The sequence below is a fragment of the Lissotriton vulgaris genome, chromosome 1_1, assembly GCF_964263255.1.
Source record: "Lissotriton vulgaris chromosome 1_1, aLisVul1.2, whole genome shotgun sequence".
Classification (NCBI taxonomy): domain Eukaryota; kingdom Metazoa; phylum Chordata; class Amphibia; order Caudata; family Salamandridae; genus Lissotriton; species Lissotriton vulgaris.
Genome location: NC_141685.1, coordinates 157045289 through 157333646, shown reverse-complemented (window position 1 = coordinate 157333646; position 288358 = coordinate 157045289). Strand labels below are relative to the sequence as shown.

General features: G+C 48.6%; 2 protein-coding genes and 1 pseudogene across 2 annotated transcripts in view; 2 read left to right on the top strand and 1 right to left on the bottom strand.

Annotated features, from left to right (window-relative positions):
• Positions 1-14592, bottom strand: part of LOC147737937 (uncharacterized) — a 218019-nt gene extending 203427 nt beyond the window's left edge. Inside the window, exon 1 of the mRNA XM_086948964.1 lies at positions 14464-14592. The gene's annotated coding sequence lies outside the window, so the exon portion shown is untranslated. The remainder of the gene's footprint in view (positions 1-14463) is intronic.
• Positions 14593-68924: 54332 nt separating this feature from the next.
• On the top strand, positions 68925-109702 carry LOC147737936 (uncharacterized). The gene is made up of 4 exons (XM_086949143.1): positions 68925-69584; positions 95551-95615; positions 106969-108068; positions 108741-109702. The coding sequence occupies exons 3-4, from the start codon at positions 107687-107689 to the stop codon at positions 109700-109702; spliced, it is 1344 nt and encodes a 447-aa protein (XP_086805269.1). The 5' UTR covers positions 68925-69584; positions 95551-95615; positions 106969-107686.
• A 35056-nt stretch (positions 109703-144758) lies between these two features.
• Positions 144759-270228, top strand: LOC147737935 (uncharacterized; annotated as a pseudogene).
• The last annotated feature ends 18130 nt before the right edge of the window (positions 270229-288358 follow it).

Here is a 288358-nt window from a genome sequence, read left to right as displayed (position 1 = left end):
GGATATGAGAGCCCAGCACAACCCCCAGGGCCCCCAGATAGAAGAGCCCAGCTCAGCCCCAGGGGCCCCGGATAGAAAAGCCCAGTTCAGCCTCAGGGGACCTGGATAGAAGAGCCCAGCTCAGCCCCAGGGGCCCGCAGACATAGGAGCCCAGCTCAGCCCCAGGGGCGCTCGGATAGAAGAGCCCAGCTCAGCCCCAGGTCCCCAGATGGAAGAGCCCAGCTCAGCCCCAGGAACCCCGGATAGAAGCGCCCAGCTCAGCCCCAGGGGCCCCGGATAGAAGAGCCCAGCTCAGCCCCAGGGGGCCCCGGAAGGAAAATCCCAGCTCAGCCCCAGGGCCCCGGAAAGAAGAGCCCAGCTCAGCCCCAGGGCCCCCAGATAGAAGAGCCCAGCTCAGCCCCATAGGACCCCGGATAGAAGAGCCCAGCTCAGCCCCAGGGCCCCGGATGCAAGAGCCCAACTCAGCTCCAGGAGCCCCAGATAGAAGAGCCAAGCTCTGCCCCAGGGGCCCTGGATAGAAGAGCCCAGCTCAGCCCCAGGGGCCCCCGGATAGAAGAGCCAAGATCAGCCCCTAGGGCCCCCAGATACAAGAGCCCAGCTGAGCCCCAGGGGCCCCCGGATAGAAGACCCCAGCTCAGCCCAGGGGCCCCCGGATAGAAGAGCCCAGCTCAGCCCCCAGGGGCCCCAGATAGAAGAACACAGCTCAGCCCCAGGGGCTCGCGGATAGATGAGCCCAGCTCAGCCCCAGGGGCCCCTGATATAAGATCCCAGCTCAGCCCCAGAGGCCCCCGTATAGAAGAACCCAGCTCAGCCCCAGGGGCCCCAGATAGAAGAGCAAAGCTCAGCCCTAGGGCCACGGATGGAACAGCCCAGCTCAGTCCCAGGGGTCCCAAATAGAAGCACCCAGCTCAGCCCCAGGGCCACGGATGGAAGAGCCCAGCTCAGTCCCAGGGGCCCCGGATAGAAGCGCCCAGCTCAGCCCCAGGGCCCCATATAGAACAGCTCAGCTCAGCCCCAGAGGCCCCCGGATAGAAGAGCCCAGCTCAACCCCAGGGGCCCCGGATAGAAGAGCCCAGCTCAGCCTCAGAGGCCCCCGGATAGAAGAGCCCAGCTCAGCCCCAGGGGCCCCGGATAGAAAAGCCCAGCTCAGCCCCAGGGGCCCCTGATAGAACAGCCCAGCTCAGCCCCAGAGGCCCCCGGATAGAAGAACAAAGCTGAGCCCCAGGGGCCCCGGATAGAAGAGCAAAGCTCAGCCCTAGGGCCACGGATGTAAGAGCCCAGCTCAGTCCCAGGGGCCCCAAATAGAAGCGCCCAGCTCAGCCCCAGGGCCACGGATGGAAGAGCCCAGGTCAGTCCCAGGGGCCCCGGATAGAAGCACCCAGCTCAGCCCCAGGGCCCTGGATAGAAGAGCCCAGCTCAGCCCCAGAGGCCCCTGGATAGAAGAACCCAGCTCAGCCCCAGGGGCCCTGGATAGAAAAGCCCAGTTCAGCCCCAGGGGCCCTGGATAGAAGAGCCCAGCTCAGCCCCAGGGGCCCCCAGATATAAGAGCACAGCTCAGCCCCAGGGGCCCCCGGATAAAAGAGTCTAGTTCAGCCCCAGGGCCCCGGATGGAAGAGCCCAGCTCAGCCCCAGGGGCCCCGGATAGAAGTGCCCATCTCAGTCCCAGGGGCCCCAGATAGAAGAGCCCAGCTCAGCCCCAGGGCCCCCCGGATAGAAGATCCCAGCTCAGCCCCAGTGCCCCGGAAAGAAGAGCCCAGCTCAGCCCCAGGGCCCCCAGATAGAAGAGCCCAGCTCAGCCCCAGGGGCCACCGGATAGAAGAGCCCAGCTCAGCCCCTGGGCCCCGGATGGAAGAGCCCATCTCAGCCCCAGGGGCCGCAGATAAAAGCGCCCAGCTCAGCCCCAGGGGCCCCGGATAGAAGAGCCCACTCAGCCTCAGAGGCCCCCGGATAGAAGAGCCCAGCTCAGCCCCAGGGGCCCCTGGATAGAAGAGCCCAGCTCAGCCCCAGTGGCCCAGGATAGAAGAGCCCAGCTCAGCCCCAGGGGCCCCAGGATAGAAGAGGCCAGCTCAGCCCCAGGGTTCCCCGGATAGAAGAGCCCAGTTCAGCCCCAGGGGCCCATAGTGAAGAGCCCAGCTCAGCCTCAGGGCCCCCCAGATAGTAGGACCCAGCTCAGCCCAGGGGCCCCTAGATAGAAGAGCTCAGCTCAGCCAATAGGGGCCCCCGATAGAAGCACCCAGCTCAGCCCCTGGGTCCCCCGGATAGATGATCCCAGCTCAGCCCCAGGGGCCCCAGATAGAAGAGCCCCGCTGAGCCCCAGGGGCCCTGGATTATAGAGCCCAGCTCAGTCCCAGAGGCTACCAGATAGAAGAGCCCAGCTCAGCCCCAGGGGGCCCCAGATAGAAGAGCCCAGCTCAGCCCCAGAGGCCCCCGGATAGAAGAGCCCAGCTCAGCCCCAGAGGCCCCCGATTAGAAGAGCCCAGCTCAGCCCCAGGGGGCCCCAGATAGAAGAGCCCAGCTCAGCCCGGCCCCCTGGAGGCCCCTGAATAGAAGAGCCTAGCTCAGCCCCCTAGGGGCCCAGATAGAAGAGCCCAGCTCAGCCCCAGGGGACCCCGGATAGAAGAGCCCAGCTTAGCCCCAGGAGTCCCCGGATAGAAGAGTCCAGCTCAGTCCCAGGGGCCCCGGATAGAAGAGCCCAGCTCAGCCCCAGGGGCCCAGAGAGAAGAGCCCCGCTCAGCCCCCAGATAGAAGAGCCCAGCTGTGCCCCAGGGGCCTCGGATAAAAAAGCCCAGCTAAGCCCCAGAGGCCCCAGATGGAAGAGCCCAGCTCAGCCACAGGGGCCCCAGATGGAAGAGCCCAGTTCAGCCCCATGGCTCCCAGATAGAGGACCCCAGCTCAGCCCCAGGGGCCCTGGATAGAAGAGCCTAGCTTAGCCCCAGGACTCCCTGGATAGAAGATCCCCGCTCAGCCCTAGGGGCCCGGATAGAGGAGCCCCACTCAGCCCCCGGATAGAAGAGCCCAGCTGTGCCCCAGGGGCCCCCCAATAAAAGAGCCCAGCTCAGCCCCAGAGGCCCAAGATAGAATATCCCAGCTCAGCCACAGGGGCCCCGGATAGAAGAGCCCAGTTCAGCCCCGTGGCCCCCAGATAGAAGAGCCCAGCTCTGCCCCAGGGGCCCTGGATAGAAGAGCCAGCTCAGCCCCAGCGGCCCTCGGATAAAAGAGCCCAGCTCAGCCCCAGGGGCCCCGGACAGAAGAGCCCAGCTCAGCCCCAGGGGCCCCCAGATAGAAGCCCCCAGATAGAAGCACCCAGCTCAGCCCCAGGGGCCCCGGGATAGAAGAGCCCAGCTCAGCCACAGGGGCCCCCGGATAGAGGAGCCCATCTCAGCCACAGGGGCCCCCCGATTGAAGAGCCCAGCTAAGTCCTGTGGCCCCGGATAAAAGAGCCCAGCTCAGCCCCAGGGGCCCCAAATAGAAGAGTATAGCTCAGCCCCAGGGACCCCCTGATAGAAGAGCCAGCTCAGCCCCAGGGGCACCCGGATAGAAGAGCCCAGCTCAGCACCAGGAGCCCCCGGATAGAAGAGCCCAGCTCAGCCCCAGGGGCCTCTGGATAGAAAAGCCCAGCTCAGCCGCAGAGGCCCCCGGATAGAAGAGCCCAGCTCAGCCCCAGGGGCCCCGGATAGAAGAGCCCAGCTCAGCCGCAGAGGCCCCCGGATAGAAGAGCCCAGCTCAGCCCCAGGGGCCCCAGATGGAAGAGCCAAGCTCAGCCCCAGGGGCCCATAGTGAATAGCCCAGCTCAGCCCCCCAGAAGCCCCGGGATAGAAGAGCCCATCTCAGCCCCAGGGCCCCTGGATAGAAGAGCCCAGCTCAGCCGCAGGGGCCCCAGATGGAAGAGCAAAGCTCAGCCCCAGGGGCCCCTGGATAGAGGAGCCCAGCTCAGCCACAGAGGCCCCCGGATAGAAGAGCCCAGCTCAGCCACAGGGGCTCCCCTAGAAGGGCCCAGCTCAGCCCCAGGTCAGTCCAGGGGTCCCCAGATAGAGGAGCCCAGCTCAGCCCCCAGGGGCCCCGGCTAGAAGCACCCAGCTCAGCCCCAGGGGCCCCGGATAGAAGAGCCCAGCTCAGCCCCAGGGGCCGCCGGATAGAAGAGCACAGCTCAGCCCCAGGGGCCGCCGGATAGAAGAGCCCAGCTCAGCCCCAGGGGCCGCTGGATAGAAGAGCACAGCTCAGCCCCAGGGACTCCCGGATAGAAGAGCCCAGCTCAGCACCAGGAGCCCCCGGATAGAATAGCCCAGCTCAGCCCCAGGGGCCTCTGGATAGAAAAGCCCAGCTCAGCCGCAGAGGCCCCCAGATAGAAGAGCCTAGCTCATCCACAGGGGCCCCAGATGGAAGAGCCAAGCTCAGCCCCAGGGGCCCATAGTGAAGAGCCCAGCTCAGCCCCCCAGAAGCCCCGGGATAGAAGAGCCCATCTCAGCCCCAGGGGCCCCTGGATAGAAGAGCCCAGCTCAGCCGCAGGGTCCCCAGATGGAAGAGCAAAGCTCAGCCCCAAGGGCCCCTGGATAGAGGAGCCCAGCACAGTCCCCAGAGGCCCCGGATAGAAGAGCCCAGCTCAGCCCCGGGGGCCCCAGATAGAAGAGTATAGCTCAGCCCCAGGGATCCCCTGATAGAAGAGCCCAGCTCAGCCCCAGGGGCACCCGGATAGAAGAGCCCAGCTCAGCACCAGGAGCCCCCGGATAGAATAGCCCAGCTCAGCCCCAGGGGCCTCTGGATAGAAAAGCCCAGCTCAGCCGCAGAGGCCCCCAGATAGAAGAGCCCAGCTCATCCCCAGGGGCCCCAGATGGAAGAGCCAAGCTCAGCCCCAGCGGCCCATAGTGAAGAGCCCAGCTCAGCCCCCCAGAAGCCCCGGGATAGAAGAGCCCATCTCAGCCGCAGGGTCCCCAGATGGAAGAGCAAAGCTCAGCCCCAAGGGCCCCTGGATAGAGGAGCCCAGCTCAGCCACAGAGGCCCCCGGATAGAAGGCCCATGGTCAGTCCAGGGGTCCCCAGATAGAGGAGCCCAGCACAGTCCCCAGGGGCCCTGAATAGAAGCGCCCAGCTCAGCCCCAGGGGCCCCGGATAGAAGAGCCCACTCAGCCTCAGAGGCCCCCGGATAGAAGAGCCCAGCTCAGCCCCAGGGGCCCCTGGATAGAAGAGCCCAGCTCAGCCCCAGTGGCCCAGGATAGAAGAGCCCAGCTCAGCCCCAGGGGCAGCAGGATAGAAGAGGCCAGCTCAGCCCCAGGGTTCCCCGGATAGAAGAGCCTAGTTCAGCCCCAGGGGCCCATAGTGAAGCGCCCAGCTCAGCCCCCCAGGGGCCCTGGAATAGAAGAGCCCAGCTCAGCCCCAGGGCCCCCCCAGATAGTAGGACCCAGCTCAGCCCAGGGGCCCCTAGATAGAAGAGCCCAGCTCAGCCAATAGGGGCCCCCGATAGAAGCACCCAGCTCAGCCCCAGGGTCCCCCGGATAGATGATCCCAGCTCAGCCCCAGGGGCCCCAGATAGAAGAGCCCCGCTGAGCCCCAGGGGCCCTGGAATGAAGAGCCCAGCTCAGCCCCAGAGGCTACCAGATAGAAGAGCCCAGCTCAGCCCCAGGGGGCCCCAGATAGAAGAGCCCAGCTCAGCCCCAGAGGCCCCCGATTAGAAGAGCCCAGCTCAGCCCCAGGGGGCCCCAGATAGAAGAGCCCAGCTCAGCCCGGCCCCCTGGAGGCCCCTGAATAGAAGAGCCTAGCTCAGCCCCCTAGGGGCCCAGAAAGAAGAGCCCAGCTCAGCCCCAGAGCCCCCCAGATAGAAGAGCCCAGCTCAGCCCCAGGGGCCCCCAGAAATAAGAGCCCAGCTCAGCCCCAGGGGACCACGGATTGAAGAGCCCAGCTCAGTCCCAGGGGCCCCGGATAGAAGAGCCCAGCTCAGCCCCAGGGGCCCAGAGAGAAGAGCCCCGCTCAGCCCCCAGATAGAAGAGCCCAGCTGTGCCCCAGGGGCCTCGGATAAAAAAGCCCAGCTCAGCCCCAGAGGCCCCAGATGGAAGAGCCCAGCTCAGCCACAGGGGCCCCAGATGGAAGAGCCCAGTTCAGCCCCATGGCCCCCAGATAGAGGACCCCAGCTCAGCCCCAGGGGCCCTGGATAGAAGAGCCTAGCTTAGCCCCAGGACTCCCTGGATAGAAGATCCCCGCTCAGCCCCAGGGGCCCCGGATAGAAGAGCCCAGCTCAGCCACAGGGGCCCCGGATAGAAGAGCCCCACTCAGCCCCCGGATAGAAGAGCCCAGCTGTGCCCCAGGGGCCCCCCAATAAAAGAGCCCAGCTCAGCCCCAGAGGCCCAAGATAGAATATCCCAGCTCAGCCACAGGGGCCCCGGATAGAAGAGCCCAGTTCAGCCCCGTGGCCCCCAGATAGAAGAGCCCAGCTCTGCCCCAGGGGCCCTGGATAGAAGAGCCAGCTCAGCCCCAGCGGCCCTCGGATAAAAGAGCCCAGCTCAGCCCCAGGGGCCCCCGGACAGAAGAGCCCAGCTCAGCCCCAGGGGCCCCCAGATAGAAGCGCCCAGCTCAGCCCCAGGGGCCCCGGGATAGAAGAGCCCAACTCAGCCACAGGGGCCCCCGGATAGAAGAGCCCATCTCAGCCACAGCGGCCCCCCGATAGAAGAGCCCAGCTAAGTCCTGTGGCCCCGGATAGAAGAGCCCAGCTCAGCCCCAGGGGCCCCAGATAGAAGAGTATAGCTCAGCCCCAGGGACCCCCTGATAGAAGAGCCCAGCTCAGCCCCAGGGGCCCTGGAAAGAAGAGCCAGCTCAGCCCCAGGGGCACCCGGATAGAAGAGCCCAGCTCAGCCCCAGGGGCCCCCAGACATAAGAGCCGAGCTCAGCCCCAGGGGCCCCCGGATAGAAGAGCCCAGCTCAGTCCCAGGGCCCCTGATAGAAGAGCCCAGCTCAGCCCCAGGGGCCCCGGATAGAAGCGCCCAGCTCAGCCCCAGGGGCCCCGGATAGAAGCGCCCAGCTCAGCCCCAGGGGCCCCGGAAAGAAGAGCCCAGCTCAGCCCCAGGGGGCCCTGGATAGAAAATCCTAGCTCAGCCCCAGGGCCCCGGAAAGAAGAGCCCAGCTCAGCCCCGGGGGCCACAGGATAGAAGAGCCCAGTTCAGCCCCAAGGGCCCCCAGATAGAAGAGCCCAGCTCAGCCCCAGGGCCCCCGATAGAAAAGCCCAGCTCAGCCCCAGGGGCCCCAGAAAGAAGAGCCCAGCTCAGCCCCAGGGGCCCCCGGATAGAAGAGCGCAGCTCAGCCCCAGATGCCCCCGGATAGAAGAGCCCAGCTCAGCACCAGGGGCCCCAGATATAAGAGCCCAGCTCAGCCCCAGGGGCCCGCGGATAGAAGAGCCCAGCTCAGCCCCAATGTCACCCGGATAAAAGAGCCCCGCTCAGCCCCAGGGGACCCAGATAGAAAAGCCCTGCTCAGCCCCTGAGGCCCCCAGATAGAAGGGCGCAGCTCAGCTCCACGGCCCCCAGATAGAATAGACTAGCTCAGCACAAAGGGCCCTGGATAGAAGTGTGCAGCTCTCTCCAGGGGCCCCCGGATAGAATAGAATAGCTCAGCCCAAGGGGCCCCTGGATAGAAGAGCGCAGCTCAGCCCCAGAGGCCCCCAAATAGAAGAGCCCAGCTCAGCACCAGGGCCCCCAGATACAAGAGCCCAGCTCAGCCCCAGGGGGCCCCGGATAGAAGAGCCCAGCTCGGCCCCAAGTTCCCCCAGATAGAAGAGTATAGCACAGCCCCAGGGGCCCCAGATCGAAGAGCTCAGCCCCCCAGAGGCCCCTGGATAGAAGAGCACAGCTCAGCCCCAGGGGCCCCGGATAGAAGAGTATAGCTCAGCCAAAGGGGCCCCGGATAGAAGAGCCCAGGGGCCCTGGATAGAAGTGCTCAGCTCAGCTCCGGATAGAAGAGCCCAGCCCTCCCCAGGAGCCATCAGATAGAATAGACCAGCTCAGTCCCAGGGGCCCCGGATAGAAGAGCACATCTCAGCACCAGGGGCCCCCAGATAGAAGAGCCCAGCTCAGCCCCAGGGCCCCCAGATAGAAGAGCTCAGCTCAGCCCCAGAGGCCCCCGGATAGAAGAGCCCAGCTCAGCACCAGGGCCCGAGATAGAAGAGCCCAGCTCAGCCCCAGGGGCCCCCAGATAGAAGAGCCCAGCTCAGCCCCAAGGGCCCCCGGATAGAAGAGTATAGCTCAGCCCCGGGGGCCCCCGATCACAGAGCCCAGCTCATCCCCAGGGGCCCCCAGATAGAAGAGCCCAGGTCAACCCCAGGGGCCCCCAGATAGAAGAGCCCAGCTGAGCCCAAGGGCCCCCGGATAGTAGAGTATAGCTCAGCACCAGAGGCCCCCAGATAGAAGAGCCAAGCTCAGCCCCAAGGGCTCCCGGATAGGAGAGTATAGCTCAGCCCCAGGGGCCCCGGGATAGAAGAGTCCTGGGGTCCTGGATAGAAGAGCCCAGCTCAGCACCAGATAGCAGAGTCCAGCCCTCCCCAAGGGCCCCCGGAGAGAATAGACCAGCTCAGCCCCAAGGGCCCTGGATAGAAGAGCCCAGCTCAGCCCCTCAGGGGCACCCAGATAGAAGAGCCCAGCTCAGCCCCAGTGGCCCCTGGATAGAAGAGACCAGCTCAGCCCAAGGGGCCACGGATAGAAGAGCCCAGCTCAGGCCGAGGATAAAAGAGCCCAGCTCAGCCCCCAAGGGGCCCCCGGATAGAAGAGCCCAGCTCAGCCCCAGGGGCCCCTGGATAAAAGACACCAGCTCAGCCCAAGGGGCCACGGATAGAAGAGCCCAGCTCAGGCCGAGTATAAAAGAGCCCAGCTCAGCCCCCAAGGGGCCTCCAGATAGAAGAGCCCAGCTCAGGCCCAGGGCCCTGGATAGAAGAGCCCTGCTCAGCCCCAGGACCCCAAGATAGAAGAGCCCAGCTTAGCCCCAGGGCCCCCGGATAGGAGAGCCCAGCTCAGCCCCAGGGGCCCCAGGATAGAAGAGCCCAGCTCAGCCTCAGGGCCCCAGGATATGAGAGCCCAGCACAACCCCCAGGGCCCCCAGATAGAAGAGCCCAGCTCAGCCCCAGGGGCCCCGGATAGAAAATCCCAGTTCAGCCTCAGGGGACCTGGATAGAAGAGCCCAGCTCAGCCCCAGGGGCCCGCAGACATAGGAGCCCAGCTCAGCCCCAGGGGCGCTCGGATAGAAGAGCCCAGCTCAGCCCCAGGTCCCCAGATGGAAGAGCCCAGCTCAGCCCCAGGAACCCCGGATAGAAGCGCCCAGCTCAGCCCCAGGGGCCCCGGATAGAAGAGCCCAGCTCAGCCCCAGGGGGCCCCGGAAGGAAAATCCCAGCTCAGCCCCGGGGCCCCGGAAAGAAGAGCCCAGCTCAGCCCCGGGGCCCCCAGATAGAAGAGCCCAGCTCAGCCCCAGGGCCCCGGATGCAAGAGCCCAACTCAGCTCCAGGAGCCCCAGATAGAAGAGCCAAGCTCTGCCCCAGGGGCCCTGGATAGTAGAGCCCAGCTCAGCCCCAGGGGCCACCGGATAGAAGAGCCAAGATCAGCCCCTGGGGCCACCAGATAGAAGAGCCCAGCTGAGCCCCAGGGGCCCCCGGATAGAAGGCCCCAGCTCAGCCCAGGGGCCCCCGGATAGAAGAGCCCAGCTCAGCCCCCAGGGGCCCCAGATAGAAGAGCCCAGCTCAGCCCCAGGGGCCCCTGATATAAGAGCCCAGCTCAGCCCCAGAGGCCCCCGTATAGAAGAACCCAGCTCAGCCCCAGGGGCCCCAGATAGAAGAGCAAAGCTCAGCCCTAGGGCCACGGATGGAAGAGCCCAGCTCAGTCCCAGGGGCCCCAAATAGAAGCACCCAGCTCAGCCCCAGGGCCACGGATGGAAGAGCCCAGCTCAGTCCCAGGGGCCCCGGATAGAAGCGCCCAGCTCAGCCCCAGGGCCCCATATAGAACAGCCCAGCTCAGCCCCGGAGGCCCCCGGATAGAAGAGCCCAGCTCAACCCCAGGGGCCCCCGGATAGAAGAGCCCAGCTCAGCCTCAGAGGCCCCCGGATAGAAGAGCCCAGCTCAGCCCCAGGGGCCCCGGATAGAAAAGCCCAGCTCAGCCCCAGGGGCCCCTGATAGAAGAGCCCAGCTCAGCCCCAGAGGCCCCCGGATAGAAGAACAAAGCTGAGCCCCAGGGGCCCCGGATAGAAGAGCAAAGCTCAGCCCTAGGGCCACAGATGTAAGAGCCCAGCTCAGTCCCAGGGGCCCCAAATAGAAGCGCCCAGCTCAGCCCCAGGGCCACGGATGGAAGAGCCCAGGTCAGTCCCAGGGGCCCCGGATAGAAGCACCCAGCTCAGCCCCAGGGCCCTGGATAGAAGAGCCCAGCTCAGCCCCAGAGGCCCCTGGATAGAAGAGCCCAGCTCAGCCCCAGGGGCCCTGGATAGAAAAGCCCAGTTCAGCCTCAGGGGCCCTGGATAGAAGAGCCCAGCTCAGCCCCAGGGGCCCCCAGATATAAGAGCCCAGCTCAGCCCCAGGGGCCCCCGGATAGAAGAGTCTAGTTCAGCCCCAGGGCCCCGGATGGAAGAGCCCAGCTCAGCCCCAGGGGCCCCGGATAGAAGTGCCCATCTCAGTCCCAGGGGCCCCAGATAGAAGAGCCCAGCTCAGCCCCAGGGCCCCCCGGATAGAAGATCCCAGCTCAGCCCCAGTGCCCCGGAAAGAAGAGCCCAGCTCAGCCCCAGGGCCCCCAGATAGAAGAGCCCAGCTCAGCCCCAGGGGCCACCGGATAGAAGAGCCCAGCTCAGCCCCTGGGCCCGGATTGAAGAGCCCATCTCAGCCCCAGGGGCCGCAGATAAAAGCGCCCAGCTCAGCCCCAGGGGCCCCGGATAGAAGAGCCCACTCAGCCTCAGAGGCCCTCGGATAGAAGAGCCCAGCTCAGCCCCAGGGGCCCCTGGATAGAAGAGCCCAGCTCAGCCCCAGTGGCCCAGGATAGAAGAGCCCAGCTCAGCCCCAGGGGCCCCAGGATAGAAGAGGCCATCTCAGCCCCAGGGTTCCCCGGATAGAAGAGCCCAGTTCAGCCCCAGGGGCCCATAGTGAAGAGCCCAGCTCAGCCCCCCAGGGGCCCTGGAATAGAAGAGCCCAGCTCAGCCCCAGGGCCCCCCAGTTAGTAGGACCCAGCTCAGCCCAGGGGCCCCTAGATAGAAGAGCCCAGCTCAGCCAATAGGGGCCCCCGATAGAAGCACCCAGCTCAGCCCCAGGGTCCCCCCGATAGATGATCCCAGCTCAGCCCCAGGGGCCCCAGATAGAAGAGCCCCGCTGAGCCCCAGGGGCCCTGGATTGAAGAGCCCAGCTCAGCCCCAGAGGCTACCAGATAGAAGAGCCCAGCTCAGCCCCAGGGGGCCCCAGATAGAAGAGCCCAGCTCAGCCCCAGAGGCCCCCGGATAGAAGAGCCCAGCTCAGCCCCAGAGGCCCCCGATTAGAAGAGCCCAGCTCAGCCCCAGGGGGCCCCAGATAGAAGAGCCCAGCTCAGCCCGCCCCCTGGAGGCCCCTGAATAGAAGAGCCTAGCTCAGCCCCCTAGGGGCCCAGATAGAAGAGCCCAGCTCAGCCCCAGGGGACCCCGGATAGAAGAGCCCAGCTTAGCCCCAGGAGTCCCCGGATAGAAGAGCCCAGCTCAGTCCCAGGGGCCCCGGATAGAAGAGCCCAGCTCAGCCCCAGGGGCCCAGAGAGAAGAGCCCCGCTCAGCCCCCAGATAGAAGAGCCCAGCTGTGCCCCAGGGGCCTCGGATAAAAAAGCCCAGCTCAGCCCCAGAGGCCCCAGATGGAAGAGCCCAGCTCAGCCACAGGGGCCCCAGATGGAAGAGCCCAGTTCAGCCCCATGGCCCCCAGATAGAGGACCCCAGCTCAGCCCCAGGGGCCCTGGATAGAAGAGCCTAGCTTAGCCCCAGGACTCCCTGGATAGAAGATCCCCGCTCAGCCCCAGGGGCCCCGGATAGAAGAGCCCAGCTCAGCCACAGGGGCCCCGGATAGAAGAGCCCAGCTCAGCCCTAGGAGCCCGGATAGAGGAGCCCCACTCAGCCCCCGGATAGAAGAGCCCAGCTGTGCCCCAGGGGCCCCCCAATAAAAGAGCCCAGCTCAGCCCCAGAGGCCCAAGATAGAATATCCCAGCTCAGCCACAGGGGCCCCGGATAGAAGAGCCCAGTTCAGCCCCATGGCCCCCAGATAGAAGAGCCCAGCTCTGCCCCAGGGGCCCTGGATAGAAGAGCCCAGCTCAGCCCCAGGGGCCCCCAGATTGAAGCGCCCAGCTCAGCCCCAGGGGCCCCGGGATAGAAGAGCCCAGCTCAGCCACAGGGGCCCCCGGATAGAAGAGCCCATCTCAGCCACAGGGGCCCCCCGATAGAAGAGCCCAGCTAAGTCCTGTGGCCCCGGATAGAAGAGCCCAGCTCAGCCCCAGGGGCCCCAGATAGAAGAGTATAGCTCAGCCCCAGGGACCCCCTGATAGAAGAGCCCAGCTCAGCCCCAGGGGCCCTGGATAGAAGAGCCAGCTCAGCCCCAGGGGCCCCCGTATAGAAGAGCCCAGCTCAGCCCCAGGGGCCTCTGGATAGAAAAGCCCAGCTCAGCCGCAGAGGCCCCCAGATAGAAGAGCCCAGCTCAGCCCCAGGGGCCCCAGATGGAAGAGCCAAGCTCAGCCCCAGGGGCCCATAGTGAATAGCCCAGCTCAGCCCCCCAGAAGCCCCGGGATAGAAGAGCCCATCTCAGCCCCAGGGCCCCTGGATAGAAGAGCTCAGCTCAGCCGCAGGGGCCCCAGATGGAAGAGCAAAGCTCAGTCCCAGGGGCCCCTGGATAGAGGAGCCCAGCTCAGCCACAGAGGCCCCCGGATAGAAGAGCCCAGCTCAGCCACAGGGGCTCCCCTAGAAGGGCCCAGCTCAGCCCCAGGTCAGTCCAGGGGTCCCCAGATAGAGGAGCCCAGCTCAGCCCCCAGGGGCCCCGGCTAGAAGCACCCAGCTCAGCCCCAGGGGCCCCGGATAGAAGAGCCCAGCTCAGCCCCAGGGGCCGCCGGATAGAAGAGCACAGCTCAGCCCCAGGGGCCGCCGGATAGAAGAGCCCAGCTCAGCCCCAGGGGCCGCTGGATAGAAGAGCACAGCTCAGCCCCAGGGACTCCCGGATAGAAGAGCCCAGCTCAGCACCAGGAGCCCCCGGATAAAATAGCCCAGCTCAGCCCCAGGGGCCTCTGGATAGAAAAGCCAAGCTCAGCCGCAGAGGCCCCCAGATAGAAGAGCCTAGCTCATCCACAGGGGCCCCAGATGGAAGAGCCAAGCTCAGCCCCAGGGGCCCATAGTGAAGAGCCCAGCTCAGCCCCCCAGAAGCCCCGGGATAGAAGAGCCCATCTCAGTCCCAGGGGCCCCTGGATAGAAGAGCCCAGCTCAGCCGCAGGGTCCCCAGATGGAAGAGCAAAGCTCAGCCCCAAGGGCCCCTGGATAGAGGAGCCCAGCTCAGCCACAGAGGCCCCCGGATAGAAGGCCCAAGGTCAGTCCAGGTGTCCCCAGATAGAGGAGCCCAGCACAGTCCCCAGGGGCCCTGGATAGAAGCACCCAGCTCAGCCCCAGGGGCCCCGGAAAGAAGAGTATAGCTTAGCCCCAGAGGCCCCGGATAGAAGAGCCCAGCTCAGCCCCGGGGGCCCCAGATAGAAGAGTATAGCTCAGCCCCAGGGACCCCCTGATAGAAGAGCCCAGCTCAGCCCCAGGGGCACCCGGATAGAAGAGCCCAGCTCAGCACCAGGAGCCCCCGGATAGAATAGCCCAGCTCAGCCCCAGGGGCCTCTGGATAGAAAAGCCCAGCTCAGCCGCAGAGGCCCCGGATAGAAGAGCCCAGCTCATCCCCAGGGGCCCCAGATGGAAGAGCCAAGCTCAGCCCCAGGGGTCCATAGTGAAGAGCCCAGCTCAGCCCCCCAGAAGCCCCGGGATAGAAGAGCCCATCTCAGCCGCAGGGTCCCCAGATGGAAGAGCAAAGCTCAGCCCCAAGGGCCCCTGGATAGAGGAGCCCAGCTCAGCCACAGAGGCCCCCGGATAGAAGGCCCAAGGTCAGTCCAGGGGTCCCCAGATAGAGGAGCCCAGCACAGTCCCCAGGGGCCCTGGATAGAAGCACCCAGCTCAGCCCCAGGGGCCCCGGATAGAAGAGCCCAGCTCAGCCCCAGGGGCCGCCGGATAGAAGAGCCCAGCTCAGCCCCAGGGGCCGCCGGATAGAAGAGCCCAGCTCAGCCCCAGGGGCCGCTGGATAGAAGAGCACAGCTCAGACCCAGGGACTCCCGCATAAAAGAGCCCAGCTCAGCCACAGGGGCTCCCCTAGAAGGGCCCAGCTCAGCCCCAGGGGCCCCGGATAGAAGAGCCCAGCTCAGTCCGGCTCCTGCAGAGATTCCCTCCAGGATTATTCAGTCTATTTCTACAAACACAGCAGAAGGTGCTGACAATCTCCTACCTGAGCAGAGACTTGTGTAGACATGTCCAGGCTCTCTCCTCCCCCTGGGGTCTGGGGGTGGGTGGTGCAGATGTGGGGTCTGAGGGGGGGTCTGCAGATGGAGGTAACTGCACAGAGAGACAATGGTTCCTTCCTCCTCTGCTGCAGGCTGAAAACACCAGGAGAGGCCGGAAGTGATGTCACCACAGCTGCTGCTGCTGTCCCTGCCGCCGCTGACCCGGAAGAGGAAACCCTTATCCCTTTCATCCAATGTGCAGCTCTGTGAGTTTCATCAGCAGGCGAGGATCGCCCTCTGCTGGCCGCTGACGGAACTGTCGCCTCCAGTCTTCAGGAGTGAATTAGAAATAGCCTGAATTTCATTAATTATATGTAAGAAACTGCTAGAATTAAATTGGACAATGTTTTCTATTTTTCCTGTTTCTGAGGGTAATTTTTTATATTTGGTAGGACTGTGTGTATTCAAACAACTTTACGACTCCGCACCAAATTAAGTTTTACATTTGTCTCCTTTGTTTACCCGCTCACTCCCTTCAAAGGTTCACTTATAAAATGAACAAACAAGTAGATTACAGTCTCAATAACTTCATAAGACAGAACAATCAGATTTGACTGTCACAGATTTCTCCCTCAGTGGATGGTGTCATGACAATGAGTGAACAGTCCACAGATTCCTCACAGTGAAGCAAGATGCACCACAGTGCAAAGATCCCTCGCAGTGCAGCAAGATGCACCACAGTGCACAGATCCCTCACAGTGCAGCAAGATGTACCACAGTGCACAGATCCCTCACAGTGCAGCAAGATGCACCACCGTGCACAGATCCCTCAAAGTGCAGCAAGATGCACCGCAGTGCACAGATCCCTCACACTGCAGTAAGAATGCACCGCAGTGCACAGATACCTCACAGTGCAGCAAGATGCACCACAGTGCACAGATCCCTCACAGTGCAGCAAGATGCACCACAGTGCACAGATCCCTCACAGTGCAGCAAGATGCAGTTCATTGCACAGATTTCCCACAGTGCAGCAAGATGCACCACAGTGCACAGATCCCTCAAAGTGCAGTAAGAATGCACCGCAGTGCACATATTCCTAACAGTGCATTAAGATGCAGCGCACAGACCTCCAATAGTGCAATAAGATGCAGTGCACAGATCCCCTCTTTAACACACACATGATTCCCACAAACACCCCCAGGGCCAGAGGGAAACCCCCCCCCCAGGGCCCCCGGATAGAAGAACCCAGCTCAGCTAGTTCTTCTATCCAGGAGCCCCTGGATAGAAGAACCCAGCTCAGCCCCAGGGGTCCCCGGATAGAAGAGCCCAGCTCAGCACCAGGGGCCCCGGATAGAAGAGCCCAGCTCAGCCCCCCCTGGGGCCGGTAGATAGAAGAGCCCATCTCAGCCCCAGGTGCCCCCGGATAGAAGAGCCCTGCTCAGCCCCAGGATCCCCGGATAGAAGTGCCCAGCTCAGCCCCAGGGCCCCTGGATAGAAGAGCCCAGCTCAGCCCCTAGGGCCCCCGGATAGAAGAGCCCAGCTCAGCCCCTGAGGGCCCCCGGATAGAAGAGCCCAACTCAGCCCCAGGGGCCCCTGGAAAGAGCCCCGCTCAGCTCCAGGGGCCCCGGATAGAAGAGCACAGCTCAGCCTCAGGGGCCCTGGATAGAGGAGCCCAGCTCAGCTCCAGGGGCCCCTGGTTAGAAGAGCCCAGCTCAGCCCCAGGGGCCCCCAAGATAGATGAGCCCAGCTCAGCTCCAGGGGCCCCTGGATAGAGGAGCCCCGCTTAGCCCCAGGGGCTAAGGATAGAAGAGCACAGCTCAGCCCCAGGGGCCACTCGATAGAGGAGCCCAGCCCAGCTCCAGGGGCCCCCGGATAGAAGAGCCCAGCTCAGCCCCAGGGGCCCCTGGATAGAGGAGCCCAGCTCAGCCCCAGGGGGCCCAGATAGAAGAGCCCAGCTCAGCCGCAGGGCCCCCCAGATAGAAGAGCATAGCACAGCCCCAGGGGCCTCTGATAGAAGAGCCCAGCACCCTAGAAGCCCCCGGATAGAAGAGCCCAGCTCAGCCCCTAGGGCCTCAGGAAAGAAGAGCCCCGCTCAGCCCCAGGGGCCCCCGATAGAAGAGCCCAGCTCAGCCCCAGGGGATGCAGATAGAAGGGCCCAGCTCAGCCCCAGGGGCCCCCAGATAGTAGAGCCCAGATCAGTCCCATGGGCCCCCGGATAGAAGAGTATAGCTCCGCCCCAGGGGCCCCCAGATAGAAGAGCCCAGTTCAGCCCCAAGGGCCCCGGGATAGAAGAGTATAGCTCAGCCCCACTGGCCCCCGGATAGAAGAGCCCAGAGGTCCTGGATAGAAGAGCCCAGCTCTCCCCAGGGGCCCCCGGAGAGAATAGACCAGCTCAGCCCCAGGGGCCCTGGATAGAAGAGCCCAGCACAGCCCCCCTGGGCCCCACGGATAGAAGAGCCCAGCTCAGCCCCACGGGCCCCTGGATAGAAGAGCTCAGCTCAGCCCAAGGGGCCCCGGATAGAAGAGCCCAGCTCAGCCCCAGGATAAAAAAACCCAGCTCAGCCCCCAAGGGGCCCCCGGATAGCAGAGCCCAGCTCAGCCCCAGGGGCTCCTGGATAGAGGAGCCCAGCTCTGCCACAGGGGCCGCTCCATAGAGGAACCCAGCTCAGCCCAAGAGCCCACGGATAGAAGAGCCCAGCTCAGCCTCAGGGCCCCCGGATAGAAGAGCCCAGCACAGCCCCCCCGGATAGAAGAGCCCAGCTCAGCCCCAGGGGCCCTGGATAGAAGAGCACTGCTCAGCCCCAGGACCCCCGGATAGAAGAGTCCAGCTCAGCCCAGGGTCCCCCGATAGAAGAGCCCAGCTCAGCCCAAGGGCCTGCGGATAGAAGAGCCCAGCTCAGCGCCAGGGGCCCCGGATAGAAGAGCCCAGCTCAGCCCCAGGATAAAAGAGCACAGCTCAGCCCCCAAGGGGCCCCCGGATAGCAGAGCCCAGCTCAGCCCCAGGGTCGCCGGATAGAGGAGCCCAGCTCTGCCACAGGGGCCGCTGTATAGAGGAGCCCAGCTCAGCCCAAGGGCCCACGGATAGAAGAGCCCAGCTCAGCCCCAGGGGCCCCGGATAGAAGAGCCCTGCTCAGCCCGAGGACCCCCGGATAGAAGAGTCAAGCTCAGCCCAGGGTCCCCGGATAGAAGAGCCCAACTCAGCCCCAGGGGCCCCGGATAGAAGAGCCCAGCTCAGCCCCAGGGCCCCCGGATAGAAGAGCCCAGCTCAGCCCCAGGGCCCATGGTTGGCAGAGCCCAGCTTAGCCCCAGGGGCCCCCGGATAGAAGAGCCCAGCTCAGCCCTAGGGGCCCCCGGATAGAAGAGCCCAGCTCAGCCCCAGGGGCCCCGGATAGAAGAGCCCAGCTCAGCCCCACAGGCCCCCGGATAGAAGAGCCCAGCTCAGCCCGGCTCCTGCAGAGATTCCATCCAGGATTATTCAGTCTATTTCTACAAACACAGCAGAAGGTGCTGACAATCTCCTACCTGAGCAGAGACCTGTGCAGACATGTCCAGGCTCTCTTCTCCTCCTGGGGCTGGGGGAGGGCAGGTCTGGGGTCCCAGGGGGGGCAGGTCTGGGGTCTGGGGGTGGTAAATCTGGGGTTTGAGGGGGGTCTGCAGATGAAGGTAACTGCACAGACAGTTGTCACCGCACCTGCTGGTGCTGTCTCTGCCGCCGCTGACCCGGAAGAGGAAACCCTTCTCCCTTTCAGCCAATGTGCAGCTCTGTGAGTCTCATCAGCGGGCGAGGAGCGCCCTTAGGTGGCCGCTGACGGAACCGCCGCCTCCAGTCTTTAAGAGTGAATTGGAAATAGCCTGAATTTCATTAATTAAATGCAAATGTAAAGAAACTGCTAGAATTAAACTGGACAATGTTTTCTATTTTTCCTTTTTCTGGGGGAAATTTTTTATATTTGGTAGGACTGTCTATATTCAAACAACTTTCTGACTCTGCTCCAAATTAAGTTTTAAGCTCAGCCCCTAGGGCCCCCGGACAGAAGAGCCCAGCTCAGCCCCCAAGGGCCCCCGGATAGAAGAGCCCAGCTTAGCCCCAGGATCCCATGGATAGAGGAGCCCATCTCCACCCCAGGGCCCCTAGATAGAAGAGCCCAGCTCAGCCACAGAGGCCACTGGATAGAAGAGCCCAGCTCAGCCCCAAAGGGCCCCCAGATAGAAGAGCCCAGTTCATCCCCAGGGGCTCCTGGATAGAGGAGCCCAGCTCAGCCCCCGAGGGTCCCGGATAGAAGAGCACAGCTCAACCCCAGGGGCCCCCAGATAGAAGAGCCCAGATCAGCCCCAGTGGCCCCCGGATAGAAGAGCCCCGCTCAGCCCCAGGGGCCCCCGGATAGAAGAGCCCAGCACAGCCCCAGGGGCCCCTGGATAGAGGAGCCCCGCTTAGCCCCAGGGGCCAAGGATAAAAGAGCACAGCTCAGCCCCAGGGGGCACTCGATAGAGGAGCCCAGCCCAGCTCCAGGGGCCCCCGGATAGAAGAGCCCAGCTCAGCCCCAGGGGCCCCTGGATAGAGGAGCCCAGCTCAGCCCCAGGGGCCCCGGATAGAAGAGCCCAGCTCAGCCCCAGGGCCCCCCAGATAGAAGAGCATAGCACAGCCCCTAGGGCCCCCGGACAGAAGAGCCCAGCTCAGCCCCCAAGGGCCCCCGGATAGAAGAGCCCAGCTTAGCCCCAGGATCCCATGGATAGAAGAGCCCAGCTCAGCCCCAGGGCCCCCCAGATAGAAGAGCATAGCACAGCCCCTAGGGCCCCCGGACAGAAGAGCCCAGCTCAGCCCCCAAGGGCCCCCGGATAGAAGAGCCCAGCTTAGCCCCAGGATCCCATGGATAGAGGAGCCCATCTCCACCCCAGGGCCCCTAGATAGAAGAGCCCAGCTCAGCCACAGAGGCCACTGGATAGAAGAGCCCAGCTCAGCCCCAAAGGGCCCCCAGATAGAAGAGCCCAGTTCATCCCCAGGGGCTCCTGGATAGAGAAGCCCAGCTCAGTCCCCGGGGGTCCCGGATAGAAGAGCACAGCTCAGCCCCAGGGGCCCCTGGATAGAAGAGCCCAGATCAGCCCCAGGGGGCCCCGGATAGAAGAGCCCCGCTCAGCCCCAAGGGCCCCCGGATAGAAGAGCCCAGCACAGCCCCAGGGGCCCCTGGATAGAGGAGCCCGCTTAGCCCCAGGGGCCAAGGATAAAAGAGCACAGCTCAGCCCCAGGGGCCACTCGATAGAGGAGCCCAGCCCAGCTCCAGGGGCCCCCGGATAGAAGAGCCCAGCTCAGCCCTAGGGGCCCCAGGATAGAGGAGCCCAGCTCAGCCCCAGGGGCCCCGGATAGAAGAGCCCAGCTCAGCCCCAGGGCCCCCCAGATAGAAGAGCATAGCACAGCCCCAGGGGCCTCTGATAGAAGAGCCCAGCACCCTAGAAGCCCCCGGATAGAAGAGCCCAGCTCAGCCCCTAGGGCCTCAGGAAAGAAGAGCCCCGCTCAGCCCCAGGGGCCCCCGATAGAAGAGCCCAGCTCAGCCCCAGGGGACACAGATAGAAGAGCCCAGCTCAGCCCAAGGGGCCCCCAGATAGTAGAGCCCAGCTCAGTCCCATGGGCCCCCGGATAGAAGAGTATAGCTCAGCCCCAGGGGCCCCCAGATAGAAGAGCCCAGTTCAGCCCCAAGGGCCCCCGGATAGAAGAGTATAGCTCAGCCCCACAGGCCCCCGGATAGAAGAGCCCAGAGGTCCTGGATAGAAGAGCCCAGCTCAGCACCGGATAGAAGAGTCCAGCCCTCCCCAGGGGCCCCCGGAGAGAATAGACCAGCTCAGTCCCAGGGGCCCTGGATAGAAGAGCCCAGCACAGCCCCCCTGGGACCCACAGATAGAAGAGACCAGCTCAGCCCCACAGGCCCCTGGATAGTGTGGCTCACTGGTTAGAGCAGGCAGACCCTGAAGCAGAGGTCAGACCCAGGACCAGGGTTCGATTCCCGACGCGGCAGGGTCTTGAGCTCAAATGTCCATGGACTCGATAATTCTCGCTTCGGTGCCTGACCTAATCATGGGTTCACACTCTGCAACTCTGGGCATTAAGCTTGCTTAATCTCCACAACGGCCCCCCGCGGCGGGATGCCTGGCTTTCACCTTGGGGATGCCCTGTAGGGGCTATCTCACAGGGAAAAGCCAGGACGGGTTCCCAAGGCAAGCGCGGAGATACCCCTTCGGGGGTCGATTCTGGCGCTATATAAGAAACATAGTAATAATAATAATAGAAGAGCTCAGCTCAGCCCAAGGGGCCCCGGATAGAAGAGCCCAGCTCAGCCCCAGGGGTCCCGGATAGAAGAGCCCTGCTCAGCCCCAGGGGCCCCGGATAGAAGAGTCCAGCTCAGCCCAGGGTCCCCGGATAGAAGAGCCCAGCTCAGCCATAGGGGCCCCCAGATAGAAGAGCCCAGCTCAGCCCCAGGAGCCCCCGGATAGAAGAGTAAAGCTCAGCCCCAGGTGCCCCCGGGATAGAAGAGCCCAGCTCAGGCCCAGGGGCCCCAGATAGAAGGGCCCAGCTCAGCCCGGCTCCTGCAGAGATTCCATCCAGGATTATTCAGTCTATTTCTACAAACACAGCAGAAGGTGCTAACAATCTCCTACCTGAGCAGAGACCCGTGCAGACGTGTCCAGGCTCTCTCCTCCTCCTGGGGGCCGGGGGGAGGGGCAGATCTGGGGTCTGAGGAGGGCAGATATGGGGTCTGAGGGGGGATCTGCAGATGAAGGTCACTGCACAGACAGACAGGGCTCCTTCCCCCTCTGCTGCCGGCTGCAAACACCAGGAGAGGCCGGAATTGATGTCACCGCAGCTGCTGGTGCTGTCTCTGCCGTCGCTGACCCGGAAGAGGAAACCCTTCTCCCTTTCATCCAATATGGAGCTCAGTGTTTCATTAGCAGGCGAGGAGCGCCCTCTGGTGGCCTCTGACGGAACCGTCGCCTCCAGTCTTCAAAAGTGAATTGGAAATGACAGCCTGACTTTCATTAAATACATAAAAATGTAAGAAAACTGCTAGAATTAAACTAGTCAACGTTTTTCCTGTTTTTCTATTTTTCCTGTTTCTGTGGGTAATTCTTTATATTTGATAGGGCTGTGTGTATTCAAACAACTTTCCAACAATTTGCCCCAAATTAAGTTTTGCATTTCTCTGCATTTTTTACCCACTCACTCTGTGGTTCTGAAAATCTGGACCCTGTTGTTATCCCGATATCGAGGTCCAATACCCGTGTCACAAAACATCAACATACCATGACGAATTTAGTATCGACGAACCGATAATGACTAGGACATCATCCCTATGCATTTGCGTCATGATCGGAGGTTGCCAACACCCCTAAATCGTATTTCCTGTTCCGACCCTTTAGACTCCATTTTGTAAGCGGCATCCATCTTGTGCCTTGCCCTCAATGATAAGTCAATTAAAGGTCGAGCTTGATCTAAAAGGACACGTTCACCTTCCCTGACTTCCCCCTGACCTGTCCCAACTGACTCCACTGCCTTCAGCCAGACCTGTTTGGGCAGCTCCTCGCCCAGTGGCCGAATACGATAACATCAATGCATAACATTCCACAAACCATTCACTACATACAGACCATGCTTTCTGCAAACATGCACCTGTCCACGTTCCTTGTTTATGGGCAGTTTTATGACTAGGAGGTGCCCTTCTTTATTGAGGTTTCATCGATATCTGATGGGAGTTCCGGGCCTAACTGGGTAATCTATCACGAACTGGACATCCAAAAATGTGGGCTTGCTTACATGACTTCGCTCTTTGTATTATTGTAGAAATATGTGTATAGCCATATCATAAACTCAAGAATTCTTGCTTGGAGCTATTATTTCTATATATAAGGAGAAGGCTGGTTCTGTAAAAACGAACAGTCTCCGAGAACATACTATCCGTGTGGTGTACTACAGGGACACGTGTTACTTGGTAGCTGCCAATAAAACTTGATCTTTGACTGCGACTAGAAGACTCCGTGTTTCTGTGGTCCGGAACAAGGGAGAACTCAGAGGTCTTCGGGTGTTATCCCCTGGCACCAACGGGTTCCTAAAAACCCGTTACCTCAGTTGGCGCCCAACGTGGGGCGATATCAAGCGGCGACGGTCCAAGCCAGATGTTCGTGAGGAGCTTCGTGTGAAAATTCCAGAGGACGGCCAGCCACTTCAGCGACCCCTGTATGTCGACGTGGTTCCGAAGGTCTTTGCTGCGAGGTTCCCCGCGTCCCGACGGCTACGAAGGACTGCTGCCCTGACTATTGCCTTGTTTTGGACCCAGTGATCCTTGATAGAGCGAAACGATAGACGAGTCTTCTAGCGACGTCACAGATCTTCAAATACTTCAGTTAAGTATAAGTGGAGCGTCTTCCAGTCCTTAGTTTGTCCTTAGTTTTTGGTATCCTTGACATACGCTTTGATTTGGTACTTGCAAGCCCCAAAGCCGAAGGACTCGTGTATTCACGAGAAATATCGTAATAGATAATCCTTTGAAGTTTGAAGCTAGACTAGTGAGCAAAGATGCCTGGTTTTAGCAGACTTGGAAACTTGTTTTGTCTTGGTTGTAGTAAGGACCCCCGATTAGAGGATTCTTGTCCGGTTCCTCCAATTGGGACTCCAACATATGAGCTCTATGTAAAGCACGGCTAGGTCCTATCACATATAATGAAGTATGGATAAAATATACCCGCAAGGATGGTGTTTTAAAATGGCCCCAATATGGTAGTTTTGATCCAGAAATATTAGATAACTTAGAGGTCAAATTGTTCAAGAAAAAAGCCCGGCCGGCGATGTTTGACTCTTTTCGCTTATGGCGCAAAGAAGCCAAACAGAAAGAAATAAAATTAGCAAAAAAGAATAAAAGAGGAATGTCAATGGTACAAGCTGCCATTGCATACAGAGATAACGAGGAAGAGCAGGAAAGCGAACAAACACTTAGGAGAAAGAAACTAGTAGTAGATAAATGTTACCCGATGCTACCAAATAAGGGACAAGGTCAAGAGGAAAGATCCGAGAAAGATCCATTAATGTCCCACTTATTAAATTCGCCACCACCCTATGCACAAAATGCCACAGCACCTCCGCAACCTTTAGTTGCACCTCTGGTAGCTGTTATGCCGGCTCCTTCACAGCAAGAAATTAGTGATGGGAAAGGCACTCCTTGGTAAACAACATTCACAATGAATTGATTACAACTTTATCAATGCGTGCTGCAGAAGGAGATGGAACGTCCAAACTCCATCGGTACTAAACTAGAACAAAGAAATCAAGCAGAGCCGCTTGCCCTCTGCGCACTGTTGCAATTCCCCAAGTGGGATCAATAAAATACACTGTATTTCTCTAATGATTAATATTATAACAAGAAAACACGCTACAAGCTATATGTATTTGATTTGTTGCTTTACTGACATGTCTTTTAAATTAACTCATAACGTTTCTCATAGGTACAATTCACGTCTTGTACAGAATTCAGAAAGTGTAGAACATTTTGATTTCATTTCAAAAATCAGAAAAAATTCATTCATCAATCAGATACTTTTCTTATAATCACTGCCCAATGCATTTCGGGCCTCCGGCCCTTCGTCAGGGGCAATACCTACAAAAACAGAAAAAATGGTTGCTTTTACTATTAAACGTTAGATCTCTTGAAATGTGCAAAGTACACCGCAAGTCACATTATGCTACAATTAAACATACTAGTGCAGTGAAATGTAAAAATGTCCTGCATTCATATTCACAGTCTTATGTGCTCATACTCACATAAATATCAGATGTGTACAAATCCGGAAGACAGAAAAGATACAGGTGTGTAAGTTTGTGGAGAGATTCTTCAGTTTCTACAAAAATAAAATAAAAAATGGGCGCGTTTAAGTGGTCTGTTATCGCATCCAGTACGAATTAGTCTACAGAAGTTCCTTATTACTTACTGCACAAAACACAAATGGTTCTTAACGACCTCGACTCAGGACGCACAGGATACGTCAAACTACGGTGATAGACCTCTACCCGTCAACAATTTCCTTGCAATTACTACAAAGAAACAGGAGGACAAGAATTAAGAATGTGCTTAACTGGGACGTAAGATGAACAAAAAGGCGTTTACTCTGCCTTTCCCAAACCAGTGTTCCCGACCTTAACGACAAAATCACCACGTGTATACCTTTCTAAATGCCGCTGCGGGCTGCACTTGTCAAACACCTCTCATCTGCATCCACGAACTCGCTCGTGACATCACTGAAAATTAAAGAGACGAGTGCTTACTAAAGAGCAACGACGGTAGCTGCATTCTCCTATCGAGCTTTCCTCCTACACAAATGTACCTGAACTCTGCTTCGTAATAAGTTGCTAAATCCTTCCGTTAGTCGCACCTTCTCCGTGTGGTCCCGGCAGTCGGTTAGAGAACCGGTCCCACAACGCAACTAATAAACCCACCTCCAACACAGACAGACCAATCACGCACTCGAGGTAAAAAACTGAAAACGGTCCCGAAACTCAAAAGGATCTCCAACACGAGCCCAGTGGGCGCCATGTTTGCATGGTAAAAAAATGTGTGGAAAAAGGAAAGTGTGAAAAGAGGTGAAGAAGTAAACAAAGAAATATGAGATTTGTAAACAACGAGGTGTACAAAGTACAGGCTGTTAATGACATAGTTACTATGCCTCAGTGCAAACTCATATATGCAGTATCACAAATAACAACTTAAATCAACACGATCATTGATCCCTTTGGGATCTTGTGTTTGCAGTCTCTTGATCCAATAGATTTCTCTTTGTAAAAGAGTTCTAGTCATGCTTTTTCCGGGCGTTTGAGTCACCATTTCTAAAATCTGGAATTTTAGTTGAGCGATAGTATGTCTGTTGGTGTCCCAATGAACTGCCAGGCTGCTATTTGCATTCTTGTTCCGTATGGTGCTCTTATGCTCAGAAATCCGTATTTTCACTTTTCTCTCAGTTTTTCCTACGTACAGGAGACCGCAGGGACATTTGATCGTGTAAATAACGTTCATGGAGTTACAGTCCGCATTTATCCTGAGAGGAATAGATTCACCTGTGTGCGGGTGTTTGATAGAATCAGTCACCATCACATTATTGCAATGAATGCAATTTTGGCATTTTCTCATCCCTTTGAAATTGATCGCGGTCCTGATAGTTTTAGATTTCAAAAGTTGTTTGATATTCTGGGACCTTCTATAGGCAAAGATAGGTTTGTGTATGAACAATTCCTTAAAGTCAGGCTCATCGCTCAATAAATCCCAGTGGGACAAAATGCTTCTTTTGATTTCCTGTGAGCAAGTGGAAAATTTTGACACGAACACCTGGCGAAGTGGTTGCTCTTTAGTTCTTTTTGTTAACAAGACTTCCCTGGGTACTTTATCGACCTTGTCCTTCGCAGTCTGTAGAACATTGGCTGGGTATTTCTTAGACACATATTTACTACAAATCGTATTGATATTTGCCTGTAGAGACTCCTCTTGTGAACATATCCTTTTTGCCCTCAACATCAATGAAAATGGAAGATTGTTAACAAGGTTCTTGGAATGGAAACTGTTGTATGCTAAAGCTGTGTTCTTATCAGTAGCCTTATGAAAAACCTCTGTTTCCAGTGTATCTGTACTCAGTTTCACAAGTACATCCAGATATGGAATAGCCTTATCATTAATGGTGTGCGTGAATTGTATGTTTTCATCACATGTATTCAATTCAGTTATTTTCTGTTCAAGCAACCTGGTGGAGTTCCGCCAAATCAAAAAAATGTCGTCAATGTAGCGACAATATAAAACAATGTTGTCACTCCAATCCCTGTCATTCAAAAGGAATTGGGCTTCAAATCTTGCCATATAGGTGTTTGCATAGGCAGGGGCCCCGGAAAAACCCATAGAGGTTCCCTTGTTTTGAAGATAGAATGAGTTGTTCCAAGAAAAATAACTGTGGTGAAGACTGAAGTGAAGGAGTTCTAGTAAAAATACTTTGTTCACAGATAAGTTCTCTTGTTGCAGCAACGCCCATTCTACTGCCTCTATTCCCTTGGAGTGTGGAATAGAGGTGTAGAGGGCCTTAACGTCTAAGGTACATAGACACATTCCTGGTTGAATGATGGTTTTGGAGAGTTTCTGTAAAAAATGAGTGGTGTCTTTGGTTTACGAATACCATGCCTGAACAAAAGGTTGCAAAAATCGATCAATAAACTGCCCCAGAGGTTCAAAAATGGTGCCACACCCAGTGACGATCGGACGAAATGGTGGGTTCAAAAGATTCTTATGGACTTTTGGTAGCATGTAAAGACCTGGTTGTTTTGGGAAAGAAACTGTGAGAAATTGCCTGGTTTTAGTGGTGATCCATTTCATCTCTTCTGCTGTTTTCAGTATTTTTTCAAGTGTTTCTTTCAGTTCCCTTGTGGGGTCTTTGTCCAGCATCAAGTAAGTGTCCATGTCAGATACATGTTCTCGAACTTTATTGTCATAAAATGCTTGATCCATGACCACTATCGCGCCGCCTTTATCAGCTTGCTGAATATGTATCCTTGGATTCTCTGACAATTCTTTAAGGGTGTCCCTCTCATATTTTGATAGATTCCGTTGACATTTTTTGTTGGTATGGATGTTTTTTAGGTCTTTCAGAACCAAGTTTTCAAAGGCATCCAAAATCTTATGCGATGTGGGTGCTTGGAAAGTAGATTTGGGTCTAAATTCCAGGTATTCTGGTGGTTCGGACATTCTCTCTTGGTCTGGGAGATTAGCAAAAAAATGTTTCAAGCGCAAGTTTCTCATGAATCTGAAAAAGTCGACTTCAATTTCAAGTGGATTTGTTTGATAAGTTGGTACAAAGTTTAGTCCTTTATTGAGCACTTTAGTCTGTTGAGCAGACAACTCATGTTTAGAAATATTGATTACTAAGTTAGTCGGGTACTCCTCAGGTTGGGTTTTACTACCTCCTTGGCCTCTCCTGGTTTTCCTTTGGTTTTTCCCGGTGGTTGGGTGGTTTCCGCATCCTGGGCGGAAAAAGACGTCTTGGAGGAGGCTGCTCCTTGACTCTCTGGAGCAGTTGATGTGCTGGGTGTTGTTGTTACAACAGTGGGTGGTGCCCTGTTGATGTTGGTATCTCCTTCTGTGGCTACACTTTCTTGAGAGGAAGTATTAGATGTGCGTTTCACAAAGGTTCTCCTCTGGGCATATACCTCCGCCCACGTATACACCTCGTTTAACTTGTAATCAAGTGTGTCTCTTTTGTATTTTCTCAATTTACCCTCTTGAATCTCTTTTGAGTGTTTATCCATTCTTGCGTTCATCTCTTCCAGAAATTTAGACCAATCTTGCTCATCCATTCTGTCTTTTAAATCAGATTCTATCACTGTGATTTCATCTGTGATTTCCTTGATTACTACTGAAAGTTCTTCAAGTAATAAAAGAATCAAATCCAAGGAGCATTTATTCAACACCGCGTACCAGCGGTCCATAAAATCTTTTTTCATGTGAAATCGGAAAAGCATGGGTTTAATAGGCATTCTGAGGCCTCTTGGTATCCTTTTTGCACGGTGATACTGCACCAGAGTGGATGCATGGAGGCGTTGATTTAATTGTCTTTTTGTTAGGAATTCCAATTGTTTCAATTGCTGTGACAAGCTACTCCCCTGCACATTAAATGACCTAACATCGTGAATCAAAGAATATATTTCTGAAGCTTGTTCATTGGTATATGCCAAAATGTTAGCTCGGTTGTCCGTCAAACTTGTTATGGCGTCAAATGACATTCTTAAATAATAGTGGGTGCTCAATCCCTGTGGACAGGGTACAAAACAAGAAATTAGTGATGGGAAAGGCACTCCTTGGTAAACAACATTCACAATGAATTGATTACAACTTTATCAATGCGTGCTGCAGAAGGAGATGGAACGTCCAAACTCCATCGGTACTAAACTAGAACAAAGAAATCAAGCAGAGCCGCTTGCCCTCTGCGCACTGTTGCAATTCCCCAAGTGGGATCAATAAAATACACTGTATTTCTCTAATGATTAATATTATAACAAGAAAACACGCTACAAGCTATATGTATTTGATTTGTTGCTTTACTGACATGTCTTTTAAATTAACTCATAACGTTTCTCATAGGTACAATTCACGTCTTGTACAGAATTCAGAAAGTGTAGAACATTTTGATTTCATTTCAAAAATCAGAAAAAATTCATTCATCAATCAGATACTTTTCTTATAATCACTGCCCAATGCATTTCGGGCCTCCGGCCCTTCGTCAGGGGCAATACCTACAAAAACAGAAAAAATGGTTGCTTTTACTATTAAACGTTAGATCTCTTGAAATGTGCAAAGTACACCGCAAGTCACATTATGCTACAATTAAACATACTAGTGCAGTGAAATGTAAAAATGTCCTGCATTCATATTCACAGTCTTATGTGCTCATACTCACATAAATATCAGATGTGTACAAATCCGGAAGACAGAAAAGATACAGGTGTGTAAGTTTGTGGAGAGATTCTTCAGTTTCTACAAAAATAAAATAAAAAATGGGCGCGTTTAAGTGGTCTGTTATCGCATCCAGTACGAATTAGTCTACAGAAGTTCCTTATTACTTACTGCACAAAACACAAATGGTTCTTAACGACCTCGACTCAGGACGCACAGGATACGTCAAACTACGGTGATAGACCTCTACCCGTCAACAATTTCCTTGCAATTACTACAAAGAAACAGGAGGACAAGAATTAAGAATGTGCTTAACTGGGACGTAAGATGAACAAAAAGGCGTTTACTCTGCCTTTCCCAAACCAGTGTTCCCGACCTTAACGACAAAATCACCACGTGTATACCTTTCTAAATGCCGCTGCGGGCTGCACTTGTCAAACACCTCTCATCTGCATCCACGAACTCGCTCGTGACATCACTGAAAATTAAAGAGACGAGTGCTTACTAAAGAGCAACGACGGTAGCTGCATTCTCCTATCGAGCTTTCCTCCTACACAAATGTACCTGAACTCTGCTTCGTAATAAGTTGCTAAATCCTTCCGTTAGTCGCACCTTCTCCGTGTGGTCCCGGCAGTCGGTTAGAGAACCGGTCCCACAACGCAACTAATAAACCCACCTCCAACACAGACAGACCAATCACGCACTCGAGGTAAAAACTGAAAACGGTCCCGAAACTCAAAAGGATCTCCAACACGAGCCCAGTGGGCGCCATGTTTGCATGGTAAAAAAATGTGTGGAAAAAGGAAAGTGTGAAAAGAGGTGAAGAAGTAAACAAAGAAATATGAGATTTGTAAACAACGAGGTGTACAAAGTACAGGCTGTTAATGACATAGTTACTATGCCTCAGTGCAAACTCATATATGCAGTATCACAAATAACAACTTAAATCAACACGATCATTGATCCCTTTGGGATCTTGTGTTTGCAGTCTCTTGATCCAATAGATTTCTCTTTGTAAAAGAGTTCTAGTCATGCTTTTTCCGGGCGTTTGAGTCACCATTTCTAAAATCTGGAATTTTAGTTGAGCGATAGTATGTCTGTTGGTGTCCCAATGAACTGCCAGTCTGCTATTTGCATTCTTGTTCCGTATGGTGCTCTTATGCTCAGAAATCCGTATTTTCACTTTTCTCTCAGTTTTTCCTACGTACAGGAGACCGCAGGGACATTTGATCGTGTAAATAACGTTCATGGAGTTACAGTCCGCATTTATCCTGAGAGGAATAGATTCACCTGTGTGCGGGTGTTTGATAGAATCAGTCACCATCACATTATTGCAATGAATGCAATTTTGGCATTTTCTCATCCCTTTGAAATTGATCGCGGTCCTGATAGTTTTAGATTTCAAAAGTTGTTTGATATTCTGGGACCTTCTATAGGCAAAGATAGGTTTGTGTATGAACAATTCCTTAAAGTCAGGCTCATCGCTCAATAAATCCCAGTGGGACAAAATGCTTCTTTTGATTTCCTGTGAGCAAGTGGAAAATTTTGACACGAACACCTGGCGAAGTGGTTGCTCTTTAGTTCTTTTTGTTAACAAGACTTCCCTGGGTACTTTATCGACCTTGTCCTTCGCAGTCTGTAGAACATTGGCTGGGTATTTCTTAGACACATATTTACTACAAATCGTATTGATATTTGCCTGTAGAGACTCCTCTTGTGAACATATCCTTTTTGCCCTCAACATCAATGAAAATGGAAGATTGTTAACAAGGTTCTTGGAATGGAAACTGTTGTATGCTAAAGCTGTGTTCTTATCAGTAGCCTTATGAAAAACCTCTGTTTCCAGTGTATCTGTACTCAGTTTCACAAGTACATCCAGATATGGAATAGCCTTATCATTAATGGTGTGCGTGAATTGTATGTTTTCATCACATGTATTCAATTCAGTTATTTTCTGTTCAAGCAACCTGGTGGAGTTCCGCCAAATCAAAAAAATGTCGTCAATGTAGCGACAATATAAAACAATGTTGTCACTCCAATCCCTGTCATTCAAAAGGAATTGGGCTTCAAATCTTGCCATATAGGTGTTTGCATAGGCAGGGGCCCCGGAAAAACCCATAGAGGTTCCCTTGTTTTGAAGATAGAATGAGTTGTTCCAAGAAAAATAACTGTGGTGAAGACTGAAGTGAAGGAGTTCTAGTAAAAATACTTTGTTCACAGATAAGTTCTCTTGTTGCAGCAACGCCCATTCTACTGCCTCTATTCCCTTGGAGTGTGGAATAGAGGTGTAGAGGGCCTTAACGTCTAAGGTACATAGACACATTCCTGGTTGAATGATGGTTTTGGAGAGTTTCTGTAAAAAATGAGTGGTGTCTTTGGTGTACGAATACCATGCCTGAACAAAAGGTTGCAAAAATCGATCAATAAACTGCCCCAGAGGTTCAAAAATGGTGCCACACCCAGTGACGATCGGACGAAATGGTGGGTTCAAAAGATTCTTATGGACTTTTGGTAGCATGTAAAGACCTGGTTGTTTTGGGAAAGAAACTGTGAGAAATTGCCTGGTTTTAGTGGTGATCCATTTCATCTCTTCTGCTGTTTTCAGTATTTTTTCAAGTGTTTCTTTCAGTTCCCTTGTGGGGTCTTTGTCCAGCATCAAGTAAGTGTCCATGTCAGATACATGTTCTCGAACTTTATTGTCATAAAATGCTTGATCCATGACCACTATCGCGCCGCCTTTATCAGCTTGCTGAATATGTATCCTTGGATTCTCTGACAATTCTTTAAGGGTGTCCCTCTCATATTTTGATAGATTCCGTTGACATTTTTTGTTGGTATGGATGTTTTTTAGGTCTTTCAGAACCAAGTTTTCAAAGGCATCCAAAATCTTATGCGATGTGGGTGCTTGGAAAGTAGATTTGGGTCTAAATTCCAGGTATTCTGGTGGTTCGGACATTCTCTCTTGGTCTGGGAGATTAGCAAAAAAATGTTTCAAGCGCAAGTTTCTCATGAATCTGAAAAAGTCGACTTCAATTTCAAGTGGATTTGTTTGATAAGTTGGTACAAAGTTTAGTCCTTTATTAGAGGCAGTAGAATGGGCGTTGCTGCAACAAGAGAACTTATCTGTGAACAAAGTATTTTTACTAGAACTCCTTCACTTCAGTCTTCACCACAGTTATTTTTCTTGGAACAACTCATTCTATCTTCAAAACAAGGGAACCTCTATGGGTTTTTCCGGGGCCCCTGCCTATGCAAACACCTATATGGCAAGATTTGAAGCCCAATTCCTTTTGAATGACAGGGATTGGAGTGACAACATTGTTTTATATTGTCGCTACATTGACGACATTTTTTTGATTTGGCGGAACTCCACCAGGTTGCTTGAACAGAAAATAACTGAATTGAATACATGTGATGAAAACATACAATTCACGCACACCATTAATGATAAGGCTATTCCATATCTGGATGTACTTGTGAAACTGAGTACAGATACACTGGAAACAGAGGTTTTTCATAAGGCTACTGATAAGAACACAGCTTTAGCATACAACAGTTTCCATTCCAAGAACCTTGTTAACAATCTTCCATTTTCATTGATGTTGAGGGCAAAAAGGATATGTTCACAAGAGGAGTCTCTACAGGCAAATATCAATACGATTTGTAGTAAATATGTGTCTAAGAAATACCCAGCCAATGTTCTACAGACTGCGAAGGACAAGGTCGATAAAGTACCCAGGGAAGTCTTGTTAACAAAAAGAACTAAAGAGCAACCACTTCGCCAGGTGTTCGTGTCAAAATTTTCCACTTGCTCACAGGAAATCAAAAGAAGCATTTTGTCCCACTGGGATTTATTGAGCGATGAGCCTGACTTTAAGGAATTGTTCATACACAAACCTATCTTTGCCTATAGAAGGTCCCAGAATATCAAACAACTTTTGAAATCTAAAACTATCAGGACCGCGATCAATTTCAAAGGGATGAGAAAATGCCAAAATTGCATTCATTGCAATAATGTGATGGTGACTGATTCTATCAAACACCCGCACACAGGTGAATCTATTCCTCTCAGGATAAATGCGGACTGTAACTCCATGAACGTTATTTACACGATCAAATGTCCCTGCGGTCTCCTGTACGTAGGAAAAACTGAGAGAAAAGTGAAAATACGGATTTCTGAGCATAAGAGCACCATACGGAACAAGAATGCAAATAGCAGCCTGGCAGTTCATTGGGACACCAACAGACATACTATCGCTCAACTAAAATTCCAGATTTTAGAAATGGTGACTCAAACGCCCGGAAAAAGCATGACTAGAACTCTTTTACAAAGAGAAATCTATTGGATCAAGAGACTGCAAACACAAGATCCCAAAGGGATCAATGATCGTGTTGATTTAAGTTGTTATTTGTGATACTGCATATATGAGTTTGCACTGAGGCATAGTAACTATGTCATTAACAGCCTGTACTTTGTACACCTCGTTGTTTACAAATCTCATATTTCTTTGTTTACTTCTTCACCTCTTTTCACACTTTCCTTTTTCCACACATTTTTTTACCATGCAAACATGGCGCCCACTGGGCTCGTGTTGGAGATCCTTTTGAGTTTCGGGACCGTTTTCAGTTTTTTACCTCGAGTGCGTGATTGGTCTGTCTGTGTTGGAGGTGGGTTTATTAGTTGCGTTGTGGGACCGGTTCTCTAACCGACTGCCGGGACCACACGGAGAAGGTGCGACTAACGGAAGGATTTAGCAACTTATTACGAAGCAGAGTTCAGGTACATTTGTGTAGGAGGAAAGCTCGATAGGAGAATGCAGCTACCGTCGTTGCTCTTTAGTAAGCACTCGTCTCTTTAATTTTCAGTGATGTCACGAGCGAGTTCGTGGATGCAGATGAGAGGTGTTTGACAAGTGCAGCCCGCAGCGGCATTTAGAAAGGTATACACGTGGTGATTTTGTCGTTAAGGTCGGGAACACTGGTTTGGGAAAGGCAGAGTAAACGCCTTTTTGTTCATCTTACGTCCCAGTTAAGCACATTCTTAATTCTTGTCCTCCTGTTTCTTTGTAGTAATTGCAAGGAAATTGTTGACGGGTAGAGGTCTATCACCGTAGTTTGACGTATCCTGTGCGTCCTGAGTCGAGGTCGTTAAGAACCATTTGTGTTTTGTGCAGTAAGTAATAAGGAACTTCTGTAGACTAATTCGTACTGGATGCGATAACAGACCACTTAAACGCGCCCATTTTTTATTTTATTTTTGTAGAAACTGAAGAATCTCTCCACAAACTTACACACCTGTATCTTTTCTGTCTTCCGGATTTGTACACATCTGATATTTATGTGAGTATGAGCACATAAGACTGTGAATATGAATGCAGGACATTTTTACATTTCACTGCACTAGTATGTTTAATTGTAGCATAATGTGACTTGCGGTGTACTTTGCACATTTCAAGAGATCTAACGTTTAATAGTAAAAGCAACCATTTTTTCTGTTTTTGTAGGTATTGCCCCTGACGAAGGGCCGGAGGCCCGAAATGCATTGGGCAGTGATTATAAGAAAAGTATCTGATTGATGAATGAATTTTTTCTGATTTTTGAAATGAAATCAAAATGTTCTACACTTTCTGAATTCTGTACAAGACGTGAATTGTACCTATGAGAAACGTTATGAGTTAATTTAAAAGACATGTCAGTAAAGCAACAAATCAAATACATATAGCTTGTAGCGTGTTTTCTTGTTATAATATTAATCATTAGAGAAATACAGTGTATTTTATTGATCCCACTTGGGGAATTGCAACAGTGCGCAGAGGGCAAGCGGCTCTGCTTGATTTCTTGGCTCCTTCACAGCACCCACCAGCTGTTCTTCCGCTGGCTCCTGTTTCTCTGGTGCAGCCTCCTCAAGGCTCATCGATCACATCTACTTCTCCTACTGTTCCTTCTACAACTTCGCCTAGCGCACCTTCTATTTTCTCTGATGCTCGTTCTACGAATGTTTCTGTTTCTGCTCTGCGTGACTCTGTTCTGCCGCCAGTTATTCCTCCGCTTTCGCCTTCCGTCTGGCATAAAATGGCCAGCATCGTTACTAACTTTCCTTCACCACTTTTTCGGTCGCCTAAAACGACCCCTAATACGGAACGAAGACAATTACGAAGCCAAATGCCTGATTATCAGGAAAGGGAGTCATTGAATAAGTTAGCACGGAATTGGGCTATGGATACAGCGAGATACGATGTAGAGTCTGTCATGAACGTCTTCCGTCAATGGGATGAACCAACGCAAAGATACGTCTTTGAGCAGATGTGTGTTTTTCTGTGTGAGGATTTGGAAGATAATGGTCAGAAGAGCAACCCGCAAGAGTTGTGTAGTGTACGATTTACATTTGGGGAGGGTATGATCGTAGGTCCCGATGTTGAAAAAGCAGTTGAGATATTATTATCACATCGAAGTACGGGTGGTAATTCTGGGTCATCATCTGAATGTGGTACATCTAGTAGGAAAAGAGCGAGACAGTACCCCATGAGAAAGGTTCCTCCGGTTTGGAGGGAAGGCGATGCAAATGCAGTACCGCCAATTCCGCCTCATTTCCAGCGTGTATGGGTACATGTCCCCTGGAAAAGATCCGAAGTTTTAGCACTCAAGCAGACACTACCCGATCCCCGTAAAAACCCGACTGGGTATTATAAGGAGTTGTCGCAAACTGCAAGCTCATGTATAATGAATTTAGCGGATATAGACATGTTGTTTGGGAACGTTGTTCCACATCCTTTATGGAGTAAAATTCGTCATACGGATCATGACCAAGAATTAGGTGACTCGTGGGCGAACATTACAACTACAGATGCTAGACAAGTCGGTGGTTTTAAACCTGAGCCGTTAATAGCTGAACTTCCCAGTAGAATTATAGCGTACATGAAGACAATAATGCCTGAAGTACGCATAAACTGGGACAAGCTCTCTGCGTGCAAGCAAAAGAAAGATGAGAATGTGTCTGACTTTTTCACGAGATTTGAGGAAACTTTCACCGACCATAGTGGTCAGGATATGGCTACCGAGGGTGGCCAAAGATTGTTTGTAGACAAGTTAGTACATAATTTGCTTCCTGAACTGTGTAATAAAGTGAAAGATTCAGAGAGTGCTTGGGCTGTCTCTACGTCAGCGCAGATTTTAGCAACAGCTCAGTACTACGAAAATAGGCGCAAAGACAAGCTAGATAAGGCAGATAAAAAGACGAAAGATTTAAAAACTAAAGTTCTTCTCCAGCAGGCCTATCCGCCTCGTATGGCTAGTCAGCCCAATTATCAGCAACAACAGCAGTATTCGAGAAACGCGCAAGGAAACGAGTTTTCCCATCAGCGTGTTCCGTATGGCCCGAATCAATGTGCGTATTGCAAGGAAGAGGGTCACTTCAAAAGTAATTGTCCGGCTCTTGAGCGACGCTTGAACGGTGTTTCAGGTGTAAGGGGGAGAGGTGTTCAACATGCCCCTAGAGGTAGGGGCCGTGGAAATTTCTCCCAGAACACAGCTTCTTTTCCGCCTCAGAATTCCATGAATAGCTTTGACCAACAGAATAATGCATCGTCTAGGTCAGCTCAGTACTATGCTGACGACTATTACACCGAACACGACAATGAGGGTAACGATTGCTAGGACAGCCATGGACGAAGAGAGGGAGTTGTTTCAGTTCCAGTAGATCAGAATGGACCTTATGTCGAGGTAATTACCTCAGGAGTGTCAGAGCCATTTCTGCTGGATACTGGTGCTACAAAAAGTTCTATTATGCACTCGAAACTTCCTGGCGCACCTTTGTCTGGCGAAATGAATGTCTCAGTAGGTTTCTCTGGCGCCCCTGTTAGAAACCCGATCTCTAGTCCTATATCACTTTCTGTTGGCCCATGCGAGTTGGAAGCACCCCTCATTCTTACAACAGGTTGCGGTGAAAATTTGTTAGGTTTGGATTTGCTAAAAAGGTTATATGCGACTCTATACTGTTCCCCCTTGGGAGTACAACTTACTTTAGGTACGAAATTCATTTCTCCAATGTATTTGTCAAAGGAAAGTATTCCAACTGAATTATCATCACTTCCTGATATACTTTGGGCTAATGGTTCTAATGATGTCGGTCGTTTGGAAATAGCACCGTATGTCATAACTTTGAAAGCCAACGTTAGGTTGCCACGTATTCCCCAATACAAAATATCTAGCGAATGCGAAAAGGCGTTGTTAACGATCGTTTATGATCTGATCGATAAAGATGTTATCGAAGAAACAACAGGTAACGTTTGTAACAGTCCAGTTTTACCGGTCTTGAAGCGTACTGATCCTTCACAGCCCCCTGTGTACAGGTTTGTGATTGACCTCAGAGATGTAAATAAGGTAGTTATCCCACAGTTTCCAGTTGTCCCCGACATTACTGCTTTATTGACAATGGTTCCAGCTTCAGCAGCCTGGTTCTCGGTGATTGACCTGAAGAACGCTTTCTTCAGCATCCCGATTGCTGAAGAGAGTAGAGACCTTTTCGGCTTCAATTTAGGAGGACGAAGCTTCCGCTTCAAGTGCGCTCCTCAAGGCTACTGCGAAAGCCCATCAATATTCAGTCAGGCTCTGAAAACACAACTGGACACGATTATTCTACCAGAGGGTTCAACTTTGATTCAGTATGTAGACGATCTGCTGATCGCTGCAGACACTGAAGAAATTTGCAAACAAGCCACGTTGTCATTATTGCATCACTTATGTGACATGAAGCACAAAGTCTCTCTTTCCAAACTACAATTTTGTCGACAAGACGTAACCTACTTAGGTCACATCTTATCGAAGGAGGGAAGGAGACTGACACCAGAAAGAATACAGGCAATTGCAGAAATAAGTGCCCCAAGGACACAGAGAGATGTTCGAGCCTTCTTGGGCATTACATCGTACTGTAGACAATGGATACCGAATTTCTCACTACTAGCTAAACCCTTGCTGGCACTACTCTGTAAAGACACGCCCAATCCTATGCCCTGGTCTGAAGATTGTCAGACGAGTTTCCACGAGTTGCGTTGTGGAAAAGTCAGCCCATAACGCACTGGATGCCCAGGCTGCTGGCGCAAGGCGCCTCTTAGTTCCCATCGTAAATAATTACCAAATAAAGAGACGGGCACTGGAAGCAGGAAAACAAGAACAGAGTTTTATTTCTCATGAGGAGAGCCTGTCATTTCGGACACTCCCATAGTGTCTTCAGGAGGTGCTCTAACAAGTTTCTCTGAGGCTTCGTCTTTTATACACAGGTTTATGGCACACAAACACCCTTCATTACAATCAAGACATTGTGAAGTATGAAGATATTCCAACACGTGGCTACAGTAGGGGCCCTTATCCTCCATACAATAGGAGGGGGCTGTCACGCAGCTGAGTGTTCTGCTGATTCCTTTGGAATGTGTGCGCCTGATCGAATCCCAGGGGGTGGGAAGGTCATGATCAATAGTAGCTCCTTTGAAGAGGGCGAGTGCATACAGTAATGGGCAATAAACTGTATCCTCGGGCTAAGGGATGACCAGCGGTCCGTGCAAACAATCGGGCTCAGAGGAAGGGGGTCATCAAAGGAGAGATATTCATAAAAGGAAGGATCGGCGTGGACAATCGAGCGTAGAGGAAGGGTTTATCAAAAGAGGGGTATTCATGGAAGGAAAGGAGGTGTTGGTCAGGCGCGGGGTGTGATTCCCAGTGACAGCGTCATGCAGAAGGAGAAGGGTTCATGACTTGTGCATGTGAGAGTGGGGGCGGTCGGGGTGCATGGGGGAAGCTTGCAGGGTCAGGGAAGGGCGCTGATGATCGATCGCGAACAGGGAGACCATGGTACCTAAAATGGCTGTTGTATATATGTGTGCATGGGTCTATGCTGGCGGGACAACACAGTCAGTGTTTTGCAATATCCATTCTGCTTACGACAAGAGGTACAGTGAACACAAATGAACGCCGCTTATGTGTATATACATTGCCAATTTCAACAGTCGCCGCTTTTTAACATACGCTAGTACATTTGTGTTTACCCCAACTGATGGAGTGTACTTATAGTCATGTGCGGCCAATGAAATAACGTTTGTCAAATGCTAGCAACTTGCGTGAAATCATATGTAGTTGATACAATTGGCGGAATGCGGTACATATGAATTTACATTCGTTGAGTTATTTATACAAATCTAGAGATCGGCATAATACTTAGTCGGGGTCAACCAAGGAATCAGGTTCTGACTTTTTCTCCGATGACATCAACATACAGTAAAAAGTGCTATATGAGACTTTTGGACTTGAGTGACCGATGAAACATTTTTGAAAGCAATAAAAAATAGTTGAGGGAGGAATTCAGTTCGATGTAAGCAACTAGTCAAGGGGTGGGTAGAAAGTTCAGGAAGGGGGTCTTAGTGAAAATGTCTTTTCAACGACGAGCCACCACTGGTAGACTCTGGTAGTCCGTTTTCCTTTCGTTGGCGCTTTTGAGCACCGGCGGTGGAGCTATAAGTCCAGCTCGGAATCATCCTTACGCGTTGCAGGGTGCGATCAGTCCTCTGCTGTTAGATCACAGTCCTGTTTCCTAACTGATCTTCTTAGGGGTGCCTTATGCTGGGCACCTGCGTGTCTTTCTTCTTCCGTGGCAAAACCTAATTCTATAGTCAAAACTTATATGAAAGAGTTTGTTGAATAATCGAGGGAAGAGAGGGCGGAGTGGGGCCAGATCTTTGAACACACCAAGGGACCAAGGGAGCAGCGGACAACGAGCAGGCAGGCCCATCAGTCGGACTCAAAAGGGGACGGGGACTTCAGGCACGAGTGGGTCAGCAAGTCGAGGGCTTCAAGGCTGCCCTTCATTCCTTCATCTGCCGAGTTTGAGAGTTGTGCCTCGTCCCGCGTCTCGTTGCTTCTGCGGCTCCCCCTTTGGTTGTGGTCACATGTGCTTCATGATCTGTGGCCAGGCTGTGCATCACGTCCAGCTCCTCTCCTCCGGTGATTGTATCTTTGAATGGGTACAAAACAAGTTTTAGAAAAACTGGTAGGAGAGAACAGTTATACATCTCAATTCCATCCCTATTCCTGAGTAGGTGGGGGATATGTTCATCGGTCACAGTCAGAAGTCATTACTTATGGCAACAGTAGGAGGGTATTTCCACCAATTCGCAAGCCTATTTGGCATTCATTTGTGACGTAATCGGACTCCCATTCCACAGTGTATTCTATCAAACTCAAAATCGAGTCCTTAACCCAAGTACTAACGATCTTATATCTCCCTTCGGGGTCGGCTAACTCTCGCAAGCAGGAGGTGTTATGTCATGTGGGGGGCAAAGACCAAACATGCTTTTCTTGGGGAGCGACGGTTAATCAAGGTTATTAATTGTGCTTCAGGGATAGCTGATATGGAGCTGGGGTCAATCGGGAGAAGCGGGGACGCTTTGGACATTCACACTTAAGTGCAGAGGGGTGGGGCAATCTGGGCATTGGGGATCGCATTTCTAATGAACTGAAAAAGCAGGCCATTGACGTTATAGTCCCCTTATAAAAAGGCCAGATTAGGGGACATCAGTCGTCTTACCTGTCCTTTCTTTCATTACCAACTCGGGTTCTATCGTTCGCAGAAAGGAGAGGTAGTAATATGGCAAGTTACAATCGTTTAGTTCCTGTCAATTTTGCCGAACACCTTTGTGTTCGAAGAGACCCAATTAGGTTCGTGCCGGTGGGGCACAATATTATCTACACAAGGGAGGAGGAAACAGGGGGACCGTCAGAGAGAGAGAGAGAGAGAGAGAGAGAGAGAGAGAGAGAGAGAGAGAGAGAGAGTGAGAGAGAGAGAGAGAGAGAGAGAGAGAGAGAGAGAGAGAGAGAGAGAGTCGTCCGCACTCAAATCGAACCACTCTGTACACGTTTGACATGGAGAGAGAGAGAGAGAGAGAGAGAGAGAGAGAGAGAGAGAGAGAGAGAGAAAGAGAGAGAGAGAGAGAGAGAAAGAGAGAGAAACGTGTACAGTAATAGGCCATTTGGTGTGCACACAACACAGAACAGCGGGGGTTAAGTAATACGGAAACACAGGCAGAGGGATGACGTAGATCCATACATCATGTATACACAAACTCAGACGGGGGAGACAGTACATGTATTACATACAAAAATCCAAGACAAAACATAGAACAGTTATTGGTATTATATGATCTCTTCCTGTATGCTGTGCATCTTTTAACATCCTAAGCTCTTTTTACTTTTTGTTCTTCTCTTTTATCGTCGGCTGCCTTCACTAGTGGCTTTCTTTGCGCATACTTACACCTCTGCCAATTGGTCAAGAGCTAACCAGGTCGGGCCAATGCTCATGGTGGAATTTTCGAGTCATTTTAGCTAATGTGTTTCCAGGTTGGGGCAACAGTTATTCCTTAAACTTTCCCTATTTAGTTAAACGTAGGAATTTATTCATTATTGTACGTCATTTTTGGTTGCATTATTCGGGGTGCCAAGCGAAGTCATATTTTGTAGTTTCCGCTTCAGGCTGTCCTCCCAAGCGCTATGTTCAGGGCTTAGGTACCATAATCAAAACCCTCTTTCCCGTCTCTTCGTCCGCTAGATCACCATTTTCGTACATTAATCGACATTCCGATGTGACCTGCAGAGAGAGGGAAAAAGAAGGGGGCAGGGGCTACATTGATAGACACATTAGCGCGCATAAACCCAGAAAGGCTTTTACTTACTGCATACTCGGCCTATCTCCACGGGATGCAGTCCCTGCCAACTGGGCGTTCAAGCCCAAGTGGACCGTTAGTGTGACTTTTCTTATACAGGGAGCATATAAAGTATAGGCTAAATACCAGGATCTTTAGCGGTTGCTTTTTGGCTGTACAAAAAGGGAAAAATACACAACTAAAACTTGGACCCCTCATATCTGCAATATCTCTATATATTATACCTTTTAACCCTTAACTAATCGAGCTGAGTCATTTCACCTGCATTTTAGTTATATCGGAAATAGTGATCATTTATTTGAAACTTATCAATCTACGCGTGACAACTACGTTTGCTTTTCCCAAAAATCTTTAATAAGAATGTCGGTGCACAAATACGGGCCTACAACCCCGTGGGCCGGCCACGGAGCAGGCTGGAACTATATATGTGGGGATACTTTATTAGTGAAAATTTTTAATGGAGTCGGTGGTCGTTTATTTCATAATAAAAAGTGCGACAAGTGCAATAAAATCATATTGAGACTTCAGTGTGAGCGAGTATCATAAGTGTTGAACTTCGAACTTTCAATAATCATGATGCGCCAAACTTAAGAACAATTCATTGTCCGAATGTTCAATCAATACCCATCTGATGTCAATTTACTGTCTGAACACATAATCAGTACCCATCCAATATCAATTCATTTCCCGAACAATCGGGGTACAACAAGGAGTTGAAAGTTTCGTTTGCATGGGCGCCATTTTGGGTGCAGTCAGGCAGATCCAGGCATAGTCTAAATCTCCACTAACTCGCGGTTGGCCCAGAGCTTCTTTTGGTAGTCAAAAAAGTTCCGTTAAAGGGCAAAAGAAAGGATCGGTGGTCTGAGCCATCAGTCAAAAAGGGGAGGAGAGGCAACAATTTTTCCTACCGGGTCACACTGGGTTTTCACCGGAACTGATCCGAACTGTAGTCTGCAGTATTCTAGTCATTCAAACTGAGGCTGGAGACAGCATGGGAGCGACGACGTTTTGTGGCCACATTTTCATCGTTCCGTGGTCAATCATGGCAGTCATTCCCCATCGGGGGTGTCGGCGGGGGGTCGGGGACTCCCGCGGCTCCTATAGAATCTTCAAGGTCGAGGAGAACTTTTATGGCGATGGGACTCTTTTCCTAAACAACAAGCTGCCGGGCCATCTCTTCACCCCGGGCCCGCTCCAGCAGGATCGTCCGCCATTTTACGAGTGGGCGAACCCATGTCGGGTGAGTGGAGCGTTGGGGGTGCCACTGGGGGCCTTTACCTGGGGAGGTGGGAGAGACCCGTTTGCGCCGTCTCTCCCTCCCAGCGCACCCCACGCCGTTTTCCTCGGCGCTAATATACATGATGGCCGGACCAGGCGATGAGAGGGGGGGGGGTCGGAGGCATAGGCAAGACATCCCCCCCCAGTGTTGTCACAGCCATTATAAAAGAAGTGGCGCCTAGTACGTTTCGGGCCGGGCCTCCGGTTGATGGCGGCCGGACGCTCTTCGCCACGGCCCCAGGAACGGGTCCCTTGGTTCATCCTGGGGACAGACCTTGGCGCGTGGTGCCGCCTTCAGGCTATTCGCGTAGTGGCCTCTCCACCCCCAGGCCTCTTATGGAAGCTGGTCCAGACTGCCTGAGAGAGGGGGTCGGGGGCATGGACATTCCCCCCCTGCAACTCTCCAGCGTTGTCGCAGCCGCCACCGCGGCCGGATCCCGTCGGCCTTGGCCTCTCCTCAGGCCCACTTCATGTGATGATCTCCGGCCGACGGCTGGCAGCAGGACCCGCCCTTCATGTGTTGAAGATCTCGTCTTCCGGCTGGGCGTAGCCGCAAACCTGTTGCACTTTGGGAGTTTCCAGAATGGGGCGGATGTCTGCTGACTTGTATCTTTCCCAGGTTGCCGTTATTGGGGCGTGGCAGGCGGTGGGACAGACATGTTTGGAGCAGCGAGGGGCGGTGAAGCCTCGTTGCTTCGTGGCCGTCGCAATGTCAAGCTTGGCTTCTCTTATAATTTACATGTTTCTTATTACGGGCTTATTTCTAACGTTTCTTGTTTCTAGGACAATCATAGGTTTTATCATTAAGTATTGTTATCGTTTCCTTATTCGTTATTTAATAAAAATTTCATCAGTGGCCTACTGATTTCGTTTTCCTACTCCTTTCTTTCTAGTTTGTTTCATGCTAAAGTTTCTGTTAACAGGATACAGTGATCACTTCGTTATTATTGCATATGTCCTTTTCACTAGGGGTGCCCTCTGGTCGGGCCAGATGACTACCTCTAGTAAATGGTCCGGTGGAACTGGTTTATCAATCAGTGGGGAGTAGATAGGCATGACAGATTACAACGGGGACAAAGGTCCGCATTACCTACCCTTCACTACTCGCAAAGACTAGACAGAGTATTTCTTTTCTATGTTATTTGCAAACAGAGAATACCTCCAAAAAGAACAAATTCCAAACAGTCAATGTTTGGACAACCAATCAATCAATGAGGAACGAAATAGGCATGACGGGTTACAATGGGGGCAAAAGCCTGCGTTACCTACCCTTCACTATCTGCAAAGGGAGAGAGAATATTCCTATTCTTCCCCGTTTGTAGGCAGAGAAGATCCTTAAGAGAACCAACTTCGAACAATTCAATGTTCGATCAAACAATCAATCAATGGGGAGAAAAATAGGCATGACGGATTACAATAGGGGACAAAAGTCTGCATTACCTATCCTTCACTATTTGCAAAGAGAGAGAGACGTTCCTATCTGTCGTTGTTTGCAAAAAGAGAATGTCTCCAAGAGAACCAATACTTCAAGTAGCACCCAAGGCTAAATGAACCAATCAATGAACAATACCAGTATCTAAATACCGTTTCCAATATCAACAATCAATCAATCAATCAGATGGATAAAGCCATCCTACCAATCAGACGTAAAAGACGTCCTACTTAACCTTACCCGGACCGGACCATGTGGACAGTTCTTCGCCTTCCTTTTTCCAGCGCCCGATCGTTCTCTTTCTCCATGTTTTTACTGCAGCATTCCTGTGGGATTCCAGTCAGGACAATAGGTCACTTGAGAGAGGTCCGTTCGGAATCGATGAAGTTCATTCAATCGGCAGCCGGACGAGGGCCCTCTCAAGGCAGGTATACTCCAATCATTTAGATGTTCACCCCATCGTCTGGACCACTCTTACCGGACCTTATGTCGCTGATGGGCCCCGCGTTGGGCGCCAATTGTGGAAAAGTCAGCCCATAACGCACCGGATGCCCAGGCTGCTGGCGCAAGGCGCCTCTTAGTTCCCATCGTAAATAATTACCAAATAAAGAGACGGGCACTGGAAGCAGGAAATCAAGAACAGAGTTTTATTTCTCATGAGGAGAGCCTGTCATTTCAGACACTCCCATAGTGTCTTCAGGAGGTGCTCTAACTAGCCTCTCTGAGGCCTGGTCTTTTATACACTGGTTTAAGACATGTAAACGCTCTTTATTACAATAAAGACATGGTGAAGTATGAAGATAACATCCCCGATACCCCCCCAGTTCCGGCTCATTCCAACACGTGGCTACAGTAGAGGCCCTTACCTCCATACAATAGGAGGGGGCTGTCACGCAGCTGAGTGTTCTGCTGATTCCTTTGGAATGTGTGCGCCTGATCGAATCTCAGGGGGTGGGGAGGTCATGATCAATAGTAGCTCCCTTTGAAGAGGGGCGAGTGCATACAGTAGTGGGCAATAAACTGTATCCTCAGGCTGAGGGATGACCAGCGGTCCGTGCAGACAATCAGGCTCAGAGGAAGGGGTCAAATAAGGAGGGGTATTCATGGAAGAAAAGGAGGTGTTGGTCAGGCGCGGGGTGTGATTCCCAGAGACAGAGTCATGCAGGAGGGGAGGGTTCATGAATTGTGCATGTAAGAGTGGGGGCGGTCAGGGTGCATGGGGGATGCTTACAGGGTCAGGGAAGGGCGCTGATGATCGATCGCGAACAGGGAGACCATGGTACCTAAAATGGCTGTTGTATATATGTGTGCATGGGTCTATGCTGGCGGGATAACACAGTCAGTGTTTTGCGATATCCATTCTGCTTACGACAAGAGGTACAGTGAACACAAATGAACGCCGCTTATGTGTATATACATTGCCAATTTCAACACGCTTGCATAGCCCAGTCCTAAATAGGCGGTCGCAAAGCAGCCAGCCAGCCACTGGAGCGTGAAGGGAAATGGTGCTACTAGAGTGCAGTTCAGCCCCACACCCAATATGGCGCCGGTAATCACTCGGGAGCCTGGAGGGGTTCAAATCCCGCTAAACCAGCAATGACATTGCTACTCCGTAAAGACCGGGTGAGGAGAGTCAGATATAGGTTAAAAAGAAGGGGAGAGAGGGAGGAACCCTGGGGGACACCACATGTCAACTTAACTTTTTCCGCCGAGAAGTTGGAAAGGCGAACAGCCTGATGACGGTTGCTCAAGAAGGAGCGGATCCACCCAAGGGCCGGCCCCCGGATGCCGGCGTCTCCGACACGGCCAATCAAAATATCATGGTCGACCGTGTCAAAGGCAGCCGACAAATCCAGGAGCACCAAGGCCTGGCTGATCCCAAGGTCCGCTCCTCTCCTCAGCTCCTCCATTACTGAAAGGATGACTGACTCGGTCGAATGGGCCGGCCTAAAGCCAGCCTGTTGCGGGTCGAAGAACTGGGTGCGTTCGATAAACGAGCTCAAAAAGTTAGTGACATGGGCCTCCAGCACTTTACTAAGGTAGGGGAGCAGGGAAATAGGGCGAACGTTGCTCATTAAGGAGGGGTCCGCATTAGGCTTTTTCAAGATTGGTATTACTTTGGCTGTCTTGAAGGAGTCAGGGACCAGGCCAAGCCGGAGGGAATTATTAAGGAGTGCCAGGGGGGTTTGGGACAGGCAGTAAAAGCCTCCCGTAAAATATGGGGGGGCAGCAGTCTATGGGAGAGCCAGAAGCCACCTTTTTTAACAGGGCAGAGAATTCCTCTTCGGATATCGGGGGTATCTGGTCCACTGTGTGAGGGTTTCTGGTGGCAGATGTAGTGGCAGATGTGAGTGTGGAGAATGGTGTACAAAGAGGAATACTATTTTTAATTTTAGCAATTTTTTCCACAAAAAAGGAATTAAGAGAATCGCAAAGGGCTTGAGAGGGGGGAGTTTAATAGTCACTCTATAATGATGTGCCCCTCGCCGGGCACCAGGGGCAGGACAAAACTTACAGCCGCCTGGTGACCCATTTCTACTGGCCGAAAATGCAGAACGATGTGCATAACCACTGCAGGACCTGCCTGACCTGTCAAGCCAGCGGAAAGAGCGGGGGGAAGGTGAAGGCCCCGCTCCAACCTTTTCCCGTGGTCACCACCCCCTTCGAGCGAGTGGGGATCGACATCGTAGGGCCCCTGGATCCTCGCACCTCGCAGGGGCACCGCTTCATCCTCGTCCTGGTGGATCATGCTACCCGCTATCCCGAGGCCATCCCCCTCCGAACCATCACGGCCCCCGTGGTGGGACGAGCCCTCATGAGCATCTTCTCCCGAGTCGGCTTCCCCCGGGAAGTCGTGAGTGATCGGGGCTCCAACTTTATCTCGAAGCATATGCGGTCCCTCTGGCAGCAGTGCGGGGTCGCCTATAAGTTCACCACTCCGTATCATCCCCAAGGAAATGGACTAGTCGAACGATTCAACAGGACACTGAAGGGGATGATCAAGGGCCTAGAAGAGCCCCTCCGGCGCAAATGGGATGTCCTACTGCCTTGCCTCCTTTTCGCCTACCGAGAGGTACCCCAGAAGTCCCTGGGGTTCAGCCCTTTCGAACTCTTGTACGGGCACCCGGTTCGAGGTCCCCTCAGCCTGGTCAAGGAAGGCTGGGAGACGGCAGTCCGAGATGCCCCACCTGATGTCTACCGCTACCTCCTGACCATACGCAATCAGACTCGGAAGTTCCGGGAACTTGCCGAGGCCAACCTGGAGGCTAGTCAGGAGGAGATGAAACGCTGGTATGACCAGAACGCCTCGTCCATCGAATTCGAGCCGGGCCAGCAGGTCTGGGTCATGTCCCCGGTCAAACCTTGTGCCCTCCAGGACAAGTGGACGGGGCCCTTCAAGGTGGTGGAGCGCAAGAGCCCCGTCACCTACTTAGTGGACATGGAATCCCCCAGGAACCCCCTCCGGGTTCTCCACGCTAACCGACTCAAGCAGCACTTTGCACGCACTGAACTAAGTCTGCTGCTGGCGACCGATGACGGAGCGGAAGACGACTCCGACCCACTTCCAGACCTCCTCAGCACCTCCGAGAAAGACGGCTCCTTCGAAGGGGTCCGACTCTCCTCTACCCTGACCCCAGAGCAGCAACAAGACTGCCGGAAGCTGCTGGGGCAGTTTGCGGATCTGTTTTCCCTCACTCTGGGGGTCACCCGGTGGTGTGTCCACGATGTGGACACCGGAGACAGCCTGCCTGTGAAACACCGAGCTTTTCGAGTACCCGACCGGGTTCGGGCCTGCATCCAAACAGAAGTGGCCAAGATGTTAGCTCTGGGGGTAGTCGAACCCTCCAACAGTCCCTGGGCCAGTCCCGTTGTCCTGGTCCCTAAAGCCGCCGCCCCCGGAGCGGCTCCGGAGCTCCGGTTTTGTGTTGACTACAGGGGACTAAATGCAGTCACCAGGACCGACGCCCATCCTATCCCCAGGGCAGATGAACTAATCGATCGCTTAGGAGCTGCCAAATTCCTCAGCACTTTCGATCTCACGGCGGGGTATTGGCAGATCGGCCTCACCCCGGGTGCACAAGAACGATCAGCCTTCTCGACCCCCGATGGCCACTATCACTTCAAAGTGATGCCCTTCGGCATGAAGAACGCCCCAGCAACCTTCCAAAGACTCGTGAACCAGGTGCTGGCCGGACCAGAAGAATACAGCGCTGCCTATCTCGATGACATTGCTGTATACAGCCTTCACTGGGGTGAGCACCTGACCCACCTCTGGACGGTCCTGACGGCCCTTCGGCGGGCCGGACTCACCATCAAAGCCAGTAAGTGCCAGATAGGCCAAGGGTCCGTGACCTATCTGGGACACCAAGTGGGGAGCGGCCACGTGGCTCCCCTCCAACCAAAGATAGACGCCATCTGGGACTGGGAGCCCCCAGTCACCCAGACCGCCGTCCGAGCCTTCCTGGGGCTCACTGGATATTATCGGCGGTTTATAAAAGACTACGGGAGCATTGTGGGGCCCCTGACCGAACTGACCTCCAAGAAGCTACCAAAGAGGGTGCACTGGACCCCTGCGTGCCAAACGGCCTTTGAGACTCTAAAGACTGCCATGTGCACCGCCCCTGTGCTCCAGGCCCCCGACTACAGCAGAGAGTTTGTAGTCCAGACCGACGCCTCGGAGCACGGCATCGGGGCGGTCCTGTCCCAAGTCAACGCCGAAGGAATCGACCAGCCTGTGGCCTTCATCAGCCGACGCCTGCTGGCGAGAGAGCAACGCTGGAGCACCATCGAGAGGGAAGCCTTCGCCGTGGTGTGGGCCCTCAAGAAGCTCCGGCCCTACCTCTTGGGCACCCACTTCCGGGTCCAGACCGACCACCAGCCCCTGTGTTGGTTGATGCAGATGCGGGGAGAAAACCCGAAGCTGCTACGCTGGTCCATCTCCCTGCAGGGGATGGACTTCACTGTGGAGCATCGCCCCGGCAACGACCACGCCAATTCTGACGGCCTGTCCAGATTCTTCCGCCTCGGCGAGGAGAACCCCCAAGAGGATGGGTGACTCTCCCCTGCCTTCAGCTGGGGGGGACGCTTGTTGGACCCGGCCTCATGGCGTGGTCCTACCCCTCCCGCATGGCGGGCCCAGGATGATATCCGCCCTCCACCAGACCTCGGGCGGCCCCTTCGGCCCGATCCTGCACGCCCCAACACCACAGGGCCGGCTACCATCCCGGTCCACCAGCGCAGGCCTGACCCCAGCGTAGGCCCATCACGACCTCAGCACGAGGCCGTGCCCGACTCCATCTTGGACCCGCCACGTCACGACCACGTGGCCTCGGCCCCAGCCTCGGCCCCAGCGAAGCCCAGACATCGAGGCACCAAGATCCACCCAGGTGGTCGAGTGGCCACTCGACAGATCCCGGAGGGAGAGGAGTTTCGATGGCCCTCCAGCCGTCCCTGGACGCCTGGTATCGATCGCCCTCCGGCCTCCCTGAGCGCTGGCTCCACCCCCCTGCTGGGTGTCTGGACACCATCATCCCGGCCCCTCTGGCCCCCAGGCGCGAGGGTCCGGACATCAAAGGACCTCCGTCCTATATCTGGGCCAGCCCCGGAGTAGGACGCCAGTTGTATCCTGGACTGGAAGCCCTGCTGATGCTGTCACAGCCGACACCAGACGAACTCATCCTCCCCGTAACCCGACGACCTTCCGAGAGCCTGCTGGCGCTGCCGCGGCCTACCTTGCTGGAACATCCGAGAGCCTGCTGGCGCTGCCGCGGCCTACCTTCCTGAACCTTCCGAGAGCCTGCTGGCGCTGCCGCGGCCTATCTTGCTGAACCTTCTGAGAGCCTGCTGGCGCTGCCGCGGCCTACCTTGCGGAATCATCTGAGAGCCTGCTGGCGCTGCCGCGGCCTATCTTTCTGAAACATCTGAGAGCCTGCTGGCGCTGCCGCGGCCTACCTCTCTGAACCATTCTGCAAGCCTGCTGGCGCTGCCGCGGCTCGACCTCTCGGAACCCCCCGGCTCGAGGATTGAGAGCTGTGCGTAGGGAATCCTGTCCTCCATCCAGAGTAAGACTGTCCCGCTACCTTACCCCCCTTTACGAGACTTTACAGATCCCTCGATCTGCTTGTACATACAACCAAAAACCCGCAACCTTTTACTAGCTATAAAAGCTTAAGAACTTGACCTCTTGTGTGGTGTCCATCTGTAGTGTTGTGATTACTCTGCTGTACGATCCTAGGAGAGGACCCTCATTCAGGAGGCCTCTCAGTAAACGCTCGGCTACTTCTCGACGGAGAGGTGGACCTAGGGGTGGTCAGTCAGACATCTTCTGCCTCCCCCGGGGACGCCTTTCTAACATTGGTGGCAAGCGCTGGGATCCGAGCCCACGCAGATCGTACAGAGAGTAATTCGCTCACTACCAAGAAAACTCACTGCGACCATGAGCACAGAATTCCAGAAAGAGAAAATGGAAGACTACAGTCACAAGGAGCTAAAGCAATTCTGCAAAGACCTAGGCATCGCTACCACTGGCTTAAGCACCAAAGAAGACTTTAAATCGGCCCTGCAGGCCTGGGTGGACGCCGGCGAGGCGCCACCCCCGAGGGAAGATAACCCGGGCCCGAACGGAGGCCCGGAGGCTGCAACGAACCCAGCGGGAGGGAGACCCGCAAACCCAGACACGGGCCTCTCCCACGAAGAGTCCTGAGAACGAGAGAAGAACCGGCTCCACGAGTTGGAGCTCGCTCGACTCAGACAAGAAGGAGAGATCCAACTGGCAGAAAGGAAATTAGCCCTCGAGCAGCTACGGCTAGAAGGAGACCTGGAAGAAAAGCGAAGACAGAGAGACCTCGAGGAGAAAAAACTCATGCTCGAGGACGAGTGCGTCCTCAAAAAATTGGAATTTAAAGCCAAGGCCAACGAGAATAACCTCTCCGGGGGGAAGACCTCACCTCTCCCGGGGGACACAAAGGTACATATACCCAAGGATGTCGTCAAAGAGTACTATAAGAACGATGACATCCAGCAGTGGTTCAAAGCCTACGAGGTCGCCATGACCGCCCATCGAGTACCCCTCAAGGACTGGGGCACCGGCCTGTGGGGGAAGTTTATCAACGAAGGGAGAGACGCCCTGCTGGAGCTCCCTGATACCGAGATGACCTCGTACGAACACATGAAGACCGCCCTCCTCACTCGCTACGGACTCACCCCCGAGATGTACCGGCAGCGATTCCGAGACTGCAAAAAAATCCCCGGTACCACGTGGGTGGAGTACGTGAACTATTACAGCAGAGCCTTCGAGGGGTGGACTCGGGGCTGTCAGGTCACCACCTACCAGCAGTTGGTCGACCTCATTCTGTGGGAACATCTATCCAATAACTGCTTCGTCGAACTCCGGCAACACCTCCTCGACAGCAAACTGACTGAGCCACGAAAACTCGCTGTCGAGGCGGATAGATGGGCGAGCACCCGAGTCGCCCGGGGTCCGACGGAGGACTCCGGCCGGGGATCTCCGGGAAACCACCGACCCCGAGGCGGCAGAGTAGGCCAGAGCCGGGGACGAGACGCCCCCCAGGGGTCATCCCCTGCCTCCCCGTCGCCACCCTTGGGCCAGAGAGGGGGCCCCCAGCCAGACCAGGGCCCCGCCCGAATGTTACGTGCCACAGATGCCAGCGACAGGGTCATTACATGAATGACCCCCTCTGCCCGATGAACCAGCGACCCGGCACCACCGGTCCCCCGGCCCGCCAGATAATGGCCGCGGCCCTGGGTGAAGAAGGAAGTGAGGAAGAGGACAACGGCCCGAGCAGGCCGAGTGGGAGCCCGCCGCCATGACCTTAGCCTGCCTGGGGACTCACGACCTGATCCCCTGAGGCCCGATCCGCGGCAACACCCAGAAGTACCGCCAGTGGGTCACCATCAATGGTCGCCGAACCGAAGCCCTCCGTGACACTGGAGCCAGCGTAACAGCAGTCCGCTGCCATTTGGTGACCCCCGAACAGATCCTTCCTAACGTCCTGTGCCCAATCCGGTCCGCAGATAACTCAGAGACTTTGTGCCAGATGGCCCGCATCCCCTTCGAGTGGGGGGGAGTGTCGGGCATGCTAAAAGTGACTGTCCGCGACGATGCCCCCGTGGACTGCCTCCTTGGGAACGACCTTGAAAGTTCCCCCTGGGCAGGCGTCGAAAGAAGAGAGCACCTAGGGATGCTAGGCCTTCCCGAGTGGGTGTGCGCGACCACCCGTTCTATGTCCGCCCGAGCCTCCACCCCAGCGGGGAAAGCTTCGACTGAAGAGCCGGAGTGGCCCGCACCGCCGCCACCCGTCATCCCCGAGGACCCTGGCCTGGCACACGGCTCCCAAGAGCCCGACCAAGAAAACCTCCCGAGCTCCAAAACCTCCCCGAACTCGCTCAATGGCGCCAAGAAGGGGGCCCCACTCGCGAACAGTTCCGGCAGGAGCAGAAAACCTGCCCCTCCCTTGAGGGGGTCCGACAGCAAGCCGCTACTCAAGCAGCAGGAGACCCCGCGGGGTCCCACTGGGTCTATTGGGACCACGACCTTCTCTACAGTGAGCAGAAGATTGCCGAACTAGGGGCCAGCCGGGTGCTGGTCATGCCCCTCCGATTCAGAGACTTCCTCCTAAACTTAGCACATGATGTGCCCCTCGCCGGGCACCTGGGGCAGGACAAAACTTACAGCCGCCTGGTGACCCATTTCTACTGGCCGAAAATGCAGAACGATGTGCATAACCACTGCAGGACCTGCCCGACCTGTCAAGCCAGCGGAAAGAGCGGGGGGAAGGTGAAGGCCCCGCTCCAACCTTTTCCCGTGGTCACCACCCCCTTCGAGCGAGTGGGGATCGACATCGTAGGGCCCCTGGATCCTCGCACCTCGCAGGGGCACCGCTTCATCCTCGTCCTGGTGGATCATGCTACCCGCTATCCCGAAGCCATCCCCCTCCGAACCATCATGGCCCCCGTGGTGGGCCGAGCCCTCATGAGCATCTTCTCCCGAGTCCGCTTCCCCCGGGAAGTCGTGAGTGATCGAGGCTCCAACTTTATCTCGAAGCATATGCGGTCCCTCTGGCAGCAGTGCGGGGTCGCCTATAAGTTCACCACTCCGTATCATCCCCAAGGAAATGGACTAGTCGAACGATTCAACAGGACACTGAAGGGGATGATCAAGGGCCTAGAAGAGCCCCTCCGGCGCAAATGGGATGTCCTACTGCCTTGCCTCCTGTTCGCCTACCGAGAGGTACCCCAGAAGTCCCTGGGGTTCAGCCCTTTCGAACTCTTGTACGGGCACCCGGTTCGAGGTCCCCTCAGCCTGGTCAAGGAAGGCTGGGAGACGGCAGTCCGAGATGCCCCACCTGATGTCTACCGCTACCTCCTGACCCTACGCAATCAGACTCGGAAGTTCCGGGAACTTGCCGAGGCCAACCTGGAGGCTAGTCAGGAGGAGATGAAACGCTGGTATGACCAGAACGCCTCGTCCATCGAATTCGAGCCGGGCCAGCAGGTCTGGGTCATGTCCCCGGTCAAACCTTGTGCCCTCCAGGACAAGTGGACGGGGCCCTTCAAGGTGGTGGAGCGCAAGAGCCCCGTCACCTACTTAGTGGACATGGAATCCCCCAGGAACCCCCTCCGGGTTCTCCACGCTAACCGACTCAAGCCGCACTTTGCACGCACTGAACTAAGTCTGCTGCTGGCGACCGATGACGGAGCGGAAGACGACTCCGACCCACTTCCAGACCTCCTCAGCACCTCCGAGAAAGACGGCTCCTTCGAAGGGGTCCGACTCTCCTCTACCCTGACCCCAGAGCAGCAACAAGACTGCCGGAAGCTGCTGGGGCAGTTTGCGGATCTGTTTTCCCTCACTCCGGGGGTCACCCGGTGGTGTGTCCACAATGTGGACACCGGAGACAGCCTGCCTGTGAAACACCGAGCTTTTCGAGTACCCGACCGGGTTCGGGCCTGCATCCAAACAGAAGTGGCCAAGATGTTAGCTCTGGGGGTAGTCGAACCCTCCAACAGTCCCTGGGCCAGTCCCGTTGTCCTGGTCCCTAAAGCCGCCGCCCCCGGAGCGGCTCCGGAGCTCCGGTTTTGTGTTGACTACAGGGGACTAAATGCAGTCACCAGGACCGACGCCCATCCTATCCCCAGGGCAGATGAACTAATCGATCGCTTAGGAGCTGCCAAATTCCTCAGCACCTTCGATCTCACGGCGGGGTATTGGCAGATCGGCCTCACCCCGGGTGCACAAGAACGATCAGCCTTCTCGACCCCCGATGGCCACTATCACTTCAAAGTGATGCCCTTCGGCATGAAGAACGCCCCAGCAACCTTCCAGAGACTCGTGAACCAGGTGCTGGCCGGACTAGAAGAATACAGCGCTGCCTATCTCGATGACATTGCTGTATACAGCCTTCACTGGGGTGAGCACCTGACCCACCTCTGGACGGTCCTGACGGCCCTTCGGCGGGCCGGACTCACCATCAAAGCCAGTAAGTGCCAGATAGGCCAAGGGTCCGTGACCTATCTGGGACACCAAGTGGGGAGCGGCCACGTGGCTCCCCTCCAACCAAAGATAGACGCCATCCGGGACTGGTAGCCCCCAGTCACCCAGACCGCCGTCCGAGCCTTCCTGGGGCTCACTGGATATTATCGGCGGTGTATAAAAGACTACGGGAGCATTGTGGGGCCCCTGACCGAACTGACCTCCAAGAAGCTACCAAAGAGGGTGCACTGGACCCCTGCATGCCAAACGGCCTTTGAGACTCTAAAGACTGCTATGTGCACCGCCCCTGTGCTCCAGGCCCCCGACTACAGCAGAGAGTTTGTAGTCCAGACCGACGCCTCGGAGCACGGCATCGGGGCGGTCCTGTCCCAAGTCAACGCCGAAGAAATCGACCAGCCTGTGGCCTTCATCAGCCGACGCCTGCTGGCGAGAGAGCAACGCTGGAGCACCATCGAGAGGGAAGCCTTCGCCGTGGTGTGGGCCCTCAAGAAGCTCCGGCCCTACCTCTTGGGCACCCACTTCCGGGTCCAGACCGACCACCAGCCCCTGCATTGGTTGATGCAGATGCGGGGAGAAAACCCGAAGCTGCTACGCTGGTCCATCTCCCTGCAGGGGATGGACTTCACCGTGGAGCATCGCCCCGGCAACGACCACGCCAATGCTGACGCCCTGTCCAGATTCTTCCGCCTCTGCGAGGAGAACCCCCAAGAGGATGGGTGACTCTCCCCTGCCTTCAGCTGGGGGGGACGCTTGTTGGACCCGGCCTCATGGCGTGGTCCTACCCCTCCCGCATGGCGGGCCCAGGACGATATCCGCCCTCCACCAGACCTCGGGCGGCCCCTTCGGCCCGATCCTGCACGCCCCAACACCACAGGGCCGGCTACCATCCCGGTCTACCAGCGCAGGCCTGACCCCAGCGTAGGCCCATCACGACCTCAGCACGAGGCCGTGCCCGACTCCATCTTGGACCCGCCACATCACGACCACGTGGCCTCGGCCCCAGCCTCGGCCCCAGCGAAGCCCAGACATCGAGGCACCAAGATCCACCCAGGTGGTCGAGTGGCCACTCCACAGATCCCGGAGGGAGAGGAGTTTCGATGGCCCTCCAGCCGTCCCCGGACGCCTGGTATCGATCGCCCTCCGGCCTCCCTGAGCGCTGGCTCCACCCCCCTGCTGGGTGTCTGGACACCATCATCCCGGCCCCTCTGGCCCCCAGGCGCGAGGGTCCGGACATCAAAGGACCTCCGTCCTATATCTGGGCCAGCCCCGGAGTAGGACGCCAGTTGTATCCTGGACTGGAAGCCCTGCTGACGCTGTCACGGCCGACACCAGACGAACTCATCCTCCCCGTAACCCGACGACCTTCCGAGAGCCTGCTGGCGCTGCCGCGGCCTATCTTGCTGAACCTTCTGAGAGCCTGCTGGCGCTGCCGCGGCCTACCTTGCGGAATCATCTGAGAGCCTGCTGGCGCTGCCGCGGCCTATCTTGCTGAAACATCTGAGAGCCTGCTGGCGCTGCCGCGGCCTACCTCTCTGAACCATCCTGCAAGCCTGCTGGCGCTGCCGCGGCTCGACCTCTCGGAACCCCCCGGCTCGAGGATTGAGAGCTGTGCGTAGGGAATCCTGTCCTCCACCCAGAGTAAGACTGTCCCGCTACCTTACCCCCCCTTACGAGACTTTACAGATCCCTCGATCTGCTTGTACATACTACCAAAAACCCGCAACCTTTTACTAGCTATAAAAGCTTAAGAACTTGACCTCTTGTGTGGTGTCCATCTGTAGTGTTGTGATTACTCTGCTGTACGATCCTAGGAGAGGACCCTCATTCAGGAGGCCTCTCAGTAAACGCTCGGCTACTTCTCGACGGAGAGCTGGACCTAGGGGTGGTCAGTCAGACATCTTCTGCCTCCCCCGGGGACGCCTTTCTAACAAGGGAGATTTGAATTCCTGAAAATCGGACCTGGGGCTAAAGATACCCAGTGAGCCGGTTCATCTGGTTCATAATGCTCCACTCTCTCCAGAGGTAAATTTCCTTCGATTATCTCATCTACCTCTGCTTTCAGTCTCACTACATCCAGCATCTTTGCCCTTATGTCCTCGACTAGATGCACCATTCAATTCTTCACTTGAACTGCTCTGTTCTCTACACATATTCCCTTCGGCTGCATCCATAAGGACTGGTTTGTTCCCTTCACTTCCATGATCCCAACTTACTGTCCTCCTGTCATTCCGATTCCTCACGGGTGGCTCCCACATTCTTAGGTCTGATCTCGATTCGGCAAGGGATCTCGGCCTCGCCGTCCTTATCTCCATCTGTCCCCTTGATGAGTCTTCAGTGACTGGCAATGGTGTACTCAATTCCCTGGGTCTCGGCAATTGAGCTATCACACTCACTGTGCCATTCCCTTCAGAGCTAGTTCTCTCTCCTATTACTGACTGTGATGAATTTCCATTTTTCGCCTGATCTGGATCGTACACTGACACTATGGGACCAATGGTGGCATTTTGGAGTCCTAAAGTTAGGAGTCCTAACTTTAGGACTCCTAAATGCCTTCTGTGAATACTGAAAGTCTTAAAGTTAGGATTTTTCTCAGTTTAGGAGTCCTAAAGTTAGGACTCCTAACTTTAGGACTCCTAAATTACTTCTGTGTATACGAAATGAGTAAGTGCCTACTGTGAATACAAAAATGGTCGTAAGTTTAGAATTTTGTCTTAAGTTAGTTCTGTGAATCAGGCCCACTGTTCTTGGAAATGGGCCGCTACACCCGCTCTAGTAAAAGTACTGGGCTGGTCCGTTAACTCTGGTATTTTAGGGTGATATATTAGATGAACCTCTCGCATCTGCAACTGACATACCAAGGTAGGACTCTTCTCATGCAACCTGCCCCTATACACAATTAACGTTGTGATGTTCTAAAATACTTGGCCAGGCTCCATACCACTAGCATACACGCCCTTATCTTGGATCAACCTCCCGACTATCATTAAATAAGGTAGTGCCTTCTACCAGTTCTAGAAGTATATCTATGAATAATAAATCGAATTTAGCTTTACAAAGTCAACAGGTGCCTATGTCTTTTATATCTGAATATTTTTAGACGTTATTGCTCCAGGACCAACTGTTTTTGTACCACTTGATACCCAGGTCCACGGATATTTATTGGGTTACCCCGTTATGTTATAATGGAATGTAAAACATGAGGCCGGTATTTTTCTCTGGGAAAGGTGGCAACCCTATTTCTGCTCCAGGACCCAGATTCTCTCTCCAACATAGTGCGAGTCTGCATTTACGTAGCTTGAGTTTCTTTTGATCAAACTGGAAAACTTGCCAAGTCACAAAGCGATTTCTATATTCTTTCAACATAAAAGCACCAGTAGTATTTCTTTACCAGCATAAACGTCACTTTTACTGCTCACAAAACCTGGCTTTACATCTTTAAAATATTTGTGTATTGTATACATTTTTATATGTGTGAATTAATCTTTTATCGGGGATAGCTGTTCCGGGACAAGAGTCCCTGACAGTTTGGACACATACACAAACATAGTTGGTTAAACAAATCTTTTCTCAGCCCCTTCAAATTATGACTCATAGAGCTAGGCGGTCACACTTAGAAGAGCACCACACACATCTCACAGACAAACACACACACAGACAGACAGACACACACGCACACACAGACACACACACACAGACACACACACACAGACGCGCACACACAGACAGACACACAGACGCACACACACAGACACGCACACACACACACATGCACATACAGACACACACAAACAGACACGCACACACTGACAGACACACACACACACAGACAGACAGACACACACACACAGACAGACACACACACACGCACACACAGACAGACAGACACACACACACACAGACAGACACACACACAGACAGACACACACACAGACAGACACACTCACACACACAGACAGACACACACACAAACGTGAAACACAGACACACACACACAGATACATGCACACACAGACACACACACAGACAGACAGACACACACACAGACACACACACGCAGACACCCACACACACACATACACACACATATACACAGACAGACACACACATGCACACACAGACAGACACACACACGCACACAGACACACACACACGCACACACAGACACACACACACAGACATACACGCACACACAGACACACAGACACGCACACACAGACAGACACACACACATAGACAGACACGCACACAGAGACACACACACACGCACACACAGACACGCACACACACACACGCACACACAGACACACACACAGACAGACACACACACACACACAGACAGACAGACACACACACACACACGCACACACAGACACACACACACAGATACACGCACACACGCACAGGTGTGCAGCTCTGGTACCTGCTTCGGCTCAGAGAAGCCAGTCTCATGCACAGACCTCGATGCACAAGAAACAAAACAGAAACTAAAATTTGAAAGAGCTAAGGATGCATGAGATTACACTAAATTAAATCCCCTCGAGTGGTATTTCTCAAAAGTAGTCGAAGATGGACCCTGTTTGGTGTTTGCTTAAGAAACCAACAAGTAGAAGTGTTCCGACTGTGAGTGTCTGAACACCCATGTCTGTGTCTTTGCAGGAGCCAATGCTTGTTTCCCATAACACCCACGTCTGTGTTTTTACAGGAGCTAATGCTTGTTTCCCATAACACCCAGGTCTGTGTCTTTGCAGGTGCCATTGCTTGTTTCCCATAACACCCACGTCTGTGTCTTTGCCGGCGCCAATGCTTGTTTCCCATAACACTCATGTCTGTGTCTTTTCCGGCGCCAATGCTTGTTTCTCATACAAGACCCTGTCATGGACTCAAACACCCATGTCTGTGTCTTTGCAGGCGCCATTGCTTGTTTCTCTTAACTCCCACATCTAGACCGGTTGAGGGGAGTCAGATATAGGTTAAAAATAAGGGGCGAGAGGGAGGAACCCTGGGGGATACCACATGTCAACATAACTTTTTCCGCCGAGAAGTTGGAAAGGTGAACAGCCTGATGATGGTTGCTCAGGAAGGAGCGGATCCACCCAAGGGCCGGCCCCCGGATACCGCTGTCTCCGACACGGCCGACCAAAATATCATGGTCGACCGTGTCGAAGGCAGCCGACAAATCCAGGAGCACCAAGGCCTTGCTGATCCCAAGGTCCGCTCCTCTCCTCAGCTCCTCCATTACTGAAAGGATGACTGACTCGGTCGAATGGGCCGGCCTAAAGCCAGCCTGTTGCGGGTCGAAGAACTGGGTGCGTTCGATAAACGAGCTCAAAAAGTTAGTGACATGGGTCTCCAGCACTTTACTAAGGTAGGGGATCAGGGAAATAGGGCGAACGTTGCTCATTAAGGAGGGGTCGCATTAGGCTTTTTCAAGATGGGTATTACTTCAGCTGTCTTGAAGGAGTCAGGGACCAGGCCAAGCCGGAGGGAATTATTAAGGAGTGCCAGGGGGGGGTTGGGACAGGCAGTAAAAGCCTCCCGTAAAATATGGGGGGGGCAGCAGTCTATAGGAGAGCCAGAACCCACCTTTTTTAACAGGGCAAAGAATTCCTCTTCGGATATCGGGGGTATATGGTCCACTGTGTGAGGGTTTCTGGTGGTAGATGTAGTGGCAGATGTGAGTGTGGAGAATGGTGTACGAAGAAGAATACTATTTTTAATTTTAGCAATTTTTTCCACAAAAAAGGAATTAAGAGAATCGCAAAGGGCTTGAGAGGGGGGGAGTTTAATAGTCACTCTATCGGGGTGTGAAAGCTCTTCCACTATAGAAAAAATATCTTTTGCCTTAGTGGCAGAGTCAGTAATCCTCTTAGAGAAGTACAAGGTTTTTGCCTGGAGAATGGATTGCTTATAATCTTTAAGCTGGGCCATGAACAAGAATTTTTTCTCTGGGGCATAATTGCGCCTCCAGCTACGTTCGACCTGCCTGAGGGTAAGTTTTTTAATTTTTAACTCATCCTAAATCCATCTCTGGGCATCGTGGGGGAGCTTTAATATGAGACGTCTAAATGGCGCCACAATGTTGCTGGCTGATTCAAGCCAGTGTCTCATGCTAGTAGCCTGAGTGTTTAGGGAGTCATGTTCGGCGGGGGAGGAGGCGCTGAGTAAGGAACAAAATTCATTGAGATCAGCCCTGTTCCAATTTCTGGCCAGGAGGTTCCCCGTAAGTGTTTGGCTAGTGTGGGGGATAGAGGCCAGGGAAAACGTAATGATAAAGTGGTCAGACCACGGACAAGGAGAAATAAGGGGTTTGGAAATATCCAGATTGGACGTCCAGACCTGGTCTAGGACGTGGCCTTTAATATGCGTTGCCGACTGGATATGTTGAATACAATTCATGCCCGCTAGGAGATCCGTAAGGGCAGAGGAGCAAGTGCTCTCCATAGCATCTGAGGGCCAGTAATTAAAATCACCGATGATCAGTACTTTTGAGTTATTGATCACCAGTGTGGAGAGCATATCGCCGAACAGCAACGGGAAGCCAGGCATGTGTTGGGGGGGGCGATAAACAAAAACACAGATAAGAGGGGACAGGGAAGATTCAAGTCTTAGGATGAGGCAGTCGACTGATGGTATGCTAGCAACCTCTAGGGATGAGAACCTGATTGAGTGTCTAACAATGGCTGCGACCCCACCACCAGGCTTACCAGAAGATCTATTAGTCTGAAGGATATAGTAGCCCGGGGGCACTGCCGCCAGAATGTCAGGGGTTGACTCCTCATTGAGCCAGGTTTCCGTCACTAGGAGTATGTCAGGTTTCTCTGAATCCAATAGTTGGAAGATCTCTAACTGGTGTTTAACCAGCGAGCGGGTGTTGAAATAGCTGACTGTCAAGATAGAGCTGGTTACTTTTTTGGCTGGGGGGGTAGAGAATCACGAGGGCCAAACGGGGCAGGAGGGGACAGGGCACCTGGTAAGGGAGATGTGTATTCCTGAAAATCGGACCTGGGGCTAAAGATACCCAGTGAGCCGGTTCATCTGGTTCATAATGCTCCACTCTCTCCAGAGGTAAGTTTCCTTCGATTATCTCATCTACCTCTGCTTTCAGTCTCACTACATCCAGCATCTTTGCCCTTATGTCCTCGACTAGATGCACCATTCAATTCTTCGCTTGAACAGCTCTGTTCTCTACACATATTCCCTTCGGCTGCATCCATAAGGACTGGTTTGTTCCCTTCACTTCCATGATCCCAACTTACTGTCCTCCTGTCATTCCGATTCCTCACGGGTGGCTCCCACATTCTTAGGTCTGATCTTGATTCGGCAAGGGATCTCGGCCTCGCCGTCCTTATCTCCATCTGTCCCCTTGATGAGTCTTCAGTGACTGCCAATGGTGTACTCAATTCCCTGGGTCTCGGCAATTTAGCTATCACGCTCACTGTGCCATTCCCTTCAGAGCTAGTTCTCTCTCCTATTACTGACTGTGATGAATTTCCATTTTTCGCCTGATCTGGATCGTACACTGACACTTTGGGACCAATGGTGGCATTTAGGAGTCCTAAAGTTAGGAGTCCTAACTTTAGGACTCCTAAATGCCTTCTGTGAATACTGTTAGTCTTAAAGTTAGGATTGTTCCCAGTTTAGGAGTCCTAAAGTTAGGACTCCTAACTTTAGGACTCCTAAATGACTTCTGTGTATACGAAATGAGTAAGGGCCTACTGTGAATACCAAAATGGTCGTAAGTTTAGGATTTTGTCTTAAGTTAGTTCTGTGAATCGGGCCCACTGTTCTTGGAAATGGGCCGCTACACCCGCTCTAGTAAAAGTACTGGGCTGGTCCGTTAACTCTGGTATTTCAGGGTGATATATTAGATGAACCTCTCGCATCGGAAACTGAGATGCCACGGTAGGACTCTTCTCATGCAACCTGCCCCTATTCACAATTAACGTTGTGATGTTCTCAAATACTTGGCCAGGCTCCATACCACTAGCATACACGCCCTTATCTTGGATCAACCTCCTGACTATCATTAAATAAGGTAGTGCCTTCTACCAGTTATAGAAGTATATCTATGAATAATAAATCGAATTTACCTTTACAAAGTCAACAGGTGCCTATGTCTTTTATATCTGGTGCACTTATGAGGAATTTGTTTGTATTGATAATTCTTGCAGATTAGATGTATGCATAAAATTGAAAAAAAACGTGAATATTTTTAGACTTTATTGCTCGACAAATAAGTCCAGGACCAACTGTTTTTGTGCCACTTGATACCCAGGTCCACGGATATTTATTGGGTCACCCCATCATGTTATAATGGAATGTAAAACACGAGGCCGGTATTTTTCTCTGGGAAAGGTGGCAACCCTATTTCTGCTCCAGGACACAGATTCTCTCTCCAACATAGTGCAAGTCTGCATTTACGTAGCTTGAGTGTCCCTCTTTTGATCAAACTGGAAAACTTGCCAAGTCACAAAGCGATTTCTATGTTCTTTCAACATAAAAGCACCAATAGTATTTCTTTACCAGCATAAACGTCACTTTTACTGCTCACAAAACCTGGCTTTACATCTTTAAAATATTTGTGTATTTTATACATTTTTATATGTGTGAATCAATCTTCTATCGGGGATAGCTGTTCCAGGACAAGAGGCCCTGACAGTTCAGACACATACACAAACATAGTTGGTAAAAACAAAGCTTTTCTCAGCCCCTTCAAATTATGACTCATAGAGCTGGGCGGTCACACTTAGAAGAGCACCACACACATCTCACAGACAAACACACACACACACACACACACACATACACAGACACACACACACACGCACACACAGACACACACATGCAGACACGCACACACACACATACACACACACACACAGACAGACACGCACACACAGACAGACACACACACGCACACAGACACATACACACGCACACACAGACACACACGCACAGACACGCACACACAGACTGACACACACACGCACACAGACATGCACACACACACGCACACACAGACACACACACACGTACACACAGACACACACACAGACACACACACGCACACAGACACACACACACACACACACAGACACGCACACACAGACACGCACACACACACACACACACAGACACACACATGCACACAGACACACACACAGACACACAAACGCACACAGACACACACACACACACATGCACACACAGACACACACACACAGACACGCACACACACACAGACACACACACAGACACGCACACACAGACACGCACACGCACACACACACACAGAAACACACATAGACATGCACACACAGACACACACACCCGCACATACAGACACACACACAGACACGCACAAACAGACACACACAGACGCACACACACAGAGACACGCACACACACAGGTGTGCAGCTCTGGTCCCTCCTTTGGCTCAGAGAAGCCAGTCTCATGCACAGACCTCGATGCACAAGAAATAAAAGAGAAACAAAAACTAAAATTTGAAAGATCTAAGGATGCGCGAGATTACACAGAATTAAATCCCCTCGAGTGACATTTCTCAAAAGTAGTCGAAGATGGACCCTGTTTGGTGTTTGCTTAAGAAACCGTTTTTAATCTTGATTGTCACTTGTTAAAATTGTTGTTTTTAATTACTCACCCTTTTCGCTCCTGAGTTGTTTCGCGTAGCGGATCTAGCGCTGACGCGGCACCTCAATCCAAACACTCCTTGCCGCCATTCAGGCAAGCCCAGAGGCCACGCCCCTTCTAGGAGGCCACGCCCCCCCCGCCGAGCACTACATATAGACGCTGATTGCAAGCGCCTCACTATCATAGCACTGAGCTCCTGAGGAGGAAGCCGGGAGCGAGATCCGTTTTTAATCTTGATTGTCACTTGTTAAAATAGTTGTTATTAATTACTCACCCTCTTCGCTCCTGAGTTGTTTCGCGTAGCGGATCTAGCGCTGACGCGGCACCTCAATCCAAACACTCCTGGCCGCCATTCCGGCAAGCCCGGAGGCCATGCCCCTTCTAGGAGGCCACGCCCCCCGGTTGTCGCCCTACCTACCCATAAATCATGTGCGTCTTCCGGACTTGCAGCGGTCGCGACGTTTGCGCGCCGAAGGCGCGCCAAAGGTAAGCCCGTCTGCGCCCGTCCGCGGCCGACCGGGCCTAGGGGCTTTCCACCATGCCCAGTTGATACAATACTCTTCTACGCAGCTCTACAACCTCCAAGGCCCGTGGCCTCTGGATGATACTGTGTCCGTGCGCATCGGTAGGCTGGGACTGACAGCTCCGCGCCTTCCCCCCCTTTACCCTCCCTATCCCCCTCCCCCTCCTTGGCCCTTCTTCCGACCTCCCTGCCCCTCCTGCGCCCACTACTCTATCTGTCTACTACCTCAATACCAGGTCAGCAGGTAAGCACTGCCACGAACTCTTTATCTTATTGGACTTGCACAAATCGGATCTCCTATTTCTTACAGAGACTTGGTTCTGTGACAATTCTCTTCCTTCTCTGCTAGCTGCACTTCCTGCCCCATATTACGCCCTGCGCGCCGATCGACCCCCCGGAAAATCAGGCGGTGGCGTCGCCCTAATCGCCCGCAGAGAAATCTCCTTTCAATCTTTAGCCTTCCCCTCCATTGGCTCATCGGACTTCTTAGTTGTCCGCTCATCTTCCTTTAGTATTAACTTTTGGCCCTCAGACCCCGCTGAATGCCCGACCTCCAAAGAATTCTCGGATACCCTTTGCTCCCTCAACTTTGACTCTCACGTTCACTCCCCCACTCACATCCATGGCCACATCCTTGACCAGATTTGGTCCCTCAATTGCCCAGTAGCCTCCCTGTCCATCTCCCCCTGTACCTGGTCCGATCACTTTTTGATGTCCTTTTCCCTACTTTTTAGCTCAGTCCCCAAGCCCTCTCTTCCCAAAAACACCTGGGCGCGCTCCTGGAACAAGGTGGATGTGGCCTCTCTGTCCGCCACACTCTCCACATCCAGTCCGGACCTCCATGGTCTGTCGTCCTCCACACAAGCCGACTCCATCAACTCCTGGCTCCAATCAGGCTGCGACTCTGTCGGTCCCCTCAGGCGGGTGTCCTCCAGGCGTGCGAACGACGCAAACCGTTGGTTCAATGAGGAATTGAAGGTCTTAAAACTCACTGTGCGTCGTGCTGAGCGGACCTGGAGGCGAGATTATTATCCCAATCTTAAAAATCAGTACATCACCCTCCTGAGTCTGTACAAAAAACTATTTTGGCGACCAAAAATGCTTATTTCACTTCAATAATCCTGGCCGCCGAAAATCAGCCTAGAGAAATTTTCTCTATTGTGCACGACCTCGCCTACTCTGATAGAGCTACCCTCAAACCCTCCCCTTCCCAGGTTTTATGTAATTCCCTCAACACTTTCTTTCGGGACAAAATTTCCAACATCAAGGCAAACATTCCTCCTCCCCCCCCTCTTTTGTCGACCCCCAGTGTCCATCAGTTGGGGCACGCCTTGACTCCTTCCCCCTTCTGACAGAAGAGTCCTTTCTTACCCTTCTGCCTATGGTCAAATCAGGCTCCCCTTTGGACCCCTGTCCTGCCCACATTCTTAAGCACATATATTCGGTGTGTGTGCAGCCCCCCCTCAATTTTCTCAATAGTTCACTGTCCCAGGATATTGTTATTCCACCTCTCAAATCGGCCATCATCGTTCCTATCCTTAAAAAACCTGGCGCTGACCCCTCCGCTCCTGCCAACTACCGCCCCATCTCTCTATTGCCTTTTTTGGGGAAGGTATTGGAGCGCCATGTGACCAGAGTACTCAGTGCCTTTATAGAGGAGAACAGGGTGTTAGCCCCCCGTCAAGCTGGTTTCCGCCCCGCACACTCCACAGAGTCCGTGGTGCTATCGGTCCTCGACAACCTCAGAGAGGGTATGGACACTAACCACCCCCAGGCCCTGATCCTCCTCGACCTCTCCGCCGCCTTTGACACGGTTGACAACTCCATCTTACTTTCCCGTGTCAGGGCGGCGGGGATTGGAGGCTCGGCCTTGGTTTGGCTGTCCTCCTTCCTGAGGGACTGCACCCAGGCAGTGCGCCTGGGCGACTTTTCGGCGGACTTCCGCAAAGTACAATGCAGGGGCCCCCAGGGCTCCTCCCTTTCCCCTCTTTTATTCAACTTGTACATTGCCCCTCTTATTTTTGCCCTCCAACAAATGGAGGTCTCCGTCTATAATTATGCGGATGACCTTCAACTTATTTTTACCCTATCCCCTCACCCTGAGTCCATGATCAACTTCCAGTCTGTCATGACCTTCATTCGGGACTGGATGAATTACAACCACCTGAAGTTAAACCCAGACAAAACTGAGCTGGTTTTGACAGGTGGCTGCTCCAGTCCCTGGTCTTCTCTCTTCTGGCCCCCCTCCCTAGGTCCTCCACCTTCTCCATCTTCCTCTGTAAAAACTCTTGGTATTAAACTGAATGACCAACTCACTTTGCACTCCCAAGTCAGCCAAGTGGTGTCCTCTTCTTTCCTCTCACTCCGTACCATCCGTAAAGTCTCTCGTTTTTTTCACTCTCTGCCCTAAAGCTCATAGTCCTGGCGATGGTAATCTCCCGCCTAGACAATGGCAGCGCTCTATACTGTGGCTTGCCCGCTTATAGTATGCGATGTTTACAGCTGGTCCAAAACCAGGCTGCCCGCCTGGTTTACAACTTGGCCAAATCCCATCACGTCACTCCTCTCCTCAAGTCCTTGCACTGGCTCCCTATCTGAGAACGAGCTCAGTTCAAGATGGGCTGCATCACTTTTCAGGCTCGGGCCGGCTCAGCTTCTGCCTTTATCTCCTCGGAAATTAAAACCTATGCCCCTGCTAGGGAACTGCGTTCATCCTCCCAACAACTGTTGACAGTTCCCCGCTTCAAGCTCAAAAAGTGGGGAGGCACGAAATTGTCCACACTTGCCCCTGCCTTCTGGAACTCTCTCCCTGTCCACCTTAGATCTTCCACCCAATATTCACACTTCCGTAAAGCGCCAAAAACGCTTCTTTTCTCCCAAACCTTCCTATCATAACGTTCTTATTCTTTGCTCCTTCTCGATATTCTTGTCCTTTTGGGCTCAGTACTCTATAGCGGCATGGAACCGCTAGGTGAACGCGCGCTCTATAAATATTTTAAACGTAAAACTCAAACTCAAGTAGAAGTGTTCCGAATGTGAGTGTCTTAACACCCAAGTCTGTGTTGTTGCCGGCGCCAATGCTTGTTTCTCATATGAGACCCTGTCATGGACTCAAACACCCACGTCTGTGTCTTTGCAGGCACCAATGCTTGTTTCCCATAACACCCATGTCTGTGTGTTTACAGGCACCAATGCTTGTTTCCTATAACACCCACGTCTGTGTGTAGAGGGGCCAATGCTTGTTTCCCATAACACCCATGTTTCTGTCTTTACGGGCGCCAATGCTTGTTTCCCATAACACCCATGTCTGTGTGTTTACAGGCGCCAATGCTTGTTTCCCATAACACCCATGTCTGTGTGTTTATAGGCGCCAATGCTTGCTTCCCAGAACACCCATGTCTGTGTGTTTACAGGCGCCAATGCTTGTTTCCCATAACACCCATGTCTGTGTCTTTGCAGGTGCCAATGCTTGTTTCCCATAACACCCATGTCTGTGTGTTTACAGGAGCCAATGCTTGTTTCCCATAACACCCATGTCTGTGTGTTTGCAGGCGCCAATGCTTGTTTCCCATAACACTCATGTCTGTGTGTTTACAGGAGCCAATGCTTGTTTCCCATAACACCCATGTCTGTGTGTTTACAGGAGCCAATGCTTGTTTCCCATAACACCCATGTCTGTGTCTTTACAGGTGCCAGTGCTTGTTTCCCATAACACCCATGTCTGTGTCTTTGCAGGTGCCATTGCTTGTTTCCCTGCTGGAGGCGGTGGTTCCGTCAGCGGCCACCAGAGGGCGATCCTCGCCTGCTGATGAATCCACTGAGCTGCAAACTGGATAAAAGGGAGAAGGGTTTCCTCTTCCGGGTCAGCGGCGGCAGAGACAGCACCAGCAGCGTTGACATCACTTACTGTCTTAGCTTGTGTGTGCAGCCTGCTGCAGAGGAGGAAGGAGCCCTGTCTGTCTGTGCAGCGACCTTCATCTACAGACCCCCCTCAGACCCCAGATCTTCCCCCTCAGACCCCAGATCTGCCCCTGCCCCCTCTCAGACCCCAGATCTGCCCCTGCCCCCCTCAGACCCCAGATCTGCCCCTGCCCCCCCTCAGACCCCAGATCTGCCCCCCAAGACCGCAGATCTGCCCCTGCCGCCTCCTCAGACCCCAGATCTGCCCCTGCCCCCCTCAGACCCCAGATCAGCCCCCTCAGACCCCAGATCTGCCCCCCAAGACCCCAGATCTGACCCTGCCGCCCCCTCAGACCCCAGATCTGCCCCCTGCCACCCCTCAGACCCCAGCTCAGCCCCTGCTCCCCCCCTCAGACCCCAGATCAGCCCCCCTCATACCCCAGATCTGCCCCCCAAGACCCCAGATCTGACCCCGCTGCCCCCCTCAGACCCCAGATCTGCCCCCTGCCACCCCTCAGACCCCAGATCAGCCCCTGCTCCCCCCCTCAGACCCCAGATCTGCCCCTGCCGCCCCTAAGACCCAGACCTGCCCCCCTTAGACCCCAGACCTGCCCCCCACTCCCCACGGCCCCCCAGGAGGAGGAGAGAGCCTGGACACGTCTGCTCAGGTAAGAGATTGTCACCACCTTCTGCTGTGTTTGTAGAAATAGACTGAATAATCCTGGAGGGAATTTCTGCAGGAGCCGGGCTGAGCTGGGCTCTTCTATCCGGGGGCCCCTGGGGCTGAGCTGGGCCCTTCCATCCGGGGCCCCTGAGGTTGAGCTGGGCTCTTCAATCCGGAGACCCCTGGGGCTGAGGTGGGCTCTTCTATCCGGGGGCCCCTGGGGTTGAGCTGTCTATCCGGAGGCCCTGGGGTTGAGCTGGGCTCTTCTATTCGGAGCCCCTGGGGCTGAGCTGGGCTCTCCTATCCGGGGCCCCTGGGGTTGACCTGGGCTCTTCTATCCAGGGCCCCTGGGGTTGAGCTGGGCTCCTCTATCCAGGGGCCCCAGGGGCTCAGCTGGACTCTTCTATCCGGGGCCCCTGGGCTGAGCAGGGCTCTTCTAACCGGGGGCCCCTGTGGCTGAGCTGGGCTCTTCTATCCGGGGGACCTCGGGCTGAGCTGGGCTCTTCTATCCGTGGGCCCCTGGGGCTGAGCTGGGCTCTTCTAACCGGGGGCCCCTGGGGCTGAGCTGGGCCCTGGGGCTGAGCTGGGCTCTTTTATCTGGGGGCCCTGGGGCTGAGCTGGGCTCTTCTATCCGGGGGGCCCTGGGGCTGAGCTGGGCTCTTTTATCTGGGGGCCCTGGGGCTGAGCTGGGCTCTTCTATCCGGGGGCCCCTGGGGCTGAGCTGAGCTGGGCTTTTCTATCCGGGGGTCCCTGGGGCTAATCTGGGCTCTTCTATCCGGGGGTCCTGGGGCTGAGCTGGGCCCTTCTATCCGGGGACCCCGGGTCTGAGCTGGGCTCTTCTATCCGGGCTGTTCTTGCCTTTAACATCAGGTATAACCGCCCATGACGGCGTGCCATGGGTAGTACGGTTGATACTTCATCTCATTCCTAGATCTAGGGCTGGTGCAGCCTTGTACTCATTTGTTCTTGCCTTAGTAAATTATTATTATTATTATTATTATTATTATATAATAATAATAATAATAATAATAATTTGTTCTTGCCTTAGTAAATGTAAATTTAAATGTCATGGTAATTATAGAGCGCACTGTCACCAGACGGTCACCTTGCGGTGTCGCCTATTCGGCTTCCTGGCGCTGATACTCATACCGCTGTGGAACCCCTCCTGGCTTTCCCTGTGAAGTGTCCACTCCTGGGCACCCCCAGGGTGAAGCCAGGCATCCTTAGCGCTGTTGGGGCCGGTGTGGAGGCTAAGCAAGCTATTGCCCCGAGTTGCAGCGTGGGGCCCGTGATTAGAATAGGCAAAGAGGCGAGAATTAACAGGTCTGAAGAAATTGAGCCTGAGACCAAGCCGAGGCGGGAATCGAACCCTGGTCACTGGCCAGAACTCTGCATCAGGGTCTGCCGCTCTAACCATTGAGCCACACTCCTCCACCATCGGGTAGTACCGCCCATGACGGCGTGCCATGGGTAGTATGGTTGATACTTCATCTCATTCCTAGATCTCGGGAGGGTGCAGCCTTGTACTCATTTGTTCTTGCCTTAGTACATCGGGTAGTACCGCCCATGACGGCATGCCATGGGTAGTACGGTTGATACTTCATCTCATTCCTAGATCTCGGGAGGGTGCAGCCTTGTACTCATTTGTACTTTCCTTAGTTCATCAGGTAGTACCGCCCATGACGGCGTGCCATGGGTAGTACGATTGATACCTCATCTCATTCCTAGATCTAAGGAGGGTGCAGCCTTGTACTCATTTGTACTTTCCTTAGTACATCAGGTGGTACCACCAATGAGGGTATGCCATGCGTAGCAGTGTAGATACTTTCCCAGGTGTTGTACGCCCCTGAAGATGGCACCATTCCAAGGGGAGGTCTCATCGCCAAAATGCTGCTCCTCTGGTTGGTGTTGCAAGCGATCCAGAAGGCAGTTTTGTTGCTTTTTACGGGCACTTTGCCCGTAGTGGCGCTTATAGACTGTGGACTGATTGCTTGTATGGAAGCCTGTGTCTGTGGTACAGGTCCGACTCGACCCGCTCTGCCTGCTTTGTTCTGCAATACATACTGCCTGAGCCACCTATATAGGACACTGTGTGTACCGAGCCAGTACGGTATCAGGTGATCCCACTTTAGGGTACCCTGTCTGATATTCTGAGGTATGTGGGGGCTAAGTGACCAACAAACCAATCTTATGAACTGGACGGGTGAAAGGGTCCACCGAGTCGTGATATGCTTGGGGCTGGGTAGGAACGGCTGCATCTTTGTAGAAGTGGAAAGCGTAGGACCGGCATCTATAGGACCAAAGCTAACCCATTAATAAAACATTTCAAAGGCATACACTGCATGTGCATGTACAACAAATGTTACTGCACCCCTGTACTCAATGTTGCCTCTGTCTTCACAATGTTGTGTAATTTCTGCCCTGTAATTGACTCCGATCAAACCAGGAGCTCCATGTTTAACCCCTTCGAGGCTGATGACGAGCTGGGCTCGTCATGGTGTAGCCTCCTCAAACACTGATGACGAGCCCAGCTCGTCATGAACAATGGGTTTTTTAAAAAGTCAGCATTCCAGGAGAATGAGCACAGCACGCATGTGGTTAAAGAACCATTTCAACTAACGAAAGATCCAATGTTCAAATACCACAGATTTGTTTGGATTAGTAGTTTTGTGCTGAAAAATTCCCCTAATTGTTCGCTCTGGAAAAAAAATCTACCTGAAAGGTTTGTTGACTGCTCACATTGACCCCTTAAATGCTGGCCCTTCTCTCTCCCCTCTCCCACGTGCTGAGCAATTTCTTTTAACGTATTTTGGGTAGTTTGTGCTTAGGGTACATAACTTTTTTCCACAAAAGGTACCCATGGCAAATTTGGCACCCTCTTATGTCTAACATCCAGGGGATTGTAAAGGTACCCAGGGTTTTTGAATTCCCCTGGAGGGGACCCAGAAAATAGGCAAAATATAGCAAAATGTTTAAATTTTTTGAAAAAATAGGGAGAAAGTGCTCCAGAGAAAACATTTTTTTTCCTATAAATGACATCGTTGTACATTTGCTGTGCTAAGGTCACCATCTTCTCAGCTTGTAGAGACAAAAACTGTTTTTTTACAACAGTTGTAGCCCATTTTGCCTATTTTTTGCGCTCTCAACTTTCTTCCAGTTTTTGGTGGAATCCACTGTGAAACCCAGGCGCGATCCAGGAAAGCTGCAGATTTATGAAAGTAGACACAACTCAGAATTCACAAAGGGGTTATATGTGTAGATCCCTCAAGATTTTCCCAAATATGCTGACTGTTGAAATAACAAAATATTGAAAATGAGTAGGACAAAAATGCCGTTTGTGACAACATTTTCATCTGTGAATATCTGTCACACTGGCCAATTTACAAAACTGTTATTTGTACATCTCTAAATTTATGGGTGCCCATACTAGAATATGATTCAGAGGACGAGTCTGGCTGGGGTGTTCTGGTTGGTCTGGAGTTTGTGTAGCAGGGTTTTGTTGATTCCGGCATCGAGGGCGTTGCCGTAGTCCAGTCTGCTCGTTATGAGTGCATGGGTGACGGTCTTTCTGCATTCTGTGAGGATCCACTTTAAGGTCTTGCAGAGGATGTGGAGGGAGTTGAAGCATGTGGAGGCGATTGCGTTGATCTGGCGGGTCAAGGTTTGCTGTCTATGACGATCCTGACATTCTTGGCATGGGTGGTGAGGGTAGATGTTCGTCCTATCTTTAGTAGCCATCAGGTGGAGTCCCACGCTGACATGCTTTTCCCGAAGATCACGGTTTAAGTCCGTCAGTGTTTTAGACAGTTGATCTTCACCCAGTGGGCAATTCCAGTCACACAGGAATAAAACTTCATCCAGGTACTGGGCGTCTTGGCCATGAGAGACAGTTGTGTGTCAGTGTACGAGAGGACGTTAATGTTATGAGAGTGGATGATTCTAACTAAAGGGATCATGTATGCATTGAAGAGGGTCAGGCTCCAGGAAGATATGCGTGGAACTCAGCAGACAAGGTCACCGACATGCAACGTGTTCGGTGACAGGATGACTGACTTGGTTCTTCCAGTCAGGAAGAAGCAGATCCATTGGAGTGCGTCTCGTTGGATTCTGATCTGGAGGCGTTGGATAAGGATGGGGTGGGAGACTGTCTCAAACTCTACAGAGAGGCCAGGAGAATGAGATCACAATGTCTCTTGTGTCCAGAGTCATGCGGATGTCATCCATGGCGGGGATATAGAGTTTCCAAGCTGTGGTTGGGGCTCATAGCAGACTGAGTGGTTTTGAGGGGCTGGTGGTCCTTGAGGTATTCAACAAAGTGTCTGTTGACCATTTTCTCCAGGACGTAAACCGAGAATGGTAGCAGGGGGATCGGCCTGTGGTTGGCGAGCGTTTAAGGGTTTAAGGGGGTTTCTTCAGTAGTGGGAGGACAGTGGTGTCTTTCTCTCAATCAGTTCTTCCTGGGGGTCTGTAGTAAGATCGAGAGATCCACCCCCAGGCACCACCAACTCTGAATGCTGTATTAGCGCAGAGTATTGGAGTGGCCAGGCAAGGGAAAGGGGTTTAGGAGATAGGAACTGCGAGGAGCGAGATTTCAAAAAGAGAACACACATAATATTCAGATGGAACTTGAGTTTTGAGTTCCCCATAAAACTTCCCCCGCTTTTGAAGGATTATGTTTTTTACCCTGTTTGGTGAACTTAAAAGAACTCTCTCTCTCTCTCTTCTGCTTTTTTGAGGGTTTCTGCTTCTATACTGGCTCTCTTAAAATTAGGCTGTAAGATATGTAAATGTACCGGTATTTATAGAGCGCACAGCTACTTCCCTGAGGTAGTGTCCCGGCGCTGTCCGTATACCGCTTAGGAACCCTTCCTGGTTTTCCCTGTGAGTGTCCACTCCTGGGCACCCCCAGGGTGAAGCCAGGCATCCCAGTACTTTTGGGGCCGTTGTGGAGAGTAAGCAAGCTATTGCCCAGAGTCGCAGAGTGGGACCCATGCTTAGAATGGGCACCGAGGCGAGAATTATCAGGTCCGAGGAAATTGAGCTCAAGACCCGCCGAGGCAGGAATTGAACCCTGGTCCCGGGCCAGACCTCTGCATCAGGGTCTGCCGCTCTAACCATTTGAGCCACACTTCTCCACAATATACAACAAACAATAAGATAAAGGTGATCAGGTGAAGTCACTTGTTCAACGCTAACCTTTTAAAACCTTAGCTACACCCGATTCTAGACACTGCTACAAGGATACATTCCGTAAAGAGTTTCATTAAACATTTCTCTCCCTCTTCTTTAATATTTCAATGCCCCAGGTTAAGTCATCTGGCTGCGAAAGATAGTTATATGAACTGAACAATAATATTCATGAATCATGTTCTTTACTCTTCAGTCAAACGGGTTTGTCTCTATGGAGCTGCCTTCCCTGGAATTGTGTGACTAATAATGGTATTTAGTGGTAGCACAAGAAATGATGTTACATTTAGTCTCTTACTTCGAGTAAGAACCAAAACTATGACAAGGCTTGAAACGCCAAGGAATCAGCTCTCTCTGCCTCTCTCAGCCCTCACTAGGGGGCATCCACTCTGTCCCAAGTGAAGGCTGGATCACTCACAGCGTGAGCGTACTCACCACCAAAGAGCTCAGCTGAAGAAACGTTGGCCAACAAACTCCGTCAACAAAACTGAGTAATCCAGCTTATCGCGGGAGCTCAGGAAAGAAGGGATTACTCCGATCATTTCCTGGAGTAGTAATTGTAAGTGAGAGCACTGTTCCAGTCCTTGTCAGTGAGGCTGTTCTTGTTTTTGCGGGCTGGTCTGGTGGGGGTGTGTGTGTTGGACCAGGATGCTGAACTTGATGAGGGCCTGGTCTGTCCAGGAGACTGGTGAGGGCTCCTCGAATCTGTTGTTGTTAAAGGTGGTGAAAATAGGATTCAGGAGGTGTCCAGCGACTTTGTTTGGTCCTTGTACTCTTTGGGTTAGACCCATGTTTGCAAAGTCTTATTTTTAGTTGGAGTTGTCGTAGCCTTCCAGATAGAACTTCTCGTCTCCGAGTTGGATGATATTGCTGGTGTCGAGGACTAGTGGTGTGACGATGTCCGCTATGGAGCCAGTGAAGTTTGTCTGCTGTCCTGGTGGTCTGCAGATGAAAATGCCGCTTAGGGTGAAGTTGGCTGTGATGTTGTATCTGGAATGGAGTTCTTGTAGATGATGGTGATTCTGCCTCTGAGCTTGTGAAGTCTGTCTTGCCTGGTGATCTTACACCTGGGGTGGAGGTGGCTGTGGTGATGTCAGGTGCTGATGCAGGGTTCAGCCAGGTTTCCATGAGGAAAAGTAGGTCAGTGTTTTGTTGTGCAGTAGGTCCCAGATCTCTGTGGCTTGGTGAGTGAGTGAGTGGATGTTGATGAACTTTCATTCGAGTGCGAAGTGTTGTGTGACTAGTTTCGAGACTGTGTGTGCGAGAGAGTGGGGTGTTGGTTGCTGCTGGTGCGGATGCGGTGAGTGTTGGGTGTGGGTAAGTGCATGAAAACTTGCAGAAAGCACAAGACAACGCTCCCTCGATGTTGTGTGGGGCAGTGAGGCACCAGCATGTGGAAGGGTGGCTGGCATTGAGGTTGCGGAGGGTCGCATTAGGTAGTAGCAGGAGTGGAGAGGACCAGGGTTCCTGTCACTGGGCATCGTCCATGCATGGATGGGGGCAGACTGGCTTGCCTTTGGCATGCCTTCAGGGCATATGGCCATGTCTGCACTGGGGTGGCGGAGTGAGCTAAAGAATGATGTTGGATTAAACCCAGATCAGTTGACTGGGGGTGAGTGCTTGCAATGTTCAACACTCCGTCCATCATCCCCTTTGGTATCGCTTTGTTGGCCCTAAGTTGGCAGGGTATGCCCAGACGTGGGTCCAGTGCACACTTTGCCACTGAATTCAAGCTAGCCTGGCTGATGACGACTGATTAACCAGAAACCGGTCCTAGGATGCTTGCTTCCAGTCCAGGGAAGACATGGCTTGGCAGTTCGGGCTGGACTGTTCCCATAAGGCACAGGGTCAGACTGATTTGCATATGGCCATGTCTGCACTGGGGTGGCAGAGTGAGCTAAAGAATGATGATGGACAGGACAATGGGCAGATGGATAAGATCCCCTCCCACTTTGAACTTACATTAGGGAAAGAAACCAGTGGCTGTCTGTGGCATCAGTTGCATGACAGCTACTGAAAGACAGTCCGGCTCAAGACCATCTTTATGTTTTTAAAGCATGGAGTGCTTCACGGAGAGCATGTAGCATTGGTAGATTATCATTCCACACACCCGTAAATAATAATTTTATTCTCCCAGAAGTATTTAGAGACACTTGTATGGGAAAATGCAAGAGAGCGGGAGTAAATAGAATTGGCTGTTCCTTTTCCCCCACTGGTCTTCGATCTTACTTTGAATTGGTGGGATTTTTTGAAATTCTTCAAATTAGAGATCTTCTTGAACGGAAAGGAGGGGGACAGGCTAAATTTGGGAAAGTTTAAATTATTGAAAGGAAAATCCAAAATAAAGTAAGCAGCCATCCCGGATGATATGGACAAACCTCCAAAAATGAAAGGTGAAGGTAGGAGTGTCCGATGAGACATTTTTTATGCTCATGAGTTATTGCATTCGGTTTTGATATCTGCTAGGTTACAGGCACAGTTTTATAAAACGTGTTTCTTTTTGTATGATACACCTGACAAAATCTCGAAATGGGTTTGAGGGAAGGGAACATGTTGTCCTTGCTGTGCACTCTGTAATGCAGAGAGTGTTCATATTTTTGCATCATGTCAGGTTTTGCAGAAATTTTATAAAGATATCACAACCTTTTTATCAGAAGTGTTAAAAACTGAAATAACACATAGGGGCTGATTCTGATGCGGGTTGGAAAGCATTCCCACCCAGGGCCTGATTCTGATGCAGGTTGGAAGGCATTCCCACCCAGGTCCTGATTCTGATGCGGGTTGGAAAGCATTCCCACCCAGGGCCTGATTCTGATGCGGGTTGGAAAGCATTCCCACCCAGGGCCTGATTCTGATGCGGGTTGGAAAGCATTCCCACCCAGGGCCTGATTCTGATGCGGGTTGGAAAGCATTCCCACCCAGGGCCTGATTCTGATGTGGGTTGGAAAGCATTCCCACCCAGGGCCTGATTATGATGCGGGTTGGAAAGTATTCCCACCCAGGGCCTGATTCTGATGCGGGTTGGAAAGCATTCCCACCCAGGGCCTGATTCTGATGCGGGTTGGAACCTGATTCTGATGCGGGTTGGAAAGCATTCCCACCCAGGGCCTGATTCTGATGCGGTTAGGAAAGCATTCCCACCCAGGGCCTGATTCTGATGCGGGTTGGAACCTGATTCTGATGCGGGTTGGAAAGCATTCCCACCCAGGGCCTGATTCTGATGCGGTTAGGAAGGCCTCCTAATGGCATTTGCTCCTTCCAAAAAGTATCGGGAGCGACCCAGTGCCCAATTATAATGCGGTTAGGAACATGTGCTCCCATTGAAGTCAATGGGAGTCCAACCAAATCGTATCTGGAGGCATCCGGATGCATTGTACTTGGTCGGTCGGACTCTACAGATCCGAGTGGGTCGGAAATTACCCGCATCAGAATCAGCCCCTGAGTGTGTAATCCTGCTCGGGACTTTTGAGACTAATCGGCGTAGGGCAGGGCATGAACTGATTTTTATTCCTATGGCGGTTTTACGAATGTGTATTGCGGCAGCCAAGGTGGATGCTAATGCACCGACTTTTCAACAATGGCTTGGTAGGTGGTTAGCAATGTCTAGAAACAGCCATATATAGGCGAAAAGGGAGGAATCAGCATAAAAAAGGTATGAAAATCTGGGACCCTCCACGTGTCTGGATTCAAACTCAAAGTGAAGATTGAAGATGAGTAAGAATTTGCACTTTATTGAATCTGCACAAATCACATCAGGATAAATCTTTTTTTCTGGGATTATTTTAGTCTTTTGTAGTATTTTCTATTGTCATTCTAAATTTGAGATGGAAGCAGTTTATTGCCTTACATGAAATAATGTAAAGAACTTTGGGAAGTAGGTGATGTATTAACTCTTACTCCTGTCTGCGTGGGGGAAGGCTGGGGTGAAAAATGCAAAATGATTATAGATTATAGATTCACCTGGTCAAGTGACGCTATTCCATACATTAAAGGGGCTGAAAGATGGAAATGGATCAGGACATTCCCCTCATTCCCTCATTCTGAGGATGAACACGTGCCTCGTGTGTAGCGCCTCGATTCTGGGGAGTGGGATTAAAGCGCCTCGGTCCGAGCCACAGTCCTGCCCCCGGGGGGGCGCCTCTGGGCAGGTCCAGGGGAGCAGTGTCTCTCTTTGGGGCCTGTGCACAGCGCCCCGAGGCTCAGGGCGGAGTCAAAGGCGCTGGATGGGGTGGAATGAACTCAGGGCTCCTCTGTCCTTAATGAGAATCCTTCACTGAGAGGCCTGTCCAGAGGAGGGGCAGAGGAGGTGAGGCCTGTCCAGAGGAGGGGCAGAGGAGGTGAGGCCTGTCCAGAGGAGGTGAGGCCTGTCCATGGGTGCAGAGGGGGAGAGGCCTGTCCAGGGGAGCAGTGTCTCTCTTCGGGGCCTGTGCATAGCGCCCCGAGGCTCAGGGCGAAGTCAGAGGTGCTGGATGGGGTGGAAGGAACTCTGGGCTCCTCTGTCCTTAATGAAAATCCTTCACCGAGAGGCCTGTCCGGAGGAGTGGCAGAGGAGGAGAGGCCTGTCCAGGGGTGCAGAGGAGGAGAGGCCTGTCCAGGGGAGGTGAGGCCTGTCCAGGGGAGGGGCAGAGGAGGAGAGGCCTGTTCAGGGGGCAGAGGAGGTGAGGCCTGTCCAGAGGAGGGGCAGAGGAGGTGAGGCCTGTCCAGAGGTGCAGAGGAGAGAGGTCTGTCCAGGGGAGCAGAGGAGGAGAGGCTTGTCCAGAGGAGGGGTAGAGGAGGAGAGGCCTGTCCAGGGGTGCAGAGGAAGAGATGCCTGTCCAGGGGTGCACAGGAGGAGAGGCCTGTCCAGGAGTGCAGTGGAGGTGAGGCCTGTCCAGGGGTGCAGAGGAGAGAGGCCTGTCCAGGGGAGCAGAGGAGGAGAGGCCTGTCCAGAGGAGGGGCAGAGGAGGAGATGCCTGTCCAGGGGGGAGAGGAGGAGAGGCCTGTCGAGGGGGAGAGAAGGTGAGGCCTGTCCAGAGAAGGGACAGAGGAGGAGAGGCCTGTCCATGGGTGAAGAGGAGGTGAGGCCTGTCCGGGGTAGCAGAGGAGGAGAGGCCTGTCCAGGGGTGCAGAGGAGGAGAGTCCTGTCCAGGGGTGCAGAGGAGGTGAGTTCTGTCCAGGGGTGCAGAGGAGGTGAGGCCTGTCCAGGGGAGCAGTATCTCTCTTCGGGCCTGTGCATAGCGCCCGAGGCCCAGGGCGGAGTCAGAGGCGCTGGATGGGGTGATATGAACTCTGAGCTCCTCTGTCCTTAATGAGAATTCGTCACTGAGAGGCCTGTCCAGAGGAGGGGCAGAGGAGGAGAGTCCTGTCCAGGGGTGCATAGGAGGTGAGACCTGTCCAGAGGAGGGGTGGAGGAGGAGAGGCCTGTCCAGAGGAGGGGCAGAGGAGGAGAGGCCTGTCCAGGGGTGCCGAAAGGGAAAGGCCTGCCCAGAGGTGGGGCAGAGGAGGAGAGGCCTGTCCAGGGGTGCAGAGAAGGGGAGCCCTGTCCAGGGGTGCAGAGGAGGCGAGGCCTGTCCAGGGGGTCAGAGGATGCGAGGCCTGTCCAGGGGAGCAGTGTCTCTCTTCGGGGCCTGTGCATACGCCCGAGGTCCAGTGCAGAGTCAGAGGCGCTGTATGGGGTGGAAAGAACTCTGGGCTCCTCTGTCCTTCATGAGAATCCTTCACCGAGAGGCCTGTCCAGAGGAGGGGGAGAGGAGGAGAGGCCTGTCCAGGGGTGCAGAGGAGGAGGGGCCTGTCCAGGGGTGCAGAGGTGGTGAGGCCTGTTCAGATGAGGAGAGGCCTGTCCAGGGGTGCAGAGGAGGTGAGGCCTGCCGAGAGGAGGGGCAGAGGAGGAAAGGCCTGTCCAGAGGAGGAGAGGAGGAAAGGCCTGTCCAGGGGTGCAGAGGAGATGAGGCCTGCCCAGAGGAGGTGCAGAGGAGGTGAGGCCTGTCCAGGGGGGCAGAGGAGGTGAGGCCTGTCCAGAGGAGGAGAGGAGGAGAGGACTGTCCAGGGGTGCAGAGGAGGTGAGTCCTGTCCAGGGGTGCAGAGGAGGATAGGCCTGTCCAGGAACAGAGGAGGTGAGGTCTGTCCAGGGGTGCAGAAGAGGAAAGGCCTGTCCAGAGGAGTAGAGGAGGAGAGGCCTGTCCAGGGGTGCAGCGGAGGTGAGGCCTGTCCAGGGGTGCAGAGGAGGTGAGGTTTGTCCAGGGGTGCAGAGGAGGTGAGGTTTGTCCAGGGGTGCAGAGGAGGTGAGGCCTGTCCAAGGTTGCAGAGGAGGTGAAGCCTGTCCAGGGGTGCAGAGGAGATGAGGTTTGTCCAGGGGTGCATAGGAGGTGAGGTTTGTCCAGGGGTGCAGAGGAGGTGAGGCCTGTCCAGGGATGCAGAGGAGGTGATGCCTGCCCAGGGGTGCAGAGGAGGCGAGGCTTGTCCAGGGGTGCAGAGGAGGTTAGGCCTGTCCAGGGGTACAGAAGAGGTGACTCCTGTCCGGGGGTCAGAGGAGGAGAGGCCTGTCTAGGGGTCAGAGGAGGAGAGGAGGTGAGGCCTGTCCAGGGGTGCAGAGGAGGTGAGGCCTGTCCATGGGTGCAGAGGAGGCGAGGCCTGTACAGGGGTGCAGAGGAGGTGAGGCCTGTCCACTGGGCAGAGAAGGTGAGGACTGTCCAGGGGTGCAGAGGAGGAGAGGCCTGTCCAGAGGAGGAGAGGAGAAGAGGCCTTGCTTAGTCTCTGATCGAATATTTGTAATCACCTAAGTACTCATAAACAACACCAAATGTATAGCACAAATTTGGTTTAATATTGATAGTATTACACATATGTATCTATCTAATATGTGTCTTTTACACTATGGCGCGATACGATCTTTGTAGTACTATCCTAGAACTAATATCGTGAGCCTATAGGTTCATTTAGCCAGTATACATGACACCATTATGTGTGGAATCACCACGCGCCCGATGCGCCGCCTCGTCTGTGTAGTTTTAGATTCTGAACTAATAGCGCATGCGTGTTGCCCTATAAATATCTCCCCGTAGCATAGCAACGCGTCTGATATCACTACTCGCCAGTCACCACGTCACCATTCCATCAGATACTATGGTTCTGATAGTAAGGTGCGACATCATTTACGTAGTTCGTCTATAGAACTTACACTCTGTGCCCACCGGCTCATTTAATTATTATACACGATACCATCATCACCATGCACCCGATGCGCCGCCTCGTCCGTGTAGTTCTACATATTGAACTACCAGCGCATGCGTGTTGCCCCACGAATTCTCCCCGTACCACAGCAACGCGTCTGCTATCTCTACCCGGCTGCCACCACGCCCCCATCCCATTCGACACACCGGCTCACAATTGAAAGTTAAGGTTGAGAGACAGAGATATATATAGCGTTAAACAACTAGGCTTCAGTTCCTTTGGTTCGATCGACGACGCAGGACATCCGGAACCCCATAACATCACGATGCACCATTCTGCTTCGGTATGTAGCGGTTTTTAGCTTAGGAAGCGTATCACTATAAGCGCAATTTAAACTAGCTTTCAACGACACTGACACTCTTTTATCTTCTGGTGTTGTTGTACCAACCCGGGTTCCTTTTTGTTCAATTAGATTTGTGATTGCCAGTCAGTCAGTCAGTCAAATATTCTTTATTCGATAAAATTAATATCATAAAAGACATGGTACAATTATACAAAAAGTTACAATCTGATTAACAAATTACAGTGCAATACATTTTTTCATCAGTGTTAAAAATACAATACATATTAAAAAGAGGAATTTCTAATATTAAAAGTTTTAAAAATATATACCATTTAAAAACTATCAGTACTACAGCCTTACTACACAAGTAGAATACATATTTACACGAAAGAAACATTACTCAAAACAGCTTTGGATCTGCGGTAGGCTGATGGTATTTTTCCTTATGCGAATGGCTGCCGTCAGAAAACTGGCCACACAGAACATAGTATAAGGGTTACCCAATTGCATTAGGTATATTAGAGCGGGCCTCACCTGAATAAAGCCCGCCTTCTTCAGGAGTGGTAGCAAATATTTCCGTCTACATGGTTCATAATGAGTGCAAAACATGACAAAATGGAGTGTATCTTGTAATGAAAAGCAATCACAAGTGCAGGGATCCGCCTTGTCAGGTGCCCACCAGGTACGGAAAACTCCTAAACAGTAATGGATCAGGTTTAGGCGGAATCTTGTCAGAAGAAATCTGTGGTGTCGATTATTCACCACTATTAAATATGGTTCCTGTCCTGGGCAACTAACCAGCCCATAGTTTAGTCTAACAAGAGGCTTTCTCAGCTCCGTCTCCTCCCGATCTAATGTAAAAAGGTCCCTTAGGGCCTTTTTTGTTGGAAAAATATCAGATTTAGTTATCAATTCGGGAGAATAAAACATGTCTGAGCGACCTATTTTTTGCAGACCATTTTTAATATAATTCAGCCATACAATTTTATCAGCCCTCTCTAAATGCAGGCAGTCTTTAATAATGGAGTGGTTTAAAGTAATTTCTTTGTTAAGCCAGATTTTTAGCCAATACAGAAGGGGTGCTATTTGGATATGGTCTGAGATATATCCGATCCCCACTTCCGTATGTGTTGTAAAAGTGGGAGTAGACTGAGGGACTGAGAGGAGCCCCCTCAGAAATTTATTTTCTACCAGTTGTATTTTTTTGGATGTGGTATAACCCCATATTTGGCATCCATAGGAGGCCATTGCCAAGCATTTAGCTTTGTAGACCTTAATGATGGCTTCAACCGGTCTACCTCCCAGTTTTTTAGCAAAGCTCATAAGGCCCGAAACACTTCTACTAAAAACCATGCTACGACTTGTATTTTGTGGACCCCAGGTACCCTTTTCATCGAACAATACCCCCAAGTAGGGAAAGGAAGACACCCTACATACCACTTCATTATTACAATAGAAATTTTTTAATTTCCCCTTATTTCTGCCCTTCCCTGCGATTAGAACCTGAGATTTTTTGGCATTAACCTTGAGATCAAGGTTACTCATAAAGGTGCCAAAGGCGTTCAGCAGTTTTTGGAGGTTCACCCCAGTACGGGCCATAAGTACGGCATCATCCGCATACAGGAGAACGGGTATTACCTGTTCCCCTATACGCGGAATATCCTGAGAGACCTCACCCAGCTCAGCCTCCAGGGCATTAATATAGAGTGTAAACAACAGAGGCGCCAAGATGCACCCCTGTCTTACCCCTCTTTTAGATCTGAATGGCCTTGTACATCGTCCATCCATACCCACTCTTACTTTTGCAGATAAGTTTGTATGGAGGTTCGCCATAAAGTGCACTAGGGGAGGGTTCAGACCTAGCTCAAGGAGACCCATCCAGAGCTTCGACCTATTGACTAGGTCGAATGCTGAGGATAGGTCCATAAAACCCATATATAGATTGCCCTCTTTAGCCACAGTATACTTGCTGACCAATAAATGCAGATTTAAACATTGGTCAATGGTTCCTCTATTTGACCTAAAACCATATTGCATATTGGAAAGGATCCCTTTCTCCGTCAGCCAATCACTTAATCTATGCAGGACCACCCTTCCCAGGACCTTTACAGAAGAATCTATCAAAGAAATTGGTCTATAGCAGGAGGGGTCCTGCCTAGATCCTTTTTTATAAACCGGGATGATAGTTGACGTTAGCCATGATTGTGGAATACTATCTTTACTAATAGAATTAAAAACGTTAACTAAAATTTTAGAACACAAGCTAGGGGCAGCTTTGAATAGATCGGCTGGGACTCCATCCGGTCCAGGCGCCTTGTTTTTGGACATTTCCTCTATGGCCTTCGCCACCTCAGCGGTTTCAAAAGTCAACGGTGAAAAGGTGTTTTCAGGGAATTGAACCTCAGTATTTTGGCAGTTGAGGGGCAGGCTATAAATCTCCTCAAAATGTGCAATCCAGGCCTCATCTGTGATGTTACAGTCCATGGGGCCATTATCTGAGTTTGCAAAGAGAGGTTGGTTGACTGTAGCCCAAAATTTACTACTATCTCTCAGAACATCCGGTGTCAACAGTTTATGCCCTGCTTCATCCCTTAATTCCCGCTTTCTATCGTTCATCGCCAACTTGTATGCCAGTCTGCATTTGGTTACTAAGCCCTTATCCCTAGGAATAGCTTTAAGTGCTTTAAGTAGGGCAGCATGTGCATCTGAGCATTTTTTATTTGTGATTGCTCCGAGGCCCCACGCTACTAAAGAAGGATACATGGCATCATAAGAACCCCAATTATACTCGGACGCTCGACATCTAGAAGGTATGCGGCGCTATTTAACCTTAGAACTTCAATAATAGCACTTTATAGAAAGCCACTTGTCAACATATAATTGCATAGGCTTTCCTTTAAATAAACCCCTTTTAATAACCATTCCCCTCTTTATCTGTGCAACATCTTTAGATTACCAGCGAATGGGGCTCCGTTTTCCGCTTACCCTCAAGTAAAGAGTCGACAGATACCAAGGCAACATTGGATTGTCATCAAATGCTTCTTTTATCTCTTTACTGGGTAACAACCACCTATTAAGAAGGTAAATATCCTATAATGCTACGTAGGATATTATCCTACCATATGCTCTATCTCTCCCCTTTAACAGCAAGCATTACACATATATTCTTCTTTATTACAGTGTTGTATATTCACGGATATATATTTGATACCTCTGATAGCAACCCGAGAACAGTACAAATACTGGATAATATGGACCACAGCAAGGTACATAAATTGGGATCCTCTCTAACATGTTGGCATATATTGACCTAAATAAAAACCTTGCCCTAGAATAGCTATCCTTCCCCTACTTGTGTTTAGCCTAAGAATAATTAGGTCAACATAGACTCCAATTTACAATAGAGAGTCGGCTATTAAAACAATTGTTTTATATTAAACTGCCTATCAACATCTACATATCTGCCTGCATAATGGCTGTATTTTTTTCATTCAGTGATGTGTTGAACATGATTCCATCCAGCTGATATTACTATCATACGACAGGCATCAAAATAGGTGTACTCCTTTCTATCTGTGTAAGTAATTACTATCAATCCATGTGTCAGTATAACATAGCTATATTTATAGGCTTACTTTTATCTGGGGCAATAAGATCACAATCAATATTACATCCAAATTGTATATACCAGTGTAACAACGATCCATGTCTTTCTCTTTCATCCCCTTATGCTTCTACTTCTTTTCTTGTTTTTCTCTGGCTATAAGTTCTTTCTATATAGCTCTTTCAGGACATGCCTTTTGTAAATTTCTAGTAAAACCACGGAGTTTGGTCCTGGGACAGGGGGCAGCTGGACCCAATTTACAGTGAACAGAACAGGAATGCTGGCCCTCCTACTTATTTAGTCTCGCCTTAAGTTTATGAGACAACAAACAAAAATCAACGTCTCTTTGTTTGTATGGGTAATTTTATTTAACCCTTTTGTTCATTATTTTTAGTAAGATTTATCTTTTTCATAGGCAAGAAGAACACTTTATATACACCTATATACAAATACAAAACATTTATACATATTTACAACTACTATACAAATATCACATAAACAATGGATCAAACAGTTATCAACAAACTTCTCGTATGAGAAATATATAGCAATTCCGTGTTCACAAATAGTTAATCTTTGCGAAGTAATCAAAAAACGCTACTAGACCCAAAAGGTTGAAAAGAAATAATGCGACAGAAATCAGAAATTAATTCACAGTTAATTCCAACAATAAAGACTGCACCCGTCAAGGGCAGATATTTTGAACTGTCTGTCTGTCGTTTGCCTTGCCAACGCGTTTCGAATCTGTCAAGAATTACAGATTCTCCTCAGGGCTCTCTCAGTGTTTTCAATCTAAACAAAAGAATAAAACGAAGCTTGTTTCAGTGTTTGTGACTTAGAAACACCTATTCCTCGCCCAATATTCACTTTCAGAAGAAATCAGAATATTGGCCAACAACTAGTCCGTGCGGACATCAGATTAGCCAAACCTAAAAGTGATTTGTTGTCAAAATGGGGTCTCAAACCCATCGAGGGACACCATAGGTGTGGGAATTGTATCGCGTGCGATACAACCATTGAGGGCACCACCTTTCAACATTCCAACACGTCTTGGTCTCATACCAGTTTCACCAACTGTAAAACAAAAAATGTCGCCTATGCCATAATTTGCGCCTGCCACAAAATTTATATTGGTAAGACCAATCAGCAGGTCAACACACGTATGACACAACATAGGTCGCGCATTAAAAAGAAAGTACTAACTGCGCCCCTCGTCCAACATTTCTCCGAAAAACAACACGGGGAAAATGATTTCACTTGGACCGTGTTATTTAGCATTAATCAACCAAAAACGGGTATCAATATAGAACAGATCCTTTTAAAAAAAGAGGCTTATTTGATACTCAAGTTCAACAGTACCCAAACGGGGTTGAACACACTTTCAGAAATTTCGCGACTGTAATAAGTTCATGCACTCAAAATTTGGAAACTACAACATCCATAATTCTTAGCTCCAGGCTCACTATGATGTAGGAGCCCTGTACAGCCACCAGGCTGTTCCTGCGTTTGCATTTCCTGGTTCGCTCCTGTGGAAGAAAGGTGAGTGTTGGTGAGGCTCCCAATGCGTGAGACTTCAGTACATCTAAACTGTATTAAGTCAGGGACTAAGGGGCCTGTTATGTCTTACAGTGCGAGTGAGCCGCGCAACTGTAAACAACGGTGAGGAACACGTGCCCCCGCCACTGATTGAATCTGAGTTAGATTAAGACAACGAACACACGGCATGGCGATCGACGCCCCGTGCTCACTACCAGGAATCTAGGTAGGTGGCTTCACATTGTTCGGCAGCACTTCACGAGCGTCTTTATACCATAACTAATGTCAATACTGAGCTTGACCCTTATGCTTTACAGGTCACACGGAAAGGATAGAATGAGCAAACAGAGGACCTAAGATAGCATCCAATGCCACACTCGACTAAGGTATGAGCGTGCAGTTTTAGGTCTGTAGTAGTCGCTTGGCCCTGCTCCAGATGGCGTTGTAAGCCTTTGAATTATTTTTTTCAGAATTATTCTTCTATTTTACTGATTTTCTGCGGCGCACAGCCCTTCGTGTACAACTGAATCACAAGAGCCCACCGCATTCTGTATAAAGGTAACCAGTTCAGCACAGTCCAGCTATTTTAGGGGGTCCTTTATAAATAAGTCACAAACACTGAAACAAGCTTCATTTTATTCTTTTGTTTAGATTGAAAACACTGAGAGAGCCCTGAGGAGAATCTGTAATTCTTGACAGATTCGAAACGCGTTGGCAAGGCAAACGACAGACAGACAGTTCAAAATATCTGCCCTTGACGGGTGCAGTCTTTATTGTTGGAATTAACTGTGAATTAATTTCTGATTTCTGTCGCATTATTTCTTTTCAACCTTTTGGGTCTAGTAGCGGTTTTTGATTACTTCACAAAGATTAACTATTTGTGAACACGGAATTGCTATATATTTCTCATACGAGAAGTTTGTTGATAACTGTTTGATCCATTGTTTATGTGATATTTGTATAGTAGTTGTAAATATGTATAAATGTTTTGTATTTGTATATAGGTGTATATAAAGTGTTCTTCTTGCCTATGAAAAAGATAAATCTTACTAAAAATAATGAACAAAAGGGTTAAATAAAATTACCCATACAAACAAAGAGACGTTGATTTTTGTTTGTTGTCTCATAAACTTTAGGCGAGACTAAATAAGTAGGAGGGCCAGCATTCCTGTTCTGTTCACTGTTTTGTAAATTTCTGGCATTATGAGGACACAGAGATGTTCGATGTAATATGGAATAAAACTCATGGTTGAAACTATGTCAGGCTACAAATGTGCAGGGATATTTGGCATTATATGGAATACAAACTTAGCTTTCAACTACCTCAAGCTTAAAATGTCCAGCAAAATGGTCATCAGTTCTAGATAAAGGATAAAGGAAATAAAATGTTTTTCTGAAAATAAGCAACTGCTCTGTGAAATAACACTAGTAAACACTAAATGAACTTGAGTTGAGGCAATTTCTGTCTAGTATATATGTATATAAATTAGACCTAGGGCCAAGATTCCTTTTATGTATATACAATTATAGTGAGATATAATTTTTGTATTACTTTACGTGACACGCTTTTTTATATGTTTTTCAGTGTTATATGTTTTTGTCCTATTGCAAATGACGGACTCCTGAAGAAGGCAAATGCCGAAACGCGCGTAGAGTCTCCATCCACCGCTTTGCTTACTCCACTAGCCCGAATTATCACCATAGTCATTTGTGTTGTTTTTCTATGCCTCCCCCCTCTTCTTCTGTGTTTGATTATGTTTAGATATTTCTCTGGAATCACAAAATGTATGTTATTGATTTTTTAATGGTTAATAGGTATTTTTATAAAAGAAAATCTTAACAAAAATGTAGAAAATATTTAAATAAATTACAAATACTATTTTGAATATAAACAGTATCACTGGTTTCTATTAATTTTGCTTACATGTCACAATACTCATTCTATGTATTTATAGTTGTCCTTGGGTTTCTTGGCTTAATGACCATGTTCACTACTGTTCGTTCTTTCAAAAAAGAGGAGAAGAGGCCTGTCCAGGGGTCAGAGGAGGTGAGGCCTGTACAGGGGTCAGAGGAGGTGAGGTCTGTCCTGAGGAGGTGAGGCCTGTCCAGGGGTGCAGGGGAGGTGAGACCTGTCCAGGGGTGCAGTTCAAGTTCAAGTTCAGAAATTTGTTTAGCGCACTACTCACCCAGAGGGTCTCAAGGCGCTTGAGGGAGGGGGTGGGGGTACTTTACTTATCAAATATCCAAGTTTTTAGTTGTTTTCTGAAGGAGAGGTTGTTCTGTGTAAGGCGGAGATCGGTGGGGAGAGAATTCCAGGTTTTGGCCGCTAAGTAGGAGAAGGATCTTCCCCCATGGTGGATCTTTGGATGAGTGGAATAGCGGCGAGGGCTTGATTGGACGATCGTAGTTGGCGTGTGGGGGTGTAAAAGGACAGGCGCGTGTTGAGGCATTCGGGTCCTAGGTTGTAGAGGGCTTTGTGTTCGTGGGTGAGGAGACGGAATGTTATTCTTTTATTGACGGGGAGCCAGTCGATGTTTTTTAGGTGACCGGAAATGTGAGCATGGCGGGGGATGTCTAGGATGAGTCTGGCTCAGGCGTTATGCATGCGTTGGAGTTTTTTCTGTAGTTTGGCTGTCGTTCCGGCATAAAGGGTGTTTCCGTAGTCCAGTCGGCTTGTGACCAGTGCATGGGTGATCGTCTTTCTTGTTTCAGTGGGGATCCAACTGAAGATTTTTTTGAGCATACGTAGAATGTTGAAGCATGATGATGAGAGGGCGTTCACTTGTCTGGTCATCGAGAGGGAGGAGTCCAGGATGAAGCCCAGGTTACCTGCATGGTCCGTTGGTATGGGTGCGTTTCCGAGGGCCGGTGGCCACCATGAGTCGTCCCAGGCGGAGGGGGATGATCCTAGGATGAGGACTTCCGTTTTGTCCGAGTTCAGTTTTAAACAGCTGTTCTTCATCCACTCGGCTACTTCTTTCATCCCTTCGTGTAGGGTGGTTTTAGAGGTGTTTGGGTCTTTGGTGAGGGAGAGGGTCAGCTGGGTGTCGTCTGCGTAGGAGATGATGTTGAGGTTGTGTTGGCGTGCTATGGATGCAAGGGGACTCATGTATACGTTGAAGAGGGTTGGACTGAGTGATTATCCTTGTGGTACGCCGCAGATGACTTCGGTGGCCTCTGATCTAAAAGGGTTGAGGCGGACTCTCTGGGTTCTTCTGGCGAGGAACGAGATGATCCAGTCCAATGCTTTTCCTTGTATTCCGACGTTGTTGAGGCGTTGTATAAGGGTGCTATAACAGACTGTGTCGAAGGCTGCGGAGAGGTCAAGTAGGATAAGGGCAGCTGTTTCTCCGTTGTCCAGTAGAGTTTGAATGTCGTCTGTTGCTGCGATGAGGGCGGTCTCGGTGCTATGTTTGGCTCAGAAGCCGGACTGTGAAGGGTCGAGGGATTTGTTGGATTCGAGGAAGGTGGCGAGCTGACTGTTGACGGCTTTCTCAATGACTTTGGCAGGGAATGGGAGGAGCGAAATGGGGCTGTAGTTCTTAAGTTCAGTGGGGTCTGCTGTGGGTTTCTTCAGGAGGGTGCTGAGTTCGGCATGTTTCCAGCTTTCTGGAAAGGTAGCGGAGTTGAGGGAGCAGTTGATGACGTCTCGGAGATGGGGAGCGATAATGGAGTCTGCTTTGCTGAAAATGTGGTGGGGACATGGGTCGGTTGGCGATCCTGAGTGGATGGATTCATCAGGCGGATGGTGTCTTCAGTGGTGATTGCGCCCCAGGCGCAAAGGTTGTTGGAGGGGGGTTTTAGTTCGGAGGTGGATGAGGTGGACTGATCTCCAAAGCTGTTATGTATGTCAGCAATTTTGTTGTGGAAGAACGAGGCTAGAGAGTCGCAGAGGTTTTGGGAGGAAGTGATGTCGTTGGTGCCGGCGGTGGGGTTGGTAAACTCTTTGACTATGTTGAATAGTTCCTTGCTGTTGTGGGCATTGTTGTCGAGTCGATCCTTGAGTGCTGATTTCTTGGTGGATCGGATCAGTTGGTGGTGTTTGCGGGTGGCGTTCTTGAAGTTGGTCAGGTTGTCAGTGGTTGGGTTTTTTCGCCAGGCTTTTTCGAGGGTGCGACAGATCTTCTTGGATTTCTTAAGGTCATCATTGAACCAGGGGGCTTTTTTACTGCCTTGCTTGATTTGATGGTTTTTCAAGGGTGCTAATTCGTTAGCTCTGGGGTGATCCATTGTGTGAGGTTGGTGGCTGCTTGGTTTGGGTCCGATGATTTGGCAGGAGGGTTATGGTGAAGTGATGTGAAGAGCTGGTTGGTGGCAATTTTGTTCCAGTTTCTGCGGGGAATTTGTTTGAGGGTGGTTGTGGGTCGTGGTCTTAATGTAGTTGAAGCGAACGCAGCTGTGGTCCGTCCAGTGGGGAGCTGTGGTGTGATTGAAGGAGATGTGCTTGCTGGAGGTGAAGATTGGGTCGAGCGTGTGCCCGGCATAGTGGGTGGGGGAGTCAACGAGTTGTTTGAGTCCGAGATTGGCGAGGTTGTCCAGAAGGGTGGTGGTGTTGCTGTCTTTGTCACTGAGAGTCCGCCTACCACCGTTCAAGTCAGAGGCCTCCGAAGTCATCTGCGGCGTCCCTCAAGGATCATCTCTGAGCCCCACCCTCTTCAACGTCTACATGAGCCCCCTCGTGGCCATCGTACGCAAACACCACCTCAGCATAATCTCCTACGCCGACGACACCCAGCTGATCCTCTCCCTGACCAACGACCCCGCCGCCGCCAGAGCCAACCTGCACGAAGGGATGAAAGAGGTAGCCGAGTGGATGACGACCAGCCGCCTGAAACTGAACTCGGACAAGACGGAGGTCCTCATCCTGGGCCCCTCACCCTCCGCCTGGGACGACTCCTGGTGGCCTCCCGCCCTGGGCACCGCACCCAAACCGACAGACCATGCACGCAACCTGGGCTTCATCCTGGACTCCTCCCTCTCCATGACCAGGCAAGTCAACAACGTCTCCTCGGCGTGCTTCAACATCCTACGCATGCTACGGAAGATCTTCTGGTGGATCCCCACCGAGACCAGGAAGACCGTCACCCAGGCCCTCGTCACCAGCCGACTGGACTACGGCAACGCCCTCTACGCCGGTACCACCGCCAAGCTCCAGAAGAGACTCCAGCGGATCCAGAACGCCTCAGCCAGACTCATCCTCGACATCCCACGAACCAGCCACATCTCCGGACATCTGAGAGACCTTCACTGGCTCCCCGTCAACAAAAGAATCACCTTCCGCCTCCTCACCCACGCACACAAAGCCCTACACGACCAAGGCCCGAGCTACCTCAACAGCCGGATCAACTTCTACGCTCCCAAACGCCACCTCCGATCAGCCAACCACGCCCTCGCCACCGTCCCCCGCATCCGAAGAGCGACTACAGGAGGAAGGTCCTTCTCCTACCTGGCCGCCAAGACCTGGAACTCCCTCCCGACCGACCTGCGCCTGACCCAAGACCACCTCTCCTTCAGGAAGAAGCTGAAGACCTGGCTGTTCGAGCAGTAGCGGCACCTCCCCCCCCCCCAGCGCCTTGAGACCCTACGGGTATGTAGCGCGCTTTATAAGTGTCACTGATTGATTGATTGATTGATTGATTTGTTCTTTTCCAGGTGGAAGTTGAGGTCACCTAGTAGAATGTAGTCCTCGGAGGGGAGGGCGTGTGGGCTGATGAAGTCAGTGATGTCTTCGCTGAATTTTGTTCGGGGTCCTGGTGGCCTGTAGATGAGGGTGCCTCTGAGTGTGATCTTGGGGTCGGTGTGGACCTGGAAGTGAAGGTGTTCGGCAGATGCGAGGTTATCGTCGGAACTGGTCGTGAAGCGGATGGTGTTCTTATGGACGATGGCGATGCCTCCTCCTATTTGGTTGATGCGGTCCTTTCGGAGGATCTTGTAGCCGTCCGGGATGGCTATGGCGATGTCGGGTGCTGATGAGGCGTTCATCCAGGTTTCTGTAAGAAAGGCGACGTCCAGTGATGTGGTGTTGAGTAGGTTCCAGAGTTCAGTGGCGTGTCTGTGGACAGAGCGGGTGTTGAGCAGGATGCACTTCAGGTGGTTAGTGTCGGAGCTTTGTGTGGAGTTTGTGGATTTGGTGTGGGTCCTGATGCAGTCGAGCTTGCAGGAGTGGCAGGTGAAGTGTCCATAGGTGTGGCCTGGGGCGGCTTGGTAGCAGTCTGGGAGGCGGCCGGGGTTAAGTGCTGAGAGGGTGGCGGCGTCGTACGTTATGCGGGTGGATTGGATTTTGCGGGGGCCAGGGCGTCTGGCGCTGGGCGCGGTCCAGGCGCGGACGGGCATAGATGGACTAACCTTTGGCGCACCTTCGGCGCGCATGGGGCGCGCTCGCTGCGCGTGAACGCTGCGTGTCAGCTGTTCTGACATAAGTGGGTAGTGGGGGGGGCGGAGCTAGGGAGGGTCAGCTTGGAGGCGGGAGCGGGGTGGAGAGGTGGGCTGGGAGGCACAACAACAAGATGGCAGCAAAACGAAAGCAAACAGGACGAGATTGGGGTGGGCAGAGGCGCAGGCACAATCAGGCACAGATTAAATGAGTAAACAATGCGAACCTGTAAAAGCGCTACGATGACCAATATGCACACAATCCAATATACGCGATGTGGGCTATGCAAAATAGCATTACGCTATAATCAGGCAATGCGGCAAGTTTAAATAATCAAAACGGAGCGCAATCAGTAATGGGAGCAATAGCAAAGCAGAGCACAATAGCGTATGTAATGGGAGCAATTGCGGTGAAGCGCTACGATACCAGCTGGAGCCAGGGAGCGTGGGGAGCGACCGCTTCTGAAGGAGTCAGGACGGTCACAGCGCTGTGGTCTGCGAGACCGTCCTTAACTTTTCTGTGGGAGGGAGGGTCAGCTGAGAGGCGGGAGCGGGGTGGAGAGGCGGGCTGGGAGGCACAACAACAAGATGGCAGCAAAACGAAAGCAAACAGGACGAGACTGGGGTGGGCAGAGGCGCAGGCACAATCAGGCACAGATTAAATGAGTAAACAATGCGAACCTGCAAAAGCGCTACGATGACCAATATGCACACAATCCAATATACACGATGTGGGCTATGCAAAATAGCGTTACGCTATAATCAGGCAATGCGGCAAGTTTAAATAATCAAAACGGAGCGCAATCAGTAATGGGAGCAATAGCAAAGCAGAGCACAATAGCGTATGTAATGGGAGCAATTGCGGTGAAGCGCTAGGAGGTGAGGCCTGTCCAGACGAGCAGTGTCTCTCTTCAGGGCCTGTGCATAGCGCCCCTGGGCTCGGGGCAGAGTCAGAGGTGCTGTATGGGGTAGAATGAACTCTGGGCTCCTCTGTCCTTAAAGAGAATCCTTCACCGAGAGGCCTGTCAAGAGGAGGGGCAAAGGAGGTAAGGCCTGTCCAGGGGTGCAGAGGGGGAGAGGCCTGTCCAGGGGTGCAGCAGAAGCGAGGCCTGTCCAGAGGTGCAGAGCAGGTGAGGCCTGTCTAGGAGTACAGAGGAGGTGAGTCCTGTCCAAGGGGGTGCAGAGGAGATGAGTCCTGTCCAAAGGGGTGCATAGGAGGTGAGGCTTGTCCAGGGGGTGCAGAGGAGGTGAGGCCTGTTGTCAAGGGTTGTGTTTACTGACAGTGCCGACACTCCCAGGAGCAGAATGATGAGATTTTTCAAATTCCACCACTGGTTAGCCACCAACTGAAGAGTTAACTAGTGGCCGTGCGAACCCAGCCAGGGGAAAGGGTAATGGGACAGAGAAGAGACTGTCTGACCTTCTGGCTCTTCCACTCTACTCTTCCTTTCTGCCTTACTCCGTTTTATTCCTTTCTTACTCCCTCTCTATCTTCAAGTATGAGTGGAAATCGCTGTAAAAGAAAAACACACCATTACTAATTTCCTTCAATTCCTTCTCCACTTTCTTACTCTCTCTCTCTCTCTCTCTCTCTCTCTATTTCCTCACCCAGAGTGCTTATGGCTTTTGCTCCTCATCTATTCTTCAATATAAGTATTTTATTCTTTGGTAACCTGCATTATAAACAACAATTTAGCACCCTTTAACTCTGTGAGTTCATTTATTCTTTTTCACTCATTCGTTCATTCACTCTCTGCCTTCTTCTTACTTCTCCCTTAGAAACCTTCTGGAGCCTCCGGCGTCAACCAAGCAACGAAGAAATCAGGAACTGAAGTATTCAATGGGTAAGTATTAATTCTTCTCTTTATATTTCTTTTTTCCTATTTTCTTTAAATTAGTATTTCTCTCTAGTTCTAAATTACCGAACTAACTAACCGATGCACCGAAGCGCTCTAACCTGCGCCTAAGCCTGGCACAATATTGCACTATTTCTATCTAACTAGACTACAAAAAGAACGTGACTAATCTTTGAAAATCATTGGTGAAGTGCCTTGGTTCTAAAATCAACTGGCGCACTTCACAGCAGGTCTAGACCTCACGCCCATGTCCAGGAACTCAGGACTAGACCGGCAACTTTCACCGTGGTCCTCCCTGTTGGTAGTACAGGGGAGAATGCCCGGTTCCAAGCTATAATGACCGCAACCTTTTGCGAGCGGGTGATCTTTGCAATGCTGGTTCAATGGCAGATACTGCGAGACAAAGAAGAGCTTTGATTCCTTTTTCCTGCACCCTGACACCTGTCCAGGGAGTGCAGAAGAGGTGAGGCCTGTACTGTGCTGAGGAGGTGAGACCTGTTCAGGGGGTGCAGAGGAGTTGAGGCCTGTCCTGGGCCGGGGGTGCAGTGGAGGTGCGGCCTATCCAGGAGGTCTATGCCGAGGAATTGAAGGGCAGTGTGTCGCTGGCGTCTATAAGTGATGCCGTCATATCAGTGCCCCCTAAGCCTGGAAGAAACCATGTAAGTGTACATCTTATTGCCCTCTGCCACTGCGTAACAATGATAATAAATTCCTGCCTGAGGTGATGCGACTCGGCTATCCCTCCTACTAGAGAAAATAGTCTCCCCTGTACAGTTGGGATTTGTCCCACATAAATCCACAGCGGTTCATCTACAGACGGCATTCACAGTATTTGCAGTGCTGCATCAGGTAAACCCAATCATGAAGTCAGCTGATGCCGATAAGGCGTTTGACTCCCTGGAGTAGCCTTTTGTATTGTATTGTATTGTATTGTGATTTGTAAAGCGCGATTGCTGCCCAATGGGCGTCCAAGCGCTGAGGCATAAAAAACAGAACTGATGAGTGATGGAAACGAGCTTAGGTGGATATAGCAAACAAGTAAGTTTTCAGCTGCTTTCGGAATGAGAGTAAGTTGGGATTGGACCTGATTTGTAGCGGGAGTGTGTTCCACATCTTCGCAGCGTTTAAGGAGAACATCCTTCCTCCGGTCCTGGCTCTCCGCACTCTTGGGACTACGGCTAGAAAGGCTTCCGTAGATCGGAGGTTTCTGTTAGGATGGTATTGAGTAACCAGTTTGTTGAGGATCCTTGGGCCAGACCCCCAGAAAGCTCGATGGGCGATGCATAGTGCCTTAAATGCCACTCTCTGCTTTACTGGGAGCCAGTGTAGGGCGACCAGGGCAGGTTTTGCAGACTGCGTCCTCGGAATCTGCAGCAACGTGCGGGCTGCACAGTTTTGGACGACCTGCAGTTTTCGCATGGACAGCTCTGGGGCCCCCACATACAGAGCGTTATTTGAGTCCAGCCGGGACTGGATCAGGCCCTGAACTGCCACTTGTTTTGCTTCCATTGGGAGGAGGGGGAGGACCTTCCTTAGTGTTCTAAGTAAGCCAAAACAGATGGCGGAAAGTTTAGTGGCCTGGGTGGAGAAGGAGAGGTTTTTATCCAGCCATACTCCCAGGCTTTTTACACTCTCTTTGGGGATGGGAGGTGTGCCCAAACATCCAGGCCACATGGAGGGGAGTAAAGTGGGTGAAACAGTGCCTAGGAGCATGAGCTCCATTTTATCTCCATTCCGCTTTAATGAAGAGCCTGTCATCCACTTTTTTATATCCTCTAGGCAGTTCATCAGGTTTCTTGAGGTGTGGCCGGTGCTTTCCTGCGTCAGTGAAACCACTAGCTGGGTATCGTCGGCATATGATACAATTTTTATGCCTGATGGTTCGACGAGACCAGCCAATGGTTTTATATAGACATTGAGGTTTTTTTTTTGATCGACATGGATGTGTAGGCGGCTTGGTATGTCAGGGAGATTGAGATCATGTATGAAGCTGCTGGACACACAGCCTATGTCCTGCGTTTACATAAATGGGCTCAACTCAGACGCCATTCAGATCGCCTGGGGCACTGGGCTTAGTGTTATAATTTCTGATGTCTGCGTCTCAAACTGGAGGGTCGCTAGTTTAAATCCTCGTTGGTGCACCAGGGAATAGTGACTTGTATATTTTTACAGTGCTGTGACGTCTGCCCGTGAGAGACAGCACTTTGAATAGGAAAGCCAATAGTTTGAAGAAAGAATTCACCAAAATATAAAATAGGCTACACAAATTATAGGATGGGCTGTTCAGAGTATAAGATCAGGCAAGCATAATTTGCAAAAAGTGAAAACGTGTAAATTCTTACTGTGCTATCAGGTGTTACATTTTTAGTAACCGCAATCATACTGTAGCTAGTGTTAACCTTTTTTTAAGGTTTCCATGAAAATACTGCATTAAAGAAGTACTGATAACACCATCACAGTAATCTTAAAAAGAATTATATCAGCATATGTAAGGATTGGCGTTGCTAGGATATGGAGTAATGAGGCAAAGTCACAAATGACAGGTGCAGGATTACTGGGGTTTTATTGTGTACAAAGAGGTATCAAAGTCTGTAAGTCTGCGTGTAGCTCCTTCTTCTTTCCTAACAGGACTTCCAAGGTAGGTGTCACGTGGGAGGTCTTCACACTCGTAGGGGCGTTTCACGGAAATAGAAAGAGAGAAAGAATACGCCAAATTACTGGACTGAACTACATATCTGATATCCGTGAGGGGCGGGGAAAAGGACGTGAGGGGGATCACCAGGGACCATCACCGTTTGCCGTGCTTCCCTAAATGTGAGGCATTCTAGGCGCTCCCGTCCCGTGTCCACCCAGCCGCCCCCTACCCGTTCCCTCCCTCTGAATGAAAGAGCCCCCGTATGCGCGCCCGTACCTTGCGGTGCCACACTTCTCCAGGTGAAGTGTGGCTGGGCGGAGCGTGGTCCCGTTGGCCTCCGGGCTGTAGTGCTGGCGGTCTATCCTCGGGTCCTGCTCAGGTCTCCCACAGCAATTCGGCTCCGGTTTCCTTCCGTCCAGCGGCGAAGACGTCCGATGCTTCCTGCTCTGCTCCGGCGTCCGATGCTTCCTGCTCTGCTCCGGCGTCCGCGTCCTTCCGCTCGAGATCTCGCGCTATCAGCGCCGTCGAAAGCGAGGATTGGACATCTGGGGATGACGTCACTGTCGAAGGTCCCGCCTCCGGGAAAACCCAGGTGGCCTTAGAGGGGTTGCGAACATCCTGTGCGTGCCGAGGCGGAAAGGAAGAGGGACAAGCATCAGCGTCAGAGTCGTGGCAGGTAGGGACCCCCTGACACATCCCCCCCCCCCAGGATTTCCCCGATCGGGGGAAAGAGGGAACCGGGACAGGAAGTCAGCGTTGCCCTGGTCAAGACCCTTACGATGACGGACCTCGATTTGGAAGGGTTGGAGAGCGAGGAACCACCTAAGGATGCGGTCGTTGTCGCCACGGTTTCGTTGCAGCCACATCAGAGGAGCATGGTCCGTATACAGGACAAAAGGACGTCCCTCCAGATAATATCGGAGCTTGTCCACACTCTAGCGGACAGCCAAACATTCCTTTTCAATCGTGGAGTAAGCCTGTTCTCTGGGGAATAATTTTCGGCTGATAAAAAGAATCGGTCTTTCCAACCCGTCTGAGTCCTCTTGGGAAAGAACCACCCCAATACCCACCCCAGAGGCATCAGTCTGAAGAATGAAAGGTTTCTTATAGTTTGGTGAGACTAAGATGGGCGAGGTGGTAAGGACAGTCTGCAGTGCTTGAAAAGCTTTGGTTTCTTTAGGACCTGGGGCTGGTAACCTAGGGGATGACTGAGATTTCTTTAACAAGTCGGTGAGGGGACTGGCTATGTCTGCAAAATATGGAATAAACCTCCTGTAGTACCCCACTAAGCCTAAGAAAGCCCTCAACTCTCTTTTGGTTTTGGGATAGGGAAGTTCTAGGATAGCCTTCACTTTCTCTATCTGTGGTTCTATAAGGCCATTTCCTAAAACATAACCTAGGTATTTAACCTTTTTGAAGGCAACTCTGGTTTTCTTGGCATTAATGTGAAAGCCTGTGGTTCTTTGTCTAAAGAGGATCTTCTCAAGATGCTCTTTGTGGTCTTCCCACGTCTTACTAAAGACGACAATATCATCCAAGTAAGCGGAAGAGTATTGTCGGTGGGAAGATAAGACTGTGTCCATTGCCCTTTGGAATGTGGCCGGGGCCCCATGTAAGCCAAAAGGAAGAACAGTGAATTGATAATGGCCTGAGGGGGTAGAGAAAGCTGTTTTCTCTTGGTCTGCTGGGTTTAGCGGAATCTGCCAATACCCCTTGGTGAGGTCAATAGTCGTGATATATTGGGCCTCACCAAGACGTTCCAGCAGTTCATCCACGCGAGGTAGTGTATAGGCATCCTGTTTTGAAACCCTATTGACAGCTCTAAAGTCGATGCAAAACCGGATACTACTGTCTGGTTTGGGAACAAGTACATCCGGAGAACACCAGTTACTGTATGAGGGTACAATGACTCCGGAACGTAACATCTGGTTGATCTCTTCCTGAAAAGCGTGTCTTCTGGCCTCAGGGACCCTATAGGGTTTCTGTTTCACTACGGTTCCGGGTAGAGTGGGAATGGAATGAACCGCTATGTTGGTTCTTCCGGGTTGGTCAGAAAAAACATCCTTATAACGGAGAAGAAGAGACAAGATTTCTTCTCGTTGGGCCTCCGTTATGTCTGGGTTGATAGGAGTGTCATGAACAGTATGAGGTACAGGTGTAATGGTTTGTACCAGTTGTGGAGGTTTCCCCAGCCACTTTTTTAGCAGGTTAATGTGGTACATTTGAGTCTTATTCCCTTTCACACGTAGGATGTAGGTGGTCTTTCCTATTTTTCGGAGAACCTCAAAAGGTCCTTGCCACTCTTTTCTGAGTTTATGTGTAGAGGACGGCAATAACACTAAAGCCCAGTCTCCCACATCCAGTTCCCTCCATTTTTTCCCTTTATCAAAGAACGTCTTTTGTTTCTTCTGGGCTATGGCGAGATGATCATGGGCCATTGTCCTCAGTTTGTGGAGCCTAGTCTGCAGTTGTCGTGTATAGTCCAAGAGGGCCTCCGCCTCTTGGGCCCCCTCCTTTTCCCAACTGTCCTTTGTGATCTCCAGAAGTGTCCTTGGAGCACGACCAAACAGTAGTTCAAAAGGAGAGGTACCTAGACTAGCTTGTTTTTGGCTTCGGAGGACAAAAAGGGCCAGGGGTAACAACTGGTCCCAATTCTTGCCATCTCAAGACAAAAGCTTCTTCAGGGTGAGTTTTAGGCTACCAATATATCTTTCAACTAGGCCATCCGTCTGGGGATGATATACAGAGGTTTTAATGTGCCTGATTCTTAGTTGTTTACACACTTGGGCCATCAAACGGGAAACAAACGGGGTTCCTTCATCCGTAATGATTTCACGAGGAAAGCCCATTCTAGAAAAGACCTCCACTAACTTCTGAGTGATGGCTGTAGAAGTAGCTGCGTGGAGGGGGAATGCTTCGGGATAACGAGTGGCATAGTCCACTAAGACCAGGGCATACAAATGTCCTCCTGTAGATTTCGGTAATGGACCTATAAGGTCCATTCCAATCCGATCAAACGGTTTCCCGATGATGGGTAGTGAATTCAGAGGAACTGGTGGGGGAACATAAGGATTTCTACGCTGACAAATTTGACACTCCTGACAATAACGTTGTATCTGTGCGTATACTCCGGGCCAGAAGAAGTGTTTTAAGATGGCCTGCCCTGTCTTTTCTGCCCCTGAGTGGCCTGCGAGTAAATGAGAGTGTGCAAAACAGAGTATCTGATCTCTGAAGGCGACAGGTACTAAGAGTTGTGGTATGTCATTGGGCTTAGCTAATCTGTACAATAACCTGTTTTTCTCCAGAAAGGTGGGAAATGTCCTCTGCAGAGGATCCTGACCAGAACGGGCGATTTGCCAAGCATTGGTAAGCGTGGCGTCATTCAACTGTGCTGTTCTAAAGTGTGTGTCTCTAGCCCAGGGTTCAGGAACAAGTAATGCGTTGTGTGGATCAGTTTGTAAGGCATCCGTTAGTAGAGCAGAAAACCCTGGGTTATCTGTTCCTATGATCACGGGTTCCGGTAGAGAAGGCATGACTCCTACCACTACTTCAGTTATAGTGCCTGCAGCGGCACATAGACTAACGGTAGCTAGTGGGTACTCCCTAACATCCCCATGAACACAGCGTATGTGCACTGTTTTCCCGGCCATTAGACACGAGGGGGGTACCAGTTCCTTTCGCACTACAGAATGTCTACACCCAGAGTCCAGTAAGGCCCTCACTACTTTCCCGTGTATGGTCACACTCACATAAAAGACCGGTCCTGTTTCTTCTGCGAACAGAAGTGAATATGGAGCGTAACTGACGTCCATGGGCTCTTCATCTTTCTCTTTTGGTTTTTTTCTGCAAAACCTTGCTATGTATCCCCATTCACCGCAGTCATAGCATTGAGGACCAGGATTGGGTTGTACCTCAGGTTTGGGAAAGCGTGACCGTGGGGGTTCAATTGGGGGTTTTGGATACTTCTTTTCGATCTTTCCTGGTAATGGTTTCAGAGGTTTTTCTGGTTCTTTAATAGGAGGACGTCCTTGGGCGCGGGCATAAGAAGTGGCCATTTCAATGGCGTGTTCCAGAGTCAGCCCTGCGTGTTGTTTCAACCAACGCTGCGTGCCATAGGGGAGTGCCTCGAGAAACTGCTCGAGGTATATTTTATTCATCACATGTTCCCGTCCTGTGGTTTTAGCCAAAGGTCAGCGGCTGCCTTCAATTTGTAGAACAGAGTCTTAGGGAGATCCCCAGGTGTTCCACGTTCCTGCCGGAATTTGAGCCTGTGGGTCTCTTCATCCACACCCAATCGGTCCAAGATATATTTCTTTACAACGGCATAAACAGAGGTGCTGTCTCTGTTGATCATTTGATAAGCAGATTGGGCTTCACCTGTTAACAGAGGTGCAAGGTAAAATGGCCACCTATCCCCAGGCCAAGCGCTGGCCCTAGCAGCCCTCTCAAAATTGAGAAAGAAAGCCAAAGGGTCGTCTCCTGGGGTGAACTTCTGTAGAGGGACAACAGTACCTGGGGCATTTGTTCTACCTTGTCCCAACAGAGTCATAAGTTGGTTCTGACCCTCAGCCAATTTCAATAGGCTATCTGCCTGAGTTTGTATGGCGGTGGAAAACGCCGTGCGGTCAGCGTCGGCCTGCGTAGAAGTTTGGCCTATTGCCCACTCGAGCTTGTCCTGGCCCTCTTTCATTTGCTGTATCAGGGCTTCCATCTTGTATCAGAGGACTGTTCACAGGGATCCGAGTCACAGCACCACTTGTAAGGATTGGCGTTGCTAGGATATGGAGTAATGTGAATTCGAGAAAGTTTCTAGTGACCTCTGAGCTAGCTGGCACTCAGTATTAAGTTTAGAATATTCGATAGAGGTTTAGTCGACCTCAGTCCTACGTCTATTCTATAGGATATATTATTGCAATGCACAGAGCCTGTAGGGAATATAGAAACTACGCTACAGCAGTAGCAATCTACTTCCCATTTATGAAGCAACAGACAGCACAGCATGTCTGCCAGAGATGTCGTAGGGTCAGAAACAGTACATAAGTAAGTAGGTATGATGGAAAACGAACTGATGAGTAAGATTTTAAATGAAGAACCTGCTGTGATAGACGGCAAAACATCCATGTCAAAACATCAGCAGTAGGACAATGGTTTATGGAATGATAATGGTAGATTTATATACACGTCTGTGCAGTGCGTGTCACTTAATGTTCTTTTCTCCCACTCTCATGAGATGGTTTTACAAGGCAACTCTGAGCTCACTGAGTGTGGAGCTTCCACGAATCCCAGAGACAGGTCGTTCCAAAGACGGCAACAGAGAAGGTTGAAAGATCTGAGTTTTGATCCTGGCAGATTGACTGGTGATCCCTGAGGGGGTGTAGTTGGTCTGTGTTTTGCCACGGCTTTCCAGTGGGTGTAAGAAAATGTCAGCAATTTGTGGAGGGCACTCTTTTGGGTGAGAACCACCCAGCTTCATGCACTATGGACTAGAGGGTTTGTGTCTGCGCAGGATATGTTACATTCTGATAGCAAAATGGAGGACCTTGTCCATAGCGGATAGATGTTACCAAGGATTAACATCTTCAGTTACGACAGATAGAGAAAGTCCATTTACCTCGAGGTGCTTGAAAAGCTTTCTGCACTCTGCTGGTGTAGGCAGGATGTTTATTCTCTCTCTTCTTCAGCACTGGTAGCGTTGACTCTTGGAGTCTTGCAGTGTGTGCTGGAATGCGGTAGAACTGTCTCAATGCTCTACGGAGCTCAGAAAATCCAGACTCTCCTTCATCTCAGAGATCGACCTCTGTGGCTTGACCAGTTGAACTGCAATAAAGAAGATGACCTGGACCAGTTCTACCTCTCCCGACCTTTGAACTGATCATTGAGGAACAAAGCCCTGCCTGGAAGGAAGATCTACACAAGGCACAGCTGACAGAAGTACCACCTGGAAGGAAGATCTGCACAAGGCACAGCTGACAGAAGTACACCCTGGAAGGAAGATCTGCATATTGCACAGCCGTCAGAAGCCCTGCCTGGAAGGAAGATCTGCACAGGGTGCAGCTGACAGAAGCCCCCGTCTGGAAGGAAAATCTGCAAAAGGTGCAGCTGATAGAAGCCTCCGCCTGGAATGAAGATCTGCACAGGGCACAGCTGACGGAAGGTCTGCCTGGTGGTGACCTCAAAGCAGTGAGAGACCCACAAACCACAAGATCCTTGAGGCCCAGCTAGCCAGACTGGACGCAATGTACACCAGAGGCCTGATTTAGATTTCAGCGGATTGTTTATTCCATCACAAATGTGACAGGTATCCTGCCCGACCCATTAAAAATGTATTACATCCGGTGGCAATTATAATAAGGCAGGCAGGATATCTGTCACATTTGATAATGCCTTGGTCTAGTTTGCAGAGTTTTACTCAGCGGAACTCCACGAAGTGCCAGGGAAACTCCACCGCATTCTGCAGACTTCTGCTAGTGGCAGAGTTTGTTAAGTTGCGCTGCTCTCACTGATTTTTAGTGCCAGGAGTATAACCCCCACTGTAAAATCAGCACAAACAGCACGAAGCGTTGTTTCAGAGGGCGATGCTGCTTTCTGCCGCTCTAATTGATATTCTAATCGAATGGCAGCTTCATCAACGAGAATGGCAGATTTTAACACTCGAGTGGTCGCGACCTGCCGTGACCTCCCGCAATGAGAAATCTCGCCAGGAGGAGGTCTATCCTGTTATATTTTCTCACAAGCGCTCGCCACCTTACCGGTGGCGAACCGCTTGAGAAAATAATTCTGTTCTGCATGCAGTTTTTGGGACCAACTCCGCACTCTTGGGCAAAACTTTGCGAGGTCTGCCAGCAGAGCTGAATTCTTCACCCACCACTAGTCTTGAGGCAATACTCTGTTGGACAAACTCCTAACTAGGCCCTTTGTCTGCAATAAGTGCTGTAGAAGAAGTGAAATCCATGGCCTTGTGAGTATGAGGCAGTTATCTGACTTCTGATGAACCCCACAGTGTGAGTGTGCAGCCAGAGAGCAGTAGGGGGGGCCAAAGGACAGGAAATTAGGTAAACTTGAATATGAGAAATATGGAAAGGTATAAATGCAGCATCACCTGTGGATAACTGACGCCTCCTCCCACTCTTCAAAATGCCCATCCGGTCACAAATGGCATCCTGGGCCCCAAAAGGACAACATCGTGCCAGATGCCATGTAATTTTGGAAAAGGTGGTAAAAAGAGTAATATGCACACAACTGCTGTGGTGATATGTCAGGTAAATTATTGGTTGTGATGGATTCTCTATAAGTAGTAAATGACTGATATCGTTGAATATTAAATTATATGACTCAACATTTGTTTGCCTTATCTGCACTTATAATGTAAAGGACGGGCCTTACAGTGAACCCCTTGTTCTGTTTTACACAAAAGAAAGAAATACATCTTACAGAACTTTATCTAACTTAGGAAGAACTAAAGACTTGCTTTTTAAAGTTATCTTCCATGGGCAGAACCAGGCTCTGTAAGCTGCACTAGTTTCAGGGAGACGGACAGATGATATGGCGATATGAAACACCCCTCAACTCACAATAATGTTCCAATCTTCCAGGTTAGTAGAAACCAGAAATGCTTGAACCAAGGGAGCTGTTGAAAGTGTCAAAGGTGACTTATGAACAGCGAGGTAAAGACAGGAGTTGGTATTTGAGATGATCTTAAGTAAATCGGAGAGAATGAGAAAAAGTGTGTAAATGGAGTTACTTTTGTTGTATACTTCGTAAAGAGTTACTGGAAATTTTACAGCCCAGCCTGACCCTTCTCTTTTTCTATACTCTACTGTTGTTTAAATGAAATCCTGACCATATGCGTCTATCTTAAGCTATACCTCAAGCACTTGGGTGCTCCGTGAGTGCCCTTACTTTGCTCAGTTACTCTGTAAACATTGGTAAATCACCGCTTTTCCAGACATTAATAAAATGTCACCTGATCAACAGAACATTTAGTTAAATATCTGTGTATGATGAAATATTCCTTGCTAAGTTTCAAAAGCGATAAAGAAGAAGGGGGAGCTTTACTAAGATTTTGCACTGTGTTTGCGTCACAAAAGAGGCACAAAATGGCGCAAAATCTTTTTTCCTAATTTACTTTCCAGCGCTTAACTTGTTTAGCACTGGAAATAACGTTAAAGTAATGTAAGACTGCGCATAGCATTGTTTGGCATTACTTTGTGCCATGGGGGCCTGCCAAGGTTGGTGCATGGGTGTTCTCGTGCAACAACAAAACTAGGTGCAAGGAAGGAGAAATGCTGTCATTTCTTCTTCCTTTTCTGACTTTGCATGTGTGCTGCACTGTGCAATACGTATGCAAAATGGGAAAAGCTTTCCCTCGTGTCGAGGCATAGTAATTTGTACAGGAAGGGTGCCCTTCCTGTACAAAACCCATGCTGGACTCACAGACTCACGCACCCTAGTGCTCTGGTGCTAAGGTGTGTGCATGGCGCAGGCCCTCTGTAATCAGTGCCGGCGCAAGGGAAAGGAAAGGAGAGAGCCATATCTCTGAAAATATGATGCTCTCCTGTTCCCTTCCTGTCGCGCCACGCAACGTAGCCTCGCGGGGGTAGGGCTGCGATGCATTGTGTGGAGTGTCTTTTACAACCAGTTAAACATTGTGAATTCTCATTCCATTATATTTCCATTTAGTAATTTTAAATATCTTTACATCAACAGAAAACAAGCCTTGAATGTGTGAAATGACCATCAATAATGAAGTGAAGGCTGTTACTCTTCAATAATAGCAGAAATAATGAGCTCCAGTATTCAGGAAAACATCAGCGCAGTCGGCGACAGAGGAACCTGCACTCAAACTGACAGATTCCGGGTGAAGGATGAAGGGCAGTTCAGAGATTGTAAGAGGCTGAGCTGTGCACCTCCACGCCACAAGACGAAGAAATGACCTTACTAAAATTAAGGCAACAACAATAACAAACCGCCTCCTGTATAAACAAGTGTCCAACACCAGCTTTGATCATCAGATCGGTATGATGTGATTACCGCAGTGCTCTGTTTTCTAAGATGATTATAAGCCATCATTCCGTGCTCTAGGTGAATTCTAAACTCTTTCTCGCCGAACCACAGTAACCAGAGAAGAGCACAACAGAGCGGAGCCAGACAACTGACGGGTAAAAGAAAGAGGAGTTCTTATATCTACAATACAACAGACTGTCTCGATTTGCACAGGCCAGAAGGAAGATACATCTTTACCCGCAAGCGTGCATTGCCATAATCCAATCTAAAGGCACAATTGACTACAAAGACACCTTCTACATATTAGGAGTGTGGTAAATATTAGGTGGCTATCTCATTTTATTGTTAAAACAGAAATCAAACGTAGAAAATACTGCACACATATAAAGTGTGTAAGAAAAAGCCAAGTGCTTTATCAGACATGTCGGCCCATCAGGAAATGCAGTCATGGGATTTAGACAAATATATACCCGACCCACAGACACTAACCAAGAAAGAGGAATCATACACATACAAAAAGAGCTTTAGTTTGTCATCACTACGCAAGCTTCATCAGCAAACCTACACAGGAGAAAACAAATTAAAGTGCAGTGAATGTGTAAAGAGCTTTCGTCAGTTATCAGTCCTACAGATACATCAGCTTACACACATGGGGGAAAAGCCATATCATTGCAGTGAATGTGCAAAGTGCTTTAGTCAGTTATCATACCTTCAAAGACATCAGCGAACACACACAGGGGAAAAACCATTCAAGTGCAGTGAATGTGCAAAGTGCTTTAGTCAGTTATCACACCTTCAAACACATCAACGAACACACACAGGGGAAAAACCGTTCAAGTGCAGTGAATGTGCAAAGTGCTTTAGTCAGTTATCACACCTTCAAAAACATCAGCGAATACACACAGGGGAAAAACCATTCAAATGCAATGAATGTGGGAAGAGCTTTAGTCAGATGTCAGACCGAAAACGTCATCAGCGAACACACACGGGGGAAAAACCTGATCATTGTAGTGAATGTGACAGTAGTTTTTGCGACTCTTCAGCATTAAGGTATCATCAGCGAACACACACAGGGGAAAAACCATTCAAGTGCAGTGAATGTGCAAAGTGCTTAAGTCAATTATCAAACCTTCAAAAACATCAGCGAATACACACAGGGGTAAAACCATTCAAGTACAATGAATGTGGGAAGACCTTTAGTTATATATCAGAACGAAATTGTCATAATCGAACACACACGGGGGAAAAACCATTCAAGTGCAGTGAATGTGGGAAGAGCTTTAGTCGGATATCAGCCCGAAAAAGTCATCAGCAAACACACACGGGGGAAAAACCTTATCATTGTAGTGAATGTGACAGTAGTTTTCGCGACTCTTCAGCATTAAGGAAACATCAGCGAACACACACAGGGGAAAAACCATTCAAGTGCAGTAAATGTGCAAAGTGCTTTAGTCAGTTATCACAACTTCAAAGACATCAGCGAATGCACACAGGGGAAAAACCATTCAAGTGCAGTAAATGTGCAAAGTGCTTTAGTCAGTTATCATACCTTCAAAGACATCAGCGAACACACACGGGGAAAAAACCATTCAAGTGCAGTGAATGTCCAAAGTGCTTTAGTCTGTTATCACACCTTCAAACACATCAACGAACACACACGGGGGAAAAACCGTTCAAGTGCAGTGAATGTGCAAAGTGCTTTAGTCAGTTATCACACCTTCAAAAACATCAGCGAATACACACAGGGGAAAAACCATTCAAATGCAATGAATGTGGGAAGAGCTTTAGTCAGATGTCAGACCGAAAACGTCATCAGCGAACACACACGGGGGAAAAACCTTATCCTTGTAGTGAATGTGACAGTAGTTTTCGCGACTCTTCAGCATTAAGGTATCATCAGCGAACACACACAGGGGAAAAACCATTCAAGTGCAGTGAATGTGCAAAGTGCTTCAGTCAATTATCAAACCTTCAAAAACATCAGCAAATACACACAGGGGTAAAACCATTCAAATGCAATGAATGTGAGAAGACCTTTAGTTATATATCAGAACGAAATTGTCATAATCGAACACACACAGGGGAAAAACCATTCAAGTGCAGTGAATGTGGGAAGAGCTTTAGTCGGATATCAGCCCGAAAAAGTCATCAGCGAACACACACGGGGGAAAAACCTTATCATTGTAGTGAATGTGACAGTAGTTTTCGCGACTCTTCAGCATTAAGGAAGCATCAGCGAACACACACAGGGGAAAAACCATTCAAGTGCAGTGTATGTGCAAAGTGCTTTAGTTACTTATCAAACCTTCAAAATCATCAGCGAATACACACAGGGGAAAAACCATTCAAGTGTAATGAATGTGGGAAGAGCTTTAGTTGGATATCAGACCGAAAACGTCATCAGCGAACACACACGGGGAAAAAACCTTATCATTGAAGTGAATGTGACAGTAGTTTTCACGACTCTTCAGCATTAAGGTATCATCAGGGAACACACACAGGGAAAAAACATTCAAGTTCAGTGAATGTGCAAAGTGCTTTAATCACTTATCACACCTTCAAACACATCAGCGAATACACACAGGGGAAAAACCATTCAAGTGCAGTAAATGTGCAAAGTGCTTTAGTCAGTTATCACAACTTCAAAGACATCAGCGAATACACACAGGGGAAAAACCATTCAAGTGCAGTAAATGTGCAAAGTGCTTTAGTCAGTTATCACACCTTCAAAGACATCAGCAAACAGACATGGGGGAAAAACCGTTGAAGTGCAGTGAATGTGCAAAGTGCTTTAGTCTGTTATCACACCTTCAACGTCATAATCGAACACACACGGGGGAAAAACCATTCAAGTGCAGTGAATGTGCAAAGGGCTTTAGTCAGTTATCACACCTTCAAAGACATCAGCGAACACACAGTTGGGCAGAAGGATAAATCTTTGTTGAGAATTTGGTTGTGTGTATCAGTAAGGTTTGTAGTAGACAGATTGATCACCAGGTTATTAGTTAGGGTTTCGCCGTGTACAGTTCCTTCTTTCTTACTCTGGGTTGAACTCCTATTGTACTTGGTTTTGGTGTCCCCAGGTTTGGAGGTCTGGTGTGATTGTCTTGGACATTACCTAGTCGATGTCGTTGAACTTGTTCCTGAAAATTTACTTGTGGACGTGGTAGTTCTTCTACTGAGCCAACTTCCGATGAGGTAGGGGTTTGATTTGTGGTGCTGGTATTACTGTTTGATGTTAAGGTGTTAATGTTGTCATATTTTTGTGCGAAGGTATAGACCCTTCCGTAGTCATTCAAGTCTTGTCTAAATTTGTGATTTTTCCTTTGGATTATGTCCTCTTCATATTCATCCAAGATTTTGTTTAGGATATCATAGTTTTTCATTGTAATATCACCCCAATTTGCTTCCTCAATTTGTTTGGATAAAGTATCAACCTCTGATTTGTTTTTTTCAAATTTTTCTTGCGCTATATCTATTAGCTGTCTTAGCATGTTATTGGAATTTGTGCGAAAATTTTCTTCCCAAAGTTGTAATTTTTCAGGAGCCGTGATCTCTATTGGAGGAAAGATAAGAATTCGTAATCCACGAGGGATAAGATTGTGTTCCAGATATTTTTTGAGTGATGCTCCTTCCCACCATTTGGAGGTTTCTTTTTTGGCTACTTTCTCCAATGCTTGAAATATACTTTTAGCTGATAATAAATTAGTTGAGCTCGATGTTTTGCTAATGGCAGCGCCCGAGGGGTCAAATGCTTCTTCTAATCTATTGTTTTGTCTTTCGCGTCGATTTATATAGGTTGACATTTTGGATTAGGATCTTTTTATGCACCAAACAGTAACAATACCTATTTCAATTTCATTTGAAAATTCTGTGTGTTTCTTCAGTTTTCGTCGTTGTGTATAATTAAAAAAAAGATGGTTTCCCAAACTTAATTATGTAGATAAAATAACTCATTGATTACTGGGAATGTTTAAAGAGCTTTAGTCAGTTTTCAACTCACGAATACCTCAACAAACACACACAGGGGGAAAGCCACTTAAGTGCAAAGTCATCACACCTACAAAATCATCAGTGAACACAGGGGAAAAAACCATTCAACTGCAGTGAATGTATGAAGAGCTTTAGTCGATTATCAAACCTCCAAACAACTCAGCGGACACACAGGGGGGATAAACCCTATCATTGCGGTGAATGTAACAGCAGTTTTTGCTTCTCTTCAATATTAAGGTATCATCAGCGAACTCTCACTGGAGAAAAACCATTCAAGTGCAATAAATGTGGGAAGAGCTTTAGTCAATTATCAGACCTACAAACACATCAGAGAATACACACAGGGAAAAAACTATATGATTGCTGTGAATGTTTGAAGAGCTTTAGTCAGTTATCAATGCTACAAAAACATCAACAAACACACACAGGGGGAAAGCCACTCAAGTGCAATGAATGTGGGAAGAGCTTTTGTCGACGATTAGAGCTACAAAGTCATCAGTGAACACACAGGGGGAAAACATAGAAGGGCACTGAAAGTGAGAGGGGCTTTTGTCAATTTTCGATCCCACACAGCCCTCAGTGAATACACTCCTTCATTTAACTCACATGGAAATAATCCTAGAGATACAGAGATTCCGGAAAGAACTTAAGAACATCAAAAATAATATTGACCCTTCTGAAGACATAGAAAAGAGTAAAACAGTGCAGTTATTGTGAAAGGAATGAATTATGGAAAAAGATAAAATTCGAATTATGTAGGACATTGAAATACCAGATGATAAAAGACCCGAATAGCAGTAAAGAAGAAAATCAGATAACAGTATTTGCAGAATTATAAAAGTGTTTGTTTCCAGTGATTGTTCACTTTCGTACACATAGCAAAGTGACATTATGTACCAGAATACATAGTGGAAGACAAGCACAATGTGGATTAAAAGAAAAGAAACATTGTTGATTTTTATTTGGCGAAGAAGAGATACAAAGGAAAATATTCAATCGCCCCTGACCACACTACCTGTAAAAGCAACACTGAACAATACTGGGACTAACAGCGGTATTTTCAGCTAACTTGTCGGATTAGTGATAAAACCTATAAACCCAACACACTCAGAGTGGACATGTTGTCAGGGCTCTGGAGATGGAAGCTTCATTGGTAAAATGCATGTACTACTATTAACAAATGTTACTGCAGCATATGTAATGAAATAAAGCGAAGCACAGGTGTTCAAGAAAAAAACTATTTTTAGATATAAAAGAGCATATACCCTGTTTTTATGTAACGTTTGCTGCATCTTTTACACACTGTTATCGGTTGATGGATTAGCTCATGCCTTGCGCCTGCTTACTAAGTGGGACCCGTGGCTCCTCTCCGACTTGGCTCTCCCTATTCATTTTGAGACTTGCCAAACTCTACTTTGTACCAGAATTGAGCCATTGTAAGCAGTAGACTCTGTTTGAAGAATGTGGTGAAATAGCGAAATCCCACATCAAAAGCATATATGTGCCAGGATAATCAGTTGCACTCCCAGCAACTCATCTTCCACACTTGATTGTCCCTTGTCCTCAAATGTTCTGAAGGATTTGTCGTATGAATGCCAGAAGTGGCAGTGACATTCATGAAGCTAAAGCTAACAGGAGTGTGTGGGAGATAGAGAGGGGGAGAGATAAAGAGAGTGAGAGTGACAAAGAAAGGGGGAGAAAAAGAACGAATTGGAAGGAGGGGTAACAGTACGTTATTTGTACTCATCTAAAAATAGAAGAAGCAGCTGAATACAAGCCAATGCGTGACATCACCAGAGAAATGGGCTGAACACCTATGAGTTTAATGTTTATTTTTAATACCTATAGACGAATGTCATGCCAATGAACAGGGCACAAGTAAGGAAAATAGTGAAGGAGCCCATTATCATATGCAAATCACAGGGCCGTCACATGTAGTAACATCACAAGAAGTGATGTCAGGCCCTTATAATAATTTTCATGTGAAAGGTTGACGGCCTGTTTTAAAAACAAGTAACAAGAAACATAAAATAATGTAAAAATAAGTTTTTGGTTTCAGTTTTTTACATCATGTGTTTTGCCCACTATTAGTTTGTAACTAAACTCGGAAATGACTGAAAGTGTAAATAAAATGTGCTTTTAATTTGCGCTTGTTTCCTGACGTTATTCTTTATCCAGCCCCTAAACCCCAAAGTGTTTCACATTTACACTGTATTAAGCAATAGAAGGACTAATTTTGTCAAGTTCTCTGTTCCTCTCTTGCGCCACTCACACAAACAAACACTCAGAGGCCTGTGTCTGCAGTGCTGGGGCACAAAGTAACAATTACCAGTTGCAGGCTAAGGAGCTAGGTGGAACTGAGTCCCGTTTCTAGATGATAGTGGGGGAGCCCCTTCAAACTGTGGCTACCCTCCGCCTTTTGCCCTGCTGATAAAGCAATAGTGAATTTGAATAATTTATGATGAATTGAAATGAGAGAAAGAGAAGAACAGAGCAAGGTGCAGGACATATTAAAGCAAATGAAAAAAAAGAGACACAAGACTTTAACCTGTTCTGTGTTCTAGCACTTTACGTAAAAAAGTTGTGCTGTGCGTTGTGAGCAGGCTGTCACGCCCTTTGTATGTAAATGAGCTTCGGTGACCAGACACCCCAGGCTCCCATCTCTTCTAGCACGGATGATAATGTGAGCACTGTAAGGTAATCACAAACTAGGACTAAATTGAGAAACAATTGGCTTCCAGGTCACACAGCTGTTGTTATGTAGTTCTTTATTAATTCTTTTTCATTTACTTTAATTTGCAGCATTCCTCCAGGCTACTTTTTCTCAGTATTACACTTCAGGTCGCTCATTTGTCGGCATGGGTTTTGTCCTCACACTAGTCTAGGACAGGCCTTCTCAAGGTAGAAGGCGCTGTAATAGGAATATTAAATCAGACATATATGAAATTGTATGTAAACAAATGTGTGCCTTTCAGTTATCAGGCACCACCAGACTCACATTTACACTTGTAATTGAGCACCAGACTAAAGTGTCTCCTCTCTATATAAGTATGTGTCATCAGTAATCGGGCTGGTAGTTCCGCTGATGGCACAGCAAATACAGTTTCTGGGATTGTGCGCATTGGCCTAAAATTTAATTGCTGAAGTTGCACGCAGTTTCGCTGAAGCGCACAGTTAATAAGGCTTGTGGATATTGCGCACTGTAAGCAGATCACTGAAGTTCACCCTTAAGTAGTAACTAGGTCAAAACATAGTACGTGGGGCGTGGCCGGGTGCCAGCGAAGATGGCCGCCTGACTCGGGAGCTCCGTGGAGGCGAGCCTTCATCCCGCATAAATCCGCTCAATATCCGGAGAATCCTACACTCCATATGCGGCGCTGAATCGGTGCTAGGAAGGGGCACCGACTGATCCGTCTCCGGCCGCGCTGCCTGCAGCGGAAGCCGAGTTACGTCCCTGTGGTCTGGGGCCGGCTGCCGGCAGGAAGCGCTGAAGCGGCGCGAGTGGCCTGAGGTCTCGGGCAAGGGCCCGGCTCGGCGGTCTAGTTGGGCGGTTACAGAGCTCGTCTCGGCCTGAGGGGAGCCATCTGGTCTGCATCGTGTGGCCCAAAAGTGTAGCGCCGCCAGTTTGGGACTACCACACGCTGTCCTACATCGAGGCTGGCTGCAGGCACCAGTGGTTGGGAAGGTTTGGAGCCGGACCGGAGGACACCTCAGGAAAGCAACCGGGGCTGCGTGGGTCCCGGTTCAAAGACAGTAAGCTAGACGCGGAATCCGACTGTCGGTGAGGCAGTGGGCGGCTGGACGGGCCCAGCACAGCAGGGGCGCACATCAGCGTAGGGGCCCCTGGCAGAAGAGGAGACGGACTGCTGGAGAATCGAGAAGGTGGGACAGAGCAGCCGTGGCGGTGATTTGGCCCCCATGAGTGAACCCTCTCCTGGAAGGCAGGGGTGACCTTCACATGCGTGGGGGCAGATAACGTGCGACACCCCCCCGGGCAGGACAGGAGGCGGGTTGCGGAGAAGGGACGCCTGCGGCCTGCATACACGAGACGGAGCTGCGGCCAGCGGGACAGGGCTGTGTGCGGCAGCAAAACGTGCCACCTGCTGGGGTGCAGGGAAGAGCATAGCGGAGGGAGCGCTTCACAGCCTTGGGCTTGGACCGGTGGAGTGGAGGCCTGCCTGGTGATTTGAAGGCCTGAGCTGCGGGAACCCTAGGGGTGTGCCGAATATCAACAGTGGCTGCAGATGCGATTCTTGGATGGACCGGGGCGTGTTGCGTGCCACAGACTGACCGCATGGGATTATAGCCAACATGAGGCCCTTATACAATACAGCGACGCAATCAAACAAACTGGACAAATACACGGTCCAGATGGGGACGCCACAAGCGGAGAACGCTGCAGGTGACCAATCAGGCGCGAAAGAACCATCGCTGGCCTCCATCATGGCAGCCATACATTCACTTGGCGCCAACTTAGAGGCGAAAATAGACAAGGTCTCCATTGAAGTAAATCTCCCTGGAAACGTACTGACCTGCGGGCGTCGCTCTCTGTGGTTGCTGCTTGCTGACCCCTGCACCGGACCCACGCCTCGCGGCCCCCGCTCCGCGGGTGCCGCTCGAGATCACCGGACCGGATTGCCTGCATCGGGACCCCTGCTGACAAGGGAGTGAAGCCGTATCACATCAAAGGCTGCAGCGGGACTGCGAGGACCAGCAGGCAGTGCGACAATCTGCCACAGCTGGTCCTCTTCCCGCCGCTTCCTCCCTGCAGTAGAAATTAGGGGCAGGACTTGGGTTCTGCGTGCCCCTCCCGGGAAACGTACTGACCTGCGGGCGTCGCTCTCTGTGGTTGCTGCTTGCTGACCCCTGCACCGGACCCACGCCTCGCGGCCCCCGCTCCGCGGGAGCCGCTCGAGATCACCGGACCAGATTGCCTGCATCGGGACCCCTGCTGACAAGGGAGTGAAGCCGTATCACATCAAAGGCTGCAGCGGGACTGCGAGGACCAGCAGGCAGTGCGACAATCTGCCACAGCTGGTCCTCTTCCCGCCGCTTCCTCCCTGCAGTAGAAATTAGGGGCAGGACTTGGGTTCTGCGTGCCCCTCCCGGGAAACGTACTGACCTGCGGGCGTCGCTCTCTGTGGTTGCTGCTTGCTGACCCCTGCACCGGATCCACGCCTCGCGGCCCCCGCTCCGCGGGCGCCGCTCGAGATCACCGGACCGGATTGCCTGCATCGGGACCCCTGCTGACAAGGGAGTGAAGCCGTATCACATCAAAGGCTGCAGCGGGACTGCGAGGACCAGCAGGCAGTGCGACAATCTGCCACAGCTGGTCTTCTTCCCGCCGCTTCCTCCCTGCAGTTGAAATTAGGGGCAGGACTTGGGTTCTGCGTGCCCCTCCCGGGGCGTGGTTTTGCCAGGAAGCGTACATAACTGGACGTCCACACCAGGCCCGCGGGACGCGCGCGGACGCGCACTGGCGAAGACCGGGCAAAGAGCGGGCCGTTAGAGGCCGGCAGAGACCGGACCGGGCCACCCCTCTGACGCTCCCTGTTCCACAGCCCCTATCTACTTAACCCCAAAATGGCGTCCAGGGTTTCAAGGAGTAAATCTGCTCAACAGTGTTCAAGATAGAAGGGTTGTAGGAGCACTCCGAATTTCTCTGAGTTTCTCTATTTATTTACACCGGTGCTGCGATCGTTAAGGGTTGTCAGTCCTGGTTTTGAAAGCTCGTTATGGTGGTGTTGAGTTACCACCCAATCGCGCACTGTTCACGTGGCGCTATGGCGCTTTGTGGAATCTTGTTAAATCAAACTATGTTTTGAACCACTGTTGTCTTGTATTCCACACTTTTATTTTTCTTTTTCTTTAACTCATATTATTTTTCATATGAATCGTGGTTAAATTTTTTTAAAAAAAACGTACATTATACTATTTCATTATTGACATATATTCACTGGACTTATGCATTCCATGTACATCAATTTATACTTGGCACATATAACATAATACTTTTGATCAACACTTTACGAATGAGCCCAATGCATTTCGGCACTCATGTGTGCCTTCATCAGGGGCAGTATCTGATTCTTGGGGTAATGTGTGACCTTAGTCCTGTCCCTCAGTATGGCTCTTTTATCTTAAAAACGTTGTCTCAAGTCTCTGATTAAATGTGCCTCAGGTTTCTGTTCTGGCTTCTTTTATCCCGATCTGAGGTTAACGTGGTGTCCGTTTCAAACGATTCCCGCGCTCCGCTTTACAGTGTTCAAGTACACTGGAAAAATTCTTCCCAAAGGCGAGTGCTCGAGCCAATAAATGCCAGTCAGTTACGGAAACTCACCTGGAGCTGGGATCTGAAAGTGTGACATTGGATCCCGCGGATACTTCTTCTACTGATGTCAGTATGCCTACTCCACTGGAAGCCACCCATTTGTCACTAATGGACAGCATCGATCAGACCATTGAGTCGGTCCTCCAGCAGTTAAGAACTCCATCAATCCCCCAGAGGGATAGTGATTCCCCTCGGCCATCTGGGATCACTGACCACTCTTCTATTCCGGTCAACATGGGAACAGAGTCGCAGGATGTGAGACAGGTTGCCCTTCTCACAGAGCCTGCAAGTAGCGGAGTGGAACAACCACCAAAAAGGAAAAGGTCCAGGAAACCAAAGAGGGCAAAAAGGGCTAAAGTTGATACAATTGAGTTAAATCTGGATGACAGCACAGACATCTCGGCCTCCCCTGAGCTCATTTCACCAGGGTCTAGGTCGGATCACATGGGCTCTCCACTACCCACGGCCTTACCACTGCACCCGGGTCCATTTATATTCGGTGGGGCAACCTCTAACAGCACAGACTTGATAATCAGCTCACTCACAGATACTCTTAAGAACTTGCTGATCCCTATTTCTAACAAACTAGATGCCATAGAGGCTAGACTCAAGGCTATGGAAAACATTCACAAAAGGAACAGCCCTGGGTCAGCTACAAATGCTCCATTAGTTCCCCGGGATCCATCTGGGAACAGACCGTCGTCTTCTGCATTGACCCAGGACCCAAATTCGGACTTGCGCAGCACAAACGGTGCACTTGCCCCCCAAACGCACCCTTTGCCAGCTCCAATGCCTAGGCCCCCTGTTCCGGCCCCCAGGAGATCTAAGCCACTTCCTGCTCCTCAATCTAGGGGAGATGAGAATTCTACCAATGGTCCCACTGGCCACACCACTACCCCCCATGATAGGCGTAGGGTGGTTAATCTGCCCCAGAAGCAGTACCGTACACGGCAATCATGGTGGGAGTACCTGAGCTAACTGGTGACACAAGGGAGCCTCAGGACTCGTTACGCAACAAGGTCATAAGCTGGCTTAGTATCAACAGGCCTCTGCCCCCAAACTTGAAAGGTGAGGTTCTGATGGTCAGGAGGATCCCAAAAGAACAGGGCTGGGGATTGCATTATTGTTAGTTTCAAAAGCCCACATGTCGCCAACTATATTTGTAATTGGCTCGTAAGGCCTGATAAGTCCAACATTGAATTAGTACCCCTCTCACACTTCTACCCAAATGCTTGTAACACGGAGGTGGGGAGGGAGAAGGGGTGGACTAGAGTAGGCTTTGCTGTAGATGGCTCACGTTATAGGCCAAAGCATTACTTACCTCCTGTTCCGGTCAATATCATACATCACAATAGATTTTCCTGCCTAGACCAAGTGGACTGACCACAAACTGGGGAGATTCTACTCAGCCCTGGAAAGATAGTGGGTGAGGCGCTAAGTCGGGTGGGATTGAGTGCTGCCCCTATAACTGAGTCTGGCCCTCAGGATACCGCCAAAGAACAAACGGTTACCCTGGATGATATTCTGGGCCAACAAGGGCTATCACCTAACACTGGGTCTGATCATAGTTTACAAACTGTGGAGATGGAGGTGGATGGTCCACCCATCACCACGGTTTGTAACATTGCTCAGGTAGACTCCTATCCCCCCACAGTCACTGCACCACCTCCTATTGGAGACCAAGGTGCACTACCACAAGATCCAGGGCTGAGAATTCTCTCCTGGAATGTCGCAGGAATCGCAAACAAGGAAGGCACACCGGAGTGGGATCACCTATTAGGTACCAGTGATATCCTCCTTTTGCAGGAAACATGGGCGAGGGAACCCCAAACCAGGAGAGGGTTCGAAATATTTGAAATCCCTGCCAAATGGAGTGGGAGGGGGAGGCCGTCAGGAGGCTTGGCAATCTGGATAGCGAGTCACACTGGGTGCCAGGCGGAAAAGATGCATACGTCTTCGCAGGACATCCAGTGTGTACTGCTCACATGGCCTGGCAAACCATCGTGGGCCATTGTTAATGTCTACTCGCGACCAGTTGCCGCGCCAAATGAATCACCCACCCTAAACGATTTGTCCTCCTTCCTGGGCCAACTGCCAGGAGACTATAAGGTAGTGCTGGGAGGAGACTTTAATTGTCATTTTGAACCCTTGGAAGGTCTACTGGAGGGTGCACTCACTGCTGAGGATGACTACTGGGGGGTACCACCCTCGTCCTCGCCCCACCCTAAAGCCTGGTCCCCTCTAGCAATACAACTCATGTCCCTCACCTTGAACTTCGCACTGAGGGCTTGTAATGGTCGTACCCCTTCCGACACCCCCTCAGTGTGTACTTTCAACAGAAGGGGCCATGAGTCGAGGCTAGATTACATCATGATAGATATCACACTTTGGCCAAAAGTCCTCAACTTTAGGGTAATAAATAGGGCAGATAGTGACCACAACGCCCTCTGCTTAAACATCCAGCAGCCCCTGCCCCTAGCGGGCTTGCCCGCAGATAATGGTGGAGAAGACATGGGGGAGTTGCTTCTTACTACAAATAGGCGTCGGGTTAAGTGGGGAAAGCTCTTGAGCTCAGAAGATGCCTTTAGTAAGTTATACGGTTTGGCACTCCCAAGGCTCATGGAGGTGGATGTGCTTTTAAATGAACCAAGAACCCCAGAATATAATGAGAAACTGGGTAGCATACACCAGGAATTAGTGAGGGACCTGGCAGAGGTATTTCACCCGGCGGTGCCAACCCGGAAGAAAAAGTCCCGTGTTCCCACCTGGTATACCTCCTCCTGCAGGGCAGCCAAATCTGAGCTTATCGCTGCAATTAAGGAGGGGTCAAATAAGGCCAAGGTACGTGACCTCAGGAAGGTGTATAAATCAGTGATGGCAAATGCTAGGAACGAGTGGGACTGGATCCACTGGCATGACCTCCATGATGCCTTAAAAGCTAGAGACTCCAGGAAATTCTGGGCCCTGGTAAATAATGGGATGGGTGAACTTAAAAAAGCAATTGAACCCAACATCGCCCCGCGCTTTGGGAGGCTCACTATGGGGCACTCTATCAAGACACTAATACCTGCCCAGATAGAGCCCTGTTAGTGCCCACATGCACCCAGGACTCAGCCCTGGAACTATCCCTTGGGGAGGTGGAGGCTGCTCTGGAGCACTTATCGTTGGGGAAGGCGACGGGTCTGGATAAGTTACCCGGGGATCTCTTTAGGCATCATCCGGACATCTGGGGTCCGTACCTCCTTATTCTTTTTAATGCCATTCTAGGAGGTATGGCGATCCCCGGTTCTTGGCTGGGGGCAGAGATTGTACCGATTCATAAGAAGGGGTCTACTCTGCTCCCGGCCAACTACAGGCCCATTAGCCTAATAGATGTACCCCAAAAGCTCTTTGCGCGCCTCATTCTTAACCATCTGCTGGATTGGGTGGAGGACAATGACATCATGAGCCCCCTTCAGGCTGGCTTCAGAAAGAACACGTCGACCATGGACCAGATCTTCCACCTCCTCCTCCTTTATTGGAAGACGGTGACGTTAGAGGGGGGAAGACTGTACATGGTCTTCGTGGATCTGAGGTCAGCCTTCGATCTAGTCCCACGAAGGAAATTATGGGAGGTTTTGGAAAAGCTAGGAGTACCCCCTCAGCTACTCAGCATTATAATCAGGTTGCATGAGAAGAACTATGCACAAGTGAGGTGTGGGAGGGATGGTAAGCTCTCGTCCAGATTTCCGGTGAATAGAGGAGTCAGACAGGGCTGCAACCTGGCACCGACCCTGTTCTGTCTTTTCATTAATAGCGTTATACTACATCTTGATAACGTTAAGGACAATGATGCCCCGCTCCTGGCAGGCAGGAGGGTCCCGGCAATAATGTTTGCTGACGATACCCTCCTGCTTTCCAAATCCCCCATGGGAATTCAGAGGATCGTGAACGGTTTTGGCCTTTTCTGTCGCCAACACGGGCTGGAGGTGAACACAGAGAAGACCAAGTTCATGATCTTCAACCCCCCCACCAAAACCAGACCCAATCCAACACTGGGAAAAGTTAGTCTTGAGAGGGTCTCGACCTTCATTTATTTGGGGGTAACACTCCAGGAAAACCTCTCATGGGACTGCCAGATAGCTAGATCCAGGGTAAAATTGTCCCAGTTATCGGGTGCAATATTGAAGGTGGCTAACAAGTCCACCTTTAAGCCTGTAAGCCCGGCCCTGGAAACATATAGGTCCCAAGTCAAGGCAGCAGCCATGTATGGTAGCGAGTTATGGGGCCACAAGGCAGGGAAGGCTTTGGCAGGAGTGGAAAACAGTTTTCTAAGGCGCTTACTTGGTCTCCCGCAAGGCACGCCACTTCTGCCCCTAAGACTAGACTTGGGTCTTCCCTCCATTGCTGAAGATCTTCTGTCAAAACCCGTGAAGTTTTGGCACCGGATTTGGACTACTGACGAACTGTACCATTACAGACAGGACCTTATTCATGTAATGAGCTTGAATGGCAATAATAAAATTCCCTGGCTGGCTTTTATCAAGACGGAATTGCTTAGTATGAACTTGCCAGAACTATGGGATGATCCAGCTCAAGGCTGTCAAAGGATTACCCGTAAAACCCTGGCCCAGATGTATAAGAATAAGAACTTGTCTCATATGGAAAATGCTTATAATAGTGGCACCCTGACGGCACGTTTTATGGAATCCAAAAATTCTTATGTTTTCGAACCTTTTATGGATTTTATCTTTCCTGTCCTGGCGAGGAAATAGTTTGTGCAATGGAGGTTCGGTACACTCCCCACTAAAATATTTACCTGCAAATGGTCCATAGGGGGTGACAAACTCTGCCCATGCTGTAAAGCCCATGATGAAGATGACCTACATATAATGTTTGTATGCCATGCTTACCATAGACCCAGGAAGCACTGGATAGCACCGCTCTGCCGGAACCTGGGCTTCAGGAAGTACCTACAGGCATACAGGGTCATGAAAACCAGTACTCTGGGCCACATTGTGTTTGCTGTATCAAAATTCTTAATGGCAGCGTGGATAATTAGAAAGAAAATGTCCCCCTAAACTGGTACTGTCTTGCACCCTCTATCCCCCGCTGGTCCAGTAGAGACCTTTTATATGTATTAAATTCTCTAATTTAAATGTATGTATTGTATTTTACTGCATCTTTTATGGCCTATATGGCCGAAATAAAGAATTTTTGGAATTGGAATTGGTAAATCTCCTCTGGGTCGACCTCGGGAAAACATCGGAGAAGACGAAAGCCAACGAGGCCGACATCAAGGTGCTACAGAAGTCAACCAAGGCACTGGAACAATGTGTCAACGACCTAGTGCACCAACACTGCCAAGTGGCGTTGCGGCTGGAAGACCAAGAAGGGAGGGCCCGCAGAAGCAATATATGCGTCGTAAGCGTACCGGAGGATTTGGAGGGGCCCAGTGTGGAACTTTTCCTGAAAGACCTGATCCTCAATCACTTGAAGCCTAAACGTCTCTCCAACATATTCACCGTGGAAAGCGCGCACTGTGCACCTATCCCTAAACCCAAACCAGGGGTGCCGACCAGGACCATTATTGCAAAAATCCTGAACTATAGGGATAAAGACGCCATCTTGCAAGCAGCTAGACAGGCCGGGGACATCCGCTACGACAACGCCACGATTAGTTTTTTCCGGACTTTACCCTTCAGGTACAACGAGAGAGGCGCTCCTTTGTAGACGTGAAGGCAGCGCTGAGGGAGAGAGGCATCAAATACATGATGTTTTTTCCTGCCAAGCTCAAGGTTCTTGCTGGAGGCAAATCTTTATTATTTACCTCGCCTGCGGACGTGCAGGACTGGATTGACCGGAAGATGTCGACGGCTTGGGATCAGGCCAGAGGTGGGAGTTGGAGAGACGCACAGGCTGCGTTGCCAGAGTCTGTGGCCAGCAGGTCAGACGTTGATGGACAGAGTCAGAGCTCGTGGAGGTCGAGGTCTGCAAGTCCTCGTTGGGGACGCTTCGAGAGGCGACTGAACATTGAGGGCGACAGACCCGCAACTGTGGACCTCTGCTTACTGTAATGTACCAAGGGTTTGTGGTTTGGGTGTGGGTCATGATTTTTTGAAGGACTTCTGGTTGGAGAGAGGGAGAGACGATGTTGTATGATACAGGGAGGAGGGCCATGCTATTGTTGGCGGCTGTGCTGAAGATCCCCCCTCTCTTTTCCAACTCCGTGACCCAAGTGAGCCTGCGAGGAGCTGCCTTCTCGTCCAAAGGAGTGTAATGCAGACTGAAAATGAATGACTCTTTAGATACATGGAGTGTAGGTTTTTCATGGTACATTGTTACAGTTTACGGGGTGGGCATGGGTGGCGGCTGGAGCTGGAGCCAGCGCACACCCCACTTGCACAAGGTTCATCTGTTGGGAAAAGGGGGTTGTTTTTCTGTTTTATTATTCTCCCGATACCAGATTGGGTAACAGGCGAAAGGCGCTCTGCTAATTGGGGATGTGGGTAGTTCGAGACCTACGGAGCAGGGAAGCAGGGTTGGGGGGGTTGCATTTGTTGGGTGGGAGGGACGAGAGTGAGGGGGGAGAGACAGGGACGGTTGCACATTGGATGGGGAGGGCCGAGGTTGTTAGCAGCACACCACGGCAGGGCACATATTCTGACACAGCAACATAGGACACACAGGAGAGCACTGGTTAGCTACAGGGTCCATGGCTATGAAGTGGGATAGGAGTCTTAAGCTAATTAGCTGGAACGTCAATAGTATGGGGACAAACATAAACGGTGTATCGTGCTGCTCTTTGTGAAGAAACACTTGCCAGACGTAGTCTTAATGCAGGAGATGCACCTGAGGGGGAACACATGCCAGGCACTAAACAGACGGGGATACACACTAACGGCACATGCTGGTTTCACTTCGGGGTCTCGAGGGGTAGGTATTTTGGTGTGACGCACCTTTCCCGTGGTGGTGGAGGTGGATCCCATGAGGCGCTTTGTGGCTATTTCTGGAAAATGGGAGGGCCGTAGACTCATCCTAGTGTCGGTCTATATCCCTCCAGGCCTCCAGACACAATCCTATAGTGACCTGGGAGAGCTCATACTGTCCCTCCCGGAAGGCCTCCTGCTGCTAGGTGGTGACTTCAACGCGGTGGTCTGGGGCAGATAGACAGGCAACCGGTGAGAGATATCGGGTGGGGCAGCGGTGGCTCCACAATCTCCTGGAGGCGTTCGGACTGGTCGATCAATGGCGCCTCCTGCACCCGACACAAAAACAGTACACTTTCCTGTCAGGTCCACACCACACTTTTTCGCGCCTAGATTACCTCCTGGCACCAATGCACCAGGATATGACGATACGTGAAGTCACCCACCTGGCAAGGGGCATCTCGGATCAACCCCCTCTCTGGGTGCATCTTACGCTAGGCGACCGGCAGGTTAGCTGTGTCGCTCCCATTGCCGCGTGGCATTTGAAGGGTGAAGCTATACAGAAGAACGTTACCCACGTGATCGATCGCTACTTTGATGAAAACTTGGGGGTGGTCCTATGGGAGGCCTTCAAGATGGTGGTAAGGGGAGAAGCACTCTAGGCAATAGCGGGACGCCACAAGGAACATGAGACACAACTGCAGACTCTGGAGTCTGAGTTGCATACCCTTGAGGACACTGCGCACTGCACTGGGAGCCTAGACACGATACACCGGCTCCAATTGAAGGCCACAGAGTACAGGGACCCTGCTACAGACGCAGCCAGGACATTGGCGAGGGACAGAGAAGGGAGGCTTTATGATCAGGAGATAAGGCGGGCAAACTTATAGCGTGGTTGGATAGGAAGCAACAGGCTCAGAAGGTGGTCGCTGAGTTGCAGATGGCTACGGGAACGGTTCTAACGGACCCGCAAGATATAGTCAGGGAGTTTGCGTCATACTATCAACAGGTTTACGCTCGGAGAGCCGCAATGACGGAAAGTGATTCGGCGGCCTTCTTGGAGGATATTGTCCTCCCATCCCTCTCCGAGGACAAAAAAGAGACTCTAGAAGCACCCCTGGTGGTGGAAGAAATAGTGAAGGCCATCAATGAACTTCGCCCTGGGAAGGCCCTAGGGCCCAATGGGCTACCAGTGGAGCTCTATAAGCTCAAACCAAACGGCCTGGGTGAGCACCTCAAGCGGATGTTTGAGGAAAGTAGGAGGCTAGGTAGTCTGCCCCATGACCAGCGGATAGCCACAATCCTGGCAATCCCCAAGGTGGGGAAGCCTAAAGAGTTCTGTGCCTCCTATAGACCGATATCATTGCTCAACGTGGAACCAAAACTCTTGGCCAAGGTTTTGGGCAACAGGATCAGACTGGTCCTCCATACACTGGTGCATCCAGACCAATCGAGCTTTATGCCTCACCGCAATACAGCGTTGAATCAACGATGCCTCCATGGGGTGCTGGGCTGCTGCCACCGGCTACGGAGAGAGGCAGTGGTGGTGTCATTAGATGCGACCATGGCTCTCGATACCCTAGAGTGGCCGTACATGATGACAGTACTTCGAAAGATAGGGTTCGGCCCTAGCTTCATTAGCTGGGTACAGGTCCTTTATGCAGATCCGTTAGCTCAGGTCGTGGTCAACAACAAACTTTCAGAGGCCTTCAGTTTAGGGAGGGGGGCACAACAGGGATGCCCCCTCTCACCCCTGCTATTTGCTTTGGCCCTTGAATCATTGGCAGCGTGGGTGAGGCAGACCCCCTCACTGCAGGGGATACGATGGGCAGACGGCTAGGAGGATAGGATCTCGCTTTACGCTTACGACATCCTCCTGTACCTCACGAAGCCACAAGAGTCCCTAGCGGCAGCACTAGACATCTTCCGGAGGTTTGGGGAGTACTCTGGTTACACTATTAACTGGGGGAAATCTCTCATTTATGTTTTGCGTGGACCCCCCCCCCCGCAGACACCTGCCGATTGCCCGATCCAAATAGCCAGCGACGTGTTCACATACCTAGACATTTACATATCCAAAGACCGTGCTGCACGTTACGAGCAAAACCTTTTGCCTCCCCTGCGGCAGCTCCAAAGAGACGTAGCGGTCTGGAAGAACCTCCCACGATCGCTACTAAGCCGGGCCGCCCTATTTAGAATGATGGCGCTGCCAAGATTCCTTTATGTCCTCCAGAATCGCCCGGACCTAGTCCCGAATAAATACTTTGCCGCTTTGAGGCAACCCAAAGGGACCTTCCCTGGGCGTGTACGCCCCGCATCTCCCTCCAGAAGCTAACTCTGGGCTGGTTTGATGGGGGGATAGCATTACCTGACATCAGGAAATATTACTGGGCGGCGCATCTGTCGGCCATCAATCAGGGGACCTACTGTGCAGGTAATGACCCTGGGTACGAGATGGACAAATCGCTCCTTCCACTTCGAGGCGGCTCTTTACTCCAGACAGGGAAGGTACTGATTGACGGGGCCGACCAAACACTCTGTCCAGCTGTGGCACATAGTTCAGAAGAAACTGGGCTGGGTGGGCAAACTTACCCAGGCAACCCCACTGTGGGCCTCTGAGAGGCTAGGCACACTTAGCAGCACGAAGGGCTTTAGGAACTGGGACTTAATAGGCATTTCTCGGGTCAAGGACTTATGGGGCCCGCGGGAGTGCTCACATTTGACACCCTTCAACGCACATATGATCTGGCTCAGACAGAACACTTCCAATACATGCAAGTCCGACATGCACTACAGGCCAATATTCCTCCTGGGACGCAGCTCCCAGAGTCCTCGCCACTAGAAGACAGACTGCTAGATGGCCACCTCCCGGAAAAGGCCATATCGCTCACATACAAAAAACTCATTAACCATACCCCTGACCCACTGTGGGCCCTTAAAGAGAAGTGGGAGGCAGACGGACTGGAAATTGACGACGAAGAATGGCGCGAGGCGCTAGCGTCCCTAAAAGAGATAGCAATACCAGCCAAGTTGCGACTCATTCAATTAAAAGTCCTACACAGAGTGTATATTTCTGGTACCCGGCTGGTCCTGCTGGGCCGCAGCGATGACGGACTGTGCCGAAGACGGTGCGGGGAGGTGGGAACCTTTCTACACATATTGTGGGAATGCCGGGAGGTGCAAGTTTACTGGGCATAGGTGCTTGATTGTATGAGAGATATGTGGGGGTGAAATTGCAGCCTGAAGTGAAGAGGTGCCTCCATAACATCTGGGAACCCTCTGACCTTCCTGCAAAGGGCAAAATATGGGCCACGCTGGGTCTGGCAATAGTAAAAAGAAACATCGCAAGACTATGGGGTGCGGCCACACCACCAACACTGGGGGCCTGGCAGAAAGATATAGACTGGAATATGGTGCAGGAAAAGACGGTATATGTGTCTAGAGGCTGTCTGAGGAAATGGGTTGCTGTATGGGCTAAATGATATGAGTACAGAGGCAACATCTGTAAACCCCCCATGATCAGGACTGTTGTCCAGTTAATTGATTAATGTATAGAAGAATGTATGAACTGGATCTACTTTCATGATGCTTATTGAAACGTCAAACTATTTAATCCATGTGTCTTCCTGGAAATGTACTATTGCTAATGATAATATGCTAATATGTGCTTGTGCTGTAGTGATTATGAGCTTTCTTTATTTTGAAAATAAAAAGAATTAAAAAAAAAAACATAGTACGTACATCATACATAATGTGACTGCCCCTCCCTTCTTGTTGACATCTCCAGGAGTTCCTTCTATCTCGTGGCTGAAGTGAAAAAGGTTTTCACACATTATGCTTGTGTCTGTGGCATTTCCTTAAGCGCAGAGAGGAAAGCCTCATGTTTAATGCATTGTTTGGGCTCTGAGGGACAAGAATTCTTTGAACACCTTCCTGAACTCTCTGATAGTGACTCTGCCATTCTTAATGAATACGAGATCTGCTTCTAAAAGTTGGACTTGCACCACCTCCCCAAAGTGAGTACTGTCCTTGAACCAGATCTTTTTAGGAGAAGGATGCAATGGCAGGATGAGTCAGTCAAACAGTACATCACTACCTTGCGCAAATTGGCTTCCACATGCAATTTTGGTGCATCTTAGAGGAGCAGTTAAGATATCAGTTCATGTTGGGATGTGCCCTCGACAAAACGAGAGACACCCTGTGGCAAAAAGAAAAGCCATCGCTTCAAGAAGTGCTGACCATAGCCAAAAGTCACTAGCATTCAAGAGCGTGTGTTGATATTATACGCAAAGACATTTCAGGTGAAGGAAGGAGAACATTGATGTCAAGGTGCTGGTGGATAGATTTGTTGAACCCAAATCGAGCACCACTTCAAAACCCTTTAACACAAAAAAATTTCAGGTGAAGTACTTTAGGTGTGGCAACCCTGGCCATATGGCCCACTTTAAAGACCGCCCAGGCTGGAAGGCCATGTGAAAAACTTGTGAGAGAAAAGGTCACGTCTCAAAAAGCTGCAGAACGGGCAACAAGCATACAAAAGTCATGGAAGTTGAACTTTATGAAGAAGAATTGGAAGGAATCAATATTCCCCACAGGGATGCTAGTGATGGCCCTCAGTATCTAGTTTTTGACTGCTGTTCGACTCTGTGGCCAAGATAACTCTAGTCCCAAAAACATTTTATGAGCGTAATTTGCTGGGCAAAGTCACCCTGTTGAAGCCAGACATTAGACTGATAGGTTAAGGTGGGGTGACTATTGAGTTTCTGGGTTATTTCTGGGGCATGATTGACTTAAAAGGGAGAGCCTTGCCTGGTAAAATCTATGTCTTGATGAAAGGGGATTCGCTCATAAGTTGGTTCAATCAGCATGATCTACATATCTGCCTTTATCACAATGAGATCTGTCTGCATAAAAGAATTACCACCAGTTAGGGTTGTTAGTAATGCTAATCGAGACTGGATCAAGGAATTCCCTGAAGTCTTTGCTGGTGAGCTGGGTGTGTCAACTATGTACATCGGATAAAGGTCAAATCTAATGCTGTTCCAAAAACAGCTAAGGTTAGGAATGCACCTCTGTTAGTAGGGGACTGCATAAAAGTTGAATTAGACAATCTCTTAGCCAAGGGCATCATTCAAGAAGTTGAAGCAACGGAGTGGGTCTCTCCTGTTGTTATGGCCCGCAAGCCAATGGGGAAGCCAGGCTCTGTGTCGGCTCGAGGGAGCTCAACAAAGCAGTTATTGTTGATCATTACCCTTTACCCAACATAACTAAAATGCTGGATTCTCTTGAAGGACAAGTGGTCCTTAGTATATAGGAATAAGAAAAGACAGAAATACTGTATAGACCACAATGGGCTACTATATGGTTCTCAATTCCATGTCCAGCCGGGCAAGGAATGTTTATTGATTTGATAGATTGTTGGATTTAGAAATACAACACATAACCCAAAACAGTAGGGTTATAGTAGGGCACAGTCCTGTGCCGTACGTGGGGAAAAAAAGGAAAGTAGGTGAAAGAAATATCCGGTAATCACCCGGTAATGCTGAATTTTAACTTCACAGAATTAAAATCTCCTTAGAGGGTTCATGACTGATAAAGTCTATCTTTTACCAACAGCAACGCAATTAATGCGTGCAGAAAATCGAGGCACCGGCACATTGTATGCATAACTCCGGCGCACCATTTACAAAATTGTAAAGTAATCAAAAGGTAATACGGTATTCTGACTTAATGTATTACACTTAAAGTCTCCCTTTACCAATGAATGACTCGGTCAATTCTGTATTTAACAGTGACGCCATGACTGAATAAGGAACCCCGGTACCTGCACTGAGCCCGCAAGCATCGTTTCAAATTTTGCCCCGTATTAAAGGGATAACCTAGAAATGGTAAATTGATACACCTGGCCCTCTCAGACCGCCAATACTGCCAAAATGTTCACTAAAGTAATTCATTATTCCCAACAGAACAACGCTAGGCGGTCCCAATATTCAGGCCACTCCATTTAAAGAGATCTTTTTCTGACAATAACTTGGTAGGTCCCCTGCCACTGGTTACTAAATTATTATCAGGGATACCCTTATAGCACGGCAACGTCCCCTCACCAAACCTTCACTTTCACTCCGCATCACATCCTGACCACGGCATCACGCCTCACTACCTCGGCGCAAAATATTAGAACTTGTATCACTTACATGCGCCATTCTTATCCTAGAGATTGTCACCATCAGAAAGCTGTTTAGACCTGGACTGTTCACATAATGTTCAACTCCACAGTAGCATTAATCTAAAAAAAAAAGGATTACACAGAATGCTCACGCCTTATGGCCACACCTGCCACTGCGATTCTGAATACTGTAACGGCAAAGCAAGTGCTGACTATTACCTGCCTTATATCGAAATTGACTACATGTATGTCTTTGTTTTTTTCCCCCTTGCTTTTTTCCATAACAGGCGTTTAAAAAGCTCTATTCAGGAAAATTATTCTCATGTCCTGAAGATGATCCCTCTATAACCGACCTTGGGATCGGAACGTCAACTCCTTCTAGAGTAATTCATACATGTGACCCTATTGTATTATTGTTTGTATGAGTAACTCCAGGATACACTGTCAATGTAAATCCATATCAGTGACCTGCAAGCTCACCATGTTTGCCTGATATTTCTTTCACCTACTTTCCTTTTTTTCCCCACGTACGGCACAGGACTGTGCCCTACTATAACCCTACTGTTTTGGGTTATGTGTTGTATTTCTAAATCCAATAATCTATCAAATCAATAAACATTCCTTGCCCGGCTGGACAAGGAATTGAGAACCATATAGTAGCCCATTGTGGTCTATACAGTATTTCTGTCTTTTCTTATTCCTATATACTAAGGACCACTTGTCTCTTAGATAAATACTAGATACCCATGGTCCCGAGCCATTTACTGGGTTCCCCTTGTCTTCCTTCAATGAACTGAGCGCAATCGCATGATTGCAGGGGTTTTCTTTAAACCTTAAACCTCGTCTCCACGAGGCTGGGCACCCTAGTGCCACTGTACTCTTATATTTTTCTTTCTTCCATCTCTATTCTCTACCCTCCGTAAAGTAATGTCAGCCCATGCCCCTTTATACACTGCAGAATACCTTAAACAGCTTTGTTCTGGACCCTCCTTACTATCTGACACTCCTGATGCACCAACAGTTACCAACTCCTCTTTACCCGAACAATTAAAGAAACTCAAAAAGAAACAGGTTTGACCTCAGTTTATGGTGTTAATGTTGACAGATTATTTAAAGGCAGACGTCATACCAGTTGGACTACAGGTCCGTAACATTCCTGTCATTTTCATAGATAACCCTAAGTACATCTCTAACTTCAGCTACATAGGCACCTTGTTCTCCAGACACTGGCTGGCACTCGGCATCGATATAGCCAGCGAGACCCTTAAATCACTAGAATTAGAGATTAGTGACCTACTAAAGCAAATTAATGATTCTGACCCTACCGCAGAGTGCAAAAAGCTACTTGATCAGGAAGAAAAGACAGTAGCAGAATTCCATCGCATCTAACAGAACAAGAAATCCAACAAAATCAAAAAAGATATCAAAAACTATAACGTTGAGAACACCTACCCCTATCTTCACAAAGATTTTTACACCAACAGGCCCCAATTCAACCCCAACAGTAGACACTGGGGGAGATACAATAGACGTCAGAACATAGTGGGTTTCTCTGACACCTCAGAAGAATCTTCCGACACCTCTGATCCAGGCGAAGGAGGCAGCAACCAAAGACGGGGAGGTGCTCAGCCCAATTTTATATCCAGGGGCCAACCAGGCACTCCCCAAAGGGGACGTGTAAATAAACCACGACGATGGTTCATTGCCCCGGGCGAACGCAAGACCAGGAACAACTTTTATCAGTGGTAAGCTACCCTGAAATGATTGACTCTTCACTGCCCTCCACCGCGGCAAACAGGCCGCCTGAACTAATACCAATTTTCAATTTATCTCAATATTCACTACAGGACCCTGAAATATCTTTATTAAAGAAAGGCCTTTCTTTTGTACCCACCATCCGCCCTAACTTTATGGAGTTACAAACCAAATTACTCAGATTTTTCAGACTAATTCGCCTGAAGGCTTTTTTTCAACTCCATCCGCCTTGATGTAAATGTAAATGTAAATGTACAGGAATTTATATAGCGCAAATCACCGAGCGGTTTCTAAGCGCTTGCTTAGGGAACCCAACCTGGTATTCCCCTGTGAGATAACCCCGGCAGGGTATCCGCAAGGTGAAAGCCAGGCATCCCGCCGCGAGGGGCCGTTGTGGAGATTAAGCAAGCTATTGCCCAGAGTGTGAACCCGTGAATCGAGTAGGCACCGGAGCGAGAATTGTCGAGTCCATGGACATTTTAGGACTCAAGACCCCGCCGAGCTGGGAATTGAACCCTGGTCCCAGGCTGACCTCTGCTTCCAGGTCTGCCTCCTCTAACCTTCTATAACTAACGTTAACACTCCATTTCGACCACCCTCCACATTCCTCCCATCTGCCAGTATGATCCCTTCGGAGGTAAGAACCTTTGAAAAACTGGTACATAAAGACCTCTGTGTCCTTGAAAAGAAAAAACTTTATGTTCCTTACAATATCCCACGGGCTGAAAAAGACGCTATTACCTCGCTCAAAAACAACCCCCAGCTTGTCATAAAAAGTGCCGATAAGGGCGGAGGGATTGTCCTCCAGGATTTTGATTCTTATAAACAAGAGATTCAACGTCAGCTAGGGAATACAAATCATTACCAGAGATTACCAGGGAATCCCACCAAAAATATACAAGAGACTATATTAAAACTTACAACAGATGCAGTCTCCGAAGGTTTTCTGAGCAAGAAAGAACATCTATTCCTTAATGTAAAAAGTCCACGCCAGCCAGTTATTTATACCCTCCCAAAGGTTCACAAGAACATCAACTCCCCCCCAGGCAGACCAATAGTTTCTGCATGTGGTTCTATCCTTGAGCCCTTGGGAGCCTTTGTGGACTTTTTCATCAAAGAATTTGTACCGTCCACAACCTGCTACGTGAGGGACAGTATGGAGATGATCAATCTAGTGGAACATTAACCCTTTCACCCAACAATCCATACCCTATGCACTATGGACGTAGAGTCGCTCTATACGAACATCCCACAGATAGCGGCTCTACTAGTCACCCAAAGAACCCTAGACTCACGACCACGTCCCCATAGGGTCCCTACTATCTTCATCCTACAGCTCCTTGAATTGTGTCTCACCAGGAACTATTTTGTGTTTGATAACACCTATTACCAACAAATCAAGGGCCCTTCCATGGGGGCTATTTTTGCCCCCAACATTGGCAATTTTGTTCATGGATGCCCTTGAAACTGGCAACATCTTAACAGAAAGTAATCCCTTCTATGCAGGAATTTCTTTATGGCGTCGTTACATAGACGACATTTTCCTGATTTGAAATCTTGATATTCCCACATTGCACTCTTTCAACCATTGGTTGAATAACAATTGTGCCGACCTGAACTTTACTCTGGCCTATGATAAAAACCAAATAGCTTTCCTAGATCTGACTATTTTTCATCATGAAGATGAATTACTAACACGCCTTTACAGGAAGCCCACGGAACGCAACACTCTCTTGAGCTACGACAGTAATCATCCCAGGGCACTAAAAGACTCTTTACCATATTCCCAGTTCCTGAGAATCAGGAGGAACTGCTCAGTCAAAGCAGATTACTTCAGGGAAGCTGACGTACTTGCTAATAAATTGAAAGCACGGGGCTACCCTAGAAGATTAATCAAAACGGCCTCTAAAAGGGCCTGGTATTGCCCCCGTGAAGCCCTTCTGACACCCAAGTCAAGGGATAAAACTGAGAGAATAGCGTGCGTAACCACATTTTCCCCAGTATCCAACAAAATCCGGAAATCCATTCTCAAACATTGGCCCACACTAAATGCAGGCTCAATACATCTAGAAAGGCCATTATTTGCCTTTAATAAAAGCAATAACCTAAGGGACCATCTAGTAAGAGCTGCACTGCCTGCTCCTGTTTCCTTGACAACAATTGAATCCAACTGGGGCCTCCTACCTATCTTGGGGCACGTTAAGTGTGGATGTTGCACTGTGTGTGAGTTCACGATTGAGGCACGGAATTTTAGCCATAATGGTGTGACAGGGACAATGAGGAGCTTTACCAATTGTAACAGCCATAATGTCATCTACGCTATCCTGTGTCCTTGTCCAAAAATGTACGTTGGCCAGACCACTCAAAAAGTAAAGACCCGCATATGCCAGCACCGAAGTTGCATCAGATGTGGGACTCCCAACGCACCCCTCGTCGAACATTTTGCAGAACTGAGACACACTGCTGATGATATTAAATGGACAATTTTAAAGACAGTGAAACTCCCACAGAGAGGAGGCAACTTGGCCCAACTACTCAATCGAGAGGAACTAAAGACAATCATTCAATTCAATACTATCCACACAGGACTGAACAGAAGTGAGGATTGGACAACCCTGCTGTAACCACCTATACTGAAAAACATCGGTGCCACTTCCTCACGACAGGCTGCCAAGAGATGCTTGAAATCGCATATTTAGGTCCTAACAATTTGCATCATTTCAAAGGTTTTGTTAATCCTTTGTAATCTTGCTGTAATTCTGTGTTGAAAGGTTAATAATTTTACAGTAATTGTGAGTTAATGTCACCTTATTCTTTGCACATGTTTACTATCTGATCACAATTCGAGCACTTTCAATGGCACTCACAATTTTGTGTAGTTAAGTTTCTCCCCATAACCATGATTTTTAATAATTCCCACTAGCCAGCACGCTATTTTTGACCAACCTAAAATGGCTGCCCCTAAAAAGCGAAGTCAGTATGGACCTCACCACTAACTGGTCACGTGGACCCCGCTCAACCAATAACTAGCTCCCTGTTCAATAACACGGAAGCGATCCTGCCAGATACAGCGTGTGACCGGCGTATGCAGAGTATCCACGCACTCCCCGGTAAGCTTGCCTAACCGCTGCCCGCCGACTCAACACACTCTAAACCCGCCCGCTAAAATTCCCAATTTCTTGTGATTTATGCCCCGCAGCGGACCAGGCATCATTCTGGCCGCCCCGCCAACACGGCGCCATCAACCACGCCGGATGAATGTATCCTACCTAAAAAGAATCTAATCGGGTAAGGCAACGCTCACCGCAAGCTGACTCGCTTTCTCCTAATCCCACGCTAATCTTTTGTCTCTTACCCCCATAGAGATTGCTCTTCCCGCAGTTCGGGACCTTCACAGCGCATGTACCATGGCTGTAACCGGAACCTAAATCTTCACGGTAACACAGCCCTTGCTCTAATGTACCCCCGCTGATTACCCTCCAATATCTATTTGTAATCTTGCTCTCCGCATTATTCCCACAGTGATCCTCTCTGGCATCCTAGAAGCCCACAACTACAAAATACAAGCCATCCTTCCTAAAAAGTGTTTCTCTTTCGAGGACGCTCACTAACCAGTTAATCACCCGGTAATGCTGAATTTTAACTTCACAGAATTAAAATCTCCTTAGAGGGTTCATGACTGATAAAGTCTATCTTTTACCAACAGCAACGCAATTAATGCGTGCAGAAAATCGAGGCACCGGCACATTGTATGCATAACTCCGGCGCACCATTTACAAAATTGTAAAGTAATCAAAAGGTGATACGGTATTCTGACTTAATGAATTACACTTAAAGTCTCCCTTTACCAATGAATGACTCAGTCAATTCTGTATTTAACAGTGACGCCATGACTGAATAAGGAACCCCGGTACCTGCACTGAGCCCGCAAGCATCGTTTCAAATTTTGCCCCGTATTAAAGGGATAACCTAGAAATGGTAAATTGATACACCTGGCCCTCTCAGACCGCCAATACTGCCAAAATGTTCACTAAAGTAATTCATTATTCCCAACAGAATAACGCTAGGCGGTCCCAATATTCAGGCCACTCCATTTGAAGAGATCTTTTTCTGACAATAACTTGGTAGGTCCCCTGCCACTGGTTACTAAATTATTATCAGGGATACCCTTATAGCACGGCAACGTCCCCTCACCAAACCTTCACTTTCACTCCGCATCACATCCTGACCACGGCATCACGCCTCACTACCTCGGCGCAAAATATTAGAACTTGTATCACTTACATGCGCCATTCTTATCCTAGAGATTGTCACCATCAGAAAGCTGTTTAAACTTGGACTGTTCACATAATGTTCAACTCCACAGTAGCATTAATCTAAAAAAAAAGGATTACACAGAATGCTCACGCCTTATGGCCACAGCTGCCACTGCGATTCCGAATACTGAAACGGCAAAGCAAGTGCTGACTATTACCTGCCTTATATCGAAATTGACTACATGTATGTCTTTGTTTTTTTCCCCCTTGCTTTTTTCCATAACAGGCGTTTAAAAAGCTCTATTCAGGAAAATTATTCTCATGTCCTGAAGATGATCCCTCTATAACCGACCTTGGGATCGAAACGTCGACTCCTTGTAGAGTAATTCATACATGTGACCCTATTGTATTATTGTTTGTATGAGTAACTCCAGGATACACTGTCAATGTAAATCCATATCAGTGACCTGCAAGCTCACCATGTTTGCCTGATATTTCTTTCACCTACTTTCCTTTTTTTCCCCACATACGGCACAGGACTGTGCCCTACTATAACCCTACTGTTTTGGGTTATGTGTTGTATTTCTAAATCCAACAATCTATCAAATCAATAAACATTCCTTGCCCGGCTGGACAAGGAATTGAGAACCATATAGTAGCCCATTGTGGTCTATACAGTATTTCTGTCTTTTCCTATTCCTATATGCTAAGGACCACTTGTCTCTTTGATAAATACTAGATACCCATGGTCCGGAGCCATTTACTGGGTTCCCCTTGTCTTCCTTCAATGGATTCTCTTGAGGGGGCAAGGCATTTTTCATCCTTGGACTTGACCTCCGCCAATTGTGAAAAACAGCGAATCTCCTGAGACCACCGATGCTGCCTGGCGCAAAACACCTTTTATTCGCCGTATAAGATATCTATCAAAATAACGAGGCGGGTGCTGGGAACTGGAAGGCAAAAAACAGGTTTATTACTCCAGAGGAGAACACATCAACTCAGACACCTGGATAATCCGTAATTTAAATTTTCAACAAAAACAATAGGTTCAAGAATTCCAGGCCTATATCTGTTTTCACAATTTTTATAGAGGCAAGGGAATCATACTCACAGCTCTGGACCCCATGAGCTTCAAAATTCAAAGTTTTGAGGAAAGTATGAGTATGTCTTCCTGTTCTGTAGATGTATTAATTTGAGGCTAAATCCTTTTTCCTTGGGTGCACAGTGCCGTTCTGACGTAAAAAATTCATTCCATTTTCATTAAAGTTTTTCCAAACAAGTCCTTTATTGATTCAAGATTGAACACAAACAGCCGACACGTGTTTCGCCCTGTGTGGCGAGTGGCGCCAGGGCTTTCTCAAGGCTGTAAATAAAAATAAAGTGTATTTTATCAAAAGATTTCTCTGTAGTTTTTGTAACCCCAAGAGAGCAGAAGTACAGAAACCAAAGAGTGCAGAGGAATAAGTGGAGCAAGGGGAGTCTTCAAATTGCAGATTTTAAAATAATGTTTTTTCATTTTTTGATTGGATTAAAATACCAAGGCAAAGCTTCTAAACTAAATTCAGAGTTTCCTTAGAGAAGAATATAACTAAGTAACATGTGTATATGTCAGAAAAGGTAGGGAGAAGGGGTGATAAGGAAGAAGAAAAAGAAGAAGAGTGAGAATTTCAATATAAAAAGTGGTTATTTACATGTAATACTTAGTGATCAGATATTATAGATCATGGAGACAATTGCATCATTTTGAACTATTATACCGCATTCCTGGTGATGCATGCAATCTGATATAACGGATCCTATTTTGCCTTACAAGAATAGATAGAAGTGAGACTTTAGAAAAGGGGAATATGAAAACACCCACGATGTCTGTACAAGGGATAGCATTGAACTTTTACAGAAACAGTAACAATACCTATTTCAATTTCATTTGAACATTCTGTGTGTTTCTTCAGTTTTCGTCGTTGTGTATAATAAAAAAAAGATGGTTTCCCAGACTTAATACTGTAGATAAAATAACTCATTTACAATTTGTTTTCTAATGTATGATTGACAAATTTCAACATTGATCCTTTCATGCATTTAGCGGTGTCTTGTAATTAATCATAGATGTTCTCATTACGTTTTTGTTGAATTTGAACAAAACATTGTTAATGCACAATAAAAATGATGGCACATATGTGTTTCCCCAAATAAATAAGCTCTAAGTCTAATATTGATGTTCTCCACCCTTTTGGCAGCAGTATTTGTTTTGTCTTCATCATATATGAATCTTACAAGAAAGCATAGGTTGTTTTTTAGCTTTAGGAGAAGAACTGAAGAAACATTAGAGTTTATAAGCCTCGTGGATATTTAGTCTGTTTTTTCAGTTTTATGGAGAGGTACCGAAAGCATCATATTGAAAAAGAAGGACTGAGATTAGACTATACTTGTATTAATAAACATGTGTCAAAACAGGAGAAATGAGGATATTTAGACTGTTCTTTTCAGTTCTATGACAATATACTGAAAGCATCATATTAAAGAATAAGGACTGAGATTAGACTGTACTTGTATTAATGAACATACATAATAACAGGAGAAATGAGGATATATAGGTAAGATGTCAAAAATATCCTGTTCAACAAATAGAGCGTGATTACACTTACGCGCCCCATCAGTATCCCGTTGTTAAAGAGCCAGTCCTGGGCAAAATAAGAACAGTTGGGTCTGCTCTAAAGATAGGTTAGACGAGTGGGAGGGTAGCGACCGGCATTTAGGCAGCTTATGCTTTCGTGTGCACGGTCAAGATCGCGAGTGCACACAAGACTTACTTACTTGGAGTTAAGTCTCCTTCATTCGTAATATCCTTCAGCAAAGTGCCGTACGTAATGGAGGTCCCGTGGCGAATTCTGATGCCGCCGACTGGTTTATTAACCCGAGTTTCCGACGTGAACCGGAAAGAAAAATAGTGGCTTGGAAATACTCGAGCCACCGAAACACTACAAAACGCAAGTGACGATTTCTACATTTGCGGACAAAACAGTGTTCATACAACTTATGGCATAGATCTAAATGTCGATACTATTTGGTTTCCCGAAATCCTGGAAATGACCCGGAAGATAAAGATAGCTTGTCTTAGTACCGAAAACGGACTGATGCTATCAGTCTCGGAGTTTGGCGGCCATATTTGAAGGATATTGTGACCCAGTAAAATCGGTGTGTTTGCTAAGGAAAAGAAGCTGTAAATGAAAGAGCAAAAAAACACATAGAGGCAGTCCAAGCTTCTAGTGTCGACGAGGCAGCCTCTATTCTGTGAATTTCAGATACCCCTAGTGATCAATTACGTTTGCAATTAAACTAGAGAGCTGATCATATTGCTAATACTAGGCGGGTGGTTAAAGGCATAGCGGTGTTATTTGTGACTTGTTTATATAGACCTCATTATTATAGGTGAGACATAGATTGATGGAAATACTACATGTGGACTTGAACAGTATCCGGGCAAATTAGGGTACTGTTGTTGCTAGGTGATATTGGTTTTCTTCTTTTTAACTCTTTTGTTACACAATTTGTAACAGAGAGTCCATGTTTTACCATATTGTCTCACAGGACGTATGTTAGTACTCTTTTAGAGCCAGTGATGCCACTCGTGTTCCTGATTAAGGCCCTTTTCCACTGTCTCCATGCCTATGTTCAAGGCACTCTCCTCTCTTCATAGGTGTGATTCCAGGCTCCCACTCAGTTTGTGCTGTTTCAGTTTTTTCAAACCTACAAAGGAAAACGTAAGTTGGTGGCAATGATTTTTCAGGAAATGGCCAACCAAAGGTTGTCGTGTATCTGTTTTATGTATATTCTGATAATGTTCTTGAATACAAGTCTTCAAAGGTCGGGTTGTGCTTCCAATATACTGTTGCCCACATGGACATGTGATAAGGTACACCACATTGGTGCTTTCACAGTTGATGAAATCGATGATTTTGTGTTTGTGGTCATTGATTAGTACTTCTTTTGTTTTAGATTTGCCCAATGTGAAAATTGAGCAATTGGTACAGGTAAAAAATCCACTTGGTTGCTGCAAGAAAGTCATTGGTTTTTGCTTAATCTCCAGAAAAGATGGAGAACATCTCTCAGATTTTTACTCCTAGAGAAACCCAATTGCGGTTTATCATGTAAAGCACAGGTTATGGTCGGATTATCCTTCAAGAGATGCCAGAGTTTGTTCAAGGTTTTACAAATATGATGCTGTCCATTGTTGTATTGAGTATTGAAAAAAATTACTTATTTGCAGTCTTTAATCCGATTGTTATGTAGTAGTGTATGTCTTTCAGTATCCAAGAATTGTTTTTGAGCTTTAGTTAAGACATGTTCTTTGTATCCTCTTTGTCTCAAACGTTGTGTTATTTTATCCGAGTGAATTTGATATTCTTCGTTTGAGCTACAATTCACCCGTGCCCGTCTGTATTCACCTCCTGGGATGTTCGTGATTGTATGTGCAGGATGGCTGCCTGAGGCATGGAGAATGGAATTAGCCAAGTGGGTTTTCTATGTATTTTTGTATACAGTTTATTGTCTGCAATGTAGATTGATAAGTCCAAGTATTCTATTTCAGTTTTTGAGATGTTATATGTGATATTGATTCCCCACTGATTTAGTGTCAGAGAGTTGATGAAAGTTCTTAGATTTTTTTTCTGTTCCTTGCCATATTAGCAGAATATCATCTATGTATCTCCCCCACATTATTATGTTGTTGGTGATATCCTCAGATCTTTCTTTCCAAAGCCAGTGTTGCTCAACCACTCCCATCAGGAGGCAGGCATACGGAGGTACAAATTTAGCCCCCATTGCCGTGCCCTGGAGTTGTAGGTAGAAATTGCCATTGAAAAGAAAATAGTTATTGAAGAGGCAGAATTCCAGCAAATCGAGGATCATTTTGTTTCGTGCTGTCAGGTGAGCAGATCGTGTCTGTAAGAATTTTCTTGTTGTGGATAATCCATCAAAATGTTTAATTGACGTATACAGACTAGTGATGTCGATTGCTGTGAGTATGTAATCTTCTTGCCAAACTATGTTTTCCAATTTTTGCAGTACATCCTTTGTATCCTTGATGAAGGATGGAAGAGCCTTCATCAGGGGTTGTAATTCTGCATCAATAAATGCTCTCACATTTGAGCAGATTGAATCAATGCCTGCAATGATGGGTCTTCCTTTAGGTATTATTCTTGGCTTATGCACCTTTGGCAGGAGATACAGAGTTGGAATAGTTGGATTGTTGATATACAGAAGGTGTTTTTCTTCTATACTTAGGAGATCTTTTGTGTACCATACATCGGGAAGTGCAAGTAGTTTTTCCTGAATGGTTTGAGTGGGATTATGATCCAATTTTTGATAACAGGTTGCATCTTCCAGTTTTCGATGGGCTTCCAATAAATAATCTGATATATTGAGGATAACAACGTTTCCACCTTTATCCACTTCTTTTATTATTAAGTTTACATCTTTTTTTAGCTCCATCAAGGCTTCTTTTTCTTTTGCAGAGATGTTTTTGTGACATATTTCTGTTTGGACTGATATTTTTGGAATTCCTTATCAAGATCCTGAGTTACGTTCTAGAAGAACATGTCAATTGAGATGCCGGATGGTAATGTTGGTGTAAATTTAGATTTTTTCTTAAGCGGATTTGGTTTTGAGTGAAAGATGTCTATTCCCAACTCTTCTGCGTTTGTGGTTAGTGATTCTAAGTTGTCTGGTGCTATGTCAGTAGACAGTTGTAGCAAAAGGTTGCTGTTCTCCAGGTCTTGTGCAGACAATTCACTTGTTTGTTGGCCATTGTTGGGTGTGGTAGAACGTCTTAGATTGTCAATGAAAAAAGAATGCAGTTTCAATTTCCTTGTGAATTTGAAAAGGTCAATCTTTGTTTGAGCAAGGTCCCATTGGGCAGTTGGGCAGAAGGATAATCCTTTATTGAGAACTTGGTTGTGTGTATCAGTAAGGTATGTAGTAGACAGATTGATCACCAGGTTATTAGTTGGGTTTCGCCGTGTACAGTTCCTTCTTTCTTGCTCTGGTTTGAACTCCTATTGTACTTGGATTTGGTGTCCCCAGGTTTGGAGGTCTGGTGTGATTGTCGTGGACATTCCCTAGTCGATATCGTTGAACTTCTTCCTGAAAATTTACTTGTGGACGAGTATTGCAAGTTGTTGGTAGTTCTTCTACTGATCCAACTTCCGATGAGGTAGGGGTTTGATTTGTGGTGCTGGTATTACTGTTTGATGTTGAGGTGTTAATGTTGTCATATTTTTGTGCGAAGGTATAGACCCTTCCCTAGTCATTCAAGTCTTGTATAAATTTGTGATTTTTCATTTGGATTATGTCCTCTTCATATTCATCCACGATTTTGTTTAGGATATCATAGTTTTTCATTGTAATATCACCCCAATTTGCTTCCTCAATTCGTTTGGATAAAGTATCAACCTCTGATTTGTTTTTTTCAAATTCTTCTTGCTCTATATCTATTAGCTGTCTTAGCATGTTATTGGAGGCTGTGTGTAGATTTTCTTCCCAAAGTTGTAATTTTTCAGGAGCCGTGGTCTCTATTGGAGGAAAGATAAGAATTCGTAATCCACGAGGGATAAGATTGTGTTCCAGATATTTTTTGAGTGATGCTCCTTCCCACCATTTGGAGGTTTCTTTTTTGGCTACTTTCTCCAATGCTTGAAATGTACTTTTAGCTGATAATAAATTAGTTGAGCTCGATGTTTTGCTAATGGCAGCGCCCGAGGGGTCAAATGCTTCTTCTAATCTATTGTTTCGTCTTTCGCGTCGATTTGTATAGGTGGACATTTTGGATTGGGATCTTTTTATGCACCAATGCTTTGTTTTCTGGCAAATGTCGATTTATTGATGTAGGCTAATCATTTGATATCTTATGATATGGTCCTGGATAATCCGTAATTAAAATTTTCGACAAAAACTATAGGTCTAAGGATTCCAGGCCTATATCTGTTTTCACAATTTTTATAGAGGCAAGGGAATCATACACAAAGCTCTGGATCCTATGAGCTTCAAAATTGCAAAGTTTTGAGGAAAGTATGAGTATGTCTTCCAGTTCTGTAGATGTATTAATTTGAGGCTAAATCCTTTCTCCTTGGGTGCACAGTGCCGTTCAGACGTAAAAAATTCATTCCATTTTCATTAAAGTTTTTCCAAACAAGTCCTTTATTGATTCAAGATTGAACACAAACAGCCGACACGTGTTTCACCCTGTGTGGCGAGTGGCGCCAGGGCTTTCTCAAGGCTGTAAATAAAAATAAAGTGTATTTTATCAAAAGATTTCTCTGTAGTTTGAGTGACCCCAAGAGAGCAGAAGTAAAGAAACCAAAGAGTGCAGAGGAATAAGTAGAGCAAGGGGAGTCTTCAACTTGCAGATTTTTAAAGAACATTTTTATATTTTTTGATTGGATTAAAATACCAAAGCAAAGCTTCTAAACTAAGTTCAGAGTTTCCTTAGTGAAGAATATAACTAAGTAACATATGTGTATATGTCAGAAAAGGTAGGGGGAAGGGGTGATAAGGAAGAAGAAAAAGAAGAAGAGTGAAAATTCCAATATAAAAAGTGGTATTTACATGTAATAGTTAGTAATCAGATATTATAGATCATGGAGACAATTGCATCATTTTGAACTATTATACCACATTCCAGGTGATGCATTCAATCTGATATAAGGGACCCTATTTTGCCTTACAAGAATAGATAGAAGTGAGATTTTAGAAAAGGGAATGTGAAAACACCCACAATGTATGTGCAAGGGATAGCATTGAGCATTTACAGAAACAGTAACAATACCTATTTCAATTTCATTTGAAAATTCTGTGTTTCTTCAGTTTTCGTCGTTGTGTATAATTAAAAAAAAGATGGTTTCCCAAACTTAATTATGTAGATAAAATACCTCATTGATTGCTGGGAATGTTTGAAGAGCTTTAGTCAGTTTTCAACTCACAAATACATCAACAAACACACACAGTGGGAAAGCCACTCAAAGTGCAAATTCATCACACCTACAAAATCATCAGTGAACACAGGGGAAAAAACCATTCAAGTACAGTGAATGTGTGAGAGCTTTAGTCGATTATCAAACCTCCAACCAACTCAGCGGACACACAGGGGGGAAAACCCCTATCATTGCGGTGAATGTGACAGCAGTTTTCGCTTCTCTTCAATATTAAGGTATCATCAGCGAACTCACACTGGAGAAAAACCATTCAAGTGCAATGAATGTGGGAAGAGCTTTAGTCAATTATCAGACCTACAAACACATCAGAGAATACACACAGGAAAAAAACTATATGATTGCTGTGAATGTTTGAAGAGCTTTAGTCAGTTATCAATGCTATGAAAACATCAACAAACACACACAGGGGGAAAGCCACTCAAGTGCAATGAATGTGGGAAGAGCTTTAGTCGACGATTAGAGCTACAAAGTCATCAGTGAACACACAGGGGGAAAACATAGAAGGGCACTGAAAGTGAGAAGGGCTTTTGTCAATTTTCGATCCCAAACAGCCCTCAGTGAATACACTCCTTCATTTAACTCACATGGAAATAATCCTAGAGATGCAGAGATTCCGGAAAGAACTTAAGAACATCAAAATTAGTATTCACCCTTCTGAAGACATAGAAAAGAGCAAAACAGTGCAGTTATTGTGAGAGGAATGAATTATGGAAAAAGATAAAATTCAAATTATGGTGGACATTGAAATACCAGATGATAAAAGACCCGAATAGCAGTAAAGAAGAAAATCAGATAACAGTATTTGCAGAATTATAAAAGTGTTTGTTTCCAGTGATTGTTCACTTTCGTACACATAGCAAAGTGACATTATGTACCAGAATACATAGTGGAAGACAAGCACAATGTGGATTAAAAGAAAAGAAACATTGTTGATTTTTATTTGGCGAAGAAGAGATACAAAGGAAAATCTTCAATCGCCCCTGACCACACTACCTGTAAAAGCAACACTGAACAATACTGGGACTAACAGCGGTATTTTCAGCTAACTTGTTGGATTAGTGATAAAACCTATAAACCCAACACACTCAGAGTGGACATGTTGTCAGGGCTCTGGAGATGGAAGCTTCATTGGTAAAATGCATGTACTACTATTAACAAATGCAACTGCAGTATATGTAATGAAATAAAGCGAAGCACAGGTGTTCAAGAAAAAAACTATTTTTAGATATAAAAGAGCATATACCTTGTTTTTAAGTAACGTTTGCTGCATCTTTTACACACTGTTATCGGTTGATGGATCAGCTCGTGCCTTGCGCCTGCTTACTAAGTGGGACCCGTGGCTCCTCTCCGACTTGGCTCTCCCTATTCATCACCAGAGAAATGGGCTGAAAACCTATGAATTTAATGTTTATTTTTAATACCTATAGACACATGTCATGCCAATGAACAGGGCACAAGTAAGGAAAATAGTGAAGGAGCCCATTATCATATGCAAATCACAGTGATGTCACATGTAGTGACATCACAAGAAGTGATGTCAGGCCCTTATAATAATTTTCACGTGAAAGGTTGACAGCCTGTTTTAAAAACAATAAACAAGAAAAATAAAATAATGTAAAAATACGTTTTTGGTTTCAGTTTTTTACATCATGTGTTTTGCCCACTATTAGTTTGTAACTAAACCCGGAAATGACTGAAAGTGTAAATAAAATGTGCTTTTAATTTGCGCTTGTTTCCTGACCTTATTCTTTATCCAGCCAACTCTCTTGCGCCACTCAAACAAACAAACACTCAGAGGCCTGTGTCTGCAGTGCTGGGGCACAAAGTAACAATTACCAGTTGCAGGCTCAGGGGCTAGGTGGAACTGAGTCCCGTTTCTAGATGATAGTGGGGGGACCCCTTCAAACTGTGGCTACCCTCCGACTTGTGCCCTGCTGATAAAGCAATAGTGAATTTGAATAATTTATGATGAATTGAAATGAGAGAAAGAGAAGAACAGAGCAAGGTGCAGGACATATTAAAGAAAATGAAAAAAGAGACACAAGATTTTAACCTGTTCTGTGTTCTAGCACTTTACGTAAACAAGTTGTGCTGTGCGTTGTGAGCAGAATGTCACGCCCTTTGTATGTAAATGAGCTTCTGTGACCAGACACCCCAGGATCCCATCTCTTCTAGCGCGGATGATAATGTGAGCACTGTAAGGTAATCACAAACTATGACTAAATTGAGAAACAATTGGCTTCCAGGTCACACAGCTGTTGTTATGTAGTTCTTTATTAATTCTTTTTCATGTACTTTAATTTGCAGCATTCCTCCAGGCTACTTTTTCTCAGTATTACACTTCAGGTCGCTCATTTGTCGGCATGGGTTTTGTCCTCACACTAGTCTAGGACAGGCCTTCTCAAGGTAGAAGGCGCTGTAATAGGAATAATAAATCAGACATATATGAAATTGTATGTAAACAAATGTGTGCCTTTCAGTTATCAGGCACCACCAGACTCACATTTACACTTGTAATTGAGCACCAGACTAAAGTGACTCCTCCCTGTATAAGTATGTGCCATCAGTAATCGGGCTGATGGTTCCGCTGATGGCACAGCAAATACAGTTTCCGGGATTGTGCGCATTGGCCTAAATTTTAATTGCTGAAGTTGCACGCAGTTTCGCTGATGCGCACAGTTAATAAGGCTTGTAGATATTGTGCACTGTAAGCAGATCACTGAAGTTCATCCTTAAGTAGTAACTAGGTGAAAACATAGTACGTGGGGCATGGCCGGGAGCCAGCGAAGATGGCCGCCTGACTCGGGAGCTCAGTGGAGCCGAGCCTTCATCCCGCATAAATCCGCTCAATATCCGGAGAATCCTACACTCCATATGCGGCGCTGAATCAGCACTAGGAAGGGGCACCGACTGATCCGTCTCCGGCCGCGCTGCCTGTGGCGGAAGCTGAGTTACGTCCCTGTGGTCTGGGGCCGGCTGCCGGCGGGAAGCGCTGAAGTGGCGCGAGTGGCCTGAGGTCTTAGGCAAGGGCCCGGCTCGGCGGCCTAGTTGGGCGGTTACGGAGCTCGACTCGGCCTGAGGGGACCCATCTGGTCTGCATCGTGTGGCCCAAAAGTGTAGCGCCGCCAGTTTGGGACTACCACACGCTGTCCTACATTGAGGCTGGCTGCAGGCACCAGTGGTTGGGAAGGTTTGGAGGCGGACCGGAGGACACCTCAGGAAAGCAACCGGGGCTGCGTGGGTCCCGGTTCAAAGACAGTAAGCTAGACGCGGAATCCGACTGTCGGTGAGGCAGTGGGCGGCTGGACGGGCACAGCACAGCAGGGGCGCACATCAGCGTAGGGGCCCCTGGCAGAAGAGGAGACTCAAGAAGGCGGGACGGAGAGGCCGCGGCGGTGATTTCGCCCCATGAGTGTACCCTCTGCCGGAAGGCAGGGGTGACCATCACATGCGTGGGGGCAGATAACATGCAACACCCCCCCGGGCAGGACAGGAGGCGGGCTGCGGAGAAGGGACGCCTGCAGCATGCATACACGAGACGGAGCAGCGGCATGCAGGACAGGGCTGTGTGCGGCAGCGAAACGTGCCACCTGCTGGGGTGCGGCGAAGAGCATAGCGGAGAGAGCGCTTCACAGCCTTGGGCCTGGACCGGTGGAGTGGAGGCCTGCCTGGTGTTTTGAAGGCCTGAGCTGCGGGAACCCTAGGGGTGTGCCGAATATTAACAGTGGCTGCAGATGCCATTCTTGGATGGACCGGGCGTGTTGCGTGCCACAGACTGACCGCATGGGATTATAGCCAACATGAGGCCCAAATTCAATACAGCGATGCAATCAAACAAACTGGACAAATACACGATCCAGATGGGGACGCCACAAGCGGAGAACGCTGCAGGTGACCAATCAGGTGCGAAAGAACCATCGCTGGCCTCCATCATGGCAGCCATACAGTCACTTGGCGCCAACTTAGAGGCAAAAATTGACAAGGTCTCCATCGAAGTAAATCTCCTCCGGGTCGACCTCGGGAAAACATCGGAGAAGACGAAAGCCAACGAGGCCGACATCAATGTGCTACAGAAGTCAACCAAGGCACTGGAACAACGTGTCAACGACCTAGTGCACCAACACTGCCAAGTGGCGTTGCAGCTGGAAGACCAAGAAGGGAGGGCCCGCAGAAGCAATATACGCGTCGTAGGCGTACTGGAGAATTTGGAGGGGCCCAGTGTGGAACTTTTCCTGAAAGACCTGATCCTCAATCACTTGAAGCCTAAACGCCTCTCCAACATATTCACCGTGGAAAAGGGCGCACTGTGCACCTATCCCTAAACCTAAACCAGGGGCGCCGCCCAGGACCATTATTGCAAAAATCCTAAACTATAAGGATCGAGACGCCATCTTGCAAGCAGCTAGACAGGCCGGGGACCTCCGCTACGACAACGCCACAATTCGTTTTTGTCCGGACTTTACCCTTTAGGTACAACGAGAGAGGCACTCCTTTGTAGGCGTGAAGGCAGCGCTGAGGGAGAGAGGCATCAAATACATGATGTTTTTTCCTGCCAAGCTCAAGGTTCTTGCTAGAGGCAAATCTTTATTCTTTACCTCGCCTGCAGACGTGCAGGACTGGATTGACCGGAAGATGTCAACGGCTTGGGATCAGGCTAGAGGTGGGAGTTGGAGAGATGCACAGGCTCCGTTGCCGGAGTCTGTGGCTGGCAGGTCGGACGTTGATGGACAGATTCAGCGCTCGGGGAGGTCGAGGTCTGCAAGTCCTCGTTGGGGGACGCTTCGAGAGGCGACTGAACATTGAGGGCGACGGACCCGCAACTGTGGACCTCTGCTTACTGTAATGTACCGAGGGTTTGTGGTTTGGGTGTGGGTCATGATTTTTCAAAGGACTTCTGGTTGGGGGGGAGGGAGAGACGATGGTGTATGATACGGGGAGGAGGGCCGTGCTATTGTTGGCGGTTGCGCTGAAGATCCCTCCCTCTCTTTTCCAACTCCGTGACCTAAGTGAGCCCGCGTGGGGCTGCCTTCTTATCCAAAGGAGTGTAATGCAGACTGAAAATGAATGACTCTTTAGATACATGGAGTGTAGGTTTTTCATGATACACTGTTACAGTGGGCATGGGTGGGCATGGGTGGCGGCTGGAGCTGGAGCCGGAGCCGGCGCACACCCCACTTGCACAAGGTTCATCTGATGGGAAAAGGGGGTTGTTTTTCTGTTTTATTATTCTCCCGACTCCAGGTTGGGTAACAGGCGAAAGGCGCTCTGCTAATTGGGGATGTGGGTAGTTTGAGACCTACGGAGCAGGGAAGCAGGGTTGGGGGGTTGCATTTGTTGGGGGGAGGGACGAGAGTGAGGGGGGAGAGACAGGGACGGTTGCACATTGGAGGGGGAGGGGCGAGGTTGTTAGCAGCACACCCGGCAGGGTACATATTCTGAAACAGCAACATAGGACACACAGGAGAGCACTGGTTAGCTACAGGGTCCATGGCTATGAAGTGGGATAGGAGTCTTAAACTAATTAGAGAAGAAGTGTGGCTCAATGATTAGAGCAGCAGACCCTGATGCAGAGGTCTAGTACGGTACCAGGGTTCAATTCCCCGCCTCGGCAGGTCTTGGGCTCGAAAATTCCACGGACCTGATAATTCTCGCCTCGGTGCCTATTCCAATCATGGAGTCCCACTCTGCAACTCTGGGCAATAGCTTGCTTAATCTCCACAACGGCCCCCACAATGCTAAGGATGCCTGGCCTCCACCTTGGGGGTGCCCAGGAGTGGATGCCTCAGAGGGAAAGCCGGGATGGGTTCCACAGTGGTATTCGTACAAGCGCCTTGAGACCCTTGCGGTGGTGAGTAGTGCGGTATACAAGTATCAATTTACAATTTTTTATTTTAGCTGGAACGTCAATGGTATGGGGGACAAACTGAAACGGTGTATCTTGCTGCAGTTTGTGAAGAAACACTTGCCAGACGTAGTCTTAATGCAGGAGATGCACCTGAGGGGGAACACATGCCAGGCACTAAACAGATGGGGATACACACTAGCGGCCCGGGGTCTCGTGGGGTAGGTATTTGGTGAGACGCACCTTTCCCATGGTGGTGGAGGTGGATCCCATGAGGCGCTTTGTGGCTTTGTGGCTATTTCTGGGAAATGGGAGGGCCGTAGACTCACCCTAGTGTCGGTCTATATCCTACCAGGCCTCCAGACACAATCCTATAGTGACCTGGGAGAGCTCGTACTGTCCCTCCCGGAAGGCCTCCTGCTGGTGGGTGGTGACTTCAACGCGGTGGTCTCGGGCAGATAGACAGGCAACCGGTGAGAGATATCGGGTGGGGCAGCGGTGGCTCCCCAATCTCCTGGAGGCGTTCGGACTGGTCGATCTATGGCGCCTCCTGCACCCGACACAAAAACAGTACACTTTCCTGTCAGGTCCACACCATACTTTTTCGCGCCTAGATTACCTCCTGGCACCAATGCACCAGGACATGGGGATACGTGAAGTCACCCACCTGGCAAGGGAAATCTTGGATCACTCCCCTCTCTAGGCACATCTTACTCTAGGCGACCGGCAGGTTAGCTGTGTCGCTCCCATTGCCGCGTGGCATTTGAAGGGTGAAGCTGTACAGTAGAACGTTACCCAGGTGATCGATCGCTACTTTGATGAAAACTCGGGGTCTGTGGACTCGGGGGTGGTCCTATGGGAGGCCTTCAAGACGGTGGTAAGGGGAGAAGCACTCTCAGCAATAGCGGGACGCCACAAGGAACATGAGACACAACTGCAGACTCTGGAGTCTGAGTTGCATACCCTTGAGGACACTGCGCACTGCACTGGGAGCCTAGACACGATACACCGGCTCCAATTGAAGGCCGCAGAGTACAGGGACCTTGCTACAGATGCAGCCAGGACATTGGCGAGGGACAGAGAAGGGAGGCTCTATGATCGAGGAGATAAGGCGGGCAAACTTATAGCGTGGTTGGATAGGAAGCAACAGGCTCAGAAGGTGGTCGCTAAGTTGCAGATTGAGGTAATATGAATTTTCATGGTCAGTTGTGTCCCCTATCGTAGACCCCACCGGCTCCATGTACGTGCTTCAAGTACATGTATGTTCCCTCCACTTCCAGCTATGAAGACGCAAATACATTTGCGTCCAACGTTAACATGTCCTCTTTCAGATCCACCATGAATGGGTCAAATATTCGGTTCCTAAGTGTGCCTTGCCAACGTCTTTACATGGTGCACTTTCATGTTTTTCTAGCTCTGGTGAGTTAGGCCCTGATTCCTGCCATCGAGCCCTTTCTGCCTTCTGTTTCTGAAACCTACAGTCTGCTGCTTCCTGACCTCTGCCTTACTCCCTGTGCGGCGAGCGGTGCCTGGCTCGGCCTGTTTGCCTGCCAAGACTGTATTCAGCCTTCAAGTTATCTGCTCCGCTCCTCGAAAATACGTTCCTGTCTAGTAGTTTAGGAAAACATCCTTCCCAGCTGCAGAGCAAAGGGCCCGGCCTCACTGTCTCCATGCAAGTAATTCATAGCTTCCGTTACCATGGTAGGCCCATGGCCCCTCGCCTCTCCTGTAGACACGTAGCCACATATGCACGCACTAGCAGTCAGTATAGAATAGTCTCTGCCCGAGAGACCTTTCCTTCTAGATAATTCAGTTCCTCAAACACAAGATATTAGATATGATTTGGGATTAGGTTGTTCTGACACCCCAGACTTCTGTCTCCTCATGTAGGGCTAAATGTCAAGTCCCCTTCACCCTCCAGTTCCACGTCAATCACACGTCATGCTGCTGCGCGCGCATCTCTGCCATGTATTTCTGCTGACACTGCAGGATTCTTCTATGGATCCACCCACTTGTGATACGTTTCATATGACGTTGTCTAACACACGCCTCCGTGTACGCCCTCATGCACGCCTTCTGTTACGTACATGTGTTCTTATCTCGTTTCTCTCAGCTGTTACGCCTTCTGCATCTATCACTATTGTAATGCATTGACTATATATATGATGTTCTGTTAATAAATCATTGTACATGTCCATGTCCATTCCCTTCCCGAACCCTTGTGGTGATGGAACATGATACCTGGTTCGAACCAATTCCTTTTTAAGGAATAAAACCCCTACAAACCTCAAATGCCACGGATTCTGTCTCTTATTTTTGACTGAGTTATTCTTATTGAACTTTACCGCATAAATTAAGTATAGGTAATTTAAATTTACCACATAATTGGCGCCCGAATAGGGACCCCTCCCCCACCTTACGCGCCGGCGGTGCGTTGCAGGCCCGGTCCCCTGCCACAGCCGGACGGACAACTACGCGTACCCGCAGGATTTCCTGTATCTCCCTCAGGCCAACGGAGGTGACTGAGGCTGCGATCGACACCCAGACGAGGCGGTGAGGAGTGCGGAGGATCCCGACCAGAGCCTAGCTGAGAGAGCAAAGTCCGAGGTATTCAGAGGCCCACCAGTTCCGAAGTTCCGAAGTACCTACGTCACGAGTCGAGTCGAGTCCAGTCCGGTCCAGTCCAGTATCGAGTTTCCGAAGCCTTCCGTTTCCGTGCTTCCCGGTGAGTACCGTTGCTGGGGACGCATCTAGACGGGTGCATTAATTTGTGCCCGGTCAAGACGGGTTTGGGTACACAGACCCGGTCTGCACTGTTTAGCGGTGTATCTGTACTGTTTAGCAGTATATCGAGTATGCAGGTAGCTAGTTTTATTCTAGTTATTGTTGTTCGTTTTCAAAATGTTTTAATGTGTTTTAATGTCGTGGTATGAGTGATTGTTCGATCTACATTATCGTGTATATTGTAATAATTGTGTCCAAATCCAAGTAAGTATCAAGTACCAAGTAGTACGGCTGAAACATGCCGCTGTTCTCCAAACTAAGACAGATAGGAACTAGAAAAGGGATACTAGAGGAAGCTGTTCCCATTCCACCTAGGGACACTCCAGGGTACTTTATGTACCACAAACACGGCCTAGATGCTGTATTATATCTCGATTTATGGGTGGATTACACCAAAGATTTAGCAGAGAATCAGAGATGGCCCGCTGCTGGGACATGGGATGCGGATTGCATCATGAGAGTAGAAGAAGCATTATGGAAAAAGAAAGCCAGACAGTCACAGAAAGATGCCATTGAATTATGGCGTAAAGAATCACACAGACGAACAGAGAAAGCACTCAGAAAAGCAGAGAAAAGTAGAGAGGATTCAGACAAAGCCCGAGAAAATGTATTAGTTGAGGAGGGGATACGAGTAAAAGCAGAACAAGTAGACTGACAACGAAACACTCTTATGAATGGTATGTATCCTCTCCTGGCCGAGGGTTTACCTAAGGCCACTCCGGAAATACTGAAGGATCTGCCCCCTCCATTGCTCCCGACTAAAGTACGTCATAAGACCACAAAAGACGTTTTTCTTTCCTCCTATCTAGACGATGTAGCTCCCTCATTTACTTCTGCACCTGCTCGTGTACCCGTACCACCTGCTCCTGCTGATATCTCCCTACCCCTACAGCAGCAGCTCCCAGGTCTGCAACTACAGATTCCTCCAGGCCCGCTGCCCGCACCTGCTCCCGTTGTCCCTCCCGGTATTCAACAACTGCATCCAACAAATCCTTTTGGGACTGGCGTGGCCCAGGACCCAACCCAGCTACTGCAAGCACAGTCAGGTTATGCTCAAGCCTCCGGTTCTTCAGGAGGTGCTACGGGAGGTTTTCAAACACCCCCACAGATACACCGAATTACAATGAGAGATTTAGCAAAGGCACGGACACCGAAAGGCGTTCCGGCCGAACTACTTAGAAGAGAGCTTACAGACTGCAGATATGACCCAGTGCCTGGTACGTCAGGCCCCATGTTACTAGCGTCCCTACGTTTGAGACGCGTTACAGACTATTTAATGTTACTACCAGGAATGCCAGAACATCTAGACAAATTGTATGATTTTATTAGAACAGGAGAAGGGCCGGAGTCTGTTGCTGAAGCCATGTCCCGTCAGAAAGTTGAGACTAAAGGTATGTTAATGCGATTTTTGGTTAATTGCTTAATAAGAGAACACGATCAGGCAGGTTTTCCGCAAAGTGAGATGGATAGACTGATTAGATGGAGCCAGAATATGTCGGAGGGTAAACATGATAAGGAAAAGCAAGTACATCATATGGTTAGAAAAGTCCGTAAAGAAATAATAGACATACATGCCGATCGAGCACCTGACGAAGATCTTGAATTAGACGATCCAACTTCCTCGCAAGAGGAGGAGGAAACAGAGGATGTAGCGGAAACTTCGCAACAGTCAGACAAAAGGACAATAGCATATGCAGGTAAGGGAAGATACCTTACGAAAAGAATACGTCCAGAAAGTAAGAGACTTTTTCACACTGCTATGTCAAATCCGAAGACTCCTGAACATCTGTTTCAGGCTACCGATAAAATACTTCAAGAACGAATGGGGTACCATGTACTTGATTCCATGGATGAACAAGAATTGGCCAGGTCAGCAGTACAATGGGCTGACAATTCTGATAAATATAGTGATGACGGTTTAGCGCAGACCTTTTTGACCCTTTCTCCTGATGAACAGAAACTAGCTGGAATATACATGATTCAGCATCTCAATACGTTGTTCAAAGGCCAACATTCTGATCCAGGTCCCCTACCTGATATTTTAATAGAACTACTCTCGAGGAGATGGAGAGGTCTAGGTACCGACTTAATTAAAGTAATTCTAGAACATCGACACAGGTATAATGCTTTTCTGAATACACAGTTTGCTCCAGCCCCACCCGTAGAAAGAAAAATGTATTATATAGACAGACAGAATCCCTTGCGAGAAGTGCATCCAGTTAGGAATGATGATAATACCTTTAGACGTGTGTTTGTGTACACGCCCATAACGAAAATGGAACTATTAGAAATGAAGAAATTAGTGCCTAGCCATGACAAAGACCCAGCAGGTTTCCACCGTGAAATAAAAGACATGTTACTCATGGGTGATTATACCTATCCTGACATCATGAAAATATTGAAAGTATTACTGCCTGCCGGTATTTACGAGAAACTCAAAGAAAAAGGATGGGAGGTGGGAGAGCAAAAGATTGAGTGGGCTGCATTAGAAAACGAAGAAAATACTCGAACCCCAGGCCTAGGGCTTGGGGACAAAACTAAAGCATTACCAGGATTGTTAGTACAAGTATTGCCACGTTTGTTAGCAACGAAAAAGGAGGACTGGGATGCAATCTCAGCCTGCAAACAGAAACCCGATGAAGACACTAGTGATTTTTATTCCCGATTTGAGAAATGTTTTGTTATTAATAGTGGCCTGAAACCAAGTAGCGAGTCATATCCACATCTTTTTGTATCCAAATTGGTCGAAAATTCCTTGCCCCAAGTTAAGAATCGTGTTCTGAAAGTCGAAAGCACATGGCAAGCTAATACCCCTTCACAAATGTTACAAATGTTACAGTACCACCAGAACAGAATTAGAGAAGAACATGATCACGAACAAAGACGTATGAAAGACACGAAAATGAAAATGTTAGTTGCTCAGTCAGTTCCAGCTGACGGTCAGAAAAAGGGTATGATACAGTCCAATAATTCAGCAGCTCCTGTTAAAGGGATATGCAACTATTGTAAACAGCCAGGTCACTATATAAACGATTGTGCAGTTTTGAAACACAATATAGCTACAGGTAAAACTAAAGAAAGACCGCGTCCTCCTAGACAGGACCAGGTCCAACAACAAGTACCACAGAATATCCAGCCTATGCAAGCTTCACAACAGACAGTACAGACCGTAGCGGTACCACAGCCACAGCCCATTGCCGCAACACAACATGCAACGCAACAGATGTACCAGTATGCACAAACAGATTACCCCGATTATCAGCGATACACATGAAACAGCCTAGAGAGGGAAGTTGGCTTGCCCCTTATTGAGGTTCCTGTAGATCAAGAGGGTCCTTACATACATAGCCAAGTGTTAGGAAAAGATAGAAAGTTTTTGATTGATACAGGGGCAAGCAGAACAACGATAAGTCATGATGAAGTTCCAGGGGCACCCCTCTCAGGCTCCCAGAATGTTTCCCTTGGATTTTCAGGCAAACCTATTGTAAATGAAGTATCGAAACCAGTACCACTTTTAGTTGGTCCGTTGTCTCGCACTACAGATTTGTTATTAACGAAATCATGTCCAGAAAACTTGTTAGGTATCAAGACACTGAAAGCTCTAGGAGCTGTTATTTGCTGTTCTCCGGAAGGAGTAAGATTGTTTTTACGTGACTTTAAGGGTCACTATGTGTTAAGAGATATTGATCCCAGATTACAGAATGTTCCTGCACATTTATGGGCACAAGGCCCCACTGATGTAGGTTGTATGCACATTACACCATATCGAGTCACACTCAGGCCAGGAGTGGTCTTACCACGAATTCGACAATACAAGTTACCACCAGATGCTGTAGCGGCTTTACTGAAAATCATTGACGAGCTCATTGCACAAGGAGTGGTTGTAGAAACCGACTCAAATCTATGTAACTCCCCCATCATTCCGATTCTTAAACGTACTAATCCAAATGCACCCCCTGTTTATCGATTAGTTATCGATTTGCGCGAATTAAATAAATGCATTGTACCACAATATCCTGTGGTTCCAGACATCTCGTCTCTATTGACAGCTATTGATTCCGAAGCAACGTTCTTTACTGTAATTGATCTGAAGAACGCCTTCTTTAGTGTCCCCATTGATTCGGAAAGCCAATACCTTTTCGGATTCTGCTTAAATGGACGAAGCTTCAAATTTGCACGCGCACCTCAAGGATTCACAGAAAGCCCCAGCATCTATAGCCAAGCATTGAAAAGACAACTAGACAGTATACATATGCCTGACAACACTGCCCTGTTACAGTATGTCGATGATCTACTGATCACCACCCGCAGCGAACCTGAATGTGAGCAAGCGTCACTGACGGTTTTGCATTTCCTGGCTGACAAGGGACACAAGGTGTCCCCTTCGAAGCTGCAATTCTGTGTTCAGCAAGTTGTTTACCTTGGGCACTTGCTGTCCAAAGGGGGGAGACAGCTAACACCTGACCGCATTCAGCTAATTATAAACATGTCACAGCCCAAGACACAAAAGGAGGTACGAGCCTTTATAGGCCTCACTTCTTACTGTAGACAATGGATTCCTCAGTATGCATTTCTAGCCAAACCACTCATACAGTTGACAACCCAGGAGGCAGCGACATCGACTGCCCTTCCTTGGACTCAGGAACACACACAAGCTTTTGGCGACTTAAAGAAAGCCTTATGTCAAGCACCAGTTTTAGCGACACCATGTTACAGCAAGCCTTTTACACTTTTTGTCACAGAACGTGAAGGTACCGCATTGTCAGTACTCACTCAAGATCAAGCAGGTTCACACAAACCGTGTGCTTACTTTTCTAGTACATTGGATCCAGTAGCCCAGGCTCTGCCTGCGTGCTTGAAATCAGTAGCAGCAACAGCTCTAGCAATCAGACAAAGTGATTCCATAGTGTTAGGACATCAATTGACAGTACAAGTTCCACACTCCGTGGAAGTTCTTTTAAACCGAACACAGACCCAGCACTTGACCATAGCACGACTGACAGGTTATGAATTGACATTGTTTCAGCCACACATAGAAATCAGACGTTGCAACACATTGAACCCTGCTACACTTTTGCCATTAAGTGAGACAGACCCATTGGCACATGATTGTATTGAAGTCATTACCATTACGACGAAACCCAGACAAGACTTGACAGACACCGCATTACCAGATCCGGACCTGACACTTTATGTGGATGGTTCATGCATGAGAACAAGTACAGGAGAATTAGTGGCCGCCTATGCAGTCACGACAGAAACTGAAGTCATAGAAACGAATTGTATTGACACCCTGTCGGCTCAAGCAGCAGAGCTCATCGCTCTGACTCAAGCCTGTATTCAAGCAAAGAACAAGAGAGTTAACATATACACAGATTCACGTTATGCATTCGGAGTCGTACACGACTTCGGTGTATTGTGGCGAGAGAGAGGTTTCTTGACCTCTCACGGTGCCAAAATTCAACACGGTCCCCTCATTCAAACTCTGTTAGATGCGATACATCTGCCTACAGCAATATCCATCATGAAGTGCAAGGCCCATACAAAAGTCACAGATACAATTTCCCAGGGTAACGACCTGGCAGACCGAACAGCCAAGTATACAGCTCAGACTCAGACTCACGCGACTGATCTGACAAAGACAATAGTCCAGACACCGACACATTGTATGACAGTTAAGGATCCCGCCCTAGATGTAATTGACATACAGACACATGCTACACTAGACGAAATCAAGAAATGGATTGAACTAGGAGGGGTCCAGACAGAACAGGGATGGATGACGAAGGGAAAATCTACATGGTTTCTCCCTGACTCTATGGTCCAAGTAATCATTAACACAGTACACAGTCCTGCACATTTAGGAGAAAAAGCCATGTTAGACAGTATTCAAAACCTTTGGTTCAATAAACATTTACGAGCAGCAGCCAAACAGAAAGTGCGTACTTGCATGATTTGTTGTCAGTTCAACCCAGGTAAAAGCATTCCCGTAGAGCAAGGTGGATTTCATCCTCCCGATCACCCTTTTGAAGTCCTCCAGATGGATTATATCCAGATGGAACGTTGCCGAGGATTCAAATATGTCCTCGTAGTTGTATGTGCACTCTCCCGTTGGACAGAAGCATATACAGTCCCAGATTACACTGCTCTGACCACTGCCAAGCAGCTGGTTCGTGAATTCTTCCCCAGATATGGTTTGCCCCGCATCCTATACTCCGATAACGGTCAGCCATTCTCGTCCGAGCTAATGAAGCAGGTATCTCTCCTGCTCGGCTACCAATGGAAGTTCCACTGTGTCCGACATCCCGAGGCAGCAGGCCTCGTGGAACGTCACAATCAGACTCTGAAAATTCGTCTTGCCAAGATCTGTAGAGAGAAAGGTGTCGACTGGATAGTAGCTTTGCCAGTCGCACTCTTTTATATGAGAATGGTCGCACACTCCAGAACAGGGCTATCCCCGTACGAGGTGGTCTTTGGTAGACCACCGAATATGTGGGGGACGCCTCTGCCTCGCAAAATCACTGATGTTGACTGTAATATGCTGACAGATTACCTTGCTTCTTTGATGTCTGCACTACAATCATGTCGTTCACAGGTTGCTGCAGCCTTTCCCGACAACACCGAGGTGAAGCCGCATGAAGTGGTTCCGGGAGACCTCGTTTTTATCAGGAACTTCGACAGGAGAAGTCCGCTGGAGCCCCGCTGGCAAGCACCGAGACTAGTACTTTTGACCACCAGGACAGCGATAAAAGTCGAGGGCCGCAAGGGCTGGCTTCATTCGAGTCACATAAAAAAATGTCATGGACTAACGCCAGATCTAGCCTCCCAACCCGGCCCTCCTCCACAGACTGACTCAAAACTCCCCCTGGTCGAGAAAACTTCTTCTCAAGAATATAAACTGAAATTAAGGTCTAGCAAGTCAGACAGTTTAATTGTTTAAGTCCTCCCCTAGGTGAATCGGTTAGACGAGTTTCTGACATGTATCCCCTAGACCCCAACAGAGAGAGAGATAGACAGAAACAGCTCAAGAAACGTGAATATTGTAAATCACTTCGCAGCCACTGCATTATGACACTATTGATTATGTTTTTCCTAAGTCTATTGATTATTGCTGCAAGTGTACTGTTACATGTATATTACCCTATTTTCAAGCGTGCACATTCTCCCTTCAATGTCACTGCCGAGCACTCTTTCAGTGAACTGCCCCCGCACGAATTATCTTACCGACTTGCGCTGCGCAACAACACATTCATTAGTATGTTACATCATTCCCATCAGACCAGCAATGCTACCAATTGTTGGATATGTGGCCGACTCCCTCCCTATCAGAAATACAAGGGAGTTCTGCCCCTCTTCCCGTACCCGTTCACACACAATGGTTCCTGTGGTGCATGGTTTAGTTTAATGTACTCACTAGATTCCAATTCCGTAGTTTACCAGGGCAACTGGGTATGGGGAAATCTGAACACAGTTCTGCATAAAGTATGTTTCCCTGACAAGGAGGGTCTACCAAAAAGGACAGGGACTGATCTAGAAAATGAAGTATATGGATTAGGTAATTTTACACTTAACCTCATGATCCTGAATGTTGAATCCGAAACCGAATCAGTCTTGCCCGCTATGTCCGTACTACCAGTCAAAGGTGAATTATGTGTCAGAAAGAATGGTTCAGTACACCTGGGTCATAGTAAATGTACTACTGTGATCGAATTCAGTGATAAGGGCAAGTCTACATTTAAAGCTTCTCGTCATTCCTACTTCATTTGTGGTCATACCGCATATATACGCTTACCTCTAGATTGGGATGGTACCTGTTACATTGCATTCCTTCTGCCACCTGTTTTTCTAGCCCCTCCTGATTATCATAGGGACACCCATCTAGTACACAATAGACCACAGAGAGATCTCCCGATTGTCGACTACACTGAAACGGCATGGGAACAATACACAGACTTCAATAAAGGTTTCTTTCCCTACTTAGGTGCTGTCTTTAATAGTAAACTGATACGAAAATTAACCAGAACCCTTGAAGCAGTAGTGAATGAAACTACTTCCGCCCTAGGTAACTTAACAGAGGAGCAGTCCGCTATGCGGATTGTTGTTCTTCAAAATCGTCTCGTCCTTGACGTCATCCTGGCCGATAGGGGCGGAGCTTGTAGAGTCATCAGGTCGAGCTGCTGTGTTTTCATTCCAGAAAACGCGCCATCAGTATACAGAGCCATAACCCGTCTTCACAAGATTGCAAGTCAGATACACCAGAATCCAGGCACCTGGACTTGGTCCGGTTGGTTCTGGAGCGTGTTGTCAGCCTGGGGATGGAAGGTCCTATCCTTCCTAGGTATTGCCCTTCTCATAGTATTCAGTTGCTGCCTATGTCTGCAATGTGGGCCAGCGATTTGCGGCTTGTGCGCCACATCATGTATTCCTCATTCAAGTCCACTTTCGAAACACCGTAAGAAGAAAGAAGAACAAATGATGTTACATGAACAGATTGATAGATTAATGAGGATTGATATATCATGAAGGGTCCGTAGGGGACAAGGAGGGAATGAGGTAATATGAATTTTCATGGTCAGTTGTGTCCCCTATCGTAGACCCCACCGGCTCCATGTACGTGCTTCAAGTACATGTATGTTCCCTCCACTTCCAGCTATGAAGACGCAAATACATTTGCGTCCAACGTTAACATGTCCTCTTTCAGATCCACCATGAATGGGTCGAATATTCGGTTCCTAAGTGTGCCTTGCCAACGTCTTTACATGGTGCACTTTCATGTTTTTCTAGCTCTGGTGAGTTAGGCCCTGATTCCTGCCATCGAGCCCTTTCTGCCTTCTGTTTCTGAAACCTACAGTCTGCTGCTTCCTGACCTCTGCCTTACTCCCTGTGCGGCGAGTGGTGCCTGGCTCGGCCTGCTTGCCTGCCAAGACTGTATTCAGCCTTCAAGTTATCTGCTCCGCTCCTCGAAAATACATTCCTGTCTAGTAGTTTAGGAAAACATCCTTCCCAGCTGCAGAGCAAAGGGCCCGGCCTCACTGTCTCCATGCAAGTAATTCATAGCTTCCGTTACCATGGTAGGCCCATGGCCCCTCGCCTCTCCTGTAGACACGTAGCCACATATGCACGCACTAGCAGTCAGTATAGAATAGCCTCTGCCCGAGAGACCTTTCCTTCTAGATAATACAGTTCCTCAAACACAAGATATTAGATATGATTTGGGATTAGGTTGTTCTGACACCCCAGACTTCTGTCTCCTCATGTAGGGCTAAATGTCAAGTCCCCTTCACCCTCCAGTTCCACGTCAATCACACGTCATGCTGCTGCACGCGCATCTCTGCCATGTATTTCTGCTGACACTGCAGGATTCTTCTATGGATCCACCCACTTGTGATACGTTTCATATGACGTTGTCTAACACACGCCTCCGTGTACGCCCTCATGCACGCCTTCTGTTACGTACATGTGTTCTTATCTCGTTTCTCTCAGCTGTTACGCCTTCTGCATCTATCACTATTGTAATGCATTGACTATATATATGATGTTCTGTTAATAAATCATTGTACATGTCCATGTCCATTCCCTTCCTGAACCCTTGTGGTGATGGAACATGATACCTGGTTCGAACCAATTCCTTTTTAAGGAATAAAACCCCTACAAACCTCAAATGCCACGGATTCTGTCTCTTATTTTTGACTGAGTTATTCTTATTGAACTTTACCGCATAAATTAAGTATAGGTAATTTAAATTTACCACAAGATGGCTACGGGAACGGTTCTAACGGACCCTCAAGATATAGTCAGGGAGTTCGCGTCATACTATCAACAAGTTTACGCTCGAAGATCCGCAATGACGGAAAGTGATTCGGCGGCCTTCTTGGAGGACACTGTCCTACCATCCCTCTCCGAGGACGAAAAAGAGACTCTAGAAGCACCCCTGGTGGTGGAAGAAATGGTGAAGGCCATCAATGACCTTCACCCTGGGAAGGCCCTAGGGCCCAATGGGCTACCTGTGGAGCTCTATAAGCTCAAACCAAACGGCCTGGTTGAGCACCTCAAGCGGATGTTCGAGGAAAGTAGGGAGCTAGGTAGTCTGCCCCATGACCAGTGGATAGCCACAATCCTGGCAATCTCCAAGGTGGGGAAGCCTAAAGAGTTCTGTGCCTCCTATAGGCCGATATCATTGCTCAACGTGGAACCAAAACTCCTGGCCAAGGTTTTGGGCAACAGGATCAGACTGGTCCTCCATACACTGGTGCACCCATACCAATCGGGCTTTATGCCTCACCGCAATACAGCGTTGAATCTACGACGTCTCCATGGGGTGCTGGGCTGCTGCCACCAGCTACGCAGAGAGGCAGTGGTGGTGTCATTAGATGCGGCCGTGGCTTTCGATATCCTAGAGTGGCCGTACATGATGACAGTACTTCGAAAGTTGGGGTTTGGCCCTAGCTTCCTTAGCTGGGTACAGCTCCTTTATGCAGATCCGTTAGCTCAGGTCGTGGTCAACAACAAACTTTCAGAGGCCTTCAGTTTAGGGAGGGGGGCACGACAGGGATGCCCCCTCTCACCCCTGCTATTTGCTTTGGCCCTTGAACCATTGGCAGCGTGGGTGAGGCAGACCCCCTCACTGCAGGGGATACGATGGGCAGACGGCTAGGAGGATAGGATCTCGCTTTACGCGGACGACATCCTCCTGTACCTCATAAAGCCACAAGAGTCCCTAGCGGCAGCACTAGACATTTTCCGGTGGTTTGGGGAGTACTCTGGTTACACTATTAACTGGGGGAAATCTCTCATTTATGTTTTGCGCGGACCCCCCCCCCGCAGACACCTGCCGTTTGCCCGATCCAAATAGACGATACGAGCGAAACCTTTTGCCTCCCCTGCGGCAGCTCCAAAGAGACGTAGCGGTCTGGAAGAACCTCCCACTACCGCTACTAGGCCAGGCCGCCATATTTAGAATGATGGCGCTGCCAAGATTCCTTTATGTCCTCCTGAATCACCCGGACCTAGTCCCGAATAAATACTTTGCCGCTTTGAGGCAACCCAAAGGGACCTTCTCTGGGCGGGTACGCCCCGCATCTCCCTCCAGAAGCTAACTCTGGGCTGGTTTGATGGGGATAGCATTACCTGACATCAGGAAATATTACTGGGCGGCGCATCTATCGGTCATCAATCAGGGGACATACTGTGCAGGTAATGACTCTGGGTACGAGTTGGACAAATGGCTCCTTCCAGGGGGGAACTTCGAGGCGGCTCTTTAATCCAGACAGGGAAGGCACCGATTGACGGGGCCGACCAAACACTCTGTCCAGCTGTGGCACAAAGTTCAGAAGAAACTGGGCTGGGTGGGCAAACTTACCCAGGCAACCCCACTGTGGGCCTCTGAGAGGCTAGGCACCCTTAGCCGCACGAAGGGCTTTAGGAACTGGGACTTAATAGGCATTCCTCGGGTCAAGGACTTATGGGGCCCCGCGGTAGTGCTCACATTTGACACCCTTCAACGCACATATGATCTGGCTCAGACAGAACACTTCCAATACATGCAAGTCCGACATGCGCTACAGGCCAATATTCCTCCTGGGACGCAGATCCCAGAATCCTCGCCACTAGAGGACAGACTGCTAGATGCTCACCTCCCGGAAAAGGCCATATAGCTCACATACAAAAAACTCATTAACCATACCCCAGACCCACTGTGGGCCCTTAAAGAGAAGTGGTAGGCAGACGGACTGGAATTTGACGACGAAGAATGGCGCGAGGCGCTAGCGTCCCCAAAAGAGATAGCAATACCAGCCAAGTTGCGACTTAAAAGTCCTACACAGAGTGTATATTTCTGGTACCCGGCTGGTCCTGATGGGCCGCAGCGATGATGGACTCTGTCGAAGACGGTGTGGGGAGGTGGGAACCTTTCTACACATATTGTGGGAATGCCAGGAGGTGCAAGTTTACTGGGCACAGGTGCTTGATTGTATGAGAGATGTGTGGGGGTGGAATTGCAGCCTGAAGCAAAGAGGTGCCTCCTTAACATCTGGGAACCCTCTGACCTCCCTGCAAAGGGCAAAATATGGGCCATGCTGGGTCTGGCAATAGCAAAAAGAAACATCGCAAGACTATGGGGTGCGGCCACACCACCAACACTGGGGGCCTGGCAGAAAGATATGGACTGGAATATGGTGCAGGAAAAGAGGGTATACATGTCTAGAGGCTGTCCGAGGAAATGGGTTGCGGTATGGGCTAAATGAAATGAGTACAGAGCAACATCTGTGAACCCCCCATGATCAGGACTGTTGACGAGTTAATTGATTAATGTATAGAAGAATGTATGAACTGGACCTACTTTCATGATGCTTATTGAAACGTCAAACTATTTAATCCATGTGTCTTCCTGGAAATGTACTATCGCTAATGATAATATGCTAACACGTGCTTGTGCTGTGGTGATTATGATCTTTCTTTATTTTGAAAATAAAAAGAATTTTAAAAAAACATAGTACGTACATCATACATAATGTCACTGCCCCTCCCTTCTTGTTGACATCTCCAGGAGTTCCTTCTCTCTCGTGGCTGAAGTGAAAGAAGGTTTTCACACATTATGCTTGTGTCTGTGGAATTTCCTTAAGAGCAGAGAGGAAAGCCTCATTGTTAATGCATTGTTTGGGCTCTGAGGGACAAGAATTCTTTGAACACCTTCCTGAACTCTCTGATAGTGACTCTGCCATTCTTAAGGAATACGAGATCTGCTTCAAAAAGTTAGACTTGCACCACCTCCCCAAAGTGAGTACTGTCCTTGAACCATATCTTTTTGGGAGAAGGATGCAAAGGCAGGATGAGTCAGTCAAACAGTACATCACTACCTTGCGCAAATTGGCTTCCACGTGCAATTTTGGTGCAGCTTAGAGGAGCAGTTAAGTTATCAGTTCATGCTGGGATGCGCCCTCGACAAAACTAGGGACGCCCTGTGGAAAAAAGAAAAGCCATTGCTTCAAGAAGTGCTGACCATAGCCAAAAGTCACTAGCATTCAAGAGCGTGTGTTGATATTATACGCAAAGACAGTTCAGGTGAAAAAAGGAGAACATTGAGGTCAAGGTGCTGGTGGAGAGATTTGTTGAACACAAATCGAGCACCACTTCAAAACCCATTTAACACAAAAAAATTTCAGGTGAAGTACTTCAGGTGTGGCAACTGGAAGGACATGTGAAAAACTTGTGAGAGAAAAGGTCACGTCTCAAAAAGCTGCAGAACGGGCAACAAGCATAAAAAAGTCATGGAAGTTGAACTTTATGAAGAAGAATTGGAAAGAATCAATATTCTCCCAGTCACAGGGAACGCTAGTGATGGCCCTCAGGAGCTAGTTTTGATGAATGATGCTCCAATGAGCATGCTGTTCGACTCTGGGGCCAAGATAACTCTAGTCCCAAAAACATTTTATGAGCGTAATTTGCTGGGCAAAGTCACCCTGTTGAAGCCAGACATTAGACTGATAGGTTAAAGTGGGGTGACTATTGAGTTGCTGGGTTATTTCTGGGGCATGATTTACTTAAAAGGGAGAGTCATCCCTGGTAAAATCTATGTCTTGATGAAAGGGGATTCGCTCATAAGTTGGTTCCATCAGCATGATCTACATATCTGCCTTGATCACAATGAGATCTGTCTGCATAAAAGAATTACCACCAGTTAGGGTTGTTAGTAATGCTAATCGAGACTGGATCAAGGAATTCCCTGAAGCCTTTGCTGGTGAGCTGGGTGTGTCTCAAAAACTATGTACATCGGATAAAGGTCAAATCTAATGCTGTTCCAAAAACAGCTAAGGTTAGGAATGCACATCTGTTAGTAAGGGACTGCATAAAAGTCGAATTAGACAATCTCTTAGCCAAGTGCATCATTCAAGAAGTAGAAGAAACGGAGTGGGTCTCTCCTGTTGTTATGGCCCGCAAACCAATGGGGAAGCCAGGCTCTGTGTCGGCTCGAGGGAGCTCAACAAAGCAGTTATTGTTGATCATTACCCTTTACCCAACATAACTAAAATGTTGGATTCTCTTGAGGGGGCAAAGCATTTTTCATCCTTGGACTTGACCTCCGCCAATTGTGAAAAACAGCGAAACTCCTGAGACCACCGATGCTGCCCAGCGCAAAACACCTTTTATTCACCTTATAGATATCTATCAAAATAACGAGGCGGGCGCTGGAAACTGGAAGGCAAGAAACAGGTTTATTACTCCACAGGAGAACACATCAACTCAGACACCGGGATGTCGTCGGGAGGTGCTCTAACTGCATCTCCGTGGTTCGGTCTTTTATACACATTGCACCAGTTTATTAGCATGGGAAAATATCCTTGGAATCCCCGCCTCAGTCAGGTTCTCACACAAACCCAGCAGCAATTGTCCCCCCACCCAGATCTAACAGATGTTCGTTATCTCGCAGCTGGACATTCCGACAGGATCTAAAAAACACGTTGGATCTTTCAGATCTAAGGGTTCGTGTCATTGATTAAAACAGGCCCCTTTGTCACTGAAACAAGCCCTGCCATGTGTGGGTAATAAACCTTGTCCGCAGGGGTCGGTTAGTGCCTGGGATTGGATTGAGTAGCCAGGTGCGGTGAAGGAGGTTATCAAAAGGGATTGCCCGAGCATGGAGGATGAAAGGACAAACGGGTTTGGTGCGGGAAGTGACTCCGGGGCTTTGTCATCGTGACAAGGTTTTACAACCCCAGTACATTTGTTCAAGCTTGGTCAGAGCGCTGGGGGATGATAGCGAGGTCGTAGTGACACATAGGTCACCAGCAGAGTACGAAATGGCCGTGATGTCTAAAATGGTTCCAGCTTACGTGCACGTAAAGGCCCTCGCTAAACAAGATGGCGCAGGCAATGTTCATGTTTGTCGTTTTACTTTGTACAGTCCTCCCTTTGAACATAACTTAGCCAGCTTGCTAGTATATTTCAATGCCATAATGTCCTCTATCTCTTTATCGTTCATTACTCTCATCTTCGTGAGTTTAGTGTCCATATTCTTAGGGTGCAAACAGTTTAGACAAATAGAACACAAAAGTGGTATACAATGTATCCCCAAACAACAGCCACATATTGCTAATATTGGAACCAAGAGGATCATTATTATTTTCCAGCCCCATTCTTTCAAAGTGCCCCAAAACCAGCTTCCAAGTGTCCAAGTCTCTGATTCCGGATGGATTTCTGACACCAACCTGTGGAGATATTCAATTGCTTTGAAAACAGAAGGTGAGTTGTCAGGGACATAAGTACAGCAACTGGCACCGATGATGCGGCATGCTCCTCCACGGTCCGCTAGTACCACATCTAGAACAATGCTGTTCTGTAAAGCCACCAGGCGGACCGCCTGATGCTCAGCAGTGTTGTTGGTAACTACACCAGAAAAAAGGGCTTTGAGTATACAGGATATATGGGCGCTCAAGCAATATTAACGTAATAGATTTTTTTCATAAGTAATGGTGCCAGCAGGGAGGGGAGACCCACAGAACCCCTCAATTTAAGTATGAAACAGATCACACCTATAACATGAACACAAAGTCCTGCGCACTCAAACAACGTATATACAACAATGTGATAATACACAAAATCGGAAAGAAATCTGTCCAAAGTCGGTTCTTGGAGTTTCATGTGTATCCGCTTTTATTTGGTCATCAGATCATTGATAATTCACAGCCAGCCGACACGTATTTCGTTGTAGGACTGTACACACACAGTTACTACAACTCTTCAGGGCTGGAAAAAATATAAAATGGATGACCTAAGTAACAAGCCTGCTTAAAAAGTTCAAGCGATAGATTTACAAAATGTATACCCAGAAGTGACATTTCATATTCAGAAACCCCTCATCATGGGGAACCCATAAATTACTTAAGTTCAATGGTCTACTGAGAGTTTGTGAGTGACCAAATCTTACTTATATTTCCAAAAAAGGTTGATTACATATATGCGTCGTGGTAGAGAGTGAAAATTGACACCTGTGTCAAATCTAAACACATTAGATGATTGTACATAAAAAACATAATTTTTTTCTCTTGATAATTGTTTCAATACACATTATAACTCAAAGTATTAAAAGTGTGACACAAAACCGCAGGCAGTTCCCATGAACGTGACAAAGCCTAACAGATTATAAGCTACCTCAATGGCTGAATCCTCAGTAGTTAGGCTAATCATATATGACAGGTAGAGAAAAAGGAAGAAAAACGGAAAGGTCATGGTATTAGTAATCCATTATCCAATATTTGGGTACCCCCCTATGGGACTTAAGGACAAACTAAAAGAGGTTCTTACCCCAACTCCGGTGATACTTCCAACCCGGAAGGGTAACCTCATTGTGTGGTGAGAGCGGTATAGTAATCACTGCAAAGTAATTAATGCCACAAATTCAGAGATAAAATAGCTAGGGGTACGTACGTCAAGTAAAACTTCAAATTATATGCAATTAAAATCTAGTTTAAGTACGGAAGACACTGGACCAGTGTTCATTTGAACACACACTTCGAATATTAAACTATACAACTTAGGCGCGAATGTAACTCGTAGTTATTAGCCCCGTCGTTATTGAGAAACTGCACAGTGCTTCATATGATACCAAACCATATTAAATATAAAGAAACACATCATCACAGGAGGTCGAAAATGCCCCACTGCCTACAAAATACTCCCATATTGTATCTTAACCATCAAGACCTCAGTAATCTTACGTATCGTCTTACCCGATATCTGTTTAAAATAATCCAAAAAACGCCAGTTAATCCGCAATTTTACGCATTCCAATATTCGGAAGATCCATTATTTACAGCCAATATAATATCCTTCAAAAGACACATGGGTACGTGTGGTATCTTTCTCTGTAAAATGGAGAAACATAACATTAGTCCGTATTGCCAAACGTAAGGAACGGTAAATAACTATGTTCAACAAAGATGTCGCGAAAGCCAATTAAACTTTCTACGAGGGTACGGGAAATTACCTGCGGCCGAATCGCCCTCGCTTCACTGGCTTCTATTACCCGGAAGTGACTCAGGCCAGACTCGGAAGCGGATATAAATCCGGTCGCATGTCCAGAGTCTAGACCGCTGAACCGATAAGGTTTAATGCCCAATTAGTCTAACTGTCCGTAAGTAAGTCCATAAGTCTACCCCATAATGTGGCGAACACCATGTGAGAATATCAATGAGTTAATGTCCGTACGCGTGACCAACAACTAACTAGTCCGCGTATGGTCTCGAATTGCCGAATTTGGTTCTACCCGTCCTATTTGGAGGATTACAAACGACCGAGCGGTAAAACCCCTAATAGCCCGCAATAAAATCAAATATTGAGCATAATGAAGACACCAAGCTATCATTTAGGCAGGAAAAGAGGCTAACGTAAAGGAAGGAGAGTGGTTTATCAATCTATTAATACCATATGAGAAGAAGACTAAAAGGGTCGAAAAACATGGAATAAGTTTATATTATACGGTCGGGTTTGCCTAATAATGTAATAAAAGCACGTCCATACATGTAATGTGACAGAATTAATAAAGTTATGAATCCACGTAAGAGTTTACAACATATACTTTACGTGATCCATACATGTTATGTTTCATTTACTATACTGCATCCTGGTCCACAACCCTGGGAAATATTCTTGAAACCCGTTGTTAAACAAGTGAAGAAAAGCTACTAGATCATATGTAATAATAGTCCTATATCAGTAAAAGCTATTCTATCTCGGCCGACCTAAAATCAAGGTGTTACTCACCAAGGAAGAATTGCATCTTTGGGTCACAGTTGAGTCCCCGCCCAACTGTTTGAAGCCTCATGATCCAGAATGCTTCTGCGCGCCTAAGGCGCAACTCCCTATTTCCACCTCTGATATTTATAGGAATAAGGCCTATTCCAAAGAAAGCAAATTCTTTTTTGGGACCTTGGGCCAGGTATATGCTGGCATGAATCGCTACTGGATATCTAGCATCTTGTTGTAGCAAGGCTCTAACATGTTCCCCAATTCTATCTTTCAGGCTCCTGATCGTACTTCCTACATATTGTAGTCCACATTTACATTCGATAATGTAGACCACAAATTTAGTCAAGCAGTTGATATTCGTCCGAATATCATAGGTTTTGTTGTCACAGCCCTTAAAACTTTTCATCTTGTGTTTGGCCCACCGGCATACCCCCCAGAACCCACATTTAAAGAAACCCATGTTTATAGAACTCAACCAGGAGTGTATATTTCTTATCTTGGGTACTGTAGGGCTGAGTCTATTGCGTAGAGTCCTGCCTCTCCTGAATGAAATTTGTGGTTGTCTGGTGATATGGGGGGTCAATGTCTTATCCGCCGCAAGAATCCCCCAATGTCTTTTGAGGCTTCTGCGAAGGACATGACTGAGCTCATTGAAATCTGTAACCATTCGAATGTTGTCTTTTCTCTCATTAGGAGTGGGTTTTGGTTTTAGTGTATCTTCCCTCTTAACCCTCTTAATCCTGTTTTTGGCTTTTCTGAGAACAGTAGGGGAATAACCTCTCTTCTCAAAACGTTGATTCATGTCCTCAATACAAGTATAGAACTCACATTCCTCGCTACAATTTCGCCTGGCTCTGACAAACTCCCCATAAGGTATGGCACTGATCTGGTGTATTTGGTGAGAGCTGTCCGCGTGTAAGATAGAGTTACATGCAGTATTTTTTCTAAATAGTCGGCTCTTTAATTTGTCTCCCTCAGTGTATAATTCTATATCTAGGAAGGAGATGTGTGTGCTGCTTGATTCCATGGTAAATTGTATCCCATATAGATTGTTATTCATATATTCCAAAAACTCCAGCAGTTCATTAAGTGTACCAGCCCACAGTAGGAGACAATCGTCGATGTATCTGCCCCAATAAATGATCTTGTCAGTCCATTTGCTTCCTCTGTCCCCCCAAATCCAATCTTTCTCCTAGCAACCCATAAACAGGCAATCAAAAGAGGGGAAACATTTAGACCCCATTGCTACCCCCCTGATTTGTTTGTACCAATTTCACTCAAATAAGAAAAAGTTGTTATGTAGAATAATTTGCATCATTCTAATTAGCATTTCATGTTGTAGCCACTCAGTGGCTGGTCGTGTACTTAACATATGTGTTACTGCTTGTAATCCCAATTCTGAGCCAATGTTGGTATATAGTGCAACCACATCAAATGTGGCCATGAGCATTATGGGGTAGACTTATGGATTTACTTACGGACAGTTAGACTAATTGGGCATTACACCTTATCGGTTCAGCGGTCTAGACTCTGGACATGCGACCGGATTTATATCCGCTTCCGAGTCGGGCCTGAGTCACTTCCGGGTAATAGACGCCAGTGAAGCGAGGGCGATTCGGCCGCAGGTAATTTCCCGAACCCTTGTAGAAAGTTTAATTGACTTTTGCGACATCCTTGTTGAACATAATTATTTACCGTTCCTTACGTTTGGCAATACGGACTAATGTTATGTTTCTCCATTTTACAGAGAAAGATACCACACGTACCCATGTGTCTTTTGAAGGAATTTATATTGGCTGTAAATAATGGATTTTCTGAATATTGGAATGCGTAAAATTGCAGATTAACTGGCGTTTTTTGGATTATTTTAAACAGATATTGGGTAAGACGATACGTATGATTACGGAGGTCTTGATGGTTAAGATACAATATGGGAGTATTTTGTAGGCTGTGGGGCATTTTTCGACCTCCTGTGATGATGTGTTTCCTTATATTTAATATGGTTTGGTATCATATGAAGCACTCTGCAGTTTCTCAATAACGATGGGGCTAATAACTACGAGTTACATTCGCGCCTAAGTTGTATAGTTTAATATTCGACGTGTCTGTTCAAATGAACACTGGTCCAGTGTCTTCCGTACTTCAACTCGATTTTAATTGCATATAATTTGAAGTTTTACTTGACGTACGTACCCCTAGCTATTTTATCTCTGAATTTGTGGCATTAATTACTTTGCAGTGATTACTATACCGCTCTCACCACACAACGAGGTTACCCTTCCGGGTTGGAAGTATCACCGGAGTTGGGGTAAGAACCTCTTTTAGTTTGTCCTAAAGTCCCATAGGGGGGTACCCAAATATTGGATAATGGATTACTAATACCATGACCTTTCCGTTTTTCTTCCTTTTTCTCTACCTGTCATATATGATTAGCCTAACTAATGAGGATTCAGCCATTGAGGTAGCTTATAATCTGTTACGCTTTGTCACGTTCATGGGAAATACCTTGAGTTATAATGTGTATTGAAACAATTATCAAGAGAAAAAAATAATGTTTTTTATGTACAATCATCTAATGTGTTTAGATTTGACACGGGTGTCAATTTTCACTCTCTACCACGACGCATATATGTAATCAACCTTTTTTGGAAATATAAGTAAGATTTGGTCACTCACAAACTCTCAGTAGACCATTGAACTTAAGTAATTTATGGGTTCCTCACGATGAGGTGTTTCTGAATAAGAAATGTCACTTCTGGGTATACATTTTGTAAATCTATCGCTTGAACTTTTTAGGCAGGCTTGTCACTTAGGTCATCCATTTTATATTTTTTCCAGCCCTGAAGAGTTGTAGTAACTGTGTGTGTACAGTCCTACAACGAAACACGTGTCGGCTGGCTGTGAATTATCAATGATCTGTTGACCAAATAAAAGGGGATACACATGAAACTCCAAGAACCGACTTTGGACAGATTTCTTTCCGATTTTGTGTATTATCACATTGTTGTATATATGTTGTTTGAGTGCGCAGGACTTTGTGTTAGTGTTGTTGGTAAGGATGCCAGCTGTGACATTTAAGGCTGTTTCAATTGCTTGAGATAGGTGCCTGATGGCTCGGCTGTTTGCCATCGGACCCCATAGTGGGACGAGTCCTTTTGCTGCCTCGAGGAATTGTGATGCGGCAGAGTCCGCTTGGTCTGTGTCTTTGGAACGCCTTTTTCAATCGTGTTCTGCAGGTGCTGTGTAGGTTGGAGGCAGAACAAAGGCAATGTAGCATGTGCCCCCCCAGCATTTTGGGAACCAGGTGTAGGCTTTGGTACCACAGATGAAGTACATGTTGGGTGATGCAACAAATGTAGGGGGCTCGGCAGTGTTCAGAGTTCTTGTTATTTGACATGGTCTGTGACCCATGATCTTTGTCCCGTGGCCTTCAATGCAGACAAGGCCAGAGATGTTTACCACCGATAGGTCCACTGTCAGACTTGCGGAAGTTCTTTTCTTCAGATAGGAAAAGGTAGGTCTTGCTGGGTTGTTGAACACTTGCATTTCTACTCGCTCTTTGGAGGGGATGTTCATTGGGAAGGTTGCATTGGAGGTGTGAGGGCAAAAGGGAGCGGTTGTTCTTCCTGTTTTGTTCAGCCAGAACTCGTAGAATTGTTTGATTGTCTCATTGGAGGTGCCATTGTCTTTGTAACTCTCTTGTAGGAGCATTAACCAGGCGAGCCAGGATCCATGAACAGAAAAGGGTGAAGGGATGAAAGGAATGGAATGTTCAGTGGCATGAGGTAACAGCCCACAGACCCAACAGTTGGTGGCATTTTCGGCAAGATTGTGCTGGTGCAATAGCTTTACGAAAGAATTATTTCAGAATTCTTTGCGTCGTTCTTGGAGACATGGTGACAGTGACACCAGATAGTGTTCTTTCTTTGTGGTGGGTTGCATAGTGGGTGACATTGCCCTGTAAGCATGAGCACTCTCTTCAACGATCCAGACTGTGACCATTAGCAAGAGACAGGTGAGAGATGCTGCTACAAGTGCGATTTTCTTTGTGCTGTGCAATTTGGCAGTTTTGGAGTCTTTGTGGTTGTTCTTCGGACATCCGGGTTCTTCCATCATCTTTAAGGGGCTCAATGACTGGCAGGACCACATACTTTTGTCTAGTGCTTTTTCTGGTAGCATTTGTAGATTTTAGTTACCGATCCGAGACCTTTGACTCAGTTAGTGGCCTGCTCGTCGAAGTGCCCTCCTTTTGTCGATCTCAAGTTGTACCCTTTCTTGGATGGTACGGTGGAGTCGGGAAACTCTGCCAGTTCAAGTGTCTCTGTTTCTGGGTAGCAACTGTGGGCCGGTCCATCTTTGGTCAGCAGTTCTTCTTGTACGTCCACTTCTTCGTGGGTAGCCAGTGTTGGAGATACTTTCTTACAATGATGAGCGTGCAGCCAGTTTCTTTTTCCTTCCACTCGAAGGGCAGTTCGGGTGGTGATCAATACTTGCCAGGGGCCCGTCCACCCTGGTTCCAGACTCTTCGTCCTCTGAAATTTTTTTGTCAAATCTCCAAACTTGATATCATGTCCCGGGCCCCTGTAAACGTCTGGTATGGCTTGCTGCACCTGTTGGTGGATATGTGTTAGTTCGTTCGTCAATTAATACAAATAATTGGACATTAGTATGTCCGGGACATCATTAATGGAGGTTAGTTTTGGTGCCGCCCAAATGTTCATAGGCCTGCCGAAGACCACCTCATACGGGGTCAGGCGGTGTTTGGTTGGGGTGGAACACATTGATAGCATTGCCAATGGGAGTGCGTCGGGCCATTTCAACCCGGTTGTGGCGACTATCTTTGCAAGTTTCAGTTTTAGTGTGGCGTTGTGTCTTTCTACCAGGCCCGCTGACTGGGAGTGGAAGACGGCATGGAACTTTTGCTTTACCCCCAACCCCTTCAGTATGTTCTGTATGACTCCTGCTATGAAGTGGGGGCCATTGTCACTCTATAAAATTCTACAAAGGCCATATCGGGGGAAGAACTCCTTCAGTAACACCTTTGCAGTAGCTAAGGCGGTGTTGTTGCGGGTGGGGTATGCCTCCACCCATTTGCTGAAGGCGCACACAATCACTAGAACATATTTTAGACCATGGCACCTCTCTAGTTGGATGTAATCCGTTTGGAGGACTTCAAAGGGATGGTCAGTGACTCCAAACCCTCCCCGTGGTACTACTGTCCCTTTCCCTGGGTTGTGTTGCTGGCAGACTATGCATTGTTGCACTAGGTGTTTTGCCGATTCTGCTATCTTTCGTTATGCCATACTCTGGTTATTAGTTTGGTCATGGGGGAAGATCCTATGTGCGCAGGTAAATGTGCCATGGTCAATATGGGGATCAGATAGGCATTGGGTAGCAGCCATTTGTTTCCGTCTTTTGTCCTCCAGCAGCCTTCCTCGTCTTTTAGTCCCACCCGTGCCCACTCAGTCAGTTCTTCTTGTGTGCCTGTCGTTTGTATGTCCCTTACAGTTGTTCTAGCGTCAGTCCATTGTTCAGCTTGTGACTTGGTCACGTACATTTGTGTTGTGGTTCTGTCCTTGGCTGTGGCTCGGGCAGTAACGTCGGCTAGTGCATTTCCCTGTCCAATGAGATCAGCCACTTTCTTATATGCTTGGAATTTAATCACTGCTAGCTGCTTGGGGAGGAGGACTGCTTCTGTCAAGGCGGAGACTAGATCTCCATGCAGGATGGGTGTGCCGTGTGAAGTCAGGAACCTTCTTTCTCTCCACAGGAGCCCAAAATGGTGAACCACCCTGAAGGCGTATTGACTGTCGGTGTAGATGTTTACTGCCGTGCCAGCTGCTAAAATGCATGCTCGTGTGAGGGCAATGAGTTCTGCTGCTTGGGCGGATCGTTGGGCAATGCGGGCTGTTTCTAGAATGGTTTGGGCAGTGTCTCTGAGATCTACTCTACTCTTTGTTTGTTCATCAGTGAGTGTCACGCAATCGTGCAGTGGAGTCACACTAGGGTCATTTTCGGGTAGAGGTAGCAATGTGTCTGGATTGAGAGTGGTGCATCGCTTCAGAGTGATGTGTGGTGCCAGCAGGGTCAACTCGTATCCTTTTAGTCGGGTGCTAGTCAAGTGTTGGGTTTTGGTCTGGTTGAGTAGTGTGTCGACTACATGAGGCACTAACACAGTGATTGGGTTGGAGAGCACTATTCCTTCGCTCTGGCGTATGGACACTGCTGCAGCTGCCATAGCGCGCAAGCACGCTGGCAGCGCTCTAGCTACTGGGTTGAGGGTGGCAGAGAAATATGCACAAGGGAGATGTTTGTGACCAATTGACTGTGTTAAGACGGATAATGCACATCCCTCCCTTTCATGTGTGTAGAGAAAGAATAGTTTGGAGCAGTCTGGGGTTCCTAGAACAGGTGCCGAACAAAGGGCATCCCGTAATTCTTTGAATGCTGACTGGCATTCGGGTGTCCAGGGGAGAGGTGAGGGGATGTCTTTGGCTAGGAGGGAGAGAAGGGGTTTAACAATGAGGCTAAAGTTCGGCAACCATTGTCGACAGAATGAGGTGAGACCTATCAAAGAGTGGACTTGTTTCTGATTTTTGGGAACGGGAGTGTCTAGTATTGTCTGGATCCTGTCGGGTGTGAGTTTCCTCATATCGTCTACATATTGTGTCAACGCCACCCCGTCTGGCAATTGTACAGCGTCCAACTGTCTTTTGAGCACCTGGCTATAGATGCTTGTGCTCTCTGTGTTCCCCTGGGGTGCTCTACAAAATCTATATGAGCGGGATCTTAGGGTAAATACGAAAAGGTAGCAGCTGTCTTGGTGAATAGGTATGGAGAAGAAGGCATTTTTGAGATCGATGACGGTGAAAGTGGTAGCAGTGGACGGAATTAGGGTCAGGATCGTGGTGATGTCAGAAACTACTGGGTACTGTGGCACTACAATTTTGTTTATCTCCCGCAGGTCGATAATAAAGCGGTAGGCTTTCCCATCTCCCTCTCCCTGTCTCTTTATGATCGGTAAAATAGGACTGTTACAAACATTGCTCACTACCTCTTCTACTACACCTGCCTCTACCAGTGAGTATATGATTTCGGTCAGTGCTTTCTCACCCTCTGGCGATATCTTGTACTGCGGTACTTTCGGTAAAGTTGCATCTTGTCGTATTGTCACGTGTACTGGGTCAATCATCGTCCTACGTCTGAATCAGCCCTAGCCCACAGATGTGATGGCAAAATGTCCAGTAGGGATGTGTCTGTCTTGGAAATGGGATACATGTGTTGGGAAGGATTATCTCTCGGGTGTTGGTGGTTGTCATATAAGATGACCCGTACCCCATCCGGTGAACATCTGATATTTGCACGGAAATGTTTCAACAGATCGAGACCCATAATGGCGTCTGGGGTGTTGGAAGAGAGAAGGAATGTTGTGTCGATAATATTGGTCAAAGAGATGGTGGAGGGCATACCGTCAAATCCTATTGAAGTCACATGTGAGCCAGACAAGGGTGCCCTTGGAATCAGTCGTTTGGATAGTGCACTACGTGTTGCTCCTGTGTCTACCAAAAATGGCGACTCTGTGCCCAGATCCTTTGCGGTAACATAAGGGCATTGCTGATCAACATAGAGCTCGACTGGATCCCTCCCTTGCCCTTGGCTGTCCTACGCAAAGTCGTACGTGTTGTCATAATCTGACTGTTGGTATTGATTCTGTCTGGGATGATCAAATGCGTTCGCTCTTCCTGGCCTTTCCACGCTAGCTTCATTTGTGTAACCTCTCCCACGTCCGCTTCATTTCTGTCCGCTTACTATTTCCCTCACCCCTCTGACCCTACCTATTCCTAGCAGAATTGGGCATTGGGATTTCCAGTGTCCGTACTCCTTACAAAACGTGCATTATCCTGTCCTAAATCTTGACGTCCTGTATATGGCGTCGATGAACTACATCTGGGCGGCTGCGTCCTAGGGGTATTCTGCTGGTATCCTCCCTTATATTGCTCCATTCCTGTATTCACCCCTTGAAGCTGCGCTATCATTACCCTTTCCTTCAAGCCCTTCTTTTTCTTTTCTGTAGCCCTATCAATTTCATTTTTTGGTGTTCATAGTACTGGGCCATCTGGAGGATGGCCGCTGGTTTCGCAGGTCTGCAGCTTCTGCAATACTTCCGGTAGCAGTCCCTTAACATAATTCTGTACAAACAAGTGGTGTCCGGTTGCGGTGGACATGTCTTGTCCACTGTAGTTGGAGAACACTGTTTCGCATCTGGAGAAATACTCCGAGACATCCTCTTGTGGTTTCTGGCAGCACGCGATTACAATGGACCAGTCGATCTTTTTCTCCGGGATCATAGTTTTTACTTTCTGTACTATCTTGTCGGGGAGGTCTAATATAGTTTTTACCGGTTTCTGACCAGGGTTTCGCTGCTTGTCTAGAACACCGAGTTGTTCCCTGGTGTGGCCGAGCAGCTCTGTGTGGTCTATTTTCCTAATTTGTTTCCACACATCCGCTGGCAGGCATAGCCCAAAGAATAAGTCGATGTCGGCGAGTGTCATGATGGTTGATCCCAGAGCGGTACCTAATTCTGTGTAAAATGCGGTGGGATTCTTACGTAAATCCGGCGAAGATTTACGGAACGTTAGAATGTCCTGTCTGTTCCATGGCTGATATACCCAACTGTAGACCGCCCTTCCTTTAGCGTCCTTATGGTTTATATCATCATTGTTCCCTTGTCCTCTAGGGGGGACCCAATAAGGGGCAGCCTCCTTTATTGGCATAATGTTATCCGGTTTTTCTATCGGGGGCCCTGTCATTATAGATGTCTTGTCCTTAACTGCCCATCCTTGTTCTATGAGATGGCAGAATACCTCTAGTGTGTACGAGAAGAGTTCCGCCACATCACAGTCATTTTCATCTCCCGTATCTACTTTCCTATAAAGAGCCATTAGTCGTTCGGGCCCTACATCCTTGTACTTTTCTTCGTAAGCAGTGAGAGTGTGATAACAGAGACGCACAATGAAGTGTCACTTGTGGTTTTCGACATAGGAGTTGCATATGTCGGTTATATACTCTTCGGTCTCTTTCCTATCTACAAGTGTTTTAACTACTTTATCGATGCCTGCTTGTTCGTTTTTACTTAATCGTGGGATCCTCGGCAACCCTTTCTCTTTTGATTCAACTCCTACTGACGCGTCTTTTGATGAGGCATTAGGCACAAGAGACTCGGTCGGTGCAGAGGCTATGGGGACCAAGCAATGCTGCTGCCTTCGACTATGTTTTGGGATTCATGACGTTGTACTACAGGATGAATGGGGGCATAAGGAGGTGGCATGTAGATGATCGGAGGACCTAATAACAAATCGTCATCTACTTTTTGTTTCGTTGGTATCTCGGGGTAAAGAGTCGAGGGCGTTCTAACAGGGTATTTACCTGAAATCATTGACTCTTGTTCCTTTCATTCAGTTTCTCTTTCTTTTATGTCTACTTCTAACTTTTTACAAGCTTCGTGAGCTGATTTTCGCATCTCTCTATCAAATCTGGCGTTGTTTCTTTTCTTTCGTTGGGCTGCTTCTTTCTGCCACAAACCAAAACTGTCAAGCATGGCTGGCGTAGTTTTCTTTTTGTGAAGAGCTATTTCTAGCGTTTCTGTTTTATCGGGGTTGAAAGATCCCGTCAGTGGCCACTGATTTTCCCGGTCCTTCCTAGTGCGTTTATGCCATAGTTTACTATAAGCTACAGTGGCTAATCCATATTTTACGTACATGTCCTTATTAGGGTGATAGAACTCACTTTTCGATGCCCCACCCATTCCTATTTTCATATGTGAGTTAGCATCATGTGACTAACTGATGAAGTGCGTATATATACGCGTGTTTGCATTATAATGCTTGTTACATGATTACTCAATTATATGTGTGAGAATATTAGTTTCTTAGCTTAGCCTGTGTGCCTCCATTTTGTGTATCTCCCCGTGCTTGCGAGTCGCACTCGCTCATCTGCCCCTCCCGTAGTAATAGAGAATTTCACTAAGACAGCAGTTTTCGTTTCTCAGCTAACTGTGGCCGAAACTAACAAGTCTCTTTATCAGTAATGTTCTCATGCCCCAGAGACGCTGAAGCCTGGCTCCATGGCCTTGAGTAAAGATAGCGATGTATCCCTTGCAGGTGCAGATGCCTACTGTATGAGGACATTGTTCCTCTGTCTGGGTTTCAGTAATTTTCCAGAAGGGGCGTACCCTAATGTACTGTGTTGCATTATAATGTATTGCTGTGATGAAGAGAGTCAGTCCTCTCGACGCACTCTTTGGGGTGATGGTCGGACAGGGCCCTCTCATATGGGAGTTTGTGGCCTAATAAAGTAATTCGTTTATTCTTCTCCACTGTCCGGCTGACTTCTTACAGAGTTACTATAGGTGAGTGCGGTAAGTCACTCGGGTGGATTTGAGCCATGCTTATCAGATGGCGCCCGAACAGGGACTCCGCGTTAAAGATCTTTCTCACCCGTAGGTGGGTAGCAGAAGACCGGGGACCCGCTGGTCAGCACGGTGGGCCCGGGTACCCATTTGATGCGGAGCTTGGTTCTCGCAGCGCTGCCCCACCCTGCTGATCGGGAGAGGTCCAGGTTCGGATCTTACGCTGGGGTCCAGAAGGCGGAACTCGGAGCTGACCATGTTGGTCCTGGCAGCCGGAGGTGGAGAACGGTAGAGGTCGGTACCGCCTACGGAAGGTGAGTGGTCCACCTGTGATTGTTTAAGGAACTGGAGTGTTCCGGGAGACTAGGGTGTCTCCGGTGGTTTGAGGAGCCGGTGTGCTCCTGGGGCTAGTGTGCTCCGGGGAACTTAGAGTGCGAGCAGGCGCTCTGACAGACTTGACGAGGTTGGGAGAATATCTGGATATATTGTTTGTAGTAATCCGACCGGGTGGTACTGTGGTGAAGGCGTGGCTCATTACGGGTGGACTCCGGAACTTGCCCTGAACTCCTAGAGTGGTGGTTCAGTGGAGGTGAGTCCTGGGTCTCCCGTGGTAAAGTGCGCAGCGATCCGTAGTGCCGCACGGGGAGCGGATGTGTTCTCCATCCTCAGAACAGTTAGTGTACTGTTCGGTCTGCGGTAGGGTCCAGGTTCCCCAGGACTTGGTCGACGGGCCTTGTCCCATTTGGTAACACGTGTTTGGAAGAATTTTATATGTGTATGTGTGTGTGTGGTTTCCTAATGCATATTATATGTGTATGAATGAGCTCGAGCTAGCGATTCAAGGTAACGAATTTTGTGGAGAAGTGTTTTATTTTACACCAAAGTAGAGATGCCGTGTTTCAGTAAGTTACGATGTTTTGGGTGTTGTTGTCGTGTGTCAGATTCCAGGCTGGCCGAGAGCCAACCTGCACCCCCTGAGGGCACTCCAAACTTTGATATGTATATCAAGCATGGATTGCCCCCGATTTTAATTGGCACTTTATGGCACCGATATACCGCTGACAATGTGGATTTACAATGGCCCTTGACAGGTTCATTTGAGGAAGCTAAATTGGACTATTTGCAGGACAAATTGTTTGCTAGGCGTAGTCGTCAAAGCATGTTCGATTCTTTAAGAGTGTGGCAAAAGGAAGTTAGGAAACGTAAGTTGAGAGAAGAGAAGGAGGCTTTTAAAAAGTCCGCGCAGACAATGGCGCAGAAAGCGAGAGAACACACCAAGAATGAGAATGAGCAGCGTTTGGAGCGCGCAGATAGGCTTTGCAGGTTGAAAGAAAATAAAAGTTATGTAGTACGAGAGGACGAACAGGATGAGATGGAAGACATTTTGAGTACTCGACCCCCTCCTCCTTATGCCCCGCAGTCATTGTATCCCTCTCTGCCAGCTCCCGCCTCTACTAGCGGGGTTCCGGGTCCATTGGCAAGTGCCCCGCACCAACATGGCGCAGCGATTTCTGCTTCCCCGCCCCCGACACCCCTCGTTTCTTTGCTCCCGACCATCCCGGCCACTTTACCCGCTCCCTCCCAATTTTCTCTAGCACTCCCTACTGTTTCAGCTAGCACCACCCCTAGTCAGGAGATGTCAACGCCGAGTCGAGGCACAGGTAGCGGACTGCTCTCACAGGTACGGAAGTTGCTTACGCGTTCTACGGTTGGTTTGGATGAGAAAAGTATAGTGGCCAACCAGGCATGCCAGTGGGCTAGGAATAACATTTATTTGTTTGAAGACATTTGGTCCACAATGAAAGATTTTGAGCCTTTGATGCGACAGCATGCTTTGTGGCATATGGCAAATGTATTGATATCACTATGGGAGCAGGGGTATGGAGGTGTGGCTCCGGCGACTTTACGAGATATACAGAGCGGAGCCTACAGAACGAATACTGGGGTGAAGGAGGTGATGCGCAGTCTACGCGCTCTATTACAGTATAGCAATGAATTGCCCTCTGCAGGTGTGCCCCATTTTCCAGGTATACATCCAATGCGTGAGGTGCACCCTATCTTTCATCCCGAGATACCCGAGATGGTAGATTCGGTCACGAAGGCTGTCACCAGGAACAGGGTAGATGCACATTTCCAGGAGCAATGGGTGTATACACCATGGAAGAGAAGTGAGGTATTAGCCTTAAAGGCCCAGTTGCCAGATTCTAGAAAGAACCTGACTGCGTATTATAAAGAGTTGACGGAAGCTGCGTCTTCCACTGTAATGACTTTAGCTGATGTTGAACTGTTTTTTGGGCTTCTGGTCCCAGTCGATGTATGGCGACAGGTGAAGGGCACAGATCATTCGGAAGAATTGGGTGGTACGTGGCAGGAGTTACAGGATTGGGATAAGGAACGTAAGCCAGGGGAAAAGCCGAAAGCTGAGATTTTGGCGTTGCCGGGGCGCAAAATAAAGTATATGCACACTCTCATTCCCCCGAAGAAGGTAGATTGGGACAAGTTGACGGCTTGTAAGCAGAAAAAGGATGAGGCAGTCTCGGACTTCTTTACGAGGTTTGAAGAGACGTTTATGGACTTTAGTGGGCAAGATGTGTCACAGGATGGAGGGTTGCGACTGTTTGTTAATAGGTTTGTCATGAACTTGTTGCCTGAGATCTCAGCAAGATTGCAAGCGTCGGAGAGTACGTGGACGACGTCCTCTTCCTCTGGTATTCTTAGTATGGCTCAGTATTATGAACACAGAGAAAATGAGAGTAAGGACAAGCAGGAAAAGAAGGCTAAAGATTTGAAGACAAGGGCTTTGTTACAGCAAGTGTCGAGGGGTCAAGGGAGAGGCGCTGCACCGGGACAAGGAGGTGGCGGCTATGGCAGGGGCGAAAGTAGAGAAAGACTGGGACCGAATCAGTGCGCGAAGTGCAAACAAGAGGGGCATTGGTGGAGGGATTGCCCTCTGTTTCAGTCGCATGCCGGTTCAGGGCGAGGACGAGGAAGAGGTAGTGGTGACTCCGGGAGACAGAATGCGTGGTCAGATGGGGGCGGGAGGCCAGGAGGTAATTACTTTGACAATGGTGCAGACAGACAACAGCTACAAAGGGGCGGTGGTCAGTATTATAACGATGACTACTCTGTGGACGACCTGACGGGGTTCTCCCATAACTAGGACAGCGTAGGACAGAGCGAGGGACCAGTGCCTGTGGAAGTTGATCAGAGGGGACCCTATGTCAAGGCAGACTTATTGGGGTCTCAGCAAAAATTTCTGGTGGATACGGGTGCAATGAAAAGTTCAGTGGCTCATTCTCGGGTCCCGGGGGCGGCTCTGTCTGGCAAGAACAATATCTCTGTGGGTTTTTCAGGTACCCCGGTGATTAGCCCCATTTCCAAACCTCTTACACTAACGATTGGTCCTTTCACTGTTGATTCACCGTTTTTATTGACCTCAAATTGTGGAGAAAATTTACTGGGTTTAGACTTGTTGAAGAGGTTGCACGCCACCATTTATTGTTCCCCGGATGGCGTGTACCTCACGTTAGGCCCGACGGTTGCTCGCCCACTACAATGTTTCTCTAAAGACGATCCACTGCCACCTGAATTCGAAGGAATACCTGCCAGTTTGTGGGCTACCAATGATACAGATGTGGGTAAAATGGATATTGCCCCGGTAACAATAAAGGTTAAGGTGGGAGCGAAATTACCCAGGGTACCACAGTACAGAATTCCTAGGGAGGGAGAAAAAGCCCTGTTGCAAATAATACAATATTTGATTCGGTCAGGTGTAGTGGAAGAGACGGACTCGAACATATGTAACAGCCCTATACTGCCGATCCTTAAAAGACGGTCGCCTGATGCTGCAGATAATACCCCTGATGTATATAGGTTTGTGATTGATTTGCGCCATGTGAATAGAGTAGTGGAGCCACAATACCCAGTGGTCTCGGACATCACTACGATATTGACAATGATCCCCCCATCGGCTAAGTATTTTTCTGTTCTGGATCTGAAGAATGCTTTCTTCAGTATCCCAGTACATGAGGATAGCCGTTATCTCTTCGGATTCTCATTGGCTGGCCGAAGTTTTAGGTTTAAGAGAATTCCCCAAGGTTACACAGAAAGTCCGAGCATATATAGTCAAGCACTGAAGGCACAATTGGACGAATTGGAACTTCCACCTGGCAACGTTATGTGGCAATATGTGGATGATATCCTGATAGCATCAGATGAAGAGGAGGGTTGTCGGGATGCTACGATAAAATTACTGCATCATTTGGCAAAAAGGGGCATAAGGTGTCCCTTCCAAAATTTCAATATTGTCGAACGGAGGTTACCTACCTAGGTCACCTCCTTTCGAAAGTGGGGAGGAGATTGACGCCAGAGCGCATAAAAGCAATAACTAATATGAAGGTACCTAACACGCAGAGAGAGGTGCGCGCATTCTTGGGCATAACATCGTATTGTTGCCAGTGGATACCTAATTATGCGTTACTAACAAAACCCCTATTGTATCTGACTACCAAAGAAGTGCGCGAACCCCTACCCTGGACCCCTGCATGTCAGGAAGCGTTTGAGTCACTAAAAACTGCTTTATGTTCTGCACCCGTTCTGGGAACACCTGATTACCAGAAGCCTTTTGTGCTTTATGTACACGCGGCGGAAGGTTGCGCGTTGTCTGTCGTAACACAATGTTTTGGAGGGAAACAGAGACCCTGTGCTTACTTCTCTGCGATGCTCGACAATGTGGCAAGAGCACTGCCGAGTTGTCTGAGAGCCACGGCGGCTGCTGCGGTCTCTATAAGACAATCGGCAGGGCTCGTATTGGGTTCAGACCTCACAGTAATGGTACCGCATGCTGTGGACATTTTACTAAACAGAACACAGACGCAGCATTTAACGAGTGCTCGTCTTACCGGCTATGAGATGACCCTCTTTGCACCCCATGTGACGATAAAAAGGTGTGCTACTCTGAACCCTGCCATGTTGTTACCTATCCCCACGGATGCAAAGGACGATGATATACATGACTGTTTGTTTCGGACAGAGGAAGAGACAAAAGGGAGGGTGGATCTGACGGACAAGCCTTTAGACGAGCCGGATGGGGAATTGTATGTGGATGGGTCTTGTTTCAAACTTGCAGATGGCACATCGACAGCAGCATATGCAATAACAACATTACAGACAGTAGTGGAGACCTCTAGAATACCCTACAATTCGGCCCAGGCTGCAGAAATTATAGCTTTACTGAGAGCATGTGAACTGAGTGAGGGACTGGACGTTAACATTTATACTGACAGCCAATACGCCTTTGGCGTGGCTCATAATTATGGGCGACTGTGGGCAGAACGGGGATTTCTGACTTCACATGGACAACGCATACAGCATGGTCCGCTGATATTACGACTGTTGACAGCATTGACGTTACCCAAGCGACTGGCTGTGATAAAGTGTAGCGCGCACAAGACAATAGTGGATGATGTGGGACGAGGCAATGCCTTTGCAGATCAAACGGCAAAAGAGACTGCTCGGACTAAATTACCACGGATGTTTGTGGCAGGCCCAGCTAGATGGGTGCCAGACGTTAACATGTTTGCAGATACTGTACAGAGTGTAAAAAATATACAAGAGAAAGTGACTGAAGATGAATTGAGGACATGGAAGGATGGTGGGGGGCGATTGGATGCTGATGAATGTTGGACAGATGTGACCGATAAGAGACGATGGTTACTTCCGAACGCATATGTCCTCCCAGTGGTGACGATGGCTCATGGGCCAGCACATATTAGCGCCAAAGGTATATGCAAGTTGCTGGACCCAGTGTGGAGCAATAAAAATATCTCTAAAGTGGCGACTCACTTGGTCCGACAGTGCATGGTATGTTTGAGGCACAATCCAGGAAAGGGTACCCCTGTCCCAGTGGGAAATTTTGCACCTCCCTCTTTCCCTTTTGAGGTAATTCAGATGGATTATATTGAAATGGAAAGGGTTAACAATCTCAAATACGTCTTGGTGGTTGTATGCGCTTTTAGCAGATGGGTGGAGGCATTTCCAACAAAAGATTGTACAGCCATTTCTACTGCCAAAATGTTGATTAAAGAATATTTTTCCCATTTCGGATTGCCTAGGGTGATCTGGAGTGATAATGGTACGTCCTTCAATGCTGAATTGATGAAGCAGATATGTAAAGGCTTACAGATTTCCCAAAAGTTCCACGCGGCCCAACACCCTCAGGCCGCGGGACTTGTGGAAAGATTTAACGGAACGTTAAAATTGAAGATGGCCAAAATACGGGAGAGTACAGGGCTCCGTTGGCCAGATGCCCTTCCTTTAGCCTTGCTTTCTACCAGAGTGACAGTTAATTCCAAAACGGGTGTCTCCCCTTACGAGGTAGTATTTGGCCGACTGGCCAACGTTTGGGGAGTACCCAGACCTAAATGCTTTTCTGAAATAGAGTATCCTTTGTTGATAGACTACTTGTATGCTTTGACTAAAGATCTTCGTTCTATTCATCAGCAGGTAGCAGACACCCTGAAGCCGTTGCCCGAGGGGCCTGGACACTCCATTCACCCAGGGGACTGGGTCATCGTCAGAAGATACCAGCGGAAATCCTGTCTGGAGCCCAGGTGGTCGGAGCCACGACAAGTACTCCTCACAACACGTACCGCACTTCGAGTTGAGGGCAGAAAAGCGTGGACGCACGCCTCACATGTAAAAAAGGTTCCGCTACCGTTACCCTATGACAAATGGGTAAGAGAAGGCATTGCTGATGAGGAACACGAGCAATTACCCAGATATGTTCCCTTCTCGGATGCTTCACTGAGGGGAGAGGAGCAAGGTGAAAAGACGAACGCAAAGTCTCAGGCAGAACAAAGTGCTCCGACAAGCTCCGTTACTCCCGTTGCTACTAGTGAAAAGGTGTCAAAGAGTTCAGTTCATGCTACAGATACACCTGTTCTGTTCACTGACCCCGAAGTGCGAGGGAGCACTCGCTATAATCTGCGGCCCCGGAAAAAGTGAAAGTGTGCTGGACTAAACACTGGAAGAAGGGCTTAGCGGAGATTCTGATATAAAAGAAGATTTAGTGGTAGGGATGGACTTGTAAGAGCCCTGGTGTTTAGCCGAAGATTGTGTTTTATGAGACTATAGAGTGGTGTGGGGCCCAGATTAAGTGCTCCTCTGTTTCAATTGCTGTGTGTTAAGCGACGTGGGATTAAGGTATGGACGGTAAAAGCCTGCCTGTGAGGCTTTGAAGGACACAGGGAGAAGATCCCTTTTCAGGGTTGAAGAACCCCTCTGGCCGGTTTCTCAGGATTGTCTGGGACTATTTTTTTAGAGTGTCTTTTTCTCATTTTTTGATATTTTTGCAATTTTAAATATGCACCCTTTTGGCCGCCCCATCCCTGATGAGGAGCAGCCCTTTGTGGCTCCTCGAAGACCTTTGCCTGATTCCCCCTGGTTGGCCCTTTCCCGGAGGGGAAAAATAGTACTCCTTATCATAGTGCTCATTGCGTTTCTAGTGGCTCCTGGTATATTGTTTTTCTTGGATAAAGCCTATCCCGTTCATGTGTTTGCACCCACACCTACTGCTGTTCCTGAACACAACATTATTACTGTGGATTATGGTGAACGAATACTTAGACGGGGTTACAAAGAAAATGTTTTTATAAAGACTTAGCACCATGCTCATGCTACCACAAACATAACAGATTGTTGGGTCTGTGGGCTCTTGCCTTCTGCTGCCTACAAGAAGGATAGATTTTTAGCGCTCCCCTTGACACCTGTGAATAGTTGTGTGGGGTGGTATACTCTCATAGGTCTTGTTAAATATTTTCAGCAGCCAGATTTCCTGACTCCTCGACTGCAGAATAGGGGATCGACAATGACGATGCGAGTTCGCCCTATGCCCCCCTCTTCCCTTGGACGGGTATATACTGATGGACGTTTTGACCAGATATTTATAGAGACGTGTGAGAAAAAGCTGGGCCGATTTTTGACTCCAAATGACACTGACAAAGTTAGAGAAAGTTTCTTTCAGCTGAATTCCTCCCTGTCCTACTGACACCCGCCAAAAGGGAATGGCAGTGTTAAGTCTTTGATTCCCTTGGCTGTAGTGGGTCCGTCACCATTCTTTTGTATAGAGGGTAGGGGCCCCATCAAGGTGGGTAATAGCTCTTGTAACGTGACAGCATCAATACGTTTGCCTCTCAGCCCCTCTTTGGTTACTCCCCCCAGTATCTATTTTGTGTGCGGAGATAATGGATACTTATGGTTGCCTGAAGGTTGGGGTGGGGTATGTTACCTAGCCTATATGATTCCTCTCGTATATGTGGCACCCTCCGACTATCACAAGACTCATCGTAGGTTTCCCAGTCCACAAGAGCAGCGTAAAAGGAGGGAACTTCAGGTAGATGACGTTGACCAGACAGACACCTCTCTACAGCAATGGACGGATTTCTCTAAGGGTCTTCTGCCTTTCTGGGGTCCGATATTTAATAGTAGGGCCATTCGACAACTGTCCAGGGTGATGGAGAAGGTAGTCCTTACTGAAGCTGACATTGCGACTAACATGTCTGTTGAGATTCAGGCTATGAGATTATTTACGATTCAGAATAGGATGGTGCTTGACATCATCCTGGCAGATAGGGGCGGGCCTGTCGCGTCATCGGGACGTCTTGTTGTGTATATATTCCAGACTCAGCTCTGACTGTTAACTTAGCAGTACAGAAACTCCATAGATTAGCGACTGAACTCCATCAGGATAACGGGACCTGGTCCTTACAAGGGTGGCTCTGGGGTGCTTTCTCCTCCTGGGGTTGGAAAATATTGATGGGTTTAGTTGGTGTGGTCAGCATACTATTGACGTGTTGTCTCTGTGTATACTGCCTTCCCCCATGTTGCTCGATGTGTGCTACCAATTTGCGACCACGAAAGAAGGTGTCAGGTCAATATACTGCCTCTATCATTACTGACATTCCTGATGCACATTGGATGATGTTTATTGCAGATGATGTTTTTGAATAAATATGATGCCCCGCCCTTAGAATGGATGTAAAGGCGCTACCTTTTGGCAAATAAATGCGTGGCTGCAGTTAGCCAATGATGCTAAAAGGAGGGTCTGATAGAACTCACTTTTCGATGCCCCACCCATCCCTATTTTCATATGTGAGTTAGCATCATGTGACTAACTGATGAAGTGCGTATATATACACGTGTTTGCATTATAATGCTTGTTACATGATTACTCAATTATATGTGTGACAATATTAGTTTCTTAGCTTAGCCTGTGTGCCTCCATTTTGTGTATCTCCCCGTGCTTGCGAGTCGCACTCGCTCATCTGCCCCTCCCGTAGGAATAGAGAATTTCACTCAGACAGCAGTTTTCGTTTCTCAGCTAACTGTGGCCGAAACTAACAAGTCTCTTTATCAGTAATGTTCTCATGCCCCAGAGACGCTGAAGCCTGGCTCCATGGCCTTGAGTAAAGATAGCGATGTATCCCTTGCAGGTGCAGATGCCTACTGTATGAGGACATTATTCCTCTGTCTGGGTTTCAGTAATTTTCCAGAAGGGGCGAACCCTAATGTACTGTGTTGCATTATAATGTATTGCTGTGATGAAGAGATTCAGTCCTCTCGACGCACTCTTTGGGGTGATGGTCGGACAGGGCCCTCTCATATGGGAGTTTGTGGCCTAATAAAGTAATTTGTTTATTCTTTTCCACTGTCCTGCTGACTTCTTACAGAGTTACTATAGGTGAGTGCGGTAAGTCACTCGGGTGGATTTGAGCCACGCTTATCAAGGGGTGCCTTCCGGCGGTGCCGGATGACTAACCTCTAATAAACGGTCCGGTCCAAAACAATTACCAAACAATCTAGAGAAAACAGTCATAACGTATTAAAGGTCAAAGCGAATATCTCAAACAATCAATGTTAGGCAAAAAGCCCGCACTACCTGTCCTTCGCTGTCTGCAAAGAGAGAGAATATTCCTTCTCTCTGTTGTTTGCAAGCAGGGAATGTCTCAAATAACTTTAAAGGGGAATACTAGTATTCGATCAAACTATTCAAACAATCAATCAATCAAATAAATTGAAAGCGATTTTTCACGACCTTACCCGGACTGTATGGACAGGTCTTCGTCTTCCCCTTCCAGCGCTCGTTTGTCCTCTTACTCCAACAATCAGTGCGGCATTCCTGTAAGGTCCCAGTCAGGACCGCAGGTCACTCGAGAGAGGTCCGTTCAGAATCGATGAAGTTCAGTTGATCGGCAGCCAGACGAGGGTCTCTTTTAGGCAGATATACCCCAATCTTTAGATGTTCACTCTGTCGTTAGGACCTCTCTACCGGACCCACGTGTCGCTGATGGGCACCGACGTTGGTGCGCCAATTGTGAAAAGCAGCGAATCTCCTGAGACCCCCGATGCTGCCCGGCGCAAAACACCTTTTATTCACCTTATAGATATCTATCAAAATAACGAGGCGGGCGCTGGAAACTGAAAGGCAAGAAACAGGTTTATTACTCCAGAGGAGAACACATCAACTCAGACGCCGGGATGTCGTCGGGAGGTGCTCTAACTGCATCCACGTGGTTTGGTCTTTTATACAAATTGCACCAGTTTATTAGGATGGTAAAACATTCTTGGAATCCCCGCCTCAGGCAGGTTCTCACACAAACCCAGCAGCAATCGTCCCCCCACCCAGATCTAACAGATGATCGTTATCTCGCAGCTGGACATTCTGACAGGATCTAAAAACACGTGGGATCGGTCAGATCTAAGGGTTCATGTCATTGATGAAATCAGGCCCCTTTGTCAGTGAAACAAGCCCTGCCGTGTGTGGGTAATGAACCATGTCCACAGGGGTCGGTTAGTGCCTGGGATCGGCTTGAGTAGCCAGGTGCGGTGAAGGAGGTTATCAAAAGGGCTTGCCCGTGCATGGAGGATGAAAGGACAAACGGGTTTGGTACGGGAAGTGACTCCGGGGCTTTGTCATGATGACAAGGTTTTACAATCCCAGGACATTTGTTCAAGCTTGGTCAGAGCGCTGGGGGATGATAGCGAGGTTGGGTTGACACATAGGTGACCAGGAAGGTACAAAATGGCCGTGATGTCTAAAATGGTTGCAGCTTACACTCACGCAGAGGCCCTCGCTAAAAAAGATGGCACAGGCAATGTTCAAGTTTGTCGATTGAAGCCCAGGCCGGGCTTCAATCAATCAATCAATCATAGCATTTGTAACGCGCACTACATACCCATGAGGGTCTCAAGGCAATAAGGGGTGTGCTGCTACTGTTCGAAGGGCCAGGTTTTGAGGAGTCTCCTGAAGTTTAGAATGTCTTCCGTCTGCCGTAGGCGGATGGGGAGGGTGTTCCACATCTTGGCGGCGAGGTGGGAGAATGATCTGCCACCGGCGGTCATTCTTCGAATGCAGGGGACGGTGGCGAGGGCTTGGTCTGCGGAGTGGGGCTGGTGGGCGGGATTGTAGAGGCTGAGCCGTCTGTAGAGGTACGCTGGTCCAGTGTCATGGAGTGCCTTGTGTGCCTGGGTGAGGAGCTTAAAGGTTATTCTCTTGTTGATGGGGAGCCAGTGCATGTCTTTCAGCTGGGGTGTGATGTGGCCGCGACGGGAGATGTCGAGGATCAGGCATGCTGAGGCGTTCTGGATGCATTGGAGTCAATTCAGGAGTTTGGCTGGGGCTCCTGGGTAGAGTGCGTTGCCGTAGTCCAGTCTGCTGCTGACAAGGGCCTGGGAGACCGTCCTTCTAGTTTTGGTGGGGGGCCACTTGAAGATCCTGCGAAGCATGCGGAGAGTGTTGAAGCAGGAGGAGACAGCGTTGACCTGCTTTGTCATGGAGAGTGTGGAGTCAAGGATGACCCCTAGGTTTCGTGCGTGGTTGGTGGGTGTAGGGGGGTCTCCTAGTGCCGTTGGCCACCAGGAGTCATTCCAGGCCAAGGGCGTGGAGCCGAGGATGAGGACCTCCGTCTTGTCCGAGTTCAGCTTCAGTCGGCTGTTCCTCATCCTTCATTCCTTCGTGGAGGTTGGTTTTGGCGGTGTGGGGGTCTTTGGTGAGCGAGAAGATCAGCTGGTTGTCGTCGGCGTTGGAGATGATGTTTAGGTCATGCTGTTAGGCGACGTGGGCGAGTGGTGCCATGTAGACGTTGAACAACGTTGGGCTGAGAGATGAGCCTTGGGGTACGCTGCAGATGATCTCGAGGGCTTCGGAGCGGAAGGGGGGAGGCTGACGCTCTGGGTTGTCCCAGAGAGGAAGGAGGTGATCAGTCCAGGGCCTTCTCTTGGATTACATCATTGTGGTGGTGTGCTCTTAGTGTGCGGTGGCAGACTGTGTCGAAAGCGGCTGACAGGTCCAGGAGGATGATGGCCGCGTTTTCTAAGTTGTCGAGCATGATATCGTTGGTGGCGGTGATGAGGGCAGTTTCGGTGCTGTGGTTGCTCGGAACCCTGACTGGGATGGGTCCAGGATGTTGTTCTCTTCAAGGAAGCTGGTCAGTTGTATGTTGACAGCCTTTTCCATGACCTTCTCTGGGAATGGGAGCAGGGAGATGGGCCGGAAGTTCTTGAGGTCCTTGGGGTCCGCCTTGGGTTTCTTTAGTAAGACGTTGATCTCTGCGTGCTTCCAGCTCTCCGGGAAGGTCGCTGTCTCGAAGGAGATGTTGATGGTTTTCCGGAGGTAGGGTACGATGGTGCTGCTGGCTTTGTTATAGATGTGCTGTGGGCAGGGGTCTTCCGGGGATCCGGAGTGGACGGTGTTCATAATCTTGATGGTGTCGTTGTCGTTGATGTTGTCTAGGTGCGCAGGGGGTTGATGGGGGTGGTGGTCATGGGAGCGGTGGTGTAGGCTGTTGCCGGGGTGGTGACGGCATCGAAGGTGTTGTGGATGTCTTCATTTCTCTTCAGAACATTCAGAACATTCACTCCTGTTCCCAGGACTGTACATCCTGTGTAACACCCTTTGGTACCTTTAGATTTCTAAGAATACCTTTCGGACTGATTTCTGCAGCTACAGTTTTTCAGAGGGCGATGAAGGGCATTCTTGCAGGCCTTCAGGATGTCAAGGTGTACCCAGATGATGTGCTTATCTTTGGTGTGGATCTTGAGGAGCATGATGGGAGGCTGAGGTCAGTATTGAAGAAGTTACGTGATGCTGACCTCACCCTTAGGGCTGACCAGTGCAAATTTGATGTCAAAGAATTAAAGTACCTAGGGCATTTTGTGTTTGCTGCAGGCATCAAACCCAGACTCATTGGTAAACACCCTTTGTAATTTGCGCACCCCTTTAAACAAAGAAGAGTTTGTAAAGTTTCTGGGCATGGCTGAATTTTATCACAAATTTGTTCTGAACTTTGCAGGGAAAACCGCCAGTTTGAGGTCTCTCCTCAAGAAGGGAAGCCCATTTGTTTGGTCCAAGGGCTGTGAGGAAGAGTTTGAGTGCATTAAGAAACATCTGAATAAAACACCTTGTCTAGGAGGTTTTGACCCCACAAAGGTATCTTATCTCATGATTGATGCCAGCTCAAATGAGTTAGGGGCAGTTCTTTCGCAGAAGGTTGATATGGAGGATAAAATGATTATTTTCATCTCTAGGCCCTTGAGGGGTGCTGAATGCAACTATTCTGTTGTGGAAAAAGAAGCTCTGGGTGCTTTCTGGGCGGTGCACAAGCTGAGAAAGGTTTTGTGGGGGAAAAGATTCAGAATTCTTACTGACTATAAACCTCTTAGGGAGGTCTTCTCCAAGAAAGGCATTGACTTTGTCTCCCATGGGATACGGAAGTGGGTTGTGGCTCCACAGGTCTTGCAGGCTTTCTGTCAAGACCCGGGGTGTGGAGTGTGAAACAACAGATGATGTTGAGTGGTTTGGAGGTGAAGAACTGGAGGAAGAAATTAATGTGTGTGATTATTGAAGGGTTGATTTCCGAGAGAGAGTGGAGGGATCATCACATGATCAATTAGTCCTCCAAATGGAATTTTTTGTAACAGAATCTTCAACTTTTTTAACTGCTTTTTAGATTTGTATTAGATGAGTGGTATGTAATCTTTGTCTATTTGTATTGTGTATTTTTTTTGTCTTTTTTTTTAGCCCGCATGAGTTGTTTACATATGGCTTCAGTTTATTACATTTTGCTTGTTATTGTATAATATGTGGATCTCTACGGAGTTCCAAAATCATATTTAAATAAAATTGAATTGAATTGATCAATTTAGACTTGGTGGAAAGTCCTAACCATGGTCACAAGTGGTTGGTGTTAGAAGAAGGACTGTGAAGAGGTCCTCAAAGGCTTTTGGCGAGTGAGGGAAGATCTGACAGTAGAGGATGGTCTCCTCATGCGTGGTAGTAAGTTGGTTGCACCCCTTGAAGTAAGGGATAAGCTAGTAAAGAATGCTCACACCTCGCACATTGGCATTGACATGACAAAGGAAAGGATCAGGGAAGCATATCGGTGCGCTGCCATGGATGTACATGTAGAGAGGTTGGTGCGTTAATGTGCTCAATGTGTGTGTTGTGACATGATATTGAAGTCCAGGACGCAACCCATGGTTTTTAGAGAACAGGCTACTGGTCCTTTTAGTCTCAAAATCCCTATTTGCGTAATGCTTCCTGTCACATGATGTCATAAGTATGTTAGGTTAGCATTGCGTGGCTAAATAGATACGATTCGCATTTCATGTTGTACAACCCACTTAGCTATCTGAGTAATGAGTAGGCCCCTATGTAAACTTGTAAACTTGGGGATTTGTAGAGCGCAGTTGTTGCCCGTGGGCGTCCAAGCGCTAGGGAAATCGTAAACCTACAGTGCACATGGAGGGGAGAAAAAGATAGCAGAGTTTAGCAAACAGATGTGAAGAGATGGGTCTTCAGTTGTATGTATACTTGTGACTCCATTTGCTTTTGCAGTTCCTATTAGGTTCCTTTAACTAGGCCCGAAGTAGGCCGCAAAATGTTCACATTGCTTGCCTCAGCAGAATACTGCATTTCGTTATTGTTTTCTGCCTGCCTTTCCGAGGCCGCTTTCTGATGTACTAATGAATAAGCCATTCTGTGTGTAATGTTTATCTGTAGGGAGGTTTCTACTCCCACGTTAAGGAGATGCTGAGACCCAGCACCATGGCCTTAAACCCCTGATAGTGTGCCCATCTGGCAAGGTGTTAGCTCATCCTACTGTGCCCGCATTGTTCCATGTTCAGCCTGAGCTGTTAGTTTTCCATTGTGGGCGTGGTTGGGGGTTTCTTGGAGGGATAATTGTGCATTACTGACCGTTAGGGGTCAGTCCCTCAGCGAACACCACAGGGTGTGGGTCAGCCTGGGCTCGCTCTGCAGAGATATGTTAATAAAGTACGTTTGTATTCTCCACTGTCTGACCGACTCTTCATTTGGGAAGGCATAGTAGGTGGTTGTGTATATAACCCATGGGGCCCTTAGTGGCCCTGTCCTTCAGTTGATGGCTGAACAGGGACCCCATAAATTTGTGGCCCCCTCACCCATTAGCTGGTCGCAGGGGCCAGGGTGGTGTCTGGTCTGTTGGGCGGATTGTGACCCCACATCTGAAGACCGAGCTTGGTTCTCGCAGCTGCCCCGCCCTTCAGATCGGGTGGATCCGCGGCTAGTGGTCACCAGCTGGGATCCTAAGAAGGCGAACCCTGGATTTGACTGTTTGGTCCGGAGATTCGTCAGAGGAGAATATTTTGCCTCACTCTGAGTGCACCAGGTGAGTGCTTTGGTTCTTTGGTTCTTTGTCCTTTGGTTCTGTGGAAGTGGTGCCACATTTGAACGACACTGGCCTGTGGGCAGTGCCTGGTAACTTTCTTCAGACCGTCTTGAACGACACCAGTCGACGGGCTGAGTGCCTTGAACGGCAGTCTGTGGATAAACCAAAGGTGTGATGATAGTGTGCGAAAGTAACCTGTTCTAGCATGGAGAGTTTATTTTTTAACGCTGTTTGCTTGCGTGGAAGTGTTTGTAACAGATTGCTCATTAGTAACGGAATTTTGCAGTGTCTTGGTGGGTCTGCAGACCCTTGAGGGACACAGAGTGCTTGTGAGTGGTCTACAGGGCCAACTGGTAATTGGCTTCTTGAAAAGGTCCGGGACCATTTGCAGACAATCTGCCAGGCCAACTGGGAATTCGGTCCGCGCTTGAAAATGTCTGGGTTAGAACCTGTCCTCTTGAACTTGGAATAGTCTTTGGATTGTGGAGTATGGTTTTTGAACAGTGGGGGTCTTTTTAAAGTGGTGATGCCTTGTTTTAGTAAATGTATGTGTTTTAATGCCAATGCTGTTTTTCTGATGCCCGATTGGAAGAGAGCCAGCCTGCACCTCCGGAGGGTACCCCAAATTTTGACATATACATCAAACATGCTATTGGTCCTAATATGTTTAGCACGCTGTGGCATAAGTATACGAGGGACAATGCCAACCTGCAATGGCAACTTACTGGCTCGTTTGATGAACAAAAATTGGGTTTCTTGCAAGATAAATTGTTTGCTAAGAAAAGCAGGCAGTCAATGTTTGATTCGGTAAGAGTGTGACAGAAGGAAGCAAAACAAAAACGTATGAGAGCAGAAAAGGAAGAAAGGAAGTAACAGTAGCAAAGAATTACGCAGAAAGTAGTGGCATGTGAGAGAGGGAAGATATAGTAAGGAATAGAATGTGCCGACAGGAAGTTTCGTTTGCAAACTGACAAATGTTATGTTACTATGGAAGAAAAAGACGATTTTCTTGAAGAAATATTGGATTCTTGTCCGCCACCCCTTATGCCCCTGACGAATATATCCAATAGTCCAGACATCTTCGTCCGCAATCTCTGGGTCTGCCCCCTCCGGCTCCCCTGTACCTAGCTCTGTTGCGTCAGCTCCGAGTGCGCTCGCCCTCTCCCCGCCTTGTCACGTGGGAAGGGTGGGAGCGGTTGGTTCTCTTGTTTTGCCTACTATTTTGTCTGATGATGCTGCCTCAGCCGCTACTATCCCTTTCACCCCTGTAGTGCTATCACCGCATGCTATGGTACCTGTCTTCGCGGCTGCTCTTTCTTCTTTGAATGGGACACCCCATACATTGCCGAATGTGGATACGCCTGTGCGTGGAATGTTTGAGGGGGATTGGACAGCAGCACGCCATCGTATAGAGAAGGTGTTGTTGGGTTCTGCTGTCGGTACTGAAGTAAAGACGATGGTGGTGAATCAAGTGGCCCGGTGGGGTGGGAATGCGATTTATACCGTGGAAGACATGTGGAGTGTGATGAAAGATTATGAGCCATTTTTGCAGCAACTTGCTCTTAAGCACATGCCGACCACATTGATAGCATTATGAGAACAATGTTACAGGGGTGTCGCACCACAAGCTATTTATGACATACAGGACAGGGTGTATGCTACTGCTATGGCCCCAGGTGAAGTTTTTAGTAATGTGAGGATATTAGTAAGTGATCGAGAACGGCTGCCTCAAAAGGTTCCAACAGGAGGGACGCTGCACCCTATGAGGGAAGCTCATCCCATATCATCCCGAAGTACCTGAGCTGAGTGATTCCCAAACACAGTAATTAGACAGTGGGTGGACGCTTGATTTCAATAACAATGGATAAATACTCCTTCGAAGAGGAATGAGGTCCTATCTTTAAACAGCCGGTTGCCTGATCCTAGCCTCCTCCACAATAATGACGTTAGCTGACACAGAGTTATTTTTTAGACTGTTGGTACTGGTAGATACCTGGCAACAGGTATATACGCAGGATCATGCGCTGGAACTGGGGGGACATGGGACGAAATAAAGGTGTGGGACAAGGAGTGCAAGCCCGGTGACAAGTAAAAAACAGAGTTGATGGCATTGCGGGTAGGATTATAACGTACATGCACTACCTTATCCCGCTGAGGAAGGTGGACTGGGATAAGTTGACTGCATGTCGTCAGAAAAAGGATGAGAGCATATCAGATTACTTTACTATGTTTGAGGGGGTGTTTATGGATTTGATAATATATTTAACCCCTTCGATGCTCATGAAGTAACGGTTCCGTCATGAGCGTCGGTTGGCCTGTGCTCATGACGGAACCGTTCCGTCATGAGCCCGTTGGCTCATTAGAACCTTCAGCACAGCGCGAAAATTTGCACCGCGCTGAAGGTGATAATGTCTTGATAATATGCTCCATAGAGACAATGAGGATAAGGAGAAAGTGGAGAAAAAGACAAAGGATTTAAAGACAAGGGTTTTGCTGCAGCATATTGCGAGGTAGGAGTTAGGGGCTAGTCCAGAGACCACCTCCCTCAAACAGTCACAGGGCTGGTAGAGGTGGTGGTTCCGGCTCACCCATTGGGTACAACCAGTGTGCGTACTGTAATAAAGATGGGCATTGGCGGAATGAGTGCCTGGAATTGGGGCAGAACAACGCAGCACCGAGAGGCCGCGGGTTTTGAGGAAGAGAACGAGGAGGAGGTGGTGGCCGGTAACAGATGCAGTCAGAGAATGCTTCAGGATATAGACAGAGTGGGATTTATTTTGATGCCCCTGAGAGCAGACAGTACTATAATGAGGACTACGATATGGATGAGGTGACGGGGCTGTCTCACAACTAGGGCAGCCAACGACAGAGCAAGGGACCAGTTCCGTTGCCTGTCGATCAGTGCGGACCTTATATCACGGCTGATTTGCAGGGCGCCATAGAGAAATGTTTGTTTGATATGGGAGCTATGAATAGATCTGTTTCCTGTACACTGCTCTCTGTCTGGGCAAAATAATATTTCGGTTGGGTTTTCAGGTGTGCTAGTTGTCAGCCCCATTTCTAAACTGCTTGCTTTGACTTTCGGTCCTTTTACTCTCTATCACCATTTTTATTGACAATGAATGGTGGTGAAACTGTAATGGGACTAGATCTGTTAAAAAGGTTGCACGCAGCAATGTCTTGCTCTCCAGATGGCGTCTTTATGACAGTTGGGCCTAGATGGCCCCTACAAAACAATGTCTTTCACAAGGGGTGCCACAACCAGGAAATTACCTTTGTTTGCGGGCTGTTAGAAGACTTCTGCTGTCTGTCCGCCCAGCTCAACTGCTACCTTTCGTGACACCCGCTTCGCGGATGCCGCTCAACTACTCCCTGAGCCCCTCCCTTCCTGGTGTGAGCAGCTCCGCAGTCGGCGGAGAGCACACGCGCTCCCAGCACAGGACGGGCCAGGTCGAGCACTCAGTAGATAGAGTCCAGCGCGTGGAGCCTACCGGGGGACTGCGAGGACCAGCATCCTCAGCGTCACACAGCTGGTGCCTCTTCCCCCGGCGGCCACGCCCCCAACCTCCAGCTTTATCAGCGTTTGTGAACTTTGGCTGAGTGGGTGCCACAACCAGGAAATTACCTTTGTTTGCGGGCTGTTAGAAGACTTCTGCTGTCTGTACGCCCAGCTCTACTGCTACCTTTCGCGACACCCGCTCAGCTACTCCCTGAGCCCCTCCCTTCCTGGTGTTAGACAATCTGCAGAGGCCATCTGGGCGCTAAAAACTAACACCTCTGAGGTGTTTGTAGTGAGTATAGCTAAGTACCTGGGGTGGGCTTGGATCATCAGGTCAAAACACCTGACAAATTCTTGATAGTGTCCTCTGCCGCCCCACTATAAGGTTACTTGTATTTCTGCTGTAAACATACGACTGCACCATAAGCACCCTATATTTGGAATGGTTTTTTATTAAATGTTTGCGATTAGAATGTATTTGCTAAACCTTTATGTTTATATCAGGTTTCTCATTTAAGATGTTTAATACTTTTTTAACTTATTTTAATAATTTCTGGTTTAGTTTAGTATTGTATAGTCTACCTTAGTTTAATTCATTTTAATCTGATTTTTCTATTAGTGTTGCACTGTATTGTCTATAAAATCGAATTTAGCTGTTGCTGTAGTGACATTTTAACCAATAAGAATTACAATTGTATAAGGATCAGATTACCTAAAAACAAGTAATTTATTTATTAATGTGTGTTACAATGTGTCTTTTATGATTTATTTTTAAATCGAAATAAAGAGTTGAAACCTTTCACAAGGTGCGCCCCTCCAAATAGAATTTGACGGTGTCCCACATACGCTGTGGGCCACAGGAGACACAGATGAGGGGCTGCTCCAGATCCCACCAGTGTCTATAAATATGAAGGATAATGTTAAACTGCCCCGTATTCCCCAGTGTAAGATTTCCCAAGCAGGAGAAATGGCCCTATTGCAGATTATACAGGATTTGATTAAGACTGGAGTAGTGGAAGAGACAGTGTCTAATGTATGTATTAGCCATAATCTTCCCATTCTTAAATAGGCCCCTTGGGACTCTTCTGGTGTCCAATCAGATATGTACCGCTTTGTGATTGACCTGAGACAGGTTAATAAAATTGTGATCCCTCAGTATCCTGCGGTTCCAACTGCAATATTGACAATGATTCCCCCCTCGGCAAAATCATTTTCTGTTATCGATTTAAAGAATGCTTTTTTGAGCATCCAAATACATCCAGACAGCAGGTCGCTTTTCAGATTTGCTATAGCTGGTCGAAGTTTTAGATTATGTTGTGCTCCACAAGGCTATACAGAAAGCCCTAGTATTTATAGTCATGCTTTAAAAGCCCAATTGGATTCACTGGAATTTGCTTCTGGTAATGTTTTGTTCCAGTATGTTGATGACCTCATAGCATCAGACACTGAGGAGGGCTGCAAAGAGGCCACGGTTAAATTATTGCATCATTTGGCATGCCACGGACACAAGTTGTCCCTTTCGAATTTTCAGTATTATCGACAGGGGGTCACCTACTTAGGTCACCTACTGTTGACAGAGGGTCACAGACTAACAACTGAACGTATTGCTACTATTAACAGTATGGCTGTTCCTAGGACCCAACGTGAGGTACGCATGTCTATAGGGATAACATCGTATTGTCGCCACTGAATCCAAATTATTCCTTACTAACAAACCCCTTCTTTAGTTTAGTTTAGTTTTGCATTTCTAGCGCGCAACAGCTACCCACAAAGGGTTTCCCGGCGTGAATTTGTGAAAAAATTAATGTAGGGCTAAGGTCAGGGGGAATGTCTAGATGTTGAATAACCAGATTTTTAAAGCTTTTCAAAATTTCATGTAGTTAATCTCATTGCATACCGGGAAAGGCAAGGAATTCCATAGCCGAGCCCCTAGATAGGAGAAAGATTTGCCGCCCATACGAGAGAGCTTGAATTTAGGGATGACAAACTTTTTTTTTTGATGTGGAAGAGCAGAGAGTGCGGGACGGGCAGTAAGGGTGAACGAACGAGTGGAGATATTTTGGGGCCGAGCCAGTATTAATTTTATGCATAAAACAGAGTGCTTTAAATTTGATTTGGTTTTCGACCCTAAACCAGTGAAGGTCACAAAGGTATCGGGTAGTGGGAGTGGCTCTGGGGATTTTATATAGCAATCTAGCAGCAGAATTATGGATAAACTGCAGTCTTCAGATGGTTGCTTTTTTTTAGCCTAGGTAGAGTACATTGCCATAGTCAATCCTGGAAGTAATCAAGGCATTGACTACGGTTTTCTGAGTAGACTCAGGTAGGATTCAGCAGATCTTCTTTAGGCACTTTAAGATTGCAAAACATGTGGCTGAAGTTTTTACAGCTTGCTGGTGCATATTGAGGGAGTCATCAATGACCATGACTAAGTTGCGCGCCTGTGAGACAGGGGTGGGGAGCGTGCCCATTTCCTTGGGCCAATGTTGGGGGCCCCATAGGTTTTTATTTTTACCGAGAATAATGACTTTGGTTTTTTCCCCATTTAATTTGAGGAAATTATCCTGCATCCATCCTGCATTTTTAATAAGACCTATTTTGAGTGTGGAGGGAGTATCGGTATTCTCAGAAGAGAGGGAAAAGATCAACTGGGAGTCGTCGGCATATGAATACATCAATAGGCCTGAGTCCTTCACCACCTTTGCTAAGGGGCTCATATATAGATTGAACAATAGTGGGCTGAGTATGGAGCCCTGAGGTACACCATGTTCAAAGACACGAGTGTTTGAGCTGGCGTATTGAGAGAAAACTTGGAAAGTACGTTCCGTCAGAAAGGAGATGAGCCAGTTGAGTGCCCAATCGCAGATACCTAGCACCCGCAGTGTGTTAATTAATACAGTGTGGGATACCGTATCAAATGCGGCACTTAAGTCCAGGAGTATAAGAGCCACAGTCTTTCCTTTATCTAGCAAGCAGCGAATGTTCTCTGTGACTCCTAATAGAGTGGTTTCGGTAGAGAATCCAGCTCTGAAACCTGATTGACAGGGGGGTAGCAAGTCTTGGGCAGTGACAAATTCGGTGAGAGTTTGATGAACATGTTTTTCTAAAATCTTGGAAAACACCGGTAGCAGAGAAATGGGCCAACTTTTGGAAGGTTGATTAGAGTCAGTTTCAGCTTTCTTAAGCAGGGGATGGATCATAGCATTTTTCCATTCAGCTGGTACAGTATCTTCCTGTAGAAAGGTGTTGAGCAGGTCTGTTATAATGTCAAGGGACCGAGGAATAAGCTTTTTGAGTATGGAGCAGGGTAGGGGGTCGTTTGGAGATTCAGATTTAATAGTAATAAGTAGTTCCGTTAGAGCCTTGGTATTTAGTCTGGGCCAACAATCCAACATACTTCTGGGGTTCTGAGGGGAATGTAAGTCAGAGTTATTAATGTAGTTGTGGGTGGAAGAAGCCAGTGAAGAAGTTGCTAATGGAGGGCAATTACCCTGTGCTACTGCAATTACTTGATAGATTTTATCCACTTTTTGTATGAAAAAAGTGGCTAATGTGCCACATTGCTGTTTGTTTAAGTCCGGTGGTATAGCTAATTTTTAGATCCAGCCAGTTCTTTCACCATCTTGAACAGTGTTTTGGAGCGGTTAAGAGCCTCTGAGAATGTGACGCACACATGGTCGGCTCGTGCCTTATTACAGAGGATATGATATTTGGCTAATTTACTTTTGAATAATTTTTTTGCTTCAGATGAGTAGCTTTTTCTCCATTTACGTTCAAACGTTTGGCATTCAGATTTTTCTTGTTTTAGTAGTTTCGTGAACCATGGGGCCGGAGGTCGCTGGCTCTTACGTTTTAATTTGGTCAGAGGTAGACAAGAATCAATTGCCGTCAGAAGCCAGTTCTGTACTGCCGTAGATAGAGAATGTATAGATTGCTTTGAACAAGGAAGATGGGAGTTTAAAAAGATGTTCAGTGTTTCAGTGTATAATTTTTTCCAATTCCGAATTAGCTTGGGTTGATCAGAAAAAACCTGGGGCTTCTGCATGGCTACTTGAAGTGAAAACCTAATCGGAAAATGATCTGACCAGCAAATAAGCAGTACGGGAAGAACCTTAATTGTCTTGAGGTTAGAGAAAATGGGGTCAAGCAGGTGACCTGCCGTATTAGTAGGTCCAGAATTCAGTAGGTTTAGATTTAGGGAGGCTAGATCGAAGATGAACTCCGATGTTGTTGTACTAGTTAGATTTTCTAAATGTAAGTTAACGTCCCCAATAAGGGAGAAATTGGCAGCCTTCATCACTAAAAGGCTTATTATTTCCGGGAGGGCAGTTGCCCATACTGGATGAAAGGATGAAATCACAATTATACTCTTTCTTAAAAATGATAGCAATCCCGCCTCCCATTTTATTAATGCGATCGATCCTTTCTATAGCATAATGATCAGGCACAGCCACCGCAATATCCGGGCCAGAGCTTTCCTGTAGCCAGGTTTCTGTGAGAAAGAGGGCGTCAGGTTTTTCATCCATTAGTAAATCAAGGATCTCAAATTTGTGTTTAGATAAAGACCTGCAGTTTAAGCTAAGAAAAGAGAATGTTTTACATTGAGATTGGCATTGGTCGCTCTTGATGTTCTCCCCATTCATGGTAAAGCCGCAATTTAGACAGGGTAAAATTTCGCCCTCCAAGTGTAGCTTTCCACATTCCGGTGTGAGTGGGTTCTTTAGAGCCCAGAGATGCTCGGAATTGTACCTGAAAGATAGATGATGGCTATTATGGGAGGGGTGCACGGCCAGGGTCTCTACTTCTACTTGCTTATTAGCAAAGTTAGTATCTGAGGGAGTAGAACCAGGGTATCTGGCCCTGGGCCCGGTCCAGGCGCTGACGGGGGCAGACGGGCTTGCCTCTGGCGCGCTTTCAGAGCACCAGTGGCGTGTCCGCTGCGCATCCTGGATCTGGTGTAGATTTAAGGCCTCGGGCGACTACGAGCTCCGCCGGGGCTGTGCGCTGATTGGCTCGCAATCAGCCAATCAGCAAGGTTATAGCCAAAATTCCCCAATGGTGGCCACCACGCGAACAAACAGCGTGTGAGCCGAGGGGCAAATGCAAAGGAAGTAGGTGCAATTATAAGTGCAATTTAAAAGTATTTTAAAAGATATTTCTAGCGATTGTTCCCCAAACAAATTCCCTTCAGTAATTTCAACAAAGAGCAGCACAGACTGACGTGTCGACCTTTTCAGGCCTCGGGATACAACGAGCTCCGCCGGGGCTGTGCGCTGATTGGCTCGCAATCAACCAATCAGCGAGGGTTGCAGCTGAAATTCCCCAATGGTGGCCGCCACGCGAACAAACAGCGTGTGAGCCGAGGGGCAAGTGCATAGGAAGTAGGTGCAATCGTAAGTGCAATTTAAAAGTATTTTAAAAGATATTTCTAGCGATTGTCCCCCAACAAATTCCCTTCAGGAATTTCAACAAAGAGCAGCACAGACTGACGTGTCGCCCTTTTCAGGCCTCGGGAGACTACGAGCTCTACAGGGGCTGTGCGCTGATTGGCTCGCAATCAGCCAATCAGCTAGGGTTACAGACGAAATTCCTCAATGGTGGCCACCACGTGAACAAACAGCGTGTGAGCCGAGAGACAAGTGCAAAGGAAGTAGGTGCAATCGTAAGTGCAATTTAAAAGTATTTTAAAATATATTTCTAGCGATAGTCCCCCCAACAAATTCCCTTCAGTAATTTCAACAAAGAGCCACCTGACCACCAAGGATGTGCATGAACCTCTGCCTTGGACACCTGAATGTCAGCATGCTTTTGAACATAATAAAAGTTGCGCTTTGCTCAGCTCCTGTGCTTGGCACCCCTGATTATCAAAAGCCCGTTGTGCTCTATGTGCATGAGACGGATGGTTGCACGATTTCTGTGTTAACACAGGGTTTCGGTGGTAAGCAGAAACCCTGTACGTATTTCTCGGCCATGTTGGATAATGTTGCCAGAGCACTCCTGAGCTGCCTGAGAGCTACAGCGGCTGTTACAGTTTCTATCAGACAATCGGGAGGGCTCGTTCTTGATACTGATCTCACAGTAATGGTACCTCATGCTGTGGATACACTTTTGAATAAGACAAAGAACCAGCACCTTACTAGTGCACATCTTACTGGATATGAATTGACTTTGTTTACACAGCATATTACCATCAAACGATGTGCTACTTTGAACCCAGCCAAGTTACTAACCCTCCCTTCAGAAGAAAAGGACAATGACGTCCATGATTGTTTGTTTCAGACTGAGGAGGAAACAAAGTGATGGGTAGACCTGACTGATGTTCCCTTATCTGAACCCCAAGGGGAACTGTATGTTGATGGCTCGTGCTTCAAGCTGCCAGATGGCACCACTACTGCAGCCTATGCAACCGCAACACTGCATTCCGTAGTTGAGACATCCTGCATCCCACTCAAATCGGCCCAAGCTGCAGAATTAGTTGCGCTTCTAAGGGCTTGTGAGCTGAGTGAGAAACTGGCTGTTAATGTTTATACAGACAGCAAGTACGCCTTTGGGGTGGCCCGTAACTTTGGGCGCCTCTGGGCGGAGAGAGGTTTCCTAACATCGCATGGACAGTGGATACAGAATACCCCGTTGATACAAAGATTGCTGTCCGCTTTGGCGCTCCCTGATAAGTTAGCAATAATAAACTGTTGTGCTTACAAACCCATTACAGATGATGTGGGGAGGGGCAATGCGTTTGCGGACCAAGTTGCCAATGATACAGCAAGATCAAAAATGACTCAGGTGATTGTAGCTGGTCCCGCTAGGTTGGTTCCAGATACTGGCATGTTTGAGGATACACTGGACAATGTCAGAGAAATTCAAGGCGGGTCTACTGTAGACAAATTCGCAGTATGGGAGGAGAGGACAGGCCGATTGGACGAAAATGAGTGTTGGATTGATTTGTCAGGAAAGCAGCGATGGTTACTTCCTATGCGCTTCCTGTTGTTACAATGGCCCATGGTCCAGCTCATATTAGCAGTAAAGGAATATGTAAATTGTTAGACCCTATATGGCAAAATGATAATATTAGCAAGGTAGCTCAGCACCTAGTGAAGACCTATATTATTTGTTTGAAGCACAATTCATGAAAAGGCATTCCTGCGCCCACTGGTAACTTTGCCCCACCTTCCTTCCAATTCGAGGACCTTCAAATGGATTATATTGAAATGGAACGAGTCAATATTTTGAAGTACGTGTTAGTGGTGCTCTGCGCAATCAGTAAATGGATCGAGGCCTACCGTACTAAAGAGAATACAGCTGTGGCGAAGGCCCCTTTAAAGGAGTACTTCCCACGCTACAGATTGCCCCGCGTGATCTGGAGTGATAACGGAATTCACTTTAATGCTAAAGTGATTGAATTGGAGTGCAAGGGTTTACAGATTACACAGAAGTGTCATGCAGCGAACCACCCCCAGACAGCAAGCCTGGTTGAAAAGTACAATGGTACTCAAACTGAAACTGGCAAAGATTCAAGAAAGGACAAGATTGTGATGGTCAGATGCGCTTCCCCTAAGCACTGTTTTCTACTAGAGCAACTGCACATTCCCAAGTAGGATTGTCGCCCTATGAAGTGGTTTTCGAGCACCCTGCTAATATCTGGGACATTCCAAGACCCAAGCATTATTTTCTGAGATAGAGTATCCCTTGCTTCTAGATTCTTTACATGAGTTATCTAAAGATCTCCGTTCTCTTCACCAACAGGTGCATGCCACATTGCGACCAGTACCAAATGGGCCCGGGCACTGCATACAGCCCAGCGATTATGTCATGATCAAGAATTTTCAGAGGAAGAACAGTCTGGAACCGTGGTGGAAAGGCCACTGATGGTCTTGTTTGCCTCCCGCTCCTCAGTTAATGTGTAAGTAAGGAAGCACTGGGTGCACGGAAGCCACGTAAAGAGAGTGCCACTCTCGGTTCCATATGACCTCTGAGTCAGCGACGGTATTCCTGATCAAGAATATGGGCAGGTGCCCTGATTTGTTCCTTTCTCTAGTGCTCTATTAAGGGGGGCGCAGACGGATGAGGAGAGTGACACAGTCCGGCTTAAAGCAGTTCCTAAGGAGATAAGGGCTGCCTCAGATCACTCTGCCCCCAAAGCGCCTGTTTCAGAGCCCAGATATTTGCCTGACCTGAGTTCCTACCCCTCTTTGCTGATGACACAGTGCCAAGTGTAACAAGGTATAACTTACGGCCCCAGAAGAACGGGACAACAGCTGTACAGTTTAGGAGCTAGTGAAGGACTTGAATTTAGGGCACAGGTGCTGTGCCTAAGGTGCCTGTTAGAGTAGAACAAACATCATTGGTGCACTGTGTGTGAACACTGGACAGGATTCGTTGAGGGTATCCTCCAAGGAGGGAGGGGTGTCCTATCCTGCAAGAAGAGACTTTTGGGTTCAGAATACGAACTCAGCGAGCAGCTCCAAAGCCAGTGCTCAACAGCACCTACGCCTGATGAGCAATAGGAGTCTACCAGTGCAGGGTCATTAAATGGACACTAGAATGAAGATTTTGCTTTTGTTCCCTCTGATACTGTAGTTGCAATACTGGCTCTAGCCTGTGAAAATGTTCTATCCTTATAGTACGTATAGGTTGTTTGAAGTTTTATTGAAGTTTTATTGAAAATGCTCCCTTGTGGCCGTCTAATTATGAGAGAGGAACAGCCCCTGATGGTTCTACCACCTAGACAGAATGGTAATGGGTGGTCCGGGTGGTCAACAGGAAGTAAGGTAGTGGTGGTAGTGTTTATCCTCATGGTGATGAAAACGCTGTTCAGGGTGGTTTGGTATTTGGAGGAACAACATCCGTTGCATATTTTATGGTTCAAATGTCTTTATTGATTTTTAAACACATAAGCATATCCATATACATTTGGCTAGTGCCAGGCAATAACTATGCAATACAACCGGACAGTGTCAATTGAGGGCACGAGCCCAGCTTCAGACAGAATCAGTTTGTTGCATGTATATGGAAGGAAACAATAATAAGCAGAATAAGGAACAAAACAACCCCGTTTCCCTAGAAACCCCCTTCTCCACTGGTCCAGTGTCCCTTATCTTTTGCCGACCCCCTCCCCTTCCTCCCTGCCACGCTAACCCCCTGATGACCCATTTAGCAATCCATCTTCCGTTGTTCTGTAAGACGTAGCAATCTAAGATATCGTGGGCATGTTACTTCGCGAAACTCCGTCACCAAGAGCGACAGAAATGGGTGCCAAAGCTCATCATAGGTAGATCCCTCTTCCGCAATAGTAAGGGTCAACTTCTCCATCCCAAGGACATGCCACAGTCGATGAAGCCAACCCGCGAAGGAGGGTATGTTGGGAGTGCACCAATGTGTAAGTATATTTTGTACCGCTGAGCCTAAAGCAATAGCTATCTGTCTGCCTCTACGGGATTTTAGCGGGTAAGTTAGGGGGTTAGGAAGACACAAGAGCACATAAACTGGAAAGCGCGGAATTTCTGTCTCAAAATGCTTATCCACTTCCGCCAGCACCTGAGTCCAGTAAGGTTGGATATGTACGCATTCCACAACAAGTGCACCAGAGTGCCTACTTGACCACAGCCACGCCAGCAGTTCTTCTCTCGTTGGCGATCCAGTGCATGTAGCCTCTCCGGAGTATAGTACCAATATGTCACTACTTTTGTGAAGGTCTCCGTCAATCCCATATTGTATGCAGAAAGTCGAGCCCGGTAGTATATCCCCTCCCACACTTTGTGGCTGAGAGTCCTGCCAAGTTCCCTCTCCCATCTTTCTCTGCCAGGACTTTACGTATGTGTCCGGTGCATATTTTAGTGGGAACTACCCCATCCCCATCTGAGCATATGTTTGTTTCATTAGCACCGCATAAGGAGAGACACTGACAAACCTATGTTGATAATGCATTTATTCAAATGCTTCATCAGGTGCACAGTACCACTAATACCATAAATTGTTGGGTGATTTGCTAGTCTCTTTGCCCCTATCATATTTAGGTAGTTGTGAGGCCTAGTTCCAGTTGCTTTCCATGGTGTATATGCATTATTATGGCAATGTTATGAAAATGGGAGAGGATGATTATGAAGCAGTGCTGGAGTATATAGTGATACAGCAGGGTTAAATGCCATGATAAGAAGGATACTCTGCATCCCGAAATCTGTAGGAATTTGTTCACAGCTAACAAGACTGTGACGTGGTTGCAAGGTGAGATGTTAGACTTCAGGGGGTTCAATGTTACTGAGTATTTCAAATTAAGCATGGGCGGAAAATCCGTTTCGCTCGCGGATTTTGCGGATTTTCGGTAAATTCGCAATCCGCGAGATTTGCGAATCTCCCGCAAAATCCGCAAATCCGCGAGCAGCGGATTTTGCTCGCACTGTTCGCACTGTTCGCGTGAGTTCGCGCCCCGCGAATAAGTGCAAAATTGCAGAAATACGATCTTAGCAAAACTGAAACTACTTACCAGGTTCAAAAGTTCAGGCTCATCATTAGTAGCCATTTCCTGTAGTGCTTCCTGAGGGGCCCCTCCAGAGTTCAGTTGCCAGTTGAAACTATTATGTGACCCTGCTCTGAACCTCAGAATAGTTACACATATGCCACAAAGGTCCTGAATTACAGCTAAGGGAGACAAGCAGGAGCCAGGCTGGAAGTTCAAATCCATTAATCAGCCCCTAATTCATTATTGTCAGTTGGGGCAGGGCAGGTGTTGTAACTAATTTTGCAACAATGAAAGCACTTAGCAAGTGCAAAATATCACTAATCAGGAAGCACTAAGGAAGCAGGTGCCAGCTAAAAAAATATTCTGTGACACATTAATCAGCCCCAAATTAATTCAGGTCACTTGAGGCAGGGAAGGTGTGCTTGCGTTGCCACAATAATGTACACTGACTGGACAACCAGAGGGTGCTGTGATGAAACAGAGGGTGGCATGGGTGGGCCAGAGGGTGGCATGAGTAGTCAGAGAGTGGCAGTGGTGACAGAGAGTGGCAGTGATGAAGAAGAGTGTCCCAAACAGGCTGGACACGTAGAAACAACAAGTTCGCGAAACTTGCGACCCGACAGGTAAGTTCGCAATTTGCGACATTGTACAAAACCCTCGCAAACTGGCAGAAACCCGCGCAAACACACAAAAAAAAATCCACAAATTCGCGAGAATTCGCGGATTTTGCGGATTGCGAGTTCGCAAATCCGCAAAATTCGCGAACGCGAGATTCGCAAAATTCGCCCATGCTTATTTCAAATGTTTCCAAGAACTAAATATTACAGAAGACCAAGCCATGCCCGTACCAGTGATCAATGCCTCGGCCAGTTTTTGTGTTGAAGGTTCAGGGAATGTACCAGTGGGGCACTGCGTTTGTAGTAACACCTATAGGTTGAATATAAGTAGTAGCCCACCTTTGCTTACACCTCCAAATGTATATTTCATCTGTAGAGACAGAGCTTATACTTAGCTTCTTAGGGGCTGGTCTGGTCGTTGCTATGTCTCTTTCCTCTTGCCTCCCATCTACATTTCCCCGCCCAGTTATCACAAACATAGCAAGTGACAGTGAGAAGATCTCCATTTCTACAGAGTTAAGAGAGTGATTGATTCAGATGAGATCGATCAGACAGATACTTCTCTCCAGCAATTTATGGACATAATGAAGGGCATTATACCGTTCTGGGGTCCCATATTCAATAGCCGCAATATACGTCGCTTGACCAGAGTAGTTGAGGGAGTGATTAACACTACTGCGAGTACATTGACTAATATCACATTTGAGCTTCAGGCTACAAAGCTTGTTGCTCTTCAAAATAGGATGGTTTTAGATGTCATACTAGCTGATGGGGTGGAGCTTGCTGCATCATCGGCAGTAGTTGCTGTGTTTTCATTCCTGATTCTACCCCTACAGTATACTCAGAAATACAGAATTCCTTCAGAAAAACATGAGGATAATGGTTCATGGTCCATATCAGGGTGGTTCTGGGACCTGCTGACATCATGCGGTTGGAAGATACTCCTTGTCCTGATAGTTATCACAGACGCCATCTTCACATGTTGCCTTTGTATTATCTTCATTCCAGCATGCAGTACCTATTGTATGAGCAAAATAATATCTGCTTCGAAAACACCAGGACGTGAAGCAAAGGCTTCATCTATGATGATGCAAGAAGTTCAGGATCTGATGCTGATTGATAAAGGCATCTTCAAAAACTAGTATTATTGATGCGTTCAAGAGTGCTGTATTCCTCTGTTATATCCTGAGTGTTATATCCTGTGTGTGCCTATTGCTTCCCTCACCTCGGCCACCCCCTTAGTATTGTGAAGATCCTACCTGATGGCAATTAAAGCATTTTTTAGCCACTTATGCTAAAAGGAGGATCTGTTAGACTTGAAATCCCCATTTGCGTTATGCTTCCCATCACATAACATCATAAGTATTTTAGGTTAGCTTTGCGTGGCTAAATAGATACAATTTGCATTTCATGTTGTACAACCCACTGAGCTATCTGAGTAATGAGTGACCCCTATGTATACTTGTGACTCCATTAGCTTTTTTGCAGCTTTTGCAGTTCCTATTAGGTTGCTTTAACTAGGCCTGAAGTAGGCCGCAAAATGTTCACATTGCTTGCCTTAGCAGAATACTGCAGTTCATTATTATTTTATGTCTGCCTTTCCAAGGCAAATTTTAACAGGAGGGGGGAGAGAGAGAGAGTCAGAGGATGTACCCCTTAGGGACCAAGTTTCAAGAGTTTCCCCTCTGCACAACAATTGTCCTTAAAGAATCACCGTGTGTTAAGTCCAAACGTAAAAGCAGCCCATCTAATTATAGATCCAAATACATCTCTAAAAATGTCACTTGATTCACCACTGCTGTAATGGTTGCTTACTTTGCTTGGCCATCAAATTGCCTTAAATGCCCTGTCTTATTAGCACATGCTTTATTTTTCCATCTATGTCACCTTGGCATTTAAATCAAAAGCGCCATTCATCTGCAGGCGTTTAAACGCAATACCGAGTGCTCCGGGTTTACACGGAGTGTCTCCGTTGACGCATGCGCGTCAGCTACGTCTGCCGCGCATGCGTCTCCCTGGAGCGGTAATGCGCATGCGCGACGGAGTAGCGTAAGACGCTAGCGCATCTCCGGACGCTCGGAGGTTGTTGTCTCCGTATTTGGGCATATACCGGGTTGCATTATTCAATTAACCATCATTATTACCCGCAGGCACAACATATATAAGGGCCTCGATTCCTTTGTAGCTCACTTCATCGGAGCCGCGTTGAGGGAAGGCAGGCGATTAGCTGTTGCAGTAACCGTGAGTTATAGACCACTGAGAGAAGCAGTTTTACACTGTACTTGTGGCGCTCTGATGACAAAGTTTACCTACTGAACCCCTGATATTGATTTCTTAGGTTTTCTGATTAGAAAGGAAGGATTCCCCAATATACGCTAAAGGCTCATGAAGTCCTGTATTTGGGAACTTTAAGTAAGATTTGTATTCCTTTCTGTTTTGCTCTCCTTACATCTGAGCATAGAGTAATGTTGGTGTTGCGTGTGTATATGTTTGTAGTGTCCTTTTTCTTTTTCCTTTCCAGGTTCCAATTATTTGTTGGGTTTTACCTGATGTTTTTTCAGAGAAGCATATTTCTTCTCCTTCAACCTGTGATATTTAGACTTGTATGTTTATCTATGATTTTGTCTTCACAGGTTCTTACGCCAATTGGGCGCAACGACACTCACTAACATTTAACATTGTGAGGAACATTACACATTGTGGTAATTTTTATTTTCACTTTTACATCTTACATGTGAGTAAGGGGAGGGTAAGTGCTTTAACCCTTGTCCTGAAGAAGGGGGCTTTGACCTCCGAAACATGTTGACTTTTAATACAGTGGTTTGATACCCTAACACGTATCTTTCTAAAACCACGCTCTGCACTTTTATTTTAATAATACCAGCCGGGGATTTAATAAAGTTTTTTTCTCCCACGTGCCAGGTATTTTTTAACTACTCACCTTTTCACCTCACCTCACTCACACTTTTGTAACAAACACACACCCCCACACATAGTTCACTTCAAGTGCTCCTGCGTATCCGCGAGTCGTAGCACGCCGCATCCCGTAGAGGGGTGCGAAGGCCCCGATGATGAAGCATGACACCAAGGGGCCTGTTGGTGTGTGAGGGGCATTTAAACAACACTGTGTGTTCCCCATCACTCTAGGGATCACTATCACTTTGAGTGGATTCCACTTTGTTTATTCGTATGCCTTTCCAAGGCTGCTTTCTGATGTACTAATGAATAAGCCTTTCTGTGTGTATGTTCATCTGTAGGGAGGTTTCTGCTCCAACGTTAAGACCAGTGATGGGTTGTAAGAATGGCTTCAGACCAGTCATGGTGAATATTCCTGAGAACTGGAGGGATTAATGATATGGGAAGAAAGGTGTAGTGAAGCGGAAAACTCCACCTCAACCGAAATGTGTCCCCCAACATTTCCCATAGTGTAAACTTGAGGCCGTACAATTGTGGACAATGGGCGTTATCACAAGTTGCAAATTTGTCAACCTGGGGGGTCCCACAGGGCTAACATGTTCTGCACCAGAATCCAAAAGGAGATGCCGCTTGTGGTCGGCAAGATGATGCCAACTCAGGCTGAGAGCTGACCAGATGGTTGGCACCTAGCCAGGTCACATGCTGGTGCAGGTAGAACCCAGAGACTGGCATTTTGCGCCGCCGGAACTTCACTTTTTTGATATTTCAGTGGCGCAATGTGTCACTGCATATTTATAAGGTGACGTAAAGCCACTTTACATGGCTTTTTTCATGGCCTTATAAATACATGCTCCTTTCACGCAGAACACTGCATGAAACGGGCGTTCCATGGGTGTTGCTGAGGGTGTTCCAACACAACACTCATGAATCCTGACACAATCCCAGATTTACAAGAAATTGTGAACCTGGGAATACATCAGACTCTAACGCCACTCCAGGGGTGGCGTTAGGGAGGTGCAACAAGGAGAATTTCTCCTCGTGCTTTCCTTTTTCTTTTTGTGCTGCATTCTGCAGCACATATAGAAAAAGGAAATCGCCTCTTGTGATTTACTTTGTGCAGGAAGGTCTCCCTTCCTTCACAAAATGCAGGCACCCTTGCATTGCACCATGGTGAAAGGCTGCCTGCATTGGTGCATGGCAGCCCATTGTGCGCCTGCGCTGGGGACAAGGACAGGAATGCGCGGTATCACATAGATACGGCACATTCCTGCCCTTTTGTTCTAGCGTAGAGCAGTGCAGCGGGATTCCTTGTGGTGCTGCCCAACCCAAAACCTCATAAATGAGGCCCAGAGTCTATGGGCTTCCTGACGGAGGAGGAGAGACCTGCAGCAGGACGGCATTGGATCGACTGAATACAGTCACGCATGAACTAGAAAAAGAAGAGATCACATTCTTTGGCCACATTTACACCGACACAAGATGTTTGTAAGAAAGAGCCAGACCACCCGTAGGAGCATGAGACCACCATGAGCCAGACCACCTGTAGGATCATGAGACCACCATGAGCCAGACCACCCGTAGGATCATGAGACCACCATGAGCAGACCACCCGTAGGATCATGAGACCACCATGAGCCAGGCCACCCGTAGGATCATGAGACCACCATGAGCCAGACCAGATTACCCCCCACCCATAGGATCATGAGACCACCATGAGCCAGACCAGATTACCCCGCACCCATAGGATCATGAGACCACCATGAGCCAGACCAGATTACCCCCTACCCATAGGATCATGAGACCACCATGAGCCAGACCAGATTACCCCCCTACCCGTAGGATCATGAGAACACCCTGAGCCAGACCAGATTACCCCCCACCCATAGGATTCTGAGACCACCATGAGCCAGACCAGATTACCCCCCTCCCGTAGGATCATGAGACCACCATGAGCCAGGCCAGACTACCTCCCACCTGTAGGATCATGAGACCACCATGAGCCAGGCCAGATTACCCCCCCCCTCCTGTAAGCTCATCAGACCACCATAGCATTTGAGCAAGAAGCAACAGCTAAGACGCAGATATTCGCTGTATCAGAAGTCCACAGTGATGGGTCGAGGAGATGCGATCATGGAGTGACTTGCGCGTATTCTCTTCCTTTGGCATTCTCTTTTTTGTGTTTTCTATCCTTTCATTCTCCTCCTTCCTGCCTGTTTTTGTTCTTCCCCTGACCCCGCCCGATTGCCCTAAATTCTTTCATTTATCAACCAAGGGGTAATATGTTGATTAAAGCTTAATTTGAGCCAGTGGTCGCAGGTGGGGCCCATCTGCACTCTCGTTTTGGAGGCCGGCACTTATTTTCCCTCATCAGACTTTGACCCATAACGAGGGAGTGAAAAACACACGAGCGGGAAGAAAGAAGAAGAGAAAGATGAAAAAAGTGCCAAAGCAAGAATGCAGGGACCTACAGGAGTGAGATAAAGATGCAGAGAGTGTCAGGGGTGGACTAAAGAGCCAAGAGGTGGAATCAAGAGTGAGATAAAGGTGCCTAGATTGTCTGGGGGTGTATTAAAGAGTGTCTGGGGTGGATAAAGAGCCACGAGGTGGAATCAAGAGTGAGATAAAGGAGCCGAGAGTGTCTTGCGGTGGATTAAAGAGCCATGAGGTAGAATCAAGAGTGAGATAAAGGAGCCGAGAGTGTCTGGGGGTGGATTAAAGAGCCATGAGGTGGAATCAAGAGTCAGATAAAGGAGCCATGAGTGTCTGGGGTGGATTAAAGAGCCACGAGGTGGAATCAAGAGTGAGATAAAGGAGCCGAGAGTGGCTGGTGGTGGATTAAAGAGCCATGAATCAAGAGTGAGATAAAGGAGCGACCCTTGACCCTGATCCAGGCAGGTCGCTCCCCACGCCGCACAGCTCTACCTGTCTGTGCCCATGTCCCTGATCTCACTGCTGCTGCGAGTTCAAGATCCACCTCCACCCACAGTCTCCCTCCTGCGCCTCATCCCTGTTTGCCCAGTGGTGAGCCGTAAGTATCTGTGTGTTCGCTCTGTTCCTTTTTCCCTGTTATTTGTCTGCTGTTGTGTTACTTTTTGCGGTATCTGTTACCCACTGTTGTATTACTTTTTTGTATTCTGCTGCTGTATTATTTTGTGCCCACTGTTGTATTCCTTTTCTTTGTATTCTTTGCTTCTGTCTCCATTTTTCGCTCTGTAGCTCTCCAGCATTCCAGCCTTCCTCTCCCCTTCCCGCCTATGCGTCCCCTGCTACTCCCTCCCACCTCTCCTTCTAATGGCGGCCGTACCGAAAGCACGCCAAATGCAAACCTGCCTGCGCTCATCCATGCCTGGACCGCACCCAGCGCCAGACCACCTGGCCACCCCGAAAGCCACTACAACACCAGCACCCTACAGGCACTCAACACCGGCCGATTATACACCTGCTTCCTGGCCACCCCAAAGCGCACCCAAGGATCCTTTTCCTGCCGGAGCTGCAGCTTCACCAGCCTTCAATACGCCACCACCTCAGATGCATACTACTCAACACCCGCTTTACCCGCAAGCACACCATTGAACTCTGGGACCTACCCGACTCATTCTCTCCGGACAATACCTTCCTGACGGAGACCTGGATGAACCCATCCCCTTCACCCGACATCGCCATAGCCATCCCGGACGGCTACAAGATCACCCGCAGGGACCGTACCAACAGAGAAGGAGAAGGAATCACCATCATCCACAGGAACACCCTCAGAGTCTTGACCAGCACCGACGACACTCTCAGCGCCGCCGAATACCAGCACTTCCAGATCCACATCGACCCTAATACCACCATCAGAGGAACCCTCGTCTACAGACCCCCCCCGGCCACAGTGCAGTGACTCCATCCCCGACTTCGTCAGCACGCACGCCCTTGCATCCACGGACTACATCCGCCTCGAAGACCTGAACTTCCACCTCAACAGCAGCTCTACCACCCTGCTCGACAACCTCGACAACCTCGGACTCAAACAGCTAGTCACAACTTCCACCCACTGCCCCGGACACATGCTCAACAGCATCTTCTCCGCCAGCAACTATGTCACCTTCAACCACACCACCAAACTCCACTGAACCGACCACCGCTGCATCCACTTCACCTTCAAGAAACCCACCATGCACCACCACACACAACTGACCCCATGCTGCAGCTGGAGCAAAAGTCACCAAAGACTAGCTAATCGCCCCCCTTGCCCGAAACCCACCAACTGACACCACCAACACCATGCTAAACAAAACACAATGGTTCAGCACTCCACAGTGAATAATAATGAGCCAATACATTTTGAAGAATTTTTCCTTATTCCTTATTTTTCCTAATACAGAGAATGATTGACCGTTCCAAAATGGCGTCTATAAATCGGACTTAGTTACACGGTCATTTCCCTTTGTATACAACGGACATGCCTTGATTCCTAACTTAGAAAGGTACTTAATCTTGATGAACCGTTCCCTTTAACCTCTTTAAAAGACATCTATTTTGTGTGCCTTAATCGTACTACATGTATATATGTCGACTTCAAGATGGCGACTCTAATCGAGTGGTCTCGTTACCACTTGGAAGTTGATCAATCACAGCTGAGTGCAAATTGCGGGATATTTAAACCCGCGATTCTGAGATGAGTGTGTATCGACTTTTCCTGAAAGCGGTGACGTGTGAAGGATGATGACACTATTTTTAAGTAAGTGAGGACCTTAAGAGTGGGGGTGTATTTTGACTTAAAACAGGCTCCACTTATAGTAGATTAGTCTTTAACTTTGCCATGAGCATTATATATTACGAAATAGAACCAATCTTGGGAGCACTTTGCTTCATTGTTGGGTGTCCCTATTGCTTTGGAATCCAACGGTCCTGTTTAAATAGCTACTTTCTTTGGTACGCTATTTTTCATCTAGAATTGTCTTTAACCTGCATTTATGTGCAGGCTCGGGGTTACAAATTAGAACCGATGTCACCATGAACGGAGCTTGCTTCACAGCAAAGCGATATGTCTTGGAACACAACTCTGTTAACACTGAGTGTTCCCACTGATTTGGACCACTTTTATAAGTGCTTGTTTGAGCACGGGCTTCTTATATTTTATGATCGTTTTGTAAGTCGTGGCCATTCTGGAATTAAAAACATGACCGGTGAAATACTAGTTGAGGGCGGTGCGAATTGGTGCACCTGGGGGATCTCCTGGAGCTTGGTTGCCCGTGTTTTGATGCGGGTCTGCCGGCTGCTGTGGAGCACGTAATATTCTCTGTGGCCGCTGGTGGGACCCTTGTTTGATCGCGGGTTTCTTGGGCTCTTGGGACTGTCCGTGGATGCTCGAAGGAGCAGTGCACCCTACATCTGGTATTTCCTGATCCTTATCATTACGTGATGGGTAACAACACACGTTTGGTGGCTCAGTCCTTCTCTATGCTTTTAACATAAATATATGTAGGACGTATAATGCGAACAACGTCTATACACGACTTCAATTATTTATCCTTTTACAAAGGGGGATTACAAGCGCCACAATGACTGGTTGAGAAACCTTGAACAATCCAAGGAACCCGTTGTTGCTAAACATATTGAAGCAAATAATCGAAGGACGTACAAATAGCATATTGACAAGGTATGTAGAAACCTTAATGTTGAATACTGGGGCAATCATAATGTCCATAAAATATCAGTATGAGTAAGAAGAACATTCCTCTCTATACACTAGGTGGCCATCCCTGCACACTTTTGAGTCTCTGAACCATTACATCCGTGAATGCACCTATTGGTCGTTAAAATCAACAGTTGACGTCTATTCACTACCTTTGGTAAGCAATGTTTTAAAAATCTGAAATCAGAATAACGAAGAAAATTCTAGGATCAACATAGTATCTACTTGATAAGTAAACATAACATACATATGTATGATCAGCTCCTTCACATTGGAAATGTAAAGACAAAGAAATATGTAAATAGGCTCTCTTTCTCTCCTTCTGTTAAATTCTGAAATATCACTGTGCTCTGATGTGTTTTGTAAAACGAATATGAACATGTAAGGAAATCTGTCTAGTAGGTGACTCTAGTCCGCTGACAAAGCCAAAGTCTCATTTTTTAACTTGTACTAAGTAATCATGTATTTTGAAGTCATGGTGTATTGAAGTATTTTTATCTGTAAATAGTGGTTTGTGATATGTATATTTCTGTATATTTAATTTTGTAGCCCTGAAGAAGTCCTTTGGACAAAATGCGTTGGCTACGCTTTGCATGAAGAAAGAAGATTAAAATAATTTTTTAAGCCCTACTGAACGGATTCTTCAAAATTTATTGGCTCATTATTATTCACTGTGGAGTGCTGAACCATTGTGTTTTGTTGTGAAATTTGGGGTGAATGCCCTGGGAAGCCTAGGGGTATGTGGCTTCAGGTTCTTGCACCCATACTCATTGTACATAAGATACCAAATTGTAGATAGGTGCGGTCATATTGCCTTGTACCCTTGATGCTTTTCTGTTGTTTAAACCGACACCAATACTGCTACCCGCAACCTCAGGCAATGGACCGACGACTGTGCCAACACTCTCGCCCCGATCAAGAAACCCTCAAACAGATGCACCAACAGAAAAGCCATCTGGTTCACTGCCGACCTCCAGGCATCCAAGCAGACCTGTTGAAGGGTCGAGATGAAGTGGCACCTCGAACAGACACCGGACAGCAATGCAGCCCAAAAGAGTGCCATCCGCAGACACCACCAACTCATTCGAACTGGCAAACGGACTTCTTTCAAGGACCGCTTTACAACAATGCACACAACAGCAAAGAGCTCTTCAACATCATGAAGGAACTCTCCAACCCCAGCTTCAACTCCAACAACATCCTGACAACATCGTGCCATCGCAAGACCTATGCGACTCCCTAGCCACCTTCTTCCACTGTAAGATCGCAGACATCCACAACAGCTTCAACAACCAGGCCCCCCCAACAGCCACCGACACCTCTGACTCACCGCCCCCCAGCCACACCAACCAACTGCTCTCCTGTACCCATGTCAACGACGACAACACCATCAAAATCATGAACACCATCCACTCGTGCTTACCATCAGACCCCTGCCCGCACCACATCTTCAACAAAGCAAGCTTCACCATTGCACCCCATCTCTGCCAGATCATCAACAACACCTTTGAGACCGCCACCTTAACGGAGAGCTGAGGGCACGCTGAGATAAACGCCCTACTCAAGAAAACCAAGGCGAACCCTAAGGACCTCAAATACTTCCGGCCCATCTCCCTACTCCCGTTCCCAGCAAAAGTAATTGTGAAGATTGTCAACAGGCAACTGACCCTCTTCCTCGAGGAGAACAACATCCTGGACCCATCCCAATCCGGATTCCGCAGCAACCACAGCAACTAAACTGCCTTCATCGCCGCCACCAATGACATCAGGAACCTGCTGGACAACGGACCTTTTGGCCGACTTCAACACTGTCTGCCACCACACCCTATGCACACGCCTCCACAACACAGGGATCCGCAACAAAGCCCTGGACTGGACAATCTCCTCCCTCACTGGCAGAACTCAGAGTGTCCGCCTCCCTCCGTTCCGATCTAAAGCCACCAATATAATCTGCGACGTACCCCAAGGATCCTCCCTCAGCCCGACACTCTTCAACATCTACATGGCACCTCTCACCCACATAGCCCGATCGCATGACCTCAACATCATCTCATATGCTGACAACACCCAGCTGATCATCTCCCTTGCCAAGGCCCCCACCACCGCTAAAACCAACCTCCACGAAGGAATGAAGGCCGTCACCGAATGAATGAAGAACAGCCACCTGAAACTGAACTTGGACAAGACGGCTGCACCCTGTCCGCCCGGGACGACGCCTGATGGACGGCCACACTGGGAGCTTCATCGACTCCCATTGACCACGCGAGCAATCTGGGGTCCATCCTGGACTCATCGCTGTCAATGACCCAGCAAGTCAACACCGTATCCTCCTCCTGCTTCAACACCCTCCGCATGCTCCGCAAGTTCTACAGATGGATCCCCACCGGAACGAGAAGGACAGTCACCCAGGCCCTCGTCACCAGCAGGCAGGACTACGCCAACGCCCTCTACGCAGGAACCTCAGCCAAACTCCAGAAACAACTACAACGCATACAGAATGCCTCTGCACGCCTCAGCCTCGACATCCCCCGCCACAGCCACATCACATCCCACCTGAGAGACCTGTACTGGCTCCCCGTCAACAAGAGGATCACCTTCAAGCTCCTCATCCACACATACAAGGTACTCCACAACACCGGACCAGCGTACCTCTACAGACGACTCAGCTTCTACACCCCGAACTGCCAGCTGCACTCCGCTGACCTTGCCCTCGTCCTCGCCACCGTCTCTGTGTGGGTGAAATACCCCCTCTGTCCTCACACCCCATCCACTGAGTGAGAGACCCCTGTTTGGGTGAAATACCCCCTCCATCCTCAGACCCCATCCACTGAGTGAGAGAACCCTGTGTGGGTGAAATACCCCCTCCATCAGACCCCATCCACTGAGTGAGAGACCCCTGAGTGGGTGAAATACCCCCTCCATCCTCAGACCCCATCCACTGAGTGAGAGATCCCTGTGTGAGTGAAATATCCCCTCCATCAGACTACATCACTGAGTGAGAGGCCCCTGTGCGTGTGAAATACCCCCTCCATCAGACCCCATCCACTGAGTGAGAGACCCCTGAGTGGGTGAAATACCCCCTCCATCCTCAGACCCCATCCACTGAGTGAGAGATCCCAGTGTGAGTGAAATATCCCCTCCATCAGACCCCATCCACTGAGTGAGAGACCCCTGAGTGGGTGAAATACCCCCTCCATCCTCAGACCCCATCCACTGAGTGAGAGGCCACTGTGCGTGTGAAATACCCCATATCCTCAGACCACATCCACTGAGTCAGAGACCCCTGTGTGGGTGATATACCCCCTCCGTCCTCGGACCCCATCCACTGAGTGAGAGACCCCTGTGTGGGTGAAATACCCCCTCCATCAGACCCCATTCACTGAGTGAGGGACCCCTGTGTGGGTGAAATACCCCCTCCATTCTCGGACCCCATCCACTGAGTGAGAGACCCCTGTGTGGGTGAAATACCCACTTGGTCCTCAGACCCCATCCACTGAGTGAGAGACCCCTGTGTGGGTGAAATACCCCTCCATCCTCAGACCCCATCTACTGAGTCAGAGACCCCTATGTGGGTGAAATAGCCCCTCCGTCCTCAGACACCGTCCACTGAGTGAGAGACCCCTGTGTGGGTGAAATATCCCTTCCATCAGACCCCATCCACTGAGTGAGAGACCCCTGTGTGGGTGAAATACCCCCTCCATCACACCCCATCCACTAAGTGAGAGACCCTCGTGTGGGTGAAATACCCCCTCCATTAGACCCCATCCACTGAGTGAGAGACCCCTGTGTGGGTGAAATACCCCCTTCATCCTCAGACCCCCATCCACTGATTGTGGGACCCCGTGTGGGTGAAATACTCCCTCCATCAGACCCCATCCACTGAGTGAGAGACCCCTGTGCGGGTGAAATACCCCCTTCATCCTCAGACCCCATCTACTGAGTCAGAGACCCCTGTGTGGGTGAAATACCCCCTCCGTCCTCAGACACCGTCCACTGAGTGAGGGACCCCTGTGTGGGTGAAATACCCCCTCCATCCTCAGACCCCATCCACTGAGTGAGAGACCCCTGTTTGGGTGAAATACCCCCTCCATCCTCAGACCCCATCCACTGAGTGAGAGAACCCTGTTTGGGTGAAATACCCCCTCCATCAGACCCCATCCACTGAGTGAGAGACCCCTGAGTGGGTGAAATACCCCCTCCATCCTCAGACCCCATCCACTGAGTGAGAGATCCCTGTGTGAGTGAAATATCCCCTCCATCAGACTACATCACTGAGTGAGAGATCCCTGTGTGGACGAAATACCCCCTCCATCAGACCCCATCCACTGGGTGAGAGGCCTTTGTGTGTGTGAAATACCCCCTATCCTCAGACCCCATCCACTGAGTCAGAGACCCCTGTGTGGGTGATATACCCCCTCCGTCCTCAGACTCCATACACTGAGTGAGAGACCCCTGTGTGGGTGAAATACCCCCTCCATCAGACCCCATCCACTGAGTGAGGGACCCCTGTGTGGGTGAAATACCCCCTCCATTCTCGGACCCCATCCACTGAGTGAGAGACCCCTGTGTGGGTGAAATACCCCCTTGGTCCTCAGACCCCATCCACTGAGTGAGAGACCCCTGTGTGGGTGAAATACCCCTCCATCCTCAGACCCCATCTACTGAGTCAGAGACCCCTATGTGGGTGAAATACCCCCTCCGTCCTCAGACACCGTCCACTGAGTGAGAGACCCCTGTGTGGGTGAAATATCCCTTCCATCAGACCCCATCCACTGAGTGAGAGACCCCTGTGTGGGTGAAATACCCCCTCCATCAGACCCCATCCACTGAGTGAGAGACCCTCGTGTGGGTGAAATACCCCCTCCATCAGACCCCATCCACTGAGTGAGAGACCCCTGTGTGGGTGAAATACCCTCTCCATCCTCAGACCCCCATCCACTGAGTGAGGGACGCCCGTGTGGGTGAAATACCCCCTCCATCAGACCCCATCCACTGAGTGAGAGACCCCTGTGCGGGTGAAATACCCCCTCCATCCTCAGACCCCATCTACTGAGTCAGAGACCCCTGTGTGGGTGAAATACCCCCTCCATCCTCAGACCCCATCTACTGAGTCAGAGACCCCTGTGTGGGTGAAATACCCCCTCCGTCCTCAGACACCGTCCACTGAGTGAGGGACCCCTGTGTGGGTGAAATACCCCCTCCATCCTCGGACCCCATCCACTGAGTGAGAGACCCCTGTGTGGGTGATATACCCCCTCAGTCCTCAGACCCCGTCCACTGAGTGAGAGACCCTGTGTGGGTGAAATACCCTCTCCATCAGACCCCATCCACTGAGTGAGAGACCCCTGTGTGGGTGATATACCCCCTCCATCCTCAGACCCCATCCACTGAGTGAGAGACCCCTGTGTGGGTAAAATACCCCTCCAATCCTCAACCCCGTCCACTGAGTGAGACACCCTTTGTGGGTGAAATACCCTCTCCATCAGACCCCATCCACTGAGTGAGAGACCCCTGTGTGGGTGATATACCCCCTCTGTCCCCAGACCCCATCCATTGAGTGAGAGACCCCTGTGTGGGTGATATACCCCCTCTGTCCCCAGACCCCATCCATTGAGTGAGAGACCCCTGTGTGGGTGATATACCCCCTCTGTCCCCAGACCCCATCCACTGAGTGAGAGACCCCTGTGTGGGTGAAATACCCCTCCAATCCTCAGACCCCATTCACTGAATGAGAGACCCTTGTGTGGGTCACACCTGATGGTTCTGTCTCATGACTTTATTGTGACTACAAGTTGCTTCTTTCCTTGTTTTATGAGTGAGCCCCTGAAGGGGGAGGTGGACAAGAAAGCAGCAGAGAAATGCAAACCCTGATGTGGTGCAAAGCAACGGAGAGAGTTGATTGTCGGGAGGTACTCATTGCGGCGAGGTCCTGCCCGTACAATTGCTGCTCCTCGAGAGGTATCAGTTTTATTCAAAGTGAACTTTACATTTTATTAATAGCGCTAGCGCGCTGCCAGTGCTGCCGTTCCTATACTTTCAGTGCCAGTTTGTGACCTGAGTTGTTTGTACCAAACAGTAAAAGGTTGTGCTGCTTATTCACAGCGAAACCCTCTTCTATGCAGCCCCGGCTATGTTTTTGCTTACTGGAGCGGCATCGTTCAATAAGAATGGAAAATATCTTCAATTTGTAGTGTTCCTTAAAAAGTAAACATTTATTTAATTGCAAATTGTCCTTGATTTATGTGTGGTACGACGTTCCCGTTGTGCGCTCTCTTTCATCATGTAACTAGCGTGTGTGACAGAACTTTTTTTATTTTACAAGACATGCGAATACATTGTAGGTGTCTTATTCCATTGTTGTAAAGACAGAGGCCTCATTTGTCACAATTGTCTAAGCTATTCAGCTAAGTTGTGCCAATGTAGCTTTGTTTTTAGACTGAATTAATCTATTCAGTAAACCTTGTTAGAGTTTCTTGTTCCTCAAATGTGGGTAATTTCTGATATTTATCTGTTTCCCTAATCTTCATTACTTGATTTTGCCCGCCGCAAGTCAGTGTCACTCATAGTCATTGAAATGTCACTCATAATTTCACTGAAATTATGAAAATGTCACACACAGCAATCTGAAACCTTGGCAGCTATGGTTTGAGGGTTCACGGCCCTGTCCAATATAAAAAATCACCCCCAGGAACAGGAACATTAGAAACGCTGCTCAGTCTCATTGCAGCAGCTGTGTCTACATTGCACACATTGAATGAAATACAAGTCGTCATTTAAATTCACTCATGAATGTCATGTCTGCTCCTTTGCAGGCGCCAATGCTTGTTTGCCATACAAGACCCTGTCATGGACTGTGTGTGTCCACACCTCTGTGACATTTAAAAACCCAGGTCTTTACAGTCACCAAAGCTTGTTTCCCTGCTGGAGGCGGTGGTTCTGTCAGTGGCCACAAGAGAGCGCTCCTCGCCTGCTGATGAAACACTGAGCTGCAAATTGAATGAAAGGGAGAAGGGTTTCCTCTTCCAGGTCAGAGGCGGCAGAGACAGCACCAGCAGCGGTGGCAACATCACTTCCAGCCTCTCCGTGTGTGCAGCCTGCTGCAGAGGAGGAAGGAGCCCTGTCTGTCTGTGCAGTGACCTTCATCTTCAGACCCCCATCAGACCCCAGATCTGCCCCCCCTCAGACCCCCTCCCCCCTCCCCCCCCCCCCCCCCCCCCCCCCCATCAGCCCCCCAGGAGGAGGAGAGAGCCAGGACAGGTTTCTGCTCAGGTAGGAGAGCTGCCAACTCACTTGGTTGCAATGTATGAATCCATGGATCAGATTCCCCCCCCCCCCCCCCCCCCCCCCCTTCCAGGTGTGCAGAGGAGGTGAGGCCTGTCCAGGGGTGCAGGGGAAGTGAGGCCTGTCCAGGGGTGCAGAGGAGGAGAGGCCTGTCCAGGGGTGCAGAGGAGGAGAGGCCTGTCCACGGGTACAGAGGAGGAGAGGCCTGTCCAGAGGTGCAGAGGAGGAGAGGCCTGTCCAGGGGTCCGAGGAGGAGAGGCCTGTCCAGGGGTGCAGAGGAGGTGTAGCCTGTCCAGGGGTATAGAGGAGGTGAGGCCTGTCCAGGAGTGCAGAGAAGGAGAGGCCTGTCCAGGGGAGCAGAGGAGGAGAGGCCTGTCCAGGGGTGCAGAGGAGGAGAGGCCTGTCCAGGGGTCCGGGGAGGTGAGGCCTGTCTAAGGGAGAGGCAGAAGAGGTGAGGCCTGTCCAGGGGTGCAGAGGAGGAGAGGCCTGTCCAGGGGTGCAGAGGAGGGGAGGCCTGTCCAGGGAAGGGGCAGAGGAGGTGAGGTCTGTCCAGGCGTGCAGAGGAGGCTAGGCCTGTCCAGGGGTGCAGAGGAGGTGAGGCCTGTCCAGGGGTGCAGACGAGGGGAGGCCTGTCCAGGGATGGGGCAGAGGAGTTGAGGTCTGTCCAGGCGTGCAGAGGAGGCGAGGCCTGTCCAGGGGAGCAGAGGAGGGAAAGCCTGTCCAGGGGTTGCAGGGGAGGAGAGGCCTGTCCAGGGGTGCGGAGGAGGAGAGACCTGTCCAGGGGTACAGAGGAGGAGAGGCCTGTCCAGGGGTGCAGAGGAGGTGAGGCCTGTCCAGGGGTATAGAGGAGGTGAGGCCTGTCCAGGGGTGCGGAGGAGGAGAGACCTGTCCAGGGGAGCAGAGGAGGAGAGGCCTGTCCATGGGTGCAGAGGAGGAGAGACCTGTCCAGAGGTGCAGAGGAGGTGAGGCCTGTCCAGGGGTGAAGAGGAGGAGAGGCCTGTCCATGGGTGCAGAGGAGGTGAGGCCTGTCCAGGGGTGCAGAGGAGGAGAGGCCTGTCCAGGGGTACAGAGGAGGAGAGGCCTGTCCAAGGGTGCAGAGGAGGTGAGGCCTGTCCAGGGGTGCAAAGGAGGGGAGGCCTGTCCAGGGGTGTAGAGGAAGTTAGGGCTGTCCAGAGGTGTGAGGAGTAGGTGAGACCTGTCCATGGGTGCAGAGGAGGAGAGGCCTGTCCAGGGGTGCAGAGGAGGAGAGGCCTGTCCAGAGGAGTGCAGAGGAGGCGAGGCCTGTCCAGGGGTGCAGCGGAGGTGAGGCCTGTCCAGGGGTGCACAGGAGGAGAGGCCTGTCCAGAGGAGTGCAGAGGAGGTGAGGCCTGTCCAGGGGTGCAGAGGAGAAAAGGCCTGTCCAGGGGAGCAGTTTCTCTCTTCGGGGCCTGTGCATAGCGCCCCGAGGCTCAGGGCGGAGTCAGAGGCGCTGTATGGGGTGGAATGAACTCTGGGCTCCTTTGTCCTTAATGAGAATCCTTCACAGAGAGGCCTGTCCAGGGGTGCAGCAGAGGTGAGGCCTGTCCAGTGGTGCAGAGGAGGAGAGGCCTGTCCAGGGGTGCTGAGGAGGAGAGGCCTGTCCAGGGGTACAGAGGAGGTGAGGCCTGTCCAGGGGTGCACAGGAGGTTAGGCCTGTCCAGGGGTGCAAAGGAGGTGAGGCCTGTCCAGTGAGTGCAGAGGAGCTAAGACCTATCCAGGGGAGCAGAGGAGGTGAGGCCTGTCCAGGGATGCGTGCAGAGAAGGAGAGGCCTGTCCAGGGATGCCGAAGAGGAGAGGCTTGTCCAGGGGTGCAGAGGATGCGAGGCCTGTCCAGGGGTGCAGAGGAGGCGAGGCCTGTCCAGGGGTGCAGAGGAGGAAAGGCCTGTCCAGGGGAGTGCAGAGGAGGCGAGGCCATTCCAGGGGTGCAGAGGAGGTGAGGGCTGTCCAGGGGTGCAGAGGACGTGAGGCCTGTCCAGGGGTGCAGAGGAGGTGAGGCCTGTCCAGGGGTGCAGAGGAGGCACGGCCTGTCCAGGGGTACAGAGGAGGAGAGGCCTGTCCAGGGGTGCTGAGGAGGAGAATCCTGTCCAGGGGTGCAGAGGAGGTAAGGCCTGTCCAGGGGATGCAGAGGAGGAGAGGCCTGTCCAGAGGAGTGCAGAGGAGGCAAGGCCAGTCCTGGGGTGCAGAGGAGGAGAGGCCTGTCCAGGGGTGCAGAGGAGGTGAGGCCTGTCCAGGGGTGCACAGGAGGAGAGGCCTGTCCAGGGGTGCTGAGGAGGAGAGGCCTGTCCAGAGGAGTGCAGAGGAGGCGAGGCCTGTCCAGGGGTGCAGAGGAGAAAAGGCCTGTCCAGGGGAGCAGTTTCTCTCTTCGGGGCCTGTGCATAGCGCCCCGAGGCTCAGGGCGGAGTCAGAGGCGCTGTATGGGGTGGAATGAACTCTGGGCTCCTTTGTCCTAATGAGAATCCTTCACCGAGAGGCCTGTCCAGGGGTGCAGCAGAGGTGAGGCCTGTCCAGGGGTGCAGAGGAGGAGAGGCCTGTCCAGGGGTGCTGAGGAGGAGAGGCCTGTCCAGGGGTACAGAGGAGGTGAGGCCTGTCCAGGGGTGCAGAGGAGGTTAGGCCTGTCCAGGGGTGCAGAGGAGGAGAGGCCTGTCCAGGGGTGCAGAGGAGGTGAGACCTGTCCAGGGGGCAGAGGAGGTGAGGCCTTTCCAGAGGCGTTAGGAGGAGGTGAGGCCTGTCCAGGGGTGCAGAGGAGGTGAGGCCTGTCCAGTGAGTGCAGAGGAGCTAAGACCTATCCAGGGGAGCAGAGGAGGTGAGGCCTGTCCAGGGATGCGTGCAGAGAAGGAGAGGCCTGTCCAGGGATGCCAAGGAGGAGAGGCTTGTCCAGGGGTGCAGAGGATGCGAGGCCTGTCCAGGGGTGCAGAGGAGGCGAGGCCTGTCCAAGGGTGCAGAGGAGGAAAGGCCTGTCCAGGGGAGTGCAGAGGAGGCGAGGCCATTCCAGGGGTGCAGAGGAGGTGAGGGCTGTCCAGGGGTGCAGAGGACGTGAGGCCTGTCCAGGGGTGCAGAGGAGGTGAGGCCTGTCCAGGGGTGCAGAGGAGGCGAGGCCTGTCCAGGGGTACAGAGGAGGAGAGGCCTGTCCAGGGGTGCTGAGGAGGAGAATCCTGTCCAGGGGTGCAGAGGAGGTAAGGCCTGTCCAGGGGGTGCAGAGGAGAAGAGGCCTGTCCAGAGGAGTGCAGAGGAGGCAAGGCCAGTCCTGGGGTGCAGAGGAGGAGAGGCCTGTCCAGGGGTGCAGAGGAGGTGAGGCCTCTCCAGGGGTGCAGAGGAGGTGAGGCCTATCCAGGGGGTGCAGAGGAGGTGAGGTCTGTCCAAGGGGTGCAGAGGAGGAGAGGCCTGTCCAGAGGAGTGCAGAGGAGGCAAGGCCAGTCCTGGGGTGCAGAGGATGAGAGGCCTGTCCAGGGGTGCAGAGGAGGTGAGGCCTGTCCAGGGGTGCAGAGGAGATGAGGTCTGTCCAGGGGTGCAGAAGAGGTGAGGCCTGTCCAGGGGTGCAGAGGAGGAGAGGCCTGTCCAGAGGAGGTGAGGCCTGTCCAGGGGTGCAGAGGAGGTGAGGCCTGTCCAGGGGTGCAGAGGAGGTGAGGCCTGTCTAGGGGTGCAGAGGAGGTGAGGCTTGTCCAGGGGGAGGAGAGGATCTGAGGCCTGTCGAGGGATGCCGAGGAGGTGAGGCTTGTCCAGGGTTGCAGAGGAGCTGAGGTCTGTCCAGGGGTGCAGAGGAGGTGAGGCCTGTCCAGGGGTGCAGAGGAGGTGAGGCCTGTCCAGGGGTGCAGAGGAGCTGAGGCCGGTCCAGGGTTGCAGAAGAGGCGAGGCTTGTCCAGGGGGAGGAGAGGAGGTGACGCCTGTCCAGTGGTGCAAAGGAGGGGAGGCCTTTCCAGGGGTGCAGAGGAGGTGAGGCCTGTTCAGAGGGGTGCATAGGTGAGGCCTGTCCAGGGGTGCAGAGGAGGTGAGGCCTGTCCAGGGGTGCAGAGGAGGTGAAGCCTGTCCAGGGGTATAGAGGAGGGGAGGCCTGTCCAGGGATGCAGAGGAGGTGAGGTCTGTCCAGGGGTGCAGAGGAGGTGATGCCTGTCCAGTGGTGCAGAGGAGGGGAGGCCTGTCCAGGGGTGCAGAGGAGGTGAGGTCTGTCCAGAGGTGTAGTCATAGAGCCCTGTCCTGGTTTGTCAGATGGGTTCTGTGCGTTTAGACAACATAGACTATAGGATTGGTGTCAGACTGATTCTGGACACCTCTATCTGGTATGTTGGCGTGCATACCAGCTTAGCTCACAGTACCAATGGGAACTCCTCTTACCAAGAAGGGAAGAGTTTCTGGCAACTATCAAACATGACAACTCTGACCCTCTCAGATAGATACACAGAATAAACGGTTGGGATGTTTTCAATATGTATTTTATGAACAGTTGTTTTTCTAGTGTAAAATAGATGTGCTGAGACAATCAATAGACAGTAGAGGATATACATAACTAGAAGCACTAGAAACGTAAAAGGATGATAGATTTCTACCATTCTGCTAAAATAATGAATGCATACCAGCATATAAAATACACTACAGTAAAATGCGTACTCCTACGATGTAATCCTAGCTAGATGTACCTAAGTGTACCAAGCATGTATGTAGGTGTTAAGCCAAGAATCCTCCTAGGATAAGTCAAACCCCATCACCTGAATTGAGAGAGTGTGGGACCCCCGTTCTGGTCTCGAACTGGACAACCCGCAGTTCCGTCTGGAGCTTGGGAGATGCAGACCGGCAAATGCTTCGTTGGTGCCTGCCAAGCAGAGGAGTTACTCCTTGACCCCAAGGGAGATTTCTTCAGTCCTCTAGTCTTGAGTAGAGCATCGAAGTTCCAGGATTCAGTTGCAGAGTTTCCTTCAGGGATATCTAAAGTCCTGTTGCCAGGGGTTCCTTACTTATACCTAAGAAAGGGTTTGGAAAGAGGGATGGCTACACCCATTTCCTTTGTCCAGTTTCGTGCCAGAGCAGGGGCTGGTAGCCCCTGCAACTGGTTTGAGCTGGACTATGCACAGGGACACCAAATGTGCCCCCAGTGCAGACTTTAAAACACTCCTGGAGTGTAACCACCCAGCCCTAATCCACCAAGGCCTGTCTGGGAGGTGGTTATGCCTCCCTGTGACAGGAAACCTATTGTCCAGGCCTCCCCTGCCGGAGTTTCGGCCAGCAGCAGGAGGCCAGACTTGTGTCTGTGGCTGCAGCATCCATTTTGTGATGCCATAGCTCTTAAAACTGGTTACCGGGTAGACCGGTGTGTAAATGTCTCTCCCTCGAGAAGGGTGGAATTCTACCCCCGCCGCTAGGACTGGCAGGGAGTAAGATTCCAAAGTGTTTGACACCAAACACATGTTTCCGTGCAGCCATCCCAAAGTTAGCATTTACCGCGAGGATATAATGCAGAGTATATGGTCAGGCTGCATCACAGAACAGCCCCAGAGAATGGTTCCGAAAGCTGCAGAGGGGCTCTGCTCATGCATGGGCACCCTCTCACATGAAACCAAGCACCCTGCCTTCAAGATTGATAAGGCCTACCATAGGGGTGACTGATAGGTCTCTATGTGTAGTGATTTAAAGTAGATATAGGTAAGGCAACCTCCCTAACATACCGGAAGCTTCTCAATAACTCTCCAGATCCGCTGATGCCCCTCAAGGAAAGATGGGAGCAAGAGGTGGGCGCGCTCGACGAGCACGAATGGAATGAGGCACTGGCTTCCCCCAGGGAAGCGGGCATATCGGCCAGGATGAGGCTAGTTCAGCTCAAAGTCCTCCACAGAACATACTACACTAGAACACTGCTACACCGCATACACCGAACCCCAAATCCCTTTTGCTTGCGAGGCTGCGGGGAGGAGGGCACCTTCTTCCATACATTCTGGGATTGCCCACGCATACACAACTATTGGCGTCAGGTCCTGCGCACTATATCCCAGGTGCTGGAGGTCTCGGTGCTGCCGGAGCCACGACGGTGCCTCCTCAATGTATGGGAACCAACAGATTTATCCCGGTACGGCCGCCTTTGGGTGACACTGGGAATGATGGTGGCGAAGCGGGACATTGCGCAGCGTTGGGGGGTGGCGGACCTCCCGACAACATCACAATGGTGCACAAACATGGACAGGACGATGGTTACGGAAAGGGAAGTGTACCTAAGTCGGGCCTGTCCTGGCAAGTGGAACAAAGTCTGGTCCCTATGGAACACCTACCGGGGCGACATCTGCGACCCACTGCCAGAAGATGACCCACTGGACTCGGATAATGATGATGGGTTGGAGTGAGGGTGGTTGGCTGTGGGGTGGGGTCCTTCAAGAGGGGTTGGGGGAGGCAATATTTTCTTTACGCCCTAAGTTACTTCCAGGATGAAAAAGGCTCTGTCATATCCCAGGTATACTCCCGTAACTATCTAGCAATGTACATTGTCAATGATCGCACTGTGATTTCCCGATGTTTGGTTGTTCTTTTAGTTCATTTCAAAAAAAAGAAAATGATAACCTCAATTACTCTGTATGGAACATTTGCTACTGTCCTTCATTCACTATTCTGGCGACCCTTATTGAAATGACTTCTTCAACATGTGCACTGCATTTACTTAAGGCTGTCGTTCTGATGTGAAACTCACGTTTAGCGGCCGGCCCTTCGGGGTTGTAGGCGACATGCTGTGTAAAGATGTGAAGGTATAATAAAGGTTTTCGAAAAAAAAAAAAAAAGTAGATATAGGTAACCTATATCTCAGTAAGGGGTGCATGTCATTTTGGAAGGCTTTTCAGGGGTGGAATAATACATGCTGCTGCCCCTGGTAGGCCTCTGGGGTACCTATGCCCTTAGTACCTAGTGTACCATGTACTAGGGACTCAAAAGGGTATCCCAGTAACCAAACTGGAGTATATCCATAGTACATGGAATCAATTTTAGGGAGAAGGCAGACCAGGCCCCTGCTCATGTCCTGGTCTTCACAAGCCCCTGACTCACATCCAGGTCCTCACCAGGCCAAGCCTTAGAGGGAGATCAATCGGTTGTTGGCCCACAATGCCACCTCAAACAGGAAGCACCATATGCAAATCAGCTTTAGACTCCTTCCAATAGAAGCAGTCCAGCCTGAAGAGCCAATCCAGATCCTTTCTGAACCGGAACAGAAGCAACCCAAGACCGGTTTGAGCCTATCTGGGCCTTGGCTGTAGGGTGCGGCTTGATTCCAGAGGTGCAGCGAGCACTGAACCCACATCTGGGTCCTGACTGTAGGGTGCGTCTTCATTCCAGCATTGCAGCGAGCACGGGACCCACATCTGGGCACACCTGGCATATTTATGAATACGGAAAATGATGGGCGGAACGTTTGAGTTCATCTCTGCCACTGGTAATTACTCTGGGACACATCCAAGCCCAACCTTCTTGTTCTTGCCCTCTGTTGCGCCTCAGCATGCAGCCGATTTAAGATCCACAAAGGCAGCATAAAGGCTACCCTTGTTTAAGACCACAGTCTTCCAGTAGAGCATAATAAAAGGAAATACCTGATCAATGGTACTAGTACACACCATGAAGCCTGCCTGTAGAGGAGATAAGCTATCTGTCTCTCCCACCCAATCCTGCAGTTTGTTCAAAACTAGACGCTCAATTATCTTTTGGAGTGAGTCTCTCAGGCTGATAAGCCCGTAGTTGCCTGGCAGGGATTTATCCCCCTTTTTAAAAACGGGGATAATCTCCGCCCCTTTCCACGAATCAGTAACTGGGGCACCCTGCGCAATTGCGTTAGCCACCATCGCGTTGTAGTGGCACCATTTAGATTTTTCATACCGAAATATGTCTGGCAGAATGCCATCTGGGCCCGGTGCTTTACCTCCTGTTACTGCCCCCAGGGCCAGACTAACTTCAGCATCTTCAAAAACTGTGCCTGTGTTGTACCGGCACGAGGGCTTCTCTTCCGTCCCTTCCCCTGAGCTACGTGCATATTGAGGCTTAAAGTGAGTGACCCAATGTTCCTGTGAAATGTGGTTTTGCGGCTGGGTTGGCAGACCACCCCTGTCCCACTTAGCTATGTTCCAAAACTGTTTGGGATTTTTGTTTACGCATGCTAATTTGAGTTCCTGCCATCTATCCTCATCCCAGGATTTTTTTGCCTTAACTTGTGCTCTTCGGTAATTATACCTTAGTTGCCGTACAGCACTGGGATTTCACTCTTTAATTGCAGCTCCTAGTTGTCTGCGCACCTCTTTACATTCCATATTGAACCACTGTGGGCCTTTCCTAGGATAGACTCCCTTGGCTTTATGGCATCTAATGAAATAACTGCGTAGCTTGGCAAAAAAGCTAACATGGGTACCGATCACCGGGTCAAGAGCAGCTGAGTTTAGCATGCATACTTCCAACTCTGAAATCGCCCCTTCAACGTCTAGGGATATTGAAGCTAAAGCTTCGGGGTGCTTGAGTATTTGCCAATTTTAGGCGTCTCATGTCGTTTGATGGAACCACATCCTTGTGAGCAAATTACTCTCTGATCGCGTGTGTTCCCGTTGTGGTAGCAAATCAAGAGTTGCACACAGGGGGTTGTGGTCACTCTCTGGCCGCTCTCTTACTACCATATCCCTTAAGGGATGCCACAGTCGCAGATGATTAATAAGTAGTCTATGCGACTGGCTCAATTGCCATTGTTGAAAGTATTTGCTCCATGCCTATTGGATGTGGATCTGACATTCGCCACCCGTGGTCCCTTCTCTAGATAAGTGGCAATTTGGATTGCCACGTCAGGCCATTTTTTAAATGGTGGCAGTTCTAACTTTAAGATCCCCCATTGCTCATCAGCATCTGCAATAAAATCACAATATTGTATTATATTGTATTGTAATTGCATTTGTATAGCGCTTACTACCCATGACGAGGCGTCGAAGTGCTTTTTCGGCGAGTAGCAAGCTACTCCGGGACCTATTGAGGATTAGTGTTGAATTAGTATAGTAAAACATGCAAGTAACTTTTAAGTGGTGGATATGCTAGTCAGTTATTTGGATTCGGAAGGATAGCAGAAGGATAGAAGAGGAAATAAGGTTTGTATTTATATAGCGCTTCTAACTCCTGATGGGGGTGTTGAAGCGCTTTTTTTGGTGGATAGCATGCTATTCCGGAAACCCATAAAGGATTAGTGGTGAATTAGTTGGTGAAACATGCAAGTAATTTGAGTGGTGGATATTAGTCAGTTATTTGGAGTGTGAAGGATAGCGGAGGGATAGAAGGGAAAGAAAGGGTTGCATACATATAATGCCTGTTACCTCTGATGGGGTGTTAAAGCGCTTTTCTGGCGAGTATCAGGCTACTCAGGAACCCATAAAGGATTAGTGTTGAAAATTAGTATAGTGAAATATGAAGTAATTTGAGTGGTGGATATGTTAGTCAGTTATTTGGATTGAGAAGGGTTGGGGAGAGGTAAAAAAGGAAAAATGGTTTGCATTTATATAGCGCTTGTAAGCCTGATGAGGTGTTGAAACCCTTTGATGGCCAGTAGCACACTACTCTGGAACCCATAAAGGATTATTGGTGAATTAATATGGTGGAATATGGAATTAGAGAAGTGAACATGTTAGTCTGTTATTTTGATTGGAAAGGATAGTGGAGGGATAGAAGAGTGAAGGATTTCTTTTTTTAGGTCATAGCAGTAGGAGGAGGCTTTTGGATGAGTAAAAAGCGTTTTTGGAGGGGAAGAGTCAGAGGGGAGAGTTTAGAAAGGTTTCTTTTGGGGGATCGGTATAGTAAAAGAGGTGTCTGTTGATACAAGGTGAGATAGAGTAGGAGAGAGGATTATTTTGTGAAACATAGTAGTGGTATGAGGTTTAGGATAAAAGAGAGTGGGTGTAGAGGATATATTGATAGATGTCTTGGGTGAGACATAGGGTAGTGAATTGGAAAGAGTAGTAGAAAGAAGTTTGAAATGAGTCAGAAAGTTGGGCTAGAAGATATATTGAGAGAAGTAAAGGCTGAGAAATAGGGTAGGGCATTGGATATGCTAAATTAGAAGAAAGTGATAAATGTATAGATACATAAGTACATTGAAAGTATATAGATGCATAAAGGAGGTGGTATGTGCAGATTAAAGATGTTGATAGAGGTACAGGTTGAGAAATAGGGTAGTGCATTGGATATGCTAAATTAGAAGAAAGTGATAAATGTATAGATACATAAGTACATTGAAAGTATATAGATGCATAAAGGAGGTAAGTATATGCAGATTAAAGATATTAATAGAGGTACAGATTGAGAAATAGGGTAGTGCATTGGATATGCTAAATTAGAAGAAAGTGATAAATGTATAAATACATAAGTACATTGAAAGTATATAGATGCATAAAGGAGGTAAGTATGTGCAGATTAAAGATGTTGATAGAGGTACAGGTTGAGAAATAGGGTAGTGCATTGGATATGCTTTTTAAGGAGAAAAGTAACAGACACATAGATCCAAGTTCATGGAGGTACATAGATGCACAATGGAAGCAAGAACATGTAGACCAAAGATGATTTTTGTCTTTTTTGTTGTTTTATAACATAAGTATTGTACATGTTTATACAAAGCAATACACAAAGATAGGCACATATCTATAGTGAAAATAAATGTATATATACAGAGTGACAAATACGTAGGGTGGGTATTAATGAATGGCCAGCATTCCTGGCACTGCTCCCGGCCAGTCTCTAACAGGTTTAAACAGGCACTCACCCATGTCCTCTCCACCCTTAGCTCCGACTCTCAAGCGGAGATGCCCTAAGCCTTTTTTTTTAAACTTTATTTTTGGATTTTGCATCGATACCTTTCATCAAGGAGTGCATCACAGTTACACAGTTAGTCATTGGTACAATATTCATAAAAAGCTATACGGGACACCGGAATATGCAGCACAGTACTGGACTACAGTAGAAGAATTAGTCAGTTCAATAATGCAATAATCCAGGCAAACAACCCCACAAAGGGCAAGTAGTCAACCATTTCCCACAATAAAGGTGCTTTCACATTGTCATTAACAGTTCACAACAGAGAGCGTCTCCAGCAACAAGAATCAAGGGGGCAGTCGTATAGCGAGAGGGTGTATTAGTTGCACATAATATCCTCATGTCCGCCTCCAGGGGCTGGTCCCAGCCATTTATCAAAGTCTTGTGCAGTACCTTACTGTCTAATATCTGTTCATAAGGCGGGGGAGTGTCTAGAGGAAACGCTTGTGGGGTGGGGGGGGGAGATCAGCCCAAGGTGCCCTCTGCATTGTCAGGATGTACTTGGGAAAGGTAACATCGCAAAGGGGCCCAAATGTCACTGGGCCGTGAAGCGGTAGGTAATAAGTCAGAATACGTGTTTAGTTGTTCCTGGCAGTATGTTAAGTCATGTAGCCATTCCTTGAATTTAGGGGCCCTGCCTCTGCCCCATCGACAGGCGACTCTTCTTTTCGCTACTAGGAGAGCCAAAGCAACAAATTTACGGTGTGTCGCCTGTATGGGCTCTACGTACCCCAACAGTGTCAGTACAGGGGATGGAGTTATCCCAATGTTAATCATTTTAGACAGTGCCTCAAGCACCTGAGCCCAATAGAGTTGGACCGATTCGCATGGCCAGGCAAGGTGTTGGAAATCAGCCCCGGGAGCCCGGCACCTATCACAATTGTCAGTAGTGCGGAGCTGTAGTCGACACATACGGGCAGGGGTATAATACGCCCTATGTAGGAACTTATAGTGTATGATTCTGTGCCGGCTGCTCGCAGATATGCGTTCAGTCTACTGAAGGCAGAACGTACTCTGTTTGTCTGTGAGGGGGCTCTCTAGTTCCAGGTCCCATATCTGTTGTGCTATCAAAGGCTGATAGTCCATGTGTGTATGCACTGTTCTGTAAATAGTTGACACTAGTTTGCTAGGATTGTCAGTCTGGAGTATAAGCTGCAGGGGAACCAAGGCATCAGGTTCGGTAGGAAAGTCAGGCGTTAGCGCTTTAAGCCCTTGGCGGAGCCTAATATAGAAAAAAATATCAAGTGGGGAGGGTCGTATGTTTTCATATAGGTGTTCCATGGAGCGAAATGTGCCGTTGTGATATAAGTCACCCCAAGTTGTCACATGAATCTTGTGGAGCAATTTGCGAAATCCCCCTTCCTGCAATAATGGCATATCCGGATGGTAAGCCAGCGGTAGCAACGGCGCATGAAGCATTGTAGCTCCGAGTCCAGTAGTCAATCGGGACCACGCCGTAATCGTGCTCATCACGGTTGTAGGTGTCTTATCCCTACCAGGTACCACAGAGTAGAGAGCGCCTTCTATAGGAATAGGATGGGCCAACCAATGTTCAGCGGCTAGCTGAGGCATATATCTAGGCTGATGCACCCAGTAGTACGCATAATGTGCCTGCCCTGCCTGATAATATAGCTCGAAGTCAGGCACTCCAAATCCACCATGAGTATAAGGTCGAGTCAAAGTGTCCCATCTTATCCAAGGGGATTTTCCGCCCCATTCGAGCTTTATGAGTTCCGATCGGAGCAGTTGGAAAAAAGATTTTCCCGGGTAAAACGGGATATTCAAAAAAAGGTATAGAAGTTGTGGGAGGATCACCATTTTAATCAAGGATGTTCTGCCTGCCATAGAAAGGGGCAGTGTAATCCAGCGTGCCACGTTGTCTACGTTGCGATTCATAGTAGTGCCGTAATTGGCACGAAGTAGTTTGTCCCTGTCTCTCTCAATGTGTATGCCTAAGTATTTGAAATCCCCGTCACTCCAGGAAACGGGATAGTCTAAGTCAAATCGCGTTGTGGAGGTTGTGAGTGGGAAAATGCAAGATTTATCCCAGTTAATCTGGACACCGGAGAGTCTCCCAAACTGTATGAATTCTCTAAGAATAGGGTTTAAATTGTCGACTGGATCACGTATATACAAGGTGATATCATCTGCATACATTGATATCAATATTTGCCGTTGGAAGCAGCGGAGCGCTCTGTCATTATGATGTTGGCGCAATTTGGCAGCAAGGGGTTCTGTGGCTATCGCGAATAAAAGAGGTGAGAGGGGGAAACCCTGCCTGGTTTCCCGGGTGATGGGGAATTCTTCAGATAATTTGCCGTTGATGAGTACTCTGGCGACAGGCCTTTCATAAAGAAGCCGGATCCAGGAGATAAAGATCAACGGAAAACCCATTCTCGCCAATACCCGAAAAACATAATCCCATTCAAGGGAGTCGAACGCTTTGGTGGCGTCGAGAAAGACCGCCACCATTGGTAGATCGTCGTGCACTGAGTTAAGGACCGAGAAAAAGGTGCGCAGGTTATGTGAGGTTGCCCTTCCAGGCGCAAATCCGGACTGGTCAGGTAGTATCAGAGTGGGGAGGAGAAGACTGATACAGTTAGCAATAAGTTTAGCAAGCACCTTAACATCACAAATAAGTAATGAGAGCGGGCGATAGGAGTCACATTTAGTTGCAGGTTTGCCGGGTTTGAGTATTGAAGTGATGAGCGCACCTCTCATTGACGGTGGTAGATGGCCTACCTCAAGGGCGTCTTCAAAAACCTCACGTAACACTGGGGCCATAAAGTCAATATAAGTTTTATGGAACTCTATCGGGATACCGTCTAACCCGGCGGCTTTCCCTGACCTCATGCCCATAATTGCTTCTCGAACCTCATCCAGCTCGAACGGCGCGCTAAGAAAGGCCCTCTGGGCATTACTCAGCCATCCGAGGGAGACGTCAGCTAGATAGTCCTGCAATCGAAGTGCTCCCACCCTAGAGGAATCATATAATGCACTGTAATGTGCCACGAAGGAATTGAGGATGTGTGTAGTGTCTCGAACCACCAGCCCATCCGGGTGTTCGAGTTCAAGTATAATATTAGGTGTGCGAGCTAGCATAATCGTGAAGTTTGTTTTCTGAAGTGGGTTTCTTGCAGGAAGGCTATGTGAATTGAGTGACGGTCTAGATACGCCAGTACCTGTCTACGCTTCCTGGGGTCCCCTAGGCCACGTACATTCCACGTTAAAATATTTAGATCAGTGTCACCCATTAGTGGATATATGGTCTTATTTTGTGGGGGAGCACGTGCCGAGGCCCGTGGTCCATCACTCTGTACTGAGGCAAAGCCTGCATCTCGGTGCCCAATAAAAGCCTAATGCTCGTGTGTGTAACTTGCTTTGTGAGACTCCTGTCTCGCTCACTATTACAAAGTCCTGATGTAATAAGATTTAGCAACTCTATGATAGGTTTCGTGCCAAACAGTTTAACATGGTTAAGAAACAAAACGACCCCTCCTCCCCAGCTGGTTAACAATTTCAACAGTCGCACCCTAGAAGCCTGTAAGGAAGCAAATGCAATCCACCCCATAGGTCGCGTCAAATCATGCAAAGGACACCACCTTCTAATCCCCCCATACGGCAAGGCTCCAGCAAACAAATTAAGGTATAACGCAGAAAGGTCAGTATAGCGTTGCACCAGGCAAACCCTCCCCTCCTCCCAACATCGCCACGTAATATAGTATGCCCTGGCTCTTGCCCAATCGCAGGATCGGTACCCATGTGTGATAGAAGCATCGCTTACAACAAGTGTCATGCAACAAAAGTGCTGAAACATGCATCTCAAGCAAAAAAAACATGCAGTAATACTAGCAGATTAAGATATTTCAAAAAGACGGCACCGAAGCGCCACATCGGTCTAGGAAGCGCACGTCCACCCTCCACCCACTGGAGCAGCCCCAACTTGCCAGTAACCCTAACCCTCCCCCACCCTTAACAAGTCCAAAACAACCCAACATTTGGATCAAAATCAACAAGTGCAATGGGGTATTCCCTTCAGGGTGCAGTCTAGTTGCGCACAAACCCACCCCCCACACCTCACCCCTCGTCCTGTACGGCCACATTGGGGTTCAGTCGGGTAGTGGGGGGGGGGGGAGGGGTGCCTGGAATACTTTACCACCAGAAGTCCAATGTCCATCCCATGACCACCAAGCGGCTATCGAGTCTAGATCTGCAGCAGGTTTTCCAGTAGATCTGAGAGGAAAGTTCATGAAATGAAATATTGCCCAAGTAGGAAATGATCAGTGTTACTCATCTTCGTTCGCCGAGTGGAAGTCATCTTGCTTGTCATCGCGATTGCGTCTATCCCCAGCGCGTTCACGCTTCGAAGCTTTCACAAAGTCTTCCGCCTGTTGTGGATTTGTAAAGAAGTGCTGTTTGGCTTGATGAGTCACTCTCACTTTGGCGGGGTATAAGAGTGCATAGTCCACCTGTAGCGCTCGGAGTTTTTTCTTTACGTCCAGAAATTTTCGGCGTTGTTCCTGCACCACAGGAGTGAAGTCAGGATAAATGGAGAAGGAGACTCCATCACAGGTAAGGGTGCGGTTGGCGCGCGCTGCTTTCAGTGCAGCGTCTCGGTCCCGGTAATTAAGGAGACGCGCGATAATGGGTCGTGGTGCTGCTCCAGGGTTAGGCCTCGGCCCCAGCGATCGATGTGCTCTCTCGACAATAAACTGTTTGGAGAATGCGTCTGGACCAATTGCAGTTGTGAGTATTTTCTCCACATACTCCTCCATACGTCCTGTGTTGGTAGACTCCGGCACACCTATGACGCGTATATTATTCCGGCGACTGCAGGCTTCCAGCTCCTCGTTCTTAGCCGCAATGATTCGTAGAACATTGTCCATTCTCGAGAGTTGCGTCATATGAGATGCAGTGGTATCATCGTTGTCAGAGATGCGGTGTTCAGTTGCAGCGATGCGCTCCTCATGCACGTCTATTTTTTAGACCATGGCGTCCATTCTGAAGGACATCCTGTCCACTTTGTCCACTATAGTGGCGAAGCCCTGCCTCATCTCCTGCATCATCTGTTGCAAGTCAGCCGTGACCGAGGGGGCGTGATGTTCGGGCGTCGAATTGGCCTGGGAGGTACCTGCATCTTGCGTGCCACGGGGCCCCTTCTTGGTGGAGAGCGGGTCAAATGACAGCTTAGGCTGCCTATGATCTGGTTTGCCCATTGCAGGTCTCTTGTAGGGGCTTGTCGCAGTTGGCGAAAGGCGCTGCCCACTGGTGCTACGAAGTGGGCCGGAGTCCGAGTTCATAAATAATTGCCCCTTGTTTTAGTATACTGCTCGCAAATACCACTGTGTCCTGGGGGGGGGGGGGCTTGCAGTAGTAGTGAGTATATAGTCAGTGTTACTATTGTGGCAAAAAACGATCCCAGCACAGGTACGATATGCAGTGCAGCAAGCCGCTCTTCTGAGCCTGAGGGACCAGAGTTCAAAGAGAAATGGTGGTCAAGCCGTTCTCAAAGCACAGACATCCCACACAGGTTTCCCTCCTCACTAGCTGCGTGTCTTTAAGCAAGGAGGGGAGGCAGTGCGCCGCCTCAAGGCACCAGTTCGCAGACCTGATGTGGGGGGATGAGCGGGGTGGAATCAGCAGTCAATCGGGAGGAAGCAGCAGTCGTCGCGGCCACCCAGGCCCCCACAGCACCCCCAGTACATTTGAGTCTCGAAACCGCCGTGCTCTGTGAGGGCTACAGGATCCTGCCGCTGTTCACCGGGTCGGGCCGCACCATGCCTGTCACAGCGTCTCCATGCAAGTAATGTTGGTCCCGAGCGAGGGCTGCAGGCATATGTCTCCCAAAGTTGCTCTCAACAGCAAGCTTCCCGGCGTGGGCAGCGCCATTCGAATTAGCCCGAAGTGTTGAGAAAATGACCCCAGCAAAGGGAGCACTTGAGGGCCCTGGGTCCTTGTGGTGCGCCGCGGTCCCACGCAGATCGCCGATCCCGCCGGCCGCAGCAGTCAGCTTAGAGCTCAGCCCTGGTCCAGGATCCCGGGCGCCGTATTTTTAAAAGCAGCAAAGTGGTTGTTCCTGCAAGAGATCTCTCCGAGGCAGTCACACAGCCACCTCCCCGTCCGAGAGGGGGCCGCGAAGCGTCCAGGAGGTCACCACAGCAGAGTGATCACTTCAGGGCCTTGACTCCTCGTGGCGCGCCGCGGCCTCTCGTAGGTCGCCGATTCGGCCGGCCTCAGCAACCAGCTCCAAGCCCAGCTCCGGTCCAAAAAACCGGGCGCTGTATCTTTCAATCGGCAAAGCGGAATTTTCTGAAACCTTCACCGAGGGCGCCAGACATCTACCTCTCACTCCAGGAGCGGTCAGGAAGGACAAAGGTGGCGGAATAGGTAGGATGAATGTCGGATGATTATCCAGGCAGCAGGAGCCTCACGTGAATGCGGCCATACTGCTTGCGCGCCCACTAGCACCCCAGAGATGCCCTAAGCCTTGGCTGTTTATGGCCCTAGTAGTCAGGTGACCCCTTCAGCCATTTGGAACCCTAGGCCAAACACTTTCTAATCACAACACTAACCCTAAACTCTAGAACCAATTGGAGACCAGGACCTTACAGCCAATCATAACCCTAGTCCAAGCACCCAATCAGTTTAGAAAACCCTGATCTCTACGTCCAATAGAGGCCCTAGCCCTACCAGTAGTCTCAACCCTAGTCCAAGCAACAAATGGCACAGGAAGTCCTAGTTCCTATTTTCAATAGAAAGCCTAACCCTACTCTTAGTCCCACACATAGTCCAGGAACCAATCACACCAGAAGCTCTAATCACTACTTCCAATTAAAGGCCTAACCCTAGCCCTAGTCCCACCCTAGTCCCAACAACCAATAACACAGGAAGCCCTAGTCCCTACTTCCAACAGAAATCCTAACCCTAGCCCCAACCCTACATTGATTGAATCACCAGGAGCGCTTATCTATTGACAGTGACACCAAGGACACCAAGGACTTGCCTGACTGCCGTGAGGGGAACGGCTCGCCGCTCTTCGCTCCTCACGCCCCACCAGCACCATCGCCACCTCAGGGACTCCATCTCCCAGGTGCCCCGGCGGTGGTGGCGCGAGAGTGACGCCACTAGAGCGCCCGGAGGCGCGTTAAAAGACAGGAGCGCCGAGCGTTCACTGGGAGCGCTTATCTATTGACAGTGACACCAAGGACACCAAGGACTTGCCTGACTGCCGTGAGGGAAAAGGGCTAATTTTTGCACATCTGGGCCATCACCACCTGCTGTGAGGGGAACGGCTTGCCGCTCTTCGCTCCTCGCGCCCCACCAGCACCATCGCCGCCGCAGGGACTCCATCTCCCAGGTGCCCCGGCGGTTGTGGCGCGAGAGTGACGCCAGTAGAGCGCCCGGAGGCGTGTTAAAAGACAGAAACGCTTCTCGCCCCGCGAGTCGCGCACGGGAGCACCCTGGTGAAGCCCGGGCCTAGAGTGGGCCCGTTTAAGCCTGTTCAAGACCGGAGAGGCCGGGTCGGGCCACCCCCCTTCCATCTACTACTCAGCACATCTACGTGAGTACATTGCCTAAATAAATATTTGTATCTAACTGGGAGATTTGTTATGCCGCCTAAAGAGGCAAAGGGGAGAGCAGGTGCTGCAATTTTTACGGGAGCTATGGACCAATTCATAACAAAAATGAACAGTGTTGTTGATGAGGGGATTACCATAATGGAGCGACGTGTCTCACATGAACTGGCTATCGCAAGAAGATCTTCTATGGGACTAATTGCGAACGCTCGGACTCCTGATAACTTGGATGCCAATAGTGGCTTAAGTGCTTCCCCCATCTTAGAACTTCCAATCCCACAGCTTCCCGTTTGTAATCTGTCACAGACTACCCTTAGTAGTCAGTCCACAGCATCAGATTCATTGTTGTTATCCCCCCAAATGTTTCCTACTGTGCCCAGTGTAGCAAAGGTGTATAATACTAGGCAACAGTGTGGGAAAGACCCGGGGGCAATTCCAAAAAACACCCATCAATCAGTAAATAACATTGGCGGGAGAAAAAATAAAGGTCGTAAAGCCAGGAAAGGTAACTTACCTATTGCGGAGCAACCGGTTGTAAATTCTCCCCATGGATTGACAGACTCAACCATTCCTAGCAGGGTGACCCAGGTTTTAGATGGGTTGCCAAGCCAAGAAGTACGGCAGGGGGTGCTGGAGGCTGAGCCTAATGCTATCTATGACACTATTAAGCTCCTCTTAGCCCCATTAGAAGAAAGCTTGAGCAAGATTGAGGTCCATTTAAAGAGGATTGAACGTGATGTTAAGGGCCTTGTTGAACCCACTCTAAGAGTTATTTCGCCCTCGGTTACTAAATTGTCTAAAACCTGCAAGGAAAAGGTTGCCGTTCCAGCGACCATCAAAGAATTAGCGGGCTCAAATACAGCCCAGTCGGTTTTACCTGTTTCTTTACCTATTCCTATTGATAAAGAAATAGCACGTCCCAATGTAAACAATTCATGTCAACGTAAGAAGATCTCAGAACAAGACATGTCTGTGTGGGGGGTCACCGACTATCCAACTTAATGCGGGTAAAAAAATCTTAAATCTACCCCCGGAGGTTTGTCCATTTGTGGTGGTCCTGGCAGGTGTCCCAGAACTGAGCAAAAATGAGGGGGAAAGCCCCACAAAACTATGGAACAGGGTCATACACTTGCTAAATACGAATAGCCCCTTGCCCCTGCACTTAGTGGGTAAAATACTTATGATCCGAAGGACACCATGGGTGGGACACTTGGCTAAAAACATAAGGGGTGATTGTATTCTGATTAACTTTAATAACCCTTGAATTGTCGATTATATCTGCAACTGGAGATACCCCAGCACAGGCACGACTGTCCCTTCCCTCCCATTAACTTACTTCTATCCCCCTGGCCATTTTGCTCCTCAGCTCGATGGATGGACTATGGTTCCCCGGAGCGGGAGGGGCTCAGCTCAGGGAGAATTGCCTATGCCCCCCTTTAACATTGATAGTTTTTTTCATCATAACCGTTAAGACTGTCTGGAGGCAGTTGATTGACCCGATGATATCGTAAGAGAAATAAGTATTTCCCCTTCCCCCCCAGGTGGATGCTCCTTAGACTCACCTGTATCACAACAGTCAGTGGGCTCAAAGTCCACTGATATAGTACTGGACACTGGGAGTACTATTAACATTGACGCCAACCAGGCCTTAGGTGAAACTGCAAGTGTCCTGGTCCTCAGTAAGATACACATTAGCAATCTTAAAATTGTTTCGTGGAATGTGGCAGGTCTGCGAAACAAGCTTTTGTTATCATAGCTTTATTGATGAGTATGACATTTGTATGTTTCAGGAGCCATTGAGTTTGGAACCGCTGTATAAACAGGGATTTTCTTGTTTCTGTGTACCTGCTACCTCGGTTGGGCGCGGTCGTCCTTCTGGTGGGCTTATGGTATGGGTAAGGGTTGACCTTAATCTTAAAATTATTCACCACACCTCCTCCTGTCTGGATATTATGAGACTCTCTGTTGAGGGTATGAATGGTGCCCCCGCTTGGGACTTCTTTAATGTATATGCAAGGGGTACCCAAGAGGGGGCCATGTCGTCTACCATGGATATTTTAACTGACTTGCTGAGGTTGTGTGCTCCTGACTCCTTAGTTCTGGTCGCTGGGGACTTTAACTGCTCGTTTGAACCTTTGGCAATAGATGATATTCTTGGAGTGCATGAGGATGATGCACAATGGGGCGTCCCGTCTCTTACCCTCAAGCCTGTCAGGAGATGGTCTCCTGTAGTCATTCAATTAAATGGTTTAATGATCGAAACAGGTTTAAGAGCTACCAACGGCCGTACTACCTCCGATGCTCAGGGAGCAAACACCTACAACAGAGTATCGCGTGAGAGTAGGATTGACTACATAATGGTAGATAGGAGGGCTTGGAAGTCAGTGGTGGATATGGTCATTAAACCATCGGTGGAGAGTGACCATAATCCCCTGTCCCTTACATTGCTAGATCCATGGCACAGAAGGGAGCGCATATCATCAAATAGCGGGGGGCGTTTGACCAGGGTGGTGGCAGCACCTTGTGATCGCGCTTGGGATTGGCGAAGCAGACTGCGAGTGATCTCTTCTGCTACTCGCCTCACGCTGCAACTTTCAGTTGACCCTTTTTAAAAATTCTATTTTTAAACTCCAATTGATTTAATAATTGTGTAGTCTGTATTTTTAAAATCACCTTGGTGTACCGCTGTGTGCGCTGCTTACCGCCCCTGGGCCCCGTTCCACCGCGGCTTGCCTGTGCCGATTGTCGTGGAGGGCTAGGTCGGGCGCCATCTTGGGCGGACCCGGACCCCGGCTGGACTCGAGTTAGCGGTCCAGCTCGGGGAGGGGCCTGGGCTACAAATAGAATTGACTGTGGCGTGTCAGTGCCTTTGACCAGGGTGGTGGCAGCACCTTGTGATCGCGCTTGGGATTGGCGAAGCAGACTGCGAGTGATCTCTTCTGCTACTCGCCTCATGCTGCAACTTTCAGTTGACCCTTTTTAAAAATTCTATTTTTAAACTTCAATTGATTTAATAATTGTATAGTCTGTATTTTTAAAATCACCTTGGTGTACCGCTGTGTGCTCTGCTTACCGGTCCCCCTGGGCCCCGTTCCACTGCGGCTTGCCTGTGCCGATTGACGTGGAGGGCTAGGTCGGGCGCCATCTTGGGCGGACCCGGACCCAGGCTGGACTCGAGTTAGCGGTCCAGCTCGGGGAGGGGCCTGCGCTACAAATAGAATTGACTGTGGCGTGTCAGTGCGTTTGAACAGGGTGGTGGCAGCACCTTGTGATCGCGCTTGGGATTGGCGAAGCAGACTGCGAGTGATCTCTTCTGCTACTCCCCTCACGCTGCAACTTTCAGTTGACCCATTTTAAAAATTCTATTTTTAAACTCCAATTGATTTAATAATTGTGTAGTCTGTATTTTTACAATCACCTTGGTGTACCTCTGTGTGCGCTGCTTACCGGTCCCCCTGGGCCCCGGTCCACCGCGGCTTGCCTGTGCCGATTGACGTGGAGGGCTAGGTCGGGCGCCATCTTGGGCGGACCCGGACCCCGGCTGGACTCGAGTTAGCGGTCCCGCTCGGGGAGGGGCCTGGGCTACAAATAGAATTGACTGTGGCGTGTCAGTGCGTTTGACCAGGGTGGTGGCAGCACCTTGTGATCGCGCTTGGGACTGGCGAAGCAGACTGCGAGTGATCTCTTCTGCTACTCGCCTCACGCTGCAACTTTCTGTTGACCCTTTTTAAAAATTCTATTTTTAAACTCCAATTGATTTTAGAATTGTGTAGTCTGTATTTTTAAAATCACCTTGGTGTACCGCTGTGTGCGCTGCTTACCAGTTCCCTTGGGTCCCGTTCCACCGCGGCTTGCCTGTGCCGATTGACGTGGAGGGCTAGGTCGGGCGCCATCTTGGGCGGACCCGGACCCCGGCTGGACTCGAGTTAGCGGTCCTGCTCGGGGAGGGGCCTGGGCTACAAATAGAATTGACTGTGGCGTGTCAGTGCGTTTGACCAGGGTGGTGGCAGCACCTTGTGATCGCGCTTGGGATTGGCGAAGCAGACTATGAGTAATCTCTTCTGCTACTCGCCTCACGCTGCAACTTTCAGTTGACCCTTTTTAAAAATTCTATTTTTAAACTCCAATTGATTTAATAATTGTGTAGTCTGTATTTTTAAAATCACCTTGTTGTACCGCTGTGTGCGCTGCTTACCGGTCCCCCTGGACCCCATTCCACCACGGCTTGCCTGTGCCAATTGACGTGGAGGGCTAGGTCGGGCGCCATCTTGGGCGGACCCGGACCCCGGCTGGACTCGAGTTAGCGGTCCAGCTCGGGGAGGGGCCTGGGCTACAAATAGCGATGTGTCCCAGAGCGCGCAGCGGTCTCGCGCAGCGGGCGCACCGTCTGCGCGCCGAAGGAGCGCCAAAGGAGGGCCCTTCTGTGCCCGTCCGTGCCTCGGACGGGCCCAGGGCCAGCCATAATGCCTCCCCTCCATATGACCGAGATGGGCCACACAGAATTGTTTACTCCCGCTCTGATCTCCTGAATGTAGCTCCTCCTGATGAGCAAAGCAGCTGTCAGCGAAGAGGGCCTGAGCTTGTCGGGACGGCATGCCCGAAATGCGGCTTCCCTTCCCAGCTCACGCTTCCCCCGCGCTTAGGCGCCGACATGGATCACACGAAAACTGTCAGAGCTGGCCTAATTAACGCTAGATCTATGGTAAAACATGCAGCTGACATCTTCTGGGTTCTAACGGAGGGTCAGCTTGAGATACTATTCGTCACTGAGACATGGCTTAATAACTCCTGTGCTCCGACCATTGAAGTGGCCGTTCCTAGAGGCTTTAAGATTGCCAGAGCGGATCGACCTCTTGGTAAAGGAGGAGGTCTAGCAGTAATATTCAAAGATGATTGGCACTTTTCCTCCGAACAGCTAGCAGTGGGGGTGGAGGGCGAAGTTCTTCACTTTTCCCTTATCATTAGCCCACACTTTACGCTAGGAGGATCCTTGGTCTATAGGTGCCCAGGCCCAGCCATGCACTTCCTTGAGGCGTTGGAGGACTGTATTGTGCCTCGGGCCCTGAGCTTTCCCAGATTCCTTTTGGTCGGCGACTTCAATATTCTGGATCGCGCAGACTTGAAGAGGTCTTGGATCTGTCACAGCTCAGGCAATGGGTGTCATCTCCAACTCATTCAGGGGTCACCTTCTAGACCTAGTGTGTTCTAACTTCCCCCTTAAATGATCAGACCCGGAAAAAGTCACCTGGTCTGATCACGACCTGGTCAGGTTTTCATGGGAAGTGGGTATTGAGGGCAGTTCAGCTTTGACACCCCCCATCATTCACCCTCAGAAGATCAACCTGGCCGTGTTTAGCCAAGAATTGTTAAAAAATCACCAGTCCCTCTCCCCTGAGTTGGATAGGGCGGTTGATGATTTCAATGGGTGACTACGACAGGCGACTAATGCGTCCACCAAACATGCTACCGTACCCAGACTTCGTCACTGCCCCTCTCAACCATGGTTCTCCCCTGAGTTGAGGGAGCAAAAACTGGGCTGCAAAAAACTGGAGCGAGTCTGGAGGCGTGTCTATAGCTTAGACGCAAAGGTCGCCCTGCGCACTGCCCAAAAGAAATACTATGCCGCTATTAAAGCTGCCAAAGGACTATACTATGCAGGTAGAATAGCTAAAGCGGAAAACAACAGTAGAGAAATTTTCTCTATTGTTAAAATCTTTGTTTCCCCTATTGCAGAATCCTCCACCCTTCCATCCTCTGGGGATTGGTGTGAAGTTCTGTCAAATTTCTTTACAGACAAGATAGCCAAGATTCAGCAGGGCTTCACTTCCACATCATCGACTGAGAATTCGGAATTTAACATCCCCGGTATGCCCGATCCCTCAGATACCCTACAGCTCACGAACCTTGAGCTGGTAACTGAGGATGATATTTTGCCTCTTCTGGAATGCCTTAAATCCGATCCGGCAGTATCTGGACGGGGGCGGCAGAGCAGTCCTAATCCTATTGGATCTCTCTGCCGCCTTCGATACCGTCCCCCATGCTCTCCTCATCGCCAGGTTATCGGCCATCGGCATTGGCGGCAATGCCCTGGCCTGGGTGTCCTCATTTCTTTCGGGAAGGACACAAAAGGTCTGGATGCCACCTCATGCCTCGGAACCAAAACCACTCCTCACGGGGTCCCACAGGGTTCCACTCTTAGCCCCCTGCTGTTCAACATTTATATTACCCCTCTGCTGTATCTTGCGGAACAGTATGGGGCTAAGATTATAGGATATGCGGATGACACGCAGCTTCTCTTTACCTGGCCTGACGATCATCTAGACACAGCTAAGGTCCACCTCTGCCTTTCCTCAGTTTTCCGATGGCTTACGCTGGCCCAATTAAAATGTAATGAAGACAAGTCAGAGGTCCTCTTTTTTGGATCTTTCCCCCCAAGTTTCAAAAACGCGCTGTGGCCCCCGAACATCCCATGCCCTAAGGAAATGGGTGGCCCTGCGAAAAATCTTGGGTTTTGGTTCGGAGAGGATCTAAAATTTGAGGACCATATAAAAAAACTGACCGGAACGTGTTTTTCCACCTTGAGAATGCTCAGGAAATTCTTTCCATTACTCCCTAGAGAGGCGAGGGAGACGGTTGCCCGAGCTCTCATCCTAGCAAGACTGGACTACGCGAACTCCCTGTTCAGCGGCATCCCAGCCTATCTGACCAAACGTCTGTTGGTCATTCAGAATGCCGCTGTTCGTCTTCTCTGTAACGTCCCCAGATGGAAGAGTGTCCGGTCCCACATGTCTGACCTCCACTGGCTTCCAGTTCCACAACGTATCCTCTTTAAAACCCTGGTACTTGCTTTCAGAGCGATCCATGACCAAGGACCAGCCTATTTAAAGAAAAGATTCACACTGTATGCCCCCACAAGAGCTCTCCGTTCATCTTCTCTATTTAAAATGACCCTTCCCCGATTCAATCGAACCAGACTAAGGGGACAGTCCATTGTTGTCGTTGCTGCCCGCGCCTGGAATGCTCTCCCCTTTCATCTGCGCTCCAGTCAAACAGTAGCCCAATTTAAAAAGAATTTAAAAACCCACCTTTTCAGTAGCAGTTTCTAAATGGATCCCTGCTCATCTGCCTTCGCTTCTCCCTTCGCGCCAGGATACTCACCAGTAACAGTGCGCGCTACAAAACCATTTATACATACATACATACATACATACATAACCAAGCAAATTATACCATCCAACTGTAATAGATTTCTTATGTGGCCTAAGTTCTGTCTGGATGAACCTAGACTGAGCGCGCTGGATGGAATTCTTGATGAGCAGTCACTAAGGCTATCTGTAGTATGCAATGATGCGGCTGGGCCAGCAGAGGTAGAAGTCATCTATACTGCCACTACGGATCAGATTGGTAAATTGTTTACGGTCCCAGCCAAAAAGAGTCTGGCAACTATCAAACCATCCCAGAATTGGTTTGATAGTAACTGTAAAAGGAGGAAAAACAATCTAATTATGCCATCAAATCTTCTAATCCAGTATCTGTCCGGTTGGCCAGACTGTACTATAGACAGGCTATAATAGCCGCCAGAAGGGCTTGGGAAGAATCCCATTGGGTAAACCTCAGAGATGCAAGCCAAACTAAGAATGGTAATTTATTCTGGGCATTAGTCAGAAAATCGTCTGGCTGCGACTCAAACCAAATTCCAAATCATATTACAGATAGTGAATGGTTTGAACATTTTGCTAAACTCTATGGTGGGAATGAGCTGCCCGGAGTCCCAGGGCATTTGAGCGGCGCTTGGTGAGTTGGTTCCCGGCGGCTCATACCCACTAGAGTTGCCAAAAAGAGGTCCTTACGGCAATAGCTAAAATAGTATCTGCTAAAGCCCCAGGACAGGACGGTGGCCAATCCTGACGGTTGGGCAACTTATTTTACTACTTTGATAAATGCACTGCTAGCAGGTTCACCTGTTCCTAATTCATGGAAGGCGGCTGAGGTGATCCCTATCTACAAGAAGGGCCCTAGGGAGGATCCTGCCAACTATCGCCCAATTAGTCTTATAGACGTTGGGAAGAAATTGGTTGGCAGGGTTCTCCTGGAGAGGATCCTCTTGTGGGTAGAGGAGAATAACATCATCTCTCCTTTTTAGGCAGGCTTCTGGGCATGCACAGGTACGGTGGATCAAGCATTTAGGTTGTTACTCCTTCACTGGAAGGTAGTTACAATTGGCAAAGGCGGTCTTTATTTGGCATTATTGACTTAAAGACCGCCTTTGACCTGGTCCCCCGAGACCGCCTGTGGTTAATCTTGGAGGAGATGGGGATCCCCCTACCAATCTTAAATCTTTTGGCCCGCATGCACGATGGCACTTATGCCCGTATTAGATGGGGATCCCAAGGGCAAAAAACTGATAGAATTCCTGTGAACACGAGGGGTACGCCAGGGCTGCGTGTTAGCCCCAACACTTTTTTCATTATTTGTGAATGGTGTGGTCTCTTTTTTGCTTGAAATAGACGCAGATGCTCCGGTTCTGGCGGGTGATAAAGTGCCCACCCTACTCTTTGCAGACCACACGTTGTTGGTCTCAAAAACCCCTGTGGGTCTGCAAAAGTTGTTGAATCGCTTCTGTTTGTTTTGTAAGCTTAGGGGCCTTGTCATAAACACCTCGAAAACTAAGCTCCTTTACTTTAACCCAAGTAAGTCTTCCAGATCCACCCTCTCCCTTGATGGAGAATCCCTGGAGCGTGTAAAAGATTTTGACTACCTGGGAATTAGAATTTCACAAATCTTAAAGTGGCAGCCTCACATTGATAAAATGGTTTTAAATCATAAAAGGATGGTAGGTGCATTAGGGCGAGAACATCGTATGTCCCTCTCCAAGCCCATTGCTCCTGCCCTGGATATTTATGCTGCAAAAGCTGTGGGCAGCGCCCTTTATGGTGCAGAGTTGTGGGGTTTCGATTGCATCAACAGCCTGACCACCTCTGAGAATAAGTTCCTTAGGGAGCTGGTATCCCTTCCAAGGGGCACCCCCATTAACCCCTTCCATGCTCATGACGAGCTCAGCTCGTCATGAGGCACAGTGGAGCTGTGCTGATGACGAGCTGAGCTCGTCATGAACAATGGCTTTCAAAGCCACTCAGCACAGGAGGGGAAAACCATTAGCAGCCAAGGTGTTAAACCATTATTGAGTGATCTGGGTCGCCGCTCCATACAGGACCTAGCCAGGTTACGGCCTCTTTTATACTGGGCTAGGTTATGGCGGACCCCAGAGCTCTCAAAGTACCTAGATGGTTTGAAAGAGGTCATGAATCTTAATGGTTCCCATAAAATTAACTGGATCCGCAATATAAAGAAGCTTCTGCACGAAACTGGCTTGCCAATTGATTGGGAGCTCGGAGTTGCTTTATCTAAGGCAGAAACTAAGCGAGTTTACTGGAATTGGGTTGATGAGCAAGACCTAAGGGACCCAAACCAAGGAAGGTTGACTGAAGCGTTTAAACAGCACAAACCTAAGCCTCGCTTGGAGCCTTACTTGGATTTTATCAAGAAACCAAGAGACAGATCCCTATTCATTCAGTTCAGGTTGGGAAACCTCCCCCTCCATGATTATACCTGTAAGTGGAAGCCCCCGTACCAAACTTCACCTGACTGCCCAATTTGTGAAGGTGTCACGGAAAGTATCGCTCACGTCTTTTTTGTATGCCCAGCCTATGTAAAACCCAGACAGAAATGGCTAAAACCCGTGTGTTTATTGCTCGGAACTAGGGACCATTCCTCAGCACTTAGAATATTGAAGGCTGACACTAGCGCAAGCTTAGTGTGTGGGGTTGCCAAATTTCTGAGCTGGGCTTGGATAATCAGATCAAAGGCTACGAGATGACCTTAGTTTTAGCTAAATTTTTAATATTCACAAAGCTGCTAATGTTTAATATGCCTTTTAAACTATTTATTGTAATATGAATGTTTCTATTGTAACTTACTTTGTAAAATGTAATACCTATGAATTGTGCACATGGACACCAAATGTGCCCCCAGTGCAGACTTCAAAGCACTCCTGGAGTGTAACCACCCAGCCCCAATACACTAAAGCCTGTCTGGGAGGTGGTTACGCCTCCCTGTGACAGGAAACCTATTGTCCAGGCCTCCCCTGCCGGAGTTTCGGTCAGCAGCAAGAGGCCAGACTTGTGTCTGTGGCTGCAGCATCCATTTTGTGATGCCAGAGCTCTCTAAACTGGTTACCGGGTAGACCGGTGTGTAAATGTCTCTCCCTCAAGAAGGGTGGAATTCTACCACCGCCACCAGGACTGGAGGGGGGTAGGATTCCAAAGTGTTTGACACCAAACACAACATGTTTCCGTACAACCATCCCAAAGTTAGCATTTACCGCGAGGATATAATGCAGAGTATATGGTCAGGCTGCATCACAGAACAGCCCCAGAGAATGGTTCCGAAAGCTGCAGAGGGGCTCTGCTCATACATGGGCACCCTCTCGCATGAAACCAAGCACCCTGCCTTCAAGATTGATAAGGCCTGACATAGGGTTGACTGATAGGTCTCTATGTATAGTGATTTAAGGTAGATATAGGTAACCTATATCTCAGTAAGGGGTGCATGTCATTTTGGAAGGCTTCCCAGGGGTGGCATAATACATGCTGCAGCCCCTGGTATGCCTCTGGGGTACCTATTCCCTTAGTACCTAGTCTACTATGTACTAGGGACTCACAAGGGTACCACAGTAACCAAACTGGAGTGTACCTATTGTACATGGAATCAATTTTAGGGAGAAGGCAGATAGGCTGGGGTCCTGAATAGCAGGATCCCAGCCAAACTAAGTCGAAAACCAGCAAAACACCAGGAAAAAAGTGGGGGAAACCATGCAGTCAGATGACACCTTCCTACAATAATGTTCAAGAGTGAGGGGCTCAAAAGTCACATTAACATCCCCCGCAATCAGAATGTTTGAACCACGGTAGATCTAATAAGTTTTCTAAAGCCGCTATAACTTTAGACTTCTTCCCCTTTGTGCCCCTGGCATAAACGTTAGAAACGTCCACAGCCCCTTGGTGGCCCCACTTCAACCTGATCGCACCGATATCATTACTCTGTGTTTCAAGGACCCAACATTAAAACCGCCATCTTGGCGCACCCAGATTACCAATTCACCTGAGGGTCGACCCTTACCCCCACATGTTGCAGGGGTATAGTAACTTAAGCAACCTAAGCAGTATCTGGGGTCTATTGCCCAGGTTTCTTGAAAACCACAGACATCAAACTGATCAATAAAAGTGAACCAATCAGGGAAGACGGTCTTCATCTTCAATCCTGCTACATTCCAGGATAACATGGATGTCCCATGGGCAGCAGGTGAACGTAGCCGCAGTCTGCTTGTAACATCAATAAGTACATCATTTGGGCCCGATACTCCTACAGGTAAGGAGGGTGCTTCCCGAGAGGCAGTAGCCTCACGTCCTGGATGAAGACAAGGGAGTTGAGTACCAGCTAAGGGTAAGAGAGGGGATTTCTTAATCATATGGGGAGCAAAAAGGCCATCTAGTTTGTTCTGGGTATTACAAAGCAGTCAATCATTAGCCTCAGGAGAGGAAAAACCTCTTAACCTAGAAAGTGTATTTTCTAGTGTTTAGTGGCACGTACTTGTTCTGTAAGAACCGTCTGAATGGGATCAAGGAACTTTCTGGGGGAAAGTACGATATTCCAGGGAAAGAAGATTTTCTGCAACATCAATCTCATTCAGTGTAAGCTCGATACAATCTAGTGATTAGGTTCGGGAGGTAAACCTAGAAGCCCTTGAGATGTCTTCGCGAATTACAGAGCGACAGCCGCTAACATGGCGTATCCAGTGTATGACCTTGTTGGTCAGGGAATCATTATTTTCATGACCCTTGCTTGGGTCATATTTGGGTACATTAATCATGTAAATTTTGGGAGGAAATAGGATATTAGACTGCGCTGGCAGTCGTGCGTTATGGTTTCGTGTAAAGCGCTGTGATGGGGGTGGTTCGGTGGGTCCAGTGACCAGTGGGTGTGCCAACTTTGGGGGTATACTACTGCAATTTGCATGTATTGGGCATGACTAGGGGCTATTGGGCGCTCGGTCCTGGAGGGTGCTGGAACCACTATATGGTTGAGGGGGCTAGCTTGCAAAAAGATGCCAACTTGGGAGCTTTACCTACAGTGGGTATCTCCCGCTCTGGATAAACCACCTGATGAGATGTAGAGTCAATGGGTACAGGGCGAGAAGGACAGGAAGGGTCCATATTCAATATCTGATTTACCAGGGAAGTAAGACCCTCAATCATGGTTCTCATATCCTTGACCTCTAGTCAGAGAGTATTACTGTGGCTAAGTATTTCTTGGGGAACATTGGAAGATCTACAATCTGGCTCTCGGTTTCATGTCTCGGGATGCTGTGTTTGATGAGGGGGGTGACACCTAGCCCCCGTTTCGGTGTCCTCCTCCAGCAACTCCACCAGTGGTAGAAACCTATTAGTGTACGGGATTTCCGACCCTGTCTTCTTTATGTCACTCCCAGATGACTTATTTGAGGATTGGATATCGCTTCCAGCATCTAGGTTTCCCTCACCACCTATGTCTGGGCCCCCTTTTTAGGTCAAGCCTAGAGCAGCGCATGTGCTGCTCTAGGAAAACGACCTTTTGGAATTGCTGTGGACTTTTCACATGCTTGTGCGTGAGAAAAGGCCTACGACTTGCGGTGGCGCGCAGTGTGCCATCTGTTTTGTGTCTGATTTCACACAGCGCACGCGCACCACTTGCAATAGACTCGCAACAGCAATGTCTGGTAAGTGAGACCTAAAATGGAAAGTGCCCCCTTCAAACATCTACAACTTTCACTTTTCTGTACTTTAAATCCATTAAAATTGTATATTTGAAGTGTAGGGATACATTGTAAGGGAGTATTTGGTTGATAACGATTTTTACTTTATTAGTGGTTTTTTATAGCGCACTAAATAAATAGCTGAACCTTTTGAAATGTAATTCACTAAAAGGGCAACCTGAGCCAGAGTCTCGGAAGAAAACAAACACAACAGGATAGTGCCTGAAGTGCTGATGTGGAAGAGGCTATCCGCAGCCTTCTGTGAATGGAAATGGGGCAGGACAGTGAGTCGGCGTTCATCCTCTGGTGGCCAATAATTTGTTTACTAATTTGCCATTACCTATATGGGGATTATCCCTTTGGCTGGTGGAGGGTGATTTTTGCTTGCCCTTTCCTCCTGTCCTGCCTGCTGGATTAATAAACTTGGAAGTGATTGTCCGGGCATCATTAGGCCATCAAGTATTTCGGAGCTTCTACCTCTGATGTTGCCCATGAGCCAAGAGCATGGAATGAGATCAGGCCCTGGTGGCAGATAATGTGCTTCATTCCGTTCTCTTTTTAGCTAAAATTCTGGTGCCAGTCACATCCTTTGTTTTCTTTCTAGAGTTTGACTTAAGGTGTTTCTTATTCACTATTTTCAAAGTCAGTAGAGTATGACAGAAAAAGTTGCTTCAAGCACGCCTTCACAGGTTGTTTGATCATCAGAGAAATGTGCACCATTATGTTCAGGGTTATCTCATGTTGTTCCCTACTTAAATTAAAGTTTCAAACAGTGATGGGAAAAGGGAAATAAATGTAGGAGTTATCTTACTGGATCACTCCCGGTTTTGGGACTGACGCTGTTGGTTTTTAAACTATCCACTGGTACCCTGTCAACCATGACCTTTGAAACCATGTGTGCATGCGTTGCTCTAGGAAAACGACCTCATGGAATTGCTCTGGAAGCGTGTGAAAAGGCTTACGTCTTGCGGTTACGAGCAGCGGAGGCAGTATGCTATCTGTTTTGTGTCAGATTTCACACAAGCGCGTGCACCACTCACGGGATGCTGCAGCTTTTAAAAGTTCTGAGTTTGTTCCTGAAACTGATGCTTAAGGGGCGATCATTCTTACCCCGGTTCCACCCTTTCTTCCACCTTGTTCCTTAAACCTGCTCTTCTGTGTTCCTTATAATGTTCTATTATCTCTTCCCATCTCTTGTCCTTTATTCGAACTAAGCCCCCTCTCTCTCTAGTTCACACGTTTACTAATTAGACGCATTTGGTTTGAATTCACTGTAAATCGAGTCAAATGATTTGATTCAGTCACTGTGCCGCAGAAGGAGTCACACACCAGAGTTTGTATTCTGTAAGAACACAGTCAGTTCAGTAAATGAAATAAACCCAACAACACAGAGAATTGGTCACCCCATCCACCCGACGAGAGGCTGCGCACAATGCTCATGCAAGTGAAATGCATTCATTGCTGACATATTTAGCACTGAACCTCCCTGATTGGCTTTGGTACAATATTTATGTACATATGTGGTATCTGTAGAGCGCAAACCTACCCTAAAGGCAGCTGAGCACTATACACAGGCAAAGGTAAAGGAAAGTCCATGAGTGATCGGAGGGGTGTCAAGGTTCAGGGAACAGAAGTCTATTGTTACTGCATTGTGATGTAGTGTTATTTTTAAGGTGAATTGTGTTCTGCACTATGCTAAACTCGAGCAGAATTAAGGGTGTTGTCCCCAGATCCCGGGTGCATGGATGGATGGAGTCCGCTTTGGGGTATCACGATAATTACCACATAATTGTATTCTACATAATTACACTGCACTAAATGCAACATACACTCCAAATAATAGCACTTAGTGCCACATGATTGCATGCCACATAATTACACTCTACTGAATAGAACATACACTCCACACAATACCACTCAGTGCCACATATTTATATGCTACAAAATTACACTGCACTCAATGCAACATACACTCCAAATACCACTTAGTGCCACATAATTACTCACCACATAATCACACTCTACTGAATTCAACATACACTCCACACAATACCACTCAGTGCCACATAATTATATGCTACATAATAACATTTCACTCAATGCAACATACACTCCAAATAATACCACTCAGTGCCACTTAATTACACACAACATACTTACACTCCACTCAATGCAACATACATACACTCCACATAATACCACACAGTTCCACATAAATATTTGATACATAATTACACTGCACTCAATGCAACATACACTTCAAATACCACTCAGTGCCACATAATTACACGCCACCTAATTACACTTTACTGAATGCAACATACACTTCACACAATACCACTCAGTGCCACATAAGTATTTGCTACATAACTACACTGCACTCAATGCAACATACACTCCAAATACCACTCAGTGCCACATAATTACACGCCACATAATTACGCTCTACTCTATGCAACATAAATACACTCCACATAATACCTCTCAGTGCCATAATTACACGCCTCATACTTATACTCTACTCAATGCAACATTAATACACTCCACATAATACCACACAGTGCCACATACTTATATGCTACAAAATTAAATTGCACTCAATGCAACATGTGCTTCAAATAATACCACTCAGTGCCACATAATTACACACCACATAATTACACTACTGAATGCGACATGCACTCCAAACAATACCACTCAGTGCCACATAATTATATGCTACATAATTACACTGCACTCAATGCAACATACACTCCAATTAATGCCACAAAATTACACTCCACTGAATACAACGTACACTCCCCATAATACCACTCAGTGCCACATAATTGCACGCCCATAATTACACTACTCAATGTAACATAAATACACTCCACATACCACTCAGTACCACATAATTGCAAGCCACTTAATTGCACTCTACTCAATGCAACATAAATACACTCCACATATTACCACTCAGTGCCACATAATAACACTCTACTCAATGCAACATAAATACACTCCATATAATACCACTCAGTGCCACATAATTACACGACATAATAACACTCTACTCAATGCAACATAAATACACTCCATATAATACCACTCAGTGCCAGATAATTACACACCATATAATTGCACTGTACTCAATGCATCATAAATACACTCCACATAAATGCACTCTATACCACATACCACCAATCAACATAAATGCACTCCACACCATGACACAATTTTACTAAGCATAATTTCACTCAACACCACAGTTCCAGGCCACACATTTCAACTCCACATTTCCAAAACACACTGCATAATTACACACCAAACAACATGTTTCAACTCCACAATCCACAACGTACCTCCAATCCACACCATATATTGTGACCACCTGAGCACTAATCATCATTCACCACCACCATTTTGTATCAGCGCACCACCTAATCATCACAGCAGTCTCCCTTGGAATCTGGCATCTGTTGATTCTGCCCTAGTGTCCGTCCGCTGCTCGTGTTCTAATTAAATTACTGTTTTCCAACCTACACTCCCCCGTTATTCATGTCCCGCTTTTTTTAAAACCAACAAGAATGAGAACAGGCAGGAAAAAGTTGCCAGCAGTGCAATTACAAAAAAAGTTATGTTAAAATCTTTTTTTATCAGGTTTTTCAGTTGTATATAATGTTGTCTTTGTTTGTATGAACGTAACAAAAATGCTTAATACTTTTTATTATAAGTTTTCAACAAAATTCACAGCAGCCACAATGCTCTACAACATAGCCAAAAGCTATGGCTAAACACATAAGGTCCCAAAGGCGAGGCCCATTGGCTATGCCAACGCTTGTTTTAGTGGGTTATGAAACATAGCTCGAATAGCTAATTGGCGGGTCGTAGTAGGGTTGTTTAAACTAGCTGGTTGGGTAGAGCGTTGTGGGGATTTAGTATTTGCTACGTGGGTGGTTGTATCTGTCACTAATATGTCCTCGCACTTGCTAATACAGGTGTCTATCCTATCCAGTACACAATTACTCCCTCCATGTTTCTGTATCTTCCCAGCCTTTTTCCCTTTACTATCCCTCCCCGCCCTCCCCCACTGCCCTCCATAGTTTTCCTTTTCCCTATGCTACCTCTATAGTGCAAGTTAAGTCTAAAGCAAGCTGTCTACACAATCAGTAATGAACAGGCCTCTGGGCCAGTGGGCAATGAGAACCCTCAGGCCACCCTTATACCGGCCCCACAAACCCTTCAGGAGAGAGAGCGTAATTATTTAAAATCAAAGAGAGTAGTTTGGGCAATGCTGGGAGATTACCGCGGTAACAGTACCTTGACTAGTCCATGACAGTTCGTTAATGTCCAGCGAATCTGAGTAGGCAAGATGCCTAATGCCAGTGGAAAGGGGGATAGCCCTGCCCTGCCTCGTCCTGGCAATGAGGCCAAGGATGGGACAGCCCTTGGCCCGGGCTTCTCCCGCACGTGTCCCGGGGGGAGAGGCAGCACTATAAGCGTGGTGACAACAAGCACCTCCCCCTCACCGCTGCACCTGCGGTGAAAGCAAGGGATGCTGGGGCAGGCAGTCCTCACACTGAGGTTGAGCGCCTGAATGGGCTGATGGCGCTAGCGGCGTTTCCTACATGGACCCTGGGAGCTTGTGGTGTCCCTTGCTGGTGATAAGATAGCTTGCTCCCCTAGTGCCTGGCCTGTGTTATTGCATTGTTTGCATCAGATTCACCTAGTGCCTGGCCTGTGTTATTACATTGTTGGCATTAGATTCTCCTTGTGCCTGGCCTGTGTTATTGCATTGTTTGCGTCGGATTCACCTAATGCCTGGCCTGTGATATTGCATTGTTTGCATCAGATTCACCTAGTGCCTGGCTTGTGTTACTTCATTGTTTGCATCAGAATCTCCTAGTGCCTGGCCTGTGTTATTATATTGTTTGCATCAGATGCTCCTTGTGCCTGGCCTGTGTTATTGCATTGTTTCCGTCGGATTCTCCTAATGCCTGCCATGTGATATTGCATTGTTTGCGCTGGATTCTACAGTGGTTGAATTAAACCTTGGAGCAGCACTTGTAGCGTGGACTCTTGAAGTCTTGTAGTATGTGTTAGATGCGGTAGAACTGTTTTAATGTTCTACGGAGCTCAGAAAATCCAGATTCTCCTTCATCTCAGAGCTCGAGCTCTGTGGCTTGACCAGTTGAACTCCAATAAAGAAGATGACCTAGACCAGTTCCACCTCTCCTGACCTTTGAACTGATCATTGAGGAATGAAGCCCTTGTCTGAAAGGAAGAGCTCCACAAGGCACAGCTGACAGAAGTCCCGCCTGGAAGGAAGATCCACACAAGGCGCAGTTGACTGAAGTCCTGCCTAGAAAGGAAGATCTGAACAAGGCACGGTTGACAGAAGTTCTGCCTGACTGTGACCTTAAAGCAGTGAGAGACCCACAAACCACAAGATCCTTCAAGCCCAGCTAGCCACACTGGACACCATGTACATCAAATGCCTGATTTAGATTTCAGCGGATGCTTTATTCCATCACAAATGTCACAGGTATCCTGCCCGCCCCATTAAAAATGCATAACATCTTGTGGCAATTATAATAAGGCAGACAGGATATGTGTCACGTTTTGATTAGGCCTTTGTGTAGTTCACAAAGTTTTACCCTGCCGAACTCCACGAAGCACCAGGAAAACTCTGCCGTACTCCGCTGACTTCCGCTAGTGGCAGAGTTATTTAAGCTGCGCTGCTCTCACTGATTTTTAGTGCCAGGAGTTTGTCCCGCACTGTAAAATCAGCACGAACAGCACTACCCTTCGTGTCAGAGGGCGCTGCTGCCTCTGCCTCTCTAATTGACATTCTAATCGAGTGGCAGCTTCATCAACGAGAATGACAGAGTTCTACCCTCGAGTGGTCGCAACCTGCCGTGACCTCCCGCAATGAGAACTATTACCAGCAGGAGGTCTAGCACGTTATATTTTCTCACAAGCGCTCGCCACCTTACCGTTGGTGCATCACGAGCTACGCCGGCAGAGTGGAATTCTTCACCAACTCCTAGTTTTGAGGCAATAATCTGTTGGAAAAACTCTAAACTAGGCCCTAAGTCGGCAATAAGTGTTGTAGAAGAAGTGAGATCCATAGCCTTGTGACTATCAGGCTATCTGACTTCTTATGAACCCCACAGAGTGAGAGAGCAGTCAGAGGGTAGTAGGGGGGTCGCAGGACAAGAAATTAGTAAACTTGAATATGAGAAATATGGAAAGGTAGAAATGTCACATCACCCGTAGATAACTGACACCTCCTTCCGCTCTGCCAAATGCCGATCCAGTCACAAAGTGGCATCCTGAACACCAAACGGACAACATCATGCCAGATGCCATGTAATGGTGGAAAAGGGGGAAAAAGAGTAATATCAACACATCTGATGCGGGGATATGTCAGGTAAATTAGTGGTTGTGATGGATTCTCTATAAGTACTAAATGACTGATATAGTTGAATATTAAATTATATGAATCAATGTTTGTTTGCCTTATCTGCACTTATAATGTAAAGGACGGGCCTTACAGTGAACCCCTCGCTCTGTTTTACACAAAACCCCCCGAAGGTGCTGCATCTTACAGAACTTTATCTACTAATGACTTGCTTTTTAAAGTTGTCTTTCAGTGCCAGAACCGGGTGCTGTAAGCTGCACTAGTTTCAGGGAGATGGACAGATGTTATGGAGATAGGAAACCCCCTCAAATCACAATAATGTTCCAGTCTTCCAGGTTAGATGAAACCAAAAATGCTTGAACCAAGGGAGCTGTTGAAAGTGTCAAAGGTGACCTATGAACAGCAAGGTAAAGAGAGGAGTTGGTATTTGAGATGATCTTAAGTGAATAGGAAAGAAATGAGAAGTGTGTGAATGGAGTTACTTTCGTTGTATACTTCGCAAAGAGTTACTGGAAATTTTGCAGCCCGCCTGATCCATCTCTTTTTCTAAACTCTATTGTTGTTTGAATTAAATCTTGACCTTATGCATCTATCTTAAGCAAAACCTTAAGCACTTGGGTGCTCCGAGCACCCTCACTTTGCTAAGTTACTCTGTGAACACTATTAAATCACCTCGTTTTGTGACATTAATAAGATTTCACCTGATCACCAGAACATTTAGTTAAATATCTGTGTGTGATGAAATATTCCCTACTAAGTTTCAAAGGCAGTAAAGAAGAAGGGGGTGATTTACTAAGATTTTGCGTTGTGTGTGCGTCACAAAAGTGGCACAAAACAGTGCAAAATCTTTTTTTCCTAATTTTCTTTCCAGCAAATAACGTAAAAGTAATGTGAAGCATCGCATTGCACTGCTTCGCGTTACTTTGCACCATGGGGCCTGTCAAGGGTTGTGCATGGGCGTTCCCGTGCAACCACCCATTTTTTCTCACGCTAAACCCAATTTACCAAATACAGTAGATTGGGTTTAGCATGAGAAAACTGTCCTTCCTGTACAAAGCCTATGCTGGACTCACACACACAAACACCCTAGCGCTCTGGTGCTAAGGGAAGGAGAGAGCCATATCTTTGAAAATATGGTGCTCTCCTGCTCCCTCCCTGTCACGCAGCGCAGCCTCGCAGGGGGAGGCCTGCGCCGCATTGCGTGAAGATTTGGTAAATCTCCCCAGAAATTTCGTTTACAACCAGTTAAATATTTTGAATTCTCATTCCATTTTGTTTCAATTTAGTAATTTTAAATATCTTTACATCCAACAGAAAACAAGCCTTGAATGTATGAATTGACCATCAATAATGAAGCGAATGCTGTAAATCTTCAATAATAGCAGAAATATTGAGCTACAGTATTCAGGAAAACATCAGAGCAGTCGGCGACAGAGGAACCTGCACACAAACTGACAGATCCCGGATGAAGCATCAAGGGCATTTCAGTGATTGTAAGACGCTGCGCTGTGCACCTCCACGCCAAAAGACAAATAAATTACCTTAGGAAAATTAAGGCAACAACAATAACAAACCACCTCCTGTTTAAACAAGTGTCAAATACTAACTTTGATCAATGTATCGGTATGATGTGAATACCGCAGTGCTCTGTTTTCTAAAATGAAGACAAGCCATCATTCCGTGCTCTAGGTGAATTGTAAGCTCTTTCTGGCCAAACCACAGTAACAAGCGAAAAGCACCACAGAGCTGAGCCAGACAACTGACGGGCAATGGAAAGAGGAGCTCTTCTATCTACAATACAACAGACTGTGCAAATTTGCACCGGCCAGAAGGAAGATATATCTTTACCTGCAAGCGGGGACAGCCATAATCCAATCTAAAGGCACAATCCCCTACAAAGAGACATTCTACGTATTAGGTGTGTGGCAAATGTTTGGTGGCTATTGTATTTTATTGTTAAAACAGAATTCAAACTTGCAAAATACTGCACACATATAAAGTGTGTGAGAAAAACACAAGTGCTTTAACAGCCATGTTGGCCCATCAGGAAATACAGTCATGGGATGTAGATGAATATATTTCCGACCCACAGACACTAACTAAGAAAGAAGAATCATACACCTGCAGCAAGAGCTTTAGTTTGTCATCACAACTCAAGCTTCATCAGCACACGTACACAGGACAAAAACCATTCAAGTGCAGTGAATGTGTAAAGTGCTTTAGTCAGTTATCACACCTTCAAAGACATAATCAAACACACACAGGGAAAAAGTCATTTAAATGCAGTGAATGTGTGAAGTGCTTTAGTCGATTATCAAAGCTACAAAGTCATCAGCGAACACACACGGGGGAAAAACCCTATCATTGTAGTGAATGTGACAGTAGTTTTAGTTACTCTTCAGCATTAAGGATTCATCAGCGAACGCACACAGGAGATAAACCATTCAAGTGCAGTGAATGTGTCAAGAGCTTTAGTCGGTTATCAAACCTCCAAACACATCAGCAAACACACACAAGGGAAAAGCCATTCAAGTGCAGTGAATGTGTGAAGAGCTTTAGTCAATTATCAAACCTACGAAGACATCAACAAACACACACAAGGGAAAAACCATTCAAGTGCAGTGAATGTGCAAAGTGTTTTACTTTCTCGTCACACCTACAAAGCCATCTGTGGAACCACATAGGAGAAAAGAAATTCAAGTGCAGTGAATGTGCAAAGTGCTTCAGTAAGTCATCACACCTACAAAATCATCTGCGGACACACACAGGAGAAAAGCCATTTAAATGCAGTGAATGTGGGAAGAGCTTTAGTCGATTAGATAACCTACAAAGACATCAGCGAACACACTCTGAGGAAAAACCATACCAGTGCAGTGAATGTGGGATGAGCTGTAATCGATTAGAAAATCTACAAACACATCAGCGAACACACACAGGGGAAAAACCATACCATTGCAATGAATGTGAAAGCATTTTTAGTCGTTACTCAACATTAAGGATTCATCAGCGAAAACACACAGGGGAAAATCCATTCAAGTGCAGTGAATGTGCAAAGTGCTTTAGTCGGTTATCAGACCTAAAAAGTCATCAGCGAACACACACAGGGGAAAAACCCTATCATTGTAGTGAATGTGACAGTAGTTTTCACAGCTCTTCAGTATTAAGGTATCATCAGCGAACTCACACAGGAGAAAAACCATTCAAGTGCAATGCATGTCTAAAGAGCTTTAGTAAATTATCAGTACTACAAGGTCATCAGCGAACACACACAGGGGAGAAACCATTCAAGTGCAGTGAATGTGCAAAGTGCTTTATTCGGTTATCAGACCTAAAAAGTCATCAGCGAACACACACGGGGGAAAAACCCTATCATTGTACTGAATGTGACCGTAGTTTTCACGTCTCTTCAGCATTAAGGTATCATGAGCGAACTCACACAGGAGAAAAACCATTCAAGTGCAATGAATGTCTAAAGAGTTTTAGTAAATTATCAGTACTACAAGGTCATCAGCGAACTCACACAGGGGAGAAACCATTCAACTGCAGTGAATGTGGGAAGAGCTTTGGTCACTTATCAAACCTCCAAACACATCAGCGAACACACACAGGGGAGAAACCCTATCATTGTAGTGAATGTGACAGTAGTTTTCGCGGCTCTTCAGCATTAAGGATTCATCAGCGAACTCACACAGGAGAAAAACCATTCAAGTGCAATGAATGTGTCAAGAGCTTTAGTCAATCATCAGTGCTACAAAGACATCAGCGATTACACACAGGGGAAAAACTTTTCAATTGCAGTGAATGTGGGAAGAGTTTTAGTCACTTATCAAACCTTCAAACACATCAGCGAACACACACAGGGGAGAAACCCTATCATTGTAGTGAATGTGACAGTAGTTTTCATGGCTCTTCAGCACTAAGGTATCATCAGCGAACTCACACAGGAAAAAAAACATTACAGTGCAGTGAATGTCCAAAGAGCTTTAGCCGATTGTCACATCTACAAAGCCATCAGCGAACACACACAGGGGAAAAACCCTATCATTGTAGTGAATGTGACAGTAGTTTTCGCAGCTCTTCAGCATTACGGTATCATCAGCGAACACACACAGGGGAAAAACCCTATCATTGTAGTGAATGTGGCAGTAGTTTTCGCAGCTCTTCAGCATTAAGGTATCATCAGCTAACTCACGCAGGAGAAAAACCATTCAAGTGCAATGAATGTCTAAAGAGCTTTAGTCAATTATCAGTGCTACAAAATCATCAGCGAACACACACGGGAAAAACCCTAACACTGTAGTGAATGTGACAGTACTTTTCGCGGCTCTTCAGCATTAAGGATTCATCAGAGAACTCACACAGGGGAAAAACCATTCAACTGCAGTGAATGTGGGAAGAGCTTTAGTCACTTATCAAGCCTCCAAACACATCAGCTAACACACACAGGGGGAAAACCCTATCATTGTAGTGAATGCGAAAGTAGTTTTCGCGACTCTTCAGTATTAAGGATTCATCAGCGAACACACACAGGAGAAAAACCATTGAAGTGCTGTGAATGTGCAAAGTGCTTTAGTCAGTTATCACACCTTCAAAGTCATCAGCGAACACACACGGGGTAAGAACTATTCAACGGCAGTAAATGTAGGAAGAGCTTTAGTCACTTATCAAACCTCCAAACACACCAGCGAACACAGAGACTCTGGAAACAACTTAAGAACATCAAAATAATATTGACCGATCTGAGGACAAAGACAAGAGCAGAACAGTGCAGTTATTGTGAGAGGAATGAATTACGGAAAAAAATTAAATTCAAATTATGTGGGACATTGAAATGCCAGATGATAGAAGACCAGACTAGCAGTAAAGAAGGAAAACAGATAACAGTATTTGCAGAATTATAAAAGTGTTTGTTTCCAGTGATTGTTCACTTCTGTACACATAGCAAAGCGACATGATGTACCAGGATACACAGTGGGAGGCTATCACAATGTGGACTAAAAGAAAAGAAAAATTGTTGATTTTTATTTGGTGAAGAAGAGATACAAAGAACAACATTCAATCGCACCTGATCACACTATCTGTAAAAGCAACACTGAACAATACTGGGACTAGCAACGATATTTTCAGCTAACTTGTCGGATTAGTGATAAAACCTATAAACCAAACATACCCAGAGTAAACACGTTGTCAGGGCTCTGGAGATGGGAAACTTCATTGGTAAAATGTAGATATTACTATTAACAAATGCCGCAGTAGTATATGTGATGAACTAAAGTGAAGCACAGGTGTTCAAGAAATAACCTGTTTTTAGATATAAAAGAGCATATAAGTTTTTTTAAGTAATGTCTGCTGCATCTTTTACACTCTGTTATCGGTTGATGGATCAGCCTGTGCCTGGGGCCTTATAACTAAGTGTGACCCGTGGCTCCTCTCCGACTTGGCTCTCCCTATTCAGTTTGTGACTTACCAAACTCTACTTTTTACCAGAATTGAGCCATTGTAAGCAGTAGACTCTGTTTGAATAATGTGGTGATATAGCGAAATCCCACATCAAAAGTATATATGTGCCAGGACAATCAGTTGCACTCCCAGCAACTAGTCTTCCACACTTGATTGTCCCTTGTCCTCAAATGTTCTAAAGGATTTGTCGTATGAATGCCAGAAGTGGCAGTGACATTCATGAAGCTAACGCTAACAGGACAATTGTCAATTTATTAATGAACTGCATGATTACTTAAAATCTTTACAGTATAAGATAAATAACTTGATGAACGTCCCATCCCCCCCACGTGTCCCATACACTCATAAAAGTAAATATCACTTTAAGTTAAAATACTAACATATTAGTACTGTTTAGTTGTCCAAAACAGAATTCTTTTAAAAGGAGTGGAGTATAGGTTGCACCAATGTTTCCCAACTGATAAGGGGAGGCACATGAAAGTTCGGTAAAGTCAATTCGTGCACCAATGGCGGTTGGCGATAGATGGATTCCTCGTGGAGCTTTAAACCAGCCCAGGTTAGATGACGGGGCCGAAGGATTCCAGTTACTTTGCAGGCACAGCCGTTAGGTGGGAGTCGAGTGCCATTTTTACCTGGTGTATGAATTTCCCAACTCTGGCTATCAAACAGGTCGTGGAGACAGAGAGGCACCAGTTCGAAGCCTCTCTGCAAGTTCTATAGTCCGTGTTCCGTAAAATCGGAAGCAACAAACGATGGCGGTCATTGACCAAATTTGTGCAGCAACACAACAAGTGTAGCCAGGATTCTCTGCGGTAGTTGCAGAGACGACAGGCTATGTTGCCATCCGTACGGGCCCATTTGGGGTTAAAGTCCACGATCCTGAGGGTCAGAAGGCGAAAGTACAAAATTTTCTTTCTCGCGTAAGTGGATACTGGTTCTTGCAGGTAAGGTTGGGGTTTACCTGGAATATATGATTTGTCCAGGGCCAGAGTTAGTGGGTTTTGCCAAAGAAATGGAAGGTCAAGCCCAAAAGAAATGATCTGGACTTGGCGCTTAACAGCTTGAGCCCAGGCTGAGAATGGAATTTCGTGCAGGGGCAAACTCCTCTCGATTTTCAATGCTTCAATTGCGTGTTCTATAATGTAAGTAACAAGGACCCCCAGAAGAGTTTGATAGTTTTTGGTTCAGGGAAAAAACAATATGTGCATAAAATCAAACCATTTAAAATAGGTGTAGTTACAATAAAGGAATTCTTAACAAGAAAATTAAAAAAGGTTCATATATCATTTTAATAGTTGTTCAAATATAAAAACAAATTTGACAATACAGAAATATTCAATCAGAAATTAATATAAAACAACATCACAATTTTACAATAAAACAATACCTAAAAGAACATAAGCATTAATGTTCAACACAGACATCTAAAATTTAGCAAAAAACGTGGCAATTCAATTTGAGGGACTGTCCAAGCGATGACTTAGGCGTCTTAGCGACAAAATGGTTTTGTCAGTTTTTGGTTTAAGCTCCTTCAGGTGTTTAACTGCAGTGGCACTCTCAGAGACCCAGGTGCCCAGATAGTTGTAGGATGGGGCAGTGACGATACGGTTCTCCCCCAGAGTCCATGAAGCTTCTTTTTTATGGGGGTATTTGCCATAAATCACGATTTTAGTCTTGCACACGTTGATCCGTAAGTCATTTGCCTTATTATATGAGGCCAAGCTACTTAAGGCTCTTCGGAGCCCCACCCTAGTGTGGTCCATGATCACCGTGTTGTCTGCATACTGGAGCGTTCCCAAAGCAAGCTTCCCCAATTTTGGGGGTACTAAGTTGGCATCTTTCAGAGCTGTCCCCATGTCCGCAGTATACAAATTAAAAAGCATGGTGGCCAAGACGCAACTCTGCTTAAGGCCAGAGTTGGTGTCAATTCTAGAAGTTGTTATTGTAGAACTTAGCTTCACCTTGACCCAGGTACCCTCATAGAGCGCTTTTATGGCTTTTAGCAGCGCCTGTGGAAGCCCCCGGGAATCAAGTTTTGCCCAGAGCCGGCCAAAGGCTGTGGAGTAGTCTATGAAACAGCAGAACAGGGGCGGCTTGTTCCTCGCATTGGCCTTCTTCGCAAGGTAGGAAAGGGCTAAGATGTTGTCGAGGGTGGAGCTATGAGCCCTAAAGCCGGTCTGTGTGGGCAACAGGAGTGTGTGGGAGATAGAGAGGGTGAGAGATAAAGAGAGTGAGAGAGACAAAGAAAGGGGCGAGAAATAGAGAGAAATGGAAGGAGGGGGAACGGCACGTTATATGTACTCACCTAAAAATAGAAGAAGCAGCCAAATACATGTCAATGTGTCACATCACCAGCGAAATGGTCTGAACACCTGTGAATTTATATGTTTATTTTTAATACCTATAGACCCATGTCATGCCAATAAACAGCGCACAAGTAAGGAAAATAGTAAAGGAGCCCATATGCAAATTACAGTGACGTCACATGTAGTGACATCACAAGATGTGATGTCAGGCCCTTATACTAATTTTCACGTGAAAGGTTGACGGCCAGTTTTAAAAACACAAAACAAGAAACATAAAATAATGTAAAAATACGGTTTCAGTTTATATACATCATGTGTTTTTCCCACTATTAGTTTGTAACTAAACTCGGAAATGACTGAAAGTGTAAATATTTTTAAACAGATATGTGAAACTTTGAAATTACATTTTTAAACAATTTTCAGCAAATAAATGAAATGTGCTTTTAATTTGCATTTGTTTCCTGATGTTATTCTTTATCCAGCCCCTAAGCCCCAAAGTGGTTCACATTTACTGTGTATTAAGCAAAAGAAGGGCTAATTTTGTCAAGTTCTCTGTTCCTCTCTTGCGCCACTCACACAAACAAACAGTCGCAGGCTAAGGAGCTAGATGGAACTGAGTCAAGTTTCTAGATAATAGTGGGGGGACCCCTTCAAACTGTGGCTACCCCCCACTTGTGCCGTGCTGATAAAGCAATAGTGAATTTGAGTAATTTATGATGAATGAAATGAGAGAAAGAGAAGAAGAGAGCGAGGTGCAGGATATATTAAAGAAAATGAAAAAAGGAGACACAAGACTTTACCCTGTTCTGTGTACAAGCACTTTACGTAAACAAGCTGTGCTGTGCGTTGTGAACAGGTTGTCACCCCCTTTGTATGTAAATGAGCTTCTGTGACCAGACACCCCAGGCTCCCATCTCTTCTAGCGCGGATGATAATGTGAGCACTGTAAGGTAATCATAAACTAGGGCTATATTGAGAAATAATCGACTTTTAGGTCTCACAGCTGTGGATATGTAGTACTTTTATTAGTTTTTTAAAATTTACTTTAGCTTGCAGCAATTCTCCAGGTTACTTTTTCTCAGTATATCGCTTTCTATCGCTCTTTGCGCTCCATCAGTTAAACGTGAGGTTTGATGTAGGATTTGTTGTCAGTGTCCCTAGACCATGTTCCAATACCTTTGTCCTTGATTTGTCGGCATGTGTTTTGTCCACACACTGGTCTAGGATGGGCCTTCTCAAGGTTGAAAGCGCGGTAATAGGAATAATAAATCAGACATATTTGAAATTGTATGTAAACAAATGTGTGCCTTTCAGTTATCAGGCACCACCAGACACATCTACACATGTAATTGAGCACCAGACTAAAGTGACTCCTCCCTATATGTAAGGGGGGAGAAGGTGTGACATCCTGTGTCATGATATTCTGGACTGTGGGGATAGTTGCTAGGCCGTGAGCTGGAATAGAGACATTTGTCCATTGGTCTTAGCTTGATGATGGAAAGGGTCTCTGCATCTGTGATACTTATATAAAACTTTCTTGAGCCCCACCGTATGATGTACTTTGATTTCTGGAGGGACACACTTCCACAGACGACCATGTTAAATCTAGCTTCGCACAACCCACTGAGCATTCCTGCAGGTGTGGTACTTGATAGCAAAGGTTTATTGTCAGCGTTATTTACAGCAGATAATAAAACAATCACAATTCTTGTTGATTTAAAACGACTTAAGCACAGTTCATACAAATACTACACTTTGCGCATAATCCATGATCTGACGTAAAATGCTAGTGCAAATGGATGACGTACATCACTTTTAAAACCAATCAATTAGATAGAGCGGGCATTAGATCTTACAAAGCGTACCAGCTAACAAGCACGTACATAGGGGCAGATACCGGTATCTCCGTCTGCTTGTTGCCTACTCAGAGCAAGTAAACCCCTAGCAAGCCTGACAGCTGTCTTATAAACATCAGAAATAAAAGAAGAGCACAAGCCTGCTGCGCAGACGTTACCTAGTGTGTTAAAAAAACGAGGATTGTCCAAATAATTACAGTTTTGCTGACAGCCGGGTGGAAATTAAACCCTCAGATATGCGCCAATAGACGGCCAACACCTAAGCAAGCATTTTCTAAAGTGCAGGTACAAGAAGAAATGTGCAACAATACCTCTTGATACTCTGTCCAGTCCATAAGGTTCTCCAGTGCCTTTCAAGTGTAAGAATTGGCTTAGTAGTTTGGTTTGCCCTGTTCCCATCATGCACTGGGACAGGAACAGACTAATTTGCATATAGCCAGGTTCTGAGCTGGGATGGTGCAGTGAGCTAAAAAACGGTGTTGGAACTAGCCCTGATCTCTTGAGTGGGTGAGAGTATTCTGCTTAATTCAGAGACTCTGTCCATCACCACCCCTTGTTGTTAAATATTTTGTCCACACTAAGCGTGGAAGGGTATACTCAGACATGAGTCCCTCTCTCTTCGCTCCTGCCCTGAGTGGTCGCTCCCTTGTCTCCCCACCGAGACTCGGTATTGTAGCACTGCGCTGCCTGCATTTGACTGTGCCTATATTCTCTATCGGATCATAATTGTTTTAACTTTGTAGTGCTTGCGTAATTGTTTTAACTTTGTAGTGCTTGTGTGATTGTTTTTACCTTTGTAGTGCTTGCACCATTTCTGTTCAGATTTTGTATTACTAGCGCGATATCCCTCGGCGCCTTGCTCTACTCCCCCCCCCTCCATTTTGTCCCTGTTGTTGTTGTGCCTCCGTGTGCGCTGACCTGAGCCCACCCCGCCTCCCAGCTGAGACGCCCTCCCACTGATTAGGTACAGCGCTCCCAATCCCAGAAACGCTGTGATCTCTCTTCGCTCCTGCCCTGAGTGGTCGCTCCCTTGTCTCCCCACCGAGACTCGGTATTGTAGCACTGCGCTGCCTGCATTTGACTGTGCCTATATTCTCTATCGGATCATAATTGTTTTAACTTTGTAGTGCTTGCGTAATTGTTTTAACTTTGTAGTGCTTGCGTGATTGTTTTTACCTTTGTAGTGCTTGCACCATTTCTGTTCAGATTTTTTATTACTAGCGCGATATCCCTCGGCGCCTTGCTCTACTCCCCCCCCCCTCCATTTTGTCCCTGTTGTTGTTGTGCCTCCGTGTGCGCTGACCTGAGCCCGCCCCGCCTCCCAGCTGAGACGCCCTCCCACTGATTAGGTACAGCGCTCCCAATCCCAGAAACGCTGTGATCTCTCTTCGCTCCTGCCCTGAGTGGTCGCTCCCTTGTCTCCCCACCGAGACTCGGTATTGTAGCACTGCGCTGCCTGCATTTGACTGTGCCTATATTCTCTATCGGATCATAATTGTTTTAACTTTGTAGTGCTTGCGTAATTGTTTTAACTTTGTAGTGCTTGCGTGATTGTTTTTACCTTTGTAGTGCTTGCACCATTTCTGTTCAGATTTTGTATTACTAGCGCGATATCCCTCGGCGCCTTGCTCTACTCCCCCCCCCTCCATTTTGTCCCTGTTGTTGTTGTGCCTCCGTGTGCGCTGACCTGAGCCCGCCCCGCCTCCCAGCTGAGACGCCCTCGCCCCTCCCCCTTCCCACCATCCATATATGACAGCAGCCCAAGCGCGCAGCGTTTACGCGCAGCGACCGCGCCCAACCCGCGCCGAAGGTGCGCCAAAGGTAAGCCCGTCTACGCCCGTCCGCGCCTGGACCGCGCCCAGCGCCATACCCCCTGGCCCCCGTCCCTCCCAGCCCTCCCGCATTACCTACGATGCCGCAACCCTCCTAGCCCTTAACTCCGGTCGCTCCCCAAACTGCGTCCAAGCAGCTCCTGGACACACCCATGGACCTTACTCCTGCTACTCCTGCAAATTCAGCGGCACCGACAACTACTCCGCTACGACCACCCCACAGACTCTCGACCCCAACCACCTACAATGCATCCTTCTCAACACCCGCTCGGTCCACAGACACGCCATTGACCTATGGAATCTACTAGACACCATCTCTCCAGACGTCGCCTTCCTAACAGAAACATGGATGAACGCTTCCTCCGCCCCAGACATCACCATTGCCATCCCTGAAGACTATAAGATCACACGCAAGGACCGTTTCGGCCACACAGGAGGAGGAATCGCTATCGTCCATAAGAAATCAATCCGCATCTCTACCAGCTCTGACGCCAACCTTGCCAATTCCGAACACCTTCACTTCCAAATCCACATCGACCCCAAGACCACACTCAGAGGCACCCTCCTCTACAGACCACCAGGTCCCCGCGCGAAATTCAGTGAAGACATCACGGGCTTCATCACTCCACACGCGCTCCCCTCCAAAGACTACATCCTTCTGGGAGACCTCAACTTTCACCTTGAAAAGAACAACGACCGCAACACCACCACCCTCTTGGACAACCTCGCCAACCTCGGACTTAAACAACTGGTCACCTCCCCCACCCACATCGCAGGTCACACACTCGACCCCATCTTCACCTCCAGCAATCATATCTCCTTCAGCCACACTACGGATCTCCTCTGGACTGACCACAGCTGCGTTCACTTCACCTACAACAAGCCAAAACCTACCAACCACCTCCAACAAACTCTGCAAAGAAACTGGAACAAAATCACCACCGACCAGATCTCCGCATCGCTCCTTCTCAACACCCCAGCCCAGTCTTCTAACCCAAACCAAGCCGCCACCAACCTCACCCTATGGTTATCCAACACCGCCGACACCTTAGCACCACTGAAAAAACGTCAAAGCAAACCTGGCAACAAGAAGGCCTCATGGTTCAACGATGATCTTAAGAAGTCCAAGAAACTCTGCCGCTCCCTTGAAAAGGCCTGGAAAAAAGGCCCAACCACTAGCACCAAGGACGCCTTCAAAAACGCCACCCGCACTCACCACCAACTAATCCGAAAGGCCAAGAAAGCAGCATTCAAGGATCGACTTGACAACAACGCCCACAACAGCAAGGAACTTTTCAACATCGTCAAGGAATTTTCCAATCCCTCGGCCAACTCCAACGACATCACCCCCTCTCAAGCCCTCTGCGACTCCCTAGCCTCATTCTTCCACAACAAGATTGCAGACATCCACAACAGCTTCGACGACCAACCCGGAGACCAACCCACCCAACCATTTGCTGAACATTCTCCCCCCGTGAACACCCTCAACGACTGGAACCCAATCTCCACTGAGGACACAATCCGTCTGATGAATTCCATCCACTCAGGATCCCCCACAGACCCATGTCCTCACCACATCTTCAACAAAGCAGACTCCGTCATAGCACCGCACCTCCGAGACGTCATCAACTGCTCCTTCAACTCCGCCACCTTCCCGGATGACTGGAAACACGCCGAACTCACCGCCCTTCTGAAAAAACCCACAGCGGACCCCACCGAACTCAAAAATTACCGCCCCATTTCGCTCCTTCCATTCCCGGCCAAAGTCATCGAGAAAGCTGTCAACAACCAACTCGCCGCTTTCCTCGAAGCCAACAAATCCCTTGACTCCTCACAATCTGGCTTCCGAGCAAAACACAGCACTGAGACCGCCCTCATCGCAGCAACAGACGACATTCGAACTCTACTAGACAATGGAGACACAGTCGCCCTCATCCTCCTCGACCTCTCTGCAGCATTCGACACAGTCTGCCACAGCACCCTTTTACAACGCCTCAATAACATCGGAATACAAGGAAAAGCACTTGAATGGATCACCTCGTTCCTCACCGGAAGAACCCAGAGAGTCCGCCTTCCACCATTCAAGTCCGAAGCCACTGAAGTCATCTGTGGAGTACCACAAGGATCCTCACTCAGCCCCACACTCTTCAACGTATACATGAGCCCCCTCGCAGCCATCGCCCACCAACACAACCTCAACATCATCTCTTACGCGGATGACACTCAACTAATCCTTTCTCTCACCAATGACCCCAGCACCGCCAAAACTAACCTACACGAAGGAATGAAAGAAGTTGCCGAATGGATGAAACAAAGCCGTCTGAAACTGAACTCAGACAAAACAGAAGTCCTCATCTTAGGTACATCCCCCTCTGCATGGGACGACTCTTGGTGGCCGGAAGCCCTTGGAAAAGCACCCATCCCGACAGACCACGCACGGAACCTAGGCGTCATCCTGGATTCTTCACTCTCAATGAACAGACAAGTCAGCGCCGTCTCCTCATCCTGCTTCAACGTTCTTCGCATGCTCAAAAAAACATTTCGCTGGATCCCCACCGAAACCAGAAAAACAGTCACCCACGCTCTGGTCACGAGCCGACTGGACTACGGAAACACCCTCTACGCAGGTACTACCGCTAAACTCCAGAAGAAACTCCAACGAATCCAAAACGCCTCAGCCAGGATCATTTTAGACATCCCGCGCAACGAACATATCTCTGGCCACCTGAAAGACCTCCACTGGCTACCCGTCAATAAGAGAATCACTTTCCGACTGCTAACCCACGCACACAAATCACTCTACGACATCGGACCAGAATGCCTCAACTCACGACTGTCCTTCTACACCCCCCCGCCAACTACGCTCTTCCAACCAAGCCCTCGCCACTGTACCTCGCATCAATAAGACCACCATGGGAGGCAGATCCTTCTCATACCTGGCTGCCAAAACGTGGAACTCACTCCCCGCTGACCTTCGCCTTACTCAGAACCACCTAGCATTCAGAAAGCAACTTAAAACGTGGATATTCGACAAATAATCCCCCTCCCCTTCCTAAGCGCCTTGAGACCCTTTGGGTATGTAGTGCGCTATATAAATTATCTGACTTGACTTGACTTGACCTTGCTCATTGCACCATCAGGATTCAAGCAAGCCAGGCCGACGACGGCTGAAATGCTAGAAACCGGTCCCCGGAAGCTTGTTTCCTTCCCAGTGTAAGAATTGGCTTAGTAGTTTGGTTTGCCCTGTTCCCATCTTGCACTGGGACAGGAACAGACTAATTTGCATATAGCCAGGTTCTGAGCTGGGATGGTGCAGTGAGCTAACAAACGGCGTTGGATCTAGCCCTGATCTCTTGAGTGGGTGAGAGTATTCTGCTTAATTCAGAGACTCTGTCCATCACCACCCCTTGTTGTTAAATATTTCATGTTATGAAGGCAAATATGTCAAAGGAGGAGCACAGCCCCCAGAGATAAACGGAAAATTTAAAAACCATCACTACAGTTGGTTTATGGTTTGAACCCACTTCCTTCGCTGCTGTCTATAGCAGGTCTGCATATACGAAGCAACTGCCTGGCAAATCTCCATACGATCAGTTCTTTAACATAAGAAAAGTACTGCACTGCTGCATCTCAGATTACGTGTTAGAAAAAGTGGACGTAGGTAGTACCTTCGGATTTTATGCGACATATAACCCAGCAGCTTAAAATGCATAAATGACTCAGGGCCCCCTTATGTACGGGGACATGTGTCAGATCCGCCTCCAGGGGCTATACCCATAATTTAGTTAAGGTCCGCACCTGAAGAGTTCCTAATCTGAACATGAGATATAAAGCCATTTTCTCAACAGGGAACAGCAAGTCCATGAACTGCTCCAGGCGCGGTTCACATTTTACTTTCTGGTAATTAGTCGGAAGGATGCCTTTCCTTGCTTCTTGCTTGCTCCACATGAATGCACAATATTTTTTTAACCAGTTCTAGTGTTGCCTTATTCATCAGTTCCAGATGATTCTATTTCTCTACTCAACTAGTGTATGTTAGAATGTTCTCAGCATGCTTGAACCGGAGTAAATTATTGTAATCCTGCATCGGCGCAGTTCCTGCGGAACCATACTATATGATGCAAAGGATAGATTTGACCACATTCGCCTCCATTATCTTACGGGGTGAGATCCTCCGGTGAACCCCAGCTCAGCTCTTAATACTGTCATTGGGGTACCGGGACCCAGGTTTAGTACATGTTACAAGAAGATGTTTCCCAGTTTAAGAAGAGCCTGAACTTTCGTAAAATCCCACAGTTCAGCACCATAAGGGCAGGCCACACGTGCATTTTTCTTGAATGCATCAGTGCTAGTTTTATTGGTCTCTTGCTGCTTGAGTTATCAAAATGTAGAATAGTGGCGTCAAGTTTTTTTCCGCCTTCGCCATATGAGCTTTCCAATATAAATGGTCATCCATTCGTATGCAGAGGTAGTCATGTTTTAAGTCGCTTAGTTGGTTTACCATTAATCCTGAATGTCAACAATACCTTTGATTTAGGAATAATTATCATATATTTTTCTCTTTATTGATTATTAACTTCTGTACTTTACAGAATAGCTCGAAGCCTTCCAAAAGCTGATGCATTGATTTTTCAGTACGCGCTAATATAACTGCATCATCTGCAACCAGCGGGATCGAAATATTTTCCTTCTCCAATATCGGAACATCAAGACGAAGATTCCAGAGAGAATCAGTTCCACTGATATGTATGTTGAATAAAGCTGGGGCAAGTACGCAACCCTGCCCAACGCCAATGTTTATTTCAAACTTCTCTGTGCATTCTTCTTTTACACCAAATCTTACTCTGGAATGATTGCCGCTGCAGATCCTTTCGGATACTCAAATAGTTGCTTGGGATCCTCCTTCCTGTAGAAGACTCAGAAGGACGGAGCGGCGACAGAATCGAATGCTATTTTTAGGTCTCTTAAGACTAAGTAGAACGGGTAGTTTCCAGGGACACAAACTTCATACAGATCATGTACAACCTCAGAGCCTGTTCGATTCTACTTTGGCCTTTTCAGGCTCCAGCCTGAGGGCTAGAGGCAATATTCTCCTCCTCTGTCCAGGTCTTGAGTCATGACTGTAATAGTTTCCCAAAGATTTTCCTGATGTTGCCTAATTGGGAAATTAGCCGATAGTTGGAGGGGTCATCTCTCCACCCCTTTCTTGTGAATCGCCACAGTTATGGAAGACTTCCATGATTCTGGAACCACACCAAGAGTCATAAATAATGCTGTTAAAGACCCTGAAGCACTGAACGTCTGAACTGGCCATCCCTCCGCTCCTCTGAATCCATGCAATAACGCTTAGTGAAGGTGTGGAGGATAAGCCCATGTCACTGCACAGTAAATCTCAGCCACAGGAACACCCCTGACAAGTACTGATGCGGGGGACTCTGCTCTGGGGGACTGAGCGCAGATTCTCTCAGTCAGTTCCTTTTTGATGCACAAGATGATGCAATAAGATAAGGTCCTCTTCTGGGCAGAGGTGCCCTTCTTGAAGCTTCTACAGTCCGCACCCAGGGTCAATATAAAAATAGACTTCCTCTTGGGGCTCTTACTGATATGATCACATCCTTACTTGCCCGCATTGCTGCTCTGCTGTTTGTGCTGCTGCCTGGGCCCTGTTGGGATATTGTGGCACCACCACAGGACTCGATATTATTTCTACTCTGTTCCTGAACACGGACCACGGACTGCCTGGACTCCATCTCCCACAGGGCATTACGATCTCGCGTGAAGAGAAGCGCCAGCCAGCCAGCCACCAGGTCCATAAAACTCTCTGGGGGATCCCACGGCGCGGGTGCCAAGGGCGGGCCCGTCTTTGCCCATCAAAGCCCGGAGGAGGCTGGTCTGGGCCCCCCTCTAACAAGTGGCCCTACATCATACCACTTCTATAACGACCTTCAGGTACAGATTTTAATTATAACTTTCTGTTGATTCGTGTTAAGCGGGATTGATACTTAACGTCGTGGTGGAGTGACTATCTGACGGATGTATGACACTACAACACATACTTTTACAACGCATACCATTACAACACATTTATTACAACGCAACTACCATTACAACGAAAGTTTTTACAACGCATACCATTACAACTCAAAGTAATAATTATAATTAAAAACTAGCATTACAACGAAAACAAATATACTGCATACCATTACAACGCTTATAAAATTAATAATAAATATATTTTAATTTTGTAAAATAACTCCTGGGACGGGATGCAGGGAAAATAGGGGTTTTGGGTGGGGAAGTGTATTAAAATGTAGTAAGAAACTGAACAATAATTATTAAAAATATCATTTTAATTTTAACAATTAATACTCAAGTATTAAAATAAATACTCGAGTATCAGACAACATAACAAAATATATATATTTTTTAAATATACAAAAATACATCCTAGATTGGGATATCCAAATATAAAATGATTTTGGTTGAGGAAGTGTATTACAACACGGAAATGATTTAATAAATTTTTTTTTAAATAACAAGCATATCTACAAAAGGTACTCGAGTATTAAAATTAATACAAGTATTAAACACATTTTTCAAATATAATAAACAGTTTGATAAATCTTCAGAAATTGATTTTCGAAAGATATTAATATTACAATAATATAAAGGAAACACATAAAGGAAACTCTGCCGAAAAAAATTACCAAAGCATAAACATAGCCGCCATTTTAGAAACAAAGGAAAAAATTAGTCCTACAACTCTTTTCATGAAGCAAACACCAAGCCAATCAAAACAAAATGGAGGACTAAACGCAATTTGAAGCATAAAACACTCTCTTTTAAATAGTTAATTTAAATTATACGTTTCCAGATCAAACAAATAAGAAAAAATACACATTTAAACGATGCTTTAATCGAAAATTATGATGACACTCACAAAAACCTATAAATACAAGTAAGACAACATTTTGAAATCAGTAGTTATTCAACTACCAGAGAGAGCAGACTAGAGCCAAAAAATACAACTCCTTTCGTGGAAACAAGTAAGTATAAGTTAAAACACAATAGAAGATAGCATTTATAAAAATAATTTCAGACTTAATTTTAAATGTTAAACATTATATTTCAGATTTCTACAAACGTTGTCAACTCTTCAAAAATTCTTCTCGACATTTGAAAATACTGACAATAGCTGTAAGTACTGTATTTTGTGCAACTTATTGTATGATAATTGAGTAACTTGTTATGTGCTGTGTCCTCTGACCTCATAAAGAGTCCAGAGGGGTTGTGTTAGTAATAAATACATATATATTTTATTTATAACCTGTGTGGTGTCCTTTCATTTGATATTCAAAAGGTTACATATGGCAAAATATATGGTAAAACAGCTGGCTTCACATGCCCTCTGAAGTTTTAGCCTTAGACTGCTTTGTCCATGCTTCCAGTAGGATAGCTGGTCTATAAGGTTGACTTTACAACCATCACCATAAGGGAGTGTTTGGACTGATACAAGGTGCCCACAGAACTGTGGACATCATATACCAGGCCAACTTCTCACAGTCATGTCCACAGATAATGAAGTACTGGGTGAACGCATCTGACAGCTAAATAAAACGGACTTGTTGATTTCATAACGTAGCTTCCAAACAAAACGAAATCCTGCCTTTTTTATTCGGGAACTTTTATTGTGTGCCCTAATAAAAGGGGGTATAACTTTTATATGATAATTATACTTTGTTTTGGGGTATCGTAAACGCACAATCTGTTGATTACTCATATGAAGCAAAACACAAGCTGTTGAATGAATTACATTATTTATTTAACTATTGATGATTAGTATAGTGATTTATTTAACTTGACTCCCCAAGCCACGAGACAAATACACTGCACTCCCAAGTCCAATTGAAAAGAAATCCCATTCAGTATTATTATGAAATAAAGAGAGAGAAACACTTAAACACGGGTGCATTATATGTTGTTTTACTTATCAAATGAATGGAAAGTGCCTGTTAAAGGAGGCTGTTTGCAGGGTGGGTGTTTTCTTTGTTGGTAATAATAATCAGTCTGGGCTGGTTTTAAATCATATGCAGACCCTGTGCTCTATTATTCGCCCCCCTTTCAGAGGCCATGCCTCTTCCATTGTCTGGCCTAGGGTTGTTTTCTAAACAACACAAATATCCACGGGTCTGATAAGCAAGATAAACGTAAGAAACTAGCAACTGGACTAATCTGGTTTCTACAACCAGTGGTGACATGCTTCATCATCTGGGTCTCCTCCTAATGCCCAATAGTGGCACTAAGGGCTGCAACCCTGGAGTGGTGTGGCTCACTGGTTAGAGGCGGCAGACCCGTAAGCAGAGAACGGCCCGGGACCAGGGTTCAATTCCCGACGCGGCAGGGTCGTGGACCAGGGTCAAAACGGACTCGATAATTCTCGCCTCCGTGCCTACCCTAACCAGGGAACACACTCGGTAACTCTGGGCATTAAGCTTGCCTCATCTCTACAACGGCCCCCCACAGACGCCGGGGATGCCTGGTTTCACCTTGGAGATACCAAGAAAGGGACAATCTTACAGGGAAAACCAGGACAGGTTCCCCAGCGGTCTTCAGCGCCAGGATACTCCATGGAGTCGCAGTGCGCTTTACAAGTACACCCACATTTACAACCCTTGCTTCAGGAAAGGATAGCTTGCAGATGTTTTGAACTATCGTGATAAACACGCTGTATGCTCTAGATGCGAGTACTCGATTATGTGGGAATCGTGAATGCAGTGCAGTAGTGTGTATGTGATGTGAGTTAAAATTGACCAATGGGAAGCAACATTATTTATTCGCGCCTCTCAGAGATCAAGACATAAAAACAGTACAAAACGACAGTCTTAAACAAAAACTGTCTAGATGTGAAGGGTCAACATGTTTCAGCAATTAACGGATAACTTGTCCTATGCCTTCGTCAGGACCTTAAGTATTGCTACTGCAAGTGAGTGTTATAAATACACAATATATAACATGTGTAAAGAGTTGGAACTGATACAATCTCTTTACCTGTAAATAAGGATAATAGTTCCTCTGTAAATAACAATTTACCGTCTTTTGAGAGGACAAGACCTCGCATCACCTGGCCACGGATCAGGACATAGGAGGCACCACTCTCTCCGTTGGTACCTCTGGCAGTTCCAAAAGCCCCAGGCGTCTTTTGGAACCGCCAGATGTACCGACGGAGAGCAGTAGCAATACTTAAGGTCCTGACGAAGGCGTAGGATAAGTTATCCATTAATTGGGCATGGGTGCCCGCTTGTTTGCATTTGCAGAGTTCCCTACATGTTCCCACTTCAAGAACAGCCGCCACCCCACGCAGCACTTGCAGGACATGCATGCTGTGCGGGGCGGCATCCGCTCCCAAAGAGAAATCCTGCATGGCGCTGCAAATACAAACAAGCGGCGTCCCGCGACTGCTGTGTGGGCTGCATTTCAAATAAGCGACAGGCATTATTAAAGTGGAAGGGCGCATGGCACGCTGCTGCAAATAAAAAGAAGAAGGGCGCCAATGCTGTGCACTTTGTCGTGCCTGCTTTAGCAAGACTTGAATTAATATGTGAGAAGTTGGCCTGGCATATTCTGTCCACTATTCTTGCACCTTGCACCAATCCAAACGACTCTTATTGATGATAGGTTACAGACAACCTTTATTGAAAGCTATCCTTGTGGTAGCTATGGAGAGCAGCCTTCAGGCTAAGTCTTGGAGGAATGTAAAGCAGCTTGTTTTACCAGTCTATAATCTCGTGAATGACCAAATGAAAGGAGAACCACACAAGGAATATATATAACATATATGTATTTATTCTAAACACATCCCTCTAGTCTCTTTATGAGGCTAGAGGCAAAAGTACATACAGAAAACTTAATAGTACACAGTAAATTAACACATTATATGTTGAGCCCTAGGGGCGTACCAAACCATATATCAATAAAGTGGTATAAGAACCACAACTTTGATAGACACAAGGCCTGGAGCCTGTAGAAGTGCTGTGGCCACCAGGAACCACCCAAGGTAGTGACGCAGGGGACCCACAGGGGACACGTGCAGTGTCTGAACACAGCCACGGATCACCGTTAACTTCAATAGGGAATGTCGCGGTTGGAAATTTAAAGAGAAGGAACACTTAGAGGAGGACTTTGAGCAAATCCCTTTAGACTTAAGTGGTTCTAAAGCCAACACCCACAGGAGCAATGGATTACTCGAGTTACCTCACCCAGGGAAGCCGGGTGCATAGGTATCTTTAGGTGTCGGGAATCGTCACTGTTCCAATGGCGATATGCTGCAAAGTGCTACTGCAGTTGAAGTGGAAAGTGTCCACAGTGATCCAAGCCTGGATGTAAGATGAGAAGAACCTGAAAGCAGAGGGGAAAGAGTCTGGGTCACTAGCCAGTGACCAGGGGCACGATAGGCAGATGCCCACCGATGTTGGGTTATTTCAGGTGAAGGAGGTGAAGCTTGACTTTTTAGCCACGAGGACCATAAGGCGTCGACGACAACCAGGAGCTAGATTTGTGCTGTCCCACGAAGGATGTCAAGAGCTGCTGTATCGGTGCCCGAATTGGACCCAACAAGCCTTGGCAACAGCAACCCATGCAGAAAGGAGAAAGATGCTTCGGTGCGGGCCAGCAAGGTCCGAGGGACTCACCAGTTGGTGGGGAGTCAGGGCACATCTAAAGCAATCAGAGAAGCCCAAGGAAAATCAGAGTTGACTTCATAGGGACCCACCAGTCAACGGACTAGGAGCCTCGAGTGGAAATTCAAGAAGCGGGCCCACGGAACACTCATGGAGTGTGGGCCCACAATCTTTAGTGCAGATGGTGATCGGGGCTAGGGCTACAAGTAGCCTAAAGCACGACTTCAAGAGATGTCGAGAAGTCAGTGCACTTGCAAATGTGCACGGTGTCCATGTGTTCCCGTTCCACGTCACTCACGTCGGCTGCAGGTCCCAGCTATGCAGGGGACTCGGGTCGACCTCTGAGAAGTTTGGAAATCCTCTTCCTGGGCTGCAGATACTTCAGAGTCTGTCGGGAGTTTCGGAGATGCAGACTGGCAAATGCTTTGTTGGTGCCTGCCAAGAGGGGAATCACTCCTTGACCCAAAGGGAGATTTCTTCAGTTCTCTAGCCTTGAGTAGAGCGTTGAAGTTCCAGGATTCAGTTGCAGAGTTTTGTCAAGGGATATCTAAAGTCCTCTGCCAGGGGTTCCTTACTTATACGTAAGAAAGGGCTTGGACTAACTCTGGGGACCCACCTAAGGGAGGGTTTGAAAAGAGGGGTGGCTACACCCATTTCCTTTGTCCAGTTTCTTGCCAGAGCAGGGGCTCATAGCCCAGTGCCACCAGTTTGAACTGGACTATGCATAGGGACACCCAGCCCCAATACACAAAAGCCTCTCTGGGAGGTGGTTACACCTCCCTGTGACAGGAAACCTATTGTCCATGCCTCCCTTGCCAGAGTTTCATCCAGCAGCAGGAGGCCGAACTCGTGTCTGTGGCTGCAGCCTCCATTTTGTGATGTCAGGGATCTTTAAACTAGTTACCGGGTAGACCGGTGTGTACATGTCTCTCCCTCTAGAATGGTGGAATTCTACCCCCACCGCCAGGACTGGCGGGGGGGGGGTAGGATTCCAAAGT

Coding starts and splice junctions, on each gene's coding strand:
- LOC147737936 (XM_086949143.1), top strand. CDS start 107,687: ATGTCGGCCCATCAGGAAATGCAGTCATGGGATTTAGACAAATATATA. Junction 108,069..108,740: donor GTTATCACACCTTCAAACAC/ATCAACGAACAC, acceptor AACTTCAAAGAC/ATCAGCGAATGCACACAGGG.